The sequence below is a fragment of the Salvia splendens genome, chromosome 9 (assembly GCF_004379255.2).
Source record: "Salvia splendens isolate huo1 chromosome 9, SspV2, whole genome shotgun sequence".
In the NCBI taxonomy this organism is placed as follows: Eukaryota; Viridiplantae; Streptophyta; class Magnoliopsida; order Lamiales; family Lamiaceae; genus Salvia; species Salvia splendens.
The window spans coordinates 8,780,000-9,058,603 of record NC_056040.1 but is presented as its reverse complement, the minus strand read 5'-3'; the positions used below and the strand labels follow the sequence as shown (position 1 = coordinate 9,058,603).

The following is a 278,604-nucleotide window of genomic DNA, read 5'->3' as shown; positions in this document are numbered from 1 at the left end:
AGGGCGTCCCACTGCAGCTGGAAGGGTAGGAGGATAAAATGATGATGTGGCGGTGCATAGGGCGTCCTATAGGGCACCCCTAATGCCCTTATATATTGTTTTACTAGTGTTGTTTATTATGCAAATTATAATCTTATTGAAGTAATATTTATGTTAAGAGCTACAAACATTGATGTCAATGAACGACAATTTGTCAACTTTATATTAAAACCATCTAGAATTCAGACCAAATAAAATAATGATGTCAAGCATATTTTAAGATTGTTGGAAAAATACATTATACTGCAACGGTATAACTAATAGTACTATTATTTTCATAACTAATAATTTATAAACAAATTTAAAAGTAAATTTAAAATTACTAATATTATTATTACTATTTTATCAACAAAAAAATAATCAAACAACATTACTTTAGTTACTACTATATAATTAGGGTAATTGTATTTAATTGATTCATTCAAAATTCAGATAACTTTTTGTCATAATTAAGTACTCCTACATAAAATCATATTCAAAGAATTGTATATTCCCAACAACATTACAAACAAATGGGCCTTTAAAATTTTGTGAAACTAGGCTCGTTTGCACGGACAGGACTGGATTTCTTCTGCAATCACTTGTTTGAACACGTTCCTCATCAATTTAGGTATCGGACCGCCCGATCAGACGCCGCCGGCCCGCCCGCCCAGCTGTGTAATCGTGCTTCGTTCTGTATCACCTGTAAGCCATAAGTTTCATATTCTAAATTAATTTTCAATTTTGACAGTTCACGCCTATTTTTTTGAAAGAATTCGTGCTAGAGCGTATTAGAAAGCTCATCAATTTTACAAAGATGTAAATTGTCTATTTAATTGCGGGATGTTTTTTTTCGTTTTTTAATTACAATTTGCCTCATAATCTGTTATGAACTTGTTTGAGAATATGTTTCTCTGCAAAGGATGCAGAGTTAATTTTCGATTTTGGTTTCGTCTCAATTACTCAAAACTCAAACCCCTAAATGGAAAACCCACTCCGCTCGCCATCTCCCATCTTAGTTTGCTTTAGGAACTCAAACCCCTAAATGGAAAACCCACTCCGCTCGCCATCTCCCATCTTAGTTTGCTTTAGGTGGAATGCTTAGGCCATCCACTACGCTGTCTCTATACCGTACCTTAAATACTATTTGACCACTATTTGAGGGCCCCACTGTCTTTTTTTCCTCCATCCCTTAATTAAGGGACGGAACCTGCAACGCTCCGTCCCTTAATTACTATTCATTCAATTTCATTTTTTTTTTTTTTTTTCTCAACTCAATCCAATTAAAACACACTTTATTAAAAACACTTTATTAAAAACACACTTTATTAAAAAACACACAACATAAAAAAACACACAACATAAAAAACACACAACATAATTTAAAATACAAATTTAAAGAAAAATAAAAAAACTACTCCGCCGGCTAACCATCATCCGAAGGCGGTCGAGGTTGAGGGGGAGTCGGAAGGCCAAGTTGTGCTGCCATATACACAATTCCGTTCCACCAGGCCGTGAATTGGGCGTACGAGAAGCGGGAAGTGTCCGCCATTGTGGTGGTCATGTACGCCACCATAAGTGTGTCCGAGCCTCCCCGCGAGCCCGATCCCGAGGCCGGCTGGCTTGATTCGCCTCGGCCCTTCCTTGCTCTAGCCGCTTTCGCCGCCTTCGTCCCTTGAGGCCGACGGCGCCCACTCGCGGATCCTCCAGCATCGCCGACCGTACCCGCAAACTCCTGGGATTCAGCCTCAGGTTGGCTGATGCCCTCAGCGGTGTCACCACCAGACGAGTATTGGCCACTCGTCGTATGCTTCGTGCGCTTCGAGGTTGAGCCCGAGCTGGAGCGAAAACCGTCTGCCCACCGTTCCTCATCCTTGACGGCCTGCCAAACATCAACAAATCTGAATTGATGACGTTCGTCCTGGTAGTAGGCGCGCAAAGCGGACGTCAAAATGTCGGTTGCCGTTGCGCCGCTTTGGTAGCGCGCCTCTTCGGCCGAGTAGATGCGTTTTGACCTGTCGGTCGACTCGGTCAAAGTGAGAGCGGAGCATTTTAAATTTGCGCTTGCGGGAGCCTTTCGGCTTTATCTGGTGGTAGACCTCGCAGACCTTTTCCCAGAAACACTTCCGATATTGTTGATTCCCGACGATGGGATCGTACGAGACGGTGATCCAGGCGTTGTACACCGCCAGCGTTTCGAGGTTGTTGTACGGATGCCGGCCTAGATCCTCTTCCTCTTCTTCCTCGTCCTCGCCCGCCTGGGGTTGTACACCGCCTCGGCCACCTCCACCGCCTCGGCCACCTCCACTGCCTCGGCCTACTCCAGACGTAAGGAAAATCCTCCCGGATCTGGGATAATCCCTGCGAATACCGCGGGGCGGAGGGACGGACATATGCATTAAGGTCAAAATTGGGTGGTTGGTACCCCCCTGGCGTCGCCGAACCCTGGGTCCCCGGCGTTGACGAACCGGAACCGCCCAATGTGTTGATCATGGTCTCCTAATCGCCGAACGCGTTGAGATCCCGCCGGAGCCGGAACCGCCGTAGTTGCCGTCGCCGTCGCCGTCACCGGACATCTTGAGTTGTAATATGAAAATTTGAGAGAAAATTTATATGATAGGAAGAATAGATGTGTAGTTGTGTGTGAAATGAGGATGAGTTTAGGAGTATTTATAGAGTAAAAAAATTAATTAAAAATTAAAAAAATTAAAAAAATTAAAAAAAAAAACAAAAAAACGGTATAATTACCGTTACAATTTTTTTTTTCTTTTATTTTTTATTTTTTATTTTTTTAAAATTCGAATTAAAAAAAAATATATTTATTGCGTCAGCACGTGACAACGCCCACTCGCGGGCCGGCGAGTGGGCGTCACGCACGACGCCGGGTCGCGCCACGTCGCTTAGGCGCGTGGCGAGACAGCCCGTCTCGTGGCTCGACGGAACGCGACGCGGGACAAGACGCGGGACGGCGCGGGACGGGATGGCGAGCTGCAACGCGTAGCGCCGGGGTCCCGTCTCTCCGGGACGGGACGCGAGACGCCGGCGAGACGCGTAGTGGATGGTCTTAGCAATCATCAAATTGTTAATCAGAAACTCCTAAGGTACGCCCCCGGTTCCTCTGTCAGCTTCTCTCGTGGATCATGTAGCTCGAATAAGCTTCCTTGGTGTTTACAATGCTTTAGGAATAAAATGTGAAATTGATTTTGTACTTTGTAGAACAAAATTTAAGTCGACAGTTGTGAATTCGTCTTCCATCTTGTTCTCGGTGGTATGTAACATTAGTTAAGTCTAGTGGAACTACTTGGATTTTAAACATATCATTTGGTTACTGTGCTGTTAGGGTGTAAGAACTATAAGGTTTCCATGATGTTAAGAGGCGCAGTCTGTATTCAAAAACCATTTGTGTTATATGAAGCTATTTTTCCCAATTAGCTGCATAGATACATGCCAATATGTTCTTGGTGGGACACCTTAGTGACTTGTAATGCATTACCCCTTTTATCTCCTATTGTTCTGTTATATTACTATTTTACTTATTATTGGCAGGGCCCAAGTTTTTTAATCATGGTAGATTAGCTTTGTAATTAGTTGGCTAGCTAGCTTCCCAATTGTCTTTATTTACTAAACATAAGATATACCCAAAGCTCAGTTTACATGCTACTATAATAGGGATTTCGGATCTGTTTCTATGATGTGAATTTTGAGAAAGTGAACCCCAGTACTGCTGTTTTTGTAAGTTGTTGGTTGGTGCTGGACATAACTATAGTACTATTATTTTTTGTGTATTAATCTATATCATATTCTTCCTCTCAGGAATTGAATTCTGGAGTCTTATATTCGTACGTCACTGTAACTCCGTACCTACCTTGATGAATACAATGGAAAATGTATTTGAGCAGCTCTTAGCTGCTTCTGGCTCTTCCACAGTGAAAGAATCACTTGTCTGTCTCATTGAAACTGCAAAAACTTCTGATGGCCGATTAGACCTTGCTTGCAAGCGTATTGTTGTACCAGTACTCAGGCTCTGCCAGTCTCCACCTTCTGCCGAAGAACTTTTCTTATCGATAAAGCTACTTAGAAACTTGTGTGCTGGAGAGATTAAAAATCAGGACCTATTTATTCATCAAAACGGTGTTGCTATTATTTTGGCTCTCATCAAATCTATGGGGTTTGTTTCCAGTAGTTCTGATTATAGGACACTTCATATGGTATTGCAAGTCTTGGGAAATGTTTCATTAGCTGGTGAACAACATCGAGGCGTTATATGGCGCGAAATGTTCCCCTTTGGATTTCTGGATATTGTTAGAGTTCAAAGCAAGGAAACATGTGATACTTTGTCCATGGTTATCTATACATGTGTCGAGGGCAGCAACAAGTCATCCGTAGAGTTGCTTGGAGATGCAGGACTGGACATTGTAGTAGAAATTATACGAACTGCTACAATAGGTACCCAACTCTATAGCCTATTTCTTGCTACTAGTACTGTTTATTTGTGAAAAGGTCAATTTAATGTGACATGTTCATTTTCATTTGGTCTTTTGCAGTTGGATATAAAGAGCACTGGGTGAAATGGCTTCTGTTCAAAATATGTTTTGAAGATTCTTATTTTTCACCACTTTTCTCTAAGTTATCTCCGGTTGCTGAAGATGAGAACTCTGATATGAATGTAGCTGGAATGAATAGTTTTGGAGCTGAACAAGCATTATTACTGGGCATACTTGCTGAAATTCTTAATGAGCAACTTGGAGATATTGTTGTTTCTAATGAATTTTCATTGTTCCTATTCAAGATATTGAGAAACGTTGTTGGGGTTGTTGACTTTAGTACTAGAGGAAAATCGCGTCTTCCAACTGGTTCAGCTGATGTCGACATCATTGGCTACTCCCTGTCCTTATTAAGAGATATTAGTGCATGCCAAGGTCAAAATGTTAAGAACCAGGGTGAAGATGCTGTAGATATGCTAGTCTCAGCTGGGCTAGTTAAGTTTCTTATTAGATTGCTCCGCGACCTAGAGCCTCCAGCAATCATTAGGAAAGTGGCGGTCGACAACAATAAGGTAGAAGACTCAACTTCAAAGTCTTCAAAGTATCAGAGCCCTTACATAGGTTTCCGCAAAGATTTGGTTGCCATCATTGGGAATTGTAGCTACTGTAGGAAGCACGTTCAGGATGAAATAAGAGAACAAGATGGAATTCTTCTTTTGTTACAACAGAATGTCACTGATGAAGATAGTCCATTCTTGAGGGAGTGGGGCATCTGGTCAATGAGAAATGTTTTCAAAGGTAATGAAGAAAACCAAAAATTAGTTGCTCAATTGGAGCTCCAGAGATCTGTGGATACTCCTGAGATCACTGAGATGGGCCTCCGGGTAGAAATTGATCCAAAAACTCAGCGCCCAAAGCTTGTAAATGCCTAAATCAAGTTACAATCTGTGTTATGTTTCTTTTTACTGTCACTTATGTTCTAGTATCATTTTATCAGTGCCTTTGTATATTGACTAACTATATGCTTTAGTATCGTGTGTTTGCCTGAAGGAATGAAAGGGCATGCAGTCAGAGGGCGCCATTTGTGTGTGGAATGGAGAAACTCATTTAACCAGGGGGTGAACATGTGAACTTTGTCATACACAATATCGTTCATAGCTCGAGAAACACCCTAGCTGACAGGTTACCGACATTCTGGAGACTGCGGTAGCCAACTGGTTAAAGAGCGTTATGCATAAATGCCGTTCTCCCAGATATAACTCATTATGCATGATATTTTCCAATTTACAGATTCTTAGCTTATTTCCAGTCATAATATTAATATCAGTTTTCAAGGGCTTAACCTTTTAAGATGTGCTTTATCTGTGCTTGTAAAAATTGCTATATTTTGGTAGATATGCACTTGCATTACTTAGATCGATTAGTATTGACATTTTTTTTCTGGAAGATGAGTATTTTATAAATATTTTGAATAAAAATTATAGTAGATGAAAATTCAAGGCGAGAGAAGTTAGCCACGTACGTCATCCTATCACCTCTATAACTAGAATCTTTTCATTATCTTTGGCATATTTATGGTATACAATATACTTTTAACAAGTTTGTCATTATTTCTGGTGCACGTTTAAATGTAGGTATCACCAATTTTGTTGTCTATTTCACTTCGCATATTTTCAATTAAGGTTTATTGCTATACTCTGTTTCTGTATATCTCTTTTCATTTATTATTCCTTTTTTGTAAATAATGACAAGACCGATTTCTAATTAGTTATTTGGACCAGCTTCAACAAAAGTTGAAGTAGTGTTCCTATAGGTAAATTAGCAATTAAGTGTACGCTAATCAGCCTAAAATGTCTTTGATATTTCAAAATTAATTTTGTAACAAGAGAGATATCAAATGCAAATAGATGGGAACTAGAGTAGAGACCTAAGTTGTCTCTTTTCACGTTTTATATCAACGGTAATAATAATAAGTGCATGCCATTTTTTGTATTTAGCTTACTCCAATAAAATCTGTGTATTCTCCATGATCCAGTCTTACATTTGTTTTGCTAGAAATATGAAAAAAAAATTATTTTGGAATTTTTGGAATTTTACATAAATTAAAGTTTCATTGCCCATTTTCTAACTATATTTTGAATCGTGAACTCAGACTATTGAAACACAACTACTTTTTCGAGCTATTTTTAATGACCAAAATCTAATATAATCCGTATTATTCGAAAGCTATCATACATACCTTTTCATAATTACATTTGGATTACCTTTATTTCAAAATTTAGAATTATTGGCCATTAAAATTTAGACTCATAAGTCCCCAATCTAAAAAACTAGTCTCTATTATCATTTTGTTCTATTATCCTAAATTATTTCACTTCTATTTCTACAAAAAAATATCACCATACATTACACTGCTTTAAATTTGGACCTCACTATATGACATTTCAACTATTTTTATGTCTTTTTTCTTCTAATTTACCAATTTCATAGTAAAATTTGTAATGTCCCAAAGTCTATTTTTAAGAGATGGAGATGATAACTAAATTAAAAACTACAACTATAGCTCAAAGTCGTGACTCATTATTTATTAATAATATTTCAATTATATAATTTCTTAGTACTATTTATATTCTAGTACTAACATTTCAACTACACAATCGTTTACTATTTATATTCTACAATACTAATTTTGTACGTGTCGATATAGCTGTTTTAGAAAAATACTAAGTACGAATTTAACATAAGGACCAATTCCAAAAATGCTTTCCCTATTTGTCGTCTAATCTGATACTTCTGCTAAAATATTGAAGCAAGAGTTGAATAACTGATGGTATTCAAAATTCGTCCTTGATTTCAAATTCTTTGGAAGAAAGAACAAAGCATCCCACCCAAATCAAGGAATTCACCCCTAACAACATTGATTCACGCACAAAATCTCTGGCTGGAGCTGTAAATGATTCATAAATGAAAAAGCCCATAAACCCACATCCCTAGAAACCAAATTACCCATCTCCAATTTCAACTCATTTATTCACTACCCTTCCTTTCTCTTATTTACCCGGTGCTTTCCCTCTCATATTTCAATTTTTTCGCAATTTTCCGTTCAATTGTTGTAATTCTCGAAGTGGGTTTTTGTATGCTGAGAGCATGGCGATAAGATGGGAGAAGGTACAGGTGAGTGGAGTGAGTGGTGGGCCCGGGGTGAGGTGGGGCCACACATGCAACGCCATTAGAGGAGGGAAGCTTCTCTATGTTTTCGGCGGATATGGGAAAGATCAGTGCCAAACGAATCAAATTCATGTTTTTGACTCTGGTAATTTCTCCCGCTTCATTTCCTTTTCTTGTGTAGTCTCTCATGATTCACAATATTTTGTTATTTTGGAGTGCGAGGAAATTGAATATTTGTATGCTGTGTTTGGTTTATCTTTATATGATATTTGTGAGTTTTTAGGAGCTGAAAATGCATGTATGTTTTTAGGCGTGTGTAAAAATCTTTCTTACTTCTTCATACTGTGATGGAAAGGCTTGTGGTCTCTTTATTCTTGCAGAATCTGTGGTTAGGATGTGTGTGTTTTGATTATTCTTTAGATTCTTGCAAGATCTTGGTCCCCCTTTGAGGTTCTTTCTTAAGTAGATTGTGAATCTATGTGTATATATGTATGGTATTGTTCGCCTTTTCATTTACATTTGTAATTTGACCAATAGATTCGTTCTTAGGCGGCTTAATTTGGAGTCTGATGCTTCCATATGGGTAACTGTTGAAATAGTGTTCCAAACTTCTTATGATTTCAAAAGAAAATTATTTATTTGTGAATTGTGTACCATTGTTCTTCTTATTGGGATTTATTTACTCTCAACATGCTATGCACAAGGTGCCTTTGGAAACCAGCTATCTAGACTCTAATTAAGTGTATTGTGTGGTCCAGTCAATTTAGTTTGGAGGGAGCCCGTTGTGAATGGCACACCACCTACCCCAAGAGACAGTCATAGCTGTACCACAGTTGGAGATAATCTGTTTGTGTTTGGTGGTACTGATGGAAGAAGGCCACTTAATGATTTGCTGCTTCTGCAAACTTGTAAGTTCTTCATTCGTTTTAATACTTACAGATCCTCCCTATTTCTATTTAAAATTTCCTAAACTGGAGCTTTAGACATACTGGCTTGGCCATGTTCGATTCATTTTCATGTGTTTCCACTTTATTCTTTAATATGAAGATGAACAATTAGATGGAAAAGTTCAATTAACTTTTATTTTGTCTGCAACTCATCCACTCATCCAGTTCTCGCGTCTGTTAAGAAATACCTTTTTGTTTACTTTTTCTTTAATATCTTGAAATTGGTCTTCTCATAGGCAATGAATTTTGAAACTTGTTCAGTTATTATGTAACTGACTCTATGTTTGCGTATTCTTTGCCCATGATAGCCTCCAATACATGGGTTGTACCATCGGTTAGAGGTGATGCTCCGGAACCAAGAGAAGGCCATAGTGCAGCACTTATCGGTAAAAGACTCTTCATTTTTGGTGGATGTGGCAAATATGAGAACAGTGAAGTCTACTATGATGATCTTTACATATTAAATACAGGTACGAACATTTTACTTTGTCTCGCAAAGTTGATTTTGTCTTTTGGCCTAGTTTATTTTTTTGGCTCTTTCATATTTTGTTTCTTTCGTTGTTGAAACTTGTTGTCAACATTGTGTTTCTTAGTTCCAATAAATTTTCCTGTCAATGAAATTCTACACTATAAAAACTAGAGCTACTGTTCAGATAATGAAAAGATGTTGAGTGATACTTATTACTATGTCATGTCTGCACAAGTTGCGGATATCAGACATATAATTGGATTTCAGATTAGAGTGCATCTTGATGTTTACGTTGTACTTTGCTTTCTACTGATACTGCCACCTATGGTTAGATAATTGCACATCATCCGTAAAAACCATTTACTTAACCGTAGTGTGGCTGATAAGTTTCTTTAGTGACGTCATCTTTCATTCTTGATCACAATTGACTTGAAAAGGAGTTCCAAACTGTTAGTGCAAATTCGGAATTCCATTCTCAGGATAGTAAGGATACTTAAGTATGCAAATTGATGTTTTAATAACATGTAATTGAAATACAATTGGATTTATATCATGGAAATTTCCACACTTACATTGATAAATTGCTGCATCATGTTTTGGTGTATGCCAAATGAAAGAATTCCTAAAACTTGCCTCGTAATGAGTGATATTTTATCCTTGGTGATTTAGCGAAAAAAAGCATATTTTCAGGCTTTCCTATGCTTTTTGTGCAGAGACTTTTGTGTGGAAACGTGTGTTCCCTACGGGTACTCCTCCAAGTAAAAGAGACAGCCATACCTGCGCATCTTGGAACAACAAAATCATAGTCGTTGGTGGTGAAGACTCCTCTAATTATTACCTATCGGATGTGCACATACTTGATGCTGGTATACTTGAATTGTCTTTATTGATCTTATAAAATTATGTTTAGTACACAAATTTGCATTGACGGATTATTCTTCATTCCTTGAATATATAGATACTCTTGTTTGGTGCAAGTTGAACACCACTGGCCAGCTATTGCCACCTCGAGCTGGACATACAGCAATTTGTTTGGGAAAAAAAATGTTTGTCTTTGGAGGTTTCTCAGATGAGCAGAACTTGTATAATGACGTTTATATGCTCGACATTGGTAAGTAGTTTGTGGTAATCGTTATTTGTTAATGTAATAATACCAGCTTCTTGGACCCATGAACAACTGCTCGTGGTTGTGTTTTTGAGTTGGGGAGGGGAAGGAGTGGGGATCAAACCTCACACCTCTTCCTTTTATATGGAACACACAACTTTTCGAGGTGACAAGGAATCAAAATAAAAACCAGGGACAATATGATTTACTAGATTGTGCCCCTATTAAAAAGTGGGAGACTGGCGGGCAACATGTATGATTATGTCCCGGTCTTAACCAACCATCTTATGCAGAAACTGGTGCCTGGATCAAAGTTTCAGCAGTCGGGGAAGGTCCTTCCGGCAGATTTTCGATGGCAGGTGAAAGTTTAGATCCGCATATGGGTGGCGTTCTTGTTTTTATAGGCGGCTGCAATAAAAATCTGGAAGCACTAGATGACATGTATTACTTGCACACAGGTATTATTTCCCCATCTTGAAATGTTGCAGATGGTATTTATTTACTAAATTAGAGCTTAAACTAATTGCAATACTGTGTCCGAACTGTTTATTACCAGGATTTTCTAAAGAAATTGACAGAGATGAAAAGCGTAATGAGAAGTTATCTTTGAGGAAACAGCTGAAGCTGAAATGTCAAGAGCAAAATACAACTACCCCTGGCTATGAGAAGGCTTCTTATGGCACTGAACATGAAGATGATACTACCATTTACCAACCTACGCCAATATCGAGTTATATGCCAGCAGGCAAGATCACAGACACCTCTCTTATGTTTATCTCCAACTGTTTTGCTTGACTGTATTCCTTGGGTAACTGGGATATCTGGTGGTTAATTAGTCATGTATGCAGACTATAGAATGTAAATAAATTGGTAATAATATCTTTCGCATTGCAGGGAGGCAAAATTTCTATTTGAATGAATATCAAGCCCCTCTTGGAAAAAAGACCTTCCAAGCTAGGGTCTTTAAAAGCTTTCCTGATGGATATACAATTGAAACTATTATCGATGGGAAGCCTCTACGCGGAGTATTATTTTCCAATAAACCTAGCTCCACTAGCATGGCAGTTGATAAATTCAACGGGTGAGATTTTGTGTGGATGATTATCTGTTTTGTAAACTGACTGAAGGATGCGGAAATGTTTGATGGGCTTGTATTGAACTTTATTACAGTAAGATGGAAGCTATGAAGATTAATGAACCAAATGTGCACGGTGATCACAATTCTGGGATGGAGAGTGAGAAGCCACTGCAGCATGATGCAACTGTGGTCAAGCAAGCAGATGATTCTGGGAATGATGAGGAAGGATTGAAAGCCCAGATGGAAATCGCCACATCAGAAACTAAAAATCCTGATGCTGAATCATTGATATCCCAAGAGGTGATCCAATTTCCCTCCCCACCCTCCTGGATTCTTCTTCCCTAAACCAGATTTTCATCTTTTAGTACTCTTTATTTCTCTAAGACTAAACAATTCAGTCTACTTAGACCAAAATCACCAAAAATTTATGTAATATTTGTGAAGTTTTCCAGAAAATCCTAATGTCATAAATCTGTTTTTCTGATTAGGACATGGCAGAAATTGACCCTAAAATGTCACCGCATTGGAGTTTTTAAGATAGCGAAAAATTTTAGTTCCGTTGCCCTAAAGAAAATTTGTGGCCAGTAATAATTAAATTTTCGGGCTACTGACAGCATATCTTACTCCCCTCAGGTGGATGCATTTTCATATATTGAATATTTTCACTTGTTTATCCCGTTAATTAGGTTCCGGGAGCCTCAGAAACATGTCTGGCACCTGCTGGTATTGAGGGAGCCTCAGAAACACATCTGGCATCTGCTATTAACGTGGGAGCCTCAGAAACACATCTGGCACCTGATGGTAATGCGGGAGCCTCAGAAATACATTTGTCACCTGCTGGTAATGCGGGAGCCTCGGAAACACATCTGTCACCTGCTGGTACTGCAGGAAGTGACAACCCTAATAATCAATCATTAATAGATGCTGAAATGCATGAAGAGGATGCTTCTGTGGTTGTTAAGATCAAACACTCGCATAATGTTGAGGTACTAATATAATATACTTACTAATTATTTTCAAGTCAATTTGATTGGAATCAAGTAGTGCCTAATAGTTGGAAACTTGTTGAACCTTAGAAGGTTTAAGTCACTTAGGCATAAACAACTTGTTTTGTTTTGCAAAGTTTCTCTCAAACACATGTGTCGAGTATCATTCCTTTGTTACAAAATTTGTTGTTATCAGCTCAACCTTTTCTTGGTCTCGTCTTTTAGTGATAACTAGGATCTGAACCGTGTCCTATTTACAGAGGCTTCTTGAAATTTTGTGGGAATAAAATAAGTTTTTCCGTTTTCAGGGTGCACATAAAACATTGAAAAACAACCTTAACTGAATACAAATTGATCAGCCTATCATCTTAATTCATATTCAAATTTGAGAGAGAACAAAAATATGGCATGCTTATATTTTTAGTAGAGATTTGTCTGCAGTGGCTGTTCATATGCGTCATTTTCTATCAGCTACTAGCTGCCTAGAAAGCAGTCGGTATTTGATTATTTATGCGTCTAATGTTTTTCTGATATGTTTCTCTCTATGCAGGCTGAGATGTCGCAGGACTGATTTTTCCAGATGAAAGTTCTTCTGGGCCAAACTCTGTATAGCTTCTGACTACTGAAATAGGCAAGAACGCGTCGACTAACTTTTTCCTGTCTCTGCTCGGATTCTACGCCTCTTGTTCTATTGAAAAATTACTCTTTTAACAATATGCAAGTCACAATTAGCTAGCCATTACCCAAATGTTGAGTCCTTTTATATTGCTAGTTAGTAAAGCTAGACTCACAATTGACCCTCTCTTCCATCTTTGCAGTAATATCATCTCTCTCTCTCTCTCTCTCTCTCTCTCTCTCTCTCTCTCTCTCTCTCTCTCTATCTCTCTCTCTGCGTGTGTGTGTTTGTTGTTTACTGTTTTACATGTGATAAATAGGTTCGACAATCTCATGTTGGGTTTATGGTTGAATAAGGTTTTTTCATTATACTGTAGCTGTTTCAGGGTTTTATTTCAACAGATTTTGGAGGTTTCTAGGCAAAGATTTATATTTTGATTCCATTAGTTTGATTAGTAATGTCAATGTCCATGCGACTACAAATACCTATGAGATATCATGTCACGTCACTGGTGTTACCATCTTACTAAATTATATAGACTAGATTGACAAGATGTATAGATGACACCTATAATGATAATCGATGATTATTATAAAATCCTATATATTTCGTCCAAATAAATACTCCTTATTTTATGACCATCATCATCACACACATATACTACTATATAATTCATTGATGTAAGAATAATAGTAATACTTCCTACAAAAAGTGAGGTACTGAAATTGAAAAATGGGACTCCACCCAAGCAAATCCTATTATAGAATGCAGTGATTTTCACTCAACTGCACAATAATCACAGCATATAGCTGAAAGGAGTTCTCATCAAGACTAATTCATTTGTATATGTACATTAACATCATCCAATCAAGAATCTAATTCCAACAACAAAATGTGCTATTGAATGCAAGAAATCCTACAATCAAGCCATCTCAGCTTACAAGAAAGAATTGACTAGCCCGACGTCTCCGACCTCCTTGCCGTTTGTTTGTCCTTCCCCAGCTCAGCACGACACTCTGGTCAGCGCTAGCAACGGACTGCTTCATGATCGAGCTCATTGACTTCTTCGTCACATCTGAAGGAGATAACTTAGAATATTTTCTTGCTTTTGCACCGCCACTCCTGCCCGGTTTCCTCTTCAACGAACCTGTTTCTAGAGCTTCCGAATTGAAGCCCTTGCATTGCTTCTTTCCCCTCTTCTGACCCTTCCCGGATCTTCTGGACATGTTACTCGTTCCTTTTCCTTTGCTAAAACGAGACGAGTTTAAATCGTTCTCCCCACCTTGATCCATTGCATCAGTCTCAAGTTCCATGACCTCATCTCCCACTTCATCTCCATTGGAAGAAACAATTTCAGCAAACCAACACAGATTTCTGAAGTTTGCTAGTGATTCAAGAACTTCAGCTTCTACCTTGACTCCAGATGTAAAAATTGTGACTAGAGTCTTTGCAGCAGTGGTGTCGGATTCAATGAATGGCTCTGCCTCTCCTTGTTCAGATAAAAGATGTGTTTCCAGTTGAATATCTTCGGATTCTCCTCTTGGAGGAGAACGCTCCTTGTTCTCAGGGCTCACCGGTCCCTTCAACAACTCTGCAGACTTCGAGCTTGACGGAGGCACAGGATGCTCGTCTACTACGCCACTGTTCAAGCCAATGTAACTTTCAGTTTTCAAGAAACTGTCACTGATGCTGTTCTGTACAATAGGTTCGTCTTCAGAGGCAGAGTTGCTATCGGGAACTACTTTAGCCTCTCTATTTATAGATGGAGGGCTTTCAAAAGGAATTTGAGTCTCACAGAAAGGCATTGAATTCAAATCAATATCCATTGATGAATTTGTGCCATCCGAGTTTTCACCAGTCTTCACAAGATCAGTAAAAGCTTCAAGAGGACCAGACGAACTTGTGGGAAGAGATTCCAACTGTATGGGCTCATTCAGATCAATGAAACAATAGGTTTTCTTGGTATCCGAACTAGAACTCGATAAATCCCATGTTTTACTCAAGCCAATATCTGAATGAGTTGCAGCTAGAAAGTTGGAAACTTTATCAGGGGAACGACATGTGAAGTCAGATGCTTCAGAAAGGTTCCCTGCTTTGAACTGCTTCACTTGATCATCATGGTAGATACGAGCTGGAAGTTCAAGGTCGATAATTCCACTTCGTTTAGTGCTGGGAAACAGAAATTGGACATCATCACTACTGTTTCTTCTTATGCCAGACTCACTTTGCAGAGTTGTATGTTTCAGAAAGTTCTCTGCAACTAAACTTTTAGGCCCTTGAAAATTCCCTGATGCTAGTTCAGACAACTCACGAGGTGAAAGATTGCCGAAGAGCCAGCTTGTTGCAGGAGTAGGCTTCTGAGGAATTTCATCACCACCATGAGACGAGGAATGGATTGACTCTGATGTTCGAGATGGTAAATGCTGTCCAAAGATTTCTCTCGCTCTCATTTCATTCATCAAGTCCCTCTGCCTTCGGTATACCCGGTGTAGCTCCTGAACCTGGGAGTCGAAACATTAAATTAAACAGCTAAACACAACTGAACTAACAATATATAACAAAAGAAGAGGAGCACAACTTCAAAACTCAATAAACAAACTCTGCTCATAACCATTTCACACTCAATTTTGCATTTCAGAAAGGATAAATACAACTTTCTACACAACTCCCTCCCAATCAATGACATGATATCTTCATTGCTTTCCACTCACACAGTCACACTACACGACCGCCCCCTCCACAAGGTAGCTATAATACCATTTTCAGTCGAGAGAGCCCACTGTAGTTTTCTTTCGACCATCAATATATGATATGAAACCCAGTTAGAACTCAAAATGACCACGTGCCAGATGAAAAAATTGAGTAACACCAGATATACCAATGTTTTGTCTCAATCAACACTCAACAGTTGAAGTAAAGTTAGAGGTCTGATGACACCTACCTGAGACCTAAACGCGGCTTCTTGATTCTGTATGATCTGCTTCAGCATTTCCTTGTCATGACCTAAGTACTGATCACACGATGGCACGAAAACGCTGTTGTTGTGGCCTCTTTCTTCTCCGTAGCTAGCATTACTATTGTAAAGGTGCCAAGAATAGCCACCAGCACCGCCATTCAGATCCCTCACGTTGTGGTAATACACGGGCGTGTAACTACTGCACTGCATACTCGCTCCAACTCACCTAAACTGGAAAAAATAAAAACAAGTTAGTATCGTGCATAATAAGATAGCTCAGAACCGTCCAAAATCGAACATTCAACACATCATATTCCAAAACACAAAGATCACACAGAAGATTTCGAGTTGTGTCTTGCAATAGACATTACTCCTCACAAATTTCTCCATGGTGCTTCGCAAGTAGTAATAAACATTTCACATAGCTTTCTTCAAACTATCCTCTCTTTTAACTCCAAATTGCTCAAAGAGACGGCGAACACAAGAAAGATTCAAGAACCACTTCATCAAATATAAAAATCAAAGCAGTAACAGAAATCTTTGAGAAAGGGATCATAAAATCCAAACCTGTCCTAATCTGAGAAGTATAAAAATCTATGTTGTATTTTTCCAAAATTGCACACGCGTGAAAGATTAAACCGTATCCAATAATACTACTTTTTTGCGTTTGATAAGAACAAGCCGACATTTTTCCAGCCAAGCAAGATAAAGAAAGGCTGAAAGCAGGAAAAAAACCATTAATAAGATTCCCTTATGTCATAGGGCGGAAAAACCCTCATCTCCTCCAAGTTCAACAAAAGATCAGACTGCAATGAGATAAGGTTTAGACTTAAAAAAATCACACCAATAAATATTGTTGACCATGAACAAGAAAATACTAAGAATTTGAGATTGGGAAAACAATCCAACATTTCTACCAAAAAATTTGAGAAAAGGTAAACAAGAGAAAATTGTGTTGTATTATGACAGATCATGTCATCAGAAACCATCAACACACCATTTAAAAGTAAAATCTCAGCTTATCCCAGAAGAATGAGAGAGACAAAAGAAAAAACAAACAAACACACACACACACACACTAGCAGACTGACAAGCACACACTGTAACGCATTCTGAGAACAGAGAAATGCTCAGATGAGAAAATGAAGGAAAGATCAGACCCAGAATCCATATTCTCAGATAAAACAATAAAGATTGAAACTTTACCTGAAAAGAGAAAAACAAAACCAACTCAAATCACAGCTTCATTACCAGCACCAAAATTGCTCGTTTATCATGCGGAATTCAGCAAATCCACTAACAATGGGAGAGGAAAAGGATGTTTTGAGAAAGGAATAAAATCTCAGCGAAGTGAAATGAGCTCAGAGAGTTGGCACATAGTATTAGAGAGAGAAAGGAGGGGGATATGGAAAGAGAGAAAAGAGGCCATGAAAGGAGGCTTGAATTTGCAAAGAAGCAAAGGGAAAAGGAAAAGCGGAAAAGGTGGGCTGCTTGAGAGAGAAAAATGGAGTTTCTGGATCTGCTGGGGCCACACGCACTTGGCAGAGAAGGTGAAGATAGAGGGAGAGGAATATATAACTTAAAAAGGAAGAGACATGGGATTTGTCAATATGTGGGGCCCATCGTAGGATAGGGTTGGTGGGGGGTGGGGTGGCTGTTTGTATACATTAATTGGTTGGTTTTATAATCGCTTTTATTCAAAATAGTTAATAAATTAAGAGAGATCCATGACCTGAAATCCAATTAGAGCGAGATACACTCGATAAGTATATTGATCAGTATACTAGTATTAAAATAGCACTTGAACGTAATGTATCATGTATTGTATGTGTACATTATTATTGACTACATGTATGATATAGATAGGTGTACCTATATATTCTAAATTTGTACAAGAATTCAAGAATTTTTACTAAGGCCAGTTTGGGTATGAAATTGGACATGCAGAATTGGAATTTTAGTTTTAATTCTAAATTCAATAGTATTTGGTATCACAAAAATTTTGAATTATAGTATCGAATTATAATTTCAGTCCCTTTCAAATTTGAATTTCATATTAAAAATAAATAATTGAAATTCTAGATAGTTATAATGTCTACGTTGTACACACTACATACATTGGACACACACTGCACATACATTGCACACACACACACTATATAATTTTATTAAATCCAATTTCATATCAATTAATATACATTATTTTTCTTGAACAAAAGATTTGGAATTAAATTATATTATGTTTCGAATTCAATTCTAATTTTGTGTATTGAACGAACCCTAATATGATTTGAATTTGGGATGATATTTTTTTGTTTGATTGATTACCTCTTAGAGCATCACCGTGCTTTAGAGTTTGTAGTTGCTAAATCACGCCACATATCGCATGTTAGCAGTTAAGTACAGAGCTAAAGTTGCCATATACACTTTTGTGTGTATGCGTGCAAAATATGCGAATCAGTTAGTCAATGAGTGGTCGACATGCAATCACCAACTAATTCATATATATATATATATATATAGGGTTTTGATCTATGCAAAACTGGATTTAAATACAGAAACGCAGAACAATATCATAATTAGGGCACTTTTAGGTCATAATTAGGTAATTTGTAGGTCATGCTAACAAAGCATGACCTAAAACGATCTTAGTATGACATTAAATCGAAATATTATAATATGACCTAAAATTGCTTAATTATGACCTTCCGTGTTTTTGGTTAATTATTGACCATTAGATCATCTAATCCTAGGGCTGAGATTTGGTCTGCATTTCTGGATTTAAACACATACTTATTTTGATCATCTCCCTATATATATATATATATATATATATATAGGTGTGATCAAATACAAATTTTCTATAATACAAATTATACAAACTGATGTCAATGGGGGCTGATGTCAACGGAGTGTACAAATTTTGTCCGGGGGGGCTGATGTCAACGGAGTGTACAAATTCTGTCAACGGGGGCTGATGTCAACAGGGTGTACAAATTATGTCAACTGGGGTGTACAAATTCTGATTGTTCGATGTCAACGGGGTGTACAGATTTGTAGGAAATGTTGACATTAGAAAAATCTCTTATATTAACCGTTGATTAATTGTATTAAGTGAGTAGGATTAAAGTTTGTATAGTTTGTATTATAGAGGGTTTGTAGTTTATCACACTGATAAGGCTCGTTTCATGCATTGGTTTTTGGTGATATTACATGCCTTTTTGGGGAGATAATGCACAAATTTGAGATTAAGTGTGCAGGCATTGGCTGGGTCAAGTAGATGCTGCAAATTGACCGAGCAGATGCAAAATGAACAGAAAATGAGTAAAAAGTGTCAAAAATCCGCTAGGTCAAGGTGAATTATCAGGAGGGCAGGTGTGTGAAAAATCTGCCGGACCCAGGAACACACACAAATTACCCGGGGCGGGAAAATGGAGCAGAAAAAAAGTGAAGAAAGGAGCAGATTTAAAAGATCATATTTTAAGGGTACAAACGTCAAATCATGAAGAGCATACCCTAGGGATTCGAGCTTGAAGCCTCCCTATATAAAGGGACCAACATGAATGAAGAAGGGAGCGCTTAACGCTATGGTAGTTAGGTGGGAAGTTCTCGGTAGCGCTTAACGCTACCATTCTCGTAGTTTAGGTAGGAAACTCTCATAGCGCCTAACGCCACCGCTTTCTTAGCTTAGTTTAGTTTAGTTGTTGATTTCTTAGCTTAGTTCAATGGTTTCGACGGTGGAATTGACGACTCCGACGCTGGATCCTTGCTTTCTTTACCGCTTTTGAGACGATGTAGTTAGATCTAGAGTTTCATCGGAGGAATTGACGACTCAGCCTTTGGATCTCGACCTATTTCTGGTTTTATGAAGCTTTGGTGTTTATTTCATGTTGATGATGCTATTTACTCATGTTTCTTGGATGCTTTTCGCAATTGGTGGCTTAAATGTTTAGATCCATGATGTTTACATGATTTCCAGTAGTTTAGAGGTTGAGATCTAGTTATTCACGTGCTCGATTTCTGAGATCTGTTAGTTTAGGTGATGCATGCAAGGTTAATCTGTGTTATTCCGCTTTCTGCTTGATCTAGGATAGTAGATCTGGCAGTTCTAGCTTGAATTTCGTGTTTACGTTTCGTTTTCGATGTTGGATTGTGGTGGATCTGAATCTGCGTTGGTGGATCTGAAGTTCTCTGTTTCTATTATGCATGATTATGGCTGTTTACTGTTCGATCTCGCATCTGCTAGACCCAGTAGCGTAGATCTGTTAGTTTATGCTTTAATTTCATGTTTAAATTTAGATCTGAGATTGCTCTGTTTTCATGGTGTTTAATGCTTTGTTTTGTTCTGTATTTCCCGTTGGATTCATGAAGAAGATGAAGTTTGCTGGTAGTTAGAATAAAATCTGCTTTAGTTTGTTAGTTGCAGCTTTCTTGTCAGTAGCTATTTAGGGGAATCTGCTCTGTTGCTTTTCTTACGCTCTGCTGTCTGGCTGTTTTAGGAAACTTATTTGCTTGACCCAGGAAATTTGGTGAATGATCTAAAGTTAATTTTCAGTTTCAAATCATGATTGCAATTACATTTGAAGCACCGCCAGTTCTCTGGATCCAGTAGATAGAATAGATTAGGTTTAAATTCTCAGGTCTAGTAGTTAAAACTCAGCCCTTAATGAATGCGTGGTAGCAGCCGATCACTTTTCCGTTTGTGTCGTAGAAACAATCTCGAGTAGGTCCCTAGTCTCTGTGGTTCGACCCCGCTCTTGCCGCTTATACTTTGTAATATTTGTTGCATTAGTGGGAAAATTATAAATCTTGTTGAAAGGAGGAACACGTGCACACGACACACGTGCAAAAATCCCTCCCTTCAAATGGCGCCGTTACCGGGGCATGACTTCTTATCCAAGGCATGACTTCTTTTGTCCAGACATGACTTCTTATCCAAGGTGTTTTCCAATGTTGAAAAAAATCAAGGCTGAAGTGGAGAAGGAAAGCTCTCCGATTACATGTGGCTTAAAGAATGCCTATGGGGCCAGGGAGTTTTCTTGTTCTTTCAATTTTAAGATTAATGGTTGCATATATGATCCTTGGATACTTTAGAAGATCATTTTGTAAATACTTTTAGTCGACTTTTAATTCTTGAAAATACTTATTAGTCGGTGTGCATTATTCAACTGAAAATCTGCATTATTAAATGACACGTGTCACCAATCTAACCGTCGGATGACAAAATCGTGGGGCTGCGATTAAAAAGAACAAAGAACAAAAGATACAAAAAGGAAATGAATACATCCCTATATATATATATTAAAATTCAATTTAAAATTCAATTAAACAAAAACATTTCCATAATATTAAAATTCATTAAAAAACCTAAATAATATTACAAATGACAAATAAAATAAAAACGACATAATTAAAATCCTAAAAATTTAAAATTACATAATTAAAATACTAAAAATAAAAAACCACTACTCGTTGTCGAATTTCGCCCACATGTGCTTGATTAGGTCTTCTTGTAGCTCAATGTGGGTTCGGGTATCGCGCATTGTGTGCCTTGTCTCGATCCTCTGGCCTACCGTCGTATGCACACCTCGGTGTGGGGGAGACCTCGCTGTTGAGCTTCCGGCTTCATCCTTGTCGTAGAAGCTAGCCGCCATCGGTCCTTCGTCGGCTATGATCATGTTGTGTAAGATAATACACGTGTACATGATGTCGGCGCTATTATTCACGTACCAGAGCCGAGCCGGGGCCTTCACAATGTTGAATTGGGCTTGAAGGACCCCAAAGGCTCTTTCGGCGTCTTTCCGCGCGGACTCTTGACGCTGCGCAAAAAGAACCCGTCTCGGGTCGTGCGGGTTGCTGAGAATCTTCACGAAAGTCGACCACCTTGGGTATATACCATCGGCGAGATAGTAACCCATGTGGTATGCATTTCTGTTGATGGTGAAGTCGATCGCCGGTGCTACACCATTCATCACATCATTGAAGAGTGGTGAAGAATAGAGCACGTTCAAGTCGTTGTTGGATCCGGTAACGCCGAAATATGCATGCCAAATCCATAGGCGGTATTCGGCGACCGCCTCAAGGATAAGTGTTGGGTCACCGCCTTTGTGACCGCTTAGGTGTTGCCCCCTCCAATCAATCGGGCAATTCTTCCACCTCCAATGCATGCAGTCAATGCTGCCAAGCATTCCGGGAAAGCCATGGACTGATTCGTGAAGACGAAGCAACCGTTGGCAATCATCGGTGATGGGTACCCGAAGGAATTTATCACCGAAAGCTGAACGAACGCCCTCGCAAAAAAATTTTAGACAAAGGATTCCAGTGGACTCACCGATATGCAAATACTCGTCGAAGAGGTCGGCTGTTTGTCCAGTAGCGAGTCGTCGGATGACACACGTACACTTCTGCAACGGCGTGATACTTTGCCGGCAGGCTGCATCTGGACCTGTTTGGAAGAATTCAACACGTGCGGACAATGTGTTGACAATTCGCATAAACAAGCGCTTTGACATGCGAAAACGGCGCCAGAAGTAATCTGCCGGAAACCGCGGCTAGTCGGCAAAGTAGTCGGGAACGAGCCTTTCGTGGGCTCCCTCCCGGTCACGATGGATGTAGCGGCGAGTTGATCTAGTTCGTTGAGGAGGAGGAGCGGGGGTATTCGCCGCGACATATGCTTCGTAAGCGGCACGATGTTGTTCGTAGTATTCTTGTTCTTCGCGCTCCGCTTCCGCCATAAGATGGGTAAAATCCATTTGAGGTTTTGAGTGAGAGATGAAGGTGTAGATAGTATGTATGAGAATTATGAATGAGAGATGATTTGATGTGATAAGTGGATGATGAATGTGTGTATTTATAGATGATTTTGGGGGAAAAAATAAAAAAAATCCAAAAAATTCAGAAAAATGGGTAAAAAACGGTCATATTTTTGGGAGTTGGAAAAAAATTTTTTATCGATTTTTAAAATTAAATACCGATTTTTTAAAAAAATATTCAAGGGCAACGGCTATGCCGTTGCCCAATCGCGTGCCGCCACGTCAGCTGCTCGCTGGCACGGACGTGCTCGATGCATCGAGCAGCGCCGTGCCAGCGACGGCGGAGCTCGTCCTTGCCAGCGGCACGGACTGACGGACGACGTCCGTCCACCGTTGCAGATGCTCTAATAAATTCCTAAGTATATGTTTAGAAGTATGGCACTAAAGTTGTCCTAAATACTTTTGCATATATGAGTGCAAAAGACGTAAATTCGCTACTCAATGGGTAGACGACACGTAATCACCCATTAATTCATATAGTATATTTTTTCATGTAAAAATTGATTTAGTTAAAAATAATTTATATGTTTAGCAGTTTAGTATGGTGCTAAAGTTTCCCTAAACACTTTTGCATATATGCGTGCAAAATACGTGATCCGTTATTCAATGGATAGCTGACACGTAATCAACCACTATTTCATACTCCATATATTTATTTTTTCATGTGAAAATTGATTCAGTTAAAAATAAAGAAATTTTAAAAATTTGAATGGATCGTTTTGAATTAAGCGATTATTTTTTCCATCTATAAATTCAATATCGTATGCACAACACAACTGCAACCGACCCTCTCATTCAAGACGTTCCTCCGATATATTGAGAGTGCGCATTTTGTTGTGATGCGACTCATGATAAAAAAAAAAAAAAACATGACCAACCCTAATAAAGATCTAGTTGAAAAAATTTGGCCATACTCCTCTACCACATTGTTGACGCGTATAATTGTGCAATTTTTATTTAAATTTAAATTATGCAGTTTTAATTATAGTGAACTTCATAGATGGTACTTGAGCTATGCATGTGGTTCTTGGACAAAGGAATATTATAAGTAGTCATTGAACTTCCAAAATCGTGTATGATGCACCTTTTTTTTTTTACCGTTGTTAACTTTGTATATTAGTAATTACTATATTTTTTCAAAATTACTAGTACATATTTAATGTGTATTTGACTATTTTCAATTCTTATTTAAGTAATATGGTGTGTGTATTTTTATAGTACAACTTTTGTTTTGTATTTAAAATGAATATTTTGTTACATTTTTAAATTTTGCAAAAATAACTTAAATTCTAATTGCATTTATAAATAAATTGTGTATACTATTTATTTTGTTAAAATAAAATATAAATATAAAATAAATATATTGAAAAAATAGAATTATGACAATGGAGTTGATTGAATAATAGTATAAATTCGGAACATCAAAATGTAAAGAAGTTTGATAAGCTCTAGTTAGACATCATCTATGTATTCCATTTTCTTTTCGACTTTATGGAGTTTCCTTTCCATTTTCCTTTTTTTTTTCTAAACGAAATATAAATAGGAATAAATTTGTTGATAGTTTTAATTATCATGGTTGGTAGTGAGTTGCATTAAAATGGAACATTTTTACAAGCAGAACTTCCAACTCAAAAACATAAATCTGAAATAGTAGGATATTATTGTAGACCCTTTTTTCTCGAAAACAGGACATGAAAATTACAAATGTGATAATCCATAAAGTATATACACTTTGCTCTTGCAAATTAGTATCTTCAATGTGAAAGGACAATAATATCAATTAGCGAAATAAGTTGAGCTTTAATTGGTGTGTGTGTGTGTTGGTTTAGGCTTACTAATAGGCATTCCAGATGTAATCTAACAGCATCCACAATAGCACGGACTAGCCAATAGCCTAGCATTAGGACTAACTAAAAACACATTCTGTCATGTCACTAGGACTTCCCACATCCTGCCACATCATTAGAACTTTCCACAGCCCAATAATAGGCTAGCACTAGGACTAACCGACGCCCTAGCCAAGCAAATAAATTGACAAATACGATTAATTCATTTTAATTGTTGGTGTTTATCAAATATTAAAAAATGAAGTGCAACGAGTTGTAAACATAGTGTATAAACAAAAAAAATAAAAAAATTGGCTAGCCGATCGGTGTCCGCGCAATAGCGGACTAGCGATCAACCAACTGTTTAAGTCCGCGGATGAGAGCTCGTTCTACTTCCGAACGTCCGTCGCGTTAGCCTAACAAAATAGTGGACCTCCCCACGCCCTAACTGCTAGTCCGTGCTCTGTCCGCTATTGCATATTCATTTATACCAATAATTTGGGATTTTAATTATTATAATAAAAAAGTTAATAGTCTTAATTTCACTTTCTCAAGTCTAATCTCCTTTTCTTGCCAAGTCACATTATCTGGTGCAGTGGTGCTTATGTATATTTTTATTTAACTATATTACAAATTCCATATAAATAGATTACTTTGAAATAAATTTGTCATTACTTTAGTTAGATTTGATACTTAATTTATAAAACGACTTATTTTTCGTAAATTATTTAAATTAATTGTACATGCAACATATGATTGGTTCAATAGTCTCACATTTTAATTTGTAGCATGTCAACAATTTTCTATAAACATGTTATTTTTTTAAAGAGTGAACTAATTAAATTCTAAAATTGTAGTATTAATAGTAGTACATGATATTTAAACTTTAAAAATATCCCCACACGTTTTTGGATTTTTATGTAATATTGCTGGAAAGATTTTTGCATCTTTTGGAATTTTTTTAAGTCCAAAATACAAAAATGCACAAATGTCTATTCTTATGTGACATAACAAATTAAAAAAAATAATACTAGTGTGTTTTTATAGGGTGAATGGAGTATACGATATCCTGAACAATCTTGATTAGTTAAATGGAGTTAATAATTAACAAGAGTCCGCCCATTTTGAGATTCAATTCAATTCAATTAATACTATGCATTAACTCTGCCAACTACCCATGATAAAGTTTTGCACAAATGCAGTAGTATAAAAATAGAAGTTGATCGTGATCTAGATTTACAGAAAAGTAATTGCTTCGAGGACGAGTGTCAGCCATATTTAATTGGAATCTTATCTACGTAATTCACAATATCTGTATCCTATTATGTCTAATTTCGTCCATATATTAATTCGAATAATTGGGGTTATTTTTTCGACCTTAATCCTAAACTTTTTTAATTTGGGCAAATATAAATTCAAATTGTATAAGGAACGTTGTGCATGTTTTTGCAATTATAATTATATTGGATTTATTTATTTATATGCGAATTTGTTCCCACGTATAGAAACAAACGTCTCTGAGACGATGGGTGGAAGTACATATATTTATATTTTCAAAATTTACTTTATTAAAAATAAGATTGCATATTTAAATAGAAAATAGTTCACCAATATATTTATGATCACTGATTTTTCCATTTTGTCGTGACCTTGGATTTTTGTAGGTCTCGCTTTCGCTGCTTCTTAAATCAGATAGATGGCATTTCAGGCAAATTTCTTCTATTCCTCACAGATAAAGAAAAAGAGAATATTTATTTTCCCATTAAGAAATAATATTGGAGTAGTATGTTTTACTACAATCAATTTGACCTGTGAAAAGCTAAAGCAGTTGTTTTTAATAGCTTCACACTCTCTATCATTTAGATTTGGGAATCATTAATTAAGAAAGATACTCCCTCCATCCCGAGCTACTAGCTCATTTCCTTTTCGGCTCGGAGATTAAGGAATGAGTGTATAGGAAAGTAAAAAATGACGGCTGTAGGTGAAATTTTTTACTAAAAATGGAAAGAGTGCAAGTAACTTGGGACGCCCAAAAAGGAAATAAGTGCGAGTAGTGCAGGACGGAGGGAGTACTATTTATCAAAATAAAATTTTAAAAAGTTTTAAATTTTTATCTATGAGACATTTTAAAAGATAAGTATTGAAGACAGCCATAAATTCTGGAACACGAATTTATTTTCTTGTTTTACTGGTCCTTAAATTTCTCATCTTCTCATTGCATGTAGAAATACACCTGTTTTTCTCCTTTGCCATTAAAAATGGAGCTGTCATCCCACATTTTTTAATATCTCCCCAATCCTAAATCTCCCATAAAACTCTGAGATAATAATTTACAGTCTCCAGTTCTTCAAATTCCTTCATCTTCAGAGAGGTAAGAATTTTACAGTTTCACCAATGCATATATTCAAATGTCAATGAAAATCCTGCCTTATTCACATATATTAACACCATTACAAACCAAAAGGGTTTTTGATTAGCCATTTTTAAAAATTAACAATACAAACAATCAACAATTCAATACCTTCATGTTATTCCTCTGTCTGCAGCTTTGTTGATCTTCCCCAATGGCCAAATGAATGATCAAGGCCCCAACAAAACTTAAGAAGATCAAACCGGAATCCAGGCTTCAACGCCGGAACTCAACAGGAGGCGCAGCTTTACTCTTCAGTGATCTAATCCCAATTCCAAATTATCTCAGAGCATCGATAGGCTCCTGCCACGACTTGTGCAAGTACGGCCACAGACGCGACTCCTTAGCCGAATCTGCAACAGCAGAAACAGAAATACGAGACCACAGGCGAAATACAAAACAAAAAACATGGCTACATCTACATCATTAATTAAGGACTCAACCTCAAAAAACAGAGCTACATCAGCAACTAAGAACTCACTTGCCAAAAAACATGAAACCTCAAAAAGCGCCAGGTCGAAACAACGAGAGCAAGATATTCAATACGCTGCCTCATACATCTCTTCCAGAATCATCAAGGACTAGACGAAGTAAGAGCTTCCCCGCTAAGAAGGTTCCAAAGGCCAAATCTGAGGAACTTCTACAAGGTTCCGAACTTGTGATCAAACCATTGAAGAGAAGATCATACACATTGTTGAAACAAATGATCATAACCAAAACCAAAACCAAGACGAGGATGTTGATGATCAGGCAATTGATTCAGCAATAACTGATGATTGTTGTTCAACAAAGATGGAATTGAAGGAAGGAGTTGTTGAAGCAGAAAACAAAGAAGGTGGAGACAGATGGAAGGAGATAAGATTGAGGAGAGTTGTTTCAGAAGGGGATTCTGATCATACGAAAAAGGAATGCATGAGAGTAGTGTTTATGGGTAAGAATAAGGTGAAGGCTCTTGTTGATAGCTTTGAAACCCTCATGACTACCACTCGAGATTCCAGGGACTCCACAGAATCTTCGAGTTCATCATAAATGTACACAATGTATGAAAAAAGGGTTATATTATATTATATGATATAATAATCATATGTAAAACTATTTCTTGATAATAAATGGATTCCCAAATGGACAAGATATGGTCCTAGTGTCTAGTGTTATATCCCTAATAAGTACACAATTATACAGAATTCATCAGATCACACACACACACATATATGCATATGGTCATTATGCACAATGATTTTCTGGGACATGATTTCATACTTCTTGTACATCTTTAGTGAGTTGAGCCTTACAGGGCTTATCAAAACTTTTCTACAAAATAGCAATACAATACATGTCAAAAATCAATGATTCTTAGTGCTTGGGCTATCAATAACAAGTGGACCATTCCAAATATTCATACAGCAAGTTGAGCTAAATTCTAAATATATTAATAAATGATATATCTCCCTATATATATATATTAATATACTCATCCAAATTCTTGTACTACTAATCATATCAAACAATATTCTGATTCTTTCTCCAAGAACTAGGGGTGAGCAAAAAAACCGGAAACCGAATATCCGAACCGAACCAAACCGAAATTTTGAAATTCGGTTCGGTTTTGAAAATACAAAAATTTCGGTTTTTCAGTTCGGTTCGGGCGAAGAAAAAAACCGAAAAACCGAATAACCGAATTATATATATATTCTATTAATTTAATATATTATATTATATATAATATATAGTATATTCTTTTAATAAATTCTACTATATTATATATATTATATGTATTATTAATTTTATATTATATATAAATATTCTATTAGTATATATAAAATAAAAATAAATTACACACACATATATATTAATATTATATTTATTTTTTCTGGTTTTTCGGTTTTGTTCGGGTTTTTCGGGTTTTTAAGTTTGGTTTTCGGTTTTTCGGTTTTGGTTTTTCGGTTTTTCGGTTTTGGTTTTTCGGTTTTTCGGGTTCGGTTCGGTTTGGATTTTGAACTAAATTCGGTTTTTCGGTTTTGGTTCGGTTTTGACAAAAAACCGAACCGAAACCCGAATGCACACCCCTACCAAGAACCATGGAACTCTCATGGGAGTCAAGTGTCGAAGAATCCATCAATGCCATCTATCTTCTCTTCTCAGCCTACTTAGTCTTTGTCATGCAACTCGGCTTCGCCATGCTGTGTGCGGGCTCTGTTCGGGCCAAGAACGCCATGAACATCTTGCTCACAAACGTGGTCGATGCTGCCGTTGGAAGCCTTTCCTACTTCTTGTTCGGGTTTGCCTTCGCCTTCGGGGAGGGCCCGAGTAAGAACCCATTCATTGGGACAAGCTACTTCGCCCTAAAAGACGTCCCAACGGCCTCGTACGACTACAGCTTCTTCCTCTACCAGTGGGCTTTTTCCATTGCCGTGGCTGGTATAACTAGCGGTTCCATTGCTGAGAGGACTCAGTTTGGCGCCTAATTGATTTTCTCATTATTTCTCTCGGGCTTTGTCTATCCTGTAGTGGCCCATTGGGTTTGGTCATCTAGTGGGTGGCTAAGCCCAAACTCAAGCCTGCGGCTGTTCGGATCGGGGGCTATTGACTTTGCCGGAAGCGGTGCGGTCCATTTGGTGGGCGGGATCGCCTGGCTCTGTGGCTGCATCATCGAGGGCCCAAGAGTGGGGCGGTTCGATGCATTCGGAAAGTCTGTGATCATGCGTGGGCATAATGCAACCCTAGTGGTTCTCGGCACATTCCTATTATGGATCGGTTGGTTCGGGTTCAACCCGGGCTAGTTCAACAAGATACTTGTGGCCTACCCAACCACCATCGACCAGGGGCACTGGACCTCAGTGGGGCGCACGGCAGTCACCACCATGCTGGCCGGTTCCACTGCTGGGATAGTCACGTTGTTTGGGCGGCGGATGCTGGCGGGCCACTGGGAGCCTTGGCCGTCTGCAACGGCGTCCTGGGCGGGTTTGTGGCCATCACGTCAGGCTGCGCTGTGGTGGAGCCGTGGGCCGCGATCGTCTGTGGGTTCTTCGCCGCCTGGGTTCTGATTGGGCTCAACGTGCTGGCTTTAAAGCTCAAGATTGATGACCCACTTGAGGCAGCGCAGCTACATGGCGGGTGCTGAGCGTGGGGGCTGATCTTCACGGGGCTCTTCGCGAAGGAGGAGTTTGTGGTGCAGGCGTACGATGCGGGGCTGACTGGGGCGCAGGGACGGGCATATGGGCTGCTGGTTGGGGGCTCAGCTGGTGGAACTGGTGGTGATATTGGTGTGGGTAAGTGTGACAATGGGGCCACTGTTTTACTTGCTGCATTGGCTTAGGATCTTGAGAATTTCCATTGATGAAGAAGTTGCAGGGCTTGATATATCCAGTCATGGAGGGTATGCCTATAATGCTCATGAAGAAGAAGATACTGCTCCTAGGTTTTATGGAGAGTATGTGAGAATGCATAATAATTCTTAGTTTCTGTACATGTATATGGTCTACGTGTAATTCTCTTTTCTGTGATTATGATTTGTATGCAAATGTACAGTAAAACATTTGTTGGATGTTTCTTAAGAAAACATATCCAGATTTGAAAATTCTAGAGGCATATTCATATCCTTTCCACACTATATAAAAATGAATAATAACTTATTCGAATCTAAAGAGGGGGAGGAGGCGGATCTGAAGACAGCAGTTGGGTCAGTGACTGTTATATCAGAGGCAATCTTCTCAAAAACTTGCTTCATCATTTGATGATTTGCCTCCATGATCTGTGTTTTCCTGCATGCTCTCCTCTAGGCGCTTCTGATTTGCTTCCATCATTCCTAAGTTCAGAATTTTTTGCTAAAAGAGATGTATCAATGGAAGAATTTCATTTAGCAGGTCGGAGCACATTATTGAGCCTAGCTACATATCCAGCGCTGTTCGTGTAGCTACATGCACTCCATCAAGAGTTTGGATGTCATCATCTTTGTTATAGGATGCAATCTGCTTCTTATTCTAAAATAAACAGATATATCAAGTATATGAATGATACTCATTTATCTATACAAATTGGGAAAGATGAATGAAAGAATGCATACAAAAGATATCATCAACAACAACAACTAAAAGCTAGCTTCAACTGCTCCAGTAACTCAAATTAATATAGGATTTCAAAAGGCAACAAAATCCATGCATAACTGTGGGTTTATAAATGAACATATAAAAGTGTGCCAGGAATTTACCAGATCATACACAGGCCAACTTCTTGTCTCCATGGGAAAGCACTACGCTGTTGCCACTGTGTTCATCCGTATACTCATCCTCAAATACTTTGCCAGGACAAAAGAAGCAATAGCAAATCATAAGGACATCGGATTAAGTTTCAAGCATATGTGATCAACAGTTTATAACTCAAAGAAGCAACATATGAAACAGAGCAATCTTATTCCATAAACTAATTTTCCAGAAACCAGAGAACCGTTATTTCACCAGAAACTGATGGTCAATGCAAAGGAAAATATGCTAATTACATTGGTTTTATGTGAGCGTGATGATTGCTATTGCTTGCCAGAGATTTCCTTACTGTCAAGTAATTGAATTTGTATTTCCTGGAACTGCCCCAAATTAAGCTCACTTGGCGATTTATGTCGACCTTGGGCCACTGAAGGGATTATACCTTCAAAGTAACCGTTGAAGGGGTCAGATCAGAGGTTCCATAGCTCCTGCAATATCTTCGGTCATTTGTTCACAAAATCCCTAATTGAATAAGACGATGAAAAGATAGCTGCATAGCAACACTAACAATATTTCTACCAAAGTGCTCCTTGTGCTAAGGTGATCATCATTACTAAATTTGAAACCCCTCCCCTTGATCCAAAATGTGAATGAGAAAACTCAAATTCCTGCCAAAGTAACTGCGACATAGAATACAAACGCAACATCGCCGGAAAAGTAAGAAACCAATTTCGGAATTCGCGGATTACATCAATAGGTTGAAAGATTGAGAAAAAAAATTTAAAAATACACATGCACAGAGCAAGGTCCAATATAGGCATATAGCAACGGCGAATTACTAATTGAAGCAAAAGAAATACAGCCTTTCAAAACTCAAAAGCATAACATTACATTTCCAATCCAACCACGGAAAAATTAAACCAGAAAAAATATTAGGAAGGAAAATGGAGAGAGAGAAACAGATTTTGCTTACGGCTTTCTCACCATGATGGCCTGGTGGCGCCTGCAAGTTTCCCATTTGAGCAATAGGCTATCAGAAATTCAGCATCGCGCCGCCATTGCAAGCTCAGAATCGAGGCGGCGCCCGCATTTCCAACCGCGACTGTCCGCTGAAAGCCGGACATGGCGGCGGTTTTTCCGGCTGGAATAATGTGCAATTTTGGCGCGAGCGAGTGGCAACGATCAATTTTTTTATTTTCATTAATTTTTATTACTCCTAACTTTTCTTTAATTTTAATGAATAGTAGTATTATTTTTTTTCTGATGAGTCCAAATTAAAATTTATTTTTGATTTTTTTTTTCAAAAATGCATATTCCCATTAATTTCGTCCCACATTCGCACAAAAATTTGCCTCATTCCTCCATCTCTCCTTTATTTCTCCCATTTCTCTATGGATTCCAGCTAAAGATCTTAAGTTCATCAAGGATGAGGAAATTATCATCGAGGTGGCAATTAGGTATTACTACAAGTTTACAATAATTGGAAAGATAGAGCATAGAGAAGTGTTGTTGAAGCTGCGCCACCTAGACCTATCCAACGTCGGATCTAGCTCGGGAGTTACCCGCGACATCCCATCTCAAGTTGCACCGCCTCAATCAAATAGCTCACTTTCAAAGTCTTACGTATTTTGCAAATGAACAATCAAACTATGACATTTCTGAAAGAAATCTGTCCAAAATTCATGCAGATAATAAACTGTAAACATGCACAATTATGAACACTTAGCCCGATAGGTTTGGCCTTCCAAACATCAGAACCAAATTGGAAGAGAGTGAAAGAGACTTCACATGACTTCATCCCGAAATTGAGTCAGTTGAAAATAAATTAAGTCCCATGTCCCTTCTTCTGCAAATCTTCCCTGGATTCCTGAATGTTTTTTAAGAAAATAAATTTAGATCCTCGCACATAAAAAATAACACAATGTATAACTATTTCAAAAGCATTAAGCTAATGAGTTAATTCAGTTAGTAGCATTCTACTTTTAAGTCTTGCCAGTAATCAACGCAATTAAGGCCTCCGTGAATCACCAACTCACGAGGTTGGGATGCAAATTTTGAAGGAAATCATCTCCTAACAAAGATTAACTTACTCCAAACTAAGGCAGAGGAGGTGGAGCCGAGGAGGTCAGTGATTGAGCTATATCAGAGGCTAGCTTCTCAAAAACCCGCTGCATCATCAGTTGATTCGTCTCCACAATCTGTGTGTTTGCCTTTATGATCTCCTCTAGCCGCTTCTGATTCGCCTCCAGACTCCACACTTTATCTTCCATCAATTGTATAGCAGTTCGTGCGCTATGAAGTTCACTCCTAAGCTCAGCATTTGCTGCTATAAGAGACGCAGCATCAGATGGTTGGAGGCTATCTCTATGTCCGGATGGAACTTGGTTGCTTGCATCTTGGTTATCTGATCCACTTTGCTTGTCATTCTAAAACAAACACATACATCAGCAAACAGATAATGATTTTACATTACAAATTGGAAAAACAAAAATGGAGAATGCCTATACATTGGCTGTCTCGTCACTTTCTCCTTGACATCTTTCTGAGGTATTTGTTACATTAGGATCATCAATACCATCTTCTTCTCCGGGCCTATTGTCCTATAAATAATGTGCATGCATAGTCAAATTGAATCGAGAAGAAATTGAATGAAGTCAGAGATTCAATGCTTACAGTGTATTGCGACAAAGACTTTCGTGAGTTTAACAAGGAAAGTTTCTGTAACAAATAGTTAAAAACAAAAATGCATTAAATAAAACAGTAGAAAGTATGTTTGAACTTGAAAACACGGCATTTTACCTTGAAAGTCTCTGACTCAAACAGTATACACATATACACCCAATCTGCTTCACTTTTACAAAACTCCTCCGGTACATGTTTCAACCGATCCTCCCAAGGCAAGTCTGTAAGAGTTTTGTAATGTATGTGCATCTTTTGGCGGTACCTGCTATATTGTTTACCCATTAATCTATCGGTCTCTTTTTTCACAGAATCGGGTCCTAGGCTGAAGTCAACCAAAAATGCAGCCTACATGGAAAAACTAAAACAATCAGCTATTTGTTAGCATATTGGATAGTATTAAATTAACTGATTAGTAACTGTCAGAATTTACTGACCTCCAACTGCTGAAAGATTGGTCGTTTTTGCTCATCCTTTACCTTCTTCCAACCCTGGACTTGTAATGGTGCATGTTTCTTTACAGCTATACCAAGCTCTTTCATAAACAACGATGCATACTTCCCTACAGGATGACCATTATGAAATAAAACAGGAATTTTGTCCTTCTCCTTTAAGCATTTATGAAGCCTGTCAGCATGTGTTAATCGTTTATCTAAACCTTGTTCTTCGCTAGGTGCTGCATGATAGAAATAAGTGTTATATCCCTGAACAGCATGATTACTAATACATGAACTACTCCTTCAGAAAAAGTCAAAGGTGGCGAACCATCATATGCGTTCTTTGCCAAAGATGATCTCCCAACGATAGGTATGCCAATAACAGTGTGGTCCTCAATCAGTTTAGGAGGAATTTCTATATGTCAATTTCAAATAAATGGTTAGATAGATGCAACTAATAAAATTCACAAAAAAAACAACAAAGCTAGCCTAAGGATATAAATTTTATGTTGTGGTTAAATCAATAGGTCTGCAACTTAAAAATGAAAACTTAAGTATCCAAAAGTTCAGCAGATAAATAAGTTACAGTGTCCAACACTAAGAATTCCAAGTAATAGGCTCTCAGAAAATTGGCAAGTCCATGGAGCACTTAAAATTGATGAGGAAGGGTATCATAAAAGTCATTTATTTCACCATAAGTTCAGCTCATTGGCTACGATATAAAAATGGTAAAAGAAGACTACTCGGATTTTAAAAGATCATTTTAGATTCACTTAGGCTTTATGATTCTAGGGAAATTTAATACTTTCAAAGAAAAAATAAAACTTCAAGCTTGAGATCATTTACCATCTAGACACGCTGAGTTCTTGTTTCCAGGTGAAGGCATATCAATGATTCCGCCAGGTTCATGCATATAGTCCTCACCAGATACTTTCCAGGACAAAACAAGCAACATATTGGTGAGATGCATAATCATCAATTCATCATGTACTCCATCCGTCCTCAAAAAATAGACTAGTTTTACCATTTTGGGTCGTTCCCAAAATTAGACCAAGTCTAAATATAGAAAGTTTTAAACCAATTACACACCACTAATAATGTGGATCCCATAATCCACTATCACTACTTCCACTATCTTTTCCCTCTCTTACTTATTTCTATCCCTCTTACTTTACCATTTGCACATTAAAATCCGTGTCATTAAACGTTTGTTTATTTTTTGAGGATGGAGGGAGTATATGTATCTACACATTACGATCCAAAGTCCTAAAGTAGCATAAGCCTATGAAACAGAAAAATCAAGAAATTACAAAAGGAACTTGATGAATTGATGATTATGCATCTCATCCATATGAGATTATCTTTTTTCTATTCCCCAATATCTTCCCTTCAAATATATTTTTCCAGAAAACAGAGAACTAATACGACAATCCAAGCCATTTCCATCCTGAATATAAAATGCTTAGTTCAAAAACTTAATCACCTTCAATGTTATGGGAGTGTGATGGTTGCTGATCAGAGATTCCCATACAGTCAAGTAATTGAGTTTCTATTTGCTGGAAATATCCTAAATGAAGATCAGCCTCGGCTAACAAATTTGCCTCAATCTTGGGTTGCAAAAGGCTTGAGTTTGAAGTAACCATTGAGGGGGTGAACGTATTCATAGTCCTGGACGAAACTACGTTGCTTCTTTTGCACTAATGTGTACCTAAAGTGATCATTAACAATTAACATCAATCCTTTACCTGAATCCTAAATGCGAACAAAAAAAAAACTAATTCCAACAAAAGCAAATGCCACAGAAAATACAAACACAGCCACCGTGCAAAATAAGCATAATTCATCTTCCACTCCTAAGAAGGGCCATATCATCAAAAATGTCTCTCTGCTTATCTCTCCACCTATCAACAGCCCAATAGATATCTAACCAGCAAGCAAGAAGCAAACGAGACTACTGTGAACAATATCTTACATATGAGCACAACTGCTTGACATTGAGAAAGTGAAATATTGCTTCACACTAACACCAATGCCACCACATATGTCCCAACGTTTAGCCTAAACATAGATACTTGGAAGCGTATCAATGGATTTCAATTTGTACGATTGAAAGCTCTAGAACCTACATTGGTAAAAACAAAACTTATCATCATATGACCATATACAATAATGCTACAAACAAAGATCAACAATTGCTCTAAGTGTTGAATAAAACAAAGAGGTCATACAGTAACATAATTGCCAAAAATGGAGTGTCAATCAATACATTTTTTTTATCACTCAACACGAAAATAAACAAATTGCGTATGAATCTCTTGAAGTATACAGATTTAATTATCAGATAAAGAAGAATCCCTGAATTACAAGGGCAGCAATTCACCACTCCAGTCGTGAGATAAAATAGACACATAACCGACTGTGGATGAACACTTCCAATACGTTACACTTGCGATCAACCTGGTTGATCCCTAGGTCAAACAATTACATAAAGGAATAATGGATTCACCGATATCCTGAGAGTTAGGAGCCAATTAAAAGAAAAATAAACTGTATAAAAACTCATGAGACGCGAAATGCACATGCCACAATGCGAGCAAACAAACCCAGACTTTCAAGAACACAGCGACAAAATAATAGTCTAAGTGATGGAAAGCAAATGTAATTGAGAGAGAAGGGTTTTGTAGGGTACTCTGCTATGTTCCTGGACATCAGTCGGGAGAGAGAGGGGAGAAATTTGCAGAGTACTCTGCTATTTTCCTGGATATCAGTCGGGAGAGAGGGGGGAGGAATTTCAGAGGATTTCACAATTGGTCCCAAACAAATGAGTTTCTCATATTTTAGGTCCCTGAACTCAAAAAAATATCGCTACAGATCTCTAAAAAATAATTAATACATTTAAGGTACTTTTTCATTTATTCTTTCCTATTTTGCCTTTGGACTCCTTAACATATCTCCCATCCAACGAGAGCATGCATTTTTTTTAGTATATTAGTATATGCCCAAAAAAAATACTTCATTCCCCCCACAATAATTGTCACTCTTATTATGAGCATGATTTAAAAAAAATATAAAGAAAAATTGATTGGAAAAGTAAGTGAAATGTGAGACTCACTTTTTTATATCTGTTTTATAATAAAATGTGAGTGAAGTGAGTTAGTGGAATATGTGACCTACTTACCATTAATGGTAAAAATTAAGTGTGACAATTATTGTGGGACGGACCGTAATGGAAAAGAGTGACAAATATTGTGGGCCGGAGAGAGTATATTGTTGTGCATTCTTATTGTAGGGTAAAGTACGAGAGAGAATAATGTAGAGAAAAATCTTAACTAAATTATTCTCTTTCTTTACACTCTCACCACTCTAACTATTTATTATTATTTTTATAAAACGAGTGCAGAAAAGAAGTGTGACAAACTTTTCGGGACGGAGGGAGTATCTTTTAAAGACATGAAAATTGAGACGTTATTACTAGCATTTGAATTTTTTTTAAAAATAACCATAATTAAGGACGCAAAAGAAAGCGTCCTTAAATTGATGACAAATTATCATAGTCTTTTGTTTTTTAAGGACACTTCTATTTCACATAACATCCATCTATCGGATAACGCCCGAAATTGAGTCGCTTAAAAAGAAATTGAGTCCCTTGTCCCTTCTTACTCCAAGCTAAGACGAAGGAGGTGGTGGAGCCGAGGAGGTCATTGATTGGGCTATATCACAGGCTAACTTCTCAAAAACCCACGAGGAGGTCCTTGATTGGGCTATATCACAGGCTAACTTCTCAAAAACCCACGAGGAGGTCATTGATTGGGCTATATCACAGGCTAACTTCTCAAAAACCCACGGCTGTTGGAATAATTGAGTGAACAATTACATAAACCTCTCTATGATGATTAACGAAGAACAACGGAGAAAGAGCATAAACTGTAGAGCGGAAGCGTACCTTGATCCATAATGAATTGAGCAGCGGAATTGCTTTGTACCGGCTATGGATCTTCCAAACGATCAGACACGTCATTCACAATAGTCTGCCGAGAGAATACAGATATATTGAACGTTATTCTGACGTCTGGGGACCATAACCCTAGTTTATATTTACATAAAATATAAACCCCTTTATTTTCTATTCGGTCCCTCATCAAAAAGAAAATCACATATGGTATCTACACTTATTTCCATAACAAATAAATACAGTTTTAGCCCAAACTTTAATCTTTATAGGATCACTTTAATTGGGCAACTGAAAGATAGTCATACACATTAAATTAGTCATGTGGAAACCCAAATTTTTATCAATCTCCCACCTGGGCAACACATGACACCAAATAAATGTGTACAAACCGAATAAGCGCTCAAATATGCTATCACATAGTGTATTTCCGAACAATCTTATTGTCAACCATATCGGCATAGGACTAAAGAGGCAGTCACCATATTTTTTCATGATTAAACTCATCACTAATCACATATGCAAACATAATCAACAACAGAGCAATTATGGAGTGTAACATGAAAATTTCATGCAAGGTGATCATACATGCCTATTTCCAACTGGTCCTCCCAATCCTTAGTGAGATCAAACCAGAACCAAATTACAAAAGTAATGGACAAAACATAATACTTTATTTCTGCAGAGAATAACATGAGTTTATAACTTCATGTTCAAAACACAATATAGAGCAATAACTAAAACTACTCCCACTGAACGAAAGTACCCTTAAACAACATAACACCCATTTGGGTTACATGCCCATGAAAGACCTTGGGTGATAGTCTCTTAATGAGCGGATTTGTCATCATCAAATCCGTTCCCTTATGCTCTATATGTATTTGTCCATTCCGAACCCTTTTATTTAACAACCAGGAAGCTCATGTTGTTTTAGAATATAATACCGCAGAGTTATTGTCACAACATAACTTAAGTGGTCTTTCAATACTTTAACCGTATGCAACCTCGTGCCAAAATTTTTGCAGTCATATTCAATTACTACATGCCCCAAAACAAGTTACGAATTTTGTTGTCATGACAGCAGTAGCTAAAAGTGTTTGCTCAGCACTGCTCCACGAAATGGCTTCACAGTCAACAGACATACGTAACTTAAAATTGATCATTTATTGTATTGGCATCTAACAAAATCAGAATCAAAATGCCTAAAGATCTCTCCAAATTACCTGATTTTCTGTATGCGAGCATGTAATGCTTAGTTCTCTATAAATATCTCATAACCCGTTTTGTTGTTTCCTAATAATCCATATTGGGTTATTGAGATATCGGCCCAACATATAAACAATTAAAACCAAATTGGGTCTAATACATACTTGAGCACACATTAGGCTCCCAATCGCTGAAGCATATGGAACCTTCTACATTTTCTAAATCTCAAGATTTATCTTAGGGCACTAAATGAGACTAGGTTTATCTCTCTTAGACACATGGGTATTTCTTTACTTGCAATTATGCATCTCAAAATACTTCACTTTTTCAATATATCCCTTTTGTGACAACCGAAGAATATCTCGAGAGCTATCTCAATTTATTTCGATTCCAAATACAAAAGAGGTTCCCCAAGATCTTTCATCTCAAATTTCTTCGAGAGAAAATTCTTAGTGTTAGTGCAACATATCCTTATCATTAATGACAATCAATATGTCATTGACATATAATACCAAGAAGATGCATTTGGTCCCACTGAACTTGTGATACACACAACCATCGATAACATTATTTCTGAATCCAAATGAAAGAACTGCTTCATAAAATTTGTGGTACCATTGATGAGAGTCTTCATTGAGGTTGTTGAGATTGACTTTAAATGATCTCATCCGCATGAGATTGAACGTTTACAACATTATCATATTGAGGTTCTTAATCTGCTTCTTCTTCAATGATAATAATTGATACCTAAACATTGTCAGAAGTAGTAGTAGGTGCCGATACAGACACCTCCTCAAAAGTAATGCCCATTTAATACATTCTTCCCCCAAACTCAACATCCTCAAGGAATACCGCAATTCCCGTCCCAAAATTAGTTCCTTTAGTGGGATCATAAAATTTGAAAACCCCCTAATGCCTCTCCCCAAAGTGAATGTGACAAGGAAGAATGAGAAATCATACTCGTTCACATATCTTAAAGAGTTTTATTTCGTCTTTCATCTACACCATTTATGCTAGGCAATCCCGGTATGGTGTGCTAAAGGACGATCCCACACTCTTCCAAATAGAAGGCAAAAGGTCTTTGACATTGTTCACCTGAGCAGTCATTTTTGTCGTAGTATTCGCAACCATGGCCAGATTTGACTTTCTTAATGCCTTTGTTGAGTTGGAGCTCAACATCAGACCCGAATATTTTGAACTTGTCTAAAGCCCCAGACTTTCAATAGATTAAATGTAGGTGCCCAAAACAAGAATATTCGCCTATAAATGATATAAAATAGTGTTGATCATTCCAAGAAATCGAAGTGAATGAACCACAAATGTCCGTATATATCAATTCTAAAATGTATAGCTTTATTGGCACCTAATTTCTTATGTCTGCCCTGCTTTCCTTCGATACATTGAACACACAAATCAAGATCCGAAAAATAAGTGTATCCAATAAATCATCTTACATGAGTCTCACAATTTTTTATTTTGAGATATGACCTAAACACTTGTGCCATAATTTACCGAATTTTCATTATTTATTTTTCGCTTAATCCCTTTGATTCAACATGTAAAGCTTCTGAATATAAAGTAACATAATTAAGCATGTAAAGATTGTTATATGCACTTATGAAAACAGTGCCCACAACACTGGAATTATTTGAAAGAAGAAACTTAATATTTCTGAATGAACAAGATTAACCAAATTTGTCCAAAGCAGAAATAGAAACCAAATTCAGTCTAAATGACTGTACAATAAAGTATCCTTCAAAACCAAAAAATAGTCTTAAATAACAATCTACAATGCCCAATAGTCTATACTTCCACCGATTTTTCATATCACACTTAGATGTATCTTTCACCATCAATTGACTTTCAGTAGCTCAGACCGCCTTGCATTGATAACCTTATGTGAGTAGTAGCACCAAAATCTACACACTAAATATCATTAGGGACTAAAGCCAAATTAATTTCAGAACAGACCCAAACAAGACTTGTAACTTCCTTTGCACGTCATGCGTGATATTTGTCACAATTCTTCTTTTTATATCCATGCTTACCACAAAAGAAACAACTATCATTAATTATCCTTATGTTGTTTCTTTTGTGATGAACCCTTATCCATAGCAGCATTCTCAATACACTCTCTTAATGCCCTTTTACTTTATTTCTTGAGATACTGACCAAATGTGCAACACCAAATGCACAAGTAAGTCTTTAGAATTCAAGTTTAAGTGAAGCAACATGAGACATTTTCATAATGTGCTCCCTTATGTTGCCCTTGCCCTTATACTTTATTTAGATCAAGCACGCTTGTCTCTGCCTTATCGTTTTTCGCAAAACGTTCCTTAATTTTGGCAAGGTATTCACTGACCTTAGTAATATTCTCAGATGTAGTGTCTCGAAAGGCTACTAGGATGCTATACTTAATGACCATTAGACTTACGCGATTCAAGCATATTTACTTCTCATAGTTTCTTTTTTGATCAAGAGTACTATTATCCATACGAGAAACAAATTGCTCGGTCCTTAACACGTAATCTAGATCCATGCAACCCAGCTTAATCAGAATATTATCTTTCCAACCCTTAAAATTTGACCCATTTAACATTAATATATTATTTATATTGGAAGAAACTGTAGAAGCGGACATCATAACTTAACAGAGAATAAAACTGAAATAATTGTCATGCTCACATAATAAAATTCAAATAAGAATGTAACATTTCGAGGTACCGACACAACATTCATACAAAGTCTTTGGACAGTAATATGAACTTGTAAGTGGTAACCTCTATGTAGTGATCAAACACTGACAATAAGATCATGTCAAGTAATGTCCACATTTGAGCATCACAATTACTTACACAAAACTGGATAATTGTCACTCATTTATCACCACAGGTATGTATGTATCTCGTGCCAAATAATAATCTTCATTGGGCCGACTAATATCCGCATTAAAATACACACACATCACTGTCCTAATATTCGCAATAAAGAAGTCTAGATAAGAGAGGTTAATTTTGCAACGTCTTGCTTCAACTAATCTACTTTGAACATTAGTAAAACATTACGAGGTTTCGAGCCCAACACTCACATCAAGTCTTTTGACAGTAACATGAACTTGCAAGTGGCAACCTCTTTATAGTGATCAAACACTGATAATAAAATCATGTCAAATAGTGTCCACCTTTGGGCATCACACCACTTACACGAAAACTGAATAATTGTCACGTATTTATCGCAAAATAAAGGAAATAATCAATTTGTGCAATATTTTAATAAGGCCATATTGAAAAGATTTGCACATAATTGAAAACTGAATCTCGGCCATTGCAAAACCACAATCAAAACATGTCTTGGAACGCGTGCAAAGCAATATTATATCAACAATTGTGAATAAACCAAAACGGCGACATGTATTTGGCAATTAACAATTCAGTACGCGTAATGATAACATAAAACATTGCACTTAATCCAATCAATTCGAAATAGCATGCTTATCCGTACTCAAATTCTTAACTAAAAAAAATACCATAGACCATAAACCGTGAATACAAAATCACAATTCATTCTCATTCGTGCATAATCATAAACTGGAATTGAAAATTTCCAAAACCATATAAACGCGAATCATTTGCGATTTTTAATTCACGAATTGAAGAAAAGTCTCCACAAACCCTAATATTAAGAAATTTAATTTCTTGAATTCTAAAATACGAATAAGAATATAAAACCCTAATTCTCATTTTCTCAATTCTCAGAGAATCATCAATAGAGTGGCTCTGATACCACTTATTGAAATAATTGAGTGAACAATTATATAAACCTCTTTATGATAATTAACCAAGAACGACGGAGAAAGAGCATAAACTGTAGAGCGGAAGCGTACCTTGATTCATAACGAATTGAGCAGCAGAATTGCTATGTAGCGGCTATGGATGTTCCAAACTATCAAAGACGTCGTTCACAATAGTGTGCCGAGAGAATACAGAGATATTGAACGTTCTTCTGACGTCTGGGGACCATAACCCGAGTTTATATTTATATAAAATATAAACCCCTTTATTTTTTATTCAGTCCCTCATCAAATAGAAAATCACATATGGTATCTACACTTATTTCCATAACAAATAAATACACTTTTAGCCCAAACTTTAATCTTTATAGGATCACTTTAGTTGGGCAACTGAAATATAGCCATACACATTAAATTAGTCATGTGGAAGCCCAAATTTCTAACAACAGCATCATCCGTTGATTTGTCTCCACAACCTGTGTGTTTACCTTTATGATTGCCTCTAGCCGCTTCTGATTCGTTTCCGGTATCCCCGCTTTATCTTCCGTTAATTTACCCATTGTAACAAGGGTATTTCTGTCTTTTTCATTCTATCTAAATAATAATTTCGGAGACTATCTAATCAATCAAACAACTACAAAAAACTCTATCTTGACATTATTTTATATCCGGCTCGAAAATACTGTCTCAAGTTCACTATTTTGTTATATTCTATCTACAAATCAAACGACCCCCTATCGTATTAATTTTATAAATACGACATGTTGGGCCGTTGGACGAAATGGTTACTACAAACTCTTCAAATTTGGATATACAAATATAGATATAAAATATAAGTACTAATTTTTAAAAAAATACAGATATGAATTCATCCAAAATAACATAAAGATAAAATAAAATTTGTGGAAGACTTAATACATTCATTAATTAATAATACGACATAAATGTAAAATATAATATAGTCAAAATATTATATTTACAAGCTAAGTTATTTAACGAGCATAATACTAGTATGTTAAAGCTTGATTTGCTATGGTAACAAGCTTCACTAAGCTAGTTCAGATGAGCTTCTAAGCTAGCTTGAATGAATTTCGATCAACCGACTCGAGCTCTGAATAATTGACGAGTAAGTTGGTTCATTTATAGTGCTCTAAAGGAGATTTTAAAATCAAATGACAACTAGTACTACTCCTATTAAATAGTGGTTTTTAAATAATCCATGTAAAAGGAGGGGACATATAGAGCGAATATTATAAGACATATTTACTTGTGTAAAACCGTGCAAAAACCATACACAATATGACAAGTTCCATGTCATTATATTTATTGTCCCAAGATTATTGTTGGGGTTCCAATATTAATTTAAGAGCTGCCCATTTGCCATTTCTCGTGAACTGCCCGATGCAAATCCAATACGTGTTCTGCGATTTAAATATTGACGCATTTGTGTTTCTACTTTCAGAAAAAATCTAAAATACTATGCATCACACAGTGTTAAAACTGAACAGTGTGAACAATTTAGTATTTTACTGTACTAGTATACGGCTTTGACATACACTCTCATTCAACATAAAATTTGACAGAATTAGGTTCCAGCAACTTATTTTAAGATAACTGAAATCCGGAAGTCGGGGGACTGTTAAAATTAGATAGCTAAATTTAGAGGTATAGAAAGAATATTATAAATCTCATACGAAGTCATTTGGTATGTACAAGTAAGTACAAATAAGAATTTTTTATATTTTATTAAATTTAAAGATAAATAGTTAAGAAAAATAGTTAAATGTACAAAATCATACTATGCTATTGCTACCGCATTTCATTGAAGATTTTAAAGATAAATCTCATACGAAGTCATTTTGCATGTACAAGTACAAAGAAGAAATTTTTTTATATTTTATTAAATTTAAAGATAAATAGTTAAGAAAAATAGTTAAATGTAAAAAATCATACTATGGTGCCTCATTTCATTGAAGATTTAATCTAAAAATATTGCAAAAGGTTAAATATAAAAAATATGGGGATTAGTAGACCATATATATTATCCGCATAATAATAATAATAATAATAATAATAATAATAATAATAATAATAATAATAATAATAAATAATAATAATAATAATAATAATAATAATAATAATAATAATAATAATAATAATAATAATAATAATAATAATAATAATAATAATAATAATAATAATAATAATAATAATAATAATAATAATAATAATAATAATAATAATAATAATAATAAATAATAATAATAATAATAATAATAAAAAATAATAATAATAATAATAATAATAATAATAATAATAATAATAATAATAATAATAATAATAATAATAATAATAATAATAATAATAATAATAAGAATAATAATAATAATAATAATAAATAATAAGAATAATAATAATAATAATAATAATAATAATAATAATAATAATAATAATAATAATAATAATAATAATAATAATAATAATAATAATAATAATAATAATAATAATAATAATAATAATAATAATAATAATAATAATAATAATAATAATAATAATAATAATAATAATAATAATAATAATAATAATAAATAAAAAAATAATAATAAAATAATAATAATAATAATAATAATAATAATAATAATAATAATAATAATAATAATAATAATAATAATAATAATAATAATAATAATAATAATAATAATAATAATAATAATAATAATAATAATAATAATAATAATAATAATAATAATAATAATAATAATAATAATAATAATAATAATAATAATAATAATAATAATAATAATAATAATAATAATAATAATAATAATAATAATAATAATACTCTCCTCTAATATCCTCTCCCCTCCTTCCCCCCTCCTCCTCTCCTCCTCCTCCTCTCCTCCCCTCCTCCTCCTCCTCCTCCTCCCCTCCCTCTTAATAATAATAATAATAATACTAATAATAATAATAATAATAGCCAAGTTGCAATCTGCAAATAGATAGTGGAGTACTACTCTACTAAAAACTAGTACAAACTCAAAAAAAGAATGAACATCCCATCAAGTTTTACACTATATAGAAGAGTGAGAGAGGCAGGGACAAAAACCAAAAGCTGCCTCAAAATCCTTAATTTCTTGACCATCATCATCCATACACGAATCTTGAAGCAACCTATCCGAGCACCATTGCCGCTGTATTCAAGCTCACGAGAAAACAAGTGCCGAGAAGGCGATGACCACACAGAAGCAGTGGAAGAAGGCGTTGGAGAGACGGATCCCTGCATCACTTAAGTCGGTGTTGGGGTTCATGCCCGACGGGCCTAGACCGGGGTTTCCTCCTAGTACACCGCCACCGGTGCTAGGATTTATCATGCCAGGGGAGTTGCCAGTTGTCCCAGAGACCGGAGTCACAGTGGTGGAGGAACTACACAAATTAACAAGGGGTGTGCCATGATAAGTTGATAGTAGTATATTGCAAACACCAAATCATGTTACTTACTAGTATGAGTTATGACAAGCGATCCTCTGACAATATTTAAAGTTTAAAAAATAAGAAAGAATTTTCTAACAATATCCACCTGCCTATGCGAGTATGAATATCATCACACTACAACTGTGGCAGCAAAAATTTGCATATTCCGAAGTCTAAATCTGTGAATTTGATAATGGTAGGATAATCACTAATGGAAAGGAAAGGAATATTCGATGGTCCAAAAAGTCATTCTTTATCAAGAATATTTGACCCTTTGGAGATGCTCTGCTAACTCACAATCTAAGAGAAAAACTTATGAAGCAGACTCCAACTCAATCGAGATCAGGTGCCCAGTTTCTCGACGTTCATACACCAAAAAGTGGTGCAGAGCATTGGTGGTGCAGAGCCGAGGATCAAGGCACGAAAACTTAGCTCTCATATATCTTGGAGATATAGTACGACCTAAAATATATGTTCTTATCATGTTCGGTTTATTTATTTCCCTACCAATAGTGCACAAACATTCAAAGAAAGGGCAAATTAAGTTGCACTTTAAGTCCCAAAAATTAAAACTATCACAAGGTAAAGTTGCAATAATGCTATGTAGTACTCCGTGGTTCAAATTGGTTTCCAATGAGTACAAAAATAGAGCTATAAGAGCATCCGCATCGCCATCTCTATGCGGGCTCGGACTCGTCTCGGCGAGACGAGCCAGCATCGAGATAGCGATGCAGCCCTCCCGTCGCATCGTGTGTCTCTCCGTCTCGATGAAGCTGGCAAGCTCTGGCGCGAGGCGTGACGCCCACTCCCACGAATGGGCGTCGTCATGCTGACGCAATAAATAAAATTTTGTTTAAATAAAATCGATTTTCCCAAAAAAAACTTTGAAAATTAAAATTTTAAAACGGTAATATTACTGTTTGAATTTAATTTAATTTTTTTCTTTTTTATTCTATAAATACTCTCATTACCTCTTTCATTTTACACACTAACACACTATCTCTCATCTTTTTTTCCTTCTGTAACTATCATATCATCTATCCTTCTTCTCCAATTTCTCCAATTTAAGTATGCAATTTTTAATTTTTAGTATTTTAAATTATGTATTTTTTATTTTTTTAAGATTTTAATTATGTGTTTTTTAATTTTTTTAGGATTTTAAATTTTAATTTTCTTTTATTTAATGAAGTGTATTTTTATTAATTGAATTTATTGAAAATAAAAATAAAGAATGAAATTGAATGAATAGTTAATGCATGAGATGGTTAAGAGATGAAGGGTTGTAGGTGTTATCACTTAGTTAAGAGATTGGGTAAAAATACAGTGAAGTCCATAAATAAATAAGGGAAGAGACGGTATTTAGAAAGGGACATGAATGGCCTAATAACCGTTGCTTGGTCGATTCATTTTAGTGAAAAATGACTAGAGTCTAGATATAAAGCAGGAAATTTGAAATGGGGTTGGTCCAAACAAGTGGAGGGCAGATTCGGGATTTCGCACACCCCCACGACAGCGACAGGTTTTCAGGCAATGCATTGAACTGTCATTTTCTCACACACAATTATATTAGTGCTTCATTTCAAGATTTTTAAAGTAAATTTACTGTTGGCATTTCCCAATACCAAACTATACATATGATAGAGTTGACTAAAATTAAATTACCTTGCTGTTGCCGGATACGCACAACCAGATATGCCTGTAAAACCACAAGAAAAAAAATCTAAATTGATAGTAGTAACACCTAAAAAATTAAACCCATGCTACACTTTCCACATGCTACTCATAATATACCCAATGACTTTTTATGTTTTCTTTTTTTAGATGGAACAATAATAATTCTAGTAAGCTAGTAATGATTTGGACCTTCATACTTCTATTACTTTTAGCCTTAAAATTAAACATTAGTAATTTTATTTTGTTTTCAAATTACGATTCACACACCTTTTGATTCATAAGGCCGTAAAAAATAATTTAGGGAAAAAGGAAAACTGACTAGGGTCGGAAGCGGAGATAGTTGCAGCGCCTTCAAAATTGCAGGCGGTGGGTTGCTGGCGGTTTTTCTGGAAATAGCTGTTGGCGGCGTAGCTGCAGTGAGCTTTAACGGTGTTGGGTTGGAAACATGGTCCGTTTTGATGGATCGGGTTGCAGTCTGCCCCGGCTCCGCATGCGTAGTCTAGCGCCTTCTGCAGCACTGGGTCACTTAACCCGTCCTTGCACACGCACCACGACGCGCCTATTTAATCAAAATTCATAAATATTTTATTCTTAGTACAAACTTATTTTTCACTTACTCAAAGCTTTCTATTTCTCCATTTAAATCTACATTAGTTTTAACTAACAATAAAGTGGAGCCATTTCTTCAATCACACTATAGTCTACCTATCATTAGTTTAAATGTATATGCATTATTCATGAGATGGAAGAAGTGATATATGCAGATTTTAATGAGGTGACAAAAATAAGGTAACAAAGCTCTTTGGTCAGATATAGAACTATAGAAGAAGGCTCGAGATTTGAAAACTAAATAAATAAAAAGTCATAACAAGAGAGAGAAAATATAATGTAGGAAGAAGTAAATATTTTCTTAATTAAGAATTGAGGAAGAATGAGCTAACTGTAAATGAAAACCTCTTTTCAAAATTATTTCTACCAAATATTTGTAGCTTGAAAAAAAGGTGGTGACGTATGTATAGCTTACTGGAGTGGCCAGTGATGGCCAGAAGGAGAGCCATAAGCACGAAAGCAGCCATTAATTAACACAGTGTAGCTGGAATCGAGAGGAGGAAGAGGAAAAGAATGGTGTGGAAGTGAAAGTGGAGCCACTAGTGAGAGAGGGGAGAACTGAGAAATAGGGTTAATTGGAGAATGTTTAGAGAGAGAGAGAGGGGAAAAGCTATTGGGAAAATGCAGAATGTGGGGAAGAAGATGGCCCAACCTGTTGCTAGTGGGACTGGTGTCGCCTTCTCCCGATTTATTTTCCTTTTCTTTTATTTTCTGTTTCGGGACGTATTTGGCTCTGTGGATTATTATGCCGGTCTGAACTTAGATCTCTGTCTATGGTGCCCCTTTTCAAGAAGTCAGTAGAAATCACTCCTCGAGTTTGGACATAGGGTATCCACGATAGCAGACCCCGTCACCCTAAGCCAAGCCACAAGGGTTGGCCTAGGCCACAAAACCGTGTCCGGGTCACCAAAAATACTTGTTCATACTACAGTGAACAAGCCCAAGCCACTAAATTAGTTATTTTTTCATTTTTTTTATATTTTAATTTAAGTAGAATAAAAATTACTACACTATAATAATTATAAAAAATTGCATAATTTAATATAAAAATTTTAAAATTTTATAAACAATTTTCGAAAATATTAAAAATGTGTGGAATGAGGTATTTATAAATAATTTTTGAAATTATTAAAAATAAAAATAAAAAAAAATCAAAATTGGGCTGAGCCGCGGCTCTCGGCCACCACAATAGGGAGCCACGGCTCTCGCCCAAGAGCCGCGGCCGAGCCGCCGTCGTGGCTCTCCCATGGGCGCGCCCACCCGTCGTGGCCTTCTGTGTCTCTCGTAATAGGGAGCCGCGGCCGAGCCACACGCGAGCCACGAGCCGCGGCTCCCTTATTGTGGACACTCTTAGAGTATCCACCAATGTTTTAAAATCGGACCGGTAGGCAAACCGGTGAAGCAACTAGTTGAATGGTTCAACCGATACAATGGTCGAACCACTGGTCGAACCAGAATATTATTATAAATATCTATAATATATAATATATAAAATATATATTAAATAATGAATGATAAATGTAATTAATAATTTATCACTAAAACACATTAAACATTATGTATACTTATATATAAATATATTATACAAGTAAAATATAATGAATATTACATTTATACTAATATTTTTCATAATAAAGTATATTTTAAATATACTAAAATTTTGTTGATATTTTATGATAAAAACAAATAAAGTTCATTTTTTTCAAAATAAGTTTTATTTGAAGCAATAATATAACATATAGTAACAAAATGCAATTAATAATATATAAAAATATTAAACCTTGTGTATAATTGATTATAAATAAATAGTATAATAAAATTTAGTGAATGAGTGATAAATATAGTTATATATAATGTAATTAATAATTATTTATTAAATTTGGATTATAAGTTAGTGTAAATAAAAATTTATCACGTTTAATATATAAATTTAGTTAATGTTCATGTTACATAACTCAAAGTATTGTGGTGGAGTGGTAAAGGTGTTACTAATTTGACAAGAGGTATTGGGTTCAAGCCTCCTTGACAACCAAGTTTTAAGCATTTTTAGTGAAAATCGATTTTCGGTTCGCGGTTCTGGTTCAAGGCGGCTCAATATAGTGGCGGTTTATATGAGCAAACCGGACCGGATAACTTATCGGTTCGCGGTCGAACCGGCCGGTTTTTAAAACACTGGTATCCACGAACATGCTCTTCCTCAAGAGCATAGTTGTAGGCTCGGACTCACATTTATTTATTTTTTACTCTCTACTCTTTCGCAAGAGCACAACATTCACATCCATGATCTTCCGCAAGAGTGGTGCACTTTTTATTAGCACTATAAATACCTGCAAGTATACATAGTAGAAATAGTATAGCTAAAGGTCAGTACCGGATATCGATCACGGGGGAAACAAGCACAGACTGACTACCCCCTACTAAATCTCAATTACTATTTGGAAAACCAAAAGATTTTTTAATTTTTGAAAGCAAATAAACAACTTATTGCAAATAAATCACATAGATAAAAGTATAGAGATAAGGGAATTCCAGGGATGTGCGTTCACAGTTATGGTTATACAAATTCCAACTACAATACCCTAGCATAGTTCTTACTTTGACTCCTAAGACCCTTGAAAAATCTCCACTCTCAATTAACATTGTCGTTTTAAAGGAAGTTAATTGTAGTGTCTCTTAAGTGGATCTAACTCGCCAACCTCCTCTCACAATTATATAGCAAGTTATATTAATTCATCACAGAATGTGTCACTCAAACGTGAAGCATTATCCAACAACTTAAGGAAGAAACAAAGTAATAACAAAACGGATATTAAATAGAAAAAAAATTGTATAACCAAAGTCGTTACTAACACATCCCTAGAATCCTATGAATTTAGTTACACATGATAGAATAATCTAAAAACATAGATTGAAGGGACAACAATTGGAACATAAAACTAAAGCAAATAAAACTCGAAGGTTGAATCCTTCTTCAACTCCTTGCACAATGAAGTACTCTAACTTTTAATCTCTAGAAAATATGTTGCAAAAAGAGGATTATTTTTATGAAGCTTGAGGGGCTATTTATAGGGGAGAAATCGCATCTTCTCAAATAAGAAAAAGGGTTGCAAAATATGGTAAATCTTGGAGAGAAATTAGGGCAAATTTGTTCGCCGCTCTTTTGTGGTGTATCGATGCACCTTGGCCAGCGGTCGCCATGCATTGATCCGATGCTTTTGACTCTTGGGTGGCGGTCGCCACGCCTTGCCCAGAGGTCGCTGGGCGTTTCTTCATTCCATGCACAAAATTCCCAAAACGGACCGCTACAGATATGACGGCCGCCGACAGTGTTGCAGCGGTCGCTGGACCCTACCAGAAACTCTAGATTTCATACTTCGCGTTTTGACTCCTTTTTTAAGCTCAAATATGCACATTTCTCACGAAACATGTCAAAATACCAAAATGTATAAAATTTGCAAGTAATGGACGTGTAATGCAACTTTGACACTCAAAACGGACCATATAATGGCCTTAAAACCGTGCAAAATCCGAGCGTATCAAAGAGCATGCTCAAGGGTACCACCATTCTATTATTCAATTTAAATAAAAATATTCCACAATATTAAAATGCATTAAAAATACCCGAAATATTATTACAAATTACTAAAAAAATAAAAAAGTACATAATTAAAATCCTAAAAATTTAAAATTACATAATTAAAATCCTAAAAAATTACATAATTAAAATCCTACAAATTAAAAATTACATAATTAAATCCTAAAAAGAAGACTAGCCCGATGGCGGTATCCCCAATTCAGCTAGGAGAGCTCGTATCATTGCGTGATGTAAGTCAAGTTGCTCGGGAGTCATCCGAGACGTATCGGCCATAGCGATTTGACCCAAAAGGACCCGCAACGAGTTGGTGGGGGTGGAGGCGGAACAAAGGGAGCGGGAGGTAGCGGTGCGACGGCGGTTTGTCGTTGCCTGTTTCCTTCCTTGCGGCCGGTGTTGGGAACAACTCGGGCCGGCGTCGCGGCTACCCAAGTGAGCTCCGGCAAGCTGGCTAGCCACCTCATCCTCGCCGGCCTCGGATAGGGATACCGACCTCGACCGTTTGCTGGAGGAGCTGAAGGAGGATGTGACGTCTCCCTTATACTTCGGATGAGTACGCACCTCCTGCCAAACGTCGAGATACTTGAATGGTTTGTAACAAATTGAATGGTAGGTCGACATGACGGTCGAGATGATGTCGACCTCGCTTGTGCCGCTCCCTGTCGAGCGCTGTTCCTGGAGGTAATACCCCTGGAACTTTTGGATTTCTTCATTGGCTCTTCCGATGGCATTGCGCACCATACTCTCATTGCGCTCGATGATGTCAGCCGGTCGGTTGGCATTATACCGGTGAAAGACGCTCCACCAAAACCTTTCCCCAGTTTGGTTCGTGTCGGTTTCTGCATCTTCGGAGATTTCCAAGTAGGCTTTGAATAACTTCTGCATCTCCCCCGAAGTGTACGGGGTGCGGACGTTGGTGTCACCTCCGGTACTGCCACGAGTACGAACACGGACACTACGAGGACGAGGAGGAGCGCCGGAACCAACCTCTGGTGGCGTTGGGGCACTCCCTCCCGTGCGAGTTTCGGGAGCCCACCCATACCCCTCGGCATCTGGCTCGTCCACCGGGTAAGGCCGCTAGCCACCCGGAATATACGAACCTTGGGTTTGAGGAGGGGGCGAGAAATTCGTATCCGGATTAGGGAATGACGATGAGCCGAACCATTTGTGGTGCCATCCGTGGGAGTCGGAGGGGTGATCGTCGGAGTCGGACATTTTTTGCGAGAGTGAAAGAGTGGGAATTTAGATGAGAATTGATGAGAGAATTTAGAGAGAATTGATGAGAGAAGTATTTTGTGTAGTGTAGTGTAAAAATTTTTGTGTGGAAATTGAGGTATTTATAGATGAAAATGTGAATTTTTGGATAAAAATAATTAAAAATAAATTAAAAGTGGAGAAAAATGGGTTATTGGGAGGTGGAAAATATTTTTTTTATTTAAAATCGATTTTTAAAATATATTTCAATTTTTTTAAAAAAAAAGAAAAGAAAATGCCAATGGCTAAGCCGTTGGCCAATCACGCTCGGCCACGTCAGTCTGCTCAGCGGCATGGCGGCGCTCGATGGCCGTGCCGCTGGCAAGAGCACAGCGGCACAGTGGCCCACCGTGCCATTGAGCACCGATGTGGTTGCTCTTAATATTATTGAAAAGTTGAATATGGTTTTATGACTTTTATCACCTTTTTATGACATACTAATAACCCTTTTAATATGCTTATATTGTTTGGTCGTTGGTGGTATTTAAAATACCCTTTCGTTTTGTATCAACTGATCGATTTTTTTAACACGAGATTTAAATCAATTACAATACTTATTGAGTTACTAAGTGAAGATATAATAAAATAAGAGATGAAATAAATTAGAGAAGTAAAAAATAAGAAAATAAAGTAAGAAAGTGAATAGTTGGTTATTTGCTAGAAATAGAAATTGATCGCAGGTGAGATACTATATGAATTTTTTTAAGGGTATGTCGGTGATAAATTTAAGGTTAGTTTGCTGAAAAATCGTGCAATTTGGTTAAATTCAAGCCTATCCCACAAGCAAGCGACATTATTTAGTTAAAATATTAACAAATTGACACGTAAGACCATAATTTTTAATCATGAGATAATTCAATATAAATCCAAATTTAATGACTTTTTAGACTGATTTTAAAATTGTGTGAGTATCAGAATTTGATTAAATTTAATATAGTTTATTTCGTAATTTGTTCTAAAATTTAGGGCATTGACTTTTGTAATATGCAGTTAAGTTAGTTTCGGTATCGTAGGGTTTGTAACTTGTATGTTCCGTGATATTGCGCCATAATTTAGGATTACATCTTGATTTTGAATGTCGCATGCCGACATGAATTTGAGTATCATGATCTCATCATAAACAATGTTACACTGATACTACGTAACTATGGTGTCATTGCACAAGATGCAACGGACATTGCGATAATATTATTATTTGGTGGTTGTCCATATATTTACATAGACTAAGGTATGAAAAGGAGAGTAAATATTTACAAAAAATGTAGATTGGCAACAGAAAAATGTGTATCAAGTAGATAGGTTTGGAGGTTGGTATTCACATCTTGAATGCACAATGTATCAATTAGATAGATGAAGTTTGTTGCGTGTGAATTTGTTATAAGTGTCTCGTAGGTTATAAAATCTTTAAACTTTAGAAGAGAGTATAAAATACAGAGTAGTTATTAAAAATCTATTTCATGTGAAACTTTGTAGCTTTATTCCAATTATTATTTGGAGTATATTAATAGAAATCCATGGGTTCCATTCTAAAACCAATTGGTGATAGGAGGAGGGGCCCATGAGACTTATATACTAGTTTCAGTTTTCAACAGTTATATGTTATATTTTTAGTTTCAATTGCCAACACCCTCCCTCAAACCCCTTCTCTTGACACCGATGTGGAACAGTTATATGTTATATTTTTAGTTTCAATTGCCAACACCCTCCCTCAAACCCTTCAAGGTGAACCTTTGAGGGGTTGGACTTTTTCTAATCGATTGGACAATCAGCCCAATTTTTTTGATCAGTTGGACCACTTGGCCCAAATTTTTAAGTCCAGATATACTGTTGGGTCAGTCATTTTTTCGGTTTCGGCCCAGATATACTGCTGCGTCAGTTAAATTTGACCCACAGTCGGCGACCCGCTCTGATACCATGATAGAAATCCATGGGTTCCATCCTAAAACCAATTGGTGATAGGAGGAGGGGCCCATGAGACTTATATACTAGTTTCAGTTTTCTCTTGACACCGATGTGGGACAGTTATATGTTATATTTTTAGTTTCAATTGCCAACATATATCATATGCAATAATTGTGGTACAAAAAATTTAAAGGTTAAATTTCATTCCAATTTTGCAAAAGGTTTGACATCTTTTTATAATCCACCTCATAAAAGCACAAGAAAAATCATGAAGAAAAAGAATATTCTCTTTCATGAAACAAGAAGATAGTAATTGATTTCTAGTTTTCTTATCAGAAGTGTGGTAGTTTGGCACTTCCTCCTTATATAGTCTACATTTTTATTTGTGGAAAAACTCATTGGTTCATCTTTTTTTTTTCTTTCTTTTAGGCACATGGCAAGTACTCTTTATTTGATTCACTGCAGTTTTATCTTTTCATCAAAAGAGCTTCGTACATTTTATTTCTTCCCTAATCCTGATCACTTTTTTCTAATTTGTGTTTTAAGGTATGGCATATATTTGTTATTTTTTTTCTAATTTATATTCATGCCACATAAATAATTCATAATTTGGGATGATTTACGAAAAGATGGCATAGACGTACGGTGTACCACTCCCCGGATGAGAAGAATATTCAATGAAAAATAAAAAAATCTATAGTTTCATTACTACCACTAGAGAATAAAACACTAGTGTCTAGTAGATAGATTAATCTGTTTTCTCCAAAAAGCTTCGTAGCTTCCAAAACTACTATTACTCCATCCGTCCGCGAATAGGAGTTTTATTTATTTTCAAAACGAATTTTAAGAAATGTTAAGAAAAAATGGATGGAAAAAAAGTTAGTGGTATATGGATCCCACTTGTATTTATTAATTTCAAATGAAATGTGAGTGAAATGAGTTGATGGAATATGTGATCTATTACTATTTATAATATAAATGAATCGGGACTCTTATTTATGGACGGATTAAAATGAAAAAACATGACTTCTATTCATAGACGGAGGGAGTACTAATCCATAGAGCCGACTTGGGCCAACGATTACTACTCCATTCTTCTTCAGTTATCAATTCCTTATCTACCTGAATACAATTGTACTATCAAGTCATTTTTTGATCCAAATCTATTAACTCACACATCTTATAAATTTGTAAGTACTCAATTTGGACCTAAGTCCAATTTTATTGGATCCAATAAATCTGGTCCGAATTTAAAATAAGCAAAGTTAAATAGACTGGAATTTGGGTATAGCAAGAAGAAGAATAATAATTTGGGTCTAGCAAGATCTAATCAAGTCTGCCATTCCATCATCTACTACAGCTAAATGCCTAAATCTCTACTATTTTCTTAAATCTCTAATACACTCACTCCTCCCTTTATTATATTTTCACTCATTTACTTTATTTCTCTAACCTTAACTCTCTAAACATTAATACTTATTATATTTTCACTTATTTACTTTATTCTCTTTAACCTTAACTCTCTAAACATTAGTACTTATTTTCTTAAATCTCGTGTCTAAAAGTAAAACTGCTTGTGACAAGGGAGGGAGTAGTAATTTTTTTGTTTTGAAGTTGGAGAGGGATCAGCAAAATTGAAATGTAGGATGGCCAATTTGTCGAAATTTAAACTAAACTAAGAAAATCACTCATCGTTAATTTTAGACTGTACAATTTTGATAATAATTTTTGTAAACCGTACAGCACATAATTCTCACAACAGGAAACTAATCATTCAGTTATAATTTGATCCAAATCCAATAGTTAGGGGTGTCAAAATGGATATCGGATATTGGATATCCAATATCCAAACCCGGAAAATCGTGTAATTGGATATACGATACGCGATTTTTCGGGTTTCGGGACCAGGTTCGGGTATGAGATTTTTGAATTATCGGGTATCGGGTAATCCAATACCAATCGGATATACCCGAATTACCCGATTTTTTAATTTTATTTAAAGTTTAATAAATTATGTATTTATTTTATTATTTAAAAATTTAAATAATTAAATGTATCCCAAAAACCCTTCCTCTGTGCTCCCAGAAACAGACGCCGTACTTTGTTTTCTATGCTATTTTGTCCTCCTTCTAAATATATTTCTTCCTTCATAACTTAATTTAATGTAAGAGGTAATAGAAGTAGTTAATTAATCATTTTACACCACTTTATTTGCAAGGAAATAAAAGCCTACCAATTTGTTTTATTAGCATATACAGGAAAGAATTGCACTCCCAGCCAGGGATGTCAATGTAACCCGAACCCGCAGGCCTGCCCGAATAACCCGATAAAAATACAGGGTCAGGGTTGTAATTTCACAGCCCGAATTTAAAATCGGGCCATTCGGGCTGACCCGTTCGGGTTGTCGGGTTAGGCGGGCTGACCCGTTCGGGTTACGGGTTGGCCAGTCGGGTTGAAGGCTTCTGCACAACGAGCAGTTTTTGTAACGGTCATAACTTTCTCTACAAAGCTCCGATTGAGGCGTGCAATATATCCACGCGAAGCTCTTTCGAAGACGGAGAGAATGATATGTATTAGAGGTTTATTAGACTTCAAAATCGCGAGAAACATTGACTCAAACAAGGCTGCTGCACATCCACATATTTTATGTACATTTTCTAATCAATTTTCTATCATTTCTCAACAAACATGTAAACATACCAAAATATAGAAATATAATCAAAATCATCCAAGACAACCCTCTAAAACCATGCAAAATCCAAATACGTCAACCGACTATATAAGATCACGAAAAAAATCACCATGTGGTTCATGGATTCATAAATACTCGTATATAAAAGCTTTCTTTTAGTATATTTCCAGTATAATAGTGCAAAGTGTTTTGACGCCGCTTCGTCATTGAATTATGCGTACTTTGATGATTCTTAAAACAAGGATAAATTATTATTTGACTTATTTACAGCTGGAAAAAATTAAATTTGACCAATCATAATTCAAGAAAACTTATAGTTACTCCAATTAGCTAGCATCTTGATAATTCACTCTTTAACAATTCAAAATATTTTTGTTACATCTACGATGCACCTCTCACGTTATGAAAATTTTATTTAATTTTCTAAGAATTGATTTATGTTTGAATTTTGAAACAAAGTGTTGATTTATGTTTTAAATACATAAACATAAACATAAACATAAACATACTATTGATAGATATTTTGTAAATAATTATGTAATGAATAAGTTATTTAAATTTAAATAACTTAATCTTTTTTAAAAATATTAAAGAAAATTAAAAATATGTATTTCATTGTTGAATGATTAATTAAAAATATGTATAAAGATAATTTAAAATACGTATTATTTTTTGAAAAAATTAAAAGAATTAAAAATACGCATTGGCCCGAATAACCCGGTGGGTTAGCCCGAAACCCGAAGGGTTAGGGTTAGGGTCGAACTTTTATAACCCGAAAAAATCATAACCCGAATAGCCCGTACCCGAATGGCCCGACAACCCGAACGGGTTGGCCCGATTGACATCCCTACTCCCAGCGCCGCCGCCCTCCACCGCCGCCCACCGCCTACTGCCCAACCACTGTTGCTGCCCTCTACCACTGGTGAAATGGAGATTACGCGTGATCAAGTTATATGGAATAATAACCGACCGAGTGGATCAGTTTGCAAATGTCGTTGCTACTTGATCAAGGCGCTTCTCTCTTTCACAAAAATATTTATAACTCCCTAACATGCATCATACTTTAAAGCAAGCGCCAAGTACGGGGTCGATCCCACAGAGAAACTGGTACGTTGAGTGTGTGTTTAGTGAATAGGGTTCGACTGCTGCCACTCTTTAAGCTGGGAGTTTTAGACTACTGGATTAAACTAGGCGGTATGTAAGCTAACTACTGAATCAAGTGACTCATCATGCTGGAGAATAGCGACCCGATCAAGTAAGCGACAAACTGGAATAAAAGATTTAACTACCTAAACATGCTACGAATCTATGAAACACTCGGTCATTCAACATAATGAAAGTTCAACTCTGGATCTGGGATTTTTTTAAAGATAAAGATTAAACTAGAACAGTAGACGAAAATTCCGAAAACAAATAACTTTGATTTTTAACTCAAAACATAATTGTGAAGATGCGGAATACAAAACAAGAAACGATTCTTTAACTACTTAACAAACACGAAATCAAACTAGTCAACTAGATCTAGAGTGTAAGAAAGCGAATAAAGCCGAGAGATCCTCGGTTGGAAACTTGAGACTACGCCGAATAGATCTGGGTTTCTCCGTCGCGCTCCATTCGGTCGCTCTCCTTCTAGCTAACCATTACTACTCTCTAATCTAAGCTATTTTGGAACTGGGAGAAAAGGACTCGGAATCAAGAACGGGCGGAAAAGAAACTGAAGGAAGAAGAAGATCTCTACTATGACGTTGCGTCCTCTATTTATATGCTCTTCACAACAACCTCCTTACTGGGATTGCGCGGCTCATCCGTTGATACGTGTCCTCCTTCTAGAATGTAGTGGTCATTCGATAACCGAGTGAGGATTCGCCTTCGTCCTTGCGCGTCTTATCCATCGACACGTGTCCCCTTTTCTGTTTCACAGCTGTAGTCCTTGATAACTGATTGAGGATCGCCTTCCAGCGCATCGGCCATACGTGTCCTCCTTCTGGAATGTAGTGGTCCCCCGCCTAACTGCTTGATCACCACCTTGATCAACCCACACGGTTTTGGCATTTTTCGCCTTTTTCCCAGCTTGATCAGTTTGGCCTTGCTGCCCTTGGTCAAGCGGCATTCCTCCACAATTAACACTCGCCTTCCACGTGAAACTGACCAAGTAGCACACTTGTTACCATTTAAACCGATGCATGAAATAGGCCTTATCAACCACCGTTGTCCAATCGGGATTGGATACCCGAGTCGGGTATCCGGGTATCCGAAATCATTTTCAGATCGTGTATCAGTATTAGTTTTTAGGAAATTCGGGATCGGGTATCCGTTGATACCCGATTTGACAGGCCTACCAGTAGCAGTAGTAGAGTATCATTTTAGGATCCGACCCATTTATCAAACGACTCCCACATATATAAATACCAAAACCCCACAATTTTGCGAAACAGTTCACCGTTTACTCTGCTGAAAGAGCACAATCTCCCAAATTCATCGCACAAAATGTTGATGGAACTCCCGCGCTTAACCAATTCTCTCAGGTCACCATTCGATGCCGATCAAGCGTATCTCAATCGTAAATCCTTCCTCCAAAACCTCAATCGCACTAGGTAAGTGCACGTGTAAATGTTGAAGTTGGAACCATTGTCATTTTCCAAGTGTCTTTTCGTGTTTTGAACGATCATTGTTTGATATCCTGGTGTTGTGGTTTCTGTTTGGTTCAATAGCTATACAGCTGCGTCTGGAGAGTCGGAACTGGCGCGCAAAATCATTTATCGGTGGGACGAAGGTACTGCTGCTGAATTCCTTGGCTGTGTGAGGATGACTGTTTTGCTTGTGTAAACAGTTGCTAAACTTAGATGCATGCTCTTGTTTGTTTAAAGTTTGGAGTTCATTTCTTGCCTGTTGCTGTAGTTGTTAGTTATGCACTATGCATATTGTTGTGCAGCTTCTTTTGAGGTGCGGCAATTGTACAAGCAATTTGTGGTGGCTGTGGTTGAGTTGATGGGTGGTGAAGTGGTGTCTGAGGAGTTCCAAGAAGTTGCAATAAAGGCGTATAGGCTATTCAGTGGGACTTCTGAATCCGAAGTGGATGAAAGGGACAGAATAATTTTGTCGAAAAAGTGATACTTTCTTCTTAGTCTTTTATATGGATGGATTGAGGAATTTACTTTTGGTGGAAGTGTTGAATGTGATATTATCCATATGTGTATAATCTTGATGAGCTAAGAAATTCTGGTTTAATTTTAAGTTATTTGTTTTCATCATGATCATGTTATAATATGCAAATGATTTTGATACCGTTCTCGAGTATGTTGCTTGTTATTTTCTGAGATTTATATCCTCTTGAAATGCACCTAAGGGCACTGACTGTGCTGTCATTGTGTTCAGATGGCTGGTTATGATGCACACTGTCTTCTTTGTATGAGTTATTTATTTATCTTAAGTTTAGAAGAGTGTAGAGTTTGAAAACTAAAATAATCTTTGAAGACACAAAAGAGGGAAAACCAATGTTGACTTTAGGAAGACCCAACAAGATGTTAAAATAATTTATGGTTCAAGTTTGAGATTGAACACACAATTTATCTGGTCTCTTTTGAGTTGTCACCCCATGTTAATCTTACTCATGGTTCTAATCATGTGTTCACATCAGAAAACGTGGGATTCTTTATAGTCATTCTCATGTTAATTATTGAAAAATGTTATGTGATTCAGGTTTGAGTTGCAAAAACTTGTTGGTCATACTGTTTTGGATGCAAACATACTGAAAGTTGCATCACTGGTGGAGAGGCTTTCTTCTTTGCAGAACAAGGTACATGGATTTGACTATTTACCTGAACTGACCAGTGAAGGCAGTGAGGACGTGGAATTTGGAGCAGATCTTGCATTCCAACCTCCGGCTCGCTTTCTAGTGGATATTTCAATAGAGAATGGAGAAGATTTTTTGGAGGAAACTGGCACATCATCTTCCAATCATGATGGATGGTCCAATAATCTTGGCTCTGCGAATTCTCATACTGCTGTCAGTGCAGGTAGTTATGACCTAGAGTGGTTGAGAGATGCATGTGATAGAATTGTCAGTGCTAGTACTTCACAGCTTCCTCGAGATGAACTGGCAATGACAATTTGCAGGATTCTCGATTCAGAGAAACCTGGAGATGAGGTATATAAATCATATTAATAATGCTTTGTTCTGAATGACATGAATTTGGTATTCTAACTTATGTGCTGGATTCATATTGAATGATGATGTTATCGGCAGATCGCTGGTGATTTACTGGATTTTGTTGGTGATAGCTCGTTCGAAATTGTTCAGGACCTTATTATGGTGAGGATAGCATCATTTATTTTCATGACCATATTCCTTTTCTTACTGACTCATTTATTCAAAAGAAGCTAGTGGAAATGTGAAAAATGATGGTTGTCTGAGTAATTTAAAAATATGGGATATGGTATTCATCTACATAATATTTCAAAATACTCTCTCCGTCCATGAAAATTTGTCACATCTTTCCATTTTCGTATGTCCACAAAATTTGTCACATTTCACTTTTTACTACATTCCACTAACTCATTCTCACTCACATTTTATAATAAAACTAATATTTAAAAGTAGCCCGCATTCCACTAACTTTTTCAACCCACTTTCCATCATATTTCTTAAAACCCGTGCCCGGTCAAAATGTGTCGAAATTTAAGGGATGGAGGGAGTAACAGTTTTCGTCCTGGTAGTCATCAAATAAAAATCAAGCAAAAACTAAGATTATGTTTGCAAGATATCAAACAAAAACAGTTACCTATGAACCTAAGTAAACTGGTTGTAACCTACATGCTGAATCACACTAATTTATAATGATTTGTTAGATCATTCTGTTATTATTGTTTTTTTGATGAACTCTCCTTTTGCATCTGGCAGCACAGAAAGGACCTTGTTGAAAGCATCCATCATGGACTTCTTGTCCTGAAATCTGATAGATCAACTTCAAACACACAGATAAAATATCCTAGTTATGCTACTCAGGTGATGATGCTATGTAGTTAATATTTCATCTTTCATAGTAGTTGAACACTTGGGCTATGAATTTTGACATGTTCAATTTTATTTGTGTTACATAGGTAACTGTTCAAACAGAGTCCGAGAAACAAATTGATAAACTCCGGCGCAAGGAGGAGAAAAAGAATAGGCGTGGGACGGATCATGGAACTGAGCACGACTTGTCTTCGTTTTCTTTCAGTTCCTTACTTCAAGCAAGTGAGAAGAAAAATATACTTGATGATCTTGTGGGGCATGGTGATGGGGCCCAGTTTGTTGCCACTGCCCTTCCTCAGGGCACTGTGAGAAAGCATTACAAGGGATATGAAGAAGTCATTGTTCCGCCTACACCAACTGCACCACTGAAACCTGGGGAGAAGCTGGTATGTGTTATTTTAAAAAGAAGCATAATATTTTTCAGTAGTGGGCTGTAGACTGTAGTTTCTTAGTACTTTTTGTTACTTTCTTTTGATTGCTTTCTACCCCTTTGCTTGTTAACAAAGTGGGTCGCCTCTTTCAACCAAGTTCTCAAAGCTTGGCTCCTGTGTAACTTTGTTGTTGCCTGCGGAAGTTCCATTTTCATCTAAAAAACATTGAGTCTTAATGTGTTTATGACAGATTGACATCAAGGAGCTAGATGACATAGCACAAGCTGCTTTTCAAGGTTACAAGTCTTTGAACCAGATACAGAGCAGAATATTCCAAACGACTTATTATAGCAACACAAATATACTGGTGGAGAAATCACTGTACTTTGCAATTTTAATTGGTTGCCCAGTAGGAAAGAGCTAACATGTATTGGAAACTGTTATTTTCTTGTAGGTCTGTGCACCAACTGGGGCTGGAAAAACCAACATAGCTATGATTTCTATTCTACATGAGGTGTGAATAATACCCCCTTTCTTGTTGAATCTGTTTACTTGTTTGAAATAGAAACTGGCAAGTCATCCTTTACAATGTCTGCAAACCAAAAAATAAAAAGGAATTTTTTAATTGAATGTATAATTGTATGTGAAAATGCACCTTGTTTGCACTGTTACTGGTTTTGCTATGAGATTGGGAAATAGAAAAGATAAGATGTGAGTAATAAATTGGGTGTTACTTTCCATTTTTAGTATGCAACTAATTTTGGTGGACGGACGGAAGTAGGAAGATGTCGCTATTTTTTTGTGGACGGATGAAGTATTAGAAAGTACAAGATGAAATTTGCATGATATATCACACCTCTACAAGATGGGCAATCATGCTTGTCCTTACGTAGCTTAGAGGATTGAGGGGACGAGAGCTCTGGATAGTCTCATGTTTTGTTCTTTGATCTGTTTTGTGCTCTTTCATACATATCAAATAGGACATAATGTGTATTTGCATTTTGCACTTTCCTTTAGCAAGGAAGTTCCATCACTAGGTACTTATTCTGCTTGATCATTTCTTAAGAAGTTTTATACATACAAACACATTTAATTGCTTTGTCTGAATATTTGCACCAGATTGGACAACACTTTAAAGATGGTTATTTGCATAAAGATGAATTCAAGATAGTTTATGTTGCTCCTATGAAGGTAATTTCTTTTACTTTTCACGTGACTACAAATATCTTGTACCAAATATTCACCCAACTAACTATCAATATCTTGTAATGAGTTCTAATGTTCAGTCAGTATTTTCTAGGCATTAGCTGCAGAGGTCACATCAACATTCAGCCATCGGTTAGCCCCGCTAAACATAACCGTGAGAGAACTTACTGGTGATATGCAACTCTCAAAAAATGAGCTTGAAGAGACACAGGTTATGCATTAATTCGTGTATCATGGGTTGAATTAAATTTCTTGTGGCATTAGATAATAAAGAACATAACTTAGTTTTGCTTGCATAATTGGACAGTTCTGCCATAATTGCTCTTTTTTAATGTATTTCAGATGATTGTAACTACTCCTGAAAAGTGGGACGTCATTACTCGTAAAAGCAGTGATATGTCACTCTCCATGCTCGTGAAGCTCCTAATCATTGATGAAGTACATTTGTTGAATGATGACAGAGGTCCCGTTATTGAAGCATTAGTAGCTCGCACTCTTCGTCAGGTATGATGTGATGTATTAGTTAGATGATGTTGCTATTAAGTTGTTTACGTATGCTATACTGTGCTGTACTTCCACCTTCTGTGCAATCCTCGTTTTTTTTGGTGTGCCTAGAAAACACCAGTTGCATTTCTTTGACAGATAGTACCTGTTTTAGGCTTCCATGGTAATATCAATTAGTGTTCTTATTCCTCATGTTGCTCTATTTCGTATGTAATAAATAAGTACATGGCCTGCAGATTCTGCACAACCTGATTCTAGTAGTGTTTCTTATAGTTTTTTCATCTCCTATTATAAGAGCTGTGTGAAGAACTGAAGATTGTATAAGCAATTTTTTTTAAACTTACAGATAGAGTATATTCAAACTCTGGAGACAGCTGGGAGATTTAAATTGTGTATTGCTTATAGAAAGTTATGCTCCATAATTGTTTGCTAGTTTCACTTGCTATGTTTCAATCCTACCATGTGCATATAACCATAAATTTGTGGAAATCATGTTGAAGGTCTTCATCATACACCAAAAATTTTGAAAGGGAAGTTGTTTCATAATCTAAACTTGGTTTCTAGACATTATTTAGGATCTTTATTAAGAAAGAGACACATTTCTCCGTTGGATGATATGTCTTCCTGTGGAGTAATTTTGTTAGATAATTCTATTTTGTGTCTCTACAGGTTGAATCTACCCAAAGTATGATACGCATTGTTGGCCTTTCTGCCACTTTACCAAATTATCTGGAGGTAGCGTGCTAGAATTTCTCATATCATTTTCTAATGAGAGTAAAATTCAATTTGATTTGCATTTACGGATAAACTTTGTCCTTCCTGATCTGTAAATATCCAAACTTGTGCAAAATTAGGTTGCACAATTTCTGAGAGTAAATCCAGACACTGGGCTATTCTTCTTTGACTCAAGCTATAGGCCAGTACCTCTTCAGCAGCATTACATCGGGATTTCTGAAAACAACTTTGCAGCTCGTAATGAACTGATGAATGAGATATGCTTCAATAAGGTTCATTCAGTACATATGTTCTATGCAGTTCAACTATTTTGGTAATTTATGCCAGTTTTGTTGTACTAATGTACTTTTTAGTGCAGGTGGTTGATTCACTGAGGCGAGGACATCAGGTTATGGTTTTTGTTCATTCGCGCAAAGACACAGGAAAAACTGCCGAAAAACTGGTAATATGTGACATTATTTATCATATTTTTGTAAATGTTTTGCTGGCTTGTTGGATGAACAATTTGGAAATGCAATACGGGTCTAAATTTACTTGTTTACGTGTTTCTAGATCTAAAACCACCCTTTGGAATTAAATAAGGGTCTTAAATTTTTTTATTTGAAAACTAACTTCTTGGCTTGCTAAACAGTAAGTCAATTGTATGGCTGACCATTAATACTGTTCCATTGGTTTAATATTCCATTAAGCATTTCAGATACAACCTGTTTTGTTCTGTACTTGTATGCACATAAATATGTGCATAGACAGTAGACTTCATTTGGACAAATCTTGATAATCTAGTTCTTTTTCATTAAAAAACATTGTATTGAGATTGAAATATGTATTAAAGGCAAAAAGGGTAGGACTAAGACGTGATATCTTACTTTGAGGCATTTGCATTATTTTAGGCATACAAATAGAATAAATTACTGATTAAGATACAACTCGACACTACTTGGGGCATTAGCATACAGACAAGCTCGTTTGTAAGTTGGTGTGCCAGATCAAGCATACATACTACTTTATTGTTTTTCTCTTGTATTTTTATACTTGCGATACTTATTATTATTAGTCTAGTTGAACTCAGTTGACAAATAGGCTCGTGAGTCTTTAAGCATTCAATAAATTTAGATTGAGTACATCCCTGTATATAATTTTGTAGTGAAAAATGTGCCTTACCTTACTCATTAGAAGGTGCAACTGAAAATTGTACCTTATTTGATAATAAATAAATTTAATTCAGAAATCAAAAAGTTCTATTACAAAGGCATGAGAAATCCCTAAAGGTGAAATCAGTCTAACTACGAATTGAACTCCAGCCTCTTTGGCATTATCAAAAACAAAAATGGCCTTAAAATCTTTGTCATACACTCATTTGAGGCTCACCAAGGAACTCAAAACTTTACTATATCCCCCACCTCCTCTGAGATTCTTCTCCATCCTCGAAGTTCCATTCAGCCACAATAACATAGAGTTGGAAGTTTGGAACATTGATCTCCCATGAAAGTTGGCTTTTTTAAAACTTGAACTGGCAAGATTGATAAAAATAAATCATTCACCACATTTTTTAGAATCCACTGTATGCCTATTGCCTACTTCATTTAGTGAACTTTTCCAATGAGTGAGAAAGAGCGATGTCGAAAGTGATGATGTAAAATTTCATTTCTTGCACACAGCACAGATATATAAGTGAAATATAATTTTTAAATTTTTATTGCATTTGTATAGATTGCTTATTATAGTTAAATGCATGTGTGTTATGACCTTATTGTGCGATTTAATATACAGATAGATATGGCCAAATTACATGAGGACTTCGACCTTTTCACAAATGCTTCACATCCTCAGCAGGGGCTTATCAAGGCAGGGTGCTGTTGTTGATAACTTTGATATGATGCCAATTCAATGTAGTTTAGTTTTTTATGTTATATTTATCCCTTTACATGAACTTATGCAACCCAGAAAGACGTGTTGAAGTCCAGAAATAGGCAATTGGTCCAATTTTTTGACTATGCTGTTGGCATCCATCATGCTGGGATGCTACGCGCTGACAGAGGTCTGACTGAGCGGCTTTTCTCTGAGGGACTATTAAAGGTATCTGCTACAGTTTCTCTTCAGGGATGCTACTTTTCTCTTATGATATTGATCTTCCTCTAATATACAATTTTTGTGCTAGGTACTCGTATGCACAGCAACTTTGGCGTGGGGAGTTAATCTGCCTGCTCATACTGTGGTGATTAAGGTTGTTCTACTATATTATATCTCCAGATCAGTGTGCTATAGCATGTCTTGTTTATTTAGAGGGGAAGTAGTCAGGGGTCTCCATGAATTTAGTAGATCAGATTTTCACGTTTTCTTTTCCTGTAATGTCTTCTCTATCCAGTTCTTCTTGGTACTCATTGTCTTTCTGAACCTGCTTCTAGAGGAATTGTTTCCTTTAGTTCATGACATGTCTGCTAGATCTTTTAAAGATAAATCTGCTCTTAGCTTTGATGTAATTAACTGGTTAAGGTCTCCTATATATTAACTCAGTTAAAGTCTAATCCAGAAATAAGTAGATATGCAAGGAAACCTACTCACATATCCTGATGTGTCCTTCCTTTTTCCTCCACTTTTTAATGGAATGGTAGAGAAGTTAAACACTAAATTGTCCCTCCAATTCCCTTTCCTTTTGGAATCGTATCATTTTTCGCTGTACTCAGCCAACCCTATTTTTCATGTTTTGCTTCTTGCTTATTTAAAGTTTAGATAAGAAACTATGCTTCCTGTGGTGTTATTTTTTTGTTGTTTGAATTTATCCTTTGGCTTATTCAATTTGCTAGGAAATTTTGTAATCTACTTAAAAATCTCAGCAATGGAATCAAATACTTTTGCTGGAGTCAACCATGCTTTATATGCATGTGAGAGTTCATAATCAGTCTTGTGATTCTTTTATGCTCGTTGTGCCATTGCCAGGGAACTCAAATTTATGACCCAAAGGCTGGTGGATGGCGCGATCTTGGCATGCTTGATGTTATGCAGGTAAGAGCCAACATCATGCTTGCTGCTACTTAGTTCCTTTTTTTCCATTGTAAGTGTTTCTGTGGTCACAAGTGTTCCTATAGATATTTGGGCGTGCTGGGAGACCTCAATTTGATAAAAGTGGTGAAGGCATTATAATCACGAGTCATGAAAAATTAGCCTACTATTTGCGGCTTTTGACAAGTCAACTTCCCATTGAGAGCCAGGTATGTACTTGCTTGTCTCTTGTTTCCACATATACACTTGGCTGGTTGCAATCCAACTAGACAAAACAATTCATGGATGGCTTGTAGTGATCCGAAACAATTCCATCTTGGCATGCAAGAATACAGATGATTTAATCCAGTTCAAGTAAGAACAGTAGAGTCAAACTAGGTTGATGAATGTTCACATGAGGTTCAGACATTCATCTACTTGCATTACTTATCTCCTGGTCCAATAGTTAGAAAGTATTTCTCTTATTCTTTCAAAATATTGAAACATCTTTATGTTTAGAGAAACACATCATTGTTTTTGTGGGCTCTCTATTGTCATCGACCATGATTTGTGAACATCATGGGCAAGTGGCCACCAGTAGTTCAACTAATGCTTGAAATTGGCTATGACGGAAATTATGTGTGTTTGATTGCTGAAGTCATGCTTAATTCCCTGTATTTTTTGGCAGTTTATAACCTCTTTGAAAGATAACCTGAATGCCGAGGTGGCATTGGGCACTGTAACAAATGTTAAGGAAGCTTGTGCTTGGCTGGGGTACACATATCTTTTCATAAGGATGAAAATGAATCCTCTGGCATATGGCATTGGATGGGATGAGGTATATTCTGTAGTTAATTTTCTTTTAGTTAGCATGAAAACATGCCTGGCCTTGGTCTATGTGATTCTGTGTCTAAAGTGTTCACTTTTTCTAGAAATATTCTGGTCTTTTCCTCCCTGGAGGCCCACTTGCTGGTAAAAACAGCAAAAACATTAACATAAAGGCAAAAAACAATATAGATGAAAAGCAGAAAAACTACTGAGTGTGGAAGTGCTCTGTTGTTTTTCTTTTAATATGATATGGTCTAATATTGTAAACATTACCTCCCCCCTACCTTTTCCTTGCCCACAATATTGAGGGATATGGTTCATTCTGAGGAATTGGGATATTAGATCATTATTCATATAATTGTTCCTCTTATCATATTACCACTTTGTAACCCCTATATGAGTAATCACTGGATCTGCTGCCCCTTTACTTGTGTTGCTTCATGGGACAGACAGTTCTCTCCAAAATGATCTCAGGATATCAAAGTTATACTTCTGGGGTTGAATTTGAACTCCAGATTACTAATTTCAAAATTGTATTACCTCCATAGAAACATATACTAGTGGCCACTTTTACATTCATGATTCATTTGGAGGAGGCTTTTGCTTTACCCTATTACCTTCAGATTTCTCTTGCGTGTGGGCAGTGGTATTCGTGCATATAGCTCTTGTCTACTATTCTCACTCTCTCTCCCTTCCTCTACATATATGTAAATACATAAAAGTGTGCCCCTTCCCCCTTATTTTCCCTAAGCTAAATTAGATGTTGAAACCTGGCAGGTAGTTGCAGATCCATCACTGAGCCTGAAACAAAGAGCTCTGGTATCGGATGCGGCACGAGCTCTTGACAAGGCAAAAATGATGCGCTTTGATGAGAAAAGTGGGAACTTTTATTGTACAGAGCTTGGTCGCATAGCTAGCCACTTTTACATTCATTATTCTAGTGTCGAAACTTACAATGAATTGTTGAGACGCCACATGAATGATAGTGAGGTAAGCAATCATGATATCTACCCTTTTCTACTTCCATTCTATGACCAAGACGTTATATGACTACTTTTGTGTGCACTTACCTTTGTCCTTTGTCACTTTGTCTTAACATTGTTATTTTCTGTATTCAAGGACCTAATTTTTTGCATTTTTACACTCTTGCCTTTCTTTGCTACTTGCAAATTCATTTGTCTTGGGAAAGAATTTTAGTTTGTACTTCTTGTAGGTAATTGACATGGTTGCACATTCTTCTGAATTTGAAAATATTGTTGTTCGAGAGGAAGAACAAAATGAGCTGGAAACGTTAGCTCGCTCATGTCCTTTGGAAATCAAGGGTGGTCCTTCAAATAAACATGGAAAAGTGTCTATTCTTATTCAGGTTAGTGGCTGTTACTAACTGGTTTGAGGCTCGATATAAACAATATATCACCCTTTGTCTCATGATTATAAAATATCTTGCAGTTATACATATCCAGGGGTGCAATTGATTCTTTTTCACTAGTTTCTGATGCATCTTACATAAGTTCAAGTTTAGCTCGTATAATGCGAGCTTTATTTGAGATTTGTTTGCGGCGAGGATGGAGTGAAATGTCTTCATTCATGCTGGAGTACTGCAAAGCTGTGGATCGTCAAATTTGGCCCCACCAGCATCCACTCAGACAGTTTGATAGAGATATTTCTACAGAAGTAAACATACATATTGTTTACCATTTTGCGTAATTAAGTTGAACTTTTCTAATTCTTTCTGCCTTAGATATTGAGAAAGCTTGAAGAAAGAGGGGTGGACTTGGATCGCCTATATGAGATGGAGGAGAAAGACATTGGAACTTTAATTCGCTATGCACCTGGTGGAAAGGTATTACTCACTGGACTTTGGTAATTTGGCACTTGAACCAGATTTTGTTTCACTTTAGATCTATTAAGCTTGGGATATTCCGTGACTTCCGTTTAACTTTTCACTGAAGTTGGTGAAGCAATACCTGGGATATTTCCCAATGGTCCAGTTAGTTGCTACTGTAAGTCCAATAACAAGAACTGTTCTAAAGGTAAATGGCAAGTTGGTGATGCTTCTAAATTTCTTGAAGCTAATGAATTGTTATGTACCAGTAAAGCATCATACTAAGCAATGATGTCTTTCCTGATTAGGTTGATTTGACCATTACACCTGAGTTCATCTGGAAGGATCGTTTTCATGGTACTGCTCTGCGCTGGTGGATTTTGGTTGAGGTGCTTCTATGCTCACTTGCTTCATGTGTCCTTAGAAATTTTAAAGGCTAATGGTTTCTCATTATGCAATTCATGGCTTGCGGAAGCTTGTTTTTAGAAAAGCATAGGGAAGGGTGTCATGTCTCTTGATTGAATCTATTTAAGCAAACCTTATAGTTGCGACAGGTGCAAGTCTTAGGAGGGGAGAGGTTGACACATTTTAAATTCAATTTTCACGACCATAAACTATATCATGCTTTACAAATCATCTTTCCTCTAGATATCTACATAGAAGATACCACTATCTATAGTCAAAGTTCAACCCATGGATGCTTGTGTGAAGAAAGTTAAGTTACGAGTTCCTTGTTTTTCTCTTAATGATTCATTAGTAAGTGTCTGAACATATACTCAATAATGCTCCTTAAACTCAGAAAATGTGTTGAAAGCCAGGGCAGATGGTTTTACTGCTGAAGTCCTTTGTCTCACCTAATTTTGAAAACAAACTTTTTTAAATTAAGTCAACCAAGATGAAATTATAGGACGTCTTGATGTAACCTTCCTTAGCTGTCATCAACTATCGTTGATATATATTTCACATTTGGAAGGTTTTTGAGCTTATCTGTCAACATTCTCAGCAAGCTCTACCCTTTTTGAGTAACTGAACCAATGGTTGATAATTTTGCGTTGTAGGATTCTGAGAATGACCATATATACCACTCAGAGCTGTTTACATTAACAAAGAAAATGGCCAAAGGGGAGCCTCAGAAGCTCTCCTTCACTGTTCCAATATTTGAGCCACATCCTCCCCAGTACTTCATCCGTGCAATTTCAGATTCATGGTTGCATTCAGAGTCTTTCTACACTATATCCTTCCAGAACCTCATGCTCCCAGAGGTGATTTTCAGATTCACTGATATTTATGTTCTGAACGCTATGAATGGTTTTAATCTTAAAGCTTTCTTATGTTCCTTCAGGCTCATACAACTCATACGGAACTTCTTGACCTGAAACCACTTCCCGTGACTGCACTTGTAAATGGAACTTATGAAGCATTGTACAGATTCACACATTTTAACCCCATACAGACGCAGGTTTGGATGAAACTTGCCAGTTTCCTTTGCTTTGCCTGCATAGACTCCCCCTCCTTTGTTGTTTTCCTGTACTCTTCTCAATCTAGCTTGAGCTTTTGAGTATTATTTATTATTTTTTTCTGACATGAGTTATTGTAATCACAACAGGCTTTTCATGTGCTATATCACACAGACCAAAATGTTCTTCTTGGAGCTCCGACAGGAAGTGGTAAAACCATATCAGCTGAGCTTGCCATGCTCCATCTGTTTAATACTCAGCCTGATATGAAGGTAGTTCTCTTAACCGTTAGGTATTGTGTGTTAACTGTTAACTATGAAGCTTAGAAGTTTGAGATATCTTTGTTCATGCAAAGAGTGCCTCATAAGCTGTTAGAAGCATGTTATATGGCAAGAAGTTGCATGAATAAGTAAATTAATGGACATATGTTCACAGACTAAGCTTATTGCTTATCAGGCTTGGAATTTTCCATGATGTACTACAACATATAAGATATTTTTTTAAGTTCTCCTTATTTGATTACTTGAACATGATCAGGAATTAGTCCATACTCTATAGAAGTTGCTTTTACATGAAACCCTTCCCATTTGATCAAGAATGACTTAGTCTCGACAGCATTAAGCACAGAAAACGTATGAGGCCCTTAAAGGTGGCTGTATCTTGAATGAGTCAAGAAATGAGTTGAATTTAAAGTCTTCTTGCCGACAGTAAATCAAATGAATTAAAATATGTAAAAGTTGGAAATCCATATGGGATGGGAAATCAAGGGGTTTCAAATTAAAAATCTTTATCAATCCGAATATCCGTAACACCCCATACCTGTTTTTTCCCTTATTGGACATGTATTGGGAGTCTTTGGACCCAGCCAACCGAAACCGTGGCATGCCTAGAATTGAAGTCAGCAATATTGCTCTGTCCCTTATTTGTGGTATTAGCTGACTATTTATAATTACTAATAACTTCTTTTGATAATCTAGTGGGCTAAAGTATTTAAAAAACTGCTAAGTGTCTCTTTAGGATCGATAGGTGATGAAATAAGCCCTTTTTCTGTGAAGTGGGCCTTATCATCTGCTAACCTTGTATGGAGAAGCTTAACAGTGCAAGAATACTTGCCTTATTGTCTTCTGTGCTGATCAATATGTTTGCCAAACCTCAACACTAGCATTGTATTTTCAAAATGTAGACTCAATACTTCTAGGATTCAAACAATTGTCCTATATATTAAAGACATTATATTTAAATAGTATGCACAGCCATACACAAAGTTTGGTCGTTTGTGAAACAATACCAGAGCTTTGTCCAGCGTGTTGTTATGTTTATGTCATTCTCCCGGAGATCTGAATCTTCTGATTGTTCTTTTAATCTCCTCGATAATTAAGTTGTTGCTTGTTACATTAATGCAGGTTATCTATATAGCACCTTTAAAGGCTCTCGTGCGAGAAAGGATGAATGATTGGAGAAAGCGGCTTGTCTCGCAGCTTGGGAAACATATGGTGCTGCATTTTTCCTCTTGTACACTCATTAGTGCAAGCGTAACTAGTCTAACATGTCTTTGTTATTAGGTGGAATTGACAGGGGAGTATACTCCAGATTTGACAGCTCTGTTATCAGCTGACATTATAATTTCTACCCCTGAAAAATGGGATGGTATCAGTCGAAACTGGCATTCTAGATCCTATGTTAAGAAGGTAAAAAATATTTTGTGCAACACTTAAATGGAAAGAAATGTTTATTTTCTTTGTTCAACTGCTTCTCATTTTTCCTTCTTAGTTCTGGATTTGCATTTTGAATTCACATTAAATTATTGGCTTAAGGGTTTGTTGCTCAACATATCTAGGTTGGGCTTATGATATTGGATGAGATTCATTTGCTTGGGGCTGACCGTGGACCCATATTGGAGGTATGACAGTATGATACTTGATGTCTCTACGGCCTATAGGGTGTAATATTTTATAGATATTTTATTTTGATATGAAGGCAAGATATTTTTGGAATCTATGTCTAGCATTTAATAGATCTTTTATTTTAATAGGTAATTGTATCTCGAATGAGATATATATCATCACAGACAGAGCGGCCAGTTCGATTTGTTGGTCTTTCAACAGCTTTAGCAAATGCACAGTAAGTTCTAGCTATCCATTTTTATAATAACTTTAAGATTTTATCAAATGAAGGTTTTTCATTCCTTCTACTTTTGTGCATATTTTAGTATATGCTTTGAGTGTACTTCCACTGAAAAAAATGTCATTTTGGTTGCCACAACTGGGAAAATTTGATTGCATTTTGGTTGTGGTGATTGGTTGCATCTTTGCGCACTTTGAAATGTGAATCTATCCAAATTAATTTGGTTTCTATATTTTTAGTACCTTTTCTAGAGCCAGTCTTTTACACCTATAAGATCTGTGGAACTTAGTGCACTACACTACATGAATGTCTGTTTTCACGTCTACTCCATGAGTTCATTCCAAATTAGAAATAATTTTTTTATGAAATTTTATGTTTTTATTCACATGATCAGATCTTTTAATCCTGGACAAGCCATCTCCTGTGGCATATCTGCATCTCAATAGATATCTGATTAGGTCATTAGAATTAAATGAAGGCATAAACGATTATGGGGCTCCTTCTGTTATTGCTTTGGAACTACTTTTTTCTTCCATTATTTTATTTGTTATTATTTTTATTGGGTAATGAGTATTGCCTTTACCGTGAATCTAGTGATTTGGCAGATTGGTTGGGTGTTGAAGAAATTGGTTTATTCAACTTCAAGCCTAGTGTTAGGCCAGTTCCTCTTGAAGTTCATATCCAGGCAAGCGCATTACCTCATTGTCTTCTCTTCATAGAACTGCAAGAAACTTGCATATGAGATAGTACTGATGTTTAGTAGTATGCTACCTCCACTGTATGTGCTTAAAGTTACGCAAGATTCCATGTAGGCAAATTTGGCTCTGTTTCCTATCAATATTACTGTTGTTTCATTTTCCATGTATCTCTTTCACTAACTAGTTCTTGTTAACTAAATCTCACATCTGTGCACTGGAAGAAGTCTATGCAAAATTGTGAACTTGAAGGAAAATTGAATATTGGAAGGGGCAAATTAATGGCAGAATAATAATTTGAAATTGATAGAAGAAGTTTGGACCTTCTATCTGATTGGCCAGGCAATTAATACTTTTAAATTATTGTATCAAAATGTTGTCCTCTTGTCAGATTATTAAATTTCTATTGCTGCACAGGTATCATGATCGAATTATGTAGATGTATTGGCTTTTCAGACAGTAAGAATTAACAAATAGTTGACAACATATTATGTGATCTGGTATTTATAGCTGGCTTTGTCTTCAATTCACACAAATAAAATAGTTATTTGCTATTAATGTTTTAGCGGGTCTTAATTTTTGCTATAATTATGTGGATGCCAAGTTTTTCTGTTTTTAGACTTATTTCACAAAGTGAATAGGATGGAAGTACTTATAATTTAATGTTATCTGTATTGTTTTATTTCTCATCAGGGATATCCTGGAAAGTTTTACTGCCCAAGAATGAATAGTATGAACAAACCGGCATATGCAGCAATATGTACTCATTCACCAACAAAACCGGTTCTTATATTTGTGTCATCTCGTCGTCAGACTAGGCTTACTGCATTGGACCTCATTCAGGTCAGGATCTTTATGGTGCTCAGTTTCTCTGAGATCTTTCTCAGCTTCTTCATTGACCCCCCCCCCCCCCCAAAAAAAATGCAGTATGCAGCTTCAGATGAGCACCCAAGACAATTCTTGGCTATACCTGAAGAATTGCTTCAGATGATAGTCTCCCAAGTAACTGATCAGAACCTTAGACACACTCTGCAGTTTGGTATCGGATTGCACCATGCAGGATTGAATGATAAGGACAGATCACTTGTTGAAGAACTTTTTGCAAACAACAAGATTCAGGCAATTATACTCAAAACTATAATTTCATGTGCAGATTCTATCAAACTTTCTGTCAACAAATGATTATTTTTCTCTACTTCCTTTCAGGTGTTGGTCTGCACCAGTACATTAGCTTGGGGTGTAAACCTTCCAGCTCATTTAGTTATTATAAAGGTGGATCAAAATTGTGGATAACTTTCCTTATCTATCTCCTCCTTCACAAATAAGCTTACAGTGTATTTACTACATAATTGTAATATCATTTGTGTGCCTTGTCCTAATATCCACCCTAGACCATATTTTGAAGCTCTGTGGCATCAATACTAAAGCAATAAGAATAAAAATTTCTATTTTTAAGAAGTAAGTTTAAGTGGGTGAAATGTTGGCTTTCTGTTTATGGTTGTGCATATATGAAAAGGGTTCAAATGAGAACCCTTAATTATTGTGAAAATGACCATCACAAAGATCCATGGTGGATGCATCGCCTTGCAGGATGAATGCATCACCTAGGTTCAAATTCCATGAAAGATGAAAATTTCTTTATTTAATTTCACAGTGAATGTAGTGACTTTATATGATCAGTATAGTGTTCATACGTTTTCATGAAATGCAGTTCTCACGAGAAACTACCCTTGTATGTGTGTGTGTGTGTGTGTTAATTGATATAGATAATCGGTTAGAGTGGCATATTTAAGCATACTTAGTGTGATTGGGATCACATTCTAGAACTAGGCTTCTCCTATCCATACTAGCTTTTATACAAATGTTTTATATGATTCAGGGTTTTACAATGTCCAACATTTTCGGGAAACATACCTTGGATAGATTGCTAACTTGTACAGTTGTATAACGAACGGATATGGAGAGTTAGCTTTTATTATACATGATGAGAATTGGCATACTTGTCTTGTGCATATAAGCAGTCTTCTTATATTAATTACAGGCATGTTTTCACTCCCGAGAGAAAGTATCAATCTTTTATCTTGTCACCAGGGAACAGAATTTTTTGAAGCAAAATCAAAGAGATATGTTGATTTTCCAATCACGGATATTTTACAAATGATGGGTCGAGCTGGACGGCCTCAGTTTGACCAGCATGGGAAAGCTATTATTCTGGTTCATGAACCCAAAAAAAGCTTCTACAAAAAGGCATGATATCTAATAACTGTATGCATATTATTTTTTCTTATTTATTTTACTAAATAAAGTGAACTAAATCAACCCCCCCCCCCCCCCCCCCTTCTTCCAGTTCCTCTATGAACCATTTCCAGTTGAAAGCAGCCTGAGAGAACAGTTGCATGATCACATAAATGCTGAAATAGTTTCTGGGACAATTCGTCATAAAGAGGATGCGATACATTATCTCACCTGGACATATCTATTCCGTAGATTGGTATGACATTCTACATCTAATGATTTGAGATAGTTCTCATCTTGATGCTCTCTTTTCCTGGTTTTCTTTCACTAGTCTAATTCTTATTCTACATGTATCTAGCTGTTTGTCACATTTTCCAAATGTTTTATGCTTGTATCGTGAAGTGCCATACCATCATGGGTGATCTATGAAGTCTCAACTAAATATCATTCATGCAACAGAAATCACATACTCCTACTGAACTGTAGATTTGCAGATGATACATCTCTGTTCACAACTTAATATTTTTGTATGCAAATTGTGCTTAAATATGGGCTATGTATTTTTATGTTTGAAAAGTGGATTCTTTTACTGATCCCGATTGACTGATCTTTAATAAATGGCATCTTCCCCGTATGCTGACATGTAATGCATTGAATAACATCAATGAATTTTGAACCAATAAACTTTGTTGTTTAATAGAGGGACTTTTGGCATCTTGTTTGGCATGCATTTATAACTTGTTCACTTGGGGTTGTATAGAATTGCAACTTTTTTTCCCTCTATAACAGGGGGTTAATCCAGCATATTATGGCTTAGAGGACATAGATCCTGGAACTCTGAGTTCTTACTTGTCAAGGTGGAAAGAGTTTATCTTAACATTCTTATGTTAGATTCTGCTTTTCAACTGTTGGTAATTCCTGTTGTCCTTCCATATCTTAACAGCTTAGTAGTGAGCACATTTGAGGATCTTGAAGATGGTGGTTGCATTAAAATTGAAGAAGACAGAGTGGAGCCAACGATGTTGGGTTCAATAGCATCTCAGTATTATCTTAAATACACAACTGTATCTCTGTTTGCTTCAAATATAGAAGCAGACACATCGCTGGAAGTAAGTTGGCTTTTATCTTCTTACAAAGCCTATTCTTTTCTTTTATAATATTTTTTTTAATACTTGTGTGGTTTTCTTATTTAGGTTTTTCTCCATGTATTGTCTGGTGCTTCTGAATATGATGAGCTTCCTGTGCGGCACAACGAAGTAAGTTGAATGTTATTACTTCTTTAGCGGCATTTTGAATTTGAGGCTTTTCTTCCTCTGTTGTGTTTATCTGGATCACTTAGTTTAACATTTCTAATCAATTTTTATTACTGGTTTAGCATCATTTTTTAATTTGAGGGTTTCCTTCTGATGTATGTGCGAGGTTGAGCATTCGGGTTTCGGTTTGGTTTTTTGCCAAAACCGAACCAAAACTGAAAAACCGAATTTAGTTCAGAACTGAAACCGAACCGAAACCGAAAAACTGAAACCAAACTTCAAAAACCGAACAAAACCGAAAAAACCAAAATTATATAAAAAAACCGAAAAACCGAAGAAAAAACATATATATATATATATAATATAAAATTAATAGAATATATATAATACATATTATATAGAATATATATATATATATATATAGGGTAGTGATCAAGATATAACTAATCTTAAGTGTATAACTAGAGAACAAATATCAGCCACACATCTTAATGGAACAAATATTACTTATTTTAATTTTAGAAAATATGCTGAGGGTATTTTTGGAAATTACTTTCTGTTTACACGAAGTAGTAGAGTTACACGAAGGAGTCGACAAAGGACCACTTGGAGTAGAGCGGCATGCTGAAGCCGTAGAGGGAGATGCTGGAGGCCTGCTTCGCTGTCGTCATCACCTCCAACGCCACCCGGATCACGCCGTGCATGACGTCACTTCTTCGGTGAGACCAAGGGGCCGCTCTCGGACTCCGACAGCTGGATGGTTACCTCCGGCATTGTTTTTGGAATGAATGAATTGGTGGATTGATTTGATGGAGGGGGAAGAAGGGAAGAGAGTGGAGTGTTTATAGAATAAAGGAATTGAGGGATGAGAGAGAGGGGTCAAACGGATTTTGACTGCTGCCCGTGAACCTATAGTGATCGATCACACTTTGTTTTTATTGCTTCTATTAATCTGCGTTTTTCCTTTTCATTTATTATATAGCTCTGCAATAACCATTGTTGGAGTGAGTATGAGATGAGCTTTGTTTTCATAGATGAGCTTTATTTTCATAGACGAGCTCAAAAGTCGGAAGACCAATATTGCTTTCATTTAATTGGTTGAGAGAGATGAATTCAATTGAAAAAATCCATTTGCAAATTATAGAAAATATTTGATTTTACTTCACTCTTGTTTACAAAACAATCACTCTTATTATGATTTTACTTCACTTTTGTTCACAAAACACATCACTCTTATTATGATTTTACTTCACTGTTATTCACAAAACACATCACTCTTATTATGATTTTACTTCACTCTTGTTTACAAAACACATCACTCTTATTATGATTTTACTTCACTGTTATTCACAAAACACGTCACTCTTATTCTGATTTTACTTCACTCTTGTTTACAAAACACATCACTCTTATTGTGATTTTACTTCACTCTTGTTTACAAAACACATCACTCTTAGCATGATTTTACTTCACTCTTAGCATGATTTTACTTCACTCTTAGCATGATTTTACTTCACTCTTATTTACAAAACACATCACTCTTAGCATGATTTTACTTCACTCTTGTTTACAAAACACATCACTCTTAGCATGATTTTACTTCACTCTTGTTTACAAAACACATCACTCTTATTATGATTTTACTTCACTCTTGTTTACAAAACACATCACTCTTATTATGATTTTACATCACTCTTGTTTACAAAACACATCACTCTTGTTTACAAAACACATCACTCTTGTTTACTGAAAAAGATAGAGCAAAAATTTGAGACAAATATTGACGGTACATTCACGGCCATATTTCCCCCATTTGATATATCCTAACCACTAACTAACATACACTGATACACGTTGCTTCTCTGCTGGGAAAAGTAACAACATCATAAAGAGATGGTAGAGTACATACTTAAACAATGTCAAATTACAAATGCTATTATGAGTCTTCACCATATATTAACAAGATTACAATACGAAGTGCAAGTATGCATAGTGATAATCAAGGTTGGAACTTGAAAACTCTCTTCCTATTATTTCAACATAGCCAATAACAAATTCATGATATGGCATAATTCGAATTAGTAACAGCTCAACGCTCAAACGTGAATCACGATCTGCCGATATAAATCAAAATCACATGTTCACAAGAAATTGAGCTGCACCAATCCTCCTCGAATACCTCACCCTCCCCGACCTCCGCTGCATCCCCCGCCGGCAAGCTCGTCGCCACTCTTCTCCAAACCTGATTTTGGCTATGCAATGACCATAATACCCCCATCTTGTTATTATGGAGTAAATTTATGATTGAGGGAACTAATTTCTCCTTAAATCCAAAAATTAATATTAACCCTTGATTTTTTTGATCTTGTGGCTATGATTTGTTCTCTAGTTATTTGGTTAAGGGGTATTTGTCATAGATCACTACTCTATATATATATATATATATATATATTATTTAAAAATTAAAATATAATTCGGTTATTTGGTTTTTCGGGGGTTTTTTTCCGCCCGAACCGAAAAACCGAAATTTTTGTATTTTCAAAACCGAACTGAATCGAAAAACCGAAAAAACCGAACCGAATTTCAAAATTTCGGTTCGGTTCGGATATTCGGTTTTCGGTTTTTTTGCTCACTCCGGTATGTGGATCATTATGATTTATTGATCTATAATCATTTTTTTAATAATTAGTTCAGTTGATTCTCTAACTTGCTGTCCTCTTTATTATTTTAGTCTTATCATCTTTACAGAAATAGCTAGTCGAGTAAATGATACTCCCTCCGTCTCATAATAGATGTCACACTTTCCTTTTTAGTTTGTCCCACAAAAGATGTCACATTTCCTTTTTGGGAAAAAACTCTCTCACATTAATATAAACATACTATTTTCTCTCTCCAACACATAAAAAACATCTCCTAAAATCCCGTGCCATTCTCCACATATGTCATGAGTATTTCTGCATAACTTACTGCAACTAAATTGCAAGTGTAATGGATATAATGTTAGTTGTTCCATCACAGAGATCATACTCTTAGTAAGTGTGGACCATTTCATTTGTGCAGTTTTCATTTGTTAATCTAGTTATATACATGTGTCATACTATTTGTTAAACAAAGTAATGTGACTTTTCAAAACTCGAACCAGCCGAGGTCTTCATACTATTTATTTTTCTTTCTATACTTGCAAAAGATGTTTATTTTATCTAGCTGCCTAGTTGGTATTGAACATAGATTTTGTTTGCTCCTGTAGGAAAACCACAATGCAGAATTGGCCAGTAAGGTTCAGTACATGGTTGACAAGAATCTTCTCGATGACCCTCATGTGAAGACAAATCTTCTGTTCCAGGTTACTGCTACTTTTTTTACCCCTATCAAACCAATTCGATTCCAATGTGCTTTATGTGATGTACTTTACCTTAAGATACAATTGCGACATTTTGTGCTGACAGCCTGACACTCACATGAATTGGATCTGTTTCTGACATATATGACATCGAGATGCAGGCACACTTTTCCCGAGTTGAACTGCCAATCACTGACTATGTAACAGACTTGAAGTCAGTGCTGGATCAAAGTATACGCATTCTTCAGGCAATGATAGATGTGTGTGCAAACAGTGGATGGCTCTCTAGTACAATTACTTGTATGCATCTCCTACAAATGGTCATGCAGGTAATATAATGCTATTACTTCTGTTATAAATAATACTAATAGGAATAAGACTCTTTCCTTTAGGATGTGTACCAGAGGGAAAGAAGAATCAAATCAGTTTAATGATCAATTATTTATAGTTATAATCCAATTAGCTTGAGTTAAGGATTTCCTTGTATTTTTATTTTGTTTTTAATATACAGTAGTAGATTGTTGATGCATGTCTTTGAGGAAATAGGGTCATTCTATACCTTTGTTCTTTTCAGTTCATCAGGAAGATTTCAAATTATTCTAAGAAATGTTAACTCTTATGGAAAATTGGAAACAATAGAGATCTGTATTTCTTAGATTTCAGAAGATCACTCCATTTCCCTATACTTTATCAATGTGGCCCAACCTGTCACCCGAAGTCAATCTGTTTAGTTTGACATTTAGGATTCTGCAATACCTGAAAGGTGTCGTTAATCCTTATAATTTTCTTCTTTAGTTGTGAGATATTCCCTTCCTTATTTCTTAACTTTTTGAGTTAAATTATCTTCTCAGTTTGATATCCTGGCCCTATCGGTCAACATAGAATATCACAGCTTATACTGGTGAAAAGTTGCTACATGGATGTTCTATTGTATTTTTCATATTTTTGTATTATGATAGGCAAGGTATAAGACTTGTTGAAGCATTGTCTTTCCATTCATAGTATTACTTTTTTTTTTCTGATAACGTTTTTGTTTTTGTCATATTGCAGGGTTTATGGTGCGACAAGGATTCCTCCTTATGGATGCTTCCATGCATGACAGATGATCTTGTTAGTACATTGAGCCAGAGAGGAATCTTCAATGTTTTGCAGTTATTAGATGTTCCTTTGGACTCTTTACATTTTCTCACAAAAAGTTCCAACTCGCGGTTACATGAGGTTTGTTATCTGTGAAATGCCTCTTTATTTTTGTATGATGTTGGTTGACACAATAAATGCTTTCTTGGTACGTCTATTCTATTGCAAATGTGCAGATTTTCAGTTTAATTAATGTCAATACAAACTTATTATTTCAAGGATCCTAGGGAGATATTTAGTGCACTCTTGCAGACTTGCCTGATTATTGAAACGTACTCCCTCCGTCCCATTAAATATGAAACATTTGGGAATCGGCATGAGATTTTATGTATGTAGTGTTGTTTGTTGAGTTAATGAAGAGAGAGTAAAGTAAGAGATGAAAAAGTAGAGATAAGACTTGCTACCATTTTAGTGCACTCTTGCAGACTTGCCTGATTATTGAAACGTACTCCCTCCGTCCCATTAAATATGAAACATTTGGGAATCGGCATGAGATTTTATGTATGTAGTGTTGTTTGTTGAGTTAATGAAGAGAGAGTAAAGTAAGAGATGAAAAAGTAGAGATAAGACTTGCTACCATTTTAGGAAATGCTTCGTTTTTAATGGGACATTCCAAAAATGAAAACGTTAAAAATGGGACAGAGAGAGTATATAGTATGACTAATATGACGGGGAAGAGGAATCCAAGCAATGACTACATACATGATTATGTTGATGAGTTGGATTTTATTCATGTATGTTTATCGAACTCTTTTTTGTTTTAACAGCATCCTCACATTATACTTTCTCCGTGGCTGGTATTTACTTCTGCACAGGAACTGCAGCATTTTCCTCGCATTCAAGTGCGATTAAAGGTTCAGAAGCGCACTGCTGCCGATAACTCTGGTGCCCGTCTGAATGTGAGATTGGAAAAAACAAATAGGCATAAGAGAACAGCAAGAGCTTTTACTCCTCGCTTTCCAAAGGTCAGCCTTACGTTTTACGTTTGTTGCCAATCATTTAGTAAGAAAAGAAAGCTGACACTGTCCTGCAACAGCTTAAAGATGAAGCTTGGTGGTTGGTCCTGGCAAATACCGCCTCCTCTCACCTATATGCATTGAAGAGAGTTTCTTTCAAGGATGTCTCGACCACAAACATGGATATCCCATCAGACGTGAAAGACTTCCAGGTAAGAGCATTACAACATATATCATTAACAACCATCACAATACACGACCCACACATTCTCTGTGCTTTTGCCTCCCATCTAAAAGACGAGCATAATTCAGATATACTACAAATAATCCATGATGTTCTTTTCTGCTTTATTTGACTCCTCCCATATAAAAGATGAACATTGTTCTGGCTGGCTATTACTTTTGTTCCATTTTAATGGTAATGTTTCTTTGTTCCTTAGGGTATGAAGTTGATCGTCATTTCTGATTGTTATCTTGGTTTAGATCAAGAATACTCTATTGAACAACTTGTGTGATTGATCTAATATCCAGACGACGGTGATCATGCTACTTATTTAAAGAGAATGCACTGTAAATCAGTGTTGGTACTAGAGGCAACTCAGGCAAGCCGATTCAACATTATGTGTATTATATTTTTTTACTACTAGGTCTATTTTTTTGATCGATCGATTTCGTGTAGTGGATATGATACTAGCTTGTTACACGAGAACTAAAATATACAGTTGTTATTACACGGTTTCATTATTTTGCCAATGTGTTTTGTAGTCGATATTCTACCTTTAGCAAACGAAAGTTCATTTATTTCACACTAGAATTCATAAAAGATAAGAAATCTATCAGTTTTTCTGTAAAAGGTAGTAGCATTTTTCAGTCACATGCTTAAATCAATATCAACATTACTCGTGTAGACGGACAAACTTGAGATAGAGGGCATAACAACACGCTTTAATATTTCTCAACTATTACACCACATATCTAGATCATCCTACTATGATATTTTATATCATGTACAAGATCAAAACAATAACAAATAAAAATACTCGTTGATGCTGAGAAACATATCCCAATTCTTATAGTTGTTACAGTCATTTACAATTATACACACTGTTTTGCACCGAAATTGTATTGAAAAGTTGCAGTTTCAACTGGAAATTATTTACAAACCTAGTGTAGCCATTTGATATCTGCATCGAAAATACATCCACTAGTCCCACTCAGTGTCAAAAAAACCAGCATCTTTCATATCTGAGTAATATGCATTGTCCAAGAGCCAGTCTTCCTCCTGCAAATATTAACATATGTTAAAACCGAAAACCTAATTGTGCAACTCAATACTGTGCATATATTAAACAATGATTGCCTGGACAGGGGAAAAAGATACATACCAAAATACAACGCCAAAAACTAATTCCGGACAGTCTACTATCATAAAATCCCAAAACATTTACTACAAACATGGTCACTACATAGTTGTAGAATGATGGCCTAGCTGTAGTTGAACATAATTTGATCCCAAAGTTAGACCAAGTACATGATCAAAATAGAAACAGGAGATTTTCAATATGAAAGAACATTGCACTCACGTGGCAACTTATCCCTTCAAAAAAAATTGGTAGGATATGGATCCTACTTTTAAAGTATTAGTTTTATAATGAAACATGAGTGTGAATAAGTTAGTGGAATGTGGGTCCACTACCAAAAATGGTAAAAAGTGAAAATGTGACAAATTTTATGGGACGTAAGGATTAACTTTTTACATTTGTATCAAGATGAGGTAAAAATACATTTTCAAAATGAAAAAAAGGTATAATACCTTCTCAAATACCCTTTTCACTGGATAATGAAATTTTATATAAAAGAGATAATAGTTATTTCTCTTTGCCTCTTCCCTTGGAGGGTCTTAAGAATAAATATATAAACCATTTTAGCAATTAGTAGTTCTTAAAGCCGATAAATATGTATATATATAAAGTTAAAAGGATAGGATTTTGTTTGTCTTAATAAAACTCAACTTAATTGATAAGACTGAAGTAGATCCATGACAATTAATCAAAATTAATTAACCACTTACTATAGGAGATTAATATCTTTGAACGAGTTGGAAATTGATCAATTGCTAACTAATTAGTAATCACAAATTAAGACTAAATCTTAGCATTAGATTAAGAGATGCAGTGGTTGAAATAATGCCAAATATTTTATATTTTAAATTAAAAAATTATTAAATAAATTTAAAGGGTATTAATGTCAATTCTCTCTAATCAAAATCATCTCAAAACTTTAAATTTACGTAGCTCTTTTGATTTAAATTATTTTTTAGCAAAAAATATATTAAATTAAAGATAATTTTATAAGGATTCCAACGAGATCCCAATTGCATATGTTCCGACGATGTTCGGATGATGAAATTTGATAAATTATATTTCAATTTTCGTACATGTTGATAAAAGATTTTTTCAACAAATGCAATAAAAATCTCATTATAGTGTAGGCAAAATCTCAATATAGGGTAGGTAAAATATCAATAAGAGCATCCACAATGGCGGCGAGCGGACCGGCTAGCCGATCTCCGGCGCTCGACGAACCATTGTAACCGGCGAGCGCCATTTCGGAGAAAAAATCGGCGAGCGCATGCCGATGCACTCGCCGCCATTGCAGGCTTCGGACCGGCGAGCTACCGGCGAGCGATTTTTTTTTTAATTTTCTAAACACTATATATACGCACGTTGCACGTCATTTTCATTCGTACCACTTGTTTTAACGAGTACTCTCTATATCTTAATTTCTGTACAAGATCAACAACGGGAAATGAGCAACGTTGGTGGTAGTAGTGGTGGTAGTGGTGGGGATGCTGAGGAGTACGAACGTCGAATGAACGAAGCGTTAGAGGCCTATACGAACCGTGAGATTGATCGGCTGATGCAGAGGGCCTTGCAGCCGGCGGTACCTCGACCACGACCAGTTGTCCACCGCCGAACAGTGATTGATCGTGATCACGTAGTTGCACATCAACGCCTATACGAAGACTACTTCGCACAGGAGTCGCGGTTCAACTCCAACCTTTTCAGGCGCCGTTTTAGGATGAGCAGAGCCCTGTTTATGCGTATTGTTAACGCCTTGGAGCATCGATATTTGTATTTCTGCTTCAGGCACGATGCGGCTGGCAAACCCGGCCACACACCTATTCAAAAGTGCACTGCAGCAATCAGGCAGTTGGCCTACAGAGGCGCGACAGACATGTGGGACGAGTACCTCCACATCGGTGAGACGACTGCCCTTGAATGTATGAAGTATTTCTGTCAGGGCGTGATTGAAATTTTCCGTGATCAGTACATTCGAAGCCCTACCCCCCAAGACTGCCAGGATCTGATGCAGATGCACGGGGAGAAGCATGGGTTCCCGGGTATGTTAGGCAGCATAGATTGTATGCATTGGGAGTGGAAGAACTGTCCCGCTGCCTGGAAGGGGTTCTACACGACCGGCTACAAGGGAAAGAATCCCACGATGATCCTCGAGGCAGTATCTGATTACCGGCTATGGATTTGGCATGCGTATTTTGGGATAGCCGGGTCGAATAAAGACCTCAACGTCCTCAACTCGTCGTCCCTTTTCAACGAGCAGTGCCAGGGCATCGGTCCGGCCATTAGTTTTGTTGCCAACGGCAACCGGCATAATATGGGCTACTACTTGGCGGATGGGATATACCCTAGGTGGCCCGTCTTTGTGAAGACGATCAGATGCGCATCAGATGAGAGGAAGGCCTACTTTGCGGAACGGCAGGAGTCGGCGCGCAAGGACGTGGAACGCGCATTTGGTGTGCTCCAGTCTCGATGGGCGGCAATTAGGGGTCCAACGCGCTTGTGGCATATCGACTTCATTGCTGATATAATGTACGCATGTATTATCATGCACAACATGATTGTCGAAGATGAACATGTACAACTGACTAGTTGGGCCAACGACGATAATGAAGTCGGTTCAAGCCCCCAACGTACGAAGGGGGGTCCCGCACGATGAAGCCGACCTCCTCCAAGCACATGCCTACATGCGCCAAACGGATGCTCATATTCGACTCCAAAAGGATTTAATTGAAGAGTTGTGGGCGCGGAAGAATGCAATGCGTTAGTTTTTTTTAATTTTGTAATTTTTTTAAATGTACTTTTTTTAAATTTAAATAAAATTATTGGATTTTCCCGTATCTGTGTCGTAAATTTAATTCCGTATTTTGTGTGATTGTCAATTATTTGTTTTATATAATTTTGAGTGATGTGACTAGGCTATTGTTGGGCTATTTGCTTGTCCTGATGATGTGGCAGGAGGATTTTTAGTGCTGATGATGTGGCAGGAGGAGTTTGTGGCTGTGCTATGGCTGGGCGAAAACCATTGTGGATGCTCTAAAACTGTGTTGATATTTTCGTGTACTTGTGTTGATATTCTCATGTCATATTATTGATATTTGTAATACACTATATTGATATAAAAAAACACCCACGAAAATTATCATATAATAACATAATGACGATATTACCATTTTGTTGATATTTTGTCTACTATTTATTGAAATTTGTGAGCTTTAATTCATCCACTGATTTCAAAATCTAAGTGATAGATTTAGTCTTAGTTTTGGATTATGGTATTATAAACGTTAGAAACTGAACTCGGTAATATTATTTATACTATTTCAAAATATTTTTATTCAATTAATCCGACCGATAAAATGCAACTGTTTCACTAGCATCCCGCCTATTTTGTCACGCAAATTGGCTAGTTTTCAAGATCTACTTATTTCTCGTGGGCCATACCAACGGCGACGCGAATAAAAACAGCTTCGGGTCTTCCGAGCCTGCGCCTCGCTCCGAGCCTAACCTTCGCTCCCGCAATTCGTTGAAAATTTCACATACTTTTATCTCTCCCTCTCACTGCGAAACACTCTCCTCTCTCTATAGAGCTCCCCGTATATCTGCTCGCCGATTCAAAACCCTAAACCATAGCTTATCTGTATACGAAGATCGATTCCCATCTCCATTTTCTGTCGTCGCACACATCTCGATTTTAATGCGAGTCCTTTCTTTCGGTAGCTTCTTTTATCCAGTCGCATTTTCCTTTATATCCAATTCTGTTTTGTGCATATCTGCGTCGGGATGAGGTTGGTGGGGCGAGGGGTGCGTTTGTGGGATATGTGTAATTTGAAGTCCTGCTGCGGATGGTTCGATTTGGGGGGTAGGGTTTAGGAATTCAAGGTGGGCAGGTCGACCGGCAGCTTGTTTCGTGGTGCTACACGAAGATTTAGTTAGTATCAGGATGCTCTATTCAGATGAAATGGTTTTTTGTTGTAGTTTATAACGAATTGGGCTAGAAATTTCACCTCCGGGCTGCTGATATATGCGATGGTTTATGTATAACTGAAAAGTGGTTTGAACAATTCTTTCTCTCTCATTTTCACTAAGATATGCTAGGTTTGAAACATGAGAACTGTGACCTCAATTGGTGAAGTAAGAAACATGCTGTGAATGGCAGTAAGGGTTTGAAAATCTAGTGCTGCTATTATGGTTCTGGTAAGGAAGCTGCTATTATATATGGATGAAGAGATAGAAAACCTGTCTCAGTCCCTACGAGGAGAAATTCCCTCAGGCATAGTTTGCATGTAGAATGCAATTCTATGTTTACATCGTCCTTACGAATATTTCTTCACGTATCCTGCTGAGTCTGCTGATCAAAAGTCAATGTTTCCTATTTATGAATCAGCTAGTGGTCTGCAATCTTCACAGGGGATCAGTACTCTATTGTGATTAAGAGTGCTCTGCAGCTCTTGATAGAGTTTTCAAAGCCTGGTTTTGAAAGCATTGAATACCACCATTTGAAATGGATTATATCCATTATGGAAAAGTGTTTTGATTGAAAGGTCCGAATATAATTCTATTACAAAAGATAATTGCGTTGTCCAGGGGAGAAGGTTTTCTCAAATAGAGATATAATTTTGAACTCTATAGAACTAATATTCATGGTGAAGTATACACTATCCTTTGATGGGCTACTGTAATGAGATTCCATGTCAGTTCTGGGATCTGCTCCCTTTTAAGTAATGTGCAGCCATTATGCAGTGGTGCATACTTAGGCATATCCCATAAGGCGGCGTGTGTGTTTTGGCGGCTCGGGTTTTAAAAAATGTAAATGAATGTGATTGGAAAAAGCTAGTGGAATGCATGTCCCACTTTATATTATGATTTTACAATAAAATGTGAGCAGAATGTGTTAACGGAAAGTGAGGCCTACTAAGTACTAACCTTATATAGTAAAAGTTAAATGAGACAAGTGATGGCAGACTAACCAAAATGGAAAAATGAGATATTTAAGCACAGACGTAGGGAGTATTTGATATGTCTGTCTGCTAAACCATATAGGATGATCAGTTATTGGTCTTACCACATCACTCTCATAATTTGATAATTTGTTGTGTATGACTTCTATTTTGATTGATTTATTGATAAGTTGTTTACATTGAAAGGAATGCTGATCTTAGTTGAAAGTTAAAAGTTAAAAGTTAAATTGGACACATCTATTTTTTCATGAATTACAAATACAAGTTAGCAGGTGGTTTGAATTATGGCTTCATAACTGTATAATCAGAAAGATCACCAAAAATGGAACTGAACTTTGCTAGACTGTACTTCTGGGCTGCACTTGCCACTTGCTATTTGTCTTTGGACTAACTTTAACCTCCACTTTCTGTATCTACCTCACATCAATAAGCTGCCTTTACACCTATATGGAATTTTAAACAACTTTCTTTGAATTGGTTTAAGCTCTGCCTAAGGTTAGGAGGGAGCATAAGTACCTCTCGAACCTTGCCAAGAATCTAATTTCTGCAGAATATAGAGATATATAAATATATGTCTGTGGACTTCTTCATGTCTTTTCTTGAGTTATAAATAACCGTGTGGACACCTGTAACTCCCTTGCATGCATATTACACACCTTAACTAAATATGTGTGTACAGGTATTTAGTCTCTTAAATTAAGCTGACATTGTGTGTGTTTTTCCCTGCAGTGTTGTTATTCTGGCAGCTATCAGTGTTTGAGGTGGTGGCACATGATTGATGTTAGATTTCAGGGGAGTTGTATGTTGACATACCTGTTCTTGTTTCCAAAGGTTGTAATGTATTATAGATTCTAGAGAGAAAGAGGATTGCAAGTCTAAGTAGTTTATTCTTTATTCAAGATTTAAAACTTATCATATCCGACAGCTGAAAATTTTAGGCTAACCATCTATGCCTGGCAACGAACTTGGAGATAGGGTCCACAATTTCTTTGCACAAGACAATTCATCACAGGGGCAACATCAAACACATGGTTTGGAAGGAAACTGGCCAGTGCCTAACAACAATTTTTGGGTTGGCAGCCCAAGACCTGTTGGTGTGGTGAATTCAAGCACTAAAAGTTACTCTGTGCAAAACCCAGGTATTACTTCTCTGATTCAATATTTCAATGTCTAGCTGGATATGTTCTCTAGGTTTTTTCCATTTCTAGTTTGGCATACACACATTGCCAGTGTACTCATCTAAATTTCTCTTTTGATATTTTGAGCAGAAATAGATAGAGGGCAGTCTAGCTACCCTGTTCATGCAGCTCATGGATTGAATTTTTCACAATCAAATCCAAGGCCTGATTTCTCTAGAAGTCAGTCCCTAAATGAGCAGCAATATTCCAACGGCCATATGTATGGAAATCAATATTCCCAAGGTAGGCAGAATGAAGCAAACTTCCGGGAATTGGATGCATATTCTGATCAAAATAATATATTAGCCTCAAGAGGCTTGCCAGTGCATGAATTGCAGAGAATTAGTGGCCGCGAGCAACTACCAAAGGCTTCAGATAGATCAGGATCATCTGTCTCTTCAGTAAGTTTTGATCTATTTGGTGGTCAGCAGCAGATGAACCATCAGCAAGCAAGCCTGCTGCAGGCATTACAGCGGCAGCAATCTGGCCTCAATGACATGCACCAACTGCAGCAGCAACTCATGATCAGGAAAATGGAAGAGCTTCAAAGACAGCAGCAACTTCAACAGCTGGACTCACGGCCTCAAAATCCTAATCATCAGGTTCCTCAGGTTGTCAAACAGGCATCTGGAAGCCAGTCCCCTATGTTTCATGGTACTCCAAATTCTGATGCATTACGTAATCCTTGGACTACTGAGCCTGGGACAAACTGGCTTGGTTGTGGTTCTGCTGCCATGCAAGGATCCCCTAGTGGCTTTACTTTTCTACCAAATCTTGGACAGACGCACCAATTAATAGACATGGTGAATCTACAGGCTGATCAATCCCTTTACGGAGTTCCAGTATCCAATTCAAGGGGTTTGGGTGTGAACCAATACTCTCCGATGGTGACAGAGAGACCGCCAATGGCTCAAATGCCAACATCTGGCAATTCTCTGCACAGTAATCAACACAATTTTTTTCCTGATAGACTTACTGAGGGGACTTCCATATCTCGACAAAACTTTCAAAATAAAACTAATGAACATGGTTCTAGTCTGGCACTGAATACTGGCTTAATGGATATAGGATTCCACCAGCAAGTGAACTCATTGCAGAATAATGCAACACATCAGGACCATGCGAGGAGACAGGAGCTGTGTACTGTATCGGAAACCTCACAAGAAAGATATCCAATGCAAGTATCTTCACCTCAGAATGAAGTTACCCTTGATCCTACTGAAGAAAAGATCTTGTATGGTTCGGATGATAATATATGGTCTGCATTTGGTAAGCTCCCAAGTATAAATGGAGAAGCAGGTAATTTATTCGATAGTAGTAGTGGAATATCAAATGGGATTCCATCCCTTAACAGTGGTAGCTGGAGTGCTCTCATGCAGTCTGCGGTGGCTGAAACTTCTAGTGCTGATATAGGGCCTCAGGAGGAATGGAGTAGTCTGAATTATCACAATACGGATGGTTCTTCAGCAACTCAGTCCCCCTTAATTCATAATGGAAATGTCAAAGAATCACCGTTGCACAGTGACAGTGTTCGAATACCTTCAGCAAAAGGCACTGAATCCATTCGCTCTTCTGACCCTCTCAGACCTATGGGATTGAATCAACTTGGGCACACTCCTAGTGAGGCGGTGCCAACTGATGTTTCTCAAAGGTTTGGGCAGTCTGTTCTGGGAACTAGCAAGTGGCTAAATCGCAGCCAAGTCCAAAATCAATTAACAGGTGAGACTGATATACGTGGAAATGCCTTGGAAAAAGCTGTGGGTGCTGAGAGAAATGGAACGAAAGTTTTTGCAGATTGGCCTCCTGGCCAGGGAGAAACTAAACCACAATCAAATGGATGGAATACTCTGGCAGCTGTACCACCTGCTGGTGATAGATCATTGAATAGTCATAATGCTGAGAAAGTATCTCAAAATCAGAACAACCAAGTGAGGGCAATGCAGGGTCAAATGATGGATGGAGATTCTTTATGGAAATCCAGTCCCTTAACTAGTGCTGTTGAATTTGGCTCCGTAAGATCTATGACTGGAAATCACCAAGCAAATAATTCCAAAGGAAATTTGGGTTTTCACAGTGCTGCATATTCAGTAGCAAACTCATGCAATACGGTAGCTGGTGATGGAGCTAATCCATTTGCTCAGAATAACCATTTACTCAATCAGTGGAAGCATGCCTCTCCTTCAACAAAATCCCAAGGGGGTGAAAGCTTAGGGAGAATGATTGATCTGGGTAATTATCAGAATCAAGGGTCATGGAAGAGCCCCGATCATGGTGAAATGATAAATAATGATAGGGAGAACTGTGCCATGAAGGAAAATTCTAATGACAGTCATCCCTCAAACTTATCTAATCATGCTTCAGGTGGCCTCAGGGAAAGTGGAGCAGTTGATGCAATCGATTCAAGGTCTCTATCCTCTGGGAAGCAAAAGTCAAGCAATCAGCTTGCTAAAAAAGGTTCTGCTCCTCGCAAATTTCAGTATCATCCCATGGGAAATCTGGATGATGATGTGGGGCCTACCCATGACCTTAAGCAGCCTACCCAAGCGCAGGCCACTACCCTGCAGAATGCCCATCCTGGCCAGTTAAATCTGTTTGGTCAGGTTGCAATAAATTCTTTAGAAAAGGTAATATCTCATTACTAGACAAAAACTAAGTATTGTTTTACTTACAGGGTGAAATTCCAAAAGACAGTAAACACCATGATAAAGAGCCTTGTGGTGGTAGCTTCACTGGTTATGCAGCTGGGACATCTACTCTTTTTAGTCAATCATTTGATTCAAGCACTAAAAAGGTTACATCACCCAGGTAATTCAAGTTTTCTTTATCTTAATAGAGTTTACTTGTTGTCAGTACATTCTAATTTTTTTCTATCCAATCTAGCCAAAACATGCTGGAGCTTCTTCACAAGGTGGATGTATCATCTCAACCACCTGAAGCAGAAAACTCTGATGGGTCTGCCGGTCACCTTCAGCGCAGCCAATCTTCTTTCTCTAAAAGTTTTGGATTGCAACTTGGTCCTCCATCTCAACTATTGCAAATTTCAGATCTTTCATCACCCTCCCAGAAAGCTCAAAGCATGGCAAATGCAGCATGTACCAGTCTTGTTGGCATAGGAATGGCAGAGAAAAGCATGCACTTGTCATCTTCATTGCAATCTAGGCAGTCCCCAAATGAAAAATCTCAGGTGGAATATGAAAACCATGCGTCTGCAGGTCCAAGAAATCCAGGGAATGATAACTCTGTCAGTAAGGGGCCAGGGAACTATCATTCAGCATTTACTTCTGACACTCCATATATGCAAAGTCAACTTCAGAATAAACAAGCAACAAGGCCAAGCACAAAACCAGCTATGAATCAGCACATTGACTCATCATTCAGCTATTGTGCTTCACACTCAATGGAAAGAGGTTCTGCAGAGACTGTTCTACCTGATACCTCTGGCAACCATCAGAAAAATAGTCTTCCTTCGCCTGGGGGCTGTACTCAGCAAAGCGGCCCTTATGATGTACAAGAGATAGGTCCAGCTGGAACTGCATCATCCAGGGATCAAATGCGCGGTTCTCCGTATTTTGCAATGTCAAGCTTTTCTCGACAAGGGTCTTCAAGCAAGGTCTTGAATAACATGTGGTCTAATGGTCCTGCGCCTCAAAATACTTCTGCGGCTCAGTATCCAACAAATTTTAATGAGCCACCCCAGCCCAATATATTGGAATCTAGTTGTCGAGGTGATCTTGATGTTGGTAAAGGGGGGCATATTTGTATGAAGTCTACTGCAATGCATGTTGACGGGCACATGCAAAGGTTGAGGGAGAACTCTGGAGAGTTAGTCTCTGCCTCGAAAATAGAATTGCCTTCGGGAACTGCATCTTCTATTAAGAGTCACTTGGATGATTGTCCAGCTAACTCTGCTTCAACACAAAAGGACATTGAAAACTTTGGCCGATCTCTGAAACCTAATAGCTTTTCTAATGAAAATTTTGCCTTACAAAACCAAATGAGGGACCTGAAGAATGCCGAGAGTGATCCAAGCATTAGGTTTTCAAAGAGATTAAAAGGACCGGAAAATGTTCATGATATTCTTCAATCACATTTGGTAACGGAGAAGCAAAATAAGGAAAATTTTAGGAACGCATTGGGTTCAAGTAGTGGAATTCCTCCTGAAGATTCTAGGGTAGTGACCTTTTCTACACCATCTGATATTGTACTGAGGAACACTTCACCTCACAGAAATGCTGCCCCAGAGGATGTTGCTATGATGACTGCTCTGCATGATTGTACTAGCAAACCTCCTGCTGATGCTTCTGCTGTTAGAGTTGAGCATCATGCGGTTAGCCCCCAGATGGCACCATCGTGGTTCAACCAGTATGGATCCTTGAAAAGTGGGCCATTATTGCCTATGCAAAATATGCGCCATGTCATGTCCTCTAGACCGGAAGAACTTCCATTTTCTCCTGGAATGTCTTCCATGGGTACATCTTATTTAGAAGATAAAACTGTTGCTACTCCTGTTGAGGCATATGTCGGTGGCGCTCTTAAGAGTTCTGCTCCCACAGTCAAAGCAAATGAGCCCTTATTTTCTCCTCCATCAATGAAGATGAATGTTTCTGATCAGCATCAGGTGATTTTGAGACCCAAGAAGCGTAAGACTGCTACTTCTGAACTTCTTTCATGGTATAAAGAGATAACACATTGTTCACAAAGTCCTTCAATTCTCAGGTAATCATCATGCATCAGTATGTTTTTCTCTGGTTTCCACATTAGTCATTACTGAATCTCTTTTAAAGGAATATGTGAAGACACATATATGCTGTATGGATTTAGTATTCTATGTGGTTTTGCTGCAAAATCGTGCTTGTTAATATTCATGAAATATTACTACATGCAGTTTGGTAGAAGCAAACTGGAGTAGAGCAGCAAATCATCTTACTGAAAAGGTATTATGGGATTGCTAATAATGCCCTTATTATAACTATACAGACTGTGACACTGTGTCAACCTCAACCAGACTATTTACCTTCATCTCTGATCACAGGTTGAAGATGATATCGACCTGATTGAAGATGGACCTCCATTGCTTAGGTCAAAGAGAAGGCTTATTTTGACAACACAGCTTATGCAGCAATTATTTTGTCCTCCGCCAGCAACAATTTTATCTGCTGATGCTATTTCCGAATATGAAAGTTTGGCTTATGCCGTATCTAGGGTAGCACTTGGAGATGCATGCAGTGCGCTATCTACCTCTTGTAATTTGGATTCGCCCCGTCATGACATGAACATGTAAGATCTTCCTCCCTCCCTGGATTTATTCAACCATGTCAAATTGTTTTTTTATCAATTAGTTTTTCGATAAATTGTGAATATACATTTCACTTATGTTTTTTCTAGACATGCTGCTAAGGGAAAACTTAACGGCGATCCATGTTTTGCGAAAGTCATTGAAGATCTATCAGGAAAAGCTGGGAAGCTAGAAAATGATTTATTGAGGTTAATCATGTCTCTTGTCTGGTTTCTTCTTGTTTACTTTTTCCTTGCATATCATGTCAGGTTTCTGTGATTTCATCTGGTTAGTGTTACATATACTGGATGATGACTTGTGTTTTGGTGAATAATATTATTGATTCATATTCTCGCATGTGTTAGATTGTTCTAAACCTACAATTAATTGGCTATCATTCTACAAAAGAAATTTAGAATCTCCTTTTCATTAGTTCGTTTTGCTGGTAATGTGTGATTGCGTTTCATTTCTTGTGCTTTTGTCCGATGTAGCGAACTAGCGATCATATTGACCTTTCTCTTTGGTGCATATATGCTTATTGTGTTTTTCAGGCTGGACAAGAGTGCTTCAATATTGGATTTGAGATTGGAATGCCAAGATTTAGAGAAGTTTTCTGTCATCAATCGATTTGCTAAGTTTCATGGTCGGGGGCAGAATGATAATGCAGTGATATCCACTGATGCGACAGCAGCTACTCAAAAACCTTGTGCACAGAGATATATAACTGCTGTGCCCATGCCTAAAAGTCTTCCCGACTGGGTACAGTGTCTCTCACTATAATGATTATTGATTTATTTTTTGTCTGCTGATGTGAATTGTGTCCAGTACTTTATTGACTGGCACTTTCACCAAGGACAGTTAAATGGCGAATTGCAGGAGGATGGACAAGAAGTCTCCTCAAATGTGTTGGTCTTTTCAATTAGGCATTTATGTCATTATTGAGAAATGCAAGGTTCAGTTCATGTACCGCTCTATGAAATGGAAAAAAATTGGGATTGCCCATCATTTTTGCCTAGACGGGGGTAAATGCAAATGGATATATGACACTTAGGAAGAGAATTATTTTATTATGTATGTTCAGTATGTATTCTTCTTTTCCTTTCTAGGCATTTGATTTATGAAATCCCTTTTTTTCACTGCAAATTAGGACCAATCCAAGGTTTGTTGACTTGGAGCCTCAATCTTTGCAAAGTAGGTTCTATTGGTTTGTTTGTCTCAGTGTTATCTTCTACTCCCTCTGTCCCACTGTAGTTGAGATATTTTTTTTGGGCTCGAGATTTAAGAAAGTGTTGTTTAGTAAGTTAAATGGAGAAAGTATAAAGTGTATAAGCGAAAAGAAAATATAGCAAGAGAGATTAAATGTGTTGTTTTTTGCCAAAAATGGAAATGACTCAACTATGGTGGGTCAACCAAAAAATGAATATGAGTCAACCAAAAAATGAATATGAGTCAACTGCAGTAGGACTGAGGGAGTATAAGGGACAAAATGATTTTCTATTGATATGCCAGGAGTAGCTATCTGGAATGTTTTCCATATCTGGTAATATATAAACTATCATGGCACTCCTTGCATCTGCTTGATTCAAGCTATAGCTCTAAATGAAACCTTAAAAAAATTGGCTTCAAATACCTCAAATTCCAGTTCCTTAGTAGTATTAAAGAAGGTTTAAGCTGTTCATGGTGGCTTTGTTAGTTACTGGATATCAGTCCGTATCTTGTTTCTTTAGTTGTTTAATGATCTCCTTTCTGAGAAGATTGGTTTTCTTCATTTATGGGCTATACAATGTTAGGGAAGTTGAAACATGTGATCTACTAGTATTTTCTTTTTCGTTGCAAGTACTGTAGCAAAATTCTCGTGTGTTTGCACTGTACTATGCTAGATTAATATGAATGGTTTGTCACCAGATAATCTTCATTCTTTTGCCTGATATCCCCTGATAATGTTTAACTTTAATGGAATATATTAGTGTGCTCTAATTTGTTTTTTACGAATACAGTAAGTTTAGAACTGTTAACTCTAGGTGGATTTTTGATGCCAATGTATCATCATTGAATTATCTTCTACAATCTATAGTTGTTCGTTACATAGATTTTAGTATCATCCTCTTAACTCAGAAGTAGTAGATGCTTTCTCCATTTGAAACTACTCTGAGAATTTATTTATTTACTTACTTTATATTCTTTGTGGTAGTACTCTGCAATCATCTTGATATATATTGATTGCAATGGAATTGCTTCTGTTGTATTTTGTCTTTTGAACTAGTTGGTAAATAACAGCTGCAGATTTTGTTGAATCTTTGTAAATTTATTTCATAGCAGCGTGGATTGATGCTTGGTGTTTGATAATGTGTTAGTGGGAGATCTGCATTCTCTTGTGTTTGTTGTAGCATATATGGTTTTTGAGTTAAATATTTGAAGTTTGTGTGATAGTTTGAAATTAAAAATGGTGGTATCCATATTTGAATAAGAATAACAAAAGTGTGGGCAATGAACTTGCGTTTATTTGGTGCGCGGTTATTTGTAGAATTTGTGATCCAAAAGATAAATTTCATGTGTAGTGCGTATTTTATTTCATACTAGTTGTTGAGGATTGAATACAGGACGCTATCCAACCTGTGCATTTGAATCTTATACATCATCTAATTGTTTTGGTTCGTATTTTCATCTAGAAAAAAGCGTACTGTCAAATTGGAGGATCTTTTCTCCGATTATGAGAGAGACAGGGTTAGTTTGAAAAAGGAGTTGGTATAGATTTGAAAGCAAATTCCATTTATTGATTTTTTGGATTATTAAAAATGACATTTGTGTTTGATTCTGTGTTTTGCAATAAGATTGAGTTTTGCATATATAACAATCCTATATATATTTCAGTTTAGGCTTAACTGAAATTTATGGCCTAATATTTGGATTTACATGTAAATATGAGTCTATATTGTTGGATAAAAAATTCTTAACTAGAATGTCCAAACACAATCTGGATATTTTTATGTATTTTGAACAATTATGTGTATATTTCAGTCAAACATCAAAATGATACCGTTTAACTATTTTTCAGAGTATCAAAATGAGAATATATTTTCAGACATCAAACAAAATCCTTTTGATGCGAAGCAAAAATGTATTTTGAAAAATCCAAATAAGATTCAAACAAATCGAGTTGGTAGATTTGGTGTCAAGTGAAATATATTTTTCAAAATAATCAAAATAATAATCAAACGGAACGAAATCCCATTTAGAGTGATCATAATAGGGGTGCCATTCTGCCGCTGTGCGGTTGCGCCTATTGCAGGCGACGAGCTGTGGGGAAGGCCATGGCCGGAGGACGCTCGGTACCCGCTCGTCCGTCACTTGGGGCCTATTGCGTGCGGGCGCAGTCCTGATCTTTATTTTATTTTATTTTTTTATTTCAACTCTATATATACAAACTCATTGTACTTTATTTTATTCATATCTCTCATTCTCTTTAATATAAATTTTCTCTCTGGATGTAATTAAATTAGAGAACTGTTGGGAGGGCTGTGAGATAGATTGATGATGTGGCGGGAGGAATTTTTGAGAGGGCTCTCTTGTGCTCTTACTTTGATATGAATGATGAAGGTTTCCATCAACTACACTAACATCATGATTAATAAGGACACGATATTTCTCTATAAAAATATAAAATTATTCGCACCCACTTTTCTTGTAACTGGACCACGTATTAATAGTCTCATTACCAGATTGAACAACAATTGGCACAACAAATAAAAGATAGTCAAACTTTACTAATCAAATCAAGATAATCATAAAAATGGCAAACACAACCAACAATCACTTATACTTACATCTGTATGAAACACGACAACACAAGAACACTAAATAAGTAACTACACGAAACATTACAAATATTGCGATGATGTCATATGAAATCTCCTAAAAAATCAAGAGACTTTAGAAAAAAAAATTCAAACACGAATATGTTTTTTAATCCTTATATTTTGCAAGCACAACAACAAGAGCCTCCACCATTTGAATCTCACACCTGCCAAAAATATCGGACAATAACATTATTTAAAAGGCGAATAATTTACATTTGAAAATGCATAATAAGCTTTATTCTCTTAAACTTTTATATTTCATATTTGTAATATAGTCTGAGCTATACTATAGTTATTGCGTATGCACCATCGCCAATACTTCTTACTTAGTTTTTGTAGAGGTTAAATTTCAATTTTCCAGGGCTACCTAATATAATCCATTAACTCTACGATAGAAATTTAGGCACACTATTAATATAGCTATGCTATCCATTTAATTGACTTTGTAAATAAATTTAATATAGACTAATTTAATTTAAATAGATTTTCAATCAACACTATCCATTAAAATAAAACTATGAATGAATTGTTATTTAATTAGGTATATCAAAATCCATTTATAATAATACCAAATAAAAAAAAATACCGTGGTAGAAGTACTAATTCGAATCCTTGGTGATGGCATAGACAGCATATATGATTCCAGGAATATAACCAAAAAGGGTGAGTAGCAAACATAACCAGAACTCGTGCTGCGTATAAAAATCAAACAGTTTAATCACAAATTAAATGAAAAATTAATCATATAGGGAGAGTAAGTTTTAGGATTACTAAAATAAGTTTAAAAAACATAAAATAGTTTACCTTGCAGCCGAACTTGAGGAATACACCAAGAGGGGGCAAAATAATTGCCACAATAATATCAATACAAGTTGCTGCCGCCATTTTTCTCTTACTTTCTTCTGATAAAATGAAACAGAATGATTTCCAAAGTTAGGATTGAAATTTAAGAATGGGGGCTCTATGCTTCAATATATAGTAGAAAGCAGAAGCAGCGCCACGTGGCTAGTGAGACATTTCCGTTCATTTTTTCTTCAATATTAATACTAGCATTTTATTGTTTTGTTTTACTTTTCTTTTCTTTTGTGTATGAATTTGTTCAGAAAGAAACGAAAAGAATATAAAGAGGATTGGATTCTAGTCTAGGATGCTTACAGCTCATTGCTTAGCTTTGCCAGAGCTTTAGTTATACTGTTTTGCACTTGTCAACGATTCTAGTGATGTGGATGATCCGCGATGTGTCGTGTAAATTCATTTTCTTATGATAATATAAAAAAAGCTTACTAATTATATGTTATTTTAAGATCTTACTCTTGCTTGTGCCACTTTTCTACTAATATTATTGTGTATAAAAAATCTATACAAACATACATCCATACCTCCCGAAAATTCAAATTTGTTTAATTTCATAACAAGTTAACTTGTAAGGGTATTTAATATATAGTTGATAATTAAGTTTTGTTAAATAAATACTGTAGGCATTCAAAACGCAAGCACTGTCGATTGTTGTACAGTAACTTGTAAGGGTATTTAATATATAATGAAATTTTAAAATATACATTATAAATCAAAAGTCGTAACTTATTAATTGATGTTTATCTCCAGCAATTTTACGGAAATTGTGATAAAAAATTACTCAAAATTAGGTATTTCAAAATTACCAAAAAAATTCTAAATGAAATGATGTTATTGCACAACAAAAATCGCACGGATTACCAGCGGACATTTCTGCTACCAAATGCCTCAATTCCATGGCCATCCGCAATGGGGCGGACGATGGCACGCCCGATGGCGCGCATCGTCCGCGCCCGCCATCGTCCGCCCCATTGCAGGTGCGTAACATAAGCCGCGGACGATCGCCGCGCCCTATACTAAGGGCGCGGAGTATAGGGCGGACGATGCCTATCGTCCGCGCCATCGTCCGCCCCATTGCGGCCTACGCGGACGATAGGCCATCGTCCGGCCCACTGTGGGCTACGCGGACGATCGATGCGGACGATGGCATGCGGTTTCGTTTTTTTATAAATAGAGTTCATTTGTAATTTCATTTCACGATTTCACTTTCGAAACTTATTATTACATTTACATAATTACTACAAAATGGATTCAAGTCCCAATAGTCCTATGTTTAGCGGAGAGGCGCGTTGGCCGGGTACAGAACCCGGCGAATATCGTTCGTTCGACGCCGACACCCAGTACGATCCCGATTTCAGTACGGAATCGTACGAGTTGTCTGACGTGGAGCCGTCTTCCGATCCCGATCCTGAACCCGCCGCGACCGCTTCCGTTCCAGCCAAAAAGAAGCGGAACCGGCAGCGGGCGCAGAAGTTGCCGCCTCCCGGAAATTGCGATGAGTACGCCCCCGGCCGTACGAACTACACCGACGACGAAACCCTCATTTTGGCGTCGCCATTTGTTATTTAGACGTTTTTTATTTACTCGTTACTTGTTATTTGAAAACATTTAAATTAATTAAACAAAACAATAAAATGATGATGTGGCGCGCCTTAGGGCGCCCCACTGCAGGTGGGGGGAAGAAGGATAAAACTGATGACGTGGCGCGCCATAGGGTGCGCCTTAGAGCGCCCCACTGCTGATGCCCTTAAAAAAAACTAGTTACTAGCGGTTTAGTAGTGGATCGACGCCATTGCTATTTACCGTGCTGCCAAAATTTTGTGCATTTCATATAAAATTTATTATAAACGTACATTAGTACACTATTAGTGACAACCACATTCAAATACAATGCTATTTCATAGTTGAATGTCTATGTATCAACTAAATTGTGTACCATCTACTTAACTGCTTGATTATTTTTAATCAAGATAAACTCGTGTGTGTGAGTTGGCCAAGCGATAGAAAGGTATTATTTGAGGCCAAAGGTCTCGGGTTCGAGTCCTATACTAAAATTAAGATTTTATCACAATATGATACTCCCTCCGTCCAGCAATTGGAGTCTCATTTCTCCAAGGCACGAGTTTTAAGAAAGTTGTTGAAGTGTGTAATAAATGGTGTGTGATAGTGGAATTTGGGACCCACCTAAATTGTTTTAAATTAAAAATGGGCATAAGACATGGAATGACAAAGAAGCCAATTAAATTAATTGGCTACCAAAATTTAAAAAGTCAATTAATGCCATCAAGTTAATTTACGGCCCTTTATCTTGTATACAACAATAAGCCAAATTCTTCAATTTTGTTGGTTTGCATGTAATAGTGCAATTTCATGGAATGAAATTGTTAATTAATGGCCGCCAACATTTAAAATGGGCATAAGATATGGAAAACTGAATTTAAAAATAACACTCAATATAAAAAAATATGCATTCCATTACAAATTGATCAAAATTAGGTAAAATCACCTCAACATACAAGGGGAAGTCAAATTTTCAAATTTCCCTCTACAAAGAGTTTGAGGGAAATTTGAACTCCAAAAAGTACAACTCCATGGCTGCTATAAATGCATCAACTACACTCATTTAAGCCACCTCCTACCAACTCCAAATCTAAAAATCTACCAAAAACACTCCCAAACATTAAGTAAATTTATTTCTCTCAGAAAAATTTCATCATTGGGATAGATAATGGGCAGAGGCAAACCCTGCACTTGAGCAACAACATGGAGAATAATGTGGTGCAGTTTCTACTCAAGCACATCCATGATGGAGTACTACCAAAAGGGGCTGTAATGGAGGCAGCATAAACTCATAGCATCAGTAGGAAGACAGTATACAGGCTGTGGAAGGCAGCCAAGGAGTAGATGCAAAGGGGAGAACCTGCAATGATTGAAGGAAAGATTAGAGGTTACCATCATGTTGACAGATTAGAACTTGATCAAGAAAAGGTTAGAAACTTAAAGGGGTGGCTATTTCACACACAACAGGAACTACAAACATATCCCAACAGAGAATGCAGCAACCAACAACATATTCCATCAACATTTTATTTCATTGTATTGTAATACTAAGAAATTAAGTATATACACCTACTCATTTTTATGACTTCAAAATTTTAAGAGTTATTTAACAATAAATAATTCAAAGGATATGAATATAATTATTTCGTTAAATGATAACACAAATATATATACATGCAACAGTTTTTATAATCTAGAATTTTAAGAATTATAAACAATTGGATGAGAATTACTATGATTACATCGTTGAATGATAACACTAAGAAATTAAGTATATATACATGTATTTTTTTTCATAACTTAGAATTTTGAATATTATTTAATAACAACATAATTGGATGCCAATGGTTATTATTATTTCGTAGGTTGATAATATTAAGAAATTAAGTATATACGCTATATTCGTAATAAAATTGTAAAAAAATTTAAAATTTATTTCAGAATAACATAATTTGGTTTCAACTACCACTAGATGAGTAAATTTAAAAATCAACATTTTGTCAATTTTTAAGCATACACAAACGATAAATAAAATTTTATATTAGTGTTTGAATAATAAATAAAATTCTCCATTTAAATCCTGTTATAGTACGCATTTTGCAAATTTGAAGGATGACAATCCATAATATTTTACTAAAGTGTTGTAATTTTATTATAAATTTTATTATAGTTTATTCATATTCATGGTATTCATTCAAAAATTATGAAATCACGAACCATATGAATCTAATTTGTAGGGGATAGTTAAATTTTGATAAAATGAAGAAGAAATATTATTCTCATTCTGGTTAATAGAAGAAGAGATTATGTAACGGTTAATTTACAGAATTAATTGCTATGATGTAGTAAATAATTCATTAAATGTATAAATATTGATTATGGAAAAATCTTACCTAAATGGTCAATAAAAGGGTACATATGTAATACATTACATTAATTAATAATCATAAATTTATTTTAAATGTAAAATACCTAAAATGTCCAATTTTGTATATACTATCTTTGTTAATTTATCACTGCTCATAGCATAAATAGAAAATTGCGAAGGGACCCATCGTTACCTAAATTTGGGTAAGGATCGGAGAAATATGGTAGATATTAACTCAAATTTGGGTCATAGGGTAAGGACTGGACATATTATTAATAATTATTAATAAGTATATCAAATTTGTTGCATGCATTTTGGTTTATATTATATACTCTCTCTATGCCATTGAAGATGATCCACTTTCCTTTTTTGGTTTGTCCAATCAAAATAACTCATTACAAAATAAAAATATCTTTATTTCTATTTTATTATATTTCTTTTACTTTACTCTCCACTCAACACACAAAATAAAATTATATAAAATCACGTGCCACTCAAAAAATGAGTCATCTTCTTTGGGACGGAGAAAGTACCTCTCTAATAATATGTCGACTTTAACTATAACTTACCTAATCATGTGAAAAAAAGTTCTATTCTTCTGTATATCAAACGGTTAACAGATTTTAACTGCGCAAACAATCATTACAGCACTAAAATCCAGGTTCTAAATTGTTCTGCACTAAAAAATACAATTGCCATTTTTTTGCGAAATATAAAGCGAATCTAATCGTGAGTAGTCTAATGAATATTAGATTTTAAATTTTACTAATTGTTTCATAATAAAGATTTAATTTTAACAGATTACATTAAAATTTAATTCTAATTGAGTGTGTCGGTACTTTGCATCATTGTGGCAGCCAGCAGCCTGCCGACAGATTACCATAACAGGCTGGAAAATACTTCAATACCTTTTCGCCACGTGTACATCATCCAACGGCTTAGAACGAAAGTGAAAAAGCACGGCATCTATTTAGGAAAAGATACGTAACTAATAATCGTGACGCTTAGCCAATAAATTGTTAATTTGTGGAACTAAAACTTAATTTAATGTGTGATTAAGTGAGAGGGACCTTTGTTCCAACAATTACTTTTTATAATGATAATGCTAGTAATTCAATTATAATGTTTATTAGGACAAAAACAGTTATATGCGTGTGATCCACAACAATATATAATTCGTAATTAGTTGGATAATTAGTGATGATGCGTAGCATCGTCATTCGGCAAAATGAATTTGCATATCTTGCAATTTCATCCATCTATTGATGTAAAGTTTTGTACTCATTGCCCTATGGAATTATCAATCTTCACATACATTATTGAATCAAAGTTGCAACTCCAATTTCGATCAAAATTGAAGTGAAGGTGAATTAATCAGCACAATTATAATGGGAAAATTAACAAAGTTAAAGTTGCATTAAATTAAGGATTTAATAAAATAAAAGCTACGGAGTACAATTTTCTTATTAAGCTTAAATTAAGTATGAATGAGTCTGTAAACGGCAAAACCACATATTATTCCTTTTCATTATTAGTTAGAGGAAGATCAAATTTTAGATATTGAAGCATTCAAATCTCACTTCCACCCTACTTTAAACCCTAATTAAATAAGAAGTATTGTTTAAAGTTTAAACCACTTGATAAAATGATCACAAAAGGTCTAGACTGAGCCCGGCTCAACTAGTCATGGGCTAGGGCTGGGCCAGGCAGTACCAAAAAGGATTTCCAATTTTTTTGTTTTCAAAATGTAACATCCAAGTGAAAAAAGATAAACACCTACAAATTTGAACTCCTATGTGCTACCAGTTAGTATTTTTTCTAATTCTACCATATCATCTATAGTTATGTCAATTTATCTTCAAACTCATTGATTGGTGTAATTAAACAAACAATATGTCTATTTATCTCGAATTAAAAATAACATTCCATCCATGCCAAACTTAGGTTCAGCACTACCCAGTCCCACTTCGTAAATGGTCATGGGCTAAGCATGGTTGATATATGTTTGAGCAATGCAGACTTAGCCCGACCTAAAATGTAATGTACTGATCCAAACTTGGGCCATGACACGTCAAATTGTGGTTATCAAATTATCCATAAAAATGTAAATCCATTAAAATAAGTACATGCTTCATTATCCACTGATAACTCATTTGTTAAACTTTAAACTTTGCTATGGTATAAGAAAATATTTAATCCGTCCGCCATTATAAGTCCTGTTTTACTTTTACTATATATGATAGATACATTTCATTTTCTACTAACTTACCTCACTCACATTCTATTATACTCCCTCTGTCCCATGCTGCTCTCACTTTTCTATTTCAGCTCATCCCAACTACTTACACTATTTCTATTTTAAGTAAGAATTAGCATATTTATCTACTATATTAAAATTAATTATTAAGTATTATTTCTATTGTCTGTCTCAATGGAAAGTGGAAACCAAATTTTAAATCGAAAAAGACATCATGAATTTCCAAATGCGCCGCCGAGTGTGTTCAGTTATGACTAATTGATTCGGAAGGAAATAATTCTGGAAGGAAATAATTCTGTGGGGCCCACTGAAATGTATTCATTTGTGTTTGTTTGGTAAACCCGAAATGATGTGCAGAATTGGAAAGAGGGATTCATTTGACCCCAATGCTGCAAGTTGTTGGACAAATATATCCCTGTCAATTTTTACAAATTCCACGCACTAGCCCCGTTGAGGTGAGAGGCAGCAAACCCAGAAAAACCCATTTTCATTTCCTCTCCAAAATTATGCAGCCAAAATTGACCCTATTGCTCCACCACTAACCAAGCAGCAGGCGGTCGTCGGAGCTTAAAAAGGGTGAGGAGTAATCCCATCGCGTTCTCTTTCTTCTTCTCCACTCAAACAAAATTTCTCTCACTACACACCATAAAAACAGAAGAAAATTCCTCTCTGCACGTATTTGCGCACGCTTTCGCCATCTCCACTCAAGGAGATAGTGCCAAGGACAAACGACGGTGAGAAGGAATGAGAGATTTGCTTCAAATTGGAGATAAACGAGAGAGATGGATGTGGGTTAGCTGGAGCTTGAGGGTTGATGAGTCATTTTGTGTCCAAATCTGGAAGCACTGTTCCAGCTCGATTCAAATACCACCAAATTTTCAAGATTCATATCTGCCCCAAATCTGATCAACAGTGCGGGCTTTCCCATATCTAGCGGGCTGTGCAGTAATAAAACCATGAAGGTGAACATCTGATTTAGCCAAGAATTGAGCTCATTTCTGGGCATTTCTGAAAAGGTGAACGGGTCCTAAGAGTATCCACTATGGGATAGCCGCAACTATAGCCCCCGCCGGAGCGATCTCAAGGCTATTATAGTGGGGGCGACTTCCGCCCCGAGGCGGATGAAAAATTTGGGGCAGACGAAAAATTTGCGGCGTCTTCGGGGCGAGGACGCGCCGGTCCAGGGCGGACGCGGCGATTAGGCGGGGCTATCCATAGTGGGGCGCCGGTCGGCGCGCCGACCGCACCCTTGAATTTTTTTATTTATTTATAATTTTCGACATTTTTTGAGAGAGGAAGGGAGAAGGAAGAAGGGAGAAGGAATTTTTTTTAATACACGTTTTTTTATAATTGCTTATAAAATTTCGGTGTTATAATTGCTTATAATTGGTTATTAAATTAATTGCTTATAATTGGTTATTAAATTTCGGTGTTATAATTGCTTATAATTGGTTATTAAATTTCATGGCTATTGGAAGTGTCCGCCTGTAACGGCGGACACCTATTTTTTTAGGCGCGGACAAAAAAAACTGGGGCGGTTGACAAAAAAGGGGCGGGGCTATTGGGGACGTTCGACATATAGCGGATACCCTAAGGGTTTAAAGCTCGCGGGTTTTACATTCCCGCCGACACCTCCTCCTCCTCCTCTCTCTCTCAAACTTCGTCAACCTTTGATCTCAGTTTGCAGATTTCATCAGAAACGATATCTTCGGCACGCACTTTTACGTGCTAAAAATTGAAGTTGTTCGATGCTGGTTTCTTCAATCAGGTCAGCATCTCGCCTGAATCGCTTTACATCTCTCCAATTTATTCGATTACAATCAGTTCCGTCGCTCGCTCATTTCACTCCTTATTTCTCGGATTCGGGTTCCGAGGACCCGAACTCCACTTCGAGAAATGATGTTACTGCAACAAATTGCAGCGACAATGATAATTATTTGGAATTGAGTCCATGTAAAGTCGTTCAGATTCTGCAAAATATGAAATTGGAACCCATTTCTGCACTATCCTTTTTTAACAATCTCAAGGAGAAGGGATTTCGGCATGATACCAGAAGTTACTTGGCTATGATTAAGGTACTCTGCTATTGGCGCATGGACCGAAAACTGGATTGTTTATTTACAGATATTATAAACTTGAAAGGGGAGGATTTGTGTTTTGAGGTATCTGAGTTGTTGGATGCAATGGCTGAGGAGCTCAAGTCTGATGGGCCTAGCTCCCTGCTTCGGGCTTTTGACACCCTCATCAAGAGTTATGCTAGTTTAGATATGTTTGATGAGGCGATTGACACTCTCTTTGCAACTAGAAGGCACGGTGTTGGGCCGTGTTTGTTGTCATGCAACTTTTTGATGAATAGGTTAGTTGTGCATGGAAAAGTGGAAACAGCTGTTGCTATCTATAGACAGCTGAAAAATATTGATGTGGAGCCCAATATATATACTTATGGGATTGCAGTTAAGGCATATTGTCGAATGGGAAGTTTGGAAGAAGCTGCAGAGGTCTTTCGGGAGATGGAGGAGGCTGGGGTGGTGCCTGATTGTTTTACTTATACAGCTTATCTGGAAGGACTCTGCTGGCAAGGTCTGTCAGATTTAGCATATGAGTTTTTACGAGCTTTGGATGCCAAAGCTGTCCCTGTGGATGCTTATGCTTATGCTACTGTCATTAAAGGGTTTGTTAGTGAGAAGAAGCTGAAAGATGCAGAAATGCTATTACATGACATGGAAGAACACAGGGTAGTCCCAAATGAATTTTGCTATCACACTTTAATTCAGGGATATTGTGATTCTGGGGATATAGTTAGAGCTTTGGCCATCCACGACGAGATGGTGTTTAATGGTATCAGAACCAATTGTTCGATTCTCTCTTCAATTCTTCAGTGCTTGAAACTGAAAGGCATGTACTCTGAAGCAATAAACCAGTTCGTTAACTATAAAAAGCTGGGCATCTATCTGGATGAAGTCACACATAATGTTGCTATTGATGCTTTGTGCAAATTGGGCATGTTAGATGATGCAAAAAGATTGTTTGATGAGATGAAGAATAAGAAACTCATACCAGATATTGTGCATTATACGACCTTGATAAATGGTCACTGTCTGGAAGGAAATATTTTTGATGCTGAGCATTTATTTGAGGAAATGAAGACAAGTGGCCTGAGAGCTGATATTATTACGTATAATGTCCTCGCTGGTGGATTGTCTCGGAATGGACTTCTGGATAAGGTGTTTTCCCTGCTGGATACGATGAAAGAGCAAGGCTTGACCCCCAGTAGTGTTACGCACAACATGATCATTGAAGGCCTTTGCATCACAAAGAGAGTGGAAGAAGCTGAAACATATTTCATTAATCTGGGAGAAAAGAGCATAGAAAATTATTCTTGCATGGTGAATTGTTACTGTAAATCAGGCAATGCGATCAAGGGCTTTAAACTTTTCTGCCGATTGTTTAGCCAAGGAGTACTTATAAGTAGGAATTCATGTGCAAAACTTATTGAAAGCCTCTGTTCGGTAGGGGAAAATAAAGAGGCCATTAAAGTTCTTGAGATTATACTTTCTACCGACAATGGCCCTAATAGGACAATGTACATCAAGCTTATCGCAGCTCTCTGCAGTGCTGGAAACATGAAAAAGGCCCAATGGGCATTCGACCAAATGGTCGGGAGAGGATTAACTCCTGATGTGGTGATCTACACCATTATGATGAATGGATATTGCCAAAGGAAACTCCTGCAGGAAGCCTATGCTCTTTTTGGTGATATGAAAAAAAGGCACATTAGTCCTGACATTATAACTCATACGGTATTTATTGATGGGAAATGTAAAAGAACCTTGAAAATGGCTCGATCTAAAAAAGATTTAGAAGGAAACAAGACAGTAAAACAGATAGCTTCAAATTTTTTGCTTGAAATGAAGGACAAGAAATTAAAGCCTGATGTCATTTGCTACACAGCACTGATTGACAGTCAGTGCAAGTCAGGGAACCTTCAAGAAGCTGTTTCTCTTTTCAATGAGTTGATTGAACAAGGTTTACTACCTGACAATGTGGCATACACAGCCCTTATTTCTGGCTACTGCAAGCAAGGAAATGTGGACAAGGCTTTTACTCTTATGGATGAGATGAAATCCAACGGAATACAACCAGATGACCGCACTATGGTACCATTGGTTCAAGTAATCAAAGATTCATGATAGCAAAGAGAGTGCCGATTCACCATTAAAATTTCACAAATACCCCTTGGTAAGACGTTTATGTTTCTCCTTTTTGTATGCTAAACTAGGCTTATTATTTTCACGTCCTTTCTTTTTACCCTTTAATTTTTATTGACAGACTTCTTTGCTAAATTGGATTTCCTTTTAGTGACTACTGTTCAAGATCTAAAGTAAATTATGATGAATCTGATAGGAAAACATGTTTCATCATGCAGGATGGGTATGTCTTACTGTAGCGTGAGAAATTCAATTCACGTGTGTGTTGTAGAGAGGATCAGTTCTTGAGTTCAGGTTAGAGACCAACTTTGCCCTAATGTTTACATATTCTTATTTTCTTGCGACTTATGAGTTACATAAGGTGTTCCTATGGATTATATGAACACTTGGTGCAATGTATCATATTGGTATGGAAAACTTGTGTCTAAGGGGTTGAAGTTATTAGTCTGTCTTGTTTTTAAATAAGTGTAGAATTTTATGTATTTATTGAAGTAGACTATTTAAACCTCATCAATCGAATAGTGTTTAGAATCTTTAGATTGTAACCATCCTTTTTTTATTTCGTTGAGGCAGTAGCCATCCTTGCTTAGTATGAAAGTCTTCTTTTCCTTTGAATAATAATGTAAAGAGAATAAATGCAAATGGTATTTCCTATGAACATTTTTGAGCAAACTGCTTAAAAGCAAAGCTCAAGAATGAGAGAGAAATATTTTAACTATGAGTCCCTGGAAAATGGGTTTGCGTCAGTAAAACATAGTAGAGAAAAGTAGTACAGTAGGTAGTATATTTCATTACTTCATAAAGCATATATATGTAGTACAAGCAACTAAACCGGACTAGGTCATATAACTGATGTGGGATACTTATTCTATAACATACTCCCTCCATCCCAAACTACTTGATGCATTTCTTTCGGGCACGTGATTTAAGAAATTGATGTCAAAAGGTTAAGCGGAGGAAAAGTAAAATATTCCCTCCGTCCCATAAAAATAGTCTTCTTTTTCCATTTTGGTCCGTTCCACAAAAGTAGCCCCTTTTTATTTTTGGCAAATCTTCTCTCTCTTATAAGGTGTGCCGCATTCTCCACTAACAATACTTCAATCACTTTTTTCTTTCTACATCTCTCCTACTTTACCAATTTCGCATTAGAACTCGTGCCTTCCCAAAGTCCCTATTTTTATGGGATGGAGGGAGTATGAAAAAGAATAAATTATGAGAGATAAAGAGAGAGTAAAGTAGGATATATAATAAATTTTTTCCAAAAAGAAAATGGAGCAAGTAGCCTGGGATGAGCCGAAATGAAATACAACGCAAGTAGCTTGGGACAGAGCGATTAATATATTGCACTTCCCCTCAAGCTGGAACATATATATTGATCACTCGACACACACATATAATAGAATTTATTAGATACTGTCCCTTGGTTGATTCTGGCTGCAATAGCATTTTTGGAAAAGGTGCATCCAATCCCCAAAACTATTGCCCCTGGACCGAGCCGAATAATGTAGCTCATTTTCTTACAAACAATGAAACAATGCAGCAACACGGCCCTTGCTATAACATTTATAGCTTTAACTACAAAATTTGATAGTATTGAATCACAATATTTGTACCTATTATTGTATTGTCCCTGAATCAGCATCGTTGGGCCGCACAACTAGTATATTTGGATTGTCTTAGTAGAACCTAATAGTGTTCCCGAATCCAAAGCTCGTTTCTTCAATTCTAACGCTCCTTAATCACGTTTTCATGCTCCAATTGATCACTTCCCATTTTTGATTACTCTGAAAGGACACAAGTACTGTACATAAGCACAACTTGATACTACATTTTTTCTGTGCTTCGGTTCATCAAGAAAATTGTAAAGCTGCTTCTGATTCTGACTCTTGGCTTCAGTGAACGATTCAAAAATATCATAGTTGATAAGCAAAAGCTTCAGAGACGATTATCCTGTCAACAAAAGTAAGCATGAGCTGGAAGCATGAACTACATGACTAGCTATGCTGCAACTTCTTGCACTGGCATCAGAGGTCAGCTGTTTAAATTCTTTGGATTTCAAAATTGAATCTCATTATGTTTTATCTCCAAGAGTTTTTTTTTAATTCAAACGGGAAAATGTTCAAGTCTTATTTAAGCAGCACGGTATTGGTTTCCAATGATAGTTTGGATAAAAACAGAACAGCATAATATCTTTTCCTTGGGTCTAGAATAGCAGTAATAACCCTTTTTTATCCATCCATCTCTCTCTCTCTGTCTCTCCTATCCATTGATTAGAGTATTTGTCTATCTTCTAAATGATGGTATATATGTCAGGAACAATTGGTACTCTGGAATAACTCAAGTTTTGAAAGCACCCTTTCAGGGCATCTAGCTATATTGATTTCGTCGGAAGATTCTTGCCTCACACTCTCAGGTAATCCTTTTCAGACAACATTAGCATCATAAAGCACCTCGCTCTGGTGAAATCAAGTTCTTGTACACTATCTTACTATGTACACTCTTCCAGGGCATCTAGCTATATTGGTTTTATGGGAAGCTCGCCTCATTACCGTGGGCAGTTCTCGTGATTTGAATCAGTCTTGGTTGATTTAAACCAGTTTAAATGAGTTTTTCTATTTTATGGTCATACTACATGACTAGTACTTGTTCTATTTCAAATCTAATTCCAAATTTTACAAACTGAACTTGATCAGAGAATATCCGCCCCAATTTCACCTCTGAGCATCAGGTTATTTCTGAAATTTCAAGAAGACAGCGACTAAACAAAAACATGTTGAGCTCCAGCTTCGGCATCAAGTGACAAGTATTTCGTCCTTGTTACATTTTCTGCATTGAAGTGTCAAAGAAGTACTAGCAATTTAGCATCTCTACACTGTCATTATAGTCTTGGTGTTTGCCAATCAAATCTCACTATATGGTTTCCTTAATATCTATGCATTGCATCGTTGCTGCATATGTGCTTGCACATGCTCTGAAATTTGAGCATTTGATCTTGCATATATCAGCGCAGAGAGGGATGTTTTCGGCAATTGAACAAGGAGAGTTGCGCTAACGCAGAATCATCCTGATGAGTTTAAATCGCAGAAAATAAGGCAGGACATAATTCTTCTTTTTTTGCAACATGTCATAGTTTCTTTCCCTCGTTGAAATTAGGTCTCTCTCAGAATATACTACTCATTCATTATCTTGTCATAATCATTTGAAAAATTGAAAATGTTTAAAATATTTAGATACTTTTCACTTCCAGTTGCACATTTATTTTTCTCCCTCCATTTTCCATTTTCTTTTTTAATCACCAATTTCTCTCACCATCCTTATTCTATCGATCTTGTTCTTCCTTAATATTTTCCATCTGTCTTCTTTTTCAGTTTTCTCCTTGGATTAACAAAACTTTCATTGGGAAAGGCATTGAAGGAACAGATTAATGATCTAGAATTTGAGAAAATAAATAGATCTGAGACAAGTATGCGTTGAAAGTCGTTGTAAGGTTCATTATTCTACTAGATTTTGCCGTCGCTCACCGCCGTGCAGCCCAAATCAGGATTACCGTGATCACACTTCGGTTCCAATTGAATTGGTCGATTCAGTGGAGTTTGAGCATCTTGGCGAGGGGAATGATAGGATTGAAGTTAATGGTGAAAACAAGGATCGAGACCGGGTTGATGAGAAAGTGTCATTGGTTTTGGCAGAAGATGAGCGTTGTGATGAACGGAAAAAAGGATACATTCCACGGACTCTATATTTGAGACAGAAGCAAAGGAAGCCTTAGTTCATGATGTGGCTACTTATTTAGTTGCACGTATGAAGCAATTGTCGAATGATGCTGCAATTGCTCCAACGCAATGACCGGGAACGTTTGATCCAGGAGGGGATACATAAAAGCTTTTGTTGTCTTCGACTCTCTTCGTTGCTTCGTGGTACCCACCTTGAGGACAAGGTGGATTTCAACCGTGGGGGAGTTGATACGTTCATTATTCAATATATCTTTCATATCTTGCATTATTATTTAGTTGCATTATTTAGTTAGACATTTAAAGAGTGCATATCTTTTTCATATCTTTTGTCTTGCTCATTAAGTTAGTATCCAATATTATAAATAGTGGACATTGTTATTCATTTGAATAAATCAATGAAATCATAATTATTTCTCTCACTCTTCTTCTTTTCAACGTGCACAAACGCACAAACCCTAATTTTAACGTCGGATTGATCGTCATGCAAAAGCTCCCGCGACGTTCGACGCGAAATCTACCGTTGAGGAACTTCTTCCTTTAACACTTTGTTATCCTTTTCATCGACCATATAACAAGAACAAACGACAATACAGATCAATATATATAGCTGGCACCTTTATTGGTTACATCCCCTCTTACATGGGATACAAGGCTCTGTGAGCTATGATGTAAGTCTTTTGTGCAAGTCTTTAATACGTAGTTTTATTTTATATATTCATGTTTGGAAACCATGAGAATAGAAAAAAGCAATACTAATAAATAAAATGCACCAATAATACCATAGCCGCCGCCAAAATATGCCTCACATAACTTTCCTCTCCAACGCCTATTTCTATTAGGGGTCACTAACTTGGTATTTACAAATGCCATATCCTGCTAATTTTTATATTTGAGTTAACTTAATCATTTATGTATGTATTTAAAATACTAGCATTAGAATTAGATCGAGATGGAAATATTCAATAACTAAACAATCGTATTACTACAATTATGGGTAAAGGCTTAAATTACCCCCCTATTGTAAAATCAACATATGTATGCCCCTTCCTCACTATTAGTCTATTAACATCTAATTTAGTTTTATTACTATTTATATGTATTTTAGCTTGAAGCATTGACAACAAGAACTAGCGTAGGTACCTTTATCAATTTACTTAAAACTCGTACTTCTATTTAGTTTTGCGAAAAACATACAAAAACACTAATTATTAGTACTAGTTATATAACTTAAACCGACTAATTATTAAATTTATAAGTATATATCACCTCTTGAATGTCGTCAACTCATGACGTGTTTTTATTGAACCATATCTAGATTATTAAATGGAGTAACTAATGAAGGAGGATGGTATCGCAATTTGCTTTGATGAAGCTGAAGAAGTGGTCGTCACAAACATTGATCCATACTTCGATACCATCTCCACTCGGAGTATCACTAGATTCATGTACGGCATCATCGCCGTGCAAACCCTAGCCGGTTTCCTCCATCCGAAATCCGCCTCGTAAAACGGAAACCTCAACCAACTCGTAAACACACAGTTTTCCTTGGTAAAAATATCACCAATATTATTCAACACCTCCCGAACAAACTCCTCGTCGCTAATGGCTTCCACATAATCTTCGTCCACTACCCGTATGGCCGCCCTCAATCTCGACACGACCATATCTCCATATCCATCTTTGTCTTCGTCTGCACACACAACGGCCGCAACAAATGTGAAGCAGTTCCCGAAGGCATGATCCGCCACGGGAGGCGCTGCCCGCCGCCTCAGGCTCACCATATGAGCGGTGGGGAACGACGCCCGTTTCCCCCCGCGCATTGTTTATGTGCCTCGATGAAGCTCCGCCACAGGAAAGCGGAGACAGCTTCCACTCTACTCGGATCCTTCACCTCGCTTCTAGAAGCTTCCAGTTTCCTGATCCTCTCCACCTTCTCCTTCTCGAAAACCAGCCTCCTCGTCACGAGTTTCTCCTCCGTGATCCCAATACGGATTCCGGAAACGAGCATTTTCCTTCGGAGGAAAACGGCGAAGGAGGGACGGGTGATTCTAGAAGCTTCCCCGCGGGAAACCGCCGCCCATGCATTCATGAACGTTGCGAAACATGATGTATCGCCGATTTTATGTGGAAAGCAGACGGCGACGGCGACTCCTCCGCAGTAGAAGTAGCTGGTTTTCACCGACAGAATGGGGTCATCGGTTGGGGAAGAGAAGCCGGCGGGGACTAATAGTTCGAGTTCCTAAATTTTAGGGTTTTCTGTGAATTGGGAGAGGCGAGTGTGAATTAGGGATTCTACGAACTGGGCTCCTGACGAATGAATTTTGTTTGATTCTTCCAGCAAAGGGGTAGAAGATTGTTAGGGCTTCGGATAAAGATTGTTTGAGACGCTGCATAGATTGATGGATCTCGTAGAAGAAGAGAAGAGAAGAGTGAGGTAAACTGGAGGTGAAGCTTGATCGAGACATGACAGTTTGTGAGTTTTGGATGAGTTGAGGGTTGGAGACGATGGCTTCACAATATCACTTGAGATTATCTGCGCCATTTTTATTTTGGTTGTCTTCTAGCTATGCTCACCGTCTCTTGTCACCTTCTATTTATAGAAACTTTGTACGCATGGGTGGGACATACCCATTAATCCTCATCCACCAATTACTAGAGTATTGGTCTCACTGCAACTTTAAACATATTTACAAATTCCAATTATAAATTCAAAAATAAAATGGAAGTAAATAGAAGAAAATGTTTTAAAAATTTGGTAGTAGCTTTATTATTGTTAAATTTTTTACGGCATCAAGTCAAAAAGGCCTAAAAACAATTTTTTTATAATTTACTCACTTTATAAAAAAACATTTGATAAGAACTTAATCCCCTAATCTTCCCACCTACAAGGGTGGAACTAATATTAGTACTCCGTAGTATTTTTTTCATAGTATTCACCTAAGTTGGTATGGTGTTTTTTTACAAGTTCGTGTAAAAAGAGAAATAGAATCATTATATAAGTCTCATCAATCACCTCTTCTATTACCAATTAATTTTAAGATAGGAATTTCGAGGATTTCTGCCAGTTGGATGAGAAACATTTTTTTTTCTTTTTTATTCAATCATAACTCACATATATATTCATGTGTATATTCTGAACGACTTCCTAACTTATTTTTTAGAGGGAACGTTAACACCATTAAATGTCTCATGTTTCCTTTTTCATCCTTCCGCCAATAAATGTCTCATTTCACTTTTATTATTTCGTGAACGGATGGAGTACTTTACAAAGTTAAACAATTTCTTAAACTCGTGCCGGTAAAGAATGAGACTTCTATGAGGACCGAAGAGAGTATCAAGTATGGAGTAAATGAGACTTCTTAACCATTTATTGCAAACGATAAAACCGTTGAGAACTCAATAAATTATTTACAACCATTTATTACAATCGATAAAATAAAAGTACTATATATATAATCACAAGTTAGTTATACTCTTTAAAGGCATGTTATCCAGTATCCACATATGTAACTTTGCATTTTCATTGTGTACTAAAGTGCACTTTTGCAGTCTTGAATGTTTAATGAAGGGCATGCCTCACTGTAGCTTATAATATAGCTATATAAGTGTTGCTAAAAACAACACTAGCTTATACGTCTGCGCCGTAAAAAATAAATATTGATTGGGCAAGGGTTGCTGAAAAAATCTAGATATGCTTAATTTTATCGATCACCCTTCAACTTAATAATATGGCAATTCAGTATAAGTGGACAGCTATATGTTTTTTATACATCTTTCTTTCTTAGAGTTAGGGGATAGGGGTGTTAAAAATTTATATATATCCTGATTATTCAATCTTTAAAAGAGAAGGAACAAAAAAACTTCCTCTGTCCATAAATGATGTCTAACTTTTTTTTAGTTTGTCCCGTCTAATTTTTATTTTTGAAAAAAAATTCTCTCACGTTAATATAAAAGTTATTCCATATTTTTTTTCTCTCTATTTAATACACACAGAACAAAATCTCCTAAAATCTCGTACCATTATTATGGAACGGAGGGAGTACTATATAAATGCATTGTGGCATCTGGCAAGCCACGCCAATATTCCGGGAACAAACAATATTACGAGTGGCCACTTGCAGCATCATGGCCACCATGTATGAAACAGTGTTCACGAGTTTGGCTCATCAACCTTTGATACGTGATTCTGTTTCTAGTGTAGTTGGATAGTTCTGCCATACGATTGTGTGGAGTATGATTTATGGCGGCACCACGGATAATTGTTCATGACAAGTTTGTAAATAAATGTGTATGATACAGAGGTTTGACGTATAAAAACAGGTAGTACTGATGTGTAAAACTCAGTTGGAGGTGTTATCAGTTGGATCCAGTATGATACAGAGGTTTGGCATATATATAAATTGTAATTACTATCATTAAAGTCGCCAACTTAACTCAATAGGCAATTTGAATTTTACTTTCAAAATGTAACCATGAGACAATCTATCAATTCTTTTGCTATTCAAATTAGCCCTAATATTCAAGGAATCCAAAATTTCAAATTCCTATTATTCAAGAATCTAGAAATACGTACTCAAAAGGAAGAACATTATGGATGCGAAAAACGATAGGTTAGTTTCTCAGCAATATGACAAACATGCCGATTTCTTACAAGAAGTGAATACTACATTACAAACACATCCAGTAAACATGTTAGAATCTAGTTAGACTAACACCTACATTTCTGTTAGTAATTGGTGTTCAAGATTCGAAATATAATCTGCTAGACAAAATTCAGAGCTTCTGTATTATAGCACATGAAATTTATATTTACACACATGGAGAGTCGAGGTTCAATCTTTCAATGCCCTACCCTCACCACGTGGCATTTTCTTCGTCGTAGCTGCAGGAAAAAAAAGCAGGTAAGCAATGAATAAACATGTTCAAACGCACAGATTAGATGGATGCACAGCCAGAAAATCATCACAAAATAGGCGAGAGATCATACCATCCTCCACGTCTTTCATTTGATAGAAGTGAGGAGCTATTTCCACTAGCCATTCTGGCTTTAGCTCGGTCACCTGCATGCAAACGTCATAAATTAGCTTCACAGCTGTATGCACGCACAACACAACACATAATGGATGAAATACAAGGTGAAATGTGATCATACCTGCCGCATATACTCCTTAGTTGTTAGAACCAATTCATGGTATACGACCCATCTTGGAAGCACCTAACAGGAACAACAGAAAATGATATGAGAATCAATATGGTAGATTAGATCTCTCATGGTAACTGCCAAACCAAAAACCAAAATGGTAATGAACGTCAAGGATAGGATTGCAAGAGTATTATGGGTTGGAGTTTAAGGATATGCACGGGCTTTCATGTGGCAGCATATGGTATAAAATTAACAGGGTACATAAGATTTAGATATTTTGTGATATTTGCAGTGGAAGATTATTCTTCTCAGCTATATATTGAAGGAGAAGTTTGTACCTGTGCTAAACCAGAGCTTGGGTGAATATGAACAGTCTGTGGATGCTTGACAGTTCTATAAGATCCATTCTTTTGTATTTTTGCTGAGTGTGGAAAAAACCCTGACGTTATAGCTTTCTTTATTGCATCGAAATCATTCATATTTGAAGATAACTCGATCTCAACCCTTTCCAGCAACCCCTCCAGCTGATCACGTATATCTCTAGCTCTCTTCATGCTCCTAACCTAGAATACAATAACAAAGATTTATTAAACATTCAATACCAAAGATGATATGCAAGAGAGACTCGGGCTGTAATTTCTTTAGCCCAATTGTTGTTCCATTTCCCTTTTTTCTTCAGGAGATGACCTTTAAGTAACCTCTTTGGAAAATAAACTAAACACTACACCATGATGAAACATACATTTAATGGCAAATTTGTATTTTACCGGATCCACCCAGAGCACACCGCGTTTTTTTCTTTTTACTGTCCAACATGATTGATTATCAGTTTTTTACTTTTTGTTCGAGAATATTAATCATGGACTCAAAATTCTCGAATTCATATTCTAGCAAAAAAATGCCATTTCAAAGTTCCATTTCACATATGCCTTCACCCAGAAAGGATATGCATATTAGTTACTAACAACAATATCTGATTGTGTCATTCCAACAACTTAAAAAATCATCAAGAGCAATTACTATCTAAATTAGTGCAAATAAATCGTCAAAAAGGTGCGGCATACATAAAGGAAGTAAAATATTACAGCCTACCTGGATATAATTCTCATAGCACCACTGAGTCGAGAAATTGGTTTCCTTCCATGAGCTAAAAACCTGTAATGCATTATCAATTTTGAAGGATCTTAATATTGGGAAACAACAGTGCAAAAGTAAGAAATAGCCACTCCATTTATGTCTAAACCAAACTCGAACATAGTAAAACTCATGCTTATTCATTAACTTAGACCACTTGCATAAGTGAGGAAATTAGTGAGGAAATTGTTAGGGGGGAAAGTTGCTACATAATGCATGCATTATGTAGCAACAAACGCATAAAAAAGCATGGAACAGTAAAATAAATGAGTCAAACCTTCAGCAATGCAATGTGGTCTCCGACATTTCCCATGTGGAAGTTCAAGCGTGCATTGTCTGCATGAACTTGTTTGTCCTTAGGACGGTAAAAGATTGAGTTTCCAACAGATAACATAGCAGCAATAGATATGATCTCGTCAGAACAAGTATATTTCTCGGAAGCAACAATCATCTTCGATAGCATGGGATCAAGTGGAAACTCAGACATCCTCCTGCCGATTTTTGTCAGCTCACCATGTTTGTTAAGTGCACTCAGAGCATAGAGTAGTTCCAAGGCCTTCAGCAAAGCTTCAGATGGAGGAGGGTCCATGAAGTCAAAGTTGAGCAGGTCGTTGATGCCAAGGCTCTTGAGCATAAGTACCACATTGGCCAAGTTAGTCCTTTGTATTTCAGGAACGGTATTATCTTCCAGATCATGATAAAAGTTATACGCGGTATACAACCGAAAGCATTGTCCTGGACCCGTTCTCCCAGATCGACCAGCTCGCTGGTTAGCTGATGCTTTGGATATAGGGGTCACCAACAACGATTCCATACCAGTCCGAGGATTGTAAGACTTCATCTTAGAGAAACCTGGATCAATGACATATTTGATCCCATCTATCGTCAACGATGTCTCAGCAATATTGGTTGCCAGGACAACCTTACGTGCCCCTTCAGGTGTGGGTTCGAATATCTTAGCCTGCAGTTCTGTAGGCAAATTTGCATAAATTGGACAAATGATTAGTTCTGCAATTTTTGTCCCCAATCCTCTAGTCCTATGCTTAAGAGTCTCTTCAGCAGTTTCAATCTCCTCCTGCCCTGTAAAGAAAACTAGAATATCGCCATCCCCTGGTGGTTGTGTCACATGAATTTGAAGAGCAGTAACAATGGCAGCATCCAAGTAGTCAGCTTCTGGGGCCTTAGTATAATGTATATCAACAGGGAATCTTCTTCCAGGTATTTTGAAAATTGGAGCAGAATCAAAATAATCACTGAACTTTTCAGCATCAAGTGTGGCACTCGATATAAGCAATTTGAGGTCAGGGCGAAAACGAGTGATATCCTGTCACGGAGAAATGGTTGAGAGAAATAAGGATACATGCTACAAATCAAGCAGCAGAAATGACTATACAATTCATGACATATTAGGATATAAATCATTAAATCTACACATTTACATTTCAGCAATGTACCCCTGCAAAACCAGCGTGGATAACTATTTCTTACTGAGTTCAGATCAGCTTGGTTGTAGGTCCAATAATACTTTTTCAGATTTACATTTCTAATGTATACTAAGCACCGAATCAACAACATTAACCTAACATATTGTAACTCAGTTTAGTAGTCCTTCTAAGTACATTTATCATCTCCAATCTACTGCATTACAGTTATTGTTTCCTACAAGGAATTAATATTACGTTCTACAAGTAAGATTTGCTAAACTAGGTGAAGGCAGACTAGTATGGCTCTATACTTTCTTCTTTGATACTTATACTGATTCAGTAATGTAATACTACAATTTGTTTTATAAAATTTTCTAGCAACTAATATCAAATAATATCAATGCTGTTCTACATCAGACAACAAATACTCAGGAGCTATCTATATCTTACCTTAACTAAACCAAACAAAACGTCCGTTGAGAGAGTTCTTTCATGAGCCTCATCCACCATAATTACACTGAAGATAAAATACAAAATTAGTTGCAAATCACAGTACATTGTCAAAATTTAACTATTGAATCTGACGTGCACCTGTAACTTGCAAGGTCAGGTTCACCAAGGAATTCACGCAATAGCATTCCATCTGTCATGTATTTTAATACTGTCTTTTCCGATGTACAATCTTCAAATCGAATAGAATAGCCAACCTAAATGTTATAAATTCTTTTTAGTTAATTTCCCATGTCCTAACAGCTGATATTGAGTTGGAATAGAAATGTTAAATTAGAAGGTAGAACAAAAGTTAAAATGTACAAAATTCTCATAATACAATGATTACAAAATACCAGTAGTCATGTAAGAAGGCACACCTCATGTCCAAGTTTTACTCCCAATTCTTGAGAAACTCGGGCAGCAACACTCATAGCAGCAACACGCCGTGGCTGGGTACATCCAATCTGTTGAGAGATGTAGTCACTAGTCATTACAAGCCTATCAGACCAATAAAAGTAAGTTTCGCTATTCTCAAGTGGTTACATTACGTATGTTACATCATCCATAAGTACACAGAATGGGTTTAAGCACAGGATCCAAGTTTGCCCCAAAAAAATCTGGAAGAATAATATTGGCCAGTAAAGATGAGTTGGACTCTCTGTTCAATAAGTTCACAAAACAAATCTGTTGCCGCAAATGTCTCCTATTTGCTGTTTCAAGTTATGCAAAAGAATACCAAAAGCAGTTTTGGGAAAACTACACAGAATAATTCTGATCATTAAACAGAAGTGTGACAAGCTAAAAGTCTTACCATTTCATACAAACTAAAAGCAATTTTGAAAGATAAGTATGTTTCAGAATACATGAAGTCTGTACTGATTGCCCATGTTCTATTCTTGTAGTTACTTTACAAGCACATCCCTTAGCATATACTTTTAGACATGAGCCTAAATGTTGGGAAATCAAAATTAACGAAAAAAATTAATAGTCCCCTACAATTTCCTAAGTGAGATACTGAGCTATGCAGTCAAATATAAACTACCCAGCTGTACAATAATCATCAATTCAGAACTTGTAAAATAGTCAAACTGCATGTGTAACAATGTGTATCTCACAGTTGATGAGTTGATCATTGCATAGGCCTAGTTATTTTTCTAAATTATCACAGTTGATCATTAGCCATTGCATATGCTTAGCCATTCTTATAAATTCCATCAAGACTGCATTTTTGCTGATTGTCATTCTTAAACAATGTATCAAATCGTAGAATGGGATTAGATAAAACCCTAGTACCTTTCCCCGCTCAGAGTATCCTGCTTCATGAAGGTATTGTGGTATCTGTGTAGTTTTTCCAGAACCTGTCTCTCCAACAATAACGATAACCTGCAATAGAAATAATAAGTTAATATTGCACCATCTGTAGTGTGGATCATTTCAAATATTGAACACTTCATATTATGTGGATCTCTTCAATAAATAATTTATTTATCAATGTTTGCACGAGAAACTACAACATATATGCTGGACCTTTCCAATGTTATAATAAATGTAAAAGGAAACAGAAAAATCTAGGTTATGGGCGAATCAGAAAGGAAGCCAACCGCTAATCTAAGCTACTAAACCAGAAAGGAAGCCAACTGATCATAAAATCAACTGAATTAATCTTCTTTCACCATAAATGTTGTTCTTAAACTCCAACAGAAATGAACGAGAAAAGATCAAACCTGGTGATCATTCACGGCTTGGAGCAGCTGTTCCCTATAAGGATAGATTGGAAGTGTCTTCCTATCATTCTGATAATTGAAGAGCCAAAGAAAGGATAACAATGTCATATGTGATAATATAATCGGTAATATCATGCTACTCTACATCTTGTCTTGGAAGAGATTTTTTTTAAGTCGAAACATTACACATCTTTTTGCAATCATCCACCTTTTAAACAATAGAACTCACTTAAAAGGACAATACACGCTTTCGAAAATATCATTTAAACAATTAGTGTGGGGTATATAGACTAAATTGACTATCTCTCCTATCAGACTAGTCTTTTGGGCTGAGTTTTCCTCTGTATAAGCCACCAATGCACATAAGGTACATTCCATATTCAGTTGGCATATGCTCGTTTTTAGTAATTCAACATGTAGGCTGTAGTAAAAGTTCACTGTTGTTGGAATATGAAAGAAGACCGGCATTGGCAAATTCAAATATAAAGTATAGAGTATAGAGGAGACAATAAGGTCTGAACAGATACTTTTAGCCAATATTCAATCAACCAGAACACTGATGTCTACTGCTGAACACCAAAATATTTGAGCAAAAGATTTTTCATAAACATGTTTATTCCTGTGTGTCATCTTGGAACAAGAATCACTGTTCACTGAGAAAGAGGCTTGAAAATACACACCTGGAGTTTTTCCAAGGCTGTTTTGGCAGCAGATGCCTCTGGTGATTGCACTGCGTCTTGCTCAACCTGCATAGCAAGTGGTATCAAGACTCATCGCAAAAAAATGTATAAATCTTCTTATTACACTATGCAAACGCTAGATAAAACGTACATTGACACCCTCCATGACTGTTGCCTTTATAAACTCTATTTGGTCTTCAAACACAAACCTACAAAAGTAAATAAATAAAGAAGAAACAAAAGCATTTAGGCACCAGAAAATTTCTCAACACCTTTAGTCCTACACAAAGCAAAAGTAGATAGGCAATATGGTATAATGTCATCAGGAGTGCAGCTCAATTTTACTTTAGAAAGGGGTGGACGGGTGTGAGTTAGGTGTAAGGAAGCAAATATAAGAATAAAAGAACTCACTCATAATCATCATCCTTTTTCTTTTTATTCTTGGATCCAAATTGAAGAGTTGCTTTGCCTGAAATATAACAACCATATGATTTGTGATGGAAGACTACAGATTGTCAACTTAATATTAATTGCTGAACAGCACAAGAATTACCAATCTGATGCTCCTCCCACGCTTCTTGTTCCGCAAATGGATTCATCTTCTCTTCTGCAGCAGGATCCCTGTGAGCAGCAAAGGGCTAGTAAATCTCAGTTTTACTGAGTATCTTAAAATTTTATGAAATGCACATCTATCCTGAATTGTGGCACTAGTTGAATGTGTATCTAGTTTACTTGATAATGAAAAGAACCTGTAACGCTGCAATGCCACAGCAAATCTTTTTTCCTGATTCACACCACCATCTTCATCATACGCATCAGGCATCTTATACTGCATTTGACAGGTTTAAAGAAGAAGAAGATATCAATAGTAGACAATCAAGATACATGAAGAAGATGAGTCATTAAGACTAAACCACAAGTCCGCAAAAAAACTGTTCTCATGATGGCATGCTTGCTGAAAGTAATGCCTACAACTTTCCTGTACCAAAACCTTACACAAATCGAATACTGGAATATCAAAGGGCATATTAAACATGTAGATATCGCTATCCACAACAGTGCAAAACATATGTTTTCTAAGCAAGCAACAGCGGAGGCTAGCACTGAGCCTGCTGACAAACACACAACTGTAGTGCAGAACAAGGAACACCTAAACCATATACTTTGTAAAAGGATGATCACCTCATTTGCAAAATCAGACTCTTCCGTCCTCTGCTTGACGAGCTCATATATTTGTTTCTTGTATCTGCCAGAAAAAGTTATACTTTCCAATATCAATTCAGATTCCTGTACATAAAAGATGGGCCAACAACTGAAGTATTCCTAATATTGAACATGAACAAATGCACCCAAGTGAAATACCACATTGTTTATAAAACACAGTTGTATCATCAGATTAATTAAGATACATATCAAAAGATAAATTGCACCAAGCAGCACTCACATTCAACAGAAAAACTTGACAAGTTTCTGTCGCGGTCTAAGCATGACAAATTCTAGAGGCTAAACCATGATATTAGGCTCAAGATAGTTTTTGAAAACACAGGCAACCATCTTGCACTAATATCAAACAAACAGGTTAGCTGAAACTTGGAAAGAGTTCAGAATAAAAACAATATGCTGAAAGCATAATCGGCCAAGTTAACAAAAATTAAATCCAAATCATTACTAAAAATGTTTAAGCCATCTTCCTGAAGTTCTTCAGCAATGTGAAGTTTGAGCACCAGTTTATATCATAATATGAGTTTGTGACCACCAAAAAAAAAACTAGTATATTGTTTGCTTAAGTTCAGGATTCACCAGATATAGTGGTAAATTTGGTGTAAATTCAATATGAGATTTTGTAACTAAATCAACTAAGAAGATGGAGTATGGACTATGGAGCTATTGAATTATCGAGTAGTAAAAATAATGTGCAACAAATATTGCTGGTGAAACATCAAAGTAAGTAATTTTAGGTGACTGAAGCTTAATCTTATTATAAGCATGATGCAAGGAAATATACTTCACCTTAGCTCCTGGTACTCCACTTCAGTCAGCTTGACACCTTCAAATAAGTATTGTTCATCTTCTATATCGTCTCTGGATTACCCAAACAGACAAGGCACATAGCAAATCAGTAAAACAAAGAGTAAATGACTTCTATTTCAGCCGTAATTGGGAAACAATTATTCCAACTTCATTACCTTAGCTCTTCTAATTTCTTTTGCTCCCTTTTCTTCAAATATTCTTGCCTTGACACTTTCCTGGTACAGATGCGAAGACAGTATATCCGAATATAAGTGAACAAGTCAACATGTACAAAATTGGTATTTCGACAGAGCCAATGTACCACAAGAATCAGGAACCAACACTACTTGTGATATTCGAATCATACAATCATTCATCCTACAACAGTACAACTATCTACTCACAAGGCACAAGAAGCCCAATAAGAAACCTAAATAGCAAATACTATTCCAAGGAACCAAACCCATGCCTTAACCTGGTGAAAATAACCTTCAAAACTATCATATTTTATCAATCAAAAAATTCAACACACCTTCAATAAGTGAAAAGGATACATTAGCAGTGTAATACACAGTGCTGATTACCTCTATGCAATGATATTGATACAAGAATGAAATGAAAGGGATAAATTACCTTAATGTCTGAATGCCATCATTCTCCAAAGCGTCAGATCTCCGAATTGCCTCTTCTGTTAGGAAATGCACCATATGAAATTTTAAACCTATGTAATCTAGTATGTGCCACAAAAAAGCCACAGAACTAATAAAACTTCCACTTCATATTGGTAAACTAGATCACTTACCTTCTTCCTTCTTGGATAACTTTTGATCAGTGATCTGTACAAATATGGAATCAAAGATAAATCAGATGAACAGATTAGAGAATTATCACAGATTCAAAGACCCAATAACTTACCAAGAAGACCAAAAAATTTTGCAAATTATATGGTTTACCAAAGAGAAAACAGAAGGCAACAGTGTACATTTGTCATGGATATTTTCAGGAAGATGGAAACATTAAGAAATATATGAAGACATGCTGAAAATAAAAATGTATGGCTTCTCTTTGTTCATTTCACTTGACAAAAGGAAACCACAGCCACTGCATGAAGGTATGTTCAAGATAACTCGACCCCTGTGCAATAGTCCACACACCATTCAGGATAAGCAACCGTACTACACAAACGTTGTACGATGGGCTTGGATCTAGTGGTGCAGATGTAGGGATTTGAACCTGAGGCATCCGGCTCAAGCACTCAACACTGATTCACCCACATTAGGGGCAAAAGAAAGTTAGGCTCCGTAGCCTAAATGTTCCACTACCAAGGTTTTAGCTCTATATAAGAAATACCAAATACTCCCTCCGTATTAAAAAAAATAGAAACATTTGAAATGGCACGGGTTTTAATGCACAATTGGTAAAGCAAGTGAGAAGAATTGGTAAAGTAAGAGAGAGAAAAAGAAAAAATGAGTAAAGTGAGAGAGAGGAAGAGAAAAAGTAGTGAAAGTAGAGTTAGTGGATTGTGGGTCCATGTCCTAAAATAGAAAGATTCTAAAGATTCTATTTTTAAGGAACGGCCCAAAATGGAAATAGTTGCTATTTTTTAAAAACGGAGGGAGTAATTAAATTCAAGATTTTACACCTATTCTATTTCAATGACACATGCTAGAAACACTAGCACCATTATTGTATACAATGTTATAACATACAAACAATTATTTTAAATGCGAAGCCATTGAATAGGTGCCTACGGTACTTGAAATATGAGTTCAGTATAAGATAACTGCCAGTTTAATTTTGTTAAGTATTGGGCAAAAATAAATATCACAATTCAACCTCACGGTAGCCCATACCAAAAAGAGCTAATTCATCTATCTTTACCTTCCTGGTACCCGCCGCATCTCGTTCTCTGATATGACGTTCCAACTCCTCTCTTTCTCTCTGGTCACGCAGCCTTTCTTCTTCTGACTGTAACCATGAAACATCAAGTAATATTAGATAACAGTGAAGTTTAAGGAGACAGCAAAGGTAAAAAGAGAACAACAGCATAAAGGATGGAGGATTCCAACAGAGGACTACAAGATACAAAATGAAGCATAACCCAGGATGAAGGTTTACAGTGAGTATTGACAAGACCAGGGGCCCACCTCCGTCTTTCAATCCGGACACCAACTTGATAATAACTATACAATTTACTTTAGAATGATTCTATCAGTTATGTACTTATCCATGCATATACATCTTTGATATGCAGATGGAATAAGCTTACATCACAAGGAAACTCAAAACTCAATGCCTTTACCCAAGGCATTGGAAAGAACAGCTTTCAAACTGAAAGAGCACAAATAGATATAATAGTACCTCGGAACCATCATCTTCATCAGGGGCAGTTCGACGCTTCACTTGTCTTTCTTTGCCCCCATGGTTTACTACCTATACCAAATTCAGCAGCAACAACAGATGATCTTACTATTACAAGAACTGACAGTGTATCTTAGCTTCTTAGCACAAGCAATAATAGAAAGTACCTCATCATCATCATCTATGTCATCCTGAGGTTTGCTTCTTTTCCTGAACTTCTTTTTTTGACTTTCCTCGTTTTTGGGTGATGGAGAAACACGAACTGTGTCATCATCCTCGTCATCCTCCAAAAGTGTGTAGGTTTTTTGTTTCCGTGCAAGCATTGCTGCCTCCCTTTCTTTCTGTTGATATTGCTGATATAAAAAATAAAAGTGGCAAAATATTGTTATTATGAAGAGTCTGAAATAAACTCTTAAAATGTAAGAAAACTGGCAACACTTACATTTGGCCCTGAACTCTTGTGCTCCACCTTGGCAAAAATTTCTTTGGCAAACCCGACAGTTTCAGCAGAGGAAGGGATTCCCAAGCCGACAAGTTGATTTACAATCTCAGTGGGAGATGAAGCTTTCTTAGCTGCACCAGTGCATAACAAAGCCAGACTTTAATGTCAAAAGGAAAACTCACTATCCAGTTGATATAGCTTGAAGTTTCTTCACATTAGGAAAACCGAAAGATTTGCGTGCTTCATTAAAGACCAACTTACACAATGTTATCACATATTGGACAACAGTAGGCTGTGAATATCCCAGAAGGGACATCAATTTGTCCGAGACCCATGTCTTCAACTCACTCATTTGAACTGCATTGACAAAAAAAAAAGAGAAAGCAATATAATTATATAAGGCTGTTCCATGAAGTTCGAATAATTGGTAAACACTGATCATATTGAAATTTCTCAATGAAATAAAATGCTACTAGAACTTAAAACACTCATAAACTTCCAAACAAATCCAAGTTAAAATCATGAGATTCATTATGCTGAAATTGAGATTGATTACACTTTTAGTCCGTCCACGCCAAGCCCTAGGCATCCAAACTTGCACTGCACATTAGGATTTGAGGAAACTTACCTAATCCCAAATTGGGGGCGTTCAATTAGGCAGCGACTACAATTCGACAGCCAACGGGGACAGCGACGGAGGGGGAGGGGCGGCGACGGCAGGGGAGGGGCGGCGACGGTGACGGTGGCCGGTGGGTGAGGGACGGGGGAGTTTTTAGTTGAGCTTAAATTTTTGGAGCGCACCGCCTGCTTTCAGTGCATAAATTCTTCTTAGGATTGGGCTTAAAATAAGAAATTGCCATTATTATATGTGTCAAGCCCAATTTAGCTAAATATGGGTTCAAATATTATGGAGTCCTTTATGACTTTATTTATTGTAACTTTTACATTAGAATACTAGTAATAGTAATTTTTATTTAAAAGAATAATACTCGCTCCATCTCATAATAGAAATCATAATAGAAATCATGTTTGGGGTTGACACAGTTTTAAGAAATATAAAGAATAGTGGGTTGGAAAAGTTATTGAAATATGTGGTCCACTTTTTTATATTAATTTTATAATAGAATGTGAATGAAGTGAGTTAGTGGAATGTGAAATCTACTTACCACTAATGATAAAAGTGAAATGTGACTCTTATTGTGAGACGTACTGAAATTGCAAAAATTAATTGTTATTGTGGGACGGATGAAGTAACTTTATTTATGAAAATAATAATTTTTTAATCACAAAAATTGTAACTTATTGAGCAAGAATAATAATTTTTGTTAGCATTTGATAAATTCTTGCAGCTCTATTTGTGTGTGTACATGTGACATGTGACATGTGAGTGAAATTTATTTATATATGAGTCATTTATGATCTAACTTATTCTAAATTTAAGAACCATTCCATTCCAATCCCAGGGAAAATGACAAATTTCTTTAACCAAAGGTATATTATTTTTTTCTAAACTATTTTAGTATAATCAGACTTTTATCGACGATAATTAAACTTGATAATTAAATATATTGAAATTAATATTTTGATATTATACCACCACCTAGTAAGAAGATCACAATGTATTGTCATAGTGTGTGATACAAATGCAGCCAACTAAATTATTTTAACCCAGTTGACTTTTTTAAAATAATTTATATTCAAATGGATTTAATTAAAGAAGCTTTTAATTCAGGAAATGGTCAGCAATTAATGAACTTGCAACATGCCTGCCTGGAACAGGCAAGACGAATTCCTAGATGATTAACTCTTCAGTTGCTAAATACTGATGTCAAAGCAGATCAAGTTGGATAAATATATTTATATTTAAATATTTTTATATAAGTATATGAAGATTTTTATGTATGGACCAGTGTATATTTATTTAATTAAGTGGCATTAAGTGGCTTTTGCTGATACAAGTGTTCTCGAAGTGGTGCTACAGCTTTTCAATTTGCTGAAAATGAGAGCATGTTTAGTGTTTACACATCTTGCTTTGACTTGGGATTAAAGATATTGTTTAGTGTGATCATCTTTTGCAGTTCTTACTTTATTTCATGCCTTTCATCATTAGTAAGTAATGATGCTCCAGATGCAAATTAAGTCTCATCTTTAAAATGTTTTAATATCCTCTCTACCTTTTTTTTGCAAATTAGTTAGATCCATTTGACATAAAAATGTTAATCAGAAAATTGCAAATTGAATAGATGAAACACATCAATATAACTCAATAAGTTCAATATAATAGTAGTCTATAGTCGATATTAAAGACTTAACATACGCCGGAGGAATTTTAAGATCTCAATTTCAATTCAGTATAAAGTAGTAGAAGAGATGAGATAATTATAAGTTGAAAGGTTTCAAAATTGATAAAACAAAGTCCAAAAATTAGAATTGAAATAAGCAAAATTCTCTTAACTCTATTTGGCATTTTCTTAACTTGTTCATGTCCTTATGCTCAAACACACACACTTGCTATGTACACAAAATACATGACATATGATATGACTTTATTTTAAAGGTGGGCCAACTGATGCAATCTACTAAGAGCATCTCCTATGGCGCCCCTCCGGTAGGACGTCCGGTCGGACACCGGGAAGGGCGACGGGACGTCCGCCGTTGGGAGGTCGGAGGTCGGATACGGACGTCCCGTGAGGACTTCGGGTGTCCTCGGACGTCCCGGGGACGGGCGGGTGGACGGGCGCCACTGTGGCGAAGGTCGGACGTCCGATATTTGATTTTTTTTTTTTTAAATTCTATATATACGGCTCGTTGAACTTCATTTCATTTGCACCACTTGTGTTAACAAGTTTTTCTCTTCTTTTACTACAAATTTCATTTCTACTTAATGGAGAACGATAGGAACTCCCCGGCCACGAGCGAGTCGCAGACTCCGGCGTTTCCCATAGATCTGGAGGGAAACGTTAGCGGAAGTGCGTCAACGGTTCCGGGAATGTCGGGGATGGGTGGGATGGGTGGAATGGGTGGAATGAGTGGGATGATGTCCCCTTATATGTACAATTGGATGGGTGGTATGGGGGGTATGACCCCAAATATGATGATGCCGGGTATGGGGATGGGGGGCATGACCCCAAATATGATGGGTATGGGTGGGATGATACCGGGGATGATGCCGGGGATGATGCCCGGGATGATGCAGGGGATGATGCCGGAGATGATGCCCGGGATGATGCCTGGGGGAGGGGGTGGCAGGGGTCATGAACCAGTAGCGGACGATGTGTATCGCCCGGTGATGGATACGCTGTCTACGGATACCCCCTCCACTTATGTTCCGGAGACTCAGTTCACCGGCTTGGAAACTTTCTCTTTTGAGGAGTTGGGGCTATCTCCAATCACGGAGACTCCCGATGATGTGGGGGCAGCAGCAAGGGGCAGGGGCAGGGGCAGGGGCAGGGGGATGGGACGTGGCAAGGACAAGGGGAAAGCCCCGGGCTCTTCCTCTCGAACGGTGGCAGAGGAGGAGGATGAGGAAGAGACGGGAAAGAGGACGGTCTGGAGCCCGTGGGAAAACGTTGCGCTTGCAAAGGCTTGGGTGGCAATAGTCGAGGATCCCTATGTCGGTGCCAACCAGCATATTGACAGACTGTGGCATCGTATCGCTGAAGCCTACCACACACACAAACCGGCTGGGGCGAAGCGTCGCGTTCCGGAACAGTGCAGGAAACAGTGGGAGCGGTTGAGGCCTAAGCTTAGTCGATTCGCTGGTATCTACCAAAACAACCTCCGCCAGGCAAGCAGCGGTACGTCCGAGGAGGATGTCCGGAGCCGTTCCTTTTCTCAGTACCCCGACAGAGCCTTGAAGTTCAAACAATTCGACCAGTGGGAGGCCTTTCTCGTGGTGAAGGATTCCCCAAAGTTCTGTGGGGGTGTCGAATCGGGCTGGAAGCGGACGAAGATCAACGCTTCCGGTGAATACAGCAGCAGTGCTGGTTCGCACGAGCTCCCAGAAGCCGATGAGGTTTCCCCGCTACCTCAATCAGACGCTCGCCGTCGTCGTCGCCCGGTTGGGCAAAAAGCAGCGCAGCGGAGGGGTCGGGGAAGCAGCAGCGGAAGCGGGTCGTTCGAGGTCGAATCGGGGGCCCCTGCTGAATCGGAAGATTTCAACCGCCTCGCCCGCGCACAAATAACCCAAAATTATATCCGGACCATGCATAGGTGGCATGGCGCGACCTATGCGACGTACAAGAGGATGCTGAAGGAAATCATCGATGGATGTCGGCGCGATTTGGGGATGCCACCCATTGGAGATGATGGCGCCGAGATAAGCGGAGGGGACGACGGGCCAGGCACTGGTAGCGGCGACGGCACGGGCGACGAGGACAGTGCGGAGTGAGCCGGGGATGTTGGACTATGTATTTTTTTTTCATGATTATGTATTTTTCTTTTTTTCCTAAATTTGTTTTTTTTTTTTTATGTTTTATGACTTTGTATGTTTGCCCTTTTCAAGTATTTCCCGTAATTTTTCCGTATTTTGCTTTCCCGTACTTTTTGTTTATGTTAAAATTAAATTATTGTGATTTTTTTAATTGCGGGATGTCCTAGTGGGAAGGGCGATGGGAAGGGCGGATATGCAGGGGATGTCCTAGTGATGTGGCAGTGGGGTGGGATGTCCTAGTGACGTGGCAGGAGGTGTTTTTGGGATGTCCTAGTGGATGTCCGAGTGGGATGTCCGCCCACTGGAGATGCTCTAAGCATGCACATAACCACATTGAGATTAATGGAACATGCTTCTCTAATAACAAGGTAATAAAAGTGCCAAGTCCACTAAAGGTTGTTATAATTTGAGGTCCCAAATAAATAATCTTACGCAAAATTTAGGCACCATCTTATTTTATTTGTAGACATAAAATATAACTAGCAATAGGAGAAAAAGTGGAAACTGGAGAAGTATAATAATATTTACTGAATTATTGTGACACTAGTTTTTAGCATAAACTACTACTATAATTGTAGGTTTGTTGGAGTTAGGGGTTAGGTCTTGGATGGTGTTGAATAGTGAGAAGAAATTGACCAATAAATGACTAAGAATGGCATCTTTTTTGTAGTAATAATGTCACTCACAAGGCGTGGGAGAAGACAAGATGAGTGAGTGGCCAACCTTTCTCTGGCATTCTTGTCAATTTCACCATAAAAATGCATCTGCTCTTTTGCTCACAAGTGAAGTCACTTTGCCCATACAAAGTTTCATCTTGTCTTGGATATCTTGTTAGTTACAATTTCAAATTAATATTAGTGTTACTGTCTTTAATTAGTTACCCAAACATCAACGCTTTTTTATGTGCTAAAAAATGTCAAGTCTTAAAATCGGGACCAATAAAATAGCATTACAAAATATTTTAAAATAGAAACAATAACAATAAAAAAAGTAATGAAATCAACCTATATTATAGAAAAAAAAAGACGCTCTATCCAAAAGTTTTGATTTATGAAATAAAAGAGTTGCTACACCATCCGGTAGAACAATGTGTATGTTGGATAAATAGACGAACATTACCGGTAAAATTTGAAGATATTTTTAATAGCAATAAATATAAAAGTTTTGCAATACTAATTGTCAAGTCTTAAAAGTGATGTAATACAACTGGCTAAGTCTTAAAACATATTAACCTTTAAATTTTGCGCAATATACAATGGGTTCTTATTCATGGGCGGATCTAGTATTAAGCTAGGAGGGGCATTTGTTCCCGCCCATATTTCCCTTTGTATATATGTATGTATAATTTGCTATAAAGATTTATTTTAATTTTTCATTACGTGCCCCTTCTTCAATTCATAAAATTTCTTTAGCATATTTTTGCCCCTCCTTGTATGAATTTCTGGCTCCGCCCTTGCAAAATGATTGTGCTCTTACACTTGTGGTTTAAAGTGGTCATTAATAATTGTTTTTCGCTAAATAGCTTGGTGTTAGGTGTACTAATTGTATAGTTGATAATGCATGCATAAGTATGAAGTTGAATTGTGGGGGCTTATCTCTCAAGATAATTAGTGGTTCAAATTAATAATGCTTTGGATTAACACTTAGGTCTAAGATCAAAGGAATAGTATAGTTATGTTGAATAGATGTCTACTTTTGGCCATCCTATTTACCTCAACAAAATGACAGTTTTTACCCTTGATACCTAATTTTATTCACACACACATTACATTTTAATGCAGCCTAATTTGTGGTCCTTCAAAGTGGGTGAAAGGTGGTATTAATTAAACACAATGTATGTTAATAATTCCAAAAGGCCAACACTTTATGCACCTTTAGCCATCGCTACACCAATAGGACTATGAATATGCAATAATAGCAATGCACTTGCTTCTACAACTATCACACACATAATAAGCAAAACAACACTTTATATTGTTTTGCATAGCTATCTTAGTCATCTTCTTACCATAACATCATCTATAATTATACTACTCCACTAATCAAGCAAAAAAAAAAAACCTACATGCTCTTTTTTCACTGAACTAACCACTTCCCTCCTACTAAATCAAGTATCACTGCACAGACAAATATCTTGCACTAGTTCTTTCTTGCATCTCAAGATTGTTTGGGCCATGAAAAAAAGATCAATATGACACACCCCCACATGGCAATTTATCTTTTATAAGAAAAAATAATTAAAATTTCCCAAACCACATCTCAAATGAATTGCCCCCTTAATTAAGGACGTGCTAACCGATCCCCTAATTAAAAATCAGTATAAAAGAGAACAAGATTACAAGAAGATGGCAAGATTTGATGAACTTATATACAGCTAAATCATACAATGAATGCCGGCTAATAGTGGGACACTACGAGAGAGAAAGAGGCCGGCTTGCGTGTGAGCAAAGGCCTGCAGTTTGAATACACTTGAACTTTTGCTAAGAAATGAGCTTGTGACAAAGTTGTTGAACTATAAAAGTTGTCAACATTAACATGCTTACTAGTAGCTTTTTCCAACTAAATTATGCCCTACTTTGCTTCTTTATCAACCATCCTGGATAATTTTACATGATTTATTTTTCAACAACACTATTTTATACTCCGAAGTACTCTTTTCGTTCACAAACAAGCCCTGATGAGTGTGGCAAATATTTTAATAAAAAGTCTTATCTTAAAGATAATACTATATAGTAATGATTAAAAATGTATTGTGAGCCAAGAAAGTGGTCGGTCATGTATGGTTAAACTCACTTAATCCTGAATCCGTAACTAGTATACAATGCGTTATTTGTTTACAAGCATCTGTTAGAAAGGAATTTTAAACGTAATATATGTGTAAATAACCAAAACAACTATTAATTACATAAAAAAATCAATTATATACCCCATAAATCGAAAAGACAGGAATATTAGTGAACTAACACATACACAAGTGGTGAAGTGGGTCAAGAGATAAAATTAAAGTCATAATGTGTGTATGTTATACATAAAAATAGGTGAGTAGAGTTGCTGAAGCAAAGAGCAGTTGACAACTTAAGAAGAGGGGCCCACCCCCATATACTGTGGATCCTTGATTTGATTACATTTAAACAAAAATAAAAGTAAAGCCAAAAGAATAACTGCCAAAAACAAGGAGTGGAATTCCATCTTTCAGTTGGCATTGTGGGCTTCCTTAATATCAAGACAAAGAAAAGAATAGTTTTTTTTTGGTAGTAACTTAATTAGTTCTAATCCTTCCTTACAACCGTTGGATTGTTTTCTCCGCGACGGTCGGATTAGGGTGGTGCAAGATTCTCAGTTGGAGTACATGTGCTGCTATCTTTCCTTTGCTTTTTATGACCTCTTTTTCATCTTTGCTTTCTTTGCATGGATTTCTCCTCCCAAACATAGTATAAGTCATGTACAAGAGTTGGTTTTTTCTATTCTTTCTTTTATTTTATAGTAGTATTTCAATTTCTTCCTTGATGTTCATGGCCATCATTTGCAACAAAGTTTCTTGCTATTTGATTCTTTCTTCAAGTTTCAACTACCCTACAGCTGCTACCACTTCTAGTAAGTGCAACAAGAAAGATAGATAGTTAGAGAATATCAAGAGAGAGAAAGAGCAACAGAAATATAGACTCTCTCCTCTCCTTAGTTCCTAGCTAACTCATCAGATCTCCAAGATCAAAACAATCTCCTTCAGCCTTTTAATTTCACCATGGAGAAAGAGCACATCTGCAAGTTTTGCAGCAAGAGCTTCCCATGTGGGAGATCACTTGGAGGCCACATGAGGTCCCATCTGATCAACAACACTCCACCACTAGGCCATCATCCCGAGACACGGCCTCTGAAGAAGAAACTCCCACCTCTCACCATGGCTTGCAAGGAATGTGGCAAGACCTTCCCATCATGGAAGGCCTTGTTTGGCCACATGAAATGGCACTCTCCGAACAACGGAGGAGTTCTTGTCATGGACAGCCAATCGGACAACGAGGCAGGGACCACGCCTCCGTGCAAGAGGAAGAGATCGGACAGGACCATCACTACAAGGTACAACAACAACACATCCATCACAAACTCTTCCTCTTCCCTCACCATAGCAACAACAACAACTGAGATCAACGATGATGATCAACACAACGAGCAAGAGGAGGTGGCCTTGAGCTTGATCATCCTCTCAAGGGACAAGAGCTACTGGGGAGACATTGAAGGCAAGAATTCTAAACTCGACCCGAAAAGTATTGGTGTAGAAAGCTTGCAGAAGCTCAAGCCTCCAAGAGTCGAGACCAAGACAAGAAAACTCGAATCACTAAACAACGAAACTGAGGTTCGATTTGATGAGTTTGAAGTGAACTCTCCCAAGAAGTTGATCAAGAGAAGGCATCATGATCAGTTTGGGAGAGAGAGAGAGGCATCAAGAGAGGGAAACAGCAACAGCAAGTTTAGATGCTCAATCTGCAAGAAGGATTTTCGATCATACCAAGCATTAGGCGGGCACAGGGCGAGCCACAAGAAGTTCAAAGGCTGCTGCGCTCCGAGAAGCAGCCTAGAAACAGAGGATTCACATAGCCAGAAAAGCAAAGAGCACGAGTGCCCGGTTTGCTTCAAAGTTTTCCCATCGGGCCAAGCTCTAGGCGGCCACAAGAAGTCCCACTTGATCGCGGATCAAGCCAAGGCATCTCCGCCTCATCAGACAGCCGACAGAGCCTCTCTTGATCTCAACTTGCCTGCTCCTACTGAGGAGGAGGAATGTGGTGAGTTCGAGCCGTGGTGGATTGGGGGCGCCTCCCGCATCGGCCTACTCTCCACTTCATGATCGTGGAATTCACTCACACACTCACAAATGTACAAATTCTTAATTCTTTACATAATTTTGATTTTTTTTAATCTATTCTATTGATTAGGCCAGTGGAGTAAAACAAATTTTACATTGCAGTTTTCCTAGGGAATTCTTGTTGACATGTTGCTGTCACAGTTTTAACATGTATGGAATATGCTACATTTGGTCATTTTCTGGAATTCTATTTATGTTTGGACATACATGCCTGTGCAATTTATGAGTCATTTGGTTCTAACTGAATCTAAGTTTAGGATTAGCATTCATCTCATGAACTCAATTAAGAATTTGAAGAATTAGTTTTTAAATTGGTAATTTTGGTGTAGCTTAGATTTGAAGAGAAAAGGAGTGAAAAATAGGTTGTGCTATTGAACAGAAGTGGTTGCTTAGCCACCTACCTTGTAACATGACTAACCACCTCATTTCACTTTCATTCATAATCAGTCTCTATTAATAGATACATCGCAAATTTATGTAATTAAGTTTATATACACTTCATTGACTCTGATAAAAATGTAAGTTAAGAAGACCATTTCAAAGTATAAATTCGTGAATAAGTTAGGCAGACTTAATCCACATTTGACTGAATTTGAACAGGTGTAATGTTTTCACATCACATTCACCCACAATTCACTCTCGTGAGTCTTGACATAACAATAAACATATGGAGCGTTCGGTTTGCAAGATTGTATCCGGGATTAAATATGTAGTGTGTTTGGTTCATGAAATTCAATCCTTCAACTCAATCCTAGATGGATAATCATGGGACAATTAGTCATAGCTAATCTCACAACTAAGTCCTAGATTATATCTTGATATTATTTTATCTTGACAACCGAACACCACCATAGAATATAAAGAGGAATTAATTACTGAATCCACTTATCTTTGCACAAGTTAAAGATTAATAAACTGAATTATCATCAAAATGGTTAAAGAAAAGGTTTGATCACATATATAGCGACTTTTCCGCGGTGGTGGCTCAAGACTAACACGTTAATTTTGGATGTGGATAGATATATATGGCTTTTGATAAAGTCAATAAGTTACGAAATACTCGTGATAAAAAAATGATTTTCTTATGGGTATCTATTTGGATTTGATTCTCATTTCTCAGTGATATAAATTCGCAGTGATGCTTAACTGGCACAAATAGGTTTAATTTTCACCTTTCTATAAAATTATTATTCATTAGAATTTTGGGAAACGTTCTTTTACTTTACAGGTGGGTTTTTAATTAAATAACTCAAAGATTTAAAAATATAATCATAACTAGAAAATTATTTTAAAATATCATCCATGGACGTGACTGGTGATTGGGCTGTTTTCTTTTGTATCATTTGCGTAATTGGTGGCTAGCAACTTTTGAGTTTTGATTACTATTTCTAATGGTTTATTTAACTTACCATATGCCAACCAAAATGTATGTAGAACTAAATGTACATTATTTTATTCGAGTATACCTGCAGCCTAGAAGCCGGCCACCTTTGACTCCTTTCCTCCTAATTAATGTAATAAGTCTACAAATTCTAGAGCTTTAATTTACCATGTTTAATTAATGTTTATATATTATTGTGCTAATAGTAGGGATATGTAATCGTATTTTGTACGCACGATCCAATGTTAAGAATTCTTTCAATTTGCTAATTAGAAAGCAAAAGAGTTATATATCAAGCAGTGTGACGTTAAAATTTAACATATAGTCATATTGAAATCATGATCAAAGAGTTATAAACACTAAACTGAGTATCAAATATGAGTTCAAATACTGTTTATAACAAAATTATTTTAACTTATTAAAATCTTGGTCATAAATTTTTAAGTTAAAAAATATATACATGGTGAATAACTTTCTAAGTCTCATCAGAGCATGCGCAGCGGTGGCATGCGGCGGATGACGTCCGTGCCGCCGCTGGCACGGCGCTGCTCGATGTATCGAGCACGTCCGTGCCAGCGGACGCACACGTGGCGGCACGGGATTGGGCAACGGCGTAGCCGTTGCATTCAAATTTTTTTTAAAAAAATCGGTATTTAATTATAAATAATGCTAAAAAATAAAAAATATATTTTCCAAATCCCAAAAATATGGCCGTTTTTTTCCCATTTTTTTTATTTTTTTATTTTTTTTATTTTTTTTCAAAATCATCTATAAATACACACATTCATCACTCATTTATCACATCAATTCATCTCTCATTCATCTCTCATTCATAATTCTTATACAAACTATCAACACATTCAACCTTCACTCAAAACATCAAATGGATTTCACTCATCTCATGGCGGAAGCGGAGCGCGAAGAACAAGAATACTACGAACAACATCGTGTCGCTTACGAAGCATATGTCGCGGCGAATAACCCCTCTCATCCTCCTCAACGCACTAGATCAAATCGCCGCTACATCCATCGTGACCGGGAGGGAGCCCACGAAAGGCTCGTTGCCGACTACTTTGCCGACCATCCGCGGTTTCCGGCAGATTACTTCAGGCGCCGTTTTCGCATGTCAAAGCGCTTGTTCATGTAAATTGTCAACACATTGTCCGCACGTGTTGAATACTTTCAAACAGGTGTAGATACAGCCGGCCGGCAAAGTATCACGGTGTTGCAGAAGTGTACGTGTGCCATCCGGCAACTCGCTACTGGGCAAACGGCCGACATCTTCGACGAGTATTTGCATATCGGTGAGTCCACTAGAATCCTTTGTTTAAAGAATTTTTGCGAGGGCGTTCGTTCTGCTTTTGGGGATGAATTCCTTCGGGCACCCACCACCGATGATTGCCAACGGTTGCTTCGTCTTCACGAATCAGTCCATGGCTTTCCCGGAATGCTTGGCAGCATTGACTGCATGCATTGGAGGTGGAAGAATTGCCCGACTCCTTGAGGCGGTCGCCGACTATCGCCTATGGATTTGGCATGCATATTTCGGCGTTGCCGGATCCAACAACGACTTGAACGTGCTCTATTCTTCACCACTCTTCAATGATGTGATGAATGGTGTAGCACCGGCGATCGACTTCACCATCAACGGAAATACATACCGCATGGGTTACTATCTCGCCGATGGTATCTACCCAAGGTGGTCGACGTTCGTGAAGACGCTCCACAACCCGCACGACCCGAGACGGGTTCTTTTTGCGCAGCGTTAAGAGTCAGCGCGGAAGGACGTCGAAAGAGCCTTCGGGGTCCTTCAAGCTCGATTCAACATTGTGAAGGCCCCAGCTCGGCTGTGGTACGTGAATAATATCGCCGACATCTTGTTCACGTGTATTATATTACACAACATGATTATAGCCGACGAAGGGCCGATGGCGGCTAGCTTCTACGACGAGGACGAAGCCGGAAGCTCAACAGCGAGGTCTCCCCCACGGCGAGGCGAGCATACGACGGTTGGCCAGAGGATCGAGACAAGACACACAATGCGTGATACTCGAATCCACAATCAACTACAAGAAGACCTAATCAACCACATGTGGGCGAAATTCGGCAACGAGTAGTGGTTTTTTTAATTTTTAGGATTTTAATTATGTAAATTTTCATTTTTAGGATTTTAATTATGTAAATTTTCATTTTTAGGATTTTAATTATGTAATGTTTAATTTTATTTGTCATTTGTAATATTTATTGTGGTTTTTAAATGAATTTTAATATTATGGAAATGTTATTGTTTAATTGAATTTTAAATTAACTGTGCTCGTCCTTATGGAAGAGTATAGTTGTGGGTGTTGTGCTCTTGCCAGAGAGCAGGCATGAATAGTACCACCCGGACCCACAACCGTGCCGCTGGCAAGAGCACGGTTGTGGATGCTCTCAGAAGCAATATTGGTTGAATGAAAACTATTAAAGCTAAATGAATTATAATGGGAATCTCATCAATATCTTTTCGATTGAACTCGACAAATTACATTTTCTAAGAGTATGATTTATTTTTCATATGTATTTGTACGTGAATGAAATGTTTCTCAGCCAATGTCTTGGAATCGATTGAGTTTCCCTCATCTAAATAAAATTAAAAATAAAACACCATGTTTGTCAATTTTAATTTGCTCCAAACGACCTAATTGTTAAGAACATACTCCACTTGATAGTTAAAATCACAGATGTTTGGTATACCTATGTGACACTAAGAAAGCACGGATGCACAAATGGTTCAAGAATTAACATAATATTTTCGATGACTCTATAGGGACTATAATTAAATTTTAGGGATTTCATTTTATATGTTTTGATTTGTGCATCGACATATTTTCGAATGAATTTCATTTTAATCTCACATATAATATGCCTATCAGTTCGGAATAGTTAATGCACATTTGTGTAATTAATGGCCATAGACTTGCCAATGGCGGCTGACTTTCATAATTTTAGTTTATTTACTATTGAATCCTTCCTCTTGTAGTTATGTTTTATTAACCCCTTCCGAATTTTTCGTTACAGATCCTTTGTCCCCTAGCAAGTGGCAATTGCAAGCTAACAAATCAATAAAATAAAGTAATAGTAGTACTATTTTCCATTTTTGACTTCACATAAAATATTTTCCTTTTTTGACTTCACATAAAATATTTTCCTAAAGGATGTTCAACAATTCCATGTTTATATACTTGTAGATACAATAACTATTTTCAGGTTTAGCCAAATAAAGTACAGTACATTTTTTTTAGAAATCTTAGACCGTTTAAATAAAAGTAATTCAGTTAGCTTTACTTTATAAAATAAGGCACAAGACGTCCATCTTAAACAACCGTAAGCAAATGTTGTAGGCACTTGTAATTGTTGTTTGGTGTTTACTGTTATAGTTAGGTTTGAATTGTGATAATACAATGCACCAACCACATTAATAATTAAAAATACAAGTTAAATGCTTATGTTATAATCTTTCAGTAATTTAGGGGGCAAAAATCTATTTCAATAATTTAAAAAAATGTAAATTTCTTGAAATCAAGGGTACCTTTGTTGAAACTAGCAAAATATAATGACGTGAAAATAAATAGCGGGCAAGGATTTCTTTGAAATAAATTCGGAATAGAAAAAAGAGCCATAACCGAGTTTTGAATATTTCAACGAGCTGCAATTTCTTGACAGTTTCTGCTTCGTCATGCCATTTCCATTAAATATACATACGTGTTGATCGTGTTTGCGAACTGAATCCACTTCACAATTAATCCTCTCTTTTTTTCCTCTCTAGCTCCCCTCAAGATTTTTTCTCTCCACATTGGTCGCCTTTCTCAGGAACCAGAGCTATTTCTTATAATCTGCCTCAAGATTATCCCCAAATTTTCTTAGAATTTCAGGTACTCACTCCATAGCTTTCTTAATTTGCACTATTTTTTTAATTGAACTTCAGGTTTCTCACATTTTACAAAATATAAATAGATTCTGAGCCAGTTATAATTACTCCACTATTTTGGAATTTAGATGGATGTGTGTGTGTGTTTCCGAAGGAGATGATGTGACATTTCTGTTTTTCAAGTTTTGCGTCTTGTTTGTTGAACTAACATGGATTCATTCTTTGTGTGTTTTGGCTAGTCAAAGTCTTGGACTTTTCTTAGACTTTTAGGAGAAGAAAAGACTTGTTGTTCTAGAAAATATTTTGTTGACTTCCAAATTTTCTTGGAAAATATTTTAAGAACTTACTGATCACCTTTTCTTCAATGGATTGCCTTTGATGAAGAGCCATGCTTTTGCTGCTTAACAATTTTGAGGCATTTGCGTTTTAATGTTGCCGTATAATATTGGTTCAATTGTCGATGGAATAAAGTGAAGGTGGTTTTCTTGGATATATATTACATAAATATATTGTGTGATGGTATTGAATTTTTGTAAATAGAAAAACATCCCAATGAATTTGTATGGTTCTTCAATTCATCTTTTTGCTGTTTGATCTCTCTCTCTTCCCCTCTTATATTGTTTGATATCATGTTCTGTTATAAGCATTTTCGATTTATGTTGCTTTTACCCTTTACTATATTGCTTGATATCATGTCCTGTTATATGCATTTTGGACTGTCTTGCTTTTGATTATTCTTGTAGATATACTTATCAATAACAGACATGCTCATATGATTCCATACCATTTGTTTCTCTTTTTTGTGCTTTCAGGTCCTTAATAAACTCCAATCGTTTTTTTCGCTGATCAAAGTTTAGCCTAATTAGGATAAAAATATCAAAATGTTCGGTCACAAGAAGTTTCCCTTGCATAGGCTTTCAAGGCACAAGTCAGCTGACCCCTCTGACTTCCCTAATCATAAAACGAATCCATTTGAATCCACCGATGAGTTGAAATCGGTTAAAGGTTCTACAAGAACATCATCAGAACCTGCTCTGGTTACACCAAACTTCAATTCAAACCCCTTTGATGATGATGGTGATGATGTTAGAGGAACCTCATCATCTCAGAGTTTCTTCAATTCCTCAAGGAACAAATACAAGAATGATTTCCGCGACTCTGGAGGATTAGAGAGCCAGACTGTAGAGGAACTTGATAATTATGCCGTATATAAGGCTGAAGATACGACCAAATCTGTCAACAATTGCCTTAAGATTGCAGAGGACATGCGAGGAGAAGCCACCAATACTTTGGTTATGCTGCATCAACAGGGAGAGCAAATCACCAGAACTCACACGACTGCAGCCGACATAGAGCATGACCTTAGTAGGGTATGTTCCCCACATTTTCTGCTTATAATCTGTTAATGCATCAACATATTCGATTCATATTATCTTTGACCAGGAGAGTAGGCTTTTTCTATTTTATATATATATATATGAGGGGATCACTAGTGATAACTCATACAGTGTTTGTGGCTTTTTCGAGCTTTATAGTTTTCATGAGAACATGAGTATCTAATATTACCTCTAATATCTGCTGGTAGAGTTGCAGCTGCTGAAGAGGCTTAACCTGTTTATAATCTATTTCGTAATACCATGGTCTGCTAATGTTTACCTTGAAATCTCTTCCTGCTCGATTTTAGTTACAAGCTTCCATTTCCTTTTCCCTTACAAACTTGTGCCTCACATTACCTGCTTCATTTTTCCTCTTGACGCCTACAGATTTCAAAAGTGTTCCTTATCCTTTTACCTTTTTTTGTGCGGGCGTGTTGAGGGGAGGTGTGAATATGGTGTTGATTTACGCATGCGGTTATGCTGTTCAGTCCAGACGATGCAACTGCATCTTTCTTTCTTTGTATCTAATGTTTCAAACCATGATTTATATTCAGGGGGAGAAGCTTTTGGGGAGTCTTGGGGGCATGTTCTCTAAGACATGGAAGCCGAAGAAGAATCATGCAATAAAAGGCCCTGTGATCACTAGAGGTAACTGGTCGATTTTCTCCCTCCAAGGGCCGTCTTTAGCTTTAAATAAGTCGCTGCCACATGGCAGGCCTTTGCCTAGCAATTTTTGCTGTGATTTATGGTTTAATACTTATGTAGGTGATCCGGTACATAGAAAGGGCAATCACTTGGAGCAGAGGGAAAGGCTTGGCTTGTCTTCGGCCTCAAAGGAAAGATCATCAAATACACGTAAACCACTAGTCGAACCCACAGATGCCTTCCAGAAAGTTGAGGTATGCAATATTTTGAGTTTACTGTAATAAAAATAAGCTGAAACTGAAATACATATATATGGAGTCATGTGCTTTACACACTGATGTTGAGATTTATGATTTGCATATAGGAATAGTGGAATACATATATAGATGTAAAACTAGGCGTATCTGGTTATATCTACAGTTTATTCACTCTGCTACGTGGTCGTGCTCATGTACACACAACTTATTACAATTACACGGAACTATGACAGGTTGAAAAGGGGAAACAAGACGATGCCCTCGTAGATCTAAGTAACATCTTGGGGGAACTAAAGAATATAGCTATTGACATGGGATCAGAGATTGACGGGTCAGTGCTCCCTTCTATTCTAATGGACACCTCATTCTTTCCCATATTTGTCTCAACACGGCGAAGATGCTTTTTATCCACTGATCGATTACTTTTGTTGTTGTTTTACCCTAATACAGGCAGAACAAAGCTTTGCATCATGTCGAAGATGATGTGGATGAGCTAGTTTTCCGAGTGAAAGGTGCTAATCAGCGCACTCGTCGTTTGCTTGGGAAGTAGGGATGCCATTGCTTGCTGCTTCTGCACTGATATTAAAATTTTGGACATTTTCCTTGCAGCTTTGTATTACGTATATAGCTTTTGTGTACAACAAAATAGAAAATTATTCTACACCTTGAGTTAGATCATTCTAGATCAATGCAAATACACCTCTTTTCTGTAATTTTTTCATCTTTGAAAATGGTGTGTCTATTAGAGGTTGCTTCAAAAATTCCAACATTTCCCCCTTGTTGCAGATTAAATTAAACTTAAAAAATGTTGGATTTCAGTTCCAACCTATTAGTTGTAGCAAAATTCAACCATAATGATAATATTACATGCATAATAAAAATTTCTTTTTGGCAAAGTAGGTAACGTTATCATCTTATTTTAAACAGGGCCGCCCTCACCTTTGCATGTCTATGGCAACGCCGACTCTCACTAAACAGAACCACCTTTCAATTTTACACATCTTTTCTAGAATATTTTCATTTCCATATAATCCAAATTTTAAATTATACTAGTATAAAATTCAATTGTACGTAATAAACAAACCAGTGACAAAAATAGGAGCAGAAAAGAAAAGCCTGCAATCAAGATTGTCAAGGATTATAATAGGAACAGAAATAAATTAGTTTATTTGGTACAATATTACAGTAGATTTAGAATTTCCTGTCTCTGTAATAAAATGATTAATGAACAATACTAGTACAATATATTGTGCGTAGTTTCTTGAGTAAAACACAAGGTTCCTTTTTTATAGTACTTAAACTGAAAATAAACAAACTCATTGCTATTATTTTTAGAGATGGATTGAAACTTAAAAATGTTTTAAGAGCTTCAATGAATTTATTGTCAGTGAATTAAATGTATTTCAACTGCGTTAGTTTTATTTTCAGATGAATATTTAGAAAACAATGATCCAAATACCTACTAGCATTTCAGAAAACGAAATTAAAAAGACAAACGAATCGTAATTGGGTTAAAGTGGTGTTGCCGAAAGCCTCAGAGATCTTGGTGGATAAAGAATCATCAGATGGGATTCAATCCCATCAAGAGTAGCAAATATAATCATGCATCACCGGCTACAACATTTCTTCAAATTCAAATCGACTATTGATTCATCAAAAAGTAGAAAATAAGAATGGCAAAGACACGTCAGAAGTAGCTGGTAGTGATCACAGATCGAAATCTCATTGGGAATCCGTCTGATTTTTTCATCATTCATGTCATGCCACAAGCAGAAATGAAAACACAGCCTAGCACAATTGTATCTACCTCGTCACCGAAAATCCTGTACAAAAGAGGACGAATTCGGAGCTAAAGGTAGAGTCACGTATACAGGAATGAGTATACACGACATAGGGTTCAATTTGGCCTAAAGATAGACCCATTGATCCACCAATTGAAAACCAAGGGTTTGCAATTTAGGCATTGAAATCAATTTTGAAAAAAAAAAACAAAAGAAGAGGAATTGGCTCAGACATCCAAGGAAGGAATAAAGCTGCATATGCTCTCAAGCCTGGCGAAGGCGAAAGCATTAGGCGGCCACTGCGAATGTTTTGAGAAACAAGCCTTTGAATTAGCATCATCGCCAGAAATATAAAAAGAAAAACAAAATAATTGAAGAACAGAAACAACGGAAGTTGATGTATAGATTGAGGTGAGTGATTGGTTATTTATACAAGTTGGAAGGGGTTAGGGTTTTAGAAAAATGAACAGCGGCCTTATTGGGCCGGTTTTCTTAATGGGCCTAGCCATATTTATGCATGGAAGATAAATTTGGTAGCCCGAAACATTGTCACAATCATAGGCCGTCTTTGAATTTGACTAGTAGTATTTCATAGTGTTGTTTGTGAAGATAGATTTTATATCCAAAAACAGAGTTGGAATTGTTTTATACTACATGGTTTTCAGAAATGGATATAATATAAGGTAGATTGTTGAGATGATGAGAACAGTAAAAATTAGGAAGGGAAATTGTATTATTCAATAATGTTTTTAATAAATGTGTATCATTCTTAATTAGTACTCTATTTACAATGGTTTATTTCTATTCATAATCCCTTTATTAGTATTTACAATGGTTTAATATTTCTATTCATAATCCAGAAGCTTGTGTATTACTTGGAAAAATGCAATTGACGTTTCATCAAATTATTTTGTGATTCCAATATTCCAGTCTAGTGGACGTACGTCAGACTGCGAAATAAAATTTGAAATAAAATCATCCCCCAGCCCTCTCGTTCAAGATGATCACATTCTTGAATGACACGAGAATTTAAATTGAATAGTTGAATATGATAAAGTAGATTGTAAAATATAATTGAATATTTTAATGGGAAGATAAGAGGAAGTTTATTTTTAAATTAGAAAGTGGAAATATTTAATGAGATAAATAAAAATAAAATGTGGTCATCTTGAATGATGTCCGAGGGAGTATCATTTATAGTCACAAATATCTCTAAGAGCATCTCCAATGGCGGCGAGCGGGCCGGCTAGCCGATTTTCGGCGCTTGCCGTCCGCTCGCCGAACCATTGGAACCGGCGAGCTCTGGCCGATTCGCGATGCGCTCGCCGGTCTGCTCGCCGCATTTGCAGGCTCAGGACCGGCGAGCGAATTTAATGTTTTTTTTTAATTTTTGAAACACTATATATATGCGATTTGCACGTCATTTTCATTCGCATCACTTGTTTTAACAAGTACTCTCTCTATCTTAATTTTTGTACAAGATCAACAACGGGAAATGAGCAACGTTGGTGGTAGTAGTGGTGGTAGTGGTGGGGATGATGAGGAGTACGATCGTCGAATGAACGAAGCGTTAGAGGCCTATACGAACCGTGAGATTGATCAGTTGCTGCAGATGGCCTTGCAGTCGGCGGTACCTCGACCACGACCAGTTGTCCACCGCCGAACAGTGATTGAACGTGATCACGTAGCTGCACATCAGCGCCTATACTCAGACTACTTCGCACAGGAGCTGCGGTTCAACGACAACCATTTCAGGCGCCGTTTTAGGATGAGCAGAGCCCTGTTTATGCGTATTGTTAACGCCTTGGAGCAGCGATATCTGTATTTCTGCTTCAGGCACGATGCGGCTAGCATACCCGGCCACACACCTATTCAAAAGTGCACTGCGACAATCAAGCAGTTGGCTTACGGAGGCGCGGGAGACATGTGGGACGAGTACCTCCACATCGGTGAGTCGACTGCCCTTGAATGTATGAAGTATTTCTGTCAGGGCGTGATTGAAATTTTCTGTGATCAGTACCTTCGAAGCCCTACTCGCGAAGACTGCCAGTATCTGATGCAGATGCACGGGGAGAAGCATGGGTTCCCGGGTATGTTAGGCATCATAGATTGTATGCATTGGGAGTGGAAGAACTGTCCCGCTGCCTGGAAGGGATTCTACACGACCGACTACAAGGGAAAGAATCCACGATGATCCTGGAGGCCGTTGATGACTACCGGCTATGGATTTGGCATGCGTATTTTGGGATAGTCGGGTCGAACAACGACCTCAACGTCCTCAACTCGTCGCCCCTTTTCCACGAGCAGTGCCATGGCGTTGGTCCGACCATCAGTTTTGTCGCCAACGGGACCCAGCATGATATGGGCTACTACTTGGCGGATGGGATATACCCTAGGTGGCCCGTCTTTGTGAAGACGATCAGATGCGCATCGGATGAGAGGAAGACCTACTTTGCAGAATGCCAGGAGTCGGCGTGCAAGGACGTGGAGCGCGCATTTGGTGTGCTCTAGTCTCAATGGGCGGCAATTAGGGGTCTAACGCGTTTGTGGCATATCGACTGCATTGCTGATATAATGTACGTCTGTATTATCATGCACAACATGATTGTCGAAGATGAAGGTGTACGACTAACTAGTTGGGCCAACGACGATAATGAAGCCGGTCCAAGCCACGACATAGCCGCTCCCAACGTACGAAATGGGGTCCCGCACGATGAAGCCGGCCTCCTCCAAGCACATGCCGACATGCGCCAAACGGATGCTCATATTCGACTCCAAAAGGCTTTAATTGAAGAGTTGTGGGTGCAGAGGATTGCACGACGTTAGTTTTTTTAAATTATGTAATTTTTTTAAATGTACTTTTTTTAAATTTTAAATAAAATAATTGGATTTTTTCGTATCTGTGTCGTAAATTTAATTCTGTATTTTGTGTGATTGTCAATTATTTGTTTTATATAGTTAGGGGTGATGTGACTAGGGTATTGCTGGGCTATTTGCTTGTCCTGATGATGTGACAGGAGGATTTTTAGTGCCGATGATGTGGCAGGAGGAGTTTGTGGCTGTACTATTGCTGGGCGAAAGCCACTGGAGATGCCCTAAATGGTTTTAAAATAATGTGATTTGGCATCTACTAATAAATTCTGTGTCCCTATTTTGAAAGGAACTTTATTATCTAGAGAGCTGCAGCTTATAAATGAGGTGATGCAAAACTATGGAATTTAGGGAAGAACAAATTATTTAAGGGGACATTGAAACATAATATATTACACTTCAATAGGAACTTTATTATCTAGAGAGCTGCAGCTTATAAATGAGGTGATGCAAAACTATGGAATTTAGGGAAGAACAAATTATTTAAGGGGACATTGAAACATAATATATTACACTTCAATTATGTGATGATAAATATGCATAAAGATCAAGTTATATGGAATTTAATCAAAATTATATGCACATAAACTTTGGATTGAGGACCACTCTCTCTTTGTAATTGTATGGATGGGGTGGAAGTACTTTTCTACATCCAAATCTTTACCTTATCGATATATGGATCAAACCAAGCAAAGATTCACTCGATTTCTGTTGAATTGAATCCCAATAAAAAGATATGAGGGACCTTTGCTACAATGCTCTTGCTGGAAGCAACTTTCTTTTAGGAGAAAAGTTAATAATGAAGTGAGTATCAATACAAAGTAGAACCAACAGAAAAAATAAATGAAAAAAAATGAAGTTGCAAAGGAATATGCACATTACTCATGTTGCATTTCTTTATCTACAACTTCTTTTACAAATTATGTGGGTCGTTCGAATCATCTGTCTCGCTTATGTTCCACTATTATTCAAAAAAACAAGTACACATATAAGTGTATTACAAAAATATTGAGTAAGAAAAATAAGTCTAGGTGGCATTTAAGCTATTACAAACACACAACGAAATAAACAAAATTAGTTGTAAATCGAGTCAAGAAAACCCTCTTTTGACAAGAAGAATTACATCTTGACTGGTGCACTCAGATTGCCATATTGTCCCTAAAAATAAAACGATGTACTCGTAGCATGTAGAAGCACCACGCTCATATATAAACTTTGAGAGAGAGATGTTGCGCGTGCAAAAAGTAAGAACATGGTGTGTTTGATCTCTTCGAAAACTCATGTCTGTTTATAAGCTAAAGGGAACACTTGAAAACACAATAATACCGGCCGTTGCAACCTCTGAAAAGCCAAAAACCTAAGACAAGGAACAAGTCTCTAAACATTGTTATGTTGAGGAATTGGAAAGACAATCCAGCCCCTGTCTCATCAGCTTTCTTGTATAAATGTAAAACTCTCCTACAGTACTATTCAGTAAATATATATTTACAAGTGTCGGCCGATTAATTAATTAGCAAGAGGAAGAGGATAGTTTCCGTATTATTTGCTCCCACAAATAATAAATCCCCACATCATAGTATATAAAGATTATCTCATACTCCAATTTTTTTTCAGAATTAAGATATCATATATAGAATTAAGAAGTAAAAGTAACTAATAATCTTTTTGGAAAATGAGTGCTACTAATTTTATCATGATAATTTCTTTATCTAATTGAAATTTTGAAGGAGATCGATATTTATTGGGAAGAGCACGTCCATCAATTTTACAGGACACATGAATTCATGGCTGATATTGTTACATATTAATATGATGTGGTGCCTGACACCAACTGAATTTAAAGAGGCCATTAAATGAAAACAAACAATTTTATGTAGAAGTTGATGTGACATTAGGTTTGTTGGGTCGCGATACCGCCGATCTCACACACGCACGAACGAGGAAATAAAGCACGCAAACGATATAACGTGGTTCGGTGATAATCCACCTACGTCCACGGAGAAGATGACCGGAATCTTATTGACGAACTCTTTACAATTACAACGAACTCACACTCACACGCTACCGCTCACAACTGCTTGCTATCTTGAGATTTAATCTCTCTGAGTGTGTGTATATGGTGTAATTCTGCTCTCTCACTACTGAGCTCTATCGAGCTATTTATACAAGATGCAATCAAGAAATAAAATCCAACTAACTCTATTTCCCAAAGTTAGTTATAACCGCTGCTCGGCTAAAACCGAACTGCCATTCTTGGTTAGCAACCGAACTGCATTTCTCGGCTATCAACCGAACTGCCTTTCTCGGCTATCAACCGAACTGCCTTTCTCGGCTAGCTCAAAGCCGAGCTTTATTTCTTGATCTCTTCTCGGAGCTGCCGAGGCTCCACCACTCGATCACAACCGGACTCAAAGCCGAGCTTCATTTCCGAGCTCAGAAGCCGAGCTCCAGTAGTTTGCATGGACACACTTTCACAAATCTCCACCTTGTCCTTGCAAAACTCCATCAATATCTGGATTCCCTTCTCAATCCTTGTTACAAGCTTCAACACTCCACAATCTCAACCAACTTCAAACAATGTTTGAATTTCGAAGTTGGCAGAGATTTTGTCAACATGTCTGATGCATTTTCTTCGGTAGGAACTTTCACCACATTGATCTTTCCACTTTGAATCTCATCTCTGATGAAGTGTCTCCTCACATCTATATGCTTCGACCTCTCATGGAACATTTGATGTTTTGCTAAACATATAGCCGAGTTGCTGTCACAGTTAATCTTCACTGCTCCCAGCTTCATTCCTAGATCTTGTAGTATCCCTTGCAGCCATTTTCCTTCCTTTGCAGCCTCTGTTAGCGCAATATACTCAGCCTCGGTCGTAGACAATGCAACCACAGACTGTAGATTTGATTTCCAACTCACTGCTGTGCCAAATAACGTGAATATGTAGCCACTTTGGGATTTTCTGTTGTCCAAGTTGGCAGCATAATCCGAATCACAAAATCCCTCAAGAACTTCATCCTTTTCAGACCAGGCTCCACCACCAAACTTCAAACCAATCATTACAGATCCCTTTAGATACTTCAAGATCCATTTCAGCGCGGCCCAGTGCTCTCTGCCCGGGTCAGCCATGTACCTACTGGCCACGCTTATAGCATGAGCAACATCCGGCCTTGTACAAATCATCAAGTACATCACACTGCCCACTATATTCGCATAGGGTATCAGACTCATTTCCCTTCTAGCTTCATCTGTCTTTGGCTCTTGTTCTTTGCTAAGTTTGAAATGGCCTGCCAATGGAGTGGAGACTAACCTTGCATCCTTCACTTGATACTTTTCTATCACCTTCCTGATGTAATCAGCTTGAACCAACCTCAGCTCCCTTTTTCCTCTGTCTCTGATGATATCCATCCCTAGGATCCGCTTTGCCTCCCCAAGGTCTTTCATTTCAAACTTCTGCTTCAGTTCCTTCTTGACAATCTGCAGCTCATTCTTGCTAGATCCAGCCAACAGGATGTCATCTACATACAGCAATAAGTAGGCAACTATCAGATCTCCCTTTCTCTTGATATACACACAGCTATCAAAGTTTGATCTCTCAAAATCCATCAGCTCCATCTGCTCATGGAATTTCTTGTTCCACTGCCTACTACTTTGCTTGAGGCCATATAGGCTCTTTTTCAGCAAGCAAACTTTCTTCTCCTCTCCAGGTTTCTCAAAGCCTTTAGGCTGCATCATGTAGATTGTTTCCTCTAGATCTCCATGTAAAAAGGCTGTCTTCACATCGAGTTGATGCAGCTCCCAGTTAAAATGAGCAGTCATGGCCAACAAGATCCGAATGGAAGTATGTTTCACCACTGGAGAGAACACCTCTGTGTAATCAATTCCCTCCACTTGTGTGAACCCCCTAGCAACCAGCCTTGCCTTAAAACGTATGCTTTCAACCTCCCCCACCTCTACCTTCTTTTTGAACAACCATTTGCAACTGATCAGTTTCTGTATCCCTGGATCAATCACCAAAACCCAAGTTCCATTTTTCAATAGGGACTCAATTTCTTCTTCCATGGCCTTGATCCATTTCTGACTTTCCTTGCAACTCATGGCTTCTTCATAGGTCGAGGGCTCTGAAAACATGAGTACTTCTGCTACACATAGAGCAAAGAAGCTCATATCATAATCTGAAAACCTACTAGGCAAGCCTGCATTCCTCCTCGGATTCCTTCTAATTTCCTGACTTGCAGCAGCTTGCTCCATTGGTGGATCATGATCACTCGCATCCTGAGCTGGTTGAGGATTAAGTACTCCACCTTCTTCTTGATTTTCTGTAATATCAGCATCCTCATCTGTATCTGTCCCACCAGATCCTTCACCAAACTCAAAGTTCTGCATACTAGAGCTGCTGCCACCATCAGAGGCTCTTCCATTTTTCTTGAATGGCATTTCTTCTTCATTGAATATTACATCTCTGCTCACTATAACATTCTGACCTTCTCCATCCAAGTTCCACAATCTGTATCCCTTCACACCATCTTGGTATCCTAACATTGCACATTTCTTGGCTCTTGGTTCTAATTTATTCTGCCTTATATGTGCATAAGCTGCACATCCAAAAATCTTCAATGCAGAATAATCTCCCAAGCTCCCATACCATCTCTGATCTGGGGTCTCATCAGAGATTGCTGAAGAAGGACACTTATTGATGAGAGCAGCTGCAGTAGAAACGGCCTCTGCCCAAAACTTCTTTGGCATTCCAGAATAAAATAGCATACATCTCACTTTCTCTAGCAATGTCCTATTCATTCTCTCTGCCAACCCGTTTTGTTGGGGGTTTCTTGGCACTGTCCTATGTCTCCTTATTCCCTTCTCCTTACAGAAGCTATCAAATTCAGTAGACAGAAACTCCATGCCATTATCAGTCCTAAGATATTTCAGCACTGACCCTTTCTCATTCTCATATCTAGCATGCCATTCTCTAAACTTCTCAAATGCTTGGGACTTCTCTTTCAGGATATATATCCATACTTTCTTTGAATAATCATCTATGATGGAGATGAAATACTTACCTCCACCTATGGATTCAGTTGGAGATGGCCCCCAAAGGTCACTGTGGGCATACACAAAGGGTGCGGTTGAAGTGTGCTTCCCACCAGTGAATGGCAGCTTCTTCGCCTTTCCAAGAATGCAAGATTCACACTTACTCAGTTTCTCTGATGTACCTAACTTCATCACACCACGTTTGGCCAGCTGCCTGATGCCCTTTTCACCCACATGTCCCAGCCTAGCATGCCAAATATTAAGATTCTCTGACTGAGCAACATTCACTGCATCAACCACTGTCTCTCCCAGCAAGTAGTACAAGCTATTCTTTCTTTGGGCCTCCATAATGATTCTGGAACCCTTTGTTACTCTGAGAATCCCATTACTGGAATCAAACTTGTACCCCTTTGATTCTAACAATCCAAGAGAGATCAAGTTTCTCTTGATCTGTGGTATAAACCTGACCTCTGTGAGAGTCTTGACACTTCCACCCTTCATTCTGAGCTTGATCTCCCCAATGCCCTTGACATCACACGTCTGATCATTCCCCAGCATCACTGATCCTCTCCATGCTGACAATTCTTGAAACCAGGATTTGTGAGAGCATATATGGAAGGAGCAGCCCGAGTCCATAATCCAGCACTCTTCAATCTTTGCTCCTGAGTGTATATTCAAGGCCTCGTTGGCCTCCACCTCTTGAGCTAGATCAGCAGTCTCCAGGTTGCCAGCCATCTCTTGCCCTTGCTTCCTTCTCCAAGCATTGCAAGATTTCTTTAAATGGCCCGGTTTCTTGCAATAATAGCAGCTCCTGGTCTCCTTCTCTCCCTCAGCCCTCTCCTTCTTTGGTTTCTTTTTCTTGAAGCCTTTCTTGTTCTGACTTTTCTTCAGATACAAACTTTCAGCTACTGGATCATTTTTCCTTGAAGAAGTTGGATGATCAATCCTCTGTGATTCTTTCAATTTTAGGGCAGAATGAATCTCCTCATAGGTAACCTTGGACTCTCTTCCAAGTAGCACCGCATCCTTGAAATGTTCGAAACTTTTAGGAAGGGAATTCAGCAACATCAAGGCTTTGTCCTCATCCTTGATTACCTCATCGATGTTTTCAAGATCATCAATACATTTTCCGAACTCCTCAAGCTGCTCAGCAATGCTTCTTCCATCCGAGAACTTGAAGGCAAGAAGTTTCTGCTTCAAATGCAATCGATTTGCAAGGGACTTGGTCATATATAATGACTCAAGTTTTGTCCACACCCCTGCGGCTGTCTCCTCCTTGGAAACCTCTCTAAGCACCCTATCTGTCAAGTTTAAGATCAGGGTGCTATAGGCCTTGTATTGCATGTCTTGAAGCCTCCCTTTCTCCTTCTCGTCGGCCTCCGGATTCTCTTTAGGATCACTGTTTCCCTTCAAGACATCCCATAGGCCTTGCTGCATCAAGATGGCCTTCATCTTCAGCCTCCACAGCCCAAAATCGTTTCTGCCGGTGAACTTCTCCACCTCAAACCTGGCCGTGGACATTTCTCGAACAAACGGTGGGCAATCGCCAAGATCGGCTCAGACAACAGAGCTCCCGGACTTCAACTCGCCCAGAAAACCAATCAAGAAAACGTTTCAACGTTTCCCACAGACGGCGCCACTTGTTGGGTCGCGATACCGCCGATCTCACACACGCACGAACGAGGAAATAAAGCACGCAAACGATATAACGTGGTTCGGTGATAATCCACCTACGTCCACGGAGAAGATGACCGGAATCTTATTGACGAACTCTTTACAATTACAACGAACTCACACTCACACGCTACCGCTCACAACTGCTTGCTATCTTGAGATTTAATCTCTCTGAGTGTGTGTATATGGTGTAATTCTGCTCTCTCACTACTGAGCTCTATCGAGCTATTTATACAAGATGCAATCAAGAAATAAAATCCAACTAACTCTATTTCCCAAAGTTAGTTATAACCGCTGCTCGGCTAAAACCGAACTGCCATTCTTGGTTAGCAACCGAACTGCATTTCTCGGCTATCAACCGAACTGCCTTTCTCGGCTATCAACCGAACTGCCTTTCTCGGCTAGCTCAAAGCCGAGCTTTATTTCTTGATCTCTTCTCGGAGCTGCCGAGGCTCCACCACTCGATCACAACCGGACTCAAAGCCGAGCTTCATTTCCGAGCTCAGAAGCCGAGCTCCAGTAGTTTGCATGGACACACTTTCACAAGGTTAATCATTGAACTTTCATTTCATTACAATGTGGGCAATTAAAAATCGTATAGCCCTATCACAAAAGGTCAAGTTAAGATTCATGAATTAATTTGGTGCACCACTCAATTCTATTGTGTTGTCCAAGTTATCAAGAATAACACGGGAGTAGTATTTTTTTTCCAAAAAAAGTTATATACCATGTTCTAAATATATGAAGTTATGATCATTTTTTAAAGATGACATGGATTTTCATTAATTAACTTTGAATTAGTACAAATTTTACTAAAATTTTCAATCTAAATTAACTCCCTATATTCCTCCATAACAAATATGGTGGAAAATAAGTTGGGCTTTGCAATTACACTCTTCTATAACTCCACTTCAATCATGTAACTCCATTCATTTATTATATGTTCCAAGCTAGGATGCCAACTCAGTTGATGCATGAACCACCGCACACACACTAGATCAGTTTTTCAAGGACGAATATGATTCAGTTAAAAATAATTTAATGGCGTAGTTTTATATACTCCATTAAATTATAATGTTATGATAATTAATTAGATACACATCATGCTTCCATATGCCATTGATACGTTACCCATTACACCTTCCACAATTTATATATTTAAAAAAATTGTAAAGAGTGTTTTCTACAATACGTTTGAAAGACAAATCAACATCAGTTTCCCAAATATATTTGTGCTACCACATAATTTAGTGAACAGTTTCTAGGCAAATGGAACGTAGTAATACTTGTAGAATAATGTCCTATATTTTTGGGGATAAATAAGTGTGTAAAGAGTTTATGTTAGGTCACCTTCCGTTGTAAATTTATAATGAAAAATAAGAAAACTTCATCACTATTTCTTTATGTTAGGAGTATGTTGTCTAGCATAAAAAAACATGGAAAAATATTATCCAATCACACCATGATATTCCTAAAAAAATTATCCATTCTACGAAACAAGGGAAAAGAATGAAAATATTTATTTATAGTCTATCATTTTCATAAATTGACTGAAGTTTTGTGAACCCAACGAGAAGTTGTAGTCTTCAATAGCTAGGGGATAAACACAATGTCCACATCCTGGAAAGAATGATTGTTCATATAGTTTATGTATAGGTATATGATATATATTTACAAATTTTGATTGATTAGGGGAAATTATTATTTAATTAGGACAGAGTCTAAACCTAATGTGCCAGTACTGTACCTACTACACGGGAGCCTTATGCAACCACCTAAATATTTTTATCACATCACTTACACTTTTTTGAGCCTAAGTGGAATTCATTTTTCTTTCGATTTTTATCACTCAGATTTTTTCTGTTTTATCGATTTTGTTCGGATCCGCCTTTTTTCCAGAAAAAAATATTTAGACCGTCTCCAAAATACACACAATCTTATCACTAACTAATCATTAGACTTATTCAAGCGACTCAATAATTTATTAAAGTTTGAATAATACATAATTAAAATAAAAAATTATACGTATAAATAAAATAAAAAATGAAATAAGTGAGAAAAAAACACACGATAAATCACTCAAATAAGAATTATGAAACGTGATGTATGGATGTGGTGGGAAAATGTATGAATTCAAAAATAGAAATTTTGACCCTTTATAATATTTAAATCCAAGACTGAATTTGTTAAACAAATGCTGAATCAGTCAAATATTACAATCTATGAACTCAAAATGATTTTAACTTAAAATAGTATTTAGTATTACAAAAAATGTAAAGCAGCTCATTAATCTAGCAAGATGAGATGTGGCTGTGCCATATACAGTATAAAACTTCAAAACAACATAAATTAAAGATGTAGTGAGCTAGAGGTGGTGACTGACAGTTCCAAAAACTTATCCTGTTGAACTTACCTTGCCACCACATGTCCTGTTTCTTTGAAATCTCTATCATTTTGAAGTTGACATATCTACAGGGGACCAATCATCAAGTTTACAAATAAATACATATTTTATTGTGTGTGTGAAATAGATAAATTTTCAACGCTCCAATTCATTTGGAGAGAGAAAGAGAGAGAGAGCAAAGGTAGAGTTAGAATCGAAAGCAGGCAAATGGAGAAAATCAAAAATTTAGAGGTAGATGGAGAAGAGAGGAACAGATCCTCTCACGTGCATTCTAGCTAAATCTTATATGCTCTCTTATCCTAATTCCCAATATTCCTTCCCCTCTTCTCTCTCTCTCTACCAATTGCAATATATATATATATATATATATATATATATATATATATATATATATATATATACCTATATCTGATTCTTGATAAGAATCCGTATGATTTATCATCATGAGTTCCATTTCCAGGTTCTTTTTCCTCTCTTTTTAGTACTAGTACTACATTTCAATAAAGTTTTTCAGTTATCGACTATTATTAATTAATCAAAATCTGAATGCAACCATCCACTCAAATGTCTTGTTAATCGATCACGGTGTGTAACAGAGACAGAGATGTGATGGAACTAACATGGGAAAATGGGCAACTCGGGCTACACGAGCTTGAATTAAATCCAACAAAATCATGGGGCGACCATACCCTAGAATCCATAGTCAACCAAGCTACAACCACACAACAACTAAACCACCAATATTCATGGGATCAAGATGGGAAATGGAGCTCCATGCAGGCTCAGCAAACCGGGAAAAGGGTGAGATCCGAAACCAGGGGTTTTCCGGTGGAGGAGAGCGCGTGCGCCAGCGCCAGCGCTAACTTCTGCAGGGAGACGGATACGACGATGATGACGTGGAATTCGTTCGAATCTCCAAGGAGTTTGAAGACTCCTAGGATTCATCAAGATGATGATTCTCTCTATCAAGATTGCTCGGTAATTGCTTTCATTTTTGTTATCTCTATGTCGGCACGCGCTCCATCATTCACATTCATCTATGGATTAATTTCATCAATTTTAGGCTTAGGTCATAAATTAGGGTTTTGGATTTTCACATTTTCACTTTTTTTAAGACTAAATTATAACAAAACTTTTGCTTTAATTAATCTCGCTCTTTATGAAGTTGGATGCGTGATTGTTGTTGATAAGACATTCGATGAACATGAGCTAATAATATGCATACATAAAACGTTCTTAAATTTAGTTTTTAAACAAATATACTCCTAATTAATCTTCAAGATCTTGACAAGGAGATCTGATCCAAGCAATGATATGATAGTGATGACAGGAAAGAGTGTCAGAATAATACAGACATAAGCAATTAATTCCCACCAACACTCAAACTTGGCATGAATGTATATGTGCAAATAAATACAAACTCAGGAAAATATCCTCTTTATTGATTAAGAAAATATATATGAACTAGATATAATTGGCAATGATCTCAACATTCTTTTCAAACATTAATACATCTTCTCTAGAAATATCTAGCTAGAGAGAAAAAAATAAACCATCATTATTAATTTGTAAGGAGTGAAATTATATTTGTAGTGGTTAATTAATATCGGTGAAAATGTAACAGGAAAATCAAGGCGTGACAAAAGGGGAAAGCTGCCGCTCTCAATCATCGGCGAGGCGAAGCCGAGCTGCAGCCATACATAATCTCTCCGAAAGGGTAATATATAAATTAAATATTACTAGTATATATATATATATATATATATATATATATATATATATATATATTGCGTTGCATTTTGTATTAATAAATTATAATCTCTCCAACACATTCGTTAATTTCATGTGACCTATATATGTGGTTGGCTAAGATCATATTTTATGAGTTATTTTCAGGAATTTTTAATTAAAATTATCAAAGAATTTCAAGTGTCATTTGCTTCTTTCTTGATGTGCTTATATATTATATTAATAGACTTAAATGTTTGTATTATTCATTTTTTTCTTATTATAAGTAAGGAGTATTAATTATATAACATTTCTTGTTCCAGAGACGTAGAGACAGAATCAACGAGAAGATGAAGGCTCTCCAAAAGTTGGTGCCCAATGCGAGCAAGGTGCATTTTTATTGCCAAATTAATTTTATATATTTCAAGAAATGTGAATCTTGATAATGTTGATTTATATATAGACGGATAAAGCTTCGATGCTGGATGAGGTGATCGAATACTTGAAGCAACTTCAAGCACAAGTTCACATGATGAGCAATGCAAGAAACATGCCCCAAATGATGATGCCTTTAGGCATGCATCAACAACTTCAGATGTCGTTGCTAGCACGCATGGGAATGGGAATGAACATGTTTGATGTCAATAATTTGACTCGAAACATGCCTCATTCATTCCCTCCCCTCATGAACGCATCCACACCCACTCAATTTGTATCCCCACCGCCGTTCGCCATGCCTTCCATGGTTCCTCCTCCAACACCGTTGAAAGCCAACGTTGATGCAGCCGCGTCTAGTGCCCCCAATCCCATGCCTAATTTCAACGAAGCATACAACACATTTCTTGCTCAAGTAAGTATCTATGATCTCCATATATCGTAATGGTAGTAAATTTTAATTGTGATAACTAAATCACAACAAAAATTAATAAGTTCTAATTGAGAATTGATGAAACCCTAATTAAATTTTGTTATCAATTCATTTTTAACTTAATGTGACATGTACTTGCTGAATGAGATGGGCATATAGCCATATGAATTCAATGATAAGAGTAGTGTAGAACCATGTGTACATAAATTAATTTTTCCTTCAGTATTTCATTGACTCATGTGGCCTAAAGCATTTAACACTGTTGAATTTCTCCAACTAATATATGATCAATAATTCCAACCACCCATTTTCATATAATAAAATTTTGTGTTAATGTGTTGCAGCAGTTTATAAACATGGAAATCCTGAACAAAATGTACAGACAACAACAAAGCAGTCAGCAGCCATCAAAGAAACCTCCAGCTAGCTTGTCTCACCCGAACGATGCTCAAGGTGGATGAAATTTCAAATTTCTCAAATATTTTTTTCTACCTATATACTTATTTGATTGTGTAGGGTCCACCGGCTCAAAAAATCATGTTCTGTTTTTATTATATTGTTGAAGAAAAATAAATGTCTGCACATGCAAGTGTAGATTGACTAGATTTTTTTAGTACAAACAGTACTATATATATGCAAATATGTATATGTATGATGACTAGCTTGTGTTTGAATTAATTAATTTGGTAGCATTTATTTCATTGAATGTATCGTTATTTTCATCAAGCTTAGTTACATGCATCTGTGTATCAATCTTTTGGATGAGTGGATCAATTTTGCTAGCCCCTCTTGCTTTTGGCCTCTTTTATTTCTGACTAACTAGACTCCAAATTTTATTTGCTTTACTCTTTAATTGAGGCACTAACTTTTTGTAACACTGTAACACATGTAGTACATAATGTAGTGGTTTGCTTTGTCACAAGATTTATCATTAGTCCTTATTATCAATTGCAGGCAAACGATGACAGAGTGTTTTTTTTCTGTTTGTCAGTACATTGTCAGTGTACAGTTGTGCTCAAGAGGTTATGTATTGCAAATGTAGAAAAACATAAATGTGTATATAGTAATTTTATGTTTGTATCGATATAATTGTGATTTTTACTTATGCATCTGCACATATTTAGAAAATTGGGGCAAAGGCTGGAGTTGCATCATTAAAAATGGTTTCATTGGTTTAGTTTAGTTCGATGACTAATCTTGCTCGAACAAAACAAAATTTCATCATTAAAAAGGGCTAATTAGTTATACTACAAATTATGATTGAGAAACAAAGTGGTGTATAGTGAAAGGTAAAATGTAATACTACCTCTATCCCTTAAAGTTTGTCCAATTTTTCCATTTCCGTCCGTCCCTCAAAGTTTGTCTCATTTCACTTTTTACCATTTTTGGTAGTGGACTTCATATTTCACTAACTCATTCCAATATTTGAGGGACGGAGGTAGTAGTACATACTCCCTTCATCCGTGAATATGAGTCCCGTTTTGCCATTTTAGTCCGTCCGCGAATAGGAGTCCCGGTTCACTTTTACCATAGATGGTAAAATAGTCTCACCTTCCACTAACTCATTCCACTTACATTTCATTTAAAATTAATATATACAAGTGAGACCTCTATTCCACTAACTTTTTTCCACTCACTTTTCTTAACATTTCTTAAAACCCGTGCCGCCAAGAAATGAGACTCCTAATGGCGGACGGAGGGAGTATTATATATAATACGTAATTGGGTTAATTAAGTGATGCATGAAAAATAAAGATAAATAAGAGTATTATATTTATTGTGCATTAATTAGTTAGGGCATCCACAATGGGACGCCCGATGTCACGCCCGAAGCGTGTCATCGTCCATGGGAGCCATCGTCCGCCCCATTGTGGGTGCCTACCATCGTCCGCGCCCTATGCCCACGCCTGATGCATCATCCACGGTTGAAGCGCGGACGATGGCCTATCGTCCGCGCCATTGTGGGCTCGGCAGACGATAGGCCATCGTCCGCGCCATCGGGCGCCCCATTGCGGGATCGACGGACGATGCCACACGTTTTTTATTTTTTTTTCTATTTAAACCTCGTTTCTCATTCACTTGTTCATACGGACATCTCGCCTCTCTCGTTTCGCTCATCTCTCACATTTCTACGTATCTCACATACCAAAATGAACCACGACGATGACACCACTAGTTCTAGCTTCTCGGAGCTGGGTAGTTCGCACTCGGAGACCTCGGCAGCCTTAGATGCAGCCGTTGAAGAGGCCATGGCGGAATGCTTACTCGAACTGCAGCGCGAGGAGGCGGCGGCGGAGCAGATCCGCAGGCCTAATCGACGTCGGACGTCTGTCCGACGCGACCACGCGACAGCTCACCAACGTCTGGTTGAAGACTATTTTGCCGATCAACCACGGTGGGGACCGACTGTTTTCCGCCGGCGGTTTAGAATGCAACGGCAACGGCCCGACCATCGAGTTCACTGCCAACAGGCGCCGATACCACATGGGGTACTACTTGGCCGATGACATATACCCACGATGGCCTGTTTTCTGAAGACGATCAGCTGCCCAATGAGTGAGAAGAGGGTTTTATTTGCGCAAAAGCAGGAGTCGGCGCGGAAGGATGTCGAGCGGGCATTTGGTGTGCTCCGATCACAGTGGGTCGTTGTGAGAGGGCCGACTCGTCTTTGGTTCAAGGAAATCATCGCCGACGTCATGTATGCGTGCATTATCATGCACAGCATGATAGTCGAGCATGAAGGTGAGAGCATCACCGAGTGGAACGATGATGGCGGTGCATCTAGCTCGTCCAGCACGGCGACCGAGCCCCCCACTAGAGGATTGCCATCGGGCTTCGATGAGGTTCTAGCTAGACAGGCCTCAATGCGCAACCAACAAGACCATGCACAACTCATGAACAACATGATTGAAGAAGTGTGGGCCCGTAACCGCCGTCGTTGAGTTTGCGTATTTTTTTAATTCGTATTGTAATGTATTAATTTTTATATATGAAATGAAGTTTTTTCCCAATTTTTTGTTATTTAAATATTCAAATAAAATAAAATGCATATGGCGCACTGCAAGTGGGGGGTAGGAGGATAAAACTGCTGATGTGGCGCACCCTATAGGACGCCCCATTGTGGATGCCCATAGTCGCTTTCATATGGTGAAGAAGATAAGGCATCTTCTTTCAAATTAATTGTGTGAATACATATATGGTCCTATACAACTAGCCAATTTTATGACTATATGGTCACATTTTTCATCTTTCGAGGACCACTGTATGGAATTCTTACACCTTTGGCTTTAATTAACTATATTCGTTGAGGCCACCCTTTCTAGCTATATCTATATCTAATCATATACATACCAGGGTTGAGTTATCATGCTAACTAATTTACAGTAATAACTAATAACTTTCAATTCTGTCTATTAAAATTATCAACACAAAAGCATAATTATATCAATACAACACGTAAATTTAAATATCAACACAAAGACATAAGTTTATCAACACAAGAATTTTGATAAAGTTATGTCTTTATATTAATATTTTTAACATATAAAATTGATATTAGTTATTACTATAAATTAATTAATATTTAATCACCCACCATACACTATATTTCTATTTTCACATTACATACTCATGTTTCAAAATTGCAATTCTTTCTTACACCAACATAGCACGATTAATAATGATATAATAATAAAATATACGGCGAAACATATATTCAAGATTCTTGGTGACGAATAAGTTTGAATTTATTTTGTAAGTATGCTATTATGTGTGATGAAGTAGAGAAATGAAAGGTAATTTTGTTTTTTAAAAAAATGGTTTGGGTTTATACATTATATTTCCAAGGCGCCATATAATAAATTCATTATTTGTTTTAATTCTGAGAATAATTATTTATATTTCCAACCAAAAACTATGATTCTGTCAACATTTATGAGAAATGCTATATTGCATTAATTATTTCTCTTATATATAAAAATATGGCACAATAATTAAGACAAAATTGTTAAAATAAGAGAGATGATGAGAATGATAGTTAAAATAGTGTTACTGGATAGTGAGACCCACGTGTATAAGTTGTAAATAACTTGATGTATATGTGTAATAAATTAGGGTAACTTTCTATAAATGGAAATACCCATATTTTGTTGGAATAGACGAAAATGGAAACGGAGGGAGTACTATAGTTAAAAAAATATTTATAAGAATTTACCAAATCAAAATTTCTTCTTGAATTCTGGCAAATTTGAGGTTAATTACAACTTATTACAATTATCTCATATATTAGTCGAAAATCATGGTCGGTGATTTCATAATGATATGATTGAGAGTGCTGTCATTTTCTTTGCCAGAAATGCATATAGCTGTTTTCTTCTTTATTTTCTTGATATATATGTATATATAGACTCTTACTAAGTATTCATTTCAAATACATAACTAGAATGTGACACTTTCAAGAATCCAATTTCTGCACTTGAAGTCGTGGTCCAACACATAACTCATGGACCAATAAATCTTATTTTAAAAGATTTGATTCAACCAACAGATTCAAACCATTACATTTAGGATAAATTGCACTTTAAATCCCTAACTTTTAACTTTGGGTGTTAGAAAATTGTCCATTTTCTCGTTTTGTGGAGTGAAATGACACTTTCATTCCTCGTATCTCCCCTTTAAACGTTGAGTATTTATACATATCATTTCAAATATTCAAATATAATCAGCTAAAATATCAAAATTCCACCAATGTGCATTGGGTTGGAAGTTTTAGGCATTTACTATCTCAGACTTTGGTCAATCAAATCATTTATACTACACAATTAAATAATTCATCATCTTCTGAATTCATTTCTATTTTTCATCATACACATACAAGATTCATTGCTATAGATGTGATTAGAATTAAATGATGGTCGTGCAAAAGAATAAGAAACAGCAATAAACAGGCCCACACCATTAGATCTGTTCCCCAAATGAATCAGAAGTTTGAGCCACAGAGAGGAAATCTGAGAGTAAAGCCACAACCACTACATATCATTGGCCTACATTAACCATATAACTATATGCAGGTCATATATTGCATATCTGCTGCCAACAATCTTTAATAAAATTGAAATATAAACGCACCATTTCAGTCGACATGTTGCCATTCTTTGTGGATTATCAGCTAAAACTCTCCAGCAATACAAAAATGGAATTTATAGCATTAACAAGTTGGTGATCTGGCAACAACATTTCAAAGAGTAGAACTTCATTAAGAAATTAGTTTGCATACTAGTTGATTAAACAGGTCTTGGGGAATATTATTTCTCTCATTCACACTGAAACGATACATACTTACACGCCTCTTTATAGGCTCAAGAGTACAATTTAAGGTAAGATTATTCCCCTACATCTAATCTTCTATACAAGTTAAAAATTAATTAAATAAATTACTAATCTTCCTTTATTGTGATTGGAGGAAATTAGCTTATTGATTCTTCGAGATCTTTCTTTCCAACACTCCTCCTCAAGTTAAGTAATGGGATCACCAATACTTAACTTGTCCAATACACTTCGAAAGGAGTGCGAACTCACTGCTTTTGTTAAGATGTCTGCCAGTTGATCTTCTGACTTGATATATGGTAGCTCCACCACCTTTGCATCAATCGTATCCTTTATGAAGTGTTGATCTACCTCCACGTGCTTGGTTCGGTCATGTTGCACTGGATTCTCCGATATGCTAATGGCAGCCTTGTTATCACATAACAGTCGACATGGTTGGGTGGACTTGAGGTCAAGTTCGGTCATGAGTCTTCTAAGCCACAGTACTTCAGTCAATCCGCTCTTAATCCCTCGAAATTCTGCCTCGGCACTCGATAAGGCCACCACCTTTTGCTTCTTACTCCTCCATGTCACCAAGCTACCTCCTACAAAGGTAAAATACCCTGCGGTTGACTTCCTGTCATTTGGATTCCCTGCCCAATCTGCATCCGTGTAACCATGTATTTCTAAATGCCCGTGTTTCTTGAACAATACTCCATGTCTCGGTGTACCTTTCAAGTACCGCACTATTCTCAATACTGCCTCCCAGTGTTCTTCTTGGGGTGCATGCATAAATTGACTCGCGATTCCAACGACATAAGCAAGATCTGGCCTGGTGTGAGATAAATAAATGAGTTTCCCGACCAATCGTTGGTACCTCCCTCGGTCAGCAAATTTGGTTACTTCCCGAATTTGTAGTCCATGATTTTGGACCATTGGAGTGTCTTCTGGCTTGCAGTCTATCATTCCTGTTTCTGCTAGAATATCAAGCACGTATTTCCTCTGGTTGATAAAGATCGCCTGTTTTGATCTAAGCACTTCTATTCCTAAGAAGTACTTCAAGTGACCAAGATCCTTCATCTCAAAGTTGAGCCCACCAATCATTTGCTAATAAACAAATCAGCCAAATTCTTTTCAATTTCAAAGTGGTGCTCACAAATAAATGAGCCCACCAGTCATCTGCTAATCTAGGAAATTTCCTGTTTCTTTTCAATTCAAAAGTAGTGCTCACAAATGATAAGATAAAATTTTGAATCATTAATTTTTTGAAGTTAAACACATCCTTAGATCTTTGTACTCATAAAAGGCCGTTGTTGTTGTATCCTCGAGAGTGTTTGGCATTCGTTTAGAAATGTTCCCATTTTGTAAGATGTGATAGGCCTGACAAAAACTCCAAACTAATGAAGCATGGTTTATATACAACAGATAGAAGTGTAAATTAGTTGTTATCCCAACAAATAATTATAAAGTGCAACATAATATACAAAAGATGTTCTCTTCTTGTTTTGAATGCATCTGATGTTTCTCTCATTTCTACATAACATCTACTCCCTCAAACAACCTTTATCTACACTCATATGCAGAGCCTCAAAACGAGACAAACATCATCCGTGTTGATCTTCTGTGAAAATCTTGAATATGAAGTCACAGAAGCGCTTGGAGTAGTGCCTAGGATCAATAGCCGATATTGATGTTGGATCATGCTGGAAGGACTTGTACGCATGCTCAAGCTTCTTGCTGATATCGTAGTCTTGCAGTATGTCAATTATACCAAACACTAGGATCACATCGTAGCACTCCCCTGTTGCCTCTCCCACCAGCTGGCACTCACCACTGTTTCTCCTCGTTGTCAGCTCAGCTCGCGCATGCATGTTGGAACCTAATCTGATAGATGACCACCTTCAAAACATCACTGTATTCTATTAGCATCTCATGATTGGAATTTGAAGTTTAACTTGATAAACCAATGGTTACCAGTTAGCATCAAAGGGGGCTTCTCCTTCACTGCTTTTCTGTCCATTTCCTGCATGATTTTCGCGTAAGCTTTCCTATTCATTGTAAGAAAAAAACATGAAAGGGGATTTAAGTTATCTAAAATGCACCAATGGGAGTTTGATGTTTTGTCTCGGTAGTACTGAGTGGCTGTCCAGATGGTGATATCTCTCTGAAATGAATGCCAACCAAAAGACTGTAATCCATGATTTTCTCGTGTTCAAGAAAGTCACAGTCGCGGTTCAATTGCCTGCATACGACAGTTCACACTTCAAGATTTGGATGATACTACTTGCGAGAACTGGATGGAACGAGATAGATTGATTACCTGCAAAACTCCTGGAACCAAGATTTCTGCAGTCGAAAGATGAGGTTCAGGTCAAGATCCTTGAGGGTGGTTGTTGAGTCTATCTCGGATTCATGTTTGACAGCTAGGCGGCCGTGGGAGGAGCCTTTCAGGTCGAAGCGTCTATGGATTGAGTATTCAGTGCAGAACAAGTTTCCCATGATCACAAACCTTACCTGCTTGTCACATTGCATAATATTGTATTTATAAGCCTTTGTATAGCAAAAAAAAGAAGAGAATGTATATGTATCTGATATCATATGAACCTTCTTTTGTGCAGGCCCAGTCATCTTCACACAGTGAAGGCCATAAAATCTGGTCAATAACGTGTTTTCATGGAAACGAACGTGGTTATAGTAAGCCGGAAGCATTCTCTTAAGCATCTGCAATGCAAAACAGAACTAGTTAGTACAAACTGCAAAAATCTTGGAACCACTTAACAATTAAATCACATTGTCAAAATCATTCACACACATGAGATGATGGAACAAACAGCATAGTTTTGATGAAATATTTATGCACTGATTAAAGTTTTAGTAATTGGGATTTGTCCTAGATGATGAGTAGTAGAATGGAGCAATCATATCTACATGCATAAACTCACCAGTAAATAGTATGGAACTCACTTTTACTTCTGACTTTTTAACAGTTTTTATCATGTACTTGTCGTTGTTGGTCAAGTAGAAGAAGCTCCCACTTTTCCCCGGAGACGAGAGCTCGCGGAGGGCATCGCTCCCGCATATTGACATCATGTAGTTTGCTGGATCAACCTTAAATAGTTTCCTAAGAGTCCTGCAAAAAATGTAGAAATCAAGAACTATGTCACCAAAGTCCAAACGCAATGTTCATATTAGAATTAGGCCCATCATCCCGTTAAAAGGCCTTATATATTGACAGCAAGATCTTTACCAAGCCGATGTAGAACAAACGAGAAAATACCTGAAAACCAAGGGGCAGTAATCCTTCCATTTGAATTCACATGATTGGTGAGGTGGGGTGTGCTTGGTTCCTTCTGGTGGGAACTTGGTCCACACTTTGTTTCTCGAATCAAACGCTGTTGCTTTTAAGTCAAGAGACGTAGCCGGTGCAGGTTTTCCTACAGAATGTCTGAATATGATGAAAAAATGAGCCAAACAAACAAGAAATGCAGGGTATCTATCTTTCAAGGAGAAAGAAAGCATCAAAGATGAGAGATAGATAGATACCTTATCCCAAGCTGCAAGTTTAACATGAGTTCATAATTTTTATGCCCTTTTGATATAGTGTTTCCTTGCCTCATTGCAGGCCTTATGATCAGATTCTGCAACGGCTTCCCTTCACATTGCCAGCTCACCATCTTCTCCGAAGGAAAAACAAGAATCTTCTCCACAGATACAACACTACAGTCTCTCAAATACACCAAATACACATTCAAAGGGTCCCAACCAATGCTCCCTCTATTAGCACTAGATGTGTAGTAAGTCCCACTTTGCTCCTTCGCATCCTCGCTCCAAACTCCCACATAGAAGCTCCCATCAACCCAACGAAACGTCCCGTTGCCCTTAGGCAGCCCATCCTGCCAGCTCCCCTCATACAAACTCCCATTAGCCCAAACAAGAGTTCCCACACCATTCATCTTCCCCTCCCTCCAATACCCCACATACTCGTTCCCATTCTTCCACGTATATCTCCCCTTCCCCTCCATCTTCCCGTGGCACCACTGCCCTTTGTAGCAATCCCCATTGGTGAAACTCTGCATCCCACCACCATGCCTTGTGTTGGACTGCCACATGCCTCTGTAGGTGTCGTTGGATGAGCCCGTGTACGTGCCCTCTCCATCCATGTAGCCGTTCTTGAACTGGCCCTCGTAAGTGGCGCCCGAGGGCCAGCTGAACTTGCCCCTTCCCATGGTCCTGCCTCTGCACCAGCTGCCTACATACATGCAGCCATCTGCCCATAGGAACTTGCCCTGCCCGTTCGGGCAGTTTTCCGCCCACTGGCCTAGGTAGATGTCACCATTGGGGAGTGCCTTCTCAACATGGTGGAGTTTGCTTGGTTTGTGAATGTTTTCTTCTTCTTCATCATCCACATGAGCCACAGACATTGTTGTCACTTTCTTTTTTTTAATAACTTTAAAGGGACCTTTTCTTCAATTTTGCTTTTCTTAACCAATATCCATATTCTCCTGTAGCATAAATACAGAAAACAGGTTGGTATTTTTGAAAAAATAGGTAGCTTTTAGTTTGTTGTGAAAATTAATGAAAAGATTGCAAAGTATTCCTGAAATATAAGATAGAAAACACTGTTAAATTGAAGAAAATATTAGGATTATGTTTAGACTTTGTGGAAAACTCTATTAATGATTCATAATAGTGGGTGTCATAAAATAATTTACTCTGGATTTAATGACTACAAAAATATTAAAAGCACTAACAAACCAACGATACACTTGTGTTTTTGCCGAATAGTAGTGGAGTATTTATTTATTCTTCAGGGAAAACACAAATTTGATCCCATAATTTTATTTACGATCTAATGATTCTACTTTTATTGTCATTTTGTCAATTATTGAACTTAATTTAGGTTTGTAGTTCTAGTTTTGCTCACATTCTTGCCAATTCAGCTAAGTAAAAAAAATTAAAATTAACAAATTATTTTTCAAAACAATTATTGTTCAAACAAAAACATTAATTAGATGTTATTTTTGTGAGGAACCGAATCATTTTTAATTGCAATATATGTCTCTCTTCAATTTCTTTATAGTTTTTATTGAATTCAAATAAAAAATTTTCAGGCGCTCTCACTAAAAATCATAGTAAAGAAAATTGCATATATCCTGGAGTTTTTTATTTTCAATTTTTATATACGTATTTAATAATCCAATGCTTCTTCACTTATAAAATTTTAAATATCACTCGAGCTTCGCAATTTACAACCACTCAAAAGTAAAAGAAGCTAAAAAGAGTTAATTCATCAATCAAAATTTAGATGTTTACATTTGCAAGTTTCCCATTTCACAGAAAAGTAGTTATATATTTTATCCAATTTTAATCGAAGGTAATATTTTCTTTTCCACAAACACTGTGAAATAAGGTTGTACTTATCCCTCAGTATATTCTATCAACATCAAAATATACTTAGATCTAGAAGACATAATATAAAGTGCAATTATATATAGGTTATGTAAACTGCACATCAATAGTTCAATACCCTAGCAGAAGACTATAAATCATATATACATACATATATCAAATTAATTTTGAAAAATCACTTATAATCATCAATTATACTATATGCTTTACCATTCTGCAACTCTAATGTAAACACCATTATAATTCGAGCAAAGGTAAAATTTGAAGATATTCATGAACGAAATATAATGAAATTAAAACACACATGTATTAACAAAATCCTTAAATAAAGTTTCTTCAACATAAAATATTGCTCACCGATCACTGCCTCCGCCGCCACAAACCGATCATCTTAGCCTGAAGAGTCAGAGAGAGAGAGAGAGAGAGGGTTGAGATTATAGATTTGGAGATGGGGAAGATGAAGTTGGTATAGGTATTGGTATTGTACGTGTGGGTGTTTATGTGCGTGCCGACATGTTGTTGTGAGGAGACCACATATTCTGTTCGTGCCTGCATGATGTTTTCGACTTATTAAAATACTACAATATCATTAAATTACTTATTCATTGCTTTGTTTCATTCATTTCACACACACACACTATTACATTTCTGCGTGTTAACGTGTGTGACTATTTACACTAGCTACCAATTTATACAGGACCACACAAACTATAACTTCAACAACTTCCATCTGTATAATTCACATATAATAATATGTGAATAGAGTAAACGTCAATTTTGGACTTATACATATGACTAAAATATAAATTTGGTTCAAAATATTCATTTTTTGAAAATAGGCCTATAACAAATGATATCCTTATCTGAGTGGTCCTTTTTTTTACGGTTCCGTAAAAAAACTAATGGTCAACGCTAACTGCACTTCGTCGACATTTTCGTTTGTTATGGGCTTGTTTTTTTAAAAAATGAATGTTTTGGACCAAAGTCGTATTTTGGTCATATGTTTAGAACCAAAATTGACCTTTACTCTAATATATATACTCCTATTAAATTAAACAGTGAACTTAAACAAAACTTGGTTAAATAAAATTCTTACTCGTGTGATTTACAATTACAACTAGATAGTATACCAGAAACATGTGATGTGATGTGATGTGATGTGATGATATAAGTTCACATGCATTTTCATATGAAGTATATATGGTTTGGTCTAATATTAAGAGACATCTAAAAGTGCAATGTTTATATCTTTGGATACCCACATTTTCTCCTCCAATAAATGTCCTTCGATTCATATTGCACATTACCCAGCTTGCTATAAGAAAGACCATTACTAAAATTTTACTCATTCATTATTTCAGTATAGAAATTTGTGTTACATGACGATCTCATGGATCAAGATTCAAATATTATTACTGCTATGGCCTATGGTAACGTTTGTTCAGATCCAAATATCAACATTTCAAAGACACAAAGACTCTCCTTTATTTTTTACACGTTTTTATTATAATTGAATCCGTACTTCATAAACTATAAACTAAATTAAATAAGAAACTAGAGATGAAATCAATTTGAGATCTTAAACTTAGTAGTATTACTAAAATTCCTAACCAAAATTTACGTCAATTTAAAGGAATAATAAATGAAGAACGGTAAAAATAACACTGCATTTTAAAGCCTTCTAGCTCTTACTGACAAAGTTTTTTAACTCTCATAAATGACATGAAATATAGATACTTGGATATTGAATTCGCACCTATTAATTTCGAGTGCTTTTAATTATTATTAGTGTTGAGGTATAATATATGTCATAGTTTAGTATACCTAATCTCACTTTTCATTTTAGCAAAGAGTTTCATGTAAAAAATTGATTGCAATACGAGTTCCTGACTTTTGGAAGACAATTTTTCTGTAATTTCAGGTTTTGACGCTCAGATTTTGCATAAAAATTTGTAATACTACAAAACACTGATAATTGGACAATTTTATAAGAGCTGAATAATTTTTTGAAAATCTTGTACTGTGCCCATCTCGATAAGATTGTAAGCTTTGATACATCATTCAACCACATGATTGTGGCAACACACCATTTTCCTGCTACTGCATTCAATGTCAACCTAATTATAAGTAACATATAGAGAGAGCATAATGATGTTCTACAAAATACTCCATATCTTAGTTTGTCGTTATGGCCCCCCTTTTAGGATAACATTTGCTTGATCTTATATAAAGGTATGATTCGTGAGTTCAGTAAATCTGATTGTTTTATACAAAGAATATTGTGATTGGTTTATATGTGACTCTGTACAAGCGAATTATCAATCTAATAGAACATACAAGCCCAAAATAATCTGTAATGATGGCCCTTTTGTCTTTAAAATTTCCCCGCAATTTAAAATATAGTAACTCCCACAATATTTGTGATAGATAAATCCAAAATTTGAAAACTATATGCCGCTGGAATTATTATTATCACTATAACTACAGACTACAGTCATTCAAAAATATGATTGTAATGAAGAATAAGGCAATCAAAAGAGTATACCCACAGAAATATTACAAACATACAAGTAGTTTTGGATGAACTAACAAACTTATTTCTCAACAAAATACTACTCCAATCTAGAAAACGAATTTCAGTTATAATGCAGCATCCGCTAAAATGTAGGCAACAAACCACATTAAAACAGATTATATATTTCCCGAGTCAAACCAAAAGCTTTATGCAGCTCCATTTATTATAAACATAAGTAAATCAAAATAAAGCCTATAACGAGCAGCTCAGCACTTAAAAAACCTTAATAAACTACTACTAGTAAACAAAATCACGAAAAAAATGTAATAATTATAATAAGACAAGTTAAGTTGGAGGAACTATGGAAGAAACCACAATCAGAATTCCATATACCAGTATATCTCTAGCAACTTCCATTATTAATTGAACCAATTGCAGGGGATTGCTATATCAACCCCGTCTATCAGCAAAGTTGTTCCGGGTGTCGTCGTCTCTGTAGCTTGCCTCACCACCTCCAAATCCACCATCTGCTGCACCTGAACCATAGCTACCTGAATCACCACCGAAGCCTCTGGTAACACCACCGCCACTTTGGCTCTCTCCAGCTGCATGATATCCTCCAGTATCAGCTTCACCTCCAAAACTACCACCACCACTGCCACCATAACCACTACTTCCACCATAACCACCACCACCACTGCCACTGCCACCATAACCACCACCACCTCCACCATATCCGCCACCACCATAACCACCACCTTCACCATAACCACCGCCACCACCGAAGCCTCCACGTGGCCTATCATTTGCATAGTTAACCTTCACCTGACGACCATGAAGTTCCTGAAGGTAATCCAGAAGGAACACGAAAATGTAATTGTAACTAGTCAGGTTGAGAAACCACAAGAGCACAGACTGTTAGAAACTAGAAAGGATGGAACACTGCTACCAAACCTGCTGATCCAGAGCCTGAATGGCAGCTGATGCCTCCTCAGCAGAAGCAAAAGTAACAAACCCAAATCCCCTGGATCTCCCAGTTTCACGGTCAACAATCACCTTCGCTGCATAAAGACACAATTATCTTCATCATTTACCAATACAGGATGGAAAACCCTTACCAGTTAACTAATACAAGAAAGACGAATAACAAGAAAGGGAAGAAACACATGTCAACTTCAAATTCAAAATCAACACACTCCCTTATCAAAGATAATTCCATAAGCACAACCTGAAGTTATTCTCAATCTATAATAACCACTACGAGTGCCTATTTCAAAAGTAATGCTATGGGGTTGCATCAATGTTTTTAATTATTTGAACAAGCAAGTACAAATACAACAATGAGTAAGAAAGATGTGATTACTGATTCCACATTACCTATAAAAATCAAGAAAGCCCCATCAAGTGGGTGGGACCAAGCATATTTTCTTCTAATGGCCAATAAAATCTAGAACAAAATGCACCATGGAGAATTCACAGGCTTAAATATTAAATTATTATGTGTTAACTTCAGGTGACTGACAGTATCACATTGTTCAAAGATTGATAAGGTATATGATCATGATATTTGATTATCTTACCATCAATAACTTCTCCATACTTATCAAAAGACTCTCCAAGACTTTGGTCATCTATGTTGTAAGAAAGTCCTGCAATACAAATTAAGTGGATGTCATAAAAAAATTCATAAGAGGAACCACTCAAACTGATAGAGAAAAAGAGATTGCACCTCCAACAAAAACCTTTGAACTAGACATGCATCTTATCGCTTGAAAAATAGAGAGGTTGGACACTGAAGTTTCATGATTTATTCTGCTGCTAACAGTCCTCCCAAGAATAGTTGCAGCTTTTCTGAACAAAGCCATTCCTACAACCTGAAAGATTGACAAAGATTATTAGATGCTGATTTCAGTAGCTACTTTCCAAGTCGCGCATTCCATATGCATAAAATAAACAGAATACTGAAAATAATTATAACCCTCTTATCAGAGAAACGAACAAATAAACCGACATCAAGGATTTCGTTAGATCGAAACCTTTCAGCACTTTCTAACCGAGAAGAATAGAAGCAAAACGCAGAAATAAATTAAAATCTAGGCATTTTATTCTCTTATTTATTCAGCTCATTCCCAAAACAGAGACTAAATCACACCTATGGCCAAAACTAAACTAATAGATAGCCATTCCGAAAGCACTAAATGAATGACAAAACGAATCACAAAGGTTAAAGAGAAAATCGAAGCTCATACATGAACAAGGAAAATCTACCCACCAAAAACAGAAGACAAATAAATCTGACTCATATGATAAAGCTCATCCTGAACAGAGATTAAAAGAGAAAATGATACCTTAAGAGGGATTGTGCAGTCCTTGGATCGTTGAGAGAGTGATGTTAAACCCTAGACTGAGAAGGGGGAAGGGTTTAGCAATAAGGAAAATGGGAGGGTCAATATATACAGAGTAACGATGGTTTTCCCCAGCCGTTGGATTTTCAAATTGAAAGTCGCAAGTTTCATTTTTTACTTCATTTCCTTGTTCGGCATGTTTGATGCAATTGTGATAATAAAATAATAAAATAAATGCAATTTTAACAATCCCTCAAATTAATGAAGTTCCTATTTTTTAAAAATCCGTTTATGTTTCAAATTGTCGTTTAATTAGTTTTTTAAGTTGTGTTGATTTTTAAGAAAAAATTATGTCTTTGATCATTTTGTTTAAATTAGATAACGTAGCACTTTGACTGCCTCAAGATACATAAAATTTAATTGAATTATGCACAGTTTCATTTCTGTTTTTTTTAATCATATACACATTTTTAATTTATGTAATTTGTAGTTGTTATAATGATATTAATAATTTTAGATTCATCCATTATTATTAACTAGTATCACACCCGCACGGATTAAGATATTTTTAAATATTGATTTGAAATTACAATTTAATTGACATAATAAAATTAATAACAAATTATAATGTTTCAATGTGAGATAGTAAAAATGAAATAAGAGTATTAAATCTATACATTCAAATAAAATTGTTTTGAAATTTTTAATAAATAAGTAGAGCATACATCCGCATATGATGCTAGTACATGTGCTAATAAACCAGTAATATCTTTTTGAGTGTCCACGCAAAAAATTTAAAGGACAACTAAAATCCATAACGCAACCCCTATTTTCTTCATCGTGCAAGATAAACAACTGCAAATATATTTTCGGCATAGCCTCTTTTGCTAGTGTCTAAAGGCACCAGCTTGACAACTTCTCCAATCATGTGTCCATTCTCCCTAATCTCCAGTACCCCTTAGGAAGAATAAATTGTTGCATGAATTGATGATTAGACTTTAGAGTAGTTACATGTGATATGGTCTAGAGGAAAAACTATGAAAAACTTACATCTGCAACAAATGGCCAGAGTTTGCTCAAGTGCTTGTTCGACCATTTCACCTGAAATTACAGACAAAGTAGTACTATTACATAAACAACAGTTGGCCACCTCCATTCGTGCACAAAGAAAAAGAAGAATCGTACATTGCTAAACTGATATCATTTGTCATATTTTATAAAAGAAATTGTCCACTAAAATTAGTGGGGCAGTTATAAATGAAGATATTTTAAAAAGCATTTGTATAAATACATGATCGCGTAGGTGTGGCGGTTATAAAAATGATCGTGTATAATTTATACATATAAAATGCTTAATATTTCGAATAGATACTATCAGTGCATAAAATTCTAAATTAAATAGATTTTAAATATAATTTATAATAATGTATCCCTATATTTGTGGAATTTATAATAATCTTTCCTTCCAACATTTACTCTTTCTACATCTTACGTTATAAACTTTTGTTATACATACAGATCTGGAAACATGAAAATCACTTACTACTTTGTATACATCTGCAGAACTTGCCTCCGGCAACTTGTAAGGAGATACAGAAGCTGAAATCGAGAATAGCTTTTCTCGGAATATGGAAAGTGAGCTTGTGCAGAGGCAACAACGGCGGATGGCCTCAGTTTGTGGAGCGCCACGCCTTATCACTGGGTGAGTTCGTCTTCTTCGAACACACCGCCGATCTGCACTTCAAAGTCACCGCCTACAAAACCAATTTCTGCGAGAATCTCTTCCAAATTCCTCTCAAAAAGTGCAAAACAGGTATACATGGCGATACTTTTCCAACATTTTGTTACCTCAGTGTTGAATAATTTTCCGATTATGTTAACAATTGCAGAAGAAGAAGAGAGTGTGTGCTTCGAGAAGAAGATGATACCTAGCCATGGTAGAGTTGGCGCCAAAGTGGTGAGAGTTGATTTGATGAATAAATGATGATGATGAAGCAATATTTAAGTTGTTAAACGGTGAATGGCAGTATATTCCGGAGGAATTTAGAAGACAGAATGATTTGGGGCGGCGGTGTGGGAAAGTAGTGTTGGTAGATCCGATTGGAAGAGAATGGGAAGTGAAACTAGGCAGAAACTCGGAGAGAGGACGTTGGAGAATGGGAAGGGGATGGAGAGGTTTCTATGACTCCATGACGGAGATATTTGTGTTTTCCCGTTTCCTAACACCCACTGCTGCTGCTGCTGCTGCTTTTTTCAACGTTGATATTGTTCGTGTTTAGAGGATTAATTAGTGGGTGGGATTATTAGTTGCTTAATTATGTATTAACATCTCGGATTATTATTGTTTTCTACTTCGCACTAGATATTTAAAGCATGCGTTTCTTGATTTAATAAGTATCGTTTTTTAAATTTTTCATTCACGGTAATTGATTTAATATCTTTTTATCTTTCATCCATACTTTTTAAAATTTCATTCACAACTTAATTTTTCAATTTGAATATATTTTTGGGCTTTCACAAGTTTGGTATGTAAGCCGCTAAGTCCAAATATATTAAAGTCCAATTGCATTGAACCAAACGTGTGAAAGCCCAATTGCATTGTTAGCTAAATTTAGTAACCAAACATCCATCATACGAAAACATGCTAACCACAACACTTTTGTAACCCAATTTCACATAAATTTAGGGACAAAAAGTACACCAAACCAAACATACTCAAATTAAGTAGCTAGAAACCAATCATGTATCTGGTACTGATGCTAGCAGGAATATATTAAACAAAGAAAAAATGCATCAGAAAAAAATGAATACAAGTATAGAATTCATTTTATGGTCCATAATTTAGATATCAATCTTTGTTGGTACCGATGTTAGCCACCACATTGTCGGCACACAGCAAGAGAATGAGAGCAATATAAAAATGCCTGCAGGGGCGTAGTGCAGTTGGCAACGGAGGGGCAGATCTTGCTGCAATGAGTCTGGGTTCGAATTCCACTGCTGTCGTGTAGTTGCTTCCATCTCTCAGGCACAAGTGTGAGGCCTTGGGGGAGGCCTTAACCAATGGCTGCGTGTGAGGCCTTGGGAGATGGGCTTCTGGCAGCCGGTGGGTTAAGGTCTCCCCCTTAACGGGCTACTGCGTACCCTGATTGAACCCCTCACATGATGTCGGGCTTGAGTGTGGGGGCCGCCAAGGCGACGGAATCGCCTTTTTTGCTGCAATGAGAGCAATATAATCGGAGAGATCGAATGAGATAAAGTGACACGGAAGAGACAAGTGCGAAGAGGCCAGTACTCATAGATTCGAGCCAATTTTAATTCCCTAGACCCTACAACCATCAAATTGCCAACTATTGATTAGGAACTCATAGATTCGAACCAATTTTAATTCGCAAAGATTAAACACACACGACTCAAAGAGAGGAAAATCATAATGCACACTAAAATAGTCATCAATTTCCCCATGCCCCTATGTAGCTCCGGCATTGCTAATTGAGCAAGGAGATTTCTCCAAATTTAAAGGAAGTGTGCCACATTGTTGCAAGATGAATCCTAAGATGTAGATTTGCTTCCCCGAATTTTCTACAACCACCACATTGGCAACTATAGAAAAGGCCAGCATCCTGCCTTTGCCATCTCGATCTTCAAGGTTAGTATTTTCTTGGAATAATATGAATCTGAAATGAATTTCCATTTGTGATCATATATTAAATTTTTTTCTGTTGGTATACAGATACAATCACCAGGAAAGCAAAACAGAGAAGAATGCATCCTATTTGGTTCACTATACAGAAAAATTCCATCACCAACAATCAGTTATATTAGCAGCTGTCTTCTAGATTTCCCCAACTCAAACCAACCAATGATGTAAAAACAAACTCACTAAAGATACCAGCAGAGCTGCTATTAGACGAGGCGTGCACATAGCTGCAGAAGCACTCTCATTAGGTAGAAACGGGTAGGCATCTGGCGGTGGCATAACACAGTTGTCACCATTAAAGTACACCCTCCGAGGGAAAGCCCACCCCTGTTCGAAGCTGAAGCTTGTCTTGTCCTTCATGAACAAAAGCTCCGACTGTGCATTCCCAGAAGGCCCGTTTTGCATCAGCATATCATTGTAGAACTGAACTCCCCATAACATGGCAGTGTCATCTGTGCCAATGCAGAGATATAGAGTGTTTTAGAGAACAACGAAAACGTTTTCTTTAACATTTGTAAAGAGTGTATATACATGTACTGCACTTACTTATGGAGCCGTATGGTGTTAAAGGCTCGTAGTTGAAACTGAATATCTGAGTGAGATTGTTGAAGTTTGGATGTTGAACAACGAGATTCCAGTGCGTATAGTTCCTTGCATAGTTGAAATTGGTGATTGTAATCTTCACGCGCCAATACTGTTTGTAATTGAGTTTGACATGCCAATGGACTCGGATAGGGCACATGTGGTTGGTACACTGCAAGAGAGTTTGATTACTCGTGTCTGATCTTGAAAGAGCTGAAGCTATGTGGGGAGAAGGCGATCTGCAAGATCACACAAACAACGTTCAGAGCGTGTTCAAACACAACACATGAAAGGGATACATATACGAATACAATTGAGTCCTTACTCCACACAGTTGCCTGGTTGAGCTAGACTCCGGCAGCCACAAGAACAAGTTGGACAGCTCACAATCGATTGATTGTAAAACGAGGATAGTGAGACACAACAGTTTGGAGTCTTCTGAGCCAGAAATTGCGAATATGTGCAAGTAACGTTCATTGTCACTGCAAACAAGAGTATATACAGAGAAACAACATAATTACCCACTTGAAAGTTGAAACTAATGCATATATGCATAACATGTAAAGAAGAACCTTCAATTTTCTACTTACTTCGAGCTTGAGTAGTTCTCCTTTTATCTGGACTCAAAAATCTGGTTGGCTTCACTATTTTAGCCGGTCCACATGTATACCCTGGCCCCGGTGCAAGGAGGGTGAAATTCACTGGTACCTTTACAGTTTTGTTGGTCGTGCCAGCTTGACCAACGCTTAACTGGAAAGAGCTGGCGGAATTTGCTGGATCTTGGACCCAAGAACTTATAACTCCACCCTTGCAACAGTTTGCAGACTGTTGGTTATAAGGTGTACCAGGCAACAGATCAACGATGGTAGGGGTCTTTAAACAGCTATGAGGAATGTTTCCTTTGAATCTTGAACAATCGCCTTGCTCTGTGGCTTGAGCTCCTCTCGCCTCCCAAATCACTTCCTTTTTGGCCCATGTCCAACCCAACTTCCACCCCGGCAGCTCAATGTGTCGATATTTCTGGAAGTTGTAGATTGTAACAACAGCCTGCAGCCACATTTTACAAGATAAGTAGTTTCAACATTTATAATTCTGCAATAATAGGGGATAGTGTGACAGATCCTTATCTTCATATACTGAAATAGATCATCGAAGCTTAGGAGATGATATATATTAAGAATGCATTTTGTATATACTTACAACATAGCCATCTGCAGTCCACTGTATAACATCCCATTTGATAGTTATGTTCCCATTAGGATCAAGGGCATCATAAGCATCTGCATAAACCAGGTTCTACACTATGACAATCTTAAATACAAACATATCATAAACATCAAATATTTGGAAGTACCATTTGCCTCAAACTAAAGCAGATTCAAAATTATTGGGTGCTAATATTTCAATGTCAACTAATATGAAACATGATGATTTAGTTAATTAGGATCTTAAATATTTTTAGCTAAGCCATTAATCACATTGAAGACAAACAAGCACTAGAATCCATCTTTCATCACAACAATTCCTCTCAATATCAACATGAAATTGTTCTACTGTTTTATCCTAGATTTTACAAAAGAATACTACTCCACATATGAACCAAAATTTCCAAAACAAAAACAACAGAAAGATCAAAACTTTCAAACCAAATTAGCATATACTAAAAGCTATAATTACCAAAAACCAAAAGAAGAAAACAAAACTAAATAAAAACAACAAAATGGGAGCAAGGAAAAAAGTGATAACGCACCAATGGAGGTAAAGAAGATGCAGAAAACCAAAATCGCCGCGAAAACGGAGGCCGATTTGGTTTCCGAGAGCAACACCGGTTTCATTTTTGTTGATGATTATGGGACAAGTTTTTATGAAATGCAGAGTTAGTATTAGTAACAGTAGAAGAGTCGAAGAAAGGGCGTGTATATTTTGTAAGCTAATTCTGGGTGGCGGAAACCGTGTAAACAAATGGAGATTCTCTCTTCCCCTCTCTGTTTACTTGATTTAATTACTATATGAGACCCTAATTAATTAGGGGTGATAAATTGTGTAATTCAATAAGGATGGATTTGACTTGTTAAACAAATTCTCAATCCAACTTTACCTATTATCTTTAAATTCGAACACTATCCGCACATGATACAATATATAGATTGACATGACACAATAATGACCCAAAAACCTGATTTAAAAGAAAACTTGATATTACATGTAAAAATCTGATTTACATTATTAAACCCTGATATTAACTAAACAAGGTTTACACAATTTAAACTGAATTTACACAGGAGAATAAAATTAAAGTATTATTTAAAATGATAGTAATAATATTTTATAATGAATTATCCAATCTTATTAATTAATTAATCAATTAATGACTAGGAGACTATAATTAATTAGTTTGTGAATTTATCTTCAAGAATTTACTGACTCTACGAATGGTCACATTTCTATCTCTTCTTCTTTCCTTCTTGATAGAAATTTATTGTCGATAATAACATCCAAATTACATATGGAAAAAGATAGTAGTACAATTCTTATATAACCACTCCGCTATAATTTATAGGCGTCTGTGAAATTATAATTTACTTTTTTAATGGAGTAAATAAAATATTCTCTTTTTTTCATGAAAGTTGTATCTATTTTTGTTATGATATAGGGATGATAACAAGAAAATTTTAGAAATTAAAAAAGTCGTGAATTTAGAGGATTCAAATTACTTTAAGCAAATCCTTATAGTATCCCACATCACGCTTTACTAAAATTGATTAATATGTAAATGTAATAAATATTACTTCCCCTTTTTGTTTATTTTGGGAAAATTTTAACTGGTGGTGCAGTCCAGCCTTTTCACAGAGTGGATTTATCAGCCAGTCTGTAAATTTCTATAAACACTACCTGTGCTTTCTAGTTTTAACATACTAACTTTTTCCCTTGGTTAAGAAATAAACATTTTTCCCTCAAAAGATTAAATTTAATTTAGTGCTTTATTTGATGCATAAGATAAGTTGTTTTCGAATTTATGAGAACCCAAAAAGTATATAAATATACAATTAATCTACGTTTTTGGCTTGATACATGCATTATACTTTTACATACATTAATGGCTGGGCTATTTCAATTTAATTGTACGTGTTAACGACAAAAAATAATAATAATTCCATTAATTCATTGTCATTAATAATTCATTGAATCATCGATTATACTTTTCTCGAGAACATTTCATTTATTATATTTTGACTGGCATAAAGTTACACTAATGTTGTAATGTTGACATTAAATTAGTTTTAGTGTGTTACTCCATATTGTGACTGAATTCATAGCATAATAAATTGAAAATCGTACGGTGAAGAAGTCTGAAAATATAAATTTAACAGAACTAAAATTTCCAGTTCGATTTGAGTGCAAAATCGAAGATTTGAAATGGAAACAGAATGTAGAAGTAAAGAAATTGATTTATTCTTTTGTTTGATTTGGCTCATTTTTTTTTGTTATACTACCGTATATTGCTCACCCCTAGCACCAATTGCAAAGGTTACCATAAAGTTTGGCATATATATATGTTAGAAGATACACAAAGATACCCGAAGATTACACGGAATCAAGGAATTAATGCGGGAATATATTATGCCACAAATATATCCTAGCCATTATTGTAAATTAGGTTTTCCTTATTTGTAGAATTTCTAGCCTATTTAACTATGTATTCTCTATGTCAATCATACAATGAAATATACACCAAATTCCCCTACCACACGGTTGAACATGGCATCAGAGCCAAAACGATCGTGGCTCAGAAAAGTATCATCATAGCCAATACCTTTTCTCGACCCTTTTCCGGCCAAAATCACGAACAGAACCTACATCAAAATGTCAGACACCACCGACGATACAAAGGATACGAAGGAGGTAGAAACATGCCTCAGGAACAGCAAAAGCATCACAATACCTTTCAAACTGGATGGTAGAAACTACCCACTCTGGGCTCGGCTGATCAAAGTGAAGATTGGAGGCAGGGGTGCCTACGGACACATCAAAAATGATCCCCCAGAACCGGGGAGCAAAGGATACGACGAATGGGAAGAGAACGATCTCGTGGTATTCTCATGGATCGTCGACAATATTGAGAACGACATCATCGCGGATTTCGCCCATCACCAGACCTCGAAGGCCCTGTGGGACAATCTCGTGGTGACATTCGAAAGCAAGGCCGATCGATACCTCATTTACGACCTGGAGGAAAAGGCAATCAATATCAAACAAGACAATATGGATCTCGAAACCTACTACAGAAAGATTCACGGTTTGTGGATCAATATAGACAGGAGTCAGAAACAACCGATCAACTGCTGTGATAAAGGGATCGACCAGTTCCAGAATTACTCCAATTCCAAACGACTCATAAAATTCTTAACGGGATTGAACCAGGAATATGACTCAATCCGGAGAGAGATTCTGAAGGAAGAGCCGGTGCCATCAGTGGAGGCGGCGTATGGGTGGGTAAAGACGGAGGTGGCTCGACGTCGTATCATGCCACCGGCGTCGTCCTCACCCACCGACGAAGCCAACGGTGGAACCGAATCATCATTTGGCGGAGGAATCGGGCAAGGATTTGTCGTGCAGAACCAACGGCCACCACAGAGAAACCACGCACCGCCGCGCCCCGTAGCCACCAACCGGCCGGGAAACAGAGTCGATACATCAAAGTTATGGTGTTCTCATTGCGGCAAACAGAAACACACTTGGGAGAACTGTTTCAAGCGGGTTGGTTACCCGGATTGTTAGGAGGAAAGACAGAAATCGAGAAATCCCGCTCAAGCCCAGGCGAAAATTGCAATCGGTGTGAACGAAGAAGGAGCTCAGAGGAGATTGGAGGCTGGAAATAATGGGGATTCAACCCAACCTGGACCAGGGATGCGACAGGAGCCTCCGTCGGCCGGCGGCAACGTGAGGGGCACCGGCAACCTGGCGGAGTGGACCGAAACGGGGGGCGGCGCATCAGGAGGAGGTAAAGGGTTTGGATATAATCCAAACCCTAACTTTTTTTCCACATATTTATGTTTTCCCCCCATGAAGTTTAGAAAATATGATAATAGACCCCATGAGTCCCCAAATTTCCAAAAATTTAGAAAAGTACCCCCAGCCATGAAGAAATTCAAAAACTGCCCCAATTTTATATCCAAAAACCCATTTACACCCCTACGAGACTTTTCCGCTGCGTTTCATGTTTATACTGATAATAAATCAAAGGGTTGGATATTTGATTGTGGGGCGACCGACACGATGACTCCGGATAGAAACGATTTTGTTACTTTTAGTGAAGATACTGATAGATCGTATATTCGAACTGCAAATGGGGAATTAATTACTGTTGTGGGTTCGGGTACAATTGAAATATCACCTACACTCCGACTTAAGAACTGTCTTTATGTCCCTACACTGTCTCAGAGATTAATGTCTATAAGCCATGTGACGAAGGAGTTGAATTTCACACTCCTAATGCATCCTGATTTTTGTATTCTGCAGGATATCCAGACGAGGAGGATTCTTGGGCGTGGCACTGAGAAGCAGGGGCTCTATCACGTGGATGAGATAGCTCAAACTGGAAGTGCGATGCTGGCTCACGGATCCACAAAACAGGAAACTTGGCTCTGGCACCGAAGACTAGGACACCCATCTCCTGGTTACTTTAAACTGCTTTACCCGAACCTTTCTATTACTTCTGATTTTACTTGTGAAACTTGTGTTTTGGCCAAGAGCCACAGACAGATTTTTAAACCTACAAACACTCGTATGCAATCTATGTTTTCTCTAGTACATTCTGATGTGTGGGGCCCTGTGCCTTTTGTTGGTGGTAATGGTTTTAGATACTTTGTGATTTTTGTGGATGACTGTACTAGGATGACGTGGATTTATTTTTTGAAACACAAGTCAGATGTCTTTGCTAGATTTGTCTCTTTCTTTAAACTAATCCAGACACAATTCCATACCACTATACAAACCCTTAGATCAGATAATGGGAGGGAATTTGTTAACACTGATATGGCCCAATTTTGTGATAAGGGGATAGTTTACCAGACTTCTTGTGCGTATACACCTGAACAAAATGGGGTAGCGGAAGAAAGAATAAGGTAATCCTAGAGATGACTCGAGCCCTTATGATTGAATCCAAAGTTCCCAAACATTTCTGGCCCGAAGCCGTCGCTACATCCATATATCTCATCAACCGTCTTCCATCCAAAACTCTGAATATGAAAACTCCTCTTGATATCTTATCCAAACAAGCCCGAATTCCAGAATACCTCAGCCTTTCCCCAAAAATCTTCGGTTGCACCGTTTACACCCACGTCCCTAAACATGAAAGAACAAAATTTTCTCCGTGTGCAATAAAGTGTGTCTTTGTGGGATATGGAGTGAACCAAAAGGGGTACAGACGCTATGATCCCAACACCCGAAAAATCACTACCACTATGAATTGTAATTTTTTGGAAACAGAATTCTTCTACCACACCCACCTTAGTAGTCAGGGGGAGAGTGATCCAGATAGAACTACAGACTATCTAAGTTGGGTTGTGCCAGTTCCAAGTTTCCCGGTTGAGGAACCAACAGATCCAGTTGTCACTTCTGCCGAGCAAGTGTCACCACAAGAGTCGTCTCAACCCCCCAGCGATCCAGATAGAACTACAGACTATCTAAGTTGGGTTGTGCCAGTTCCAAGTTTCCCGGTTGAGGAACCACAAGAGTCGTCTCAACCCCCCAGTGATCCAGATAGAACTACAGACTATCTAAGTTGGGTTGTGCCAGTTCCAAGTTTCCCGGTTGAGGAACCAACAGATCCAGTTGTCACTTCTGCCGAGCAAGTCTCACCACAAGAGTCGTCTCAACCCCCCAGCGATCCTTCTCCGACGGTATCCGAGGTAATATCTGACCCAAGTATAGTTGAGAACCCAGTTACCTCTGACTCTGCTGAAACAGAAACTCAAGACAACACAGTTGATGGAGACACATGAAGATATGAGCTCCCGCATCGAAGTACCAGGGGAATACCACCAAAACGATACTCCCCAGAGAAGATCGGGAGAAAGAGCCGATATGCTATAGCAAACTTCGTCCAAGGGAATCTGACCAAAATGGCTCGAGCTTTTGAGGCAGCACTGTATGAAGAAGAAGAAATTCCACAGACGGCCGAAGAAGCAATGGAGCATGATCGATGGAAGGAAGCAATGATAGTGGAGATGAAGGCGTTGATGAAGAACAATACTTGGGTACGGAGCGAGCTACCCAAAGGAGTAAGGACAGTTGGATGCCGATGGGTATTCACGATAAAGAGGAAACCGGATGGCACAATAGACAGGTATAAAGCTCGTCTCGTAGCCAAGGGGTACACCCAAACTTACGGTGTGGATTATGATGAGACCTTCTCACCGGTGGCAAAGATCAACACTGTCAGAGTACTGTTCTCGGTTGCTGCAAATAAGGAATGACCACTTCATCAGTTTGATGTGACCAATGCATTTCTACACGGAGAGTTACCAAAACCAGTGTACATGGAGCCTCCACTAGGATTTTCTGGAGATTTTCTGGATGGGGAAGTATGCCAGCTAAAGAAGACATTGTATGGGCTGAAGCAATCTCCAAGAGCATGGTTTGGAAGATTTACGGAAGTTATGAAGAAATACGGCTATGAGCAGAGCAACTCAGACCATACGCTGTTCATCAAGAAAAAGGACGGCAAAATCATCTGCTTAATTATATATGTGGACGATATGATTATTACTGGAGATGATGAGGAAGAGATAGCCGAGCTAAGGAAGAATCTATTCCGTGAGTTTGAGATGAAAGATCTTGGCCTTCTCAAATATTTCTTGGGGATTGAAGTGCTAAGGTCAAAGAAGGGGATCTTCATAAATCAGAAGAAGTATATACTTGATCTTTTGGCAGAAGTTGGGATGCTCGACTGCAAACCCGTGGACACCCCGATGGTGCAAAATCACGGACTACAAATAAGAGAAGGGGCAAAACTGACCGACAGGGGGAGATACCACACTAGACTGGATATTGCTTATGCAGTAGGAGTAGTGAGTCAATTCATGCATTCACCACAAGAAGAACATTGGGAAGCAGTCTTGAGAATTGTTCGATACTTGAAGGGAACTACAGATCATGGACTGATATTCGAGAAACACGAACACATGGAGATACATGGCTTCACTGATACGGATTGGGCAGGAAACCCAAATGACAGAAAGTCTACTGCGGGATATTTTACCTTTGTAGGGGGAAATCTAGTAACATGGAGAAGTAAGAAGCAGAAAGTGGTAGCTTTATCCAGCGCGGAGGCAGAATTCAGAGGGATCAAGAGTGGATTGACAGAGATACTGTGGCTACGGAAACTGATGATGGAATTGGATCTTCGGCCGACTCTCCCGTGTAAATTGTTTTGTGACAATAAGGCGGCCATAAGTATTTCTGAAAATCCGGTACAGCATGATAGAACCAAACATGTGGAGGTGGATAGACACTTTATCAAGGAAAATATTGAAGCTAAGGTGGTAGAGATGCCGTATGTCAAGTCTGAAGATCAACTGGCAGATATCTTGACAAAGGCAGTGAACTCGAAGTCGTTTAGAGAAGTACTTGGCAAGCTAAGTATTGGAAACCCCACTACCTAGCTTGAGGGGGAGTGTTAGAAGATACACGAAAATACCCGAAGATTACACGGAATCAAGGAATTAATGCGGGAATATATTATGCCACAAATATATCCTAGCTATTATTGTAAATTAGGTTTTCCTTATTTGTAGAATTTCTAGCCTATTTAACTATGTATTCTCTATGTCAATCATACAATGAAATATACACCAAATTCCCCTACCACACGGTTGAACAATATATATAAAAGTTTGAAAATGAAATTGAAATTGCAAACTGAGCACAAATTTGTGATTTGGAATTTCTTTAAATTATTATTTTAACTTGCAATTCTTTTGTGAGGCTGCTAGCTGTGTGGGTTCCCAATTCAGACAGGCCCTATAAGTGCAGATATAATGTTTTGAAAAACAATATAAGTAATTTGAAGTTAGACTTAACAGGCCAGCCCAATGTAAGATAGGCCCAACAAGATATGCAAACAACCATCCTCCTATTATATGCCTAAAAATTCATGAATAATTGATTGTGGCATTCTTTATGAGAAATTTAAAATATTTAACTATTGTTTTCCTACTTTTATTATACTCAAGATTTCCCTTAAATTTAAAACTGTACAACACTGCTTGGAATTCAAATACTTCCTGTCATGCGAATTGTGGAAATCACTGAATGACATGAAAGTTAGGTGCCACGTTTTGGGCGTTTCAATATAAATGCTACTTGCGTGTGCAAATTATGAATTTAATATTCTATTTGTTCCACATTATAATAGTTCACGTTTTACTATTTTTCAGCTGTTCCAAATTAGTGCACACTTAATGCCTGATTATTTTTTGGACATAATTTTCTCATCTCTTATTCATATTTTCTCTATCTTTTATTTATATTTTCTCTATCTTTTATTTATAATTTTTCCACTTATTCACAACTTCACAAAATATGTCATACGAATCACCTTATTATCTAATAAAAGGATACACATTCTCCACCGACGCTACATCGTATTCATTAAAATCCATGCAATTACTTAAAGTGCACTGTTATGTGAGACGAATTAAGAGAAATATTTATAATTTTCAATATCAATAAATTATGCTATAATTTTAATTTTTTAGGTTCAAAACTATCTTTAATTTTCATAAATAATACAATATCTATTGATTTATAAATAAATTATTGCAATATTTATGGTGTCATTCGAATAACTCCAGTATAACAATAAATACAATTAATTAGTAAAATAAAATATCAAATGAAAATTCCGTATTGCGCGCCGCCTCCGTACAAAATTAGTCGACTATTTAATCAAACCAATATGGTTTATAGTATATTGACTCTATTTAGTAGACTGCATGTAGAGCGATACTCATTTAATTTAGGGGTCAAATGTATTTAAATTATTCCAGTGTAAAAATGTGTTGGAATTATAAGGTCGATTTCCCTCATCATCATAATAGGACAAGGTATTCCAATTTTCAATTTATTCTGAAAAAATCAACTCTTTTTAATTAGAAAAAAATGAAAATCTATAGTTGGACTGAAAGTTGAAATGTCTGATTCGAATTGATAGGTAAAATGGCTCTGAACTTGTAGTATTAGATTTTTAGTTTAGCACGAATCACAATTTAATTAAATAAAATCTTATACTATTAAAAATAAAAATCTCAAAATCAACCATATATTCCCATCTGAAAACAACTTCCAAGACATACAATAATAGTCACACACGTGGTAGTGGACGTAAATCATTATTATAGGTGAAGCATGCATGTAATAACGAATAAATCGGACCATGATACATGTTATCCACAACTAATTAACCATGGTTTTGTGCAAAAATAAACAACATAAATTAAACCCCAAAGCAACTTCTATTTATATCGTTGCATCACACTCTTCCCTCTTTACATTCCCCCCTCTCTTTTCTCACACATCAAAACCAAAAAAATGGGGCTAGACTACACTTTCCTCTTCACTCCATCAACTACACTTTCCATCTTCTTCCTCCTCTTCACCGCCGTCTTCGGCCTCTGGCTAACCCCAGGCGGCCTCGCATGGGCCCTATACCGGGCCCAATCCCGGGCCACCTCCTCCATTCCCGGCCCATCGGGCCTCCCCCTCCTCGGCCTCGCCCTCTCCTTCACCCACCCCCTCACCCACCGCGCCCTCGCCCGCCTCTCCAACACCTTCAAATCCAAACCCCTAATGGCCTTCTCCGTCGGCCTCACCCGCTTCGTCATCTCCAGCGACCGCGACACCGCTAGGGAGATCCTCAGCAGCTCCGCCTTCGCAGACCGGCCCGTGAAGGAGTCAGCCCGGTTGCTCATGTTCGACCGGGCCATGGGGTTCGCCCCCTACGGGGACTACTGGAGGAGCCTGCGGAGGATCTCCGCAGCGCACCTCTTTGGCCCGAGGCGGGCCACCCGCCTCGGGCGCGTGAGGGGGGAGTTAGCAGGTTGGGTGGCGGCTGAGGTGGCGGCGGAGATGGAGAGAGAGGGGGAGGTGAGAGTGAGGAGGGTTTTGCACTTGGCTTCTTTGAATAATGTGATGATGAGTGTGTTTGGGAAAAGGTATGAGTTTGGAGAGAATGGGGAAGGGTTGGAGTTGGAGGGTTTGGTTAGGGAAGGGTATGAGTTGCTTAGTGTGTTTAATTGGAGTGATCATTTTGCATACGTGGGGATTTTTGATTGGCAGAGGATCAGAAAGAGGAGTTTACGGTTGGTCGAAAAGGTTAATGTTTTTGTCGGAAAAATTGTGGAGGAGCACAGGGTTAAGAGGGCTAATCAAGTGGGATTTGGGGGTGGTGATGATGATTTTGTTGATGTTTTGCTTGATTTGGAGAAGGAGACCAAACTATCTGATTCGGACATGATTGCAGTTCTTTGGGTAATTATTTTTTTAAATTTTTTTTTTCATATTTGAGTAATTCTTTTTTTTAGTACGAAAGAATTGAATGATCAATGCATGCGTTACCTAATTTGAATGGCTTCTTGCAAGTGCCTACTTTCATGGTTTATTTCAGTTTCATGATGGATGTGTGGTGAACTTGTACAAGTTTAACCACAAGAATAATGCCACCTATCAAAGAATATTTTAGGACGTTATTGTTTTAAGAATAATGTTTCGTCTCATACTTTGTTAAGATATTAGTAATATATTAGTATTAAACGAATACTCGTTTAACACATGTATGATATGTGTTTGTTATACCAGAAAAAAAAGATGTGACACAAGCAATAATTTTTTTACTTTTTTTATTAAGATTTGTTTTGGATGATTTTATTTGAAAAGGTATTATGAGTATATATTATTATGCTTGTTTTTTTCTATCTTTGTGGATATGCATAATCGAATCTGCATATAGTATAACTTTAGGATGTTTATTTGTGCCTGGTGATGGCAACATTGATCTTTATTTTCCCTCTTGGTTTAATTTCTTGTGTCAAAGTTGTTTTCCCAATTCGAATAGAATGCACACGATCCAAATTTACATGGAATATATATATATTTTTTTTCCTCAGGAAATGATCTTTAGAGGGACTGATACTGTGGCAATCCTATTAGAATGGATTCTTGCAAGAATGATTCTTCATCCTGAAATTCAAGCCAAGGCACAAAATGAGATAGACAATGCAATTGGGCTCAACACAATGGTGGCTGATTCCGACCTCCCAAACCTAACTTACATCCAAGCCATAGTGAAGGAGACCCTTAGGTTGCACCCCCCTGGCCCCCTCCTCTCATGGGCCCGCCTAGCCATCCACGACACCCAAGTTGGCCCCCACTTTGTGCCCGCAGGCACGACCGCCATGGTCAACATGTGGGCCATCACTCACGACGAGGGAGTATGGCCCGAGCCCGAAAGGTTCAGGCCTGAGAGGTTCCTGGAGGATGACGTTGCCATCATGGGATCCGATCTCAGGCTTGCACCATTCGGGTCCGGGAGGAGGGTGTGCCCCGGTAAGTCAATGGGCCTTGCCACGGTCCAACTCTGGCTAGCCCACTTGCTTCATAAGTTCAAGTGGACTGCTTGTCCTAGTGGTGGAGTGGATTTATCGGAATGTCTGAAATTGTCCATGGAAATGAAGCAACCACTAGTTTGCAAAGCTATTCCTAGGATATCTTGAAGACATCAAGGCTTCCAAGATTTGATTTCTTGCCATGATTTTCGAGTTCTGTATGGAGGAGGAGATCAAGAGTGTTCATATAAGCCTAACTTAAAATAATGATATTTATTAGATGGAGAAAATATATTATTATGCAACCAAGTAGACGTTTGTAGTTTATTGTATTAGGTATTTGTTTGATCTATTAATATCCTAAGAAGTGTGAGCTAGTATGTTTAGTTGTTATCACATTAAGAATCTTCAAATATTGTGTGCCTTTTTTTCAGTTTTATTGCTATATTTATGGACTATTCTTACCTCAATATATTGGGATTTGTTTACTAAAAAATATCACTGCATATGTTTTTATCTTGTTGCTTATTTACATAGACTCAATTCACCTGTAATTAGGTGGTACGAATACGATCAAATGATAATTACTACTCCACTAACCTTGTCAATTATGAGCAAACAAACCTATTCGAATCGGGAAGCATTACTATTTGTCGTTTTCTTTTGGACACTTGGTAAAGAATTTATCGTGTTGTATGCTTTTGAAAGTTGGATTAATTTCTTTCAAATATATGTAGAAGATAGTGTTTCAGATATTACATTTATTTTCCAGTATCATAGAAGTTGAACTACTATGATATTGTAATAAAGGATTGATTAATAGATTTAGCCCTTCAATTTAAGATTGTAATTAATAGAGGTTTGATTAATTAATAGATTTTTAGCCCTTCAATTACAATATTAATTTTTAAACTATATATATTTTGATGATCGAATATAAAATTATCCTACCTTTGGTAAATATAGATATAGATAGCTCACTTATAATTTGTCTTCCATTTGAGTATTTATTTGTGTCATTATGATTGAAGAATAAGAACCCAAGTCTTAAAATGATTGTTTGGGGATTTAAATCCATCCAGCAAGAATCACATTTATTTTATTGGAAAAATCATAGTAGCACCTGCAGAAAGCTTCTCTCCTTTTCCTTTGATTTCAAGCTTGAGAGAGTGAGAGAGAGAAAAGCGATGCTGCTGCCACTACTTATCATCTTTTCTATATTCCCATTTTGTTTGTTTCACGTTTTCCGTACAATTTATATATGTATGTTGCAATTGCAAACCAAAGTTTGTCCTTTAATATTCAAATTGAATTTATTCTAAGCTACTTCCACACTGACGTATGTCCAAAATATGTGGATATATGTGATCGCAATTAATACAATTCGAACATTCTCCTACGCTATAGTATCTATCGATTTAAATATGATAAAACTCAAAAAAGCGAAGAACATATCTATGTTTATGCCCTTTATTATGTTTCACATCTTCTTTTGTTAATATGTTATTTCCTAAAGTTGTCGGATATATAAAATAGTAGGAGTACTCCGTATCTATTATCTAACGCAGTTGCTATTTTATTAAATGAGGATAGAATGCTATAGTTTTGTTACGTCCCATGACTTGGATTTTTGAGTTTATCTAGCTAGGCCAATGATATGTTGGTCAGTTTTGTTGGACTGGAGGAGGACAAGAACACATTTTACAACTTCCTAAATAAATTTCATCTTGAAATCAATGCATAAATTACAATACAATTTAAAGAGATTTAACAAATTTTTGGTTTTAATAACCAATTCTATATTCTTTTAATAAATGGAGTACTATATATTGATCGGGCACACATAAAACATTAACCGAATTTAATAAAAGCTAGTAGAAGATTGTGATGCAGGAATATTCACCATATCATCTAAACTCTAAAGTATTTCATATCAAGTTAGATGTGATGATGTTTATCGTGTACTGACGAGGCATATTGCCATTTTTTTTTAAATAGAGGTATTAATTTTCTTATGATTTTAATTGAATATGTCGAATCAATTTGCATTTAGTAGTAGGTTTATTTTTTTAAAACCACAAACAAAAAATGTACATACTGTTCACCCAGTTTTTTTACAATTACAGTAATTTATCAGAATTTATTATAGTGCTCCATATATTCTTGATAAATGAATGCACCTGAAATAGAATAAAGTTACAAATCTCCAAACTTCTTTTTGATGATTATATTGCATGAAGGCCTTTCACAATTGAAGCACAGCTGGAACTGAAAAAGAAAAGAAAATATTATAAAGTTTAAGAATATAAAGGGGGATATAATGATTGAAAGTATGAAGCTGACATTCACCACAGTGATCATGGACTAGGCGGCTGCTTATTATTTTAGCTAACTCCCCTCTTTTTCTCTATGTTAAAATATAAAGTTTCTTATAATATATTACTAACTCTTTTTAAAGATTCTCCATATACGTGCACGATTTTTCGTAGGAGTACTTATTAAATTTAATGAATGCAAAATCATGTATGTACAACCTCATTATTTACATAATTTGATCATCTGATTTTTCTAGAATTAATTATCGAATGGTATTTTTAGTAGTTTTTGAGATTTATTGGAAGATTTATATGCTTTTGAGGTGTCTCTTTTGTTTTTTAATCAAAAGTTAGGCTTGGCTTAAGCTTTGCGAGCTGTAATAAATTTGTTTAGAAATTGTGATTCTATTGTCGAGATATTCAATTATAATTCAGCTCTGGTGCTATCCACTAGTACCATTAATTTTATTATTCCTAGCCTTGCGTTCCTTTGACGACAGAAATTAAGTTTAGATATCTGGAACAAATTACTCCAACAGTTGCCTACTGGGACATGTTAAGTCATGTTAAAACCATACGGTCTATTTAGGAACAAGACGACAACAAAAACAATATAAATATAAAATAAAATGTCTAAATTAGCACTATAAATTTAATCGTAATATCAGAATATAAAAAAATATATAAAAAATAAAATGTCTAAATTAAATAATAAAATAAAATGTCTAATTTAGCACTATTAATCTAATCGTAATATCGGAATATAGAAAATAAACTCCAACTATAGCATCAAACGAGGTCTAAATACTGAATGAAGTTCGGACTTCCCATACTATCTAGACTAGTATACTATTATTTTTGAATTTTTTATTACTAAAACCAAATACTAATAACTAAGAAAATAGATACAAGCTTAAGATGAATAACTAAACAAAGAACTCCAAGGCAGTGATTTCATAACTTAAACCTATTCTAACACATATTTTAGGGACTAGCTAGAATTGACTTGTTATAATTGATTATCAATTCAGTATGCTTTTGTCTATATTCCTATCAATTGGTTGTCTAATAAATTTGTCAGGTTTTGAAAGAAAAAGAGCGTTAAAAGAGGTAATAAAGTAGTACAAAATTTGGATTTGCCAGAACAAAGCCCACGACCTGCTGACTTCGCATACGACCAATCCGACAATCCGTTGGAGAGAGTCTGAGACACTAGAACAAGGGCAACGGCCTGCCAACTCTGCATATTACCAGCCCTACATTCCTCCGATTCCTCCAAAAATGGGATTTTCAACACATTTCTTACATTTTTAAGCCCGATCTTTTCTCAACTATAAATACAGACCGGACCGGAGGCTCATTTCTACACATCTTTGATCATATTTTAATGCACATAATCAATCATAAACCATTTGAGAGCTCCGAGGTTATTATTAAAAGCAACATAGACATTAAGAAATTAATCAATAAAACAATAAAATTATGAAATGAACTAGTAATATGTGTAAAGGAATAGATTCTTGTGAATGATAATTCTAAAATGCAAAGTGGAAACATGAAAATAAGTTAATTACTAATGTGTAGAAATGTGAATGACATGGTGTTCTACTGCACAATTAGTAAATACTAGTAAAAGATAAAATAAGAATATATGGGTAAATTGGTGAAAAAGTTTTCATGAGACTAATTTTGGTAGACGGACCAAAATAGAAAAATGTGACTATATTTCATACACGGAATCAGTAATTTCAAACAAAAATTACACACATGTTTGGGTAAGCAAAGATGAATACAAGACGTCAAGGACCTGAATCCAATGTCACTCCAGTTCCCAACTTCACCATAATATTAATAGTTTATAACCTCATCATCTGTTTCCAAGTTTTCTTTAAAATAATGAGGTCTAACATTACAAATTCTTCAACTCCATTTGCAATCATGTTTATCTCCATACCGTGAGCTCTCTTACCCAATTCCTCAAAGATTTTTGGTTGAATCCTTTTCAAGAATTATCAAAGACCACATCACATGCTTTGGATGCACATTTCAATTGCCAATGTTTCTGACAATCAATCTTTGTAATTTAGACTTTCCACCAATTGATGTAATCAATAAATTACTCTTTTCTGGACCTACTTTTCTTAAGTTAATAAATCCCCTCTTTAAAAAAAATACCAAATCTTATATTGTTTGATAAGTTATCAGATCAAAACAAAATGATACATGTACATAAGTCAGTGCTGCAAAATGATACTCGATCGAAATATGTTATCATGCACAGCAACTTAATAATGTCACCCAAAGCCTGATTGTGAGCAGTAAAAGGAAAAAAATATTTTTGAAAATGAATTGAATATTTCTGTTGCAGTTGTTGATTTCCTAAACTTTATTTGATGAAGACAAGAAATTTGTATTTGTTACCAATATCGTTGGCAACTGATAAAAGGGACATTCAGAAAAATAATGAGAGTGTCTCATGCACTTTACAATTTTCTGACAATTCAACAGCAGTCACAGCTAGTGCAATAGTAACCATTTTCCTGCTCCCCTATCTTCAACATGCATGTGGACTTCCTATCATTCAATTTTCTTACCATTACATTTTATCTTAATTTTTAGTATCTAGCTAGGAATATGTATAAAAATAAGGGATATCAAGTCACAGAACAATTCACTTTAATTTCTAGCAAGAAGAAGAAATTGAGACTCAGACATATTTGCAAATGCATTTGACATTATTAATTTAATTATTTTCACCTTTTCGATCTAGCAAGCTAATTCTAAGACAACTAATTAATCTATTCCCATATTTAAACCAATGACAAACTATAAGAGAAAATGAATTAAATCAAATTAGCATCACTTAATCATCTAATGTTTACTAGTACAGCTAGCCAAATAAAATGCAAAAATGTTATGCAAGCTAAATTAACTACAAATTAACTTCTATAGTTAGTCCCTCTTAATTAAATTAAAATTCTGCAGGTTATCCAATTTTTAGCCTAGTTCTTGTACTTGGATAAAGTAGTATGAAGAAATTGCACAGTAATCCCACCCAAATCATCAAAATAAGTTGCAATTTCATATCATCTCATGACCAACCTCAATTATTGATTACATCAAGCAAAACTAAACCCTGACAAATGTGTCTTTACGCAAGTACAGTATAATATTTAATCACACATTGATTTCAAGTATAAATGTATAGTATCTCTGGTGCAAAAATTATAAGAAAACATATAAAGAGACAGAAGAATCATATCTCTTACTGTAAATGCCATTTGTATAGCTATCAGTCCTCCTTCATCTCGGATCTCCCGGCACCATCCTGGTGGGCCGGTTTGAAAGCGAAGGGCCTCATCGGGGAGCTCATGAGATGGAGAGCCGCCGAGAACCCGAGATTCTGCTGCACATTCTCCATTGAAGGAGCCAAGTAGGAAGGAACAAAAGGTGCAGTAGGGCAGAAGAAGAGATGAGAATTTGAAGGATTGTTATTCATTGATTGATCATATCCTTGATTAGGCAATGGACTAATGTAATTAGGTCCAAATGGAGACAGGGACAAATTGGGATGATCCCAATGGAAATAAGGGTTGTGATTAAAATTAGGGAAATGGGATTGGTGATTAATAGTATTTGGTAATGGGAAAAGATTCTGTGCCACAAATCCCCCAAAACCCTCCTCATGATTCTCTTGCTCAATCCATTTCTCCTTCTCCTTTCCTCTCTCATCATCGATCTTGGAGGAGAGTAATTGGGAGAGTGATGGTTGAGATGATGAATCTTGATTAGGGTTAGGGAAGATTCCTGGGATGGTGGGGAGAGGAGGGAGTTTATCGATGTCGGATTTGGTGACGTCGAGGAGCCAGTCGACGACCTTGCTGGGCTGGCTCAGGCCGAGCTTTTCTTGGAGCTCGTAGAGCTGGACGGCCGTGGGGATGGATAGCCGGATTCTCCGGTCTCTTAGCCCCCTCACCGTGCACACTTTGCTGTGGCGGTCTTTGCCTCCAAAGGTGCGCGAAACGCGCACTATTCGGGGGTTTTTGTGGATTGATGACCACTGTGATCTCACCGCGCCTTCTTGCTTCACTCGCACCTCTCCCTCTTTAGAATTGGAATTCATGCTTGGACTATGACGAACTCTGCACGAAAAATTAATCTCAACGGATCATGTCAGCATTTTTCAGTATAAGGTTTCTGTGGTGAATAGACTTGGGATATAGAGAATTCTTGTCTCAAGATTTGATCAAGAATTTCATCAATTAGGTTTTAACAAATGTAAGAGGAAAGTTTATTAGGGCATGTTTTTTTTCCTAAAATGAAACAAGAAAAAAAGGTAATTCTTAGAAGTGAATGGCACATACTACTAAATTTGACAATTTTATGACAAAGTTTTGAGAAAAAAGGAGATTTTTTTCAAGAATTAACTTCAAAAAGAAAAAAAAAATGAAGAACAAGATGATTGAACTCACGTTTTGACATCATCTCATGGGTGCTCAAGAAACTGAATCTGCTACTGTCTCAGCCCATTCTTGAAGGGGAAACCCTAAGCTATGTGATGAAATATGAAGAAATTAATAATTTGGTTGGGGATTTAGGAAGAGAGGATGATGATGATGGTAATGGTAATGGAATATTTTACCAGTCCATGTTGCAGAAAAGATAAAGGTATGGTGTTGTGACCATGTGGCGTGGGTGCATAAACGACACATAAAAAATCTGTTAATTGAGAAATTAGGTTATAAATTCATCAAAGAAATAATAGCACTATGTTTTAAGCTATGGCTGGGGAAATTAAATTTGAATGACTTGTACAAAGTCATGTTTATACTCTGCTGCTTATAATTAATGATTTCTTTGTGATCGATGGACTTTTAATTTCCATCATCAAATTACATGGGACCAATCTAGCTAGCTAACACCATTTGCTTTATTGCCAACTACAAATAGCTTTATCAGCTGCAACATTTCAAATATACAGTATACATGGAATGTATTATACATACATGCTTATCAAGAGAGGGAGATGCATATATATGTGCCCTATTTTAATGGTAATTGATAATGGTAATCAATCTATTTTCTTGAATGATCATGATATTTGATCAATGGCCCTTAATAACTTTGGAGTGAAGAATAGCTAGTGACATGAGAAAAGAGATGGAGGGTAAGGAATAGTAGATTTCAAAGTGTATATATGCAAATGAAGAAGATAGGTTTGGATGAGTAATGGAAAGATGTAGTGGTGGATGAGATAAGTATAAGTTTGTATATATTAGAGTATAGTAGAGCAGGGACCAATTTGATGGGAGGTAGGTTCTTTAAAGCTTATGCTTATTTATCAGAGGACCACTTCTAAATTTTGCAGTGAGATTGCATCAACCAACTTGTACCCCCATAGGGATTGGCTTCTTTCTTTCTTCTCTTTTCTTTCTTTTTTTAATCATAAAAGGGTGAAGAGTCTCTCACTCTGTGTGGTGGTGTATGATGGGAGCAAAAATATGGTGGCTATATAGATATAATGGTGCATGTTAGAAGCACTTGCAACAATTTAATTTGGTTTATTTTTTAATTCTTATAGCTAGCTAGGAATATAATTAGAGGAGAAAATTGGAAAACCAACGATCATGCTTTTAATTTACTTCGACAAAACTATTAGTTACAATTAATTAAGTAAATATTAGAAATACATCTTTACTTAATTCCCGGCCTGCACACGACATAGATATATGTTCATAAAGAGAAGGGTCCAAATTAATAAAAACCTTGCAAAAATTAATTACTATTTTCAGTCATTTAATATAAAGATTTACTATTAAATACATCTCCTTTTTGTTAATTAGATGAATGCAAATTTGGGTTCAAATCTTGATCGACTACAGAGCAATTATGTTTCACATAACAAATACAAATACTCCCTTCAGTCTTCTCTACATTATTCTCTCTTCTAATTTATCATTTATCCACTTTAACTATTTATTATCATTTTTATAAAACGAGTGCAAAAAAATCAAAGTGACTCCATGTGGGATGGGGGAGGTACTTTATAAGTTGTATTCAAGTATTTTTCACATTTTCATAATAACTAAATTTATATTTTAAACACTCTTATCTCTTATATATGTGCGTCAGTGCGTGCGTGGTCGTATATCATGTGATCATAAAATCATGATCACGTTATACATAACATGCAATACAAAATCATGATCACGCACCACACAACATTTCAAATCATGTTTCTCTTTAGTCTTGGTGGTTTTCTTTATTAAAAGTTATAGTATTTCAAATGAAAATATCCCGATTCGAATTTATGGGCTTGAAAAAACGTTGTGAAATTCATTTAGTATTAATAAAATGTTGGTTGCACATTGTGATTTAGTGTTAATAAAATGTTGGTTTGTTGTACATTGTGAACTCGCCAATGAAGTAAAATGTTGCAAACTGAGTTCATTAATTAATTTAGGTTTAATACAAGTATGTTTAGGTTAGTTGTGTAATTTCATAACATACTTTATAGGCATTAACAATAAATGAATTAGAAGTGTTTATTATATGTAGTACAATTAATCAAAAAGTCTATTGAATTAATTTTATTATGCATATACAGTGACATAATTTTAGTAACGTAAAATTCCAATGCAAAAATATAAGTTTAATTAGTCCTTTCAGATAGGACCAAAAGTAGTTAAGGTTACTGTGTTTTAAAATTTATTTGACTAAGGGACTTGTAGCGTTCGATAGTTATAGATATGATACATATTTCTTCTAATATACTCCATATTCTTGTTTACTCAAATTAACATATTTTAATTTCAATGTTACACAAAGTATAATATGTTATTAACATTTTTTTTCTTAGAATTACGTAAAATCAATTAAATCGCTGTGCCACAACACAAAGTGAGAAATATACTTCAGGGCATATGTTTTGTAAATAATAATGTGTGTCAAGATTGAACTATTATGCATAATTTTGGAAAATCAATAAAATCATCCGCATCACAATTTTTGAGAAAAAGATAAAGAATAAAAAGTGCTGCGAAAAATAAAAAATAACGTGTACGCCTCAGCTACGAGCCTGATCTAATCTCAATAATTATAATTAGTTAGTTGCATCATTATCTTTTCTTTGTCACATCAATTCGGGTAATAACAAATGGAGTAATATAGATTATGTAATAAGGGTACAAACCTTGCAATATTAGGTCGTACACCTACCTAAGTATGTGTAAGGGTATAATATTATTGTCAAACATTTATGGTCTAGGACCACATGCAAAGAATAATTGTTTTGAGAAGTGGATCAGTACGATTCACAGTTAGAACTTTAATTAATTGGAGAATTTATTTTGGGGTGATCAACTTCATTTGATACTAAGTTTACTTACTAACCCTTAAACTTATTTTGTTTTTGTTTATCAGGAAAAGTAACAAATAGCTAGGGTTCATTTTAGTGTATGTTCTATGTCATAGATAAATATCTTCTCTTATTTGCCGTGGAAAATTATTGATGGTCTTGTGCCACATATATATTTTTATTATATATACATGAAAGGATCAAATAAGTTCAATAATGCAACCGGTAAAATTCGTCAAAAAAAAAACCATCATGCAAAAGCAATTTCCTCTTAAAATGTGTCTAGTACCACCCTTGGTAAAGCCAAAAAACACAAATACAAGGAAAGAAACCCATTAGAAACCAAGAAAAAACAGCAAACATAAAACTTGCTAGCAAATCAATCCAAATGTAAGACTCGCACATCTCCTAGGCGATTAGAGAAAATAGAACATACCCATGAAGTCATTAGAATTGCTGGTTTCGGCATCGTTTTATGACGAATCGGTAAAACTTTGTCGTTTCATAATAAATTAGATTTTTAAAATAAGACTAACAAGTGTACACATATCATTACCTTAGAACAAATTCAGAAGATTTATTTATTATTCCTGATATAATTATATCAATCTTATAAAATGACTATACTGATCAGATACATGAATGGAAAGCCTAAGATTCCTCCTACACTTGAATTTATTTGCATACATTGTAGGTAGAGTTAATTCACAGTAAAATGTAGATTTATTTGATGACTCATTTTTGGTGGCATCAACTGTAAATCTTGAATATATATTATAGTACTCCATTAAAACGCTTGTGTGTGAGAGAGAGAGAGAGAGTTTCGATAGGTCGCAATTGGTATCAGAAAAGAGCAGAAATAATGAATAAGAAATAATGGATGATACAGAATTTGTATTTATCGTCTCTTTTAACTGTCACTTAAACCCATTGCAGTTGGACTCTGCTTCACTGTTGATGGATCCGCGAATTTTTGATGTTAGCAAATGCTGGTAGAGAATGAAAATACAGACACAAAGAATTTACGTGGTTCGATTTACTGAGGTAAATCTACGTCCACGGGGAGAAATGGGGGCAGGTTTGTATTGCTTGATCTGCTAATTACAGCTTACAACACAGACTTGCTATATGATTATTTCTCTAGAGAGATTCTAACCGCTTTCTACCAGGTCTAAGTTCTATTTATACATTGAACTAAGATCGTGGCTTACATCATCACTCTAGGTCGTGGAGGTCGTGTAGGTCATGGCCTAAGATCGTGGCCTGAGTTGACGCCACGTGGTAGTGGGTGTGTTGGAAGTTGTGGAAATCCTGCATGGGTCCACTAACTCCTTGTTCGGTCGAATACTGAGACCGAACTGCTTTGGTTGCCGATCTGAGAGTAGAGCTTGATGCCGACCTGAGAGCAGAGCTTGATTGGTTGGCTTTTACCGAGCTGTAGGCTGAGGCCGAACTCTTTGGTAATGCCGAACTCCTCCGAACTCTTTGGTAATGCCGAACTCATACTCTTCCTTGGGCTTTGGGCTGATGGGCCGTCACTGCTGTTGGGCTTGTTTAGTTCGTACCCCATCACTACCCCCCCCGAAAGACGAAGTGAATCACTTCGGCGAAGCGAGTCACTTCGGCATTCTGGATAAAGGTACGGGGGAGGCTGACGTCAGGGGACGTGCCTTGCATGTGACTGCATTAAATGCGACAGTAAAATCCGGCCGTTGAATCCTGAAAAGGTGGGATTCGAAACGGTGCGACGATTTTGAAATCTTCGCCGAATCTGATAAATATGCTCTTTCTTCCTCATTTGAACACCTTTGCTGTTGCGTCTTCTATACTCTCTCTTTCTCGAGAAATTTTCTTCCGCTTTCAAGAGCTTCTTCAGACTTTCTTCACTTTCAAAAAGTAAGAAAAATGTCTTCTTCTTCTTCTTCGGTGTCGGGTAGCGGTAGGAAAGGGGATAAGGGGTCTTCTAGCCGGAAAGAATCCGGGGAGAAGACCGTAGAGTATTTTCACAGTATCTTGAGTAAGGATACTGTGATATCCCTTCACGAGAAATATTTTTTACCTGGGGGGAAGGCGGTGGTTCCCGACGATGATCATAGGGCTAACGACCCGCCGGAGGGTTATGCCACCGTTTACGAAGCCTGCTTAGAATGCGGGCTTCGTTTTCCTCTTCCCCCACCTTTTGTAGAGCTTCTTGATTTTTTTCAACTCCCTTTAGGTCAGGTGACTCCGAACTCTTGGAGGCACTTATCGGCTTTTGCTGCCGAACTGCGTAGGCTAGATAAGGATCTGTCTCTGAGGGCAATCCTTAATTTTTTCCAGTTTAAAAGGAAGGGGTCTTGGTTTTACTTGATCCCCTTACAGCCTTTTAGGGCCTTCTGCAAAACCAAGTGGCCGAAATGGCAAAACCGTTTCTTTTTTTATAATAGGACTTCGGCTCCGGGCTTTCCTTGGAGAAGGCCGAAGTCCGTGATTCCCCATCCTCGGTTAGAACCGTTGGCCGAGCTCGAGGGCGAGCTCAATAAGATTCCTATGATTAGGAAACAGTATTCGGAAACTGAGCTCGTCAAGGGCGACCTCGTGTTCAATATCTCGTCTTCGGACGAAGAGGCCGAGGGTGAGGATTTCTCTTTATCTTTATGCTCTACTGCTTTAACGAAGAAAACTAACCTTGTTTTCTTGCTTTTTGGCAGTGTTCATGCTGAATAAGGCTATCCGAAAGTCCTCCGAGCTTGAGGAGCCGGAGAAAGAGAAGGCTACCAGCTCGGCGCCTGATGCCGAGAAGAATCCGAAGAGGCAAAAGACCTCTTCGGGTCCAAAGAAGCCGGAGTCGACTTCGGCAAGTAGGAAGGGGAAGACCCAGAAGCCCCCGAGAGCGCCAGAGAAAGACATGGTCTTGGCGCCTCCTTCGGAGCATATCTGTGAGCCATTTTTATGGCCCACGGACTTTGCCGAGGTGAATTGTCTTCTTGATTCTTTGGCTTTGCTTCTGTCCTGTATTTTTGGTGCCCTCTGTTGACTTTTTTCTTTATCCATTTTCAGAGGAACGACATGCTCTCCAAGCTCGTCGCCGTCGAACTCTCCAAAGCGTCCAACGACCATGCTGAGATGCAGAGGAAATTGGCGGCTGCTTGTCACCGGGCCGAGCAGGCTGAGGCAAACTTTGAGAAAGCCAGAGCTGCTAGGATTTCGGCCCAGGATGAAGCTCAGTTTGCCAAAAACCAGCTCGTCATCCAGCGGGAGCAGACGAAACGGAGTGATGCTGCCGCCGTGGTTGCCCAGGGGGAGGCTCTCCGTGTTTACACGGAGAAACTCTTTTTGAGCAGCCAGTTCTCGGCTTTTGTCGGTAGTCTGGTAAGGCTAATTGCCGATAAGGGCGAGCAGGGGGCCGACGTCGTGCTGCCTCTGTACAGCCGAGAGATAGCAGCTCGGCTTCAGAATCTGCCGCTCCTTGAGGAGCTCGCTTCATCTTCGGTCCTGCTTTCTGCAGACCGAGTCCGGAGTTGTCGAGCTGATCGGGACGAGAACCTGGAGGCTATCTTTGCCTCCGTGGGGCCCGTTTCACCCGCTTCGACTTACAACGGAGAGGGTGAGGCCGAGCCGCTGGAGCGGGAGGCCGAAGTCGAGCGAGCCGGGCATCCGGAGAAGGAAGCCGATCAGGAGACGCAGCAGATCGGCTACGGTGGCGCCGAGCAGGCTGGGGAGAGCAAGGAGGCAGAGGCTGAAGCTGAAGCAGAGAAGGAAGCTGAACCTCACCGAGAAGGTGGAGACGAAGCTAGCGAAGTATGATTTCGTCTCCCTTCTCTTAGTTTAGTTTCTTCCTTTATGTAAAATGGCCTTGAAGCCCTCCTTGTATAGAAAAATTTTTTTTCTTATGAATGAAAAAATTCTTCTTTCTGCTCTTGTGTCTTCGTATAGCCTTTCGTACTCTCTTACTCCTGTTGTGGTTTACTACCTGCTCGGTAAGCTGAAATGCCGAACTGACGTAGCTGCTTTGTATTCTTAACTCTCAAGGAGCTGGAGGTACTTCACTGGAAGCGGCTGTACTCTTCGGCTTTAGACGAAGCTGAGAAAAGAGCTATAGCCGATCAGACGAAGAATGACGAGCTTCTGGCTCGTTTGGTGAAGCTGGATGCCGATAATAAGGACTTAGAGTCCGATAAGAATGATCTGGAGGCAGAGCTGAATACGACCATTGCTGAGAGGACTGCGTACGAGGATTACATCCGTGTGCGCGGGGGAATGACCATATCAGATGTTCAGAGTCGAGTTGACGAACTATGGGAGGAATATAATGTACTCCGGAGGAACAATGCGCTGGAGAGCTCGGCTTGCCAACAAGTCGTGACATCATTGCGGCGCTGGGCTTCTCGGTACAACATCGTTCTTTCTCGGCGCCCCTCCATAGAAAGATTCCTTCGGCATATCGTGCCAACAGATGCTCGCACTCCAGATCAAACCTTTGATTCACTTGCTCAAAACCGTACTCCAAGTCAGCAACGAACTCTGGAACAGCCGGAAACGTCAAGACGAGAACAGGCTGAAGTTCGTAGAGGAGCTGTGATTATGAGTGAGCAAGATCAACAAATGCTTCGTGAAGAGACTCTTCGCCGCCGAGGTGCTAGGGCTTCCCGGGCTCAGAGAAGAGGTGGCAGGTCGATTAGAGCATCTCGTCGACCTGCTTATTCTGCAGCTGCCTGGAACGCCCGAACTCAGCTTCACGAGGATTTTGTGAATAGATGGCTCAACTTTAGCAACCCTGGACAGTAGAATAGTCCTTTGTAATAGCGTAACGCCATCTTGTAGGGTAGCGGAGTTGTATGCTGAACAAGATTTGATAAATGAAATTTTGTTTTCGCTTCTAACACTGTATTTACAGCTTAGCGAAAAAATTTCATCGTACTTGTCCTCGGTCTTATGAAGTAAACTTCTTTGACCGGACTTGTCTTTGGTCTGATGAAATAAACATCTTTGACCGGACTCGTCTTTGGTCTGATGAAATAAACATCTTTGACCGGACTCGTCTTTGGTCTGATGAAATAAACATCTTTGACCGGACTCGTCTTTGGTCTGATGAAATAAACATCTTTGACCGGACTCGTCTTTGTGTTCTAATTTGGCGATTTTCGTCGCCGGGATCGAACTTTCCCTTGTCCTAATTCGGCGAGTTTTATCGCGTGGATCGGACTTCCCCAGTTAACCGAAGTGGTCTTATGCAGTAAACCTCTTTGACTAGACATGGTCGTCCTCGGTCTTATGAGGTAAACTGCTTTGACCGAACTTGGTCGTCCTAATTCGGCGAGTTTTATCGCGTGGATTGGACTTTCCCTTGTCCTAATTCAGGCAAGTTTTATCGCGAGAATTGGACTTTTGTTGCAGTTCGTTTCAGACGAAGTGCTTGATTCTTAAGCAGAATTGTGGTCTTGTATCCTCTTTAGAAGCTTTGACACACAATCGTGGGCTTGTTGCAGCTCGTTTCAGACGAACTGCTTGTTTAAGCTGAATTGTGGTCTTGTATCCTCTTTAGAAGCTTTGACGCACAATCGTTGGCTTGTATGTTCTAAAAAGGGGATCAGCCTTTGAAGAACGAGATACCTCAGTTTTATTTGTAAGAGACGACACTCACATAGACAGACACAACGCACGTAGAGACAAGAACAAGTAAAAAACAAAGAAAACACATAAGACTGACTGACCGGACTGTCTCTTACAAATGGAACTTTTTGAGGTTGGAAACGTACCATGTTCGGGGTACTTGTGCTCCTGACGCGTGAGTCAATTTGTAAGGCCCTTTGCCGAGGACTTCTGACACCCGATATGGACCTTCCTATGTGGGTTCGAGTTCGCCCAGCTTTTCTGCTCGGCTTACTTCGTTGTTTCTCAAGACGAGATCTCCCACTTGAAATTGCAGCTTCTTCACCCTTTGGTTGTAATACCGGGCTACTTGCTCCTTGTACTTGGCTGCTTTTAGGCAGGCCAATTCTCTTCTTTCTTCGGCAAGATCTAGTTCGGCTCTCAGTCCGTCACCATTCATTTCTGAGGAGAAATTGAGTTCGGGGACTGGGTATGCCAATCTAAACCGGAATCACGGCTTCAGTGCCGTACACCATCGAGTTCGGCTCCGGTGTGACTTCGGTCATTTCGCCGGCCTCTGATTCCGGCTGCTGTGATTGCTATGCTTGATGGTGCCGAACTGATTGCTCGGCACTTTTAAGCGCAATCTGCGAACACACTTGCTCTTTTTCGATCACCTCGGATGACCGCTATCTCTCCTTTAGTGGAGAAGGTGTTCGGCGAGGATGCCTCTGATCGCTATGACCGGGCTTCTTTTTGTCTTCTCTGGATGAGCTGTCTAAAGACCGTTTTCGACGGTCTGCCTCATCGGCACGAGAAAACTTGTCCGCAATGTCCCACATCTCTTGAGCTGTTTGCGGACCGCACTCCACGAGCTTTCTGTAGAGAGCTCCGGGCAGGATTCCATTTTGGAATGCCGAAATGACAAGTAGATCATTGAGATTATCTACTTGTAGGCATTCCTTGTGGAATCTCGTCATAAAATCGCTGATCTTTTCGTCGCTACCTTGACGTATAGAAAGCAGCTGAGCCGAAGTGATCCGGGCTTCCGCTTTCTGAAAGAACCTCCTGTGGAAAGCATCCATTAGATCTCGGTAGGATCTAATGCTGCCTTGGGGGAGGCTATCGAACCACCTTCTTGCGTTCCCGATAAGCAGCTCGGGAAACAGCTTGCACATGTGGACCTCGTTGAGACCCTGGTTCGCCATGTTATATTGATAGCGTCCCAAGAAATCATGAGGATCCACGAGTCCGTCATAGGTTATCGACGGAGTTCGGTAGTTCTGTGGTAGGGAAGTTCGGGTAATATCGTCCGAGAACGGAGTCCTCAATGCTCCGTACACGGCGAACCCGACATTTCTTCGGTATGGAGGAGATGGAGTTCTCCTGTGATTCCGGTACCGAGGATTCTTTCTTCTGGAAGACATGATACTACTGCGGTAGTGACTGTCTCGTATGGAGGGAGAGGGAGAATCCGCCGTTTTCGCCTCCGGCTGCTTTTGGCTTCTCTGCAGGAAGGTTAAGAATTCCTCCTGCTTTTCAGCCAAAAACAGCTTGACAGCCTCGTTCAAATCGGGCTGCTGGGAAGACTCGGTGTGACGGCTTTTGGAGCGGCTTGTTCCTCCGCCATGAGAACTGGTGGTGGATTTATCCCTAGGCTGTTTTCCAGACCTATGGGGTGGATTGGCTTCCTCCTGGTTCTCACGGGCAGGAATACGGGTACTCTGCGATCTGGTATGCATTTTTTGGGTTGAAAAAATGGTCAAAAATTCGCTTTATCACAAATTTGGTTCTCTGTTTCCCACAGACGGCGCCAGTGATGGATCCGCGAATTTCTGATGTTAGCAAATGCTGGTAGAGAATGAAAATACAGACACAAAGAATTTACGTGGTTCGATTTACTGAGGTAAATCTACGTCCACGGGGAGAAATGGGGGCAGGTTTGTATTGCTTGATCTGCCAATTACAGCTTACAACACAGACTTGCTATATGATTATTTCTCTAGAGAGATTCTAACCGCTTTCTACCAGGTCTAAGTTCTATTTATACATTGAACTAAGATCGTGGCTTACATCATCACTCTAGGTCGTGGAGGTCGTGTAGGTCATGGCCTAAGATCGTGGCCTGAGTTGACGCCACGTGGTAGTGGGTGTGTTGGAAGTTGTGGAAATCCTGCATGGGTCCACTAACTCCTTGTTCGGTCGAATACTGAGACCGAACTGCTTTGGTTGCCGATCTGAGAGTAGAGCTTGATGCCGACCTGAGAGCAGAGCTTGATTGGTTGGCTTTTACCGAGCTGTAGGCTGAGGCCGAACTCTTTGGTAATGCCGAACTCCTCCGAACTCTTTGGTAATGCCGAACTCATACTCTTCCTTGGGCTTTGGGCTGATGGGCCGTCACTGCTGTTGGGCTTGTTTAGTTCGTACCCCATCAACTGTCACAACCCAAATCTGTACATTATCATTTTTTGTATTTTATTTAGTTTTTGTCCTTTTGAAATTGTTTTGCATCTTGACGTTGCAAGTTCACATAACCTCAACAATAAAAGCTGGAGGGTTAAAGTTCATTTATATAGATATTGACAAAATCATTTTCTTGGAGAATGGAGATAGCTAGTACTACTATTCATGAACTCAAATGATGATTCCGACAAGATTAAGTATGTAATGGAGTATAAAAGTTGTGTCATGATAAACTCAAACACAAACTCATTTAACTTCACCGTTAGGCCAACGTATCTATACATCTATACATATATAAAAGACGAGTTTTGGCCTTCTTTTGAATATTTATAAATTTTGGGCATCAATTTAAATATTTATAAATTTTAAGTATAATCATGTCATTCACCTCACTATATAATTAAAGCATAATAAGTCCTATATAATTCATCTATTTAATATTGTAACTGCCCATCATGAAAAATTGACTGTTAATTAGTAATTCGGGTGAAAGACATGAGTGTAATAGGTTAATTAGTAATAGCTTGCATTAAAAATGGTCAATATTTAAATTAGTAATTTGAGTGTCATGAATCAAATCAAAATCCTAAACTCTTCGTGCATGCCCATTTAAAAGTAATAAAAATGGCATTCACTATAACGTAAAAGTTAATAAGTATATATAAATCAATTTTCAACATAAATTTAAGGATACAATGATGCTATAATTCCATCAATTCATATAAATATGTAGTAGTATTGGCTAGCTTATAATTTACTTTCTCACTTGCTCCCGTTGCATCACGAATTCCATGAAAAAATAAGATTTTTTTTTGGTATGGTTATTATTACCCTTTACCAATAGTAGTGCATTCATATGAATCTATTGTATGCATTTTTTTGTATGATTATTTTATTCCTAATATTGTGATCTTGCCATAGGAAAAAAGCTTGATACTTATCTAAACCTTAACATTATTATTATTATTTGATTATTAACATTATCCCGACTTCTATTTTTGTAGATATTATTGGTGTTATCGTTGACCCCGACAAGGTTACTACACAATCTAATTCTCAACTCATCTAGATTAAGATTGTTGATTCGCGGTGAGTGTTAAACCGTCATTTTATTTTTATTTTCTATCTGTTGTACGCTGTGGAAAAATATTGTAGATTTGACCCTTATATAAGAACCCTACAAAACTTTTCACTTCCTCAAATTTATAACATTAATATCGGTTATTTGTCTCTTTATCAAGACGGGTCATGTATCATTGACATTTTAAAACGCATATAGTTGCATTTGCATACATAAAATAATATATATCTTCTTAATTATTCATTAAATGTATTGATATAGCATTGATATTGTAGCAAATAATAAAAATCATCAATTGTAATGTGAGAAACCGGCATTTAGAACATGATTTTCAACAAATGTATCAAATTAAGAGCGCCATTTGCTCAATTTATTTTTATAATTTTGCATTAGTTATATTTAATATTGTCCAAAACTATTATATGAAATTTAAATTAGTTACAATAACATAAATGGAAGAAATTATATAATGTAACTGCGCCGTTATTATTTAGTTCATACTCCATAGTCAATACACTGAGGGCAAAATAACCACAAGGTCCTAAAATTATTCAAAATCCAAAGATTTTGTTACTGCCACGTTAAGAGTTGAATTTTTGATATTAGTGATAGCCATCACTTATATCTTTAAGTAATTAATTCAAAATTTAAACTTACTATGATGAAATTAAATCGATCTGTATATAAAAGGGGAATTTTGGAAATATTTACAAAGCTGTCATTATAAATATTATAATAAAATAAAGACTTCATAATCATAAATCATAAATTATAGTAATTATATGTAACTGCTATGTAGTTGGCTTAGTAGAGTAGTGGAGCACCTAAAATCTCCCTATAAGTATTTCCTTTCATGTAATGTTGAGACAAAAAAAAAAGAAACATTGAATACTTTCATTTTCATGAGGTTATTTGTTTAAATAAACTAAATTCTAATCTTAATATGAGTCAAATGTATGTACATTGAATTTGAATCTGGTAATCTTTATTACAATATTTATATGTACATTGAAATAATTTTAAAACTTACTATAATATTTTGGTTCTGTATAATATGCTCATTTATCAATACTATCATTATATAATAAAATTACTCTTCGCAATTTTTTAACATAAACTAAATTCATAATTTTGTACATCACAACTTCATTTTAATAAAAATAACTATTTTGATCAAATGTAGTAATATTGTAAATGTTTATTATTAAATACATTTATAATTTTAGACCGATATAAGGGTATTGTTTAATATTCAAAAAATATTTTATAATTTGATATCAATAATATGTGCCGTGGGTGTAATACTAGTATATAATAAATATAAAGAAATTACTAATTTGTAATGAATTTTGAGTTTTAAACCGAAACTTTTACCTCAATTTGGCACATAGATAGATATTTCAATTTTTTTTGTCACATTGATAATTTTTACCTCTATTTGGCAACTATATTTTCCTAGTCTGGATTAAAGCGAACAGTGATGGAGTCATGTTTCTCCAATGTAAATGTTTCATATCCTTTGACTCATCTTATACTGAACGTGGCATGAATTTTACCAATTCTCACATTTACAAGGAAAGAAACAAAGCTGCGGATGGTACCAATGAAAAGCAATGAGAATTGCTTACCTAATTCGTGTCTGTGCAGACTAGCCATAATCCTAAATCCGTTAGCATCTGTTTGGGCTTAGAAATGTGCACCCAATATTAAATGTTAACTGTATGTGAAATACAAGTTGTATTACATATACACAAAAGTTTAATCCAAATTCCCTACCCCAAAAGCTCAACATGAAGCCCAAGTTCAAAGATAAAAAACATGAAACTAACAATAGAAAGGTTCAAATTATTAGTAGAAAACGTGTGAAAAAACAATAGACCGATGTTGTAAGCATCTTCAATAGCTATGAGGAAGCTATAATCCTCTATGAGTCGTGCCACGAGCAGCCTCAACCATTCGCCCCACGTCGGTTAACCCTCACACTCTGCTTAAAGATCCTACACACTTTCACATATCGTCCGTCCTGCCTTTCACAATAGAAAAGTGGCAGCATTCAACCCTCCCCCTTTCGCCTGTGACAGATCAGACATATACCTTCTCGGACTCATTCATCATCCCATCCACAAATAAATAACATCACATTTATCTCAGCCTTCTGCATTTCCTTGATCAAAATTCTAGCATGTTAGGACAAAATGGTGTAACACTGTAACATCCTATTTTGATCCCCTTTTCCTTCACCATTTCGTCCCAATCTCATCAACGTATGTAAAATCATGCTATCTTTGTTTATTTATATAGTTTGAAATCTTTGGATATCCCAGACTCAACATTTTTTATCAATTAGGCTCATTTTGTTCAACTCATATTCTATTGAAAGAGTATGACTAGAGAAATTTAATAACAAGAATAAAAATACATAATCAACCATATTAAATTTAGTGAAATAAATGTAAGAGCACTTTTTTATGATTGATAACGCGGATGATAGGATGTACTAGTACTGTATTTATTCTTGCCACAAGAAATTTTTTAATATCAGACGTTCGAATTTCGATAACATATGAATTGAGCAAAACTAATTCAAATAATGGGAGTAATTGTTAATTAAAAATTGCAGAGAAAATATCATCAAGCGACGAAAGAATTTTACGGTACGAGTCCCATACCCTAATCCTATCCTTATCCCGAGCCGCGTAATCCAGCCTCGTCACCGCATTGAACAGATCGGAGTAGAGCTTCCGCAGCCGCGGCCTCTCCGCCGATGGCTTCGCCTGAATCATCGTGTACACGTCCTGTTTCAGCAGCGCCGAGCTCCTCCGCAGCACCTTCTGCGCCTCTCTCCACGACTCCGCCTCTAGCAGATCCTTCACTCTCACCAGGCTTTGCGCGTGAGACTGGATCTCCGATTCCGCTTCTTCCACGCTCTGCTCCGGCTCCGTCAGCCGTAAATCGAATGCGGCGGCCGGTTTTGCGTGCGTCCAGAGAAGGACGGATGTCAGTATTATGGATGACCGTCTCGTAGCGGCGGCGGCGATGGTGGTGGAGGAGGAGGAGGAAGGGGGTTTGGTGAGAGGGTGGAGAAAGGACGATGGAGCTGCTGCCATCTGGTTTTGAGGGAATTTCAAACCATTCATTGTTGCTCAACATTTTAGTTTTTGAAATCTTCTATATATAGCTCAAGGTCAATTAATGGAGCCGATATTTAACACTGTAATTTTTTTTTTAAATTTTGAAAAGATGAATATTACTGTTGATTTGGGGATTTTTATAATTAAAAAAAAGGCAAAATTATTTTAAAAATCCACTAATTTTGCTTGATTTCTAGTTTGTGCCACAAGTAAAATTAACAGTCATGAATGTGATTCTGGAATTAATTTGCAGTTAAATGTTAATCTTCATAAATACACTGTAGTCAATTAACAGCAGTTTCCTTTACAATCCAACCAGCCAGTTCCTATGTTAGGTAAACAAATAGAGGAAAATGCAATTGGAGATGCAGAACACAGCAAGCTTTCGGATGCAAATCACTTGCCAGAGGGTTTACGGCTACCTCGTTTTGCTGTCAAGCCAGCAGACTCTCCGCGCACAATCTCATCGACTAAATCCTTAAAAACAAGCCGTTCAATGTCAAGAACAACGCCTGAGGTGTCAGTGTCAAAGTTCATCCAGTTGTCCGACTGGAGCAGCACGTCGTGGGAGAAGATTGTTTTCCACCCATCGTCTTCGTCACCTGAACTGCAAATTGGATTCTTCGTCTCGAGTTCTTCAATCTCACAACAAAGTTCTTTGAGCAGATTCTGAGCATTCAACACCTTCCTTGCAAGCTTAACCTGCCCCCACCAAGGCTTGGAATCTGGACTCGTGGAGGCCAATTTTCTAGCAAGAGTTTCATTGACAGTGTCAAATATCAATTTCCTTTGCAGCTTTTCATTTGCTGTCAACCGAGTTGTGGCGGTGGACTTGTCTTTAGATGAAGCGCTAGCCTGTGTCTGTTCCAAGACTAAGAACAACTCAGGGTTTATAGGATTGCCTGATTGATGAAACTGGAAATCCGTCAGGTTTGAACCAAGATCTCGGAGGAGGAGGCCCGAAGCCAGTAAGATCTCAGAAATGTATTTGTGGTCTGGGTTCTCATTCTCACACAAAGAGGCAATGTAGTCTGTGCGCGCTTCATCATGGCTGGAATTGAGTCTTATGAGCTTCTGAACTAAGTTATCGATGTTTTGAAGTTTTACCCTCGTGTAGTCAAATGTAGAGCCAGATTCCACTGAGCTGGAAATGAAGCTCTCAGTGGAGCTCCCTTCCACAGCATTTGGATCCCTCTCGTTGACTGCAGGTACATCCACTGAAATAGAAGATACTCAGATTCAGCCAATTGTTGCCAACAGAAAATGCATATAAACGAGTAAGAGAGTCGATAGGTAGATTTATTTACATGTTATACCTTTGAGGGTCTTCCCTGTATACTTTATAGGAGAAGGAGAGTCGTGTGCATACGCTGCATTGTCAAGAACCGAGACAGGGCTTAAGTACTCAGGAGGAACATAACCAGGTTCACCTGCATCTTCCTCGCTCAGCATCAGGGTAGAATTCTGAATAAACGAGAAAAACAAGCTCAAAATAGGAATAGGCCGAATATACCGCATATCAAGTTGAGAAAGTATACCAACCTTTTCCACAACACTAGATAGTATAAACTGAGAAGCCTTTGAAGATAAGCTATCCAAACCAGTGGCACGAGGAGATCTTTTAGAGCTATTAAATTCAACATTTCTATAGCCCCGTGTAATGGTTTCATTTGATTCAGCATAATCCTCAATGTCATGGGAACTTGAATTTCTTGATTCAACACTGACCTCACTCAGCTGCTCATTGCATTTCTGAGAATAACTGTTCTTTGATCTTTGTCTTCCGCCAGGATAATTGGATTCAGCTTGTTGCTTGTTTGGCTGCTTTCTTGATTTGCTTGAATCAGGAGGGGTGGGAGGCCGAGACCTTCTCTCAGGTTCGAGCTTCTTTTGTTGCATTCTCGGGCTGACTGGTCCAGAGATCTTATTTAACCCTGCAGAACCATCTGTGGCCGACTGCTGGGACTTTGTCGAAGTCTGTGTGGTCCTTAGAGTTCTGTTATTTCTTGTACCGACAGAACTTAGAGCACTCTGTCGTTCACTAAACTTTGAACCTACATCGTTGGATATCCTGCCACCATATGAACTTTTTCTATTGTTGGCTGATTCACTAACCCAAAGATTAGGCTGACTAGAAAAGCCACCATGTGAAACTACAGAACCAACAGGGATACCAGATTTCTCGAAAGATTTAGCCGGTTTCATGATAACAATAGGAGACTCATGAGTTTGGGCAGCAATGGCCTTTCTCTTGGTGATAGCAAGCACTTCATCAGCCAGTAGTTTTCCCCTGTCTACTGATCTCGAGGAACTTAAAAGGAACTCCTCATGATCTTTATGAATACTGTATTTTGAACCTTGCACATCTTTCGACGTTTCCAAGAGTCCCTTTACCTGCATTGCATCTAGTATTTGTTTAAGTGCTCGAAGATCCTTTCCCGACTGTGTGAACTCAAGATCTCCCAATCTCTTCTCTATCTCACTGTAAACAGAAGGAAATGCGGTGGAAGCATTTGCAGGAGCTCTTGCACTTCTGGATGCTGGTTTCTGGGAAGTCCTCGTCCCATCGTTCTGCTTCCACGGTGCTGGCTCAAGGGGAAGCCATGACATAGGTTTTACCGAACCATCAGAGTTCCTCCAACGTGGTGAGATGGGCTCCTTCCACGAGTTCTTTGAGGGACTAGACAGTTGAACAGGTTTTGTTTTATCTGTTTTCTCAGACAAGCTCGATTCATCAACTAAACTTTTGCCTTGATAACTCCTAGTGGAACCCATGTTGCTGTCACCGGATGAAACAGAATCCGGTAGTGAGTCCAAACCCATCAGCTTTGCAACGACGCTTGGGGGGCGTGTTTGAACCTTCCCTTGGACCAGACTGCAGTTTTTCTGCATAGATTTTGAGAGGACAATGGACTTTGAGTCAGCACCCACACTCCGCATCGAGCTCTCCCTACTGTCCAATGAAAGTCTTGGAAGGTCTTTAAGCTTCAGAGCAGAATTGGAACCATTTCCATCATAAGAAAACCGAGGGCCGTCTCTTGAGATTGATAGTGATGATCCATCTTTGTAATGGCACGATGATGATCTCAAAAGTGCTCTAGCTTCATTGTTATAGCGAGGCGCCTCTTGAAGCTTAGCAAGAATTCTAAGAGACTCCTTGATGTCAGCAGGCGAGCATTGTTTCTTGTCGCCACCATCACTGGTTTCTGATTGTAGCCTTGGTGAGTCTCTGTACACGAACGGAACTGCAGCTCCCTCACTAGGCATAACCTTTACCGATGAACCATGAGTTTCCCTATAAATTGACTCCTTCACCAGATCTCGAAGATCAAGAGCTTGTCGACTAGACAAGGGCTGCAGGCTCGTTGCTGAGTCCCTTGAAGAAGTTTTGGGGAAAATCATTCTGTCAAATGATCCAGCTTCCAACTGAGTAGCTTTGTTACAGTCAAGAGAAGAGAAAGAGGATGAGCGGGATGAAGATGAGAATGAAGGCCTCGATGATTCAGCAGAGTATCTTTGTCGGTTTTGCATATTCTTGTAAGAATACTTATCCTGCTGCATCAAAGTGTCAGGATATCAGAAAATGAAAAATGCTTAACCTAAGAGTCTAATTATGTCTTGCAATTCATTGGCAAGCGCAGATGCAATCGAAGCTAACCGCAGAAATAGGTGGTGGACGAGGAAACTTGCTGGTGTTACTAAAGATGTGATAACCAAGATTAGGCTGAGGTAATACCAACTGCAACAACAAATGCATATTCAAAAGATGGCCACATATTCTTTTCTAAACCATAAGAGAAGCGAAACAGATGATGCACTTCCCCCGTGAGACAATGGAGCTCGTGCATTACACAAAACTTAAAAACCACATAAGATTTTATGCAACCATCCATCAATGGACAGTGAATTCAATTTTCTCAAGTCCAGTAGAAATTTATCATCATAAATCAGACTGTGGCAGCACAAGCAAAGCCACTAATGTAAATCGAAAATTGAGATGCTATACCAGCGATGAGGGCTTCGGGTGTGCACCATTAAAATCTCTCCGATGTATCACAACTACTGATGTGGGAACTTCCTGCACAAACACAACCATCTGATGGTAAGATATAAAGCCATGACAAAACAGCAAAAAATTCACAGTATTATAACATTAAGAATGACAATTCACAAACATCACTAGCAAATTGGTTACAAAAGAAGATCAATAATTATGCAGCAAACTTTTGTAAAACAACACTGTGTGTGCCACAAACATTCCAAATCTTTACCGGGTGGAGGGGGCAGCCTCTTGGTGCTGTTGCTAAGCATGTGTTGACGTTCAAACATTTGAAAGATCCCAGTCATACACCCAATTTGAAACTCTGGATTTTCATCTGTTAAAGAATGCAAGAGCTTTGCTGCCATCTCTCTTGAATACTCAAACTAATTTTCCCTATCCACAACCAAGAGTCGTGAATTTGGCTCTCCAGCAGTGGAGAAAGTAAGAGTTTCCAGATCCAAGAAGAGGATATAATATGTTCGATGAAAAGGGTGAATGAAATGTGAGAAAAAGAGAGGGTGGAAGCGGTCAGCTGTTGGATGAAAGCAAGGGGAATGATCCATGTGTAGAGGAAGAAGGCATGATAGGTGAGGGAAAAAGAGTAGGAGTATTAAATTGTGAAGAAATGGGGGAGATGAGGAGGCTAAAACTGTCTGCATCTACATGTGATTTTGTCAGGACGAATACTCTCTCTCTCTCTCTGCCTTTGGGTTGCTGCATTTTTCGTTATGCTGACTGACTGAAGACACGCTTTTGATTAATATGGGCGACTATCTATTTTACTAATTATTCTAATCATATCCAGATTATTATGTAGATTACTTTAGTCCCATGTAAAATGACTTGCGTCACATTGGTAAATAAATAAATAACCCATAATTTTAGAAAATTTTACTAGTACTATACAAATTAACAGGTTAGATCTTAATTATAACAATTATTCCGTCTCGATCATCTTCAATTAGGGAAAAAAAAAAGTAGTGACAAAAAACTAGAGAAGATGGAGAAGAAATCCGGTTCATGTCTCTCAACTTTCATTACTTTCCTAATTAAATCATACTAATATTATTGTAATTGTCTCAAAATAAGTTCTAAACCACTAATGCCTAAATTTGTGAACGCCCGAATGGGGGAATGTAGTTCGAGAGTGGCGAACCCTGATCCAGCTTCCACATTGCGGTGAATTGTGAATTGCAATCATGAACCGAAGTTCCAAAGCCTAAATAGCAAGTGTCTAAAATTCAAACTTTATTAATACAAATTAAGAAGAAAAAAATCTATAAATTTGATTGAAATGGTGGGAACAAACATTGTTTCAAATATATTTATAATAACATTACGAAAAAATGGCTTCCAAGCCACAACCAATTTTACTGAAAAAAAATAGGTTCATGTAGTGCTTGCGAATCGTGATAAAGTTATGATTTAATTTGCAGGATTTGAAATTATGCGAATGAGTAGAAGTTAAAGAAAATTTATAATTTAATTAATATAAGTTTTATATATTTAAAAATAAATATTTATAAAGAAGCCTTATTAATGTATGCTGAGCAATTCAAAAGAAGATCTAGTTTCGATCAATTTTGTCTTGCTAGTCATAAATATTGGGTATGACTTTGACTCTTTAATTTCTAGTATTATTTTTATATGCATTGTGTCGATTCAGCTGCAAATATTCATAGTATATATACAAGTATATTATGAGATGCGTGATATCACAGCTAGCTCGTAATATTAGGAGTAATATTTTTATATGCCTTTGGCCAGATTCTTCCAATAAATTACTAAAATCACTAGCTTGTCACTCTAATAAGTAATGATGATGATGATGCACTTTGTCAATAATTGGCAATAGTTTGAAACAATTTATTCTTGTTTCAAATAATGTTGTTAATCAGAGTATTACTCCATTAAACTTCATGATTAAGTGGCATTTTTAATTTGGAGAGGCAATCTGAAACATACTAAGTATAACGAAACATAGCCTTTAATTATGACGACTTAAACAAGTTAGATTAATTAGTTATTCATAGGGAATCCAAAAGGTTGTTAAATTTTAATTGTCCTTTGAGTTATTGATTTTTTTTAATGATATTGTGCTACTCCACTTTATACAATGTTTTAAAATCACATAAAAGTAAAACCAATGGCTTTTATTTTTATTGAATTGTGAGAATATTTTATTACTATGTTTGAAATGTGAATTGTGTAATTATACTTCATGAGCATTCTGTTTTTTTTTTATATAGAAACTTCATGTGTATTCTCTGAAATCGTTGATTCTATTCAAAATTAAACACATTTATAGTTTGATGAAGGACAAAATCCACTATAAATGGAAAGTAGCATCTCACGTTCCCATCGAATGACAATGCCTGGTATGGGAATAAATATGCTAAATCCAAGAATTGAAAAGCAAACCGCAAACCAAGCATAAGTATTTATTTTTAGATAGAGTAACCTAGATCTTTCACTTTCGCACATAAATGGTACATGATCTTTATTTTATATCGTTTTTTTACCTAAAAATCACAATCTTGGTACCTGATGCAATTTTCACCCCAAAATACCCTCTAAACAAATTTATTTTTCCATTTGTGTCATAAAGGATATTTTGGGCATTGACAAAACTAGTACCAAAAGGGATATTATAACATCTTCTCTCATTCTCCTCACTCTTTATACAATTATTATTAATCAATATTAATATTATTATTTTGATGTTATAAATTAATAATTAATTTATTTTTAATATCATTTAAATATACTTGATCATAATTATAGTTATAATTATATTTAATTATTATAATAATATTATTGTTATAATAATAAAAACTAGTGGTAATAATTATGATTTTATATTAAATTAATAACTAATCAATATAGTCTTAGTCAAAATTTAAAATTGTGAATTGTATTCATAATGATAAAGAGTTGAATATTTTTAGTTAGGTGTTTCAACCCTAAAATGAGTATAAATAATTTAATTAAAAATATTCAATTGATTTAATTACTTTAAATAATTAATTTAATTAGGTATTTTGTTATTGATTTATATTATGAATGCAATTAGATGTATGTATAAAATACTAAAAAGAAAGAAGAAAAAGAAGAGAAAAGAAAAAAGAGGAAACATAAACTAAGGAGAAAAAAAGAAAGAAGAAATGAAGATAAAATACTAAAAAGAAAGAAGAAAATGAAGAAAAAAGAAATAAGAAAGGAAGAAAAAAAATTACATATTTGGTTCTATTTAACTGAAATTTCCAAAAATATCATCCATAACAAAAAAATCACATGTTTGGTACCTAGGGTTATTTTTGTCATGGGGTACCAAAAATGATACAAAATAAGTGAAATATACACTAATAAAAAACAAAACAAAAAAGTAAAAGTAAAAAGTAAGACAAAATACAAAGAAAGGGAAAAGGAATTGTCAGGTCCAATTGGGTAATAGATTGGTGGTGAACATGTGATTTTTGCATTATTGATATTGAAGATTATGTTTACAACTCCAGCTGTGAATATTTATTTATAATATTAATTATTATTATTATTAGGAGTATTATTAGTGTTATGTAAAATGCAATGCCTTCGTTTAGAGAGTGCAGAGTGTCAACTAGGTTGGACACACATGCAATACAACTATCAATCTCAATCTATCTTACAAACATACAAAAATTGACATGTGATGATTTATTTGATTATATTAACCTTTTCAAATCGAAACGCATTTGATTATATTTCACAATGGACAGGTTGGAGCAATCTTTCATTTTATTCAAACGTCACACCACATAAAAGAAATTTCATCTACCAGGTTGAGGTTGTATTTGATAGAAGTCGACTTGTTTCGATTTTGAATTTTGTTTTCTGAGGTTTTTATTTGTCTAATTCTATTAATATTCATGAATCTAAGTTCAATTGTTAGTCAATTAGATTAAGAAGTAATAAATCGCTTACAGTCATATAGTGGCATTTATAGAATCTAACTTTAAGATTCCACAAGTGTTGATGACTAATTTTGTTAAATAATTGAAGAAACCGTAAAGTTTTAGATCATATAAAAAAAATTAAACTTCGGTTAATAAAATAGTCCACTCCACTAGCTCTAGTTAAAATAAGAATTACTAAAGTACTTGCTAGAGATATAAATCCCTATAATGAATATTTTGATGGTTTGTATTAATGACAAAGTTTTGAAAGATGTTGACATATTGCCATTTATGAGGGGTCGACGTGAATTTCACTTCATCACAAGAAAAAGGTATCCCAATTTATGAACATTGTGATATTTTTCATAAATGGAACTCTCTATGACTTGGACATTAGTTTAAAATATTTGAAGACAATCGAAATAAATCGATCACATATAGGGTCATATGATAGTGATGCTACTTAATATCCATTCAGTCACATGAAATATATGGTTAAAATTAATCATTTTATCTTCTATATATATCTAAATTTAATTTAATACATAATTCTATAAACCATATGCTCACATTACGGTAAATTTATAAGAATTTTAACGACGTATTATATTAATGCATATAGTCGGATGCAAAAAGTTTGGCAGTAATATTTTTGGAGTGAACTATATTTTTAGCATTTAAACTTTGAATTGGTATCAAATGCGATATTCAAACTTCAAAATTATTAGACCAATAAATTTAATGATCGTTAGTTGATTTTATTCTTATTTAGATTTTAATTATTCTTCAAATACCCCACGTATATAACTAGAATTTGGAGTATAATTGGTTTCATCACAAAATTTAAGAAGTCTTATTTATTTTATTACTACAATCAAAGAATGTTCAGGCAAAGTTACTTTGAAAATAAATTTATGCTAGCTTTGATATCTTTTATAATATAGGTTCACGTTACAACATGGTTTACTATCTAGTTCAGTTCAAATTTAAGAAAACCTCACTTAATAATCTCTTTTAAATACTAAATAATTTTTATTTGTTTATTTGGTAATTACGAGTACTAAATACTCGAGTTAAGCTTAAGTTAAACAAACACAATGATATATACTCCATAGAATTACGCCTTGCCAAGAGACAAAAAAGAGTTCAAAAGTATGAAAGTGACCACATTTATTGATGATTGTCTATCACACAATATGGTGTAGTAAATGTAAATAACATAGGCTTTTTTTATAAATGCAAACTATTATGTAAATAAAAAATGACAACGATCTATTTCTTGAAATGCACTAGCAACCATATGGTTGGCAATAATTGCTACTTCACATACAGATAAAATCATTAAATATATTTACATATGTGTAGCAGCCTCCGAAGAAAAATGGTTACATTTCATGAGAAATGGTAATTAATGTTGAAAATTTAAAAGGATTAAAAGCTGCACGCGCTAGTTAGGTGTGAAAATTGGTGAGGGCTCAATTTTAACTACCAAAATTAAATGAATGGGGTGGCATTAATTGATGTGAATTAATCATATATGTGCAAAATAAATCTTAATTTAACCTTTTTCGAATAAGAAAGTGATTAAATTAAATGTTAAGAAGCGATTGGGCTCATAGCCATAATATTCTCATTCCACAACTCACCACCAACAATACATTTTTCACCCTTAAAATCCTAAATAATTTAATTCGATATATATGCACATTAGTGAATAAGATTCACATAAGATCTACAATGCAATCTATAGTTACATTGAATATTTAGAAGAACAAAATATTAGAAAGAACATGATTATTATGAACCCCAGTCCCCAGTATTAAATATTGGAATCTTAACCCCTTGAAAAAGAAAAGTAATGTAGTAGTCTTATAAAAATCCCTCAGAAATCGAATACTATTAAGTAGTAGGAGTATGATAGGGACGTGATATTCTATTTTATTCCGAAAGGGAGCTGATATTCTCTCCGTATATTTATTTACTTTATTTATGCTTTAGTATTATTTAGTTGTTATGATTTTATGTCTTTTTGTATAACACATATTATAAATATGTGTGGAGTCTTTTATTATTATCAAGCAGAATGAATTAAATTAATATTTATCATTCTCTACTACAGTTCTCCCTCTTGGAGAAACCGATTTCTCTCCAATCTCTCTCAATTCACGCCTCTTCCTCTCAAACAACTCCTTTGATAGGCTTTTGCCTATCAAAGTAGTAATCAACAATCTCTTAATAAATATCTTAATTCAATGAGCTGATTTATGTAACAAATCGGGAGCTTACTGTAAAATCAAACTAACTAAGCATTTTTTTAAGGCATGTTGGATTAGTTCCGCAAAAAGCCTCTATATTCGATTGATCTCAAAGCTATTTAAAAGCCCAAAGCTAATCCTATGTATCACATGATGGTTCCAATGCTATCTAGGATTTTCATTATTGGATATTTCAAGTGTCTTTAACTTTCCTTTATAGTAGTAAAAAGGTGTTTTGAAAGTTTATTGTCCACGCAATATTTAAATCCATGAGCATGAATAATAGGCTACAATATTTAGGTTGAATCTTAACGATACATTTGTCTACACAAAGATTGGCAAAATGTACTACTTCCTCTATTCACATTCAATCTCCTATTTTTTTCTTTTTTCGTCCTTATTTTAGTGTTATTTGTTTTATTTTATATATTTAATTTAATTTTAATATATTAAAATGTTATTGATATTTTAAATTTTATAAAATTTATAAAAATCAAAGTTTGATTTTTTACTTTCTCAATAATTTTAATTAAATAAATAAATAAAATTAAAAACAAATAAATCAAGTTTTTATTTTTATAAATCTAGTAAAATATTAGAAGCAAATTAAATATCTAAAACAAAAAAAATAATATTATAGGAGTATGGTGCTCATAAAAGATGAACACATAATGTATCTAGCATATAATTTCTCCATGAATAAAAGTTCAAATAAAACGAGACAACCTCACGCTGACATTTAAAATATGTGGAGATAAAGAGGAATATTTTTTTCAAATCAAATAGTACTAAAAATAGTATGCAAATAAATAATAAAAATAAAATGAAACAAATGAAATTAAATCCTAATAATGTACTCATTTGCCTCGAGTAATTGAGTTATATTTCTTTTTGAGTTGTTCCAAGATAATTGGGTCATTTCAATTTTTGGGAAAAACTTTATCCTCTCTCATAATTTTGTATGTCTTCATCTCTCTTACTTTAGTATATTTACTTTAACCCTTAACATATCAATTTCTTAATTGTTGCTTAAAATAAATGCTTCAACTACCTTGGGGCGGAGGGAGTATGAAAATACAAAAATAATCGTTTCAAATTAAATCCTAACAACTAATAGAAATTAATCATTAATAGTGATAAGAATAAACAAATCAAAATACTATGAAAATAAATAATAAAAATATGACAACACATTATATTCCAGATTTATAAATAAAATCAGATAAAGTGTAAGTATTGTTTTCTCAACAACTAGAATCCATCTAAAGATTCTATACCGTGAACATGAACTTCCAAAATAAACAACTGTTACTATCCATCTACCTTGCACATGCACCTGAGTATTTGGAAATAAATAATAAAAATAAGACTAAATAAATCAAATAAAATGCTAATAATATACTCCTATGAAAATACGAAAAGAATATTGCTATAGGTTAAATCGTAACAATATATAAACATAAATCATAAATACTATAAGACTAAACAAATCAAATAAAATCTTTATAATCTATGAATATACTCCCTCAGTTCCATAGTAATTGAGACATTTCTTTTCGGCACGGAGATTAAGAAAAATTGAAAAATTGTGTTAAGGAAAGTGAAAAATGAAAAATTATGTATGCAGTATTGTTAAATGGAGACTCTCTTGTTTGTGATGATTGTTAATCTATTTTCTTGCTTGCTATGTGATACATGATAGTTTCAGTAAAATTCTTTGGTTGCATATGCTTCCATTAATTGCATATATAAAATGTCAATAATGTAACCAACAACATAGAAGACAAAGAGAGAGTACATAGTATCAACAAATACATAATAAATATGAAATTAGATAGAGAGAGAGGGAGAGTGAAGTTGGTGATGGAAAGACATAGCCTGAAGATAAAGAGGAGCATTGGAACCAAGAACCTCCTCTGGTAAAAAAAAAAAACAAGCTCCTTAATTATCATACCAGCCCGCCTAATTTGCAGGGTGATATCAGAAGAAGCTCCCTCCCAGTTCGCACGGTCAATCGTGGTAGCTTGCTTTCCTTGATGATCACTTCAAAATCATTTCGACCCGCAAACACTCATTTTTAATTGCGTGTAACAAAAATATATCAATGATAGGATAAACCTCCTATCGGGCTGATTTAGATAATATTCACCAATACAGAGAAAAATAAATAAATAAAATGAATTCCCATGTTTAATAGGATAATATGTTGCAGTATTTGAGAAGGCCATATTTATTTCGGGTAACTATTACTATTATAATTGTGTAAAATGTCTTCGTTTAGTGTCATTAATTGATTTGGTGAATATTTTGTCCAAAACCCAATTAAAACAGTCATTATTCAAGGCTCAAAAACTAATTTAGTGATTATTTATAGTACTATGATTCAAGCCATTGTAACATCAAACTAATGTAGTGGTTGGTTATAGTATGCTAATAGTTGTCACAAACTTGTGTGCTGTATCAAACACGGCACTGAAATTTTAAAAATATTATCACACATTCATATGTTTTAATTTAATATCACTACAAAAAATTTTATACGTTTTAAGATACTTATTTTTAAGTTCAAAACACTGTCCAACCGGATAAGTGAGACATCATAAGGGCACCCGCAACGCATGCCGCCGGCGTTCCGCGTGCCGTTCCGCCGGAACGGTTTCGCCGCGGAACGCGTTGCGGCGCACCATTCCGCTCCTATTCCGTTCCCATTCCGTTCCGCGTGCCGACGGCACGGAACGCGGCACGGCTTGTGCCGCCACGCGCTGGGGCGACGTGGCGCTCCCCGCTTCGTGCGTGCTTCCCACTCGCCGGCCCGCGAGTGGGACACGTCAGCGATGACGCAATAATTAATTTTTTAAAAAAAATTGATTTTTTAAAAAAAAATTTTAACGGTCATATTACCGTTTTTTTAACTTTTTTTAATTTTTTTTATTTTTATTTTTATTTTCTTATTCTATAAATACACCTAATTTATTACATTTCACACACAACTACACATCTACTCTTCCTAAACCAACATCAATTCCTCTCCAATTTTCTATTTCAATCTCCTTCACAAAATGTCCGGCGACGGAAATTACGGCGGTGGCGGCTCCGGTGGGTGGGATCTCAACGCGTTCGGCGATTGGGAGACCATGTACAACACACTTGGTGGTTCCGGGTCGTCGACGCCGGGCACCCAGGGGTCGGCGACGCCGGGTGGGTACCAACCACCCACTTTCGATGTGGATGCCTACGCTCGACCACCCGGCTCGCGGCTTTCTCAGGGTTTGTCCCAGATTCGGGAGGATATCCCCGTTGAACCCACCCAGGGAGGAAGCCGAGGCGGTGGAAGCTCTAGGGCTGCGTCTAAGGCACCCGAGGAGGAGGAGGAGGAGGAACTGGAGGATCTGGGCCGGCATCCGTACAACAACGAAGAAACTAAGGCGGTGTACACCGCCTGGCTCACCGTCTCGTACGATCCCATCGTCGGGAACCAACAAGCCGCCAAGTGCTTCTGGGAAAAGGTCCGTGATGTCTACCACCAGACTAAGCCGAAAGGGGCCCAGAAGCGCAAATATACAATGCTCCGTGCTCACTTTGGCCGAGTCGACGCACATGTCAAAAAATTTTGCGGCATCTACTCGGCCGAAGCGGCGAACTACCAAAGCGGAGCTTCGGGCGCCGACATTCTGAGGGCGGCTTTGCGCGTCTTCTACCAGGACACCGGTCTACAGTTCAAATATGTTGATATTTGGCAGCTCGTCAAGGACGAGGAAAGGTGGGCCGGCGGTGTCCGCTCGAGCTCGGGCTCAACCTCAAAGCGCACGAAGCACACGGCGAGCGGCAACTACTCGTCTGGTGACACCGGTGAGGCCAGCGAGGGTGAACCGCAGGTGTTTGGGGGTACGGGGGATCCAACGCCCGACGAATACGGGGGATCCAGCCGTGGGCGCCGTCGGCCGCAAGGGACGAAGGCGGCGAAGGCGGCTAGAGCGAGGAAGGGCCGAGGCGAATCAAGCCAGTCGGCCTCGGGATCGGGCTCGCGGGGAGGCTCGGACACACTTATGGTGGCGTACATGACCGCCACAATGGCGGACACTTCTCGCTTCTCGTACGCCCAATTCACGGCCTGGTGGAACGGAATTGTGCATATGGCAGCACAACTTGGCCTTCCGACTCCCCCTCAACCTCGACCACCTCCGGAGGATGATTCGCCGGCGGAGTAGTTTTTTTATTTTCCCACGTTTAATTGTGTGTTTTTTATTTTGTGTTTTTTATTTTTTTAGGATTTTAATTGTGTGCTTTTTTTAATTTTTTTAAGTTTAAGTTGAATTTTTTTTAATGTTGTGTGTTTTAATAAAGTGTGTTTGTTTTTTAATAAAGTGTGTTTATTTAAATTGAATTGGGTTGGAAATAAAAAAAATGAAATTGAATGAATGAATAGTAATTTAAGGAACGGTTAAGGAACGGAGGGTTGCAGGTTCTGTTCCTTAGTTAAGGAATGGAGTAAAAAAGTACAGTGGGGCCCTCAAATAGTGGTTTAAGGAACGGTATAGGAACAGCGTTGTGGATGGCCTAAGTGAAACAAAGTAAAATAAAAAAAGGTGGACGTTAGGATGGAGGGAATAGATAAATAAAATCTTTATGATTGATAAATATATAAGATATTTTTTAATTAATATAGTTTGTAGCTTGATTAGCTATTGAGCTAACTCAAAATCTGAAAGTTTAGGGTTAGAGTTGGAAAATTTTAACCGGATAAAATTACAATCCAATTAGTTGCACCGATTAGACCGCAACCTGATTAGAGCTGGCCCGATTGACACACTTAGTTGAGAGAGATGTTAAGCTACATTCATTTCACATGGCCATTTCTTATCAATTGCTATTAAAATGAAAATTAACACTCTCGCCACATCCGATGTCCCGCTTTCATCCGTCACAAGTTTTAAGAAATATAAAAAAATGAATGGAAAGTTAGTGGAATGTGAATTCTACTTTCATTAATTGGTTTTATAATAAAATACTACTCCTATAAGATATGGGATACTGTAATGTGGTGTCTTTTAGCAAAAATAGTAAAAGTGATATGGACCAATTAATAAGGATACACTAAAAATGAAAAATAACTCAAATAGGGAACATGTGAAATATTATAACTGAATATAATAATATAGTCGTAGAAAATTTGGACATATGGGAACAGATGAAATATTAAAATTGAATAAAATAATATACTTCTACTGGTATATCATTCTTTTTTTTAATGGGTAAATACCTTAATTTAATGGCCGCGGCACGGAGGACTCGGCCTGAGACCTTTGGCCTCAAGCATTAACCTCACTACTACCTCTTGGCCAACTCACACAGACTAATACATCATTCTATCTTTGTAGAGGGTACAGACATACACTTTTAATTGTTATCATAGTCCAATTTGTATCCTGATTGTTTTCAAATTTATTTTCTGAATCACAATACTATTTGTTAGTTGTTAGATAGGAGTATATAATTTTGAACACAATATAAAGTAGTAGTAGTATATGTTATTGACACTATTGAATACGCTGGTAAGTTGGTAACACAACACCCTCACATAAAAGTTGAAAAATCAGTCTGGAGCTCGAGCCAAGCTCAAGTTTAGCATAAGTTAAACAAGTCGAACTCAAGCCAATAGACGTACGACTCAACTAAGCCAGTACTACGTAGCCATACGATATGTCTTTACACATCAAAACACCTGTTCAAAAGGGTGCTTTGCATAGCAAACCACATCATACAAAATCTACCTCAGGTTACATTGAATTAATCATCCCTTTACCAAACGTAGATCTGTGGAACTCACACTATAACTATTCCACACAAGAAAATAGTTAAGAAGAGCATTCCGAAACAAAAAAAAAACAACAGTGGATGCTCGATTAAATCTGCTCTGCTTCATGCAGCAGCTGAGACTGATGAGTCTAATGCTTTACGTTAACTAAGCAGAAAATATATTATGTCTGGGCAAAATTGTGATTCACGTGGGACATTGGGATCAAGACTTACTGTTCATCTCGATGGCTGCCTGCATCTGTTTCTCGTGGCGGTGTGGAGTTTGCTGCGATAACCTTACGATAGTAACCCCAGGAAAGGTTTTTCTCCGTTATGGACCTCTGGCCGAATGGGTTTTGCTTTACATATTCTTGAACATTTTCTGCTTCAGCCAACCCCTCTAAGTAAACACGGAGATCACCTCCAGGCCCTACAAAGGACAAAATAAGATAACTGATTGTCAGTTGTCACACAATCTCTATATGCATTCAAGACACGAATGGTGAGTTGGGAAGAGAATAAAGTGACAGCTATCCAAAGGAAAATTAAATTTTACTAGTGTACAATTGCATAATACTCTAACAACAGTTTCATAAGCATGTAAGCTACTTCATGTTATGACATGCAGCAGAAATACATGTGATCAAAAATTAAAGAACTGGTAGAACCCGGTGTTTGTTTTCTTCAGAACAATATCTTGAACTCCCGGTGTTTGTCTTCTTTTTTTTTTAACTCCTGGTGTTTGTCTCTTCCTCAATAAGTTGCTCGATCCCAACCTATCCTTACAGGCATGCTGACCTGAACTAAGTTAAGGTTCACCAAGTATAAAACCTACTTCTAATATTAAGGAAGAGTTTATATTTTCAAGAGTACTGCAAACACAGTTTCCAATCCATAACAATGCTCACCCACCCTTGGCCATTTTTGCACTCAGTTTTCTACTCAAGTAACAAAATCCCATGTCCAGTCATTCCCTATGTCACCGGATCTGGTCGTTATGCTTTCATGAAATTCTTACATGACAGATGAATTAATATAGTTAGCCTATTACGGATTACAGTTCAACAACATCAATAAGCAATATAGTTAGCCTGTAACCTAGCATACTGATTCCTTTCTTGTGTTATATGTGGTCAAACATGTACATCTTTCAATAAAACTCCTCATCTCTTTCTTCCTTTCTGTCTCTCTTTCTTTTTTAAGGAGATTTGGGCAGTGCCCAGCTAAGTGATTATGAAAACATGAGTCCTAACATTATATTATGGATGGCTGATGGCTGTTATGCATTAAGAATAACCACCAAAAGAATCAAATTATTAGAATAATTTCAGAAGGAAGTTCCACGTGAAAATGAGTTGCATAGATAATAGAACTCACCTAATGAATTGTCTCTTACATCTCTGAAGCAGTAACTGTAAGGAAAGACTGCAGTGTATCGCTGCAAACATATGCACAGTTACTTTCAGAGAAAAACTTTCACCAGATCACATAAAAGATTGGACCAAAAGATTTTTTACTGGAAAGAGAAAGAGAGAACAAATTATACTTACAGGGTTTGTTAAAGCCTTATAGGGAGTATCATCTAATAAAAGCGTATTTGATTCGTTATACACTCCCCTCTCCCATGGGAGACCAGGCTCACATTTATCCCATAACTTTTTTAGTTTCTTCAAGAGAAGAGGCTTGTTTTTTTTATCCACAGTATAATAACCTGTATCAGTGCAGTGCGATTGATCCTGTAAAAGGGGAGTCAGATAGAGAAACTAATTAAGAATCAGATAATGCATGCACTTTGTAAAGAGGCGAAACAAGTATATTTGCATCTGAACATGTGCAAAAGATTCTAAAAGAGACAATGCCAGTATATTGTTAATCAATATTTCAGCAGAAATCCAATTTTAGCAGAGAAAGAACAGGTAGTACTCATTTCCCTGACATCAAGAGGAGAAAAAAGGAGTCTCTTCTTTGCATCTCAAAAGGCAGGGAGCAGGTTTAACCTACACACTCAGAACATTATATGTGGCGTAAATCGTAGATCATTTGAAGAAAGAAAAAGCTAAGTCCTCCTCATAGTTACGTTTACACATTACAAGGGAGCATGTTACACTCTAAGATGTGTGAGATTCTCTATCTATGCTTATAAAAGTTCTGCCACAAATATACATCTTAAGATTTTGATAAGTATTTGGCCATGTATTGGACAGAGATGGAAAGTGAGAACAATATTCGCTGAGTCCAATGAACATAAATCCTCTGAAAATAAAGTTCAAAAGGCAAAAATGAAAGAGTCTCACTGTAAATACACCTACACAAGAAAGCATTTTTAAAACATCTTCAACTCCAGGATACACCAAATCTTACAATATATGACAAATTTACCTCAAGCTATGAACAATTTGCCTCACTAGCAGTCTAGCACTCTCTATACTATTACTCTAGTCATGACTCATGAGGTTTGTTGAAAGACAAGCTAAAAAAAAAGATGATCTCAGCTTCTTTCCTCCAAATGTTATGTCAAAGGCTCTAAATCCAAAGATTACCAGTTCTGTAATCTGTAGTCACACAATTTATTGTGTTTATACTTTGGGGCTTGAGTCTCTTGTTAAGAAATACAAGAGATTAGCTTATTACTTTATTGTAATTAGATACTTGCATAATTAAAGTTATGTAAGATATTGAAGCATTCACATATTTAATCTTTTTTAGAGTGAAAAAAGAAAATGTCCAGAGTGTAATGCTTTCGTCATTCTTCAAATTTTCCAGCTGTGTAAGTACGTGCAACCAGTTTCAATGAAACAAAAAGTTGGAAATCAGAACGAAATCTAATGCAATTTAATTTCCTTTCAAGCAAATATAAAATGTCGAGATACACAGGCAGGAAACCAAGCAAAGTGGACATATACACACATACAAGCATGATTCTAAGCTTGAAAATATAGGGCATGCTAGATTCAACGCTCAAGTCCCTTCTAATGCTTTAGATGCCAAGAAATTGAACTAGAAAACTCAATGAACAAACCAGATTGATACAGCAAAATAGGGGGGAAACTGGAAATAAATTTATTGGCTTACCCAATGAAAAAGCAACCTTGACTTATTATTCCCTAAAAGAAAATCAAGAAGTGGCTCCATATTTCTCCTGCAAAGGTTCCATCAGTGCACATGTCAGATTAGAATAGGTCACAGACTTTCCAAGGACACAAAAGAATAAATAGGCAATATACATATGGCAAGAACTTAAAGGAAAATTTGATGTGGGAATAGAGAGAGAGAGAGAGAGACTTAATCAAGAAAAGGCAAAGGTTGAAAAATACTTTGTTCTTGAAGTCCAAAAACCCACATTGAACTTCTCAAAGCAGAAGTTTAGAAAATCATCACAGTGAGGCCTCCTAAAAACTGAGAAAAATTAGAATAATATCAGTAAACAGTTGAGCAGCATCAGAAGCACCAACTTACAACTGATTCATGTACCTGCTTTCTTCATTATTATATCATCTGGGTCGTAATTGTAAGGTACATATGAGGATATATCAACAAGCAATCCGTTCAAATCAAGAACAAGAAGCTTCTTCTTCATGTTGGCAGAAAAAACTCTATCAACTAAGACATTTATGGTTTCACGAACAACAGCTTGTGTATCATCTAAGGAGATATCATCATCGTGCGATGATACAGACTGTTCCTCATGGTACGATCGAGTAACCCCACTCAATGCATCACCATCAACCACATTAATTATTTTCTTTGCCTCATCATGGAGTTCTTCCAGGTGTTTGCTTACTAGCATACCATCATCACAAGACGTACTTCTTGTTGTTGCATGTGTGGAGAAGCATCGATCCTCAATGCCCAAATGAATAGGAAAATCTTTGCAACATGCACCACTAGAAGCTACTCCTGGGAGCTCACTTGTATCTGTCTTTGTAGATTCTACATTAAGCATTTCATCATTTCCAGTCATAAGTTCATGCATGTCAGTATCACCGTTTTCATTTGTATCATCTGACTTTCCAGTCAGTGTTCTGTCATTTTTATTCATGGGAGTACTTTGAAATTCTGAAGAGGGCTGAACCAAAGAATGATTTTCCCTAATTTGGCACCCATTTCCAAAGGATAAATCACCCCCCTCACTGAAAGATTCCACATGAGTTCTCGGGAGATCAGATAGGTCTTCCGTCTTCAGTCTTTTCCTCGGTTGATACATAGCTATATCTTTGCCATCTTCAATAATCTCCTTATCCTCAGCAATGTCATTCTTTCCCTGAGCCAGACTCATACTGCTATCACAGCTAATTGATTCAGCCCCCGGTTTGGAAAGAGATTGATATGTGGTTAATTTCGTCCTGAGAGATCCATTACAAGGTACAAATATTCCACAGCTGGTTGAACTACCACTACAGAATCATAACTCTTTTTGCTCTTCCTCTTCAATCATATATATATATATATATAGGGTTGTGATCAAGATAGAACCATTCTTAAATGTAGAACCAATCTTAAATGTAGAACCAAGGCCAAATTTGGATTGAAAACATGATTAGTGGGGATATATATATATATATATATATATACCCAGAAAAAATGCACCTGCATAATTTAGTATCGTTTTTAACTTTTGCCAAGTAACAGAAGACACAAATTTGTGAGTAAAGCGATCATATAAAGCTACAACGAAAAAACTACCTCCCTCAGATCCTTGACTCATTCGGTTTTCAGTTTCACTTTAGTCAAACCCCACAAGTACATAGACATACACTCCATTTATTTCTTTAGTCACTTTCATCGGATCTCAAACAAACTCGTTCTAAAATATGTATCGACCCAGCTGATTCACTATATATCTTCATTTGCAACCCTAACAATTCCCTAAAAGTCTCCCAAGGTCTTTTTGCTCATTTCGCACTCAGCTACCCAAAAGCTCAATCTACAGTACCAACTAATGCGATTTAAACATCATTTACTTCTAAGCCACTAAATTCAATGAGCTTAATCTACATAAGGTAGCCACAGAGTAATGTTCAAATAAATGTCAACAGAGTGAGCTGAACTAACAGATAATTAATACAGAAAAAAATGTCAACTCCGTGAACTCAATTGAACATATCACCAACTAATCAGCATGAAAATTATCGTTCCATCTGAATGGATCTGAAGCCAACTACTGAAGCGAAAGCATAATTAGAATAGAATTCAGAAAAAAACTACGATTACAAGAGAAAATTCCCGAACAATAAGGCGAAGAATCACAAAAACATGTCCAAAATAAACGCAATTTTACAGAAATGCATCAAAAAGAAAGGTAAGTGAGATGCAGAAGAAATAAAGTTGAAATAGATACCGATAAAGCAAAATTTGAATAATGAAGCAGCAGCAGATCTGGAGCGATGTGAGTTGGAGAGACAGAGACGAAGAGCGTGTGATGCGTTTGTGCGGCAGAGTAGAACCTTGTTTTACCGTGTTTGGTAGGAATAAGCAATATAGGCCACGGCGTGGGTGAAAAGTGAAAACTCGTATATTTTTCGTTTTCTGACGATTAATCTGTCTCATCCGTTTTCTTTTCTTTTCTTTTCTTTACTCTTTCTGTCCCAACTAAATCGAGACACATCTTTTAGACACAAAAATTAAAAAATTATATTCACAGTAGGAGAAAATAATAAAGTAGGAAAAATATAAAAAGAATGCAGTAGATGGTGAAATAAAGAAAAAATGATTGAATATTTTATTGTTTTTTTTAAGAAAATGACTCAATTAAGTTGGGTCCATCCAAAAAAATAATACGATTCAATTTAGTTGGGACCGAGGGAGTATGGTATACTCCATCCATTTTGAATGTAAAAAATTCATTGGGAATTGGATTAGATTTTTGCCCAAATCAATTTAACCAAAAACCTAAAATTGCATCCAAATATACTCCGTATAAAAATAAAATATATGTCGGGTTACTCCAGATTTTAAAACATCACATCTGATCCAAACATTAGAAATTTATAAAATTTGATCTGGTCTGAATCAGAAATCTGAATCGAATTTTAAATTTTAATTTAGTTCGGACTGAATTTTCATATTTCATACGTTTTGATTCACCTCTATTATCCCGCGGTGTTTACCTTTGTTTTTCTGCATATCAATCAACATGCGGAATTTAGATAACACAAATCCTGTTCATTTTATTTCATCAAAAAATGGTTTTTCTAACTGTCACCCTCATCAGGTCACAATCAAGGTTCATGTAAATTATCCTTTTCTTTTAGGAAATTTTAAATCTTTGTAAATAGTATAAGTGCTAGTACAACCTATTTATGGAAACCAAAACAAATACAGTAAACAACTGTATCATAACTGAAATTATCAAGAGTTCTTCATTTACTTCAATTATGACTCAATAGTTCATCTACTTCTAATATGACTCAACCACTAACCTATTCATTGGTGATTTTAATTTTTGGGTGAGATAGTGCTCTCATGAAAAGATAAAAAAAACAATCAATTTCAAGCTTTTTCACACAATTTATCTAAAAAGCTTTATTTCACTCTAATATTTTACACTATCTTTTGACTTAATTTTCTGAATCAAAATCAATATTTTAACCGAATTTTTTCCTCCTGGGCATGGCGAGGTAAAATCTAATATCTCTAATGAAGTTACAAACATGCAAAAGATGATAAGGAAATAGTACAGGACAAAAATTATGCATCAGTTTAAATAAAATGGTAATTACAATTTTCCAATCCAAACTTACATGCCAATAATACACTAATGTCTTTGCCTTCAGTTTCGAACATCAACTCATACCCATAAGCATAAGTATACCAGAAACGTAAAGCCCAGATGCTATTCCTTCAAATCCTTTTTAACCAACGATTTATGATATCACTGCACACCAAAATCACAATGGACTTTTACATATAATAACCTGTATGCTTCCATGGTATTAAAAGATCGAACAATCAAGAAGAAATCAAGAGAAGATAAAATCAAATATTGCATTCAAATTCCCACTAATCAATTATACCAATTCATTATGAACAATTGAACATAATATTTACAACTCTTACCTGGTCCGAGAGAAGGGCGAAGAGCTCATCCAATCATTGTGCGTTTTCTTCCTCTTTGTCGTACTGAAATCAGAAAATATATAATCGATCAAATATTGCTTTTTGAGAAGCAAAAGATACGATAATCCAGAACTTGAATTAATTGGTACCTTGAGCTAGCTTGTTCAAGGTTGCACACCACTGCTTCGAGGATTTCCTGTATGCAGCAAGGATACGGTCCATCTAGAAGAGACGATGAAATAGAAATAGTTAACATTAATTCACATTTTCGTTTTCTCAATGATCACTACATAGGAAACTTGATTTTGCAAAGTTTAGTAACAAAAGGAGTAGTGCAGCACAGTCACACAACAATTTCTTACTATGAAATACCATTTTCACTGCTGAGGAGAAATCAGATTGCATGTTACGTATAAAATAGCCAAATGTATCTAGGAGAACTTTTTCCAGCTAAAAGAACAATGGCATAGAACACAAATATTTGGTCTAATGCTTCAGGTCATTTTTTAACACTAACTCTCTTATTGAAAACAATAACTGCTTACCACATTCCCGCATGAAGAGTGCATAGATAGCAATGCTCGTTCAAGAACATAAAGATCCACAGCTTTATCTTCTGGAAGTGTTGAAGTGAAGCTTAGACCGAAATCGATGAGTGTCTTCGGTAATATACAAATTCAGCAAATTCATTGAAAAAGAAAGTTAGCAAAATAAACAAGATGGAAAGTATACCACAAAATATACGCACGCCCAAAAAAGAAAAAGTAGTGACCTACCAACTTATTAGTACCGATACGAACTAACATGTTTGATGTTGTCAAATCACCATGGATCAGGCCGCCATCATGTAGTTTCCCAATGGCATCACCGATCTGTGCAGCGATATCATCTAATCGTTCTTCAACAATACCGTGCAAACCAAAGTCAAGCAATATGTCTTTCACAGCAGGACCTTCAACATACTCGAATGTGAGAGCATGTAGCACAGGATCAACAGCATAGAGGGCTGGAGTCGAGACCCCAAGCTTTCTAGCTTTTGTCAAGCACCGAGCTTCCTGCTCAAGGATTGAGCGAGAGTCAAGCAAATAGCAAAGGAATTGAGTGCTACAATGTGATCTGTTATTAGAAGACTAACCGCATTAAGACGTTTGAGAGTCAGCTTTGAGTCCAGCAACGGATGCCGATATTTTTTTGAAAACCGTTCCTTAACAACAGACCTTCTACCAACAAAAGTAGACTCAAACACCCTCTGGAAAAAAAACATAAAATTTTGATATTAAACATACAGCAAGAGAAACTAACAAGATGCAACAATCATTTTAACAAGCTTCGATATTCAGCTTACAGCCTCAGCGCCTTGCTTGATCAAAACCAAGGATCCTTCTATTCCCTCTAACTCCATCTATTTCAGTCACTCAAATGTCAATATAGAAATTTTGCATTAAACAAAATGAAAACAGTAAGACTCTGTAGTTAAATGTGAATTTGTTTCTTTCACATCAAAGAATCTAAATGAAACTATGATTATGATAAAAGATACTATCATGAAAAAGAAATTAAGAATAATCTCTTTCACTTAGTTTCTGGATGTAATTGTAAACTGAGATGCCAAAGACCACATATCAACTCTTAACTGTTTAACTAATCAATTGCAATCCAAAAAAAAGCATTTCAAACTAACAAATCCATAAGTTAAAGTACAATCCCAAGAAGACGATTGCAAAAGCTGAGAAAAAGTTTACACCATATTTGTGCTCAAGCTCGTTTAACTTGAAATTAATAATAATTCATTGCTGAATTCATCAATGAGGCAAATAGCTTGAAAATATGTATCTAGCTTTCTAAATACTCCATATTTCAATTTGCTTCTACAGCTAGTACAAAAAGAACAATTACCAGCACAAAAATAATATGGTGAAGAGAATCACTAATTGAAAAACTGGCTCAAATTGTGCTTTCAATTCCGTTAAACCTTACCTCGCTGCAGATTACTGTAAGCGGCGGCGGCGGCGGCGGCAGCAGAAGAAAGGGTTTTGGGGCGGTTTTGGTTTGACTACTGAGATTGAGAGAGAAACGGTTTGGAATATTGGAGTTTGTTGCACATACTGAACCGGACCGATTCACAATCTTACCAATTCCTTTTCTCTCTTTCTCGAGCTGCAAAATAATTTAAATACAGTAATTTATTACTGGACTATTAGGGATATCACATAGTAGTAATTTATTATCAGAGTAGTAAATTCATATAGTTCCAGTGCTCGTGAGATTGAAAATGTATGACACTGGCATATTGAAAATATCTCAAGCAAAAAAATTATATTACTTGAATAATTTTTTTATAAAAGTAACACTTACTATAAATGTAAACTACAAAGGATAAATAAGGAGTATTAGTAATCACTTTACCAAAAGTACTACTAGTATTTATTTTTAAAAATATTTTTTTCTTTGGATTTATTTCCCCATCCAAAAGTATCTTAGGCTTCTTGCAACTGCATCCTAGTCGTTCGATTTAGGGATGGCAAAATGAGTAGCGAGTAATGGGTAATTCCTATTTCGACCCGATACCCGTACAGGTATCCGACTTGTCGAGTGCGGGTAAGCGGGTAACCCGTTTCGCCACCCCTAGTTCGATTCATTTCTTTTTAAGGGGTGTTTGTTTTACGGGAGTTGGGAAAGGAAAAACAAGAAATCAAAGCCCATATCAATTTTAGAGATGAAAAGGGTGCCAAACTATATTGCATCTAAGTTCAAATAAAAATAACAACGAATAGCAATTTAGTTGGTAAGGCATTTCCTTCCGATCAACAGATTGAAGATTCGAGTCACGTGTAAATTGTTCATAAAAAGTTATAAATGAAAATAAAATGTCGATTTAAAATATACTGAAGTCAAGATATCATGCTTGTCAACCAGCTTCAAGGCTTCGACCATTGTTTTTCTTGTAACTTCAAGCAATGTTATGAAAATGCGTTTGAATTGCCTAGCAGTGTAACTACTCACTGTTCCATGGTTTTTCTTCTAACAGTCTTCATATAGTGGAGTAATATTTTGCAGGACTAATGTTGCCAAACTTACATTATCACATTTGAATTTTATAACACAACTTCGTCTCAATGTGGATTAAACCTTGGTGACTGGCAAACTCACAAGAATAATAGTAAAAAAAATCATCACCAAAATAGACATTGCGGTATGAAAAAAGCAAATTATTACAATTAATAATCTGCATCCAGACAGCAGCAAGTAGCTTCTTGATTCGAGGAGCAAGGGAAGCAATGCTCGATTTAGGAAAACAAAAATAACATATACAGTATTACAATTCACAATGTCTGAAGCTACTCTAGATGTCGCCCCCCCCCCCCCCCCCACACTTCACAGGGAAACACAGCAAACATCAACTTCATCTTTGAATTGGAAGAGGTGTGAAGATTCTACTTGCCATCTCCGAAAAGGTATCCTAGGGAAGATCCACCTCCCGGGGCAGCATGGACTTTGGTGGATGGTCGATCCTGTCAAACAAAATTTCTTGCGCATCATTTTGATGAAAAACTCTAATGACACAAATTTCATCAATAGAATCACACCCATCTACTACTATACCAATGAATAGGTGTTGCTCCAATTGCATCAAAATCAAATGTAGGAAGCAACAAAATGCCAGTACAATAATAAATCCACAGAAGGTGTGATCAGAGAATTGTATTTGGAAAGCCTCAAAAGATGGAAATCTGTCATATACTCCATATGAACTAAGGTTATATGCTTGAATCACCCTAAGCAACAAGCTAACAACCATAATAAAACAGTCATTCTGTAGTGAGATGACAAGCATATAATCCCAGGGAAAATAGGAAACCCAGGTCAGGAATAGTGAATACATATACTATGAGGAAGTTGCCAGTGAAAGCCTAATGCAACAACTTAAATGAATGACGCAACATATATATATATATATATATATATAGGATTGTGATCAAGATAGAACCATTCTTAAACGTAGAACCATTCTTAAACGTAGAACAAATGCCAAACGGAGGTCGTTAGATCTTTTAATCCAATGGTGTTGATTTGCACAACAACTTCCCATTACAACCAAAACTATTATTAATGGGTGAATGCAGATAAGTGAAAAAATAAAGCATGCATGGACTCTTCTTCGTTTCATTCATTCTTCCATCAACATGTGAGTTTTTTCACATGTTGAGTCCGGAATGTCGTGAAAACATAGTCTAATATGTATGATTTTTAATCTTGACCGTCATTTTTTCCTCATCCAATGAATAAAATATGTAGAGTTCTAGGTTCTACACTTAAGAATGGTTCTATCTTTAACGCAACCCTATATATATATATATATATATATATATATATACCGTGAGGAAGTTGCCGGTGTTTTGGCCATCTGCGCGGAAATAGTTGTTGTTACTCTGGCTGCCCTGGATGCCAGCTGGAATCTGCTTGGGAGCATCCCCTCCAGATGGTGCAACAGCAGATGACTTGTCTGTAGCCACTGCACTTGCCGGTGGAGCTGAATTCCTCGGAGAAGCCTCCACATTAGTTGCAACCGGTCTTGGCACAGGAGCTTCATTGCCACCAAATAGGTATCCCAGAGAACTCTGACCTCCACCGCTGCTCACTCCACGACCCATTATCTCTTAAAAATCCTGAATTATACCAAGCAACCGGCTGAGATTCAAATATTCGATCAGTTCCATATCAATTTTGATCACAGGATTCAACATTCAGTACATTAACAGGAAAAATAAATAAATGAAGCAACAATACAAGTTTTCATTCGGTTAGACATAATTCATTTTCTCTATCACTCCAAAATTAGCTAAGATTGTGGATTTCTAATGGAACGATAAGGACCCCATCAGAATTGATCCAAAATCTGCAATTCAAACTCCAATCATTAAAACCCTTGTTTATTCCTAAAACTTGAATTTTTAAGATAATAAAATGATTTTGCATTTGCTTTTCCATAAAGCAGTAGTCAGCAATTTTATTCCTTCCGCAAAATCAACTTAGCAACTATAATAATCACAGATTCACAATCATTAATAATTGCATTGTTACTGTTGATTGAAAGAGATCCACCCAAAAAAATCAAAATCAAAAGCGAAGAAACGGAATAATGATGAAAACAGTAGTGATAAAAAGAAATAAACAATAGAGCACAGCACCTAAACGATGAGCAACAATAACATACTGTATTCAAAAGAAAATGAGCGGTTGCCAGAAATGTTGTTTACACAAGGAAATCGGAAGCAAAACGGTAGATCTGGAAACAGGCAGCAGAAAAAAACGAAATTCCAGCAAATCCAATTGAAAGAAGCATACCAGAAAATAAAACAGGAAGAGAGAAGCAGAAAGTCGACTAACCTAGATCGAATTCAGATCTACGGCAAAGTAACAAACTACTGTAGAGAGAGACGCAGAGAGAAAAAGAAGAGTAGTGAACAAACGCTACATACGTTGGAGTATTTAAAAGATACTCTACTCTCCATTTGAATACACTAGTGTTATCACCCGTGCTATGCGCGGGCATAAGATTTTTAAATAATGAAGTTAAATTTTAAGATAAGAAAAATAAAAAAAAGTGGATAAAGAGAATTAATAATATTTATGATTAAAAAAATGTATTAATTATAATAAGTATTCATAACATTATAAAGGATTAAAAATATTATAAACAGTAACAAAAAGAGAAATGTAATATTTATGTTTGGCAAACGATTTTATGCAATATTAATTTATGATATGAGTGGAGTAAAATAAAATAAAACAAATGACAAACATGAGATACACGATTAATGATAAATAGTGGGTTAGTTAGAATAAGATATATAAATAAAAGAAAATATATGTGCAAATGAGGATATGAGACGAAAAAATCATATAATTTAAATAAATAAATAGTTCATTAATTTTAATCAACAAAACATATGTATTCAAAAAATAAATTCTATGCATGTGGAAATATATATATTTACGTAATCTTATGTAGCATTAAACAAAATTCTTATAATCACATTTGCACACTTAAATATTTCTATCTATATGTTGACATAAAAAAAATTATCAATCGCTTCCATATTATCCTCTTTATATACCCATAATGCAAATGGTAATACAAAATGATGAATAATTTGGAACACGGATATTATAATTAAAATATTAACAATAGTAACCTTAATGTCTTTAATCACAACGGTTGCGTACTAAAATATTTCAAATTAAATCACCCATGAGACAATAGTCAAAGGGAATTGACAGTGCGTAAAACTTGAATGACAATTTTGGATCAGAAGTTAAAGAAATTATAAGAATCAAAACTTTTTCACCAACGTTATGACCAATCAAAACTTTCGCCTCGAAAACATGATTACCAAAACGTGTGATTATCAACAAAGTTCTATTACACAACTCATTAGAATGATCAATGTTCCTTATCAACAAAACATGAAAACCAACCTTCAAAAGCTATGCATGAATAGGAATACGAAACGACTTCAAATTATTCAGCAAAATAATTAGAGATTGTATCAAACTTGGATATACTATCAGAGCTCAATCAAATAAACACGAACATCATATTTATCCAAAAAGATTATAAACTAATTAACTTCATCAAACTACATCTAAAGTAGGAGTTCAATTAATGTTAAATAAAACTCCATTTGTAATTTAGACTAAAGATAATACTAAAATGAGATTTTACAAATTTGTAAGAATAAAAATTAAACACAAAAAGTTGATTTTTTAAAATATTTTCTTAATTAATTACTACATCTTAGCTGACTACTTATTTTCTTATGTTTAATTTCAGACCATGGAATAACTTGATATGCATGAACAAAGATTAAATGCAAATTTTGCACACGAAAAAAATATTTTTTTATTTCCACCATGTATACATATAAAAAGTTAATTATCACTTAAAATAAGTGATAACAGTTCATCACTTAAAATTTATACTACACTTTATATTATAAGAACTCATACAAACTTTGTGTTTAATTTTTATTCTTACAAATTTGTAAGAATAAAAATTCAACTTTTTGTGTTTAATTTTTATTCTTACATATTTGTAAAATCTCATTTTAGTATTATCTTTAGTCTAAATTACAAATGGAGTTTTATTTAACATTAATTGAACTCCTACTCATACAAACTTTTTGGATTAATTTTAAATATTTATAATTTCATATAATTTCGTAATTTATTCGATAAACTTTATAGTATTGTTTAATTAATTGGAAACTAATTAAAATATATTATGAAAATATATACGACTATCTAAAATATATTAAAATTTCCAATTAAGTAAATATAGGATGAGACAAATGATTATATATTTGTGTTGTCATTTAGTTTGATTAGTAATATGGAAATAAGTATTGAAATAAAGGATTTCGATTTTCCTCATCATTATTATTTTAATACATAATACTATATACATTATATTATATATATGTTTATTTCAATAAATTAGAAGTATTAAAAAACATATAAGTAAGATTCTTAAAAATATTATATAATCTAATAAATTAAATCAAAGTTAATGAAAAAGAATTTAATTTAAAAAATATATATTTACAAAGCCCAATACATAAAAAATTTAAAATACATAATAATAGAACCCAACACCCAAACTAAAACTCTATTCAAATAAAAATTTACAATTACAAATTATTTAAATCTAAAATCCTCCATTAGATCCAACCCACTAAACCCACTTTATACCTAAAAAGGCTAAACTAAAGCCCAAATAATGAATACAAAATATAATAAAAATATAGAAAAGAAGAACTCAAAGCAATGTGAAGATTTTTAAAAAAATGTACTACTCCTTAATGGATGTATTATCTATATACAATTTTAATTTATGATCCAAGTGGAGTAATAACAATAAAATTAATGACAAAAAAAATATGTGTAACTAAGGATCAAAGAATATAAGTTAATTAGAATAAATATACAAATAAAGAAAATATGTGTGAGTAAAGATCAAAGAGTAGAAATTGGAATAAGAAACGTACAATAACAATATACTCATATTAGATAATTCAAAAAATATTTTAATTAATTAACTATACATTTTTAAATAAATATTAACTAAACACTTTAAAATATATAATACATATAGAGCAAAAACACTTCAATGACATACTACAACTTCATATAAAAATAGTAGGAGTATTATTTTAATATTCAGTTAAACTCAAGAATAATTAAAATTAATTTATGTACTTTAGTTTAATATTAAATTTATTATCATAAAATTAATATTAGTGTGTAATATTAATTGAGAAATTAACTAAGTTTATTATATTATTCAGTAAAAAACAAATTATTATTGCATGGAGTATATTTTATTAACAATTATTTTTGGCCATGGATATTGCTTAATTTATTAAAAATTTGACAGATATAAAATAAATTAATCGTCCCAAGTCCCAACAACCAAATTAAACCCCCTTCACTAAAAAAGAGAATATCAATTAGTATAAAATTATTATATCACTATTATTATTTATTGTAGAAAATACATAAAAAGGCCTGAAAAAAAGCCTAAATATTTAATCTAACCCTAATACTTCTTCACACACAAGAGGCGCCTCCATTACCCCTCTCTCTCTCTCTCTTCCCAATTGAATATGCTACTACCGCCGCTCCTTCCACCCGCCCCGACGCGCAGCCGCTCCTTCCACCCGCCTCGTCGCTCCACCGCCCTGCATCGCCGGTTCATCCGCCGTACTTCACGCCTGCTTGCTTCGCACCAACCTCGGCCAGCCGCCGCCTCCGGCAGCTCTCTCGGTCAGCCGCCTACCGTTTTCCGCTGCTTTTCTTTTTCTCCTTCGTCTACTTTTCTTCTTCTCGCCATTGTGTCATAACTCTCTCGGTTTCACGCCCCACCCCAGTTGTTGCCGCTGCGGCCCCCGACAGCTACTGCATTCGGTGGCTGGGCTTGCTGCCGTCACTCTCTGTTCCTTCATGCCGGCGTTGTCGTTGTTCACGGTGAGAAATCTTTCTCTTAATTATATTCATGTTTTACAGAATTTGTAAAATAAACTTGATATTTTGGTGTTCAAATTTTCAGAAACATGTAGATTGAAAAATACTACCTTTGTCTATCGCCGGAGTGATCGACGGATTCCGGGCTGACTCACTCCCATGAGATAAGCTGCAATCAAAAAAATAGTTTACATTAGTTCACATGAATGAATAAACATAGTCTTTGGAGAAAACCAGTTGAGAGAGAGAGAATGAGGGCCAGGGTTAGTGAATGGTTAAGTTTATAAATGTCTTAAACTTCTCAAAGAAGCCATTTTTTTCTACATCTCATTGGGCCAATTTTTATCCAATAATATTTGCCTTTTTTTTCCAATAAATAGTTTTCCCGCTCAAATGTGTGCCACATAGACTCCCAAAAACTGTCCCTTTAGATATTGACAGATTACCGTTAATAAGATTTTTTATTTTAAAGGAGAAAAGATAAGACTTAAAAACAAAAATCGCTTAAATTGAAACATAAAGCGTTTGACTAATTTTATGTGCAAACTATTATTTCAAATAATATTGCTATCTACTTGATCGGTCATAAAATATTTTTCTCTTATTAGTACCATTTCTTTATAAAAAGAATACCACTTTATTATTTATTTATTGAATATTCACATTATATCTAATTGTATTACTCCTAACTGGGCCTGTCAAAATGGATATCGGGTATTGGGTACCCAATATCCATACCCGAAAAAGTCGGGTAATTGGATACCCGATATCCAATTTTTCGAGTTTCGGATCGGGTAGTGAGATTTTTGGATTGTCGGGTATCGGATTACCCGATATCCGATCGGGTATACTTGAATTACCCGATTTTTTTAAATTTTTTTAATTTAATAAATTATGGATATGTTAATACTTTGCCTATTATAAAACGAAGTCCACTGGGATTAATACTTGGAGACATTATTGTGTATGTATGTGTTAATACTTGGCAACATAATAAAAATCTCAAATCTGGGATATATTTCAAATTTTCGATGGACTTCTTTTAATTATTAGTGTTAATATTTATCTATAGAACTTATTAATTTATATAATGTGAGTTGATACATGATATGTTTTGGCAATGGTTTAATTTCAAATTCACATAAAAGGTAATTGTTTTTATGGATTAATATTGTTTAGTTACTTTTGTTTGGGGATGAAATGCTCATTTTGTGTTTAGTGTCATTTTTTATACATGTTGTTTAGTCATTTTTTATATATGTTGTTTATTGTCATTTTTCTCTTAAATTCGAACTATTTTAAGTTTGTATTTCTAAAAGATTGTAGTTAATTTTCTAAAAAAAAAATCCAAAATTGGTAATGGATACCCCATTTTTCGGGACTGGATACCCGAAACTAGTTTCGGATCGGGTATCGGATATCAGTTTTTGGGAAATTCGGGATCGAGTATCCGCGGGTACCCAATTTGACAGGCTTACTCCTAACAAATAACGTGTCTCTATTTTAAATTAGTTTTACTGAAATTTTCAAATTGGATATTTCCAAGTTTCAATATTAATTTAACTCAATAAGACTGTCGGTAAATGTAATCGTGCCGACGTTGATATAATAAAGACACAATATTACAGCTCATATGATCCAAAGTTCTTCATTAAAAATACCACATTAATATTTTTAAACAATCTCATTTCTATCATAAATAATGTTGTCGGAGTCTTGATTTTGACATAAAATCACGTCGAAAAATTAAAGTGACACCGCTAAGAACTACTTGTCACGAGAAATTCTACGCACGGAGATTTCGACACAAAACGTTATCTTTAGGTTATCGTATTAGGTGTGTGATCAAATACTAACTAAGTTACAGTAATAACTAATAACTAATATCAATTTTGTATATTAAAAATATCAACATAAAGATATAAATTTATCAATCTTCTTGTGTTGATAAACTTATGTCTTTGTGTTGATATTTAAATTTACATGTTATATTGATATAATTATGTCTTTGTGTTGATAATTTAATACACATAATTGAAAGTTATTAGTTATTCCTGTAAATTAGTTAGCACACTAACACAACCCTGTCGGATTATGTTTTAATGATCGATTTCAAACTTGAAACGCGTAAATTATTAAATCAAATAATAAATGGACGTTTTTAAAGGGTGAAGCATTTATGTAGAATACATTAGAGTTAAGGTGATAAGAGTTTATTCAACCTTTTTAGTTTTTATATAGTATTGTACTATCACTAAATATACTACTACGATTATAAAGTTTTTAATGTGACATTAATATATATACTACTACGATTATAAAGTTTTTAATGTGACATTATATATATTTTTGTGCGTTCCTTGTCATATCGATATTTTGGCGCAATCAACCTAAGTTGCCTAACTTTAACGATTTTGATATTTAAAAATCATATTTTGTTTATGATGATCAATAAGTGACAATCGATAAAAACTGAAATTTCATTATTCAAAAAATTTTAATTGCTTTGTTTAATTACTACGTTCTTGGCTTGCTATTTTGTCGGGTGTGCAATACTGGCTCTAAATCTAATTTTAGGCTTCATTATTTCAAAAGTCATCGTATGTTCGATTAATTGAATTGGTTATCCAATCAATATCAGCGATTTATGAGTTTCATTACTTTCTATGACCAATTGAGTTTCCCAACTTTCAATTACAGAATGATACTATAGAATACTAATGTACCAAATAATAGAGTTTGTTGAGTAGCTGAAAACAAAATACCATAGTTATATGCTATTGATTGTGCAATACTCAAATGATCCGATCATCTCCAAGGGTATTTTAAAAATTAAAATGGATAGAGAAAATATTTTAATCGGAGATGATCAAAATTCTCATTTCGAGTTTTTGATAAATAAATACTCCCTCGGTCCTAAAAAAAATACTAATGTGCATTTGGAATGGTATGAGAATTAAGAAAAAATTGATAAAGTAAGAGAGATGAGGAGAATGGTAGTTAAAGTAATGTTAGTGTATAATGTGACCTACATTATTAAATTAATACAGCTTTCCAAAAATGGATTGCACATATTTTTGTGAGACGGACGAAAATAGAAAGTGCACATATTTTTATGGGACGAAATGAATATATATTTTTAGGTTAATACTCCCTCCGTCCCATAAAAATATGGACAATGGATATGGCACGATAATTAAGATAAAATTGGTAAAGTATGAGAGATGATGAGAATGATATGGTAAAATAAGAGAGAGGAAGGGAATGATAGTTAAAGTAGTGTTAGCAGATAATGAGACCTACATTATTAAATTGATATAATTTTTCAAAAATAGAATGTACATATTTTTGTGGGATAGACAAAAATGGAAAGTGCACATATTCTTATGAGACAGATGGAGTATTAGAGATATTGGTCTCTAACATCGTAAATTTCGGCAAAATTTTGGTATTTCATGTGAATTTTAAAATTCGTCTAAAATATCACAAACTTTACATTTTATTTGTTATTTCCCACGGTAGGTTAATCACCATATCCAACTAATTTATGTGCATTTTATAATCATACTTAGCACTACTAAATCAACATGATTTTTTACGTGACTTTTATTTAACTTGCTACGAACATAAAAAGTGGTCTAAAATACCATAAATATTTCACGGTTGCTCACTTAGAATAAAATTTGCATCAAAGATATCTTATTTGGGTTAGATTGGATAAAAACAAATTGTAAAATTTGTACTAATATTTTAGACCAATTTTCAAGTTAGCAAGAAATACTAAGATTTGACCAAAATTTATGATTTTAAGTTCTAACTAATATCCCTTTATATTACAACAACTCAAATAACCTTTTGAGACTTTTTAAGTGCATAAAAATAATTTTTTAAGAGTTTTGTGTAAATAATTATAGTATAATTACTATTTGATGTGCTAATCATAGTAAAATAAGTTTGAATTAGTATAAATAATTGAATATGTTCAAGTAATTCGATTTTTTATTATTACATCTTGAAATGGAGTACGTAAATTTTAATTGTGATATGATAATGGTATAAAAATAATTACTAGTGTTTAGAGTGATTTTTATTATTAAAAATATAGATAAATAAAAACATATTGGTAATAGCCACGTAGGCGTGAATATAGATTTTTTGATTTTATATTACCAGTATAAAACTTTTTCCTCCTATATTCTGGAGGGGATTTATTCCGTACTATGCCCTAAAACCCAATTCGGACGACCATAAAACCTCATTCCGACGATTCACCGCCGCCGTCGATTCTGTTCGGCATCGCCGCCGCGCCAGTAAGTTTTAGCCTCTCTCTCGTCATCTTCTATCTCTGTATATTACTCCGCAGGCGTGTATGTGCTGAATTACTAATACGGCTATTGAAATTTCTGCATCTTAGCTGGTAATCTCGACTAAAACCTCTAATCCTACACAATAAACATACTCGTTTTAACAACTTATTCGCTCTCAGTTAAACATACCCGCTTGAAGGTTTTCGCAATTGTTGTGTTTGATTCAGTTACTTTGGTGACGGTAGAGATTATCAATTTGAGCATTAGCATCATTGCTCTGATTCTCATTCATAACAATTTGCCCTAAGATGAATTAGATGATTTTGAATATTGGTTAAATGAAATTGAAATACTATCAAATATGCCGTATTGTAATTATCATATTGATGTTTGCAATTATTCATCTATATATAGAAATTCACAAAGTTATTACTGAAATTGTGTGCAACACAGAACATGAAAGGGGGAAGGAAGAATCTCAAGAGGGCTGTTGAGGCAGAGATGATGGCGCTTCAACAAGGGCAAAACATAATGCAGGTTGTCGATTTGAGGGGCTCTAATCTGATTGAGGTGGAAATCTTGAACTCTGTTTCTACTTTTCAGATGGAAGGTTATTTTACTGATTCATTCTGTTCTTTTTTTTAAGGTAATGGATGCAAAAGGGCAACATCTACTAGCAATATTTCCAGCAAAATTCCAGAAAAGTATGTGGATCAAACGAGGGAACTTCGTAGTTGTAGATGAAAGTGGGAGAGAGGAGGCCATCGAATCTGGCAGAAAGGTGGCTGGCATCCTCACTCAAGTGCTTTACCACGATCAAGTTCGTCTGCTCCAAAAATCCTCTGAATGGCCTGAGATTTTCAGATCCTCGTCTCTGGAGAGCTCAGCGCAAAGTACCCCCAATCAAGAAGATGTATGTTTGAATGATGATGAATGTTCGACCGATGATGATGATGAAGGGTTTCCACCTTTGGAAGCAAATACAAACAGAGTGAATCCTTTGCTGTTGCATTTGGATGCAGAGTCTACATCTGATTCTGATATTGAGAATGGTTCTTAGTTGATTCAATTATGTATCGAAACAGCTTTTATGTATGACATGTGATTTGCCCATTTTGTAATGTTTACTAAACAAAAGAGTGCATGAAAATTGCATTTTTTTTTTCATATCATTGAAACAGCTTGATGATGCCCCTTTTCATTTTGTAGCTAAATGTTCTTTCTTTATATATAAACAGAGTTGTACTGATCAAAAATCTGATTCATTGGTTGTAGTTGGTATCAGTCAGTTTATGGAGTTGGAAAACATGTTTGGTTATTGATGTGAGCCTCTGGCAAGAACTTGGGGATAAAGTCTTTATGATGTACTAACAAGTCATAGATTCCTATGTGTACTTCATTTGAAATGGCAATCTTAGCATTCATCATAGATACATATCTCTAAATCATGTAGTATGGGAATTTGTGTCCTTACATTGCCATGAAATTGTGCAAATCTGAGCAAATGTTTGAGGAAAAGAAGTCTAACTAGATTTCTGCAAAGTAGATACAAGATTTGATGCAGCAAAAGCAGCAGAGCCACCAACTATAGAGAGCAGAGCAACCGAAACCTGAAGGCCTATTTCCCAAGGGTAGTCCTGTGGCACTAAGAAAACAAATGCAGGTCCCAAAACCAACAAAATCAAACTGATGTTGAGAAGCCCCGTCGCCGTCCCGGGGTTCGTGGCTGCCGAGAGAACCCCAAGCTCCTCCACTTTCGACAGGAGCCCGAGCCTCTCGATTGCCGACAGCGACAGCCCCGACTTCTCGGCCGCCGACAGCAGCCCCGCCTTGCTCAGGAGCCGCAGCTGCTCCACCCGTGCCAGCAGCTTCGGCTTCGACCCCGTTGTACCCTGCATTGAGTGACAAAATAAATCAATCCATCAAAATAAAGAGAGGGACCTTTTTAGAGGTGACAGTTTTGGCAGCAAAATAAATGGGCTTCTGGGAAGCCATGGATCTGAGGTGAATATGGGATAGCTGCGGCAGCCATCATCTTCACCATCACCTCTCTTTCTTCCTCTTTTCCTCTCGACTAAACAAATCTGCATATTTATCAATTTCAGTGGTTCAAATTAATTCTCGTGGAGCTGCTACTGCTACGATATATAATTTCTTCCACGTGTCATCACTTCATTCGCTGCTTCTATCAAATTCCCAATAATTAGGAATTTTACACTTCACTTATAGATAATCTTAATTTCACACTATTAACCACACAAGTTTTACTTTGAGTTAGGAAGATGACGTACATAGTTGAATACTTTATCAGATTTTAGGGTTTAGGATTTACAAACATTTGCGACACCAGAGTAATATCATATTTAATTGGATTTATTTTTCTAGATGAACTTGGAATTTATATCTGAATAAATTAAATGTCATTTAGATATGACTTTTTTTTATATATAAAATTTGGATCTTTGGTAAATTTACCAAGGGTTGTAGTCATAGTGATCCTCCTATTCAACGACTTCGACCATTACCATGCCCATAACTATAAAAATATAAAGAGGAACATCTTTTTTTTGTCCATAAATTTTGTTAAAGTATTATTTTAAGTCCGTGAACTTTGAAAATATCATTTTAGGTCCGTCAACTATGAGTTAATATCATTTTAGTACATTTTTACTATTTTCAAGTTTTTCTGGACGAAAATACCCTCAAAACCTTGAAGAGTATATACTTTTAATAAACTTATCATATACTCATATTTTTTTATGAATATCTTTACTGTATATTTTTTATGAATTTCTAAATATAATTTAACATTCAATATTATCACTTAGTGTTTACCGAAATTTGTTTCCACAACTTTCAGTTTGAACAAGAAAAATATAAAGGGACAGAGGAAACATCTAAAATTATTGTTGACTAATTGGCAAATAAATTAATCAGCCTTCATATTTTAAAATAATTATTCACAATTTCAGAAATAAACCTCAACAACATGACCAAAAATATTCCAACTCTAAATCTTTACAATTGACGCGTTGAATCCAAAGAAAAACTAACTACTCGAAAATAACGAAATCTGTCTGTCACTAACATTGTAACCTATTTTAATTGTTATTCTTGGAAATTTTCGTTTATTTTTTTCTATCTGGACGTTGGGAAATCTAACAAATTGATCATTGTAAATAACAAATAAATAATTAACGAATTGGTCATCTCCTCATTCTTACAAATTCCATCTCCCTCTTCTCAAATTATCCCCAAATCAAAACAAATTTCTCCAATCTCAACAATGGCAGCCTCGACGCCGCTGCTTAAGGATGAGCTCGACATCGTGATCCCGACGATCAGAAACCTGGATTTCCTGGAGATGTGGCGCCCGTTTTTCCATCCGTATCATCTCATCATTGTGCAGGACGGCGATCCATCCAAGACGATCAAGGTGCCCGAGGGCTTCGATTACGAGCTCTACAATAGGAACGATATCAATAAGATTCTAGGCCCTAAGGCCAGCTGCATTTCCTTCAAGGATTCCGCTTGCCGCTGCTTCGGCTACATGGTTTCTAAGAAGAAGTACATTTTCACCATTGATGACGATTGCTTCGTGAGATTCTCCTCCCCTTTTTCTATGTGCTCTGATTATATTCCTTTTGTTTTATTGATTTTTGAGCGTTTGTATTTATACACACATTTGTGTTCTGACTTTGCAATGGCGGGATGCTTTCGAAGAGGGAATTTTTAATTCTTATTTTTATAACTTTAATAATTGTGTGTGTGAACTGTGAACTGCATATGCTTTTCTGCTCTGTTTACCTTGTTTTTCATTCCGTTTTGTAAAGAAAAATTGTGTATGTTTACAAGAAATGTTTATTGAAATTTGCAGATGGCTCAGAACGACGTTTTTTAGGATTTATTTTGTAATTTCAGTTTGCTAAATGCAGATTGAAGTTATTGATAGCCTAATTGCTATTCAATTATCAAAGTTCGGAGACACACTTGCTATTATTGTTTTAGGGGTTAGTTCTAAGATACAATTGAATAAATTGGTTGGTTTGTATGTGAATAAAATAAAGTTGAGGTCATATTCTTCTAACTTTATGGTCCTTGCTCATCTTGATGGTAACTACTCAATAATAGAAGTGCTTTGCTTTTATTTCATCAAGTTTTACATCTCTTTAGTTGCACATTGTGTTGATCTATTGAGTAATGTCGAATTTATGCACCCTATTTCATTGTAATTGTGGTTAATCAATACATTGCCATGGCACCAGCATCATACAGATTGCGTGGTGTATATATCTACAATGGTTTTAAGTTATCGGAGCATTGATTTGGTAGATATCGTTCTGATCTATATCAACTCATTTGTTCGTGTGCAGGTTGCCAAAAGTCCATCTGGGGAGGACATCAATGCACTCGAGCAGCACATCAAGAACCTGCTGTCACCATCGTCTCCGTTTTTCTTCAACACCCTTTATGATCCCTACCGTGAGGGTGCAGACTTTGTCCGGGGGTACCCCTTCAGTCTCCGTGAAGGTGTGTCAACTGCCGTGTCTCACGGTCTTTGGCTCAACATCCCTGACTATGACGCGCCCACTCAACTTGTCAAGCCTCGCGAGAGGAACACCAGGTATACATCCCTTCAACCTTATCATTCTGCTTATAAATGTTTGTTGAGATGTTTGCTTATAAATGTTGTCTTTAGGTATGTTGATGCAGTCATGACAATTCCAAAGGGAACTCTGTTCCCAATGTGTGGGATGAACCTAGCTTTCGACCGTGAGTTGATTGGGCCGGCAATGTACTTCGGACTAATGGGAGACGGCCAGCCCATCGGGCGCTATGACGACATGTGGGCTGGTTGGTGCGTTAAGGTAGACTCTCCACAATGCTCACCCTTGCATCTTACTACATGTCGCTTGTTAGTGTTCGGGTTGGGTTCCAATTTGTGAATTCAACTTGTGAAACGATCTCATATAAGACTCCCTTTATAAGTGATGTCTTGAATTCATTCATTGCACAGTGCCATTAATCATGTCCGTTGTAGGTGATCTGCGATCACTTAGGTTGGGGCGTGAAGACCGGGTTGCCATACATCTGGCACAGCAAGGCCAGCAATCCGTTTGTGAATCTCCAAAAGGAATACAAGGGCATCTACTGGCAGGAAGAGCTGATCCCGTTCTTCCAATCTGTCGTCCTCCCAAAGGAATGCACCACCGTGCAGAAATGCTACATCGAGATCTCCAAGCAAGTCAAGGCGAAGCTGGGGAAGGTGGACGACTACTTCATAAAGCTGGCAGATGCAATGGTGACATGGATCGAAGCATGGGACGAGCTCAACCTGCTGAGAACCACCGGCCGCCTCCCCAATGGCACAGCCAAGTAGAAAAGGGAGTTTGATTCATCCGTAATAATTTAATAGTCTAGCAACGGAATAGTCCTCTTTGTTCAAGCTGATGTTGAGAAATTGGACAAGTTCGTTTTCTGCGAGAGATTGTTTGAGTTGAGAACCACAGTAGTTGTAATATTTCTATTTACTTCTTTTTTTAGTAGTACTATATTAAAAATTCAATACCAGTTAATCATAAAAAATAAAATTTTGCATTAGATTTCTAAAAATCAGAAATGAATTAGACAAAGGCTTCCTCTAAAAAGGGAATAACTTTGATTTTGAATGTTTCGACAATGCTCCTTCCAAAATTTAATTGCCGCCTCGATTATTCATATTTTTTAAACGCAACAATGGTCCCCTTATTGTTTGATGACGCGTTTTAATTCTAGTTTTTTGCTCACCTAATTAATAAATGAAAAAAATTATTTTGTTTTAAATTTCGATCGAAATGTAAGCAGTAAACCATCCAAAAAGGAAGTAAGATAAAAACACGTGAATTGCGTTCCAGTTAAATTTAATAAGGAAATAAATTCATAGGTTAAAATCAATTACTGTATTTATTGGTTTCCCTTATCGGTACAGTTATTTATGTACCACAAAAAAAATGTCAAGACTTTTATGAGTTAATCTGTTTCTTTTTTCTTGAGTTGCTTTACTTTACCAAAGTGTGTAATCAAATCTCGTAGTACTATTATTCAATTGCATTTTGAGATCTAGTATTTCACAATTTTATCATAAGATTCACGAATAATTTTTTAGAGGCGATTGTGTCTGATCTAATTCACGAACTTTTATCAAATATTGATTATTTACATAAAAATCTACATGACTTAAACATAATGGTATAGATGGATACCTACTGCACTTTAACGACATTAATTTGTCATTCAGCTGGCCATGATAAAGATAATTCACTGAAAATTGATAAGCATTTGAAAAAAGAAAACAATTGAAATTTTATGTATTTCGAGGTGAAACATTTCAGTTCATGTGCAAAATCAAAACTATATTAAAAATTCATGTATCTTGGTGCAATTACTTTTTAATTATACTATATACTTCCCCAAAAATATTTGGCCACATGACCAACCACAATCAGAATGTGTTGTGCCCTTAGAGCATCTCCAGTGGTTCTGGACATGCAATAGCCCTCCCATAGCCTTGCCACTGCCACATCATCAGCACTAAAATCCTCATGCCACATCATCTGGACATGCAACTGGACAAGCAACTGGACATGCAATAGCTCTCCCATAGCCTATCCACATCACTAATAACAATTATATAATTTAATTTACAATCGTAGCAACATACGGAATTTAATTTACGAGACAAATACAGAAAAATTGAATAATACTATTAAAATTTTAAAAAGTACAATAATTTTTAAAAAATACAAAAATTAAAAAGTACAATAAAAAAATTACATAAAAAATCACTCCTCGCCGCCGTCCTCGCCTCCGTTGTCGCCCAGCCCTTCGTCGTCGCCACCAACGCCGCGGCTACTCCCGCCGGTATCCCTCTGCAACCCCTCCAATTCTTCACGCATGCTCCGGAGCAATACGCGAAGATAAGCCTTCTCCTCGGGGTCCACCGCCGTCTGGAAGTCGGCTAACGTCTTCACCATTTGAGCGCGCGTTTGTTGACGCGCGAAGAATTTGAGCTCCTCGGTGGACCTGCCAAGGGGGGATGCCGACTGGATCTCCTGGGAACTCGGGGTGCCCCCCTCGCATCCCGTTGCGCCCGCCTTTGGCCAACCGGGCGAGGTCGGCGACCGAACGAACAAGGGGTCGGGACTTCCTGGGCCGTCTCGGGGAGGTCGTGGGAACCACCGCTGCTGCCGCTATAATCACCGGTATAGTTCAGTTTCTGCTTCTTCGGTCAGCCAGCGTCGACACTTGCCCGAAATTTCTCCGACTCGTTGAGCACAAGGTAGCAGTTCCAGTAGGTGAACTCATAGTACTTCCCGAGATCCGAGTAGGCTCTCTCTGCAATCCTCATGCAGTCTTCCTCTGTTTGGCCACTGGTCCGCATGCGGAGGGCGTTGGCGTACAAACCCGAAAATCGAGAGACGGCAGACCTGATTCGGTCCCAGCACTTCCGGCACTCCTCCCCGGTGCGCGGTCTCCCTTCAGGGCAAAATGCCCTGTAGGCTGCGGCTATCTTGGCCCACAAGTTGACGATCCTCTGGTTGTTCGAAACGAGAGGATCATCGCAGACACTCACCCACGCCTTGGCCACCGCAACGTTCTCCGCGTCCGTCCACTTCCTCCGGACCCGGCTATCCTCACCCGGCTGCGACGACTCACCGACCTTCTTGGCCTTGCCCTTCTTCTTAGGGGCGCTCCGACCCTGCCCTACTCCCCGGCTTTGAATGGGAGTTTCCGGAACCTCGTTAATATCAAAACCCAACTCCTCTAAGGAGAAGGTCTCATACTGCGTGTACTGTGCATCCGTTGGGGTCGATGTGTGCGAAGAACCGGTGGAAAAATCAAAAGCCGGCCGATAGACGTTTTCCCCCCCGGGCGTCCCCTGCGGCGGTGGCATCATCTGCTGCGCCGGTGGCTGCATCCCGGGTGCCCACCCCGGCATCATCTGCATAGGGGGTTGCATCGGCGGTACCCCCTGCCAAGCCAGCACACTTCTCCCGGCGGCCATCGGTGGCATCATCTGCTGCCACGGGTACATGTTGTAGTACCCGGTCATCGGAGACCAACCACCTCCCACGGGAGCCGGGGGAGTCTGAGACCCTCCCCCGGGAGTCGGGGGAGTCTGAGACCCGGTCGTCACTGGAGTACCTTCTTAGTTGTTCTCCATTTCTCGTTGTTGATCTTGTACAGAAATTAAGATAGAGAGAGTACTCGTTAAAACAAGTGGTGCGAATGAAAATGATGTCCAAAGCGCGTATATATAGTGTTTCGAAAAATAAAATAAAAATAAAAATCTGACGCCGATCCGGGGCCTACAATGGCGCCGTGAGGATCGGCCTGAGAATCGGCGCCAGCCCAAGAATCGGCGTGGGCACGCCGATTTTGACACCGATTTCGCCGACGCTGCTCGCAATGGTTCGGCGTCAGCACCGGCGTCCGCGAAAAATCGGCGTGCCGGTGACGACGCTGCCAACCCTACACTTCCACGCAATTAATATCTGTGAAATTTCTCTGAAAAGTTGAATTTAGTTAAGAAATGTTAAATTGGTTAAGGATAATGCCATCTCACATCATACAAAAGCATTAATTAAACCAAATAAATTATGCTACCAATATTACGACAATATATATGTATAATTATAAAAAAGCATTTGTAATACCCGAAAATTTGTGGAATTTTATTCTTTTAATTAAGGATGAAATTTTCTTTATGTTTTTGTGTTTAAAATATGGTGTGGAAAATATTTTGTGTTTATTTGATTGTTGTGGATGTGGTATTTTCTACCTAGGAAAATTAAAATGTAATTAAATAATTAATTAAGCCATGTTTTTAAAAATCCTAATTAAAATTAAATCTCTCTCTCTCTCTCTCTCTCTCTCTCTCTCTCTCGGTTTCTCTCCCCCTCCCCACTACTTTCTCAACCTCCCCACTCCCTCTTAACCGATACATCATCCCCTTTCCAATCTCTCCCCACATCGGTTTTTCTCTTTTCTCTCTTGCAATTGCTCTCAACACCGGTAAGCTCCCTCTCTCCTTCTCCCTCTCGGTTCTCATCTTTTTCATTCACTTCCTCTCATCATCGTCTTGGATTCCTCAAGGTGATACCCCCCTTCGTCGTGAATCGGAGTCGTAAGAGGAAGTAAAGCTTTTTCACTACGTTGAACTATCCGGGAAAGGTAACACAAGGCCTCAACTCTCGTTTAATTCGAAAAACATGCATGTAGGACGTTTTTGGATGGGTTAGATGTTGAATAGGATTTGTGGCTATGTGCTTGTGTTGAACATGTTTTCGGTGATAACTGACAGTGGGCTCCGACCCCTTTTTGACTGAGCAAACGATCTCCTTTTGGTACGAATTTTTTAGCTGTATAAACTTTGGTGTGTCTTCTGTGTGGTGTGTAAATTTCAGCTTCTTTGGAGGTCGTATGATTTTATTATGATTTCTGCAAGTAAACTGCGCAGTTCTGCGTGTTGTGTGTTTTTGGGAGATGTTTTCATGTGCAATGGTTGGGTTTCTGAGTGTTGTGCTTTTGTGATGTATGTGGGTGTGTTTGGCCAAGAGATGGCTCGGAAAATCAGTGTTTGGTTCGAGGGTTTCGTGTGTGTTGGCCGAGAGTTGTAGGGTTCAGCCTAGGGCAGATTTGTGGAGAGTCTGGAAGGGATGATCCCAGGTGTCTGGGTGTGTTTTGGGACCGAGAATGTGTGGTGTGAATGTTGTATAGGGTTTGAGAATCGGAAGTTGGAGGAAAGTGAGTGTGCACGGAACGAGCCAGGCGGCCGAGGTGCCGAGCCAGCGGCCGAGGTGCCGAGCAGGCGGCCGAGGTGCCGAGCCAGCGGCCGAGGTGCCGAACAGGTGGCCGAGGTGCCGAGCCACCGGCCGAGACACCGAGCCATGTCGAGACGCCGATCCTTTTTCCGAGTTTTTCCGAACCTTTTCCGAGCCAAGTGAGCCGTTTGCACAGTAAGGGTATGCCAGGACTTGGAGTGCTGTGTTCGTGTGTCGTGTGCGCGTTTTGGGTACGTCGTTTGCATGCGGGGTGTGTTTCGAACGTGTGACTTTGTGTGTTTGTTTTGTAACATGTTGTTAAGTGTATGTACGTGTAACGTGCTAGATATTGAAGTCGTCCACGTAGGAATCATGCATTGTCGTTTAAAGTCTCGTCTCTTCTGACTCTAATCATGATACAATTTATCTTTCAAAAGGGTGATCTTTTACGAGGAAAGTGTGGTTGAAGGGAACCTTTTTAAAAGCTAAGCAATCGAGGTGGGCTTTTCTACCCTACTTTTACGTGGGTTGTTTTTAATACGGACTCTGTTCCGGAATTGTTTATGGAGGTGAACTGTTTGTCTTGCCAAATGTTTTGATTTGAAACCTATCTGAAGTGGTTTACCACATATGTTTAATCGAATTCGGGTCTGTTGGGCTGCGAACCCTCAGGCTAGTGTACACGAGACTGGGTGCCATCTGAGAGCAAGTTGGCCGGTCTAGTGACCTGGGGTGTGGCCACGCCCCTTGTCACCGTTGGGATCAGATAGTGTATGATTGAGGGAATAAGGGTGGCAATATCGGAAAATGACTGCGCAGTCGAATTTATGAAAATATATTTTTGTGTACTTGGGTTATTTTCTTACACTTAAAACCCCAAGGTTACACTGTTATGGCATGACAAACTATGATTTTGGCGTGTGTCCACTGAGTGCAATAAGTACTCAGCCCTGCATGTTGTTTTCTTAATGTGCAGGTTGAGCGGCGATGGGGATGACGGATGTTGAGCAGTGAAAGCCAAATGAGTGTTTTACTTGGTCTTTTGGATGGTGTCGTGTCGTCATACCCGGCATCATCTGTCTTTGGGTCTTTTCCGCTGCTTTGTAATCCGATACAATGTTTTATTTAACTCTGTTTACATTAACTCTAGAAATGTCGCTACAGTACCTGGTTTTAAAATGAATTTCCTTTTATCAAATGTCTTTGGGTCAAATATTCCTGTTTTTCCCCTTTCTTCCCCGCTTCTTTATTCCTCCCCTAGTCGCGGTCCACCGTACTTCCTATCCTTAGGAAATGCGGGCGTGACAGAGTGGTATCAGAGCCTAGGTTTTTTCTTTCTGCTCTGGATCTAAGAGTCTCTTCTGTCTTGATTTAGTTTGTATCCCTGTGTCAAAATAAATAATTGACTAAGTTTTCAAAAGTGTCATTGGCTCAACATCCGACTCATCGCACTCAACCTGAAATGAGGTAATGAAAATTTCGAAATTTTGGAAAGTATATGGAAGTGGAGGAAATTGTGATTTTGGTGTTGAAAATGTTTTATGTAAAGTTTAAGTAAATGTTGAGACATGTGGAAGGGTACAAAGTGATGTGGAAAAGTTGGAAATTATTTGAGTTATGAACTGTTATGGTGTTATGAACTGTTGATGTATGATGAATTTATATGAAAGCATGTGGCTGATGTGTGATGATATGATGACGTGAATGTAGATGTGAGCTTTTATGGGAGAATGTGTTGGCCTTTTGAATGTTTGAACTTAGACGTGATAGGATTTCACTAGTGCTTTTTGGACCTATAGTAGATAAGAACGTTTGGCCTTTGAACACCAGCAGGTTTGGAGTTAGAACATCGATACGTCTGTATACACTTATCTCCCTCTCTTCTTCGGTTATGTACTCTGTTTTTATACGCGAGGCGGTTGTTTCTGTTTTTCTATAGATGGCGCGTATGTTCCGAACCCCGCGACGGAGTGATCGCGATAGACTTAGGGCACAGAGGGTGCTCAGAGATTATAGAGTGTACCGGAAGAAGGATCACGTACCGCTGATCGAGTTCGTGGCACACTTCGACACCCTCTGGAGGGCAGCTCAGGAGTTCGGAGTGACAGAGCATGACGGCATTGAGAAGCTAATAGAATTGCTCCCCGACAGCTGGAAAGAGTGGGCCGAAAGAACGGCGAGGAGGTACACGTGGCATGAGCCCGCTACCGATGACATGGTGGGTGACATGGCTGGCTTTCGGAAGGCCGTGTATTGTGCACTGGTAGACTCTCGAGAGGAACAGCCCCCACAGGATGTGGAAGAGAGGGTCGTGTATCAGGACAAGTATGTGAGCATGTACGAGGGTGAGCAAGGGTTTGAAGATGACTACGGGGAAGAACCCGAGGAGGCTCAGCAAGAGAACCCCGAGGAGGACGATGACGAAGACCCAGAGGAAGGACCTATGGATGAGGATGATAGAGTCGTAGTCTAGAATTAGAATAGTTCGTTGTCTTTTCAGTTTTTGCTTTCAGTACGATCTACTCTCGGGAACAATGTTGGCCTTCTTTCTTTTAATGAGAATTTGATTTTGATTTATATCCTATGTGTTGCATCTTATACTACATGAAGATTTTATAAGAAAATTTTGAGAAAGTGGTAATTTTGGATGAGAATTGTAGTAACACTTTTGGATATTGAATCAGAATGCCGCCAAGACGTGCACGCCAACCACGACAAGGACCCAACGTGGAGGCACCACCTCCACCACCACCGCCACCACCACCTCCACCCCCGCCTCAGCAGGAAAGATTCATAGTTACGTTCTCCAGGCAGAATCCCCCAAAATTCGATGGACAAGGAGATCCATCAAAAGCCGAAGAGTGGATACGCAGCCTCGAACGTATTTTCAGGGTTATGGAGTGCACAGATCAGGAGCGCATTGCTTGCGCCACCTTTCAACTATCGGGTGATGCCGATTATTGGTGGGAGACTCGGCAAAGGACTATGAATCCTGCACGCCTGGAAGCGCTAACATGGGAGGAGTTTAAGGTGGAGATTGACAACAAGTATGTCCCAAAGACGTACAGACGGGCCAAGGTGGTAGAATTCCACACGCTAAGCCAAGGCCGAATGACTGTGACCGAGTATGACCGAGCCCTCGCGCAGATGGCACGATATGCGCCCGAGTTGATGGACACCGATGAGAAATGGGCGGTGAAGTTCCGGGCCGGGCTCAGAGATGAGATAAAGGCCGCGTTGGCCTGTCGAGGAGAACTCTCCTACTCGGAGATCTTGACTTGTGCACTGGACGTGGAAGATGCACTCCCTAAACCAAGAGTTGTGGCGACAACAAACGCGACACCTCTACAAGCTCAGCCAGGTCATCAAGAGAAGAGGAGGTGGGATGGTGATCAAACTCAGTATGGCGGCAAGAGGCCACAACACATGAGGAACGCACCCTACAATGGCGGAAGACAGAATACCTTTCAACCGAGGGCAAATTTCCCGCCGAGGAACCCTCAATGTGGGAGATGCTTCAAGTATCACACCGGGGAGTGTCGAGACCCTAGGTGCTTCAACTGTGGTGGGAGTGGCCACTACATCCGAAATTGCCCAAACAAGCACATGGGAACGGGAACGAGACAGAACCAGCTAGGTTTCCGTCCACAATCCCAGGCACTACCTGCACCTCCACCGCAACAACGCCGCCAAGGATTACCATCGCAAGCAAGGGCCTACGCCTTGAGGGGGAAGCAGCCGGCAAACGGAAAAGAAACCTTTGGGCAAGGAAACTTGGCAGGTATGGGCACACTTCTCAATATGCCTATAGTTGTCTTGTTTGATACGGGTGCGTCGCATTCCTTTATATCAACGTCTTGTGTGGATACTTTGGAATTACCTACTGTTAAGACCGAACCCACTATGAGTGTGACCTCACCGGTAGGCGGGACTATAGATATATCCCGATCTTGTGCATGTGTGAACTTTGGAATAGGTGAACTCAGCTTAGTGGCTTATAATTTGCAAGTAATGACGATGGGTAGCGTAGACATAATCTTGGGTATGGATTGGTTAGCGGAGAACCACGTTACCCTTCATTGTAGAGATAGGGAAATCTCGTTTGAAACCCCCGGAAAAGAGCCGACGAAGTTTCACGGAATCCCAATGAGCCGACGCAAGTCCATTATCTCTGCGCTGCAAGCCACTACAATGATTAGGAAGGGATGTCCAGCGTACCTTGTTTATTTGAATGGGGAGGAGAAGAAAGACAGGAAGATAGAAGATGTGGCGATAGTGAGTGAATATCCCGATGTCTTCCCCGATGCATTGCCGGGACCCCCACCCGACAGGCAGGTAGAATTCACGATCGATCTGGAGCCCGGATCGGCACCAATATCCAAAGCACCTTATAGAATGGCGCCAAAAGAGTTGGAGGAGCTTAAGGTGCAACTGCAAGAGCTACTGGAATTGGGATTCATTAGACCTAGCGTGTCACCATGGGGAGCACCAGTGTTGTTTGTAAAGAAGAAGGATGGAACGATGAGGATGTGCATCGACTATCGGGAGCTAAACAAACTAACGCTAAAGAACAAGTATCCACTACCAAGGATAGACGACTTGTTTGACCAACTTCGAGGGGCAGGAGTCTTCTCTAAGATGGATTTGAGGTCTGGGTACCATCAGTTGAGGGTTCGGCGAGAAGATGTACCCAAGACGGCGTTCCGAACAAGATATGGTCATTATGAGTTCGTTGTAATGCCTTTTGGACTGACGAACGCCCCGGCAGTGTTCATGGACCTTATGAACCGCGTGTTCCATCCATTTCTGGATCGGTTTGTCCTGGTTTTCATCGATGATGTGCTCATTTACTCGAAGAACGAAGAGGAGCACAAAGAGCACTTGAGAACCGTCCTAGCAACTCTAAGGGACGAGAAACTATATGCCAAGTTCAGTAAATGCGAGTTTTGGCTCAAGGAAGTGAATTTTCTGGGACATGTAGTAACTTCAGATGGAATTCGTGTGGACCCGGCCAAGGTGGAAGCGGTGCAGGAGTGGAAGTCACCTTCTACGCAAAACGAAATCCGAAGCTTTTTAGGACTGGCGGGCTATTATCGAAGATTCATCGAGGGATTCTCGAAGATAGCAAGGCCAATGACGCAACAACTGAAAAAGGGAGTCAAGATGATTTGGACGCCAGAATGTGAGGCGAGCTTTCAGTTGTTGAAGGAGAAATTGACCACCGCACCAATCCTAGCTGTGCCGGAGCCAGAGACTGACTATGCGGTATATACGGATGCGTCGAAGGTGGGACTAGGATGTGTGCTTATGCAGAAGGGGAAAGTGATTGCATATGCATCGAGACAATTGAAGCCCCATGAACTGAATTATCCGACGCATGACTTGGAACTGGCAGCTGTGGTGCATGCTTTGAAAATCTGGAGACACCATCTCTATGGACTCCGTTGTGAGATATACACGGACCATAAGAGTCTAAAGTACTTCTTTGAGCAAAAGGAGCTGAATATGCGCCAACGTAGGTGGCTCGAGTTGGTGAAGGACTACGATTGTGGTATAAATTACCATCCGGGAAAAGCAAACGTAGTGGCCGACGCTCTTAGTAGGAAGTCTCAATCTCAGCTGGCCACCTTTCTTACTATCGAGGAGAGTATAATCCGAGAGTTCAGTAAGATGCGCTTGGAAGTGGTGAGAATGCCCGAGACTGTGGAAGGGATAGTAGCCACGTTGGTGATGGAACCCGACTTAAGAGCCAGAATTGTGGAAGCTCAACGGCGAGATACGCTACTAGAAAGGTTTCGCTCAGAAGTGAGGACGGGTGAACCCGGAAGTTTCCGTGAGGCAGCGGATAACGGTCTCACCTACAAGGGAAGGTTGTGTGTGCCCAAGGATGAAGGCTTGAGGATGGAAATCATGAGAGAAGCACATGAAACCCCATACGCTGCCCATCCAGGGAGCACCAAAATGTATCAAGACTTGAAAAGACAGTTTTGGTGGAACGGTATGAAAAAACATGTTGCGGCATTTGTGGAGAGATGCCTGGCATGTCAACAAGTAAAGGCGCTACACCAACGGCCCTATGGGAAATTGCAACCCCTCGAGATTCCGGAATGGAAGTGGGAACATATTGCAATGGACTTTGTGATAGGACTGCCAAAATCCCAGCGAGGGAACACGGTGATTTGGGTGATTATAGATCGTCTCACCAAATCTGCCCATTTTGTGCCGGTTCGTGCCACTTATGGATCCGAGCAGTTGGCTAAGGTATATGTACGGGAAATTATACGCTTGCATGGAGTTCCAGCGACAATCACATCTGATCGTGATGCTAAATTCACTTCTAGATTTTGGACAAGCCTGCAGCGCGAGTTGGGGACTAAGTTGAATTTCAGTACAGCTTTCCACCCACAAACCGACGGGCAGTCGGAGAGAACAATTCAAGCCTTAGAGGATATGCTGCGAGCCGTGGTGCTAGATCGAGGCGTAGGTTGGGAAGAAGTGTTGCCCTTGGTAGAGTTCGCGTACAACAATAGTTACCAGGCGACTATCAAGATGGCCCCATATGAGGCATTGTATGGAAAGAAGTGTAGGTCGCCACTTTATTGGGATGAAGTGGGTGAGAGAAGAATTCTCGGACCAGACTCTGTAGAAGAGATGATAGAGATTGTCCGACAAATCCGTGGGAGGATCAAGGAGGCACAGGATCGACAGAAATCTTATGCGGATGTTCGAAGGACCGATTTACAATTCGAGGTCGGAGAAAAGGTCTTTCTGAAAGTTTCCCCTTCTAAGGGAATAACTCGTTTTGGAGTGAAAGGAAAGCTTAGACCCCGATTCATCGGTCCATACGAGATTTTGGATAGAGTCGGCATGGTGGCATACAGATTGGCCCTACCACCAAGCTTTGGAAATGTGCACAACGTCTTCCATGTGTCACAATTGAGGAAGTACGTGTTTGACCCCACACACATAGTTCACCAAGAAGAGATGATGGTCCTAAATCCCGATCTAAGCTATGAGGAGAAGCCCGAGGCCATTTTGGATCGAAGAGTGCAAGAATTGAGGAATAAGTCAATTGCTTCGGTGAAAGTACGGTGGAGGAATCATGGAACCGAAGAGGCAACATGGGAATCAGAAGATAAGATGAGAGAGAAGTTTCCAGAACTGTTTGAGTAATCTAACAAATTTCGGGACGAAATTTTTGTTAAGGTGGGAGGAATGTAATACCCGAAAATTTGTGGAATTTTATTCTTTTAATTAAGGATGAAATTTTCTTTATGTTTTTGTGTTTAAAATATGGTGTGGAAAATATTTTGTGTTTATTTGATTGTTGTGGATGTGGTATTTTCTACCTAGGCAAATTAAAATGTAATTAAATAATTAATTAAGCCATGTTTTTAAAAATCCTAATTAAAATTAAATCTCTCTCTCTCTCTCTCTCTCTCGGTTTCTCTCCCCCTCCCCACTACTTTCTCAACCTCCCCACTCCCTCTTAACCGATACATCATCCCCTTTCCAATCTCTCCCCACATCGGTTTTTCTCTTTTCTCTCTTGCAATTGCTCTCAACACCGGTAAGCTCCCTCTCTCCTTCTCCCTCTCGGTTCTCATCTTTTTCATTCACTCCCTCTCATCATCGTCTTGGATTCCTCAAGGTGATACCCCCCTTCGTCGTGAATCGGAGTCGTAAGAGGAAGTAAAGCTTTTTCACTACGTTGAACTATCCGGGAAAGGTAACACAAGGCCTCAACTCTCGTTTAATTCGAAAAACATGCATGTAGGACGTTTTTGGATGGGTTAGATGTTGAATAGGATTTGTGGCTATGTGCTTGTGTTGAACATGTTTTCGGTGATAACTGACAGTGGGCTCCGACCCCTTTTTGACTGAGCAAACGATCTCCTTTTGGTACGAATTTTTTTTTAGCTGTATAAACTTTGGTGTGTCTTCTGTGTGGTGTGTAAATTTCAGCTTCTTTGGAGGTCGTATGATTTTATTATGATTTCTGTAAGTAAACTGCGCAGTTCTGCGTGTTGTGTGTTTTTGGGAGATGTTTTCATGTGCAATGGTTGGATTTCTGAGTGTTGTGCTTTTGTGATGTATGTGGGTGTGTTTGGCCAAGAGATGGCTCGGAAAATCAGTGTTTGGTTCGAGGGTTTCGTGTGTGTTGGCCGAGAGTTGTAGGGTTCAGCCTAGGGCAGATTTGTGGAGAGTCTGGAAGGGATGATCCCAGGTGTCTGGGTGTGTTTTGGGACCGAGAATGTGTGGTGTGAATGTTGTATAGGGTTTGAGAATCGGAAGTTGGAGGAAAGTGAGTGTGCACGGAACGAGCCAGGCGGCCGAGGTGCCGAGCCAGCGGCCGAGGTGCCGAGCAGGCGGCCGAGGTGCCGAGCAGGCGGCCGAGATGCCGAGCCAGCGGCCGAGGTGCCGAGCCAGCGGCCGAGGTGCCGAGCCAGCGGCCGAGGTGCCGAGCAGGCGGCCGAGATGCCGAGCCAGCGGCCGAGGTGCCGAGCAGGCGGCTGAGGTGCCGAGCCAGCGGCCGAGCAGGCGGCCGAGATGCCGAGCCAGCGGCCGAGGTGCCGAGCAGGCGGCCGAGGTGCCGAGCTAGCGGCCGAGGTGCCGAACAGGTGGCCGAGGTGCCGAGCCACCGGCCGAGACACCGAGCCATGTCGTGACGCCGATCTTTTTTCCGAGTTTTTCCGAACCTTTTCCGAGCCAAGTGAGCCGTTTGCACAGTAAGGGTATGCCAGGACTTGGAGTGCTGTGTTCGTGTGTCGTGTGCGCGTTTTGGGTACGTCGTTTGCATGCGGGGTGTGTTTCGAACGTGTGACTTTGTGTGTTTGTTTTGTAACATGTTGTTAAGTGTATGTACGTGTAACGTGCTAGATATTGAAGTCGTCCACGTAGGAATCATGCATTGTCGTTTAAAGTCTCGTCTCTTCTGACTCTAATCATGATACAATTTATCTTTCAAAAGGGTGATCTTTTACGAGGAAAGTGTGGTTGAAGGGAACCTTTTAAAAGCTAAGCAATCGAGGTGGGCTTTTCTACCCTACTTTTACGTGGGTTGTTTTTAATACGGACTCTGTTCCGGAATTGTTTATGGAGGTGAACTGTTTGTCTTGCCAAATGTTTTGATTTGAAACCTATCTGAAGTGGTTTACCACATATGTTTAATCGAATTCGGGTCTGTTGGGCTGCGAACCCTCAGGCTAGTGTACACGAGACTGGGTGCCATCTGAGAGCAAGTTGGCCGGTCTAGTGACCTGGGGTGTGGCCACGCCCCTTGTCACCGTTGGGATCAGATAGTGTATGATTGAGGGAATAAGGGTGGCAATATCGGAAAATGACTGCGCAGTCGAATTTATGAAAATATATTTTTGTGTACTTGGGTTATTTTCTTACACTTAAAACCCCAAGGTTACACTGTTATGGCATGACAAACTATGATTTTGGCGTGTGTCCACTGAGTGCAATAAGTACTCAGCCCTGCATGTTGTTTTCTTAATGTGCAGGTTGAGCGGCGATGGGGATGACGGATGTTGAGCAGTGAAAGCCAAATGAGTGTTTTACTTGGTCTTTTGGATGGTGTCGTGTCGTCATACCCGGCATCATCTGTCTTTGGGTCTTTTCCGCTGCTTTGTAATCCGATACAATGTTTTATTTAACTCTGTTTACATTAACTCTAGAAATGTCGCTACAGTACCTGGTTTTAAAATGAATTTCCTTTTATCAAATGTCTTTGGGTCAAATATTCCTGTTTTTCCCCTTTCTTCCCCGCTTCTTTATTCCTCCCCTAGTCGCGGTCCACCGTACTTCCTATCCTTAGGAAATGCGGGCGTGACAGCATTATAGTGTATGTTGCATATTTTGAGTAGACAAATCACATGTCGGCAAACACATTTCCATGTGAAACAACTTTGACGTTGGACCCTAAGAAAGGAATTGATCATCCAATAGGGTTTGGTTAAATTGGTATACCAAATCCAACCCCAAGCTACTTCCCTTACCTTTATGTTTGCATATTTTTAATGTCACAGATTTGGACCTGATTTCAATTTTTGATACATTTAGCAAAATTATACTAGTGGAGTAAGTACTATATATAATAGTCAATGTTATTTGTTTTCTTTTTGTAGCGACCGAAAAATGATGTGGTGTCGCGAGTGTTGAGCGACATTGTTGAGATTATAAAAAATGCCAAATGTTATTCTAAGCGTTAATTAGATGTTAGATTTATATGAGATAGTTTCAAACTACGTTAGAATAATTTATCGTCAATTTTATGCTACACTCATTCCACCGTTTAAAAATATATATATATATATATATATTTCCATTTTCGTCCGCGCTCTTAAAAATAGAAACTTCCAGTTTAGGAAACTCTTTTATCTCTAACGAGGTGAGATCATTCATTTATCACTAACAATACTTCGATAATATTTTTTTTCATCTCTTTTTTTACTTTACTCATTGTGCGTTAAAACCATATCATTTGAAAAGACATAGAATTAAATTTGAATTTATTTTTGGGAATGTTTTAGACCTTTTATAGTACTCCTATTGTATTTGTTATACGAGTATATCTTGAAATTTTTGTAAATGTTTATTAAATACGGGATCCTTAAGAATAAAAATATAATACTCCACAAGTTAAATTTTTATTATCAGCTATTTCTAAACCCGAAAATGTAGAGTTAGAACTGAAAATCATAGATTGATAAAGCTCCAACTCGATTAGATCAAAACAGACTTAAATAAATGCAAGTCGCATATATCAGATATCAAATTGATTTTTTCAAGTAGAAAATAAATTAAATGGGAATGGAATCTAAGCTCAATGTCAGAATCAGATTCCACTTAAAATGGCGGCAAACATCATTTTTTCTTTCCACCATTTTGAATCATTTTTCTGTTGATTTCTCAACAAGCACATGTATGAAATTGTGGTGACCTATTATTTCCATTTTTCAAACGATATGATGAGATGAGAAAATCCCAATATTGCAAGCAACACATATCTATACATCTACTTACGTGCTAGTAACATTTATGGATACACATTTTTGTGCCAACATGAATAAAACAAACAAGCTAGAGTCCACCCCACAACGCAATTTTCTTGCTTAACATGAAAGGGTATCTTCGGGAAAGATTTATAGTACTTACTAAAATAAACTAAGTATAATTTACATTAACAAATTACTACTAGTAAAGATGATATTCGGATGAAATATAAAATCAATGTTTCATAATTAAAATGGTGATTTATTTCACAACGTATTCATTTAGATGAATCCATTTATAACGATTATTACCTTAAAAGTTTTGAGAAGTAGAGAAACCCTATTCTGTTAATTAATCAAGTAGTACTGTACTAGCTTCGATCATGTATTTCATTATATATGTATTCAGGAAGATGAACCAATTATACAGTTATACTGGATTATTGGCGACACTTGTTACAACCATATCTTTCTATAATCAAAATTATGGACATCTTATTAGTCATATAACTTATAGATTATTATTAAAAGATATATAAAACTTACTAGATTATTACGGACCACACTAAATACATGCTATAAAAACATCTTATTAGTCATATAACGGAACTAGCTATAGGGCTATCTATCTAATATTCAACTAACAGTACTCGTCTATTTAACCAACTAACATTAAGTAATCATTAACTATCTCATGGCATAAATGAAAATCCATGGCCTTATGTGGACTATCTACAAACGTAGATCCTAATTACTAATGTGTATAAAAATCTATATTCTTCTTCTATTCCACTCCGAATCAAACCGTTATATAGAGAAATTTGAATTCAAGATATAAAACTGCATAACAAGATTAAAGTTAATTTCGAATTAAATTAAAGGATTTTTCAACATAAATGTTAATTGTGTCAGCCGTAATCAAGAACTAATTAAAAGCTAATGTTTCAATCATACCACAGGGCACAGAGTATATTTAAAAATCAAAATGAAATCAAATAATATTTTTGGACGTGGAAAAATATATTCTTTCGTGGAATTTACAAAATAAATAAGAATATCCGCGTCATGTTCATCAATTCAGAGTTTCAGCCCGAAAATGTAGACTTTTGACTGTATTTGGAGTTCGCTTCTTTTACACACTATTCTCTGCATTATTTTCTCTTTTCACTGTAAATATTATTTTTTTCAAAACGAGTGCTTAAAAGAAGCGGCTGGCTTATTGTGGTACGGAGGGAGTATACGTAATACGTCAAAGTTAGATTGGCTCAAAGGTGGTGCTATAAACAATTGACCCAAAATTTATTGACATTTAGTTCCTAAATCAATTCCCATCTATAAGGATTTAGTTGATTTTCGTCAGATTTCGGATGAAAAATTGATGGAGCTATACATTAATTAATCCCAATCTGTATTACATAAGAATTAATTCTAAAAACTTCAACGTTTTTAGAGCATCTCCAATGGGCGGATGTCCCACTCGGACATCCACTAGGACATCCCAAAAACACCTCCTGCCATGTCACTAGGACATCTCACCCCATTGCCACATCACTAGGACATCCACTGCATAATCCGCTCTTCCCATCGCCCTTCCCACTAGGACATCCCGCAATAAAAAAAATCACAATAATTTAATTTTAATATAAACAAAAAGTACGGGAAAGCAAAATACGGGAAAAATTACGGGAAACCAAAAAACGGGCAAAAATACATAGTCATAAAACATAAAAAAAAAAAAAATTTAGAAAAAAAGTAAAATACATAGTCATGAAAAAAAGAAAAATACATAGTC

The 278,604-nt window shown here is 37.1% G+C and overlaps 26 protein-coding genes, 1 long non-coding RNA gene, 3 other non-coding genes and 1 pseudogene across 52 annotated transcripts; 13 read left to right on the top strand and 18 right to left on the bottom strand.

Moving 5' to 3' along the window:
- The first annotated feature begins 529 nt into the window (after positions 1-529).
- Positions 530-5,920, top strand: LOC121748921 (ataxin-10-like). 3 transcript variants are annotated; one of them, XM_042143500.1, is made up of 4 exons: positions 530-723; positions 3,832-4,464; positions 4,563-5,300; positions 5,533-5,920. In XM_042143500.1, exons 2-4 carry the CDS (start codon positions 3,888-3,890, stop codon positions 5,556-5,558), a joined length of 1,341 nt encoding a protein of 446 aa, XP_041999434.1. In that variant the 5' UTR covers positions 530-723; positions 3,832-3,887; the 3' UTR covers positions 5,559-5,920. The 3 variants fall into 3 exon arrangements, with proteins under 3 accessions (XP_041999434.1, XP_041999433.1, XP_041999431.1); XM_042143499.1 differs by adding an exon at positions 2,850-3,119 and having other exon boundaries at positions 4,563-5,920; XM_042143497.1 differs by having other exon boundaries at positions 4,563-5,920.
- A 1,353-nt stretch (positions 5,921-7,273) lies between these two features.
- On the top strand, positions 7,274-13,103 carry LOC121748600 (RING finger protein B-like). The gene is made up of 11 exons (XM_042143065.1): positions 7,274-7,815; positions 8,429-8,578; positions 8,926-9,087; positions 9,800-9,952; positions 10,045-10,197; positions 10,485-10,649; positions 10,748-10,936; positions 11,086-11,272; positions 11,362-11,569; positions 11,956-12,255; positions 12,806-13,103. Exons 1-11 carry the CDS (start codon positions 7,650-7,652, stop codon positions 12,824-12,826), a joined length of 1,854 nt encoding a protein of 617 aa, XP_041998999.1. The 5' UTR covers positions 7,274-7,649; the 3' UTR covers positions 12,827-13,103.
- A 493-nt stretch (positions 13,104-13,596) lies between these two features.
- Positions 13,597-17,361, bottom strand: LOC121749559. The gene is made up of 3 exons (XM_042144126.1): positions 17,034-17,361; positions 15,813-16,058; positions 13,597-15,372 (listed from the first exon to the last, which is right to left on the bottom strand). Exons 2-3 carry the CDS (start codon positions 16,035-16,037, stop codon positions 13,804-13,806), a joined length of 1,794 nt encoding a protein of 597 aa, XP_042000060.1. The 5' UTR covers positions 16,038-16,058; positions 17,034-17,361; the 3' UTR covers positions 13,597-13,803.
- Positions 17,362-26,866: 9,505 nt separating this feature from the next.
- LOC121747911 lies at positions 26,867-27,496 on the bottom strand. The gene is made up of 2 exons (XR_006039371.1): positions 27,357-27,496; positions 26,867-27,228 (listed from the first exon to the last, which is right to left on the bottom strand). It is a non-coding gene; the product is annotated as an uncharacterized LOC121747911 (long non-coding RNA).
- A 1,349-nt stretch (positions 27,497-28,845) lies between these two features.
- Positions 28,846-31,076, top strand: LOC121747909 (annotated as a pseudogene).
- A 1,624-nt stretch (positions 31,077-32,700) lies between these two features.
- LOC121747910 lies at positions 32,701-37,014 on the bottom strand. 2 transcript variants are annotated; one of them, XM_042142064.1, is made up of 11 exons: positions 36,880-37,014; positions 36,163-36,312; positions 35,674-35,898; positions 35,037-35,120; positions 34,519-34,605; positions 34,191-34,429; positions 33,874-34,101; positions 33,748-33,792; positions 33,582-33,674; positions 33,165-33,500; positions 32,701-32,941 (listed from the first exon to the last, which is right to left on the bottom strand). In XM_042142064.1, exons 3-10 carry the CDS (start codon positions 35,852-35,854, stop codon positions 33,171-33,173), a joined length of 1,287 nt encoding a protein of 428 aa, XP_041997998.1. In that variant the 5' UTR covers positions 35,855-35,898; positions 36,163-36,312; positions 36,880-37,014; the 3' UTR covers positions 32,701-32,941; positions 33,165-33,170. The 2 variants fall into 2 exon arrangements, with proteins under 2 accessions (XP_041997998.1, XP_041997999.1); XM_042142065.1 differs by lacking the exon at positions 36,163-36,312 and having other exon boundaries at positions 36,880-37,011.
- A 9,103-nt stretch (positions 37,015-46,117) lies between these two features.
- Positions 46,118-49,595, bottom strand: LOC121747547 (PLASMODESMATA CALLOSE-BINDING PROTEIN 3-like). The gene is made up of 4 exons (XM_042141598.1): positions 49,305-49,595; positions 48,600-48,839; positions 48,269-48,302; positions 46,118-46,558 (listed from the first exon to the last, which is right to left on the bottom strand). The coding sequence occupies exons 1-4, from the start codon at positions 49,354-49,356 to the stop codon at positions 46,339-46,341; spliced, it is 546 nt and encodes a 181-aa protein (XP_041997532.1). The 5' UTR covers positions 49,357-49,595; the 3' UTR covers positions 46,118-46,338.
- An 11,181-nt stretch (positions 49,596-60,776) lies between these two features.
- LOC121747470 (DExH-box ATP-dependent RNA helicase DExH14-like) lies at positions 60,777-85,741 on the top strand. Of its 2 annotated transcripts, XM_042141504.1 has the most exons (49): positions 60,777-60,923; positions 61,041-61,102; positions 61,262-61,436; positions 62,029-62,476; positions 62,576-62,641; positions 63,230-63,334; positions 63,430-63,729; positions 63,965-64,081; positions 64,169-64,228; positions 64,834-64,905; positions 65,015-65,131; positions 65,263-65,424; positions 66,094-66,159; positions 66,279-66,431; positions 66,518-66,601; positions 67,930-68,004; positions 68,104-68,235; positions 68,318-68,383; positions 69,097-69,162; positions 69,246-69,368; positions 69,827-69,976; positions 70,744-70,956; positions 71,180-71,332; positions 71,416-71,640; positions 71,708-71,809; positions 71,919-71,999; positions 72,100-72,180; positions 72,850-73,053; positions 73,134-73,250; positions 73,398-73,520; positions 74,652-74,741; positions 74,811-74,936; positions 75,086-75,148; positions 75,281-75,369; positions 75,967-76,057; positions 76,761-76,910; positions 76,995-77,186; positions 77,274-77,339; positions 78,159-78,314; positions 78,415-78,558; positions 79,092-79,159; positions 79,246-79,411; positions 79,496-79,558; positions 82,803-82,898; positions 83,057-83,224; positions 83,946-84,113; positions 84,848-84,997; positions 85,069-85,200; positions 85,429-85,741. In XM_042141504.1, exons 1-49 carry the CDS (start codon positions 60,817-60,819, stop codon positions 85,501-85,503), a joined length of 6,258 nt encoding a protein of 2,085 aa, XP_041997438.1. In that variant the 5' UTR covers positions 60,777-60,816; the 3' UTR covers positions 85,504-85,741. The 2 variants fall into 2 exon arrangements, with proteins under 2 accessions (XP_041997438.1, XP_041997439.1); XM_042141505.1 differs by lacking the exons at positions 79,092-79,159; positions 79,496-79,558; positions 82,803-82,898; ... (3 more) ...; positions 85,069-85,200; positions 85,429-85,741 and having other exon boundaries at positions 79,246-79,405.
- A 4,114-nt stretch (positions 85,742-89,855) lies between these two features.
- On the top strand, positions 89,856-98,903 carry LOC121749728. 5 transcript variants are annotated; one of them, XM_042144339.1, is made up of 10 exons: positions 89,856-90,062; positions 92,037-92,138; positions 92,246-92,446; positions 92,576-95,085; positions 95,157-95,290; positions 95,366-97,201; positions 97,371-97,419; positions 97,518-97,762; positions 97,871-97,969; positions 98,312-98,903. In XM_042144339.1, the coding sequence occupies exons 3-10, from the start codon at positions 92,257-92,259 to the stop codon at positions 98,538-98,540; spliced, it is 5,292 nt and encodes a 1,763-aa protein (XP_042000273.1). In that variant the 5' UTR covers positions 89,856-90,062; positions 92,037-92,138; positions 92,246-92,256; the 3' UTR covers positions 98,541-98,903. The 5 variants fall into 5 exon arrangements, with proteins under 5 accessions (XP_042000273.1, XP_042000272.1, XP_042000270.1 ...); XM_042144338.1 differs by having other exon boundaries at positions 92,233-92,446; XM_042144341.1 differs by lacking the exon at positions 89,856-90,062 and adding an exon at positions 90,089-90,890 and having other exon boundaries at positions 92,233-92,446.
- A 10,204-nt stretch (positions 98,904-109,107) lies between these two features.
- Positions 109,108-116,912, top strand: LOC121747789 (pentatricopeptide repeat-containing protein At2g26790, mitochondrial-like). 4 transcript variants are annotated; one of them, XM_042141909.1, is made up of 6 exons: positions 109,108-109,619; positions 110,136-112,896; positions 113,084-113,159; positions 114,762-114,895; positions 115,179-115,278; positions 115,372-115,729. In XM_042141909.1, exon 2 carries the CDS (start codon positions 110,406-110,408, stop codon positions 112,845-112,847), a length of 2,442 nt encoding a protein of 813 aa, XP_041997843.1. In that variant the 5' UTR covers positions 109,108-109,619; positions 110,136-110,405; the 3' UTR covers positions 112,848-112,896; positions 113,084-113,159; positions 114,762-114,895; positions 115,179-115,278; positions 115,372-115,729. The 4 variants fall into 4 exon arrangements, with proteins under 4 accessions (XP_041997843.1, XP_041997845.1, XP_041997844.1 ...); XM_042141911.1 differs by lacking the exon at positions 115,372-115,729 and adding an exon at positions 116,234-116,912 and having other exon boundaries at positions 109,108-112,896; XM_042141910.1 differs by having other exon boundaries at positions 109,108-112,896; positions 115,559-116,119.
- Positions 116,913-121,187: 4,275 nt separating this feature from the next.
- Positions 121,188-132,806, bottom strand: LOC121748338 (pre-mRNA-splicing factor ATP-dependent RNA helicase DEAH1-like). The gene is made up of 27 exons (XM_042142629.1): positions 132,638-132,806; positions 132,271-132,366; positions 132,010-132,140; positions 131,735-131,920; positions 131,568-131,639; positions 131,088-131,174; positions 130,009-130,042; positions 129,840-129,894; positions 129,383-129,442; positions 129,207-129,278; positions 128,379-128,442; positions 127,946-128,025; positions 127,750-127,817; positions 127,608-127,665; positions 127,348-127,405; positions 127,197-127,262; positions 126,517-126,585; positions 126,086-126,175; positions 125,170-125,256; positions 124,892-125,007; positions 124,751-124,817; positions 123,154-124,200; positions 122,835-122,897; positions 122,081-122,305; positions 121,752-121,814; positions 121,587-121,659; positions 121,188-121,481 (listed from the first exon to the last, which is right to left on the bottom strand). Exons 2-27 carry the CDS (start codon positions 132,359-132,361, stop codon positions 121,432-121,434), a joined length of 3,132 nt encoding a protein of 1,043 aa, XP_041998563.1. The 5' UTR covers positions 132,362-132,366; positions 132,638-132,806; the 3' UTR covers positions 121,188-121,431.
- Positions 132,807-140,183: 7,377 nt separating this feature from the next.
- Positions 140,184-141,281, top strand: LOC121749114 (zinc finger protein ZAT4-like). The gene has a single exon (XM_042143717.1). The coding sequence runs from the start codon at positions 140,184-140,186 to the stop codon at positions 141,279-141,281; it is 1,098 nt and encodes a 365-aa protein (XP_041999651.1).
- Positions 141,282-146,356: 5,075 nt separating this feature from the next.
- On the top strand, positions 146,357-149,578 carry LOC121747151 (SNAP25 homologous protein SNAP33-like). 3 transcript variants are annotated; one of them, XM_042141146.1, is made up of 6 exons: positions 146,357-146,591; positions 147,400-147,957; positions 148,518-148,611; positions 148,729-148,862; positions 149,099-149,196; positions 149,316-149,578. In XM_042141146.1, exons 2-6 carry the CDS (start codon positions 147,469-147,471, stop codon positions 149,413-149,415), a joined length of 915 nt encoding a protein of 304 aa, XP_041997080.1. In that variant the 5' UTR covers positions 146,357-146,591; positions 147,400-147,468; the 3' UTR covers positions 149,416-149,578. The 3 variants fall into 3 exon arrangements, with proteins under 3 accessions (XP_041997080.1, XP_041997078.1, XP_041997079.1); XM_042141144.1 differs by having other exon boundaries at positions 149,099-149,578; XM_042141145.1 differs by lacking the exon at positions 146,357-146,591 and adding an exon at positions 146,618-147,063 and having other exon boundaries at positions 149,099-149,578.
- An 817-nt stretch (positions 149,579-150,395) lies between these two features.
- LOC121749922 lies at positions 150,396-150,481 on the bottom strand. Its single transcript, XR_006039726.1, has one exon. It is a non-coding gene; the product is annotated as a small nucleolar RNA SNORD24 (small nucleolar RNA).
- A 66-nt stretch (positions 150,482-150,547) lies between these two features.
- Positions 150,548-150,624, bottom strand: LOC121749938. Its single transcript, XR_006039741.1, has one exon. It is a non-coding gene; the product is annotated as a small nucleolar RNA R12 (small nucleolar RNA).
- A 245-nt stretch (positions 150,625-150,869) lies between these two features.
- LOC121749903 lies at positions 150,870-150,991 on the bottom strand. Its single transcript, XR_006039711.1, has one exon. It is a non-coding gene; the product is annotated as a small nucleolar RNA SNORD14 (small nucleolar RNA).
- Positions 150,992-162,767: 11,776 nt separating this feature from the next.
- Positions 162,768-165,948, top strand: LOC121747109 (transcription factor PIF7-like). 3 transcript variants are annotated; one of them, XM_042141098.1, is made up of 6 exons: positions 162,768-162,857; positions 163,223-163,604; positions 164,251-164,343; positions 164,678-164,743; positions 164,818-165,204; positions 165,567-165,948. In XM_042141098.1, exons 2-6 carry the CDS (start codon positions 163,236-163,238, stop codon positions 165,681-165,683), a joined length of 1,032 nt encoding a protein of 343 aa, XP_041997032.1. In that variant the 5' UTR covers positions 162,768-162,857; positions 163,223-163,235; the 3' UTR covers positions 165,684-165,948. The 3 variants fall into 3 exon arrangements, with proteins under 3 accessions (XP_041997032.1, XP_041997031.1, XP_041997030.1); XM_042141097.1 differs by having other exon boundaries at positions 162,774-163,086; positions 165,570-165,948; XM_042141096.1 differs by having other exon boundaries at positions 162,774-163,086.
- Positions 165,949-171,924: 5,976 nt separating this feature from the next.
- On the bottom strand, positions 171,925-176,460 carry LOC121746441 (phosphatidylinositol 4-phosphate 5-kinase 6-like). Its single transcript, XM_042140272.1, has 9 exons — positions 176,293-176,460; positions 174,070-175,028; positions 173,804-173,971; positions 173,491-173,656; positions 173,131-173,247; positions 172,847-173,040; positions 172,629-172,768; positions 172,501-172,549; positions 171,925-172,425 (listed from the first exon to the last, which is right to left on the bottom strand). The coding sequence occupies exons 2-9, from the start codon at positions 174,945-174,947 to the stop codon at positions 172,131-172,133; spliced, it is 2,007 nt and encodes a 668-aa protein (XP_041996206.1). The 5' UTR covers positions 174,948-175,028; positions 176,293-176,460; the 3' UTR covers positions 171,925-172,130.
- Positions 176,461-178,616: 2,156 nt separating this feature from the next.
- Positions 178,617-180,926, bottom strand: LOC121746552 (glycine-rich RNA-binding protein 3, mitochondrial-like). The gene is made up of 5 exons (XM_042140436.1): positions 180,799-180,926; positions 180,180-180,324; positions 180,031-180,099; positions 179,405-179,511; positions 178,617-179,293 (listed from the first exon to the last, which is right to left on the bottom strand). Exons 2-5 carry the CDS (start codon positions 180,313-180,315, stop codon positions 178,901-178,903), a joined length of 705 nt encoding a protein of 234 aa, XP_041996370.1. The 5' UTR covers positions 180,316-180,324; positions 180,799-180,926; the 3' UTR covers positions 178,617-178,900.
- A 930-nt stretch (positions 180,927-181,856) lies between these two features.
- On the top strand, positions 181,857-183,130 carry LOC121749113 (B3 domain-containing protein REM-like 3). The gene is made up of 4 exons (XM_042143715.1): positions 181,857-181,913; positions 182,314-182,608; positions 182,685-182,752; positions 182,823-183,130. Exons 1-4 carry the CDS (start codon positions 181,857-181,859, stop codon positions 183,072-183,074), a joined length of 672 nt encoding a protein of 223 aa, XP_041999649.1. The 3' UTR covers positions 183,075-183,130.
- A 1,336-nt stretch (positions 183,131-184,466) lies between these two features.
- LOC121749672 (COBRA-like protein 1) lies at positions 184,467-187,048 on the bottom strand. Its single transcript, XM_042144257.1, has 6 exons — positions 186,825-187,048; positions 186,275-186,354; positions 185,665-186,121; positions 185,400-185,556; positions 185,039-185,313; positions 184,467-184,944 (listed from the first exon to the last, which is right to left on the bottom strand). Exons 1-6 carry the CDS (start codon positions 186,907-186,909, stop codon positions 184,643-184,645), a joined length of 1,356 nt encoding a protein of 451 aa, XP_042000191.1. The 5' UTR covers positions 186,910-187,048; the 3' UTR covers positions 184,467-184,642.
- Positions 187,049-195,619: 8,571 nt separating this feature from the next.
- On the top strand, positions 195,620-198,094 carry LOC121749745 (cytochrome P450 78A5-like). The gene is made up of 2 exons (XM_042144368.1): positions 195,620-196,606; positions 197,242-198,094. The coding sequence occupies exons 1-2, from the start codon at positions 195,668-195,670 to the stop codon at positions 197,845-197,847; spliced, it is 1,545 nt and encodes a 514-aa protein (XP_042000302.1). The 5' UTR covers positions 195,620-195,667; the 3' UTR covers positions 197,848-198,094.
- A 4,960-nt stretch (positions 198,095-203,054) lies between these two features.
- LOC121746919 (transcription factor TCP17-like) lies at positions 203,055-205,143 on the bottom strand. The gene is made up of 3 exons (XM_042140881.1): positions 205,001-205,143; positions 204,467-204,713; positions 203,055-204,136 (listed from the first exon to the last, which is right to left on the bottom strand). The coding sequence occupies exon 3, from the start codon at positions 204,115-204,117 to the stop codon at positions 203,287-203,289; it is 831 nt and encodes a 276-aa protein (XP_041996815.1). The 5' UTR covers positions 204,118-204,136; positions 204,467-204,713; positions 205,001-205,143; the 3' UTR covers positions 203,055-203,286.
- Positions 205,144-218,189: 13,046 nt separating this feature from the next.
- LOC121747128 (psbQ-like protein 3, chloroplastic) lies at positions 218,190-219,686 on the bottom strand. 2 transcript variants are annotated; one of them, XM_042141118.1, is made up of 2 exons: positions 219,136-219,686; positions 218,190-218,630 (listed from the first exon to the last, which is right to left on the bottom strand). In XM_042141118.1, the coding sequence occupies exons 1-2, from the start codon at positions 219,601-219,603 to the stop codon at positions 218,571-218,573; spliced, it is 528 nt and encodes a 175-aa protein (XP_041997052.1). In that variant the 5' UTR covers positions 219,604-219,686; the 3' UTR covers positions 218,190-218,570. The 2 variants fall into 2 exon arrangements, with proteins under 2 accessions (XP_041997052.1, XP_041997053.1); XM_042141119.1 differs by having other exon boundaries at positions 218,191-218,621; positions 219,136-219,685.
- Positions 219,687-219,843: 157 nt separating this feature from the next.
- Positions 219,844-223,940, bottom strand: LOC121749112 (protein LONGIFOLIA 2-like; the record flags this gene model as incomplete). The annotated part of the gene is made up of 6 exons (XM_042143714.1): positions 219,844-220,814; positions 220,914-221,061; positions 221,140-223,152; positions 223,256-223,336; positions 223,604-223,675; positions 223,869-223,940. Coding segments are annotated over 6 exons (3,207 nt in total), but the record flags the coding sequence as incomplete, so codon positions are not given.
- Positions 223,941-235,379: 11,439 nt separating this feature from the next.
- Positions 235,380-241,112, bottom strand: LOC121748474. Of its 4 annotated transcripts, none has more exons than XM_042142858.1 (7): positions 240,961-241,112; positions 239,094-240,209; positions 238,937-239,018; positions 238,695-238,761; positions 237,173-237,358; positions 237,000-237,060; positions 235,380-236,052 (listed from the first exon to the last, which is right to left on the bottom strand). In XM_042142858.1, exons 2-7 carry the CDS (start codon positions 239,896-239,898, stop codon positions 235,853-235,855), a joined length of 1,401 nt encoding a protein of 466 aa, XP_041998792.1. In that variant the 5' UTR covers positions 239,899-240,209; positions 240,961-241,112; the 3' UTR covers positions 235,380-235,852. The 4 variants fall into 4 exon arrangements, with proteins under 4 accessions (XP_041998792.1, XP_041998793.1, XP_041998794.1 ...); XM_042142859.1 differs by having other exon boundaries at positions 239,094-239,911; positions 240,961-241,090; XM_042142860.1 differs by having other exon boundaries at positions 239,094-239,899; positions 240,961-241,089.
- A 1,188-nt stretch (positions 241,113-242,300) lies between these two features.
- On the bottom strand, positions 242,301-244,812 carry LOC121746631 (EKC/KEOPS complex subunit bud32-like). 2 transcript variants are annotated; one of them, XM_042140536.1, is made up of 8 exons: positions 244,656-244,812; positions 244,024-244,080; positions 243,814-243,927; positions 243,455-243,733; positions 243,224-243,337; positions 242,828-242,900; positions 242,679-242,741; positions 242,301-242,496 (listed from the first exon to the last, which is right to left on the bottom strand). In XM_042140536.1, exons 2-7 carry the CDS (start codon positions 244,078-244,080, stop codon positions 242,704-242,706), a joined length of 675 nt encoding a protein of 224 aa, XP_041996470.1. In that variant the 5' UTR covers positions 244,656-244,812; the 3' UTR covers positions 242,301-242,496; positions 242,679-242,703. The 2 variants fall into 2 exon arrangements, with proteins under 2 accessions (XP_041996470.1, XP_041996469.1); XM_042140535.1 differs by having other exon boundaries at positions 242,301-242,536; positions 244,656-244,788.
- A 1,062-nt stretch (positions 244,813-245,874) lies between these two features.
- Positions 245,875-248,173, bottom strand: LOC121749802 (protein SPIRAL1-like 1). 3 transcript variants are annotated; one of them, XM_042144441.1, is made up of 3 exons: positions 248,067-248,173; positions 247,055-247,345; positions 245,875-246,190 (listed from the first exon to the last, which is right to left on the bottom strand). In XM_042144441.1, the coding sequence occupies exons 2-3, from the start codon at positions 247,328-247,330 to the stop codon at positions 246,113-246,115; spliced, it is 354 nt and encodes a 117-aa protein (XP_042000375.1). In that variant the 5' UTR covers positions 247,331-247,345; positions 248,067-248,173; the 3' UTR covers positions 245,875-246,112. The 3 variants fall into 3 exon arrangements, with proteins under 3 accessions (XP_042000375.1, XP_042000376.1, XP_042000378.1); XM_042144442.1 differs by having other exon boundaries at positions 247,055-247,367; positions 248,067-248,150; XM_042144444.1 differs by lacking the exon at positions 248,067-248,173 and adding an exon at positions 247,894-248,012.
- A 7,709-nt stretch (positions 248,174-255,882) lies between these two features.
- LOC121749614 (probable RNA-binding protein EIF1AD) lies at positions 255,883-257,181 on the top strand. The gene is made up of 3 exons (XM_042144192.1): positions 255,883-256,012; positions 256,463-256,579; positions 256,656-257,181. Exons 2-3 carry the CDS (start codon positions 256,466-256,468, stop codon positions 257,067-257,069), a joined length of 528 nt encoding a protein of 175 aa, XP_042000126.1. The 5' UTR covers positions 255,883-256,012; positions 256,463-256,465; the 3' UTR covers positions 257,070-257,181.
- A 193-nt stretch (positions 257,182-257,374) lies between these two features.
- On the bottom strand, positions 257,375-258,108 carry LOC121749615. The gene has a single exon (XM_042144193.1). It carries the CDS (start codon positions 257,905-257,907, stop codon positions 257,533-257,535), a length of 375 nt encoding a protein of 124 aa, XP_042000127.1. The 5' UTR covers positions 257,908-258,108; the 3' UTR covers positions 257,375-257,532.
- A 1,105-nt stretch (positions 258,109-259,213) lies between these two features.
- LOC121746496 (UDP-arabinopyranose mutase 1) lies at positions 259,214-261,540 on the top strand. The gene is made up of 4 exons (XM_042140356.1): positions 259,214-259,607; positions 260,383-260,633; positions 260,709-260,877; positions 261,051-261,540. The coding sequence occupies exons 1-4, from the start codon at positions 259,296-259,298 to the stop codon at positions 261,387-261,389; spliced, it is 1,071 nt and encodes a 356-aa protein (XP_041996290.1). The 5' UTR covers positions 259,214-259,295; the 3' UTR covers positions 261,390-261,540.
- Positions 261,541-278,604: the final 17,064 nt, after the last annotated feature.

Coding starts and splice junctions, on each gene's coding strand:
- LOC121747547 (XM_042141598.1), bottom strand. CDS start 49,356: ATGGCTGCTTTCGTGCTTATGGCTCTCCTTCTGGCCATCACTGGCCAC. Junction 48,840..49,304: donor GGCCATCACTGGCCACTCCA/GTAAGCTATACA, acceptor TTGATTAAATAG/GCGCGTCGTGGTGCGTGTGC. Junction 46,559..48,268: donor GCGTATCCGGCAACAGCAAG/GTAATTTAATTT, acceptor TAATTTGTGTAG/TTCCTCCACCACTGTGACTC.
- LOC121747470 (XM_042141504.1), top strand. CDS start 60,817: ATGTTGATGGAACTCCCGCGCTTAACCAATTCTCTCAGGTCACCATTC. Junction 61,437..62,028: donor AGAATAATTTTGTCGAAAAA/GTGATACTTTCT, acceptor TATGTGATTCAG/GTTTGAGTTGCAAAAACTTG. Junction 71,333..71,415: donor AAGTGTCTATTCTTATTCAG/GTTAGTGGCTGT, acceptor AATATCTTGCAG/TTATACATATCCAGGGGTGC.
- LOC121749559 (XM_042144126.1), bottom strand. CDS start 16,037: ATGCAGTGCAGTAGTTACACGCCCGTGTATTACCACAACGTGAGGGAT. Junction 15,373..15,812: donor AAGCCGCGTTTAGGTCTCAG/GTAGGTGTCATC, acceptor TTCGACTCCCAG/GTTCAGGAGCTACACCGGGT.
- LOC121746631 (XM_042140536.1), bottom strand. CDS start 244,080: ATGGAGTTAGAGGGAATAGAAGGATCCTTGGTTTTGATCAAGCAAGGC. Junction 243,734..243,813: donor CTCTCAAACGTCTTAATGCG/GTTAGTCTTCTA, acceptor ATCCTTGAGCAG/GAAGCTCGGTGCTTGACAAA. Junction 242,901..243,223: donor ACTCTTCATGCGGGAATGTG/GTAAGCAGTTAT, acceptor CGTCTCTTCTAG/ATGGACCGTATCCTTGCTGC.
- LOC121749672 (XM_042144257.1), bottom strand. CDS start 186,909: ATGAAACCGGTGTTGCTCTCGGAAACCAAATCGGCCTCCGTTTTCGCG. Junction 185,314..185,399: donor CAACCAGGCAACTGTGTGGA/GTAAGGACTCAA, acceptor GTGATCTTGCAG/ATCGCCTTCTCCCCACATAG. Junction 184,945..185,038: donor AACACCATACGGCTCCATAA/GTAAGTGCAGTA, acceptor GCATTGGCACAG/ATGACACTGCCATGTTATGG.
- LOC121747151 (XM_042141144.1), top strand. CDS start 147,469: ATGTTCGGTCACAAGAAGTTTCCCTTGCATAGGCTTTCAAGGCACAAG. Junction 148,612..148,728: donor AGGCCCTGTGATCACTAGAG/GTAACTGGTCGA, acceptor ATACTTATGTAG/GTGATCCGGTACATAGAAAG. Junction 148,863..149,098: donor ATGCCTTCCAGAAAGTTGAG/GTATGCAATATT, acceptor GAACTATGACAG/GTTGAAAAGGGGAAACAAGA.
- LOC121749614 (XM_042144192.1), top strand. CDS start 256,466: ATGAAAGGGGGAAGGAAGAATCTCAAGAGGGCTGTTGAGGCAGAGATG. Junction 256,580..256,655: donor GGGGCTCTAATCTGATTGAG/GTGGAAATCTTG, acceptor CTTTTTTTTAAG/GTAATGGATGCAAAAGGGCA.
- LOC121749745 (XM_042144368.1), top strand. CDS start 195,668: ATGGGGCTAGACTACACTTTCCTCTTCACTCCATCAACTACACTTTCC. Junction 196,607..197,241: donor ACATGATTGCAGTTCTTTGG/GTAATTATTTTT, acceptor TTTTTTCCTCAG/GAAATGATCTTTAGAGGGAC.
- LOC121747109 (XM_042141096.1), top strand. Junction 164,744..164,817: donor TGGTGCCCAATGCGAGCAAG/GTGCATTTTTAT, acceptor ATTTATATATAG/ACGGATAAAGCTTCGATGCT. Junction 165,205..165,566: donor ACAACACATTTCTTGCTCAA/GTAAGTATCTAT, acceptor AATGTGTTGCAG/CAGTTTATAAACATGGAAAT.
- LOC121748921 (XM_042143497.1), top strand. CDS start 3,888: ATGAATACAATGGAAAATGTATTTGAGCAGCTCTTAGCTGCTTCTGGC. Junction 4,465..4,562: donor TATACGAACTGCTACAATAG/GTACCCAACTCT, acceptor GGTCTTTTGCAG/TTGGATATAAAGAGCACTGG.
- LOC121747910 (XM_042142064.1), bottom strand. CDS start 35,854: ATGAATACGTTCACCCCCTCAATGGTTACTTCAAACTCAAGCCTTTTG. Junction 34,606..35,036: donor GAACTCAGCGTGTCTAGATG/GTAAATGATCTC, acceptor ATTGACATATAG/AAATTCCTCCTAAACTGATT. Junction 34,430..34,518: donor GGCAAAGAACGCATATGATG/GTTCGCCACCTT, acceptor TCTATCATGCAG/CACCTAGCGAAGAACAAGGT.
- LOC121746552 (XM_042140436.1), bottom strand. CDS start 180,315: ATGGCTTTGTTCAGAAAAGCTGCAACTATTCTTGGGAGGACTGTTAGC. Junction 180,100..180,179: donor TTCAAAGGTTTTTGTTGGAG/GTGCAATCTCTT, acceptor TTTGTATTGCAG/GACTTTCTTACAACATAGAT. Junction 179,512..180,030: donor GTATGGAGAAGTTATTGATG/GTAAGATAATCA, acceptor GTCTTTATGCAG/CGAAGGTGATTGTTGACCGT.
- LOC121746441 (XM_042140272.1), bottom strand. CDS start 174,947: ATGTCTGTGGCTCATGTGGATGATGAAGAAGAAGAAAACATTCACAAA. Junction 173,972..174,069: donor AACTTGCAGCTTGGGATAAG/GTATCTATCTAT, acceptor CATCATATTCAG/ACATTCTGTAGGAAAACCTG. Junction 173,248..173,490: donor TTAAAAAGTCAGAAGTAAAA/GTGAGTTCCATA, acceptor TTTGCATTGCAG/ATGCTTAAGAGAATGCTTCC.
- LOC121749113 (XM_042143715.1), top strand. CDS start 181,857: ATGGCCAGAGTTTGCTCAAGTGCTTGTTCGACCATTTCACCTGAAATT. Junction 181,914..182,313: donor CACCTGAAATTACAGACAAA/GTAGTACTATTA, acceptor TTATACATACAG/ATCTGGAAACATGAAAATCA. Junction 182,609..182,684: donor TCTCAAAAAGTGCAAAACAG/GTATACATGGCG, acceptor TAACAATTGCAG/AAGAAGAAGAGAGTGTGTGC.
- LOC121749114 (XM_042143717.1), top strand. CDS start 140,184: ATGGAGAAAGAGCACATCTGCAAGTTTTGCAGCAAGAGCTTCCCATGT.
- LOC121749615 (XM_042144193.1), bottom strand. CDS start 257,907: ATGCAGGGTACAACGGGGTCGAAGCCGAAGCTGCTGGCACGGGTGGAG.
- LOC121748474 (XM_042142858.1), bottom strand. CDS start 239,898: ATGAGTCTGGCTCAGGGAAAGAATGACATTGCTGAGGATAAGGAGATT. Junction 237,061..237,172: donor ATAAGGCTTTAACAAACCCT/GTAAGTATAATT, acceptor ATATGTTTGCAG/CGATACACTGCAGTCTTTCC. Junction 236,053..236,999: donor TGTAAGAGACAATTCATTAG/GTGAGTTCTATT, acceptor TGTCCTTTGTAG/GGCCTGGAGGTGATCTCCGT.
- LOC121746496 (XM_042140356.1), top strand. CDS start 259,296: ATGGCAGCCTCGACGCCGCTGCTTAAGGATGAGCTCGACATCGTGATC. Junction 259,608..260,382: donor CCATTGATGACGATTGCTTC/GTGAGATTCTCC, acceptor GTTCGTGTGCAG/GTTGCCAAAAGTCCATCTGG. Junction 260,634..260,708: donor CCTCGCGAGAGGAACACCAG/GTATACATCCCT, acceptor TGTTGTCTTTAG/GTATGTTGATGCAGTCATGA.
- LOC121748338 (XM_042142629.1), bottom strand. CDS start 132,361: ATGAGTGAGTTGAAGACATGGGTCTCGGACAAATTGATGTCCCTTCTG. Junction 131,640..131,734: donor ACATAGATGATGATGATGAG/GTACTTTCTATT, acceptor AATTTGGTATAG/GTAGTAAACCATGGGGGCAA. Junction 121,660..121,751: donor CTAAGGAGTATATGCGGCAG/GTATGATCACAT, acceptor GTTTGCATGCAG/GTGACCGAGCTAAAGCCAGA.
- LOC121747128 (XM_042141118.1), bottom strand. CDS start 219,603: ATGAATGGTTTGAAATTCCCTCAAAACCAGATGGCAGCAGCTCCATCG. Junction 218,631..219,135: donor GGGATAAGGATAGGATTAGG/GTATGGGACTCG, acceptor ATTTTGATCAAG/GAAATGCAGAAGGCTGAGAT.
- LOC121747789 (XM_042141911.1), top strand. CDS start 110,406: ATGCTGGTTTCTTCAATCAGGTCAGCATCTCGCCTGAATCGCTTTACA.
- LOC121749802 (XM_042144441.1), bottom strand. CDS start 247,330: ATGGGTCGTGGAGTGAGCAGCGGTGGAGGTCAGAGTTCTCTGGGATAC. Junction 246,191..247,054: donor ACACCGGCAACTTCCTCACG/GTATATATATAT, acceptor TTTGTTTGACAG/GATCGACCATCCACCAAAGT.
- LOC121748600 (XM_042143065.1), top strand. CDS start 7,650: ATGGCGATAAGATGGGAGAAGGTACAGGTGAGTGGAGTGAGTGGTGGG. Junction 9,953..10,044: donor TGTGCACATACTTGATGCTG/GTATACTTGAAT, acceptor TTGAATATATAG/ATACTCTTGTTTGGTGCAAG. Junction 10,198..10,484: donor CGTTTATATGCTCGACATTG/GTAAGTAGTTTG, acceptor CATCTTATGCAG/AAACTGGTGCCTGGATCAAA.
- LOC121749728 (XM_042144339.1), top strand. CDS start 92,257: ATGCCTGGCAACGAACTTGGAGATAGGGTCCACAATTTCTTTGCACAA. Junction 97,763..97,870: donor CCCCGTCATGACATGAACAT/GTAAGATCTTCC, acceptor TGTTTTTTCTAG/ACATGCTGCTAAGGGAAAAC. Junction 97,970..98,311: donor CTAGAAAATGATTTATTGAG/GTTAATCATGTC, acceptor TGTGTTTTTCAG/GCTGGACAAGAGTGCTTCAA.
- LOC121746919 (XM_042140881.1), bottom strand. CDS start 204,117: ATGAATTCCAATTCTAAAGAGGGAGAGGTGCGAGTGAAGCAAGAAGGC.